This window comes from Dermacentor variabilis, chromosome 7, assembly GCF_050947875.1.
Source record: "Dermacentor variabilis isolate Ectoservices chromosome 7, ASM5094787v1, whole genome shotgun sequence".
Taxonomy (NCBI): domain Eukaryota; kingdom Metazoa; phylum Arthropoda; class Arachnida; order Ixodida; family Ixodidae; genus Dermacentor; species Dermacentor variabilis.
In genome coordinates, this window is record NC_134574.1 from 164,125,541 (window position 1) to 164,374,938 (window position 249,398).

General features: G+C 44.4%; 2 protein-coding genes, 1 long non-coding RNA gene and 1 other non-coding gene across 5 annotated transcripts in view; 3 read left to right on the forward strand and 1 right to left on the reverse strand.

Moving 5' to 3' along the window:
* The window catches only part of LOC142588925 (uncharacterized), a 103,671-nt gene extending 78,657 nt beyond the window's left edge, over nt 1–25,014 (forward strand). The window contains exons 26-32 of the mRNA XM_075700736.1: nt 478–531; nt 1,209–1,292; nt 4,102–4,152; nt 8,222–8,254; nt 10,376–10,408; nt 16,689–16,754; nt 24,576–25,014. Of these exons, the coding sequence (XP_075556851.1) occupies nt 478–531; nt 1,209–1,292; nt 4,102–4,152; nt 8,222–8,254; nt 10,376–10,408; nt 16,689–16,754; nt 24,576–24,820 (566 nt within the window). The 3' untranslated portion in view covers nt 24,821–25,014. The remainder of the gene's footprint in view (nt 1–477; nt 532–1,208; nt 1,293–4,101; nt 4,153–8,221; nt 8,255–10,375; nt 10,409–16,688; nt 16,755–24,575) is intronic.
* Nucleotides 20,523–20,595, reverse strand: TRNAT-CGU (transfer RNA threonine (anticodon CGU)). Its single transcript has one exon. It is a non-coding gene; the product is annotated as a tRNA-Thr (tRNA).
* A 16,923-nt stretch (nt 25,015–41,937) lies between the features above and the next one.
* On the forward strand, nt 41,938–193,840 carry LOC142588403 (uncharacterized). Of its 2 annotated transcripts, none has more exons than XM_075700098.1 (51): nt 41,938–42,029; nt 46,122–46,184; nt 55,684–55,722; nt 58,326–58,355; nt 59,584–59,640; nt 61,763–62,044; nt 68,262–68,324; nt 68,981–69,040; nt 72,844–72,900; nt 78,502–78,564; nt 79,215–79,274; nt 81,628–81,690; nt 84,787–84,843; nt 85,097–85,150; nt 95,025–95,087; nt 95,793–95,858; nt 97,010–97,057; nt 98,417–98,470; nt 101,604–101,663; nt 102,189–102,245; nt 102,776–102,811; nt 103,961–104,023; nt 104,923–104,976; nt 107,679–107,738; nt 108,143–108,199; nt 110,457–110,501; nt 111,993–112,028; nt 113,432–113,467; nt 114,118–114,171; nt 114,622–114,675; nt 117,944–117,973; nt 120,654–120,689; nt 121,851–121,913; nt 125,312–125,365; nt 132,672–132,707; nt 133,371–133,424; nt 137,772–137,834; nt 139,820–139,855; nt 140,992–141,045; nt 142,056–142,118; nt 143,868–143,930; nt 147,283–147,336; nt 148,197–148,259; nt 165,124–165,186; nt 169,622–169,684; nt 173,147–173,209; nt 175,168–175,203; nt 176,703–176,756; nt 180,817–180,870; nt 184,562–184,624; nt 193,580–193,840. In XM_075700098.1, the coding sequence occupies exons 1-51, from the start codon at nt 41,969–41,971 to the stop codon at nt 193,795–193,797; spliced, it is 3,135 nt and encodes a 1,044-aa protein (XP_075556213.1). In that variant the 5' UTR covers nt 41,938–41,968; the 3' UTR covers nt 193,798–193,840. The 2 variants fall into 2 exon arrangements, with proteins under 2 accessions (XP_075556213.1, XP_075556212.1); XM_075700097.1 differs by lacking the exon at nt 193,580–193,840 and adding an exon at nt 189,896–190,180 and having other exon boundaries at nt 41,943–42,029; nt 46,125–46,184.
* An 18,788-nt stretch (nt 193,841–212,628) lies between these two features.
* On the forward strand, nt 212,629–225,846 carry LOC142587261 (uncharacterized). Its single transcript, XR_012829419.1, has 4 exons — nt 212,629–212,693; nt 213,205–213,267; nt 215,928–215,978; nt 225,631–225,846. It is a non-coding gene; the product is annotated as an uncharacterized LOC142587261 (long non-coding RNA).
* The last annotated feature ends 23,552 nt before the right edge of the window (nt 225,847–249,398 follow it).

The window sequence follows — 249,398 nt, forward strand, 5'->3', positions numbered from 1 at the left end:
TATGAGGGAAAGTTGTGTATTTTGTACCAGGAGGAGGGCTCGCTCATTGTGGATTATTCATCTCGCTTTTTCTGTCAAGCTTCAATGCAGTCGGCGTCATGAAAGCGCCAATAAGGGATGTGCATTGGAGGAGAACTTCTCGTTCTTTTTTCTGATTGGCTGACATTACTAAAATCTTTAGGTGGTGTGCGCGGAGGTGGTGACATCGAGTAGAAGTACTCTTACAAATATATTGACTAATTTCGTTCTTCTTAATGCTCATACGTTTTCCAGTGTGTGCGCGCGTGTGTGTGTGTGTTTGTGTATCTATGTGCATTTGCGTGTGTCTGCATATATGTGTGTGCGTGCGTTTGTATTGGTGTTTGTGTGCCTGTGTGTGTGTTTGTGTGTGTTTCTGTATGTATGTGTGTGCGTGTATGTGTTCGTATTTGTGTTTGTGTGCGTATTTGTTCATTCGTCGCCTTTTTCTTATTTCAGGTGGCTCCGGTGGTAGCCTTGGCGGATCGGGATCAATTGTGACGGGAGGTTCTAGTGAGTACTGCTCCATCATTCAACCCTACAAAAACAAGAAGCCCGGCTTTTAATATGGAAACATTGCTCTGCAACGCAAATAAAAAGTAATAAACTGAAAATAACTAAGATACTATAGCTTGAAAAGCACTTACCGCAAAGCAAATGATTCTCTCTATTATCGTTAACCCGTCTAACCACAGTATGTCATCACGACTCAATCGTTATATAATGTATAAAAAAAGAAAAAAAGTCGACACGCTTGTACAAACATCCCAAAGTTGATTAAAATAAAATTGGGACATTAGACGTGTCGAACCGACAATCTGATGACGGGACAGGCCATAATGGTAGACTCCGGTTTGAATTTGACAGCCTGGGATTTTCAACCTGCACAAAATTCAAGTACACCAGCGTTTTGCTACCGGCTCCCATTTAAATGCCACAGCCGAGGTCTGGACCGAACCTGTGACCTCGGCTTAAGCAGCACAACGCTATTGCTATTATGCTACCATGACAGATCCGCACATCTAATACATTCGTTGTCCACGCAGCACTTCCTATGACTTCAAGTTAAAGCAAAATTCAGGAAGGTATTTGCAATATTTCGGCTCAGTGGGCGCACGTTATCTTTACGAAGAAATATTTTGTTAGTGGAACAACGGCCTGAACTTCTGATTTTGTCCTTTCTTTTCTAGGTGCTGGCGGTGGTTATGGCTTGAGTGGCGGTTCAGGAGCTTCTGGTGGCGCTGCCTTTGGTGGAAGCGGTGGATCAGCAGGTGGTATGTAGGGGGGCCGGGAGAATGGTACCGCTTATTTCTTTACGAAAAGTAACGTTGCAGACGCGAGAATGCTTCAGTATTTCGAACAACTCTTATATTAGTAATGCAAATGAAAACTGCCGCTCCGGAATAAATAAGAGCACCGCTCCCATAAGACGCAGAAAAGCAAAGTACGCTTAGCTTACTAATTTTCACCCTCCTCGCTCGGCGTATGCACCTGAAGCAGAACCAGCAACACGATATTGATGAGCCACCACTTCATCGGTGACGCGAGGATAAAGTATGCAGCCCCCGTACGAGCAGAAGAACACGCTCGTCGCCTGACTGAGTGATCCTAACGCCATCCTAACGATTGCTCTGCCGTCATCAACAATAATGCCAGCGTTCATGGTCGGGCTGCTTCACACAATAAATCTGGTGACTCCTCACCACTCTGCCGCCAGAAAATTTAGCCGCCGCATAACCCGCTTTTCTTTATTCCGAATGTGATGATGTCACTCCTTAGATTAGCTTGTCACGCGCCTTTGTCTCACATACGCCCCGACTTGTTCCATTCCACATGACGCCTTCCGCAAGCACGCGCTCTGTATCTTCTATTTGTGACACCATTGATTAATTCTTCCGGGACTCACCGGCTTCTCGCAAAGGTCATTTAAGACAATAACTAAGACTGTATTTCACGGATGCATGATCCGCCTGAAACAGTCATAGTAAAACTGCAACGTAGATATATTCTGCCCAGATTTGCCTCGCTATAGAGCATTGATGACGCCTTACATGGCACATCTACAAGGCTCATCTTGACCAACCAATGAAAGTTATTCGAATAATTCTTGCGTCTTTAAGCCATAGTATGCATTTGCACTGGCTGGCCTAGTATAGGTTTGCTTTTAAAATCTGCCCAGTGGCGGGATACAAAGCGCGATCTCCCACCGCAATACCCGGATGTTCTACTCATAGGCTAAAGACGAATGTATGTAGCAAACGAGTAATTTCTTCATCTTTTCATTCTTTCCGGACTATTAGGGCCTTAAGACGATCAACGCGAGCATCATGTCGTACACGAATAATTTTCTTGTAAAAACAAGAACACGTCCATTTCCTCCATGCTACCCTAAAGGCAGCTAGTGCTTTTAGACGATATGTAACAATGCCCAGCCTTCATTATCAGACCGTGTTGTAATGCAACAGGCTGTAAGGTTTCTTCGTCGGAGTGGAATGAATCAGTCTTCGTGCCTTCGTTCTGGAGCTACTCTCATTGTAGTCTTCATCGTCGTTATCTTGCCATCGCCTTGACATTCATGTCCCACGCAGAAAACTACCGTACACAATTGCTCACCATCAAAGAAAACGTTGCACCATCTAGTAACGCTTTACGGAACTCCAAGCCACGGTTACATAGCAGTGTACCTACAGAGCGCGTAAAAATATTCCTTTTTTGTGATTTTTCGGTTCTTCCGGTGGCACTTACGGCGGCAGTGTTGGTGAATCAACTGGTAGGTCGTGGGTTCCTTCTGATAAGAGTAACTATTATCTATTTACGAAAACGAGTATTACTGTAATAATAGAATAAATAATGCTTGAAAACTTGAGGTTGCACTCCTAATGAAAATGAAACCTGGCACGCTGAAAGTAACTAAAAGAATTATTTAATAAGTGGACACTCAAACACATTTGATAAATCAGCACTTTTACTGCGAAGGGTGGACAGGTCGATTAGACTGTAGATATTTTCACGTGTGTGGAAAAGAACTGGCAGCATTTGTTAGGAGCCGCCGAGTCCTCACTTTCGCAGTGGTAGGTTGCTCAGAGGTCTCGAGGGAAGCGTGTGCGATTCTTCCTTGTTAACTGGGCTCGTATATTTTTTTGCTTTATTGCCGCCTAGAGCATTACGCATCAATATTCATCGTATCGAAATGGACACAAAATGGAAACGAAGACCGAAAGAAAACCGACAGGGCAAGCCATTGTCAGGTCTCCGTGTTGCCTTTGCATTATAGAATCAGTATTGCTTAGCTTTTCCATTTGCTTTATGAGGCGAATTTCTTAATCTGCATATACGCCTTTTCTACCCCTCTCGTTAAAAAGCGACACAGCTGGATAACCACTTCTCGTTCATTTTTGCTTAAGGACCGGTGGCTTTGATTTTTGCATCTTAACAAGGTGTAGGCTAACGCTAGTTAAATGTTATGTATGAATATAAACCTTTATGTGCCTACTTTGTATAAATTCGCAATTTAAATCGTGGCTAAACGCCTTCAAAAGCAAATAGTCTAACGCCACAGGCACTAAAGTCATGTGTTTCTCTATTCTAATTCTTTGCACCTTCTGAGGCCGCTGCAGCGGCGGCAGAGGCGTTGCAGGCGGTGGTGCATTGGGCTTCGATTTCATTAGGAAATCGAAGGTTACTGATATATGAACGTTGAGATTATGCTTCAATATTTGAGCGCTACACTTCCCTTAATTAATTAGGCTTCCCTACACTTAATTAGGCTTCCCATCAATATTTTTCCTGGCCAGCTTTGGCAATACAGATTAATTTCGTGCATTATATGGGGTTCATTATGTTATTGTGTGTGAAGTTATTTCAAAGAGAATGGAAGAGATAAGTGCAGCGCCGTAACTGTCTCTCACAGGAAGGCACCTCAACAGCACTGCACGGGGAAGGGGGTGTGGAGAGAAAACGTTATTGCGCATGTGCCTTCAACCGACTGGTCGGGGGTTTTTTTGTTTGTTTTTGTTTTTGTTAACCACGCATGAAAAGTTAGTATTTATTTATTTCACTGCTTTGGTTTCTTGTCTCTTTTAGGCTTGTCTGGCGGTGGTATTGGGTTAGGAGGTGGAGCAGCGGGTGGTTCAGGTACGGATATCTTTTATACGCTTTTATTGCGATGTGAATTATGCGGGATACAACAGGGGCGCGCTCGCGTCGTCGCCGCCACCGTGGCGCAATCGCGGTGTCGACGGTGCAAGCTGGGCCTGCGCGTGCAGTGTTACGAGGATGCCAGAGACGTCCTAACACTGGACCTTTGCGCTTGGCTGCAAGAACGACGTTGCCAGATGGACGTTCCGACACGCTCAGAGGAATCGACCCAGCAGTGGAGCCAGGCCAGCGCAGTTCCTTGCGCTTCGAGCATGAGCGTCATGCGCACGCGCACTAACGTTGCTGCTGAGCAGTCTTGTGCGATCAACGGGCAACGGACGACAAGAACGCTCCTTGGCTAATAACTTAAAGAGCCCAAATAGGTACATAATAGGCCCCACACGTTCACCCAAACACGCAGGCACACTAGTTACGTCCTTTCTTCGTTAATTTGACGAGGATTTAATCCTGGTGCCTTTTCTGAAAGTGTGAGCCTATTTCGCATCACCTGTTATTGACAGAATACTATATATAAATGATGCCTGTACGCAATCGAATGAAATATTTCGTTAGGCGCCTTCAAACGAAACCTTAAGTTCGCGTATCACGGGTCAAGTGCCACGTTCCTATCTTTCCCCTTCTTTGCGTTCTGCCGGCACTAGCTATGGCGGATGAAGTGGTGGAGTGTTGAGTGGTGTAGGTAACCGGACCTCCTATGACATTACGAAAACTAACGCTGCGTGTGGTAGGAGTGATGGCAGGGTGATTTCAAGTATCACCCATTACGCCTGTAATATTAATGAAAAGTTGGTTTCTGGAATGGACTCTTTAAGAAATACTCTTTAAGAAACAGTCACTGTAAAACAATCGTGTTAATTTTCCTCAACGTCATCACTTGATCTATGTCGCCCAGGAGGCACCAACACAGTATCTAGCCAGCATACACGCCCTTGCTATTTTCCGAAAGCAGTAAGAACTCTGACGCTTCTCTGGCCACTTGTGCCTACTTAGACCAGTTCTTGAGGAGAACTTCGCCAGGCCTCTCGAGTCGTACGTCTGAGAAACAGTTCCTGCTCAATTTTTGAAGGATAACCTAATTTCACTGATGTGTAATATATTGCTTTGTCTCGTAATAAAGTTAAATTCTTACTTCACAGGAAATGCTTAGTGCTGCTTGAATACTCCGAAACCACTATACGCCTAGTGCACCGCCTATACAGGTGCCACTGATGGCCACCTAGCGGCCGCTTCCAACGTTACGTGCGGGAGCATTAGCAGATGACAAGCCTTTGTAGCAAGGATGGCTGAAGTTCGGTGGCTGCAATTTGTCCTTTGTTCGGGCGCTAGACTGCTTCTTCTGGGGTGACAGCTGTAGGGAAAACGCTGACCTCTGTAGGAGCGGGTATGAACACGATGTTACGGGTGTTTGGGACAACGCGGTCCACATTCGTGCCTGGTGCATCCCGCAGACAAACGCCACGAACCCCATTTACATGAAGTGGAGCTCATCTTAACTAGCTGATAAATTTGGTTGAGTAATTCGATGTCTCGATCGTCTTTTTTTAATTTTACCCTTGCTGTAATATGCTGCTTCTGTACCTGAATAGTAAGCACCCGTCGTTAGCGCAGACTTATATCAAACAAATCCGCGTGGTGCGATGTCTACACATACCCTTGTGATTTTTCTGCCAATGACTACATGTAACATCGCCGAATAAGTGCAGTCAAAGTCGCCTCAAGGAGAGTAATTACAAATTTATTGATGGAAACGCGCACACTGGTCAACGAAGTCGCCAAACGCACAGGTTAATAAAAGCGCGTGTTAGCGCTGTACCACTGATGCAATTCTGCTGCATACGCCGATGAGCTGCCGTTCCCGCTGCAGTTATTGCAATTTTAAATTTCCCAAGGGAGCTGCTTGGAAACGTACAAAGTTAAGCCTGACTAACTTTTCAGTACTTTTTTTATCTTACTAGAGAGAGGTGCCACATGATATACTTAAAGGCAGAGCCGTGCCAGTCAAAGTAGATGAGTGCTGGCGGCAAGGCCGGGTTTATTCCTCTGCGGCTTAAGCATAATAAGAAAGAATTCAGCTGAGTACAAAATTCACATGCAAGAAGAGACTACGTTGTGAAACAAACAAATCTCTCGGTGTGGTAAGTCTGCTCAGACAGTATCGAAGTGTGATGACTTCCCAAACGTGGTGCAAAATTTTCAACGGAAAATGGAACAATAATACCATATGCTGCAACTTTAGCAATTCTTGCCCTGAACTACCTATTTTCTAAACACATTTCCCAAAAAATCACAATGTCTAAGATGCCCTCGGGCGAAAACAATAAAGCTGTTAAAGAAGCACTTGCTTGGCATCATTCTGATAAGACACCGCGTGATTTATATCCTTTACAAACGAGGCAGGGTGAAAACCTCGCAGCTCAAAAGAATCGACAAGAGTTATGCATGAAGCAACTAGCAGCAGTTAAACATGTGCGAAGCCACACATAAAATAGATGTAAAAACAGGAAGTGCGCGACAGCTGGTGCGACGATTTACCGGGCCACATAAAACTAACAATTTCACTTCTTGCAAACCTCAGTAGCTTTAACATACAATACAATGCGCTCGTGCAGTCGTGCTGCCTAGCTAGCGCAACGCGGTAAAGAAGCGGAAAACAGTAGAAGCGGCAAACGGCATTTACAACTTTAGCGTAATGCCTTTAAACCGCATGCTGCACTGCAGACGAATTTGGTCGCTTACGCATATATGATCGAGTGGAAAAAAACACGGACGCGTCAAAGGAAAATATGAGAACAAGAAATTTCCCGCCGAAGCGACATTCCATTGCTACCGTTTCTCCCGCTGATGAGGGTTTGCGGGGAATGATTAGAGCCCTATCGCCAACACGTTTTCGCCGATATTTGAGCCCTCCACCCTGCAACAATTCTTCTTCAACATTCCTTGAAGCTTTGGCCACCCCACACATGCGAACGGTGTTGCCCATTTTGCTGTGAAAACGTGAATAAGACCGAGAAGCACGATCAACGACACAACCAACTATGGCGCTTGCCTGGCTCCTTGTTTGTTTGTTTGTTTGTTTGTTTGTTTGTTTGTTTGTTTGTTTGTTTGTTTGTTTGTTTGCATATTTAAAGATACCTTAAAGGCCCTAAGGTCAGTGAGTAAGGGGCGCTTAGTTCTTACAATGAAAGTAAAAGCAAACTACAAAGAAACATGCTTACGATGCAAATGAACTTCATAACATAAGCAACATAGTAAATTGCAAAGTACAAAACAAAGCTCCAACGCTGGTGAACAAGATAAAAAGAAACAAAGTATAGAAAAAAACGCAACACAACAAAATACGTTCGTGAAGTAAGCACTAAAAGAGTGTTTGAGTGCAAGTGAAGTAGAAAATGCAACACATCACATAATAAACAAATTAAAAGCTTAAACGACACATTCATGACACAAACCTCGCTAATACCCCTAAGGTTAGTTCTAGTAGTAAAAACATAAATTCCCATGAAATTGGATGAAGAAACGGCGCCGCGGTAGCTCAATTCATTAGGGCATCGCACGCGTAATGCGAAGACGTGGGATCGTTTCCCCCCCCCCCCCCTGCGCGAAGTTGTTTTTTCATCCACTTTCATTGCCATTTATTTATAATTTCTTTAATTCAATTAGTAAGTACAAGTAATTTCCCAACACTGGCGTTCGTGTTGTCCACTTCTCTACTCTCGTATCCTGTCTACACGCCTCACCTCGTTTTTTGCATAATAATTTCCTCTATGTTGTCCTTGGTGTCTTTGTTGGTTTCTTATGATATCATTAATAAAAATCGGACCCATTGGTTAACCTCCTTTCTTGTCGTTCAGTCCATGACACAGATATCGTAAGCTTCATTATTATATTTTGCCACAGCAGGAAATCTTATGCATCACGATGAGAAGGGTAATTCCTTTCTTAAAATTCACATTCTATGGTCCCATTATTTGTCGCGAATGACGTCATAATTGATAATTATTTCGATTTTGTTCTTATTTCTTTTGCTATTGTTTTTTCGCTCTAGGTGCTGGCGGTCAGTTCGGCGGTGGATTGTCAGGTATGTGACGCTACTGGTGGGAATTCACCAAGAGCCAATTTAAGGGCACGCAAAGGAAAAATCTTTCGTTGCTCTAGAATGAAACTTTCTTCAGAAATCTGTATTTCAATCACAGAAATTATTTCTTTATTAGCTGCCCATTCTAAGGCCGAGCTCTTCCTGAGTTTGGCACCAATGCAGCTTCGAAAATGACGTCGTACGGAAGGCACACATCTTAAATTGGCATCGCGCATATGAATTCTTCTGATACAAGTAAACTAAAAAAACATCTTTCAGGAGAGTTGGAATGTGGGCTTGCTGGTAAGGCATCTTCAAGAGGTGCACGGTAGCACGATTAAAAGACGGTACAAAAGAAGACACGCAGGGACACGCGTCCCTGTGTCTTCTTATGTCCCGTCTTTTAATCGCGTTACAGTACACCCCTTGAAGAAACCTTATCAGGTTGTTATCGCGTATTTTGCAACATAGATGTCCTATTTTTGGTTCTATTGGCAGTTAATTATCCTCATTTACATTCTTTTAAAGCTTACGACGTAACAGAAAACTGACGATATTCAGTTACGATGATGTTAAGACCACTTTTTAGTCTCGTGAGTGCTTTTTCACCTAGTAAGCATTTGCTGACGGTGTGCCTTTGCTAGGAGTTTGTCAGGCTTAACGTTTCTCTTTAGCGAGCCGATTGGCTAATCCTAGTCTAGCTATATTGTGTCTTTCTATGTTTTAATTTTTCTGCGACAATCGCTAAGAGCTCGATATTGCATTTGCCTTGTCCGTCCGTCCATTGTGTAACGCTGAGGACGACTTTCGTCGTCATCGACGACACACAGTCATAATGACACATAAGTGCGTTGTCGTCCAGCCGCCTCGTCATTCCCAGCATCGCCATTGCCACTTGCTGAAAATAAATAAATGCTCTTGACAACCCCCCCCCCTCACCTGGACTTGAGCCCATGCCAGTGAAGCCATGTGCATTTGAATTTGAGACTCGAACGCGTTAAGCACTCAGCTGCCGGACAACTGTTCTTTTTTTTTTCTTTATCGCATGGAATTACGAGTAATGTCAGGGGAAAATTATTTACAATGCATTTAGGCACACACACACAGGGCGAACAAGGGCAAGGGTCCAGATGCGAAATCAACTCTGGAACTAGGTCAACGGTTTCAACCACACTAAGCACTTCAGCAGCCTCTTCACAAAAGGCAGACGTTGTCGAGCGAGGTGGCTCGGCATGTCCGCCGACCATGCGACTTCTCCATAATGATTAGAGCCCTAATACCATAAGCCAATCATATGATGCACTACCAATTGTCGTTTTGAAAGGAAAGAACCCGATACCGCAAAGTGTGACTGGAAGTTCTGTTTTGATACTTTGTAAAACGTCCCAAATATAAAGTGCGCCACGACAAAGAATAAAGCACTGTTCTATTGCCTCGGGCTGGTTGCAAAGTCCACCATTTCCATTCCAGGGTGCATATACTCCTTTTTCATGGCGCCATGCTTTAACTGGCAAGGTGGAAGTGTGCAGCCTCAAGAAAAATGTTTGCGCTGCTGGCATTATACACATTCTACGCGCATGGCGAAGAACAGCTTGACCAAAAAGAGTGAAATACGGCTTTCGATTCATCGCTGCAGGGAAATTTATGTGAACAAGGGCTATATTTAGCGAAGTTTCATCAACGCTAAACAAATATTGTAGAGTAGATGTGGCTTTTAAATATGAAATAGTGCAGACAAGTTATTTCAGGAAGCCCCTTGGCTGCAATTCTTGAGCAACGTTTGTCATGACAAAAAAGAAAAGGGAGGTGTGGAGCAAGACGTATTCCATTAAACTCAAGGAGGAATAGACGACGGACATTTTTATGGTAAAATAATAGCATGACCAGTTGTTAACCCCCTTTCTTCTCGTACTGTCCATGACAGAGATATCTTAAGTTTATTATTATATTTTGCCACAGAAGGAAATCTTATGCATCTCGATGAGATGGGTAAAATTTTCTAAGTTTTCGCATTCAATGTTCGCAGTATTTGTCACCGATGCGAAACAATTCGTCACCGATGACGTCGGAATTCATAATTCTTTCGCTTTCGTTTTTATTTCTTTCGTTGTTTTTTCGCTATAGGTGCTGGCGGTCAGTTCGGCGGTGGATTGTCAGGTACGTAACGCTACTGGTTGGAATGCACGAAGAGCCAATTTAAGGGCATGTAAAGAAAAACTGTTACGTTGCTCTAGATTCCGACTTTTCCAAAACTCTGTGTTTCATTCGCAGAAAATATTACTTTATTAGCGGTCATTTCTAAGGCTGAGCTTTCCTTGAGTTGGGCACCAATGCAGCTTCGAAAATGACCTCGAACGGAAGACACACATCTTAAATTGGCTTCGCGCACATGAATTGTTGTGATACCAGTAAACTACAAAAACATTTATAAGGTTGTTATCGTATATCTTGGAACACAGATGTCCTATTTTCGGTTCTTTCGGCCCCAGCTAACTATCCTCATCTGCACTGTTTTAAAGCTTACGACATAACCGAAAACTGACGCTATTTATTTATGATGATGCTACGACCAGTTTTTTGTCTCGTCAGCGTTTTTCGCCTAGTAAGCATTTGCTGACGATATGCCATTGCTGGAAGTTTGTCAGGCTTAATTTTTCTCTTTAGCATGACCATTGGTTAATCCTAGTCCAGCTGTACTGTTTTTCTGTGTTTTTTACTGCGGCAACCACTAATAGCTCGATGTGGCATTTGCCTTGTCCGTCTATCCATTCTGCTATGCTGACGACGACTCTCGTCATCATCGGCGACACACAATCATGATGACACAAAAGTCCGTTGTCGTCAAACCGCCTCGTCATCCCCAGCATCCCCACTGCCACATGCTGAAAATAAAAATAGGTTCTTGACAACCACCCCCCCGGGGACTTGAGGCCATGCCAGTGAAGCCATGTGCATATGAGACTCGAGCGCGCTAACCACTCAGCTGCCGCACAACCGTTCTTTTTTTCTTCTATATCACAAGTAATTACAAATAATGTCAGGCGAAAATTATTTACAATAAATTTAGACACACACAGGAAAACCAAACGCACACATGCTACGCTGTCCAATGAATGCTTAAAAATAGGCCGAAAAAGGGCAAGCGTCCAGATGCGAAATCAACTCTAGAACTAGATCAACAGTTTCCACCACACTAAACAGCCGAGCAGCCTCTTCCCCAAAGGCAGACATTGTCGAGCGAGGTGGCTCGGCTTGTCTGTCGATTATGCGGCTTCTCCATAATGAATAGAGTACTAATACCATAAGCAAATCATATGGCGCATTAGTGATTGTCGTTTTGAAAGGAAGGAACCCGATACCGCAAGGTGTGAGAGGAAGTTCTGTTTTGATACTTCGTAAAAATACCCAAAAAATGACATGCGTCAAGACAAAGAGTAAAGCAGTGTTCTGTTGTATCAGGTTGGTTGCAAAGTCCACCATTTTGCATTCCAGGGTACATATACTCCTTTTTTATGACCCCACGTTTTAACTGGCAAGGTGGAAGTGTGCAGCCTCAAGAAAAATGCTTTCGCTGCTGGCGCTATACACATTCTACACACATGGCAAAGAACACCTTCACCAAATAGAGACAAATACGGCTTTCGATTCATAGGTGCAGGGAAATTTATGTGAACAAAGGCTACATTTAGCGAAGTTTCATCAACGCTAAACAAATATTGTAGACCAAATCTAGCTTTTAAATATGAAATAGTGTACACTGGCTATTTCAGTAAGCCCCTTGACGGCAATTCTTGAGCAACGTTTGTCATGACAAAAAAGACAAGGGAGGTGTTAAGCAAGATGTGTTCCATTAGATGCAAGGAGAAATGGATGACGGACATTTTTATGGTAAAATAATCGCATGACCAATTGTCGCACAAATAAATGCAGAAGACTCAGGCCTCCCTTCTCAAGTCGAAGAAAAATGTTGCCCATTCTAATGATTTCCCTTGATGAATGCCAAATGAAACATGAAATTATTATATGAAGTGTCCGAACGTGGATGCGAGACCAGTCAAGACGTGCAGAACATAACGAAGCTTTGAAGCAAGAAATACATTGCATGTCTTAGCTCTCGCCAAAATAGAGAGTTCACGTCCGTGCAAGGTTGTCACCTTTTGACGTATAATGGTTGTCGCGGACGTCCAATGAGGTCCACTATTACGGAAGTTATCGAGAGGCACACAAAGACATCGCATTGGAGGCTGATTGCAATGAATGCTCGCGACACAGACGGAGTTATAAAGCACACATGCCTAGCCAAAACTCCCTACTTCTATCAACATTTACGCTAGCTCCTGCAGTTCCACATAAGCGCAGGGTAGTGTTTATTGGCTCAATTATACTGGGCTTATCGACACAAAAGAAGACAATCTCATCCGCTTAAGCTAGAATTTTAATTTACTCATCTGGGCAGCTGCACGTGCTGGCAATGCGGACAGACTGTCAGAGTAGTGTTCGCTGTGCAAGTATTTCGGAGAGCAGAACGAATTGTACTCTAGTGGACCAGGATTATCTTATGTGGCATCGCATAGGAATTGTTCTTGGCATGACAGCAGTGTGTCTGCATACAATGATCCGTTGAAATGCTCGTGAATACAGGTTCTACGGAACAAAGCAGGAGTACATGACAATGACGATGGTAAACTTCGAACATCGCGCGTACCCACAGTAGAGGATGCGCAGAGAATATATTTGTTGCTGAAAATAGAATGTCGAAAGCATCGACAACCCCAATGCCAACAGCGATGACGCAGCGCCAACGCCACATAGCTCACACAGTAGCTCACAGGATTCACAACCGCCAAGTACCCTATATAGCAACACTGCAAATTCACAGAGAAATTAAATCACTCAGATTTCGTTGGCGGCACTGCGTTAGTTCGCTCGTGACACCAGATTTTAAAGATTGTGCAAGCAGACGACGTTTGTATGTCATCTCCAATGGCATGCTGAATTCATTTCGCTGCAGTAGGTGACTGCACGTTGTCCTACTGTATAATGAAAACAAAGAACCTTGTCTGCCTTACACAAAACAGACGAAAATAAGCTTGATATATCGAGATTATCTTCATTAAATATATTTAAATCGTGAAATGCACAACTGCATCAACAAACGAATAGCATAAGCTTTTCCCGAACCGCTGTGAACGAAACGCTCCTCAAAGCTGTGCATTTTAACTGAATAGATATAACTACGTCGGACACAGGTAGTCTGAAAGTGGTCAGGCCGCCTCTTGTGGGTAATTGGAATTACAAAATATACATTAATATGCCATAAAAAAAGGAAATTGTGTATGTTACAGACCAGTCAGAAGTTACTGATCTGTACGTAATTATATTAACGTTCGTAATATAATACAAAACCTTTTTTTTCGATTTGTTACTTGAAATTCATACGGTTTTATTTCAACCCTAGTCCTGCCCCCTAGAAAGTGAGTTATAGCCACCTTGTACTTCTCCCGTTCCGCGTAGTGGGTGAACTCCCTTATCTGAGAAAGACGCAGGCAACGAAACCAGTGACCGAGGGCAAGCAAACTAACAAACAAAAGAAGATTGGGGTCTTCACTATGGAAGAATGCTGCTGCCGCACCAAAGAAGTTCAGAGCCTGAAGGAATCGCCTAATTCTGCTTCCCATTTTTATTGTTTTCCTTATCAATGGGTGCCAACTCGACACTGTTAACATTCCTGCCGTCCACTTTTTCATTCCTCTTCGCTCCTCTAAAATGACCCTAACACAAAATTTGTGTACGTTGTTGATAAATTTGCAATATGGTACTCTGAAATGAAGTGGCACGTGAAGTCAGACACTTGGTCCTGTTTATTTATTTATTTATTTCAAAGTACCTTACAGGCCCCAACGGGAGCATTGAGTAAGGGGGGCGTCATTGAACAAATGACAAGAGAAAACAGATATATGAGCGCTAAAAAATGTGAGAGTCAAAAATGTTTGTAATGATCACATGCTTCCAAAACAGTGTTAAAAAAACGCTAAATCAATACAAAGAGTTATCGGGAAAGGAATGAAAAGTACATTTCACCCTAACATAAAAGGCGATGTAACACTTGCGCAAAATAACGTACATAGCGCGAGTACATAAAGCAAACAAAATTGAAACCACAATAACAAGAAAAAGAAAGTCACGTATTATATGACATGACATATGTACAGATGAAGATATTTGTTATGATGAAGACTGTAGGTTCAGTAGTTGTCTAAATTTATCATTGCTCATTTGAGCGACAGTGCTATTAGGAAGCGAATTCCATAACCGAATCGCTCGTGGTAAAGCCGAGAAGTTAAATGCCTTAGTGTTGCCATAAATGCGAGTGAGACTTAAATCATTATAAAGTCGTCGTGATTTGCAAGACGCGCATTCCAGTGGCAAGTTTGGTGGCTTGATTTGGTGAACATATCTATGGAGCAAGGACAGGAGTGCTATGTCACGTCGGCTACTCAGTGATTGAAGGGAAAGGTCGAGTTTTATTTGAGTAATGCTTGAATGGTAGCTGTAATTTCGGGAAATAAATCGACTAGCTCGGTTTTGGATGGCTTCTATCATGTGGATTAGGTATTCATGGTAGGGAGACCATATAGGGGACGCGAACTCGAGCTGAGGGCGTACAAATGATACGAATGCTAATTTACGGATGTTAGACGGGCTATTACGCAAGTTGCGGCGAATATACCCAAGAGATTTGGAAGCGTTGGCGCATATGGTTGCAATGTGAAAGGCCCAGGAAAGACTGGGTGTAAGATTTACGCCTATATATTTATATGCTGATGCCTGAGATATTATATTTGAGTTCATATAATAGGAAAACCTATGAGTTGATGTTTTTCGCGTGAATGTCATTAGTTGGCATTTAGATGAGTTAAGTTTCATTTGCCAGTCTTCACACCATTTGGTAACGAGATGAAGGTCCTCTTGAAGAATGTGATGGTCATCAAGGCTGCGAATTGGTCGATATAATATACAATCATCGGCGAAAACACGCATGCAGGATGAGATGTTATTGGGCAGATCATTGATATAAATAAGAAAAAGCAAGGGTCCTAGTACGCTACCCTGCGGTACACCGGAACTGACATATGCAAGGGGTGACGTAAAATTATTAACGACTGTAAATTGCTGACGATTTGTTAGGAAGTTACGAATCCAGGAGAGCGTTAAGCAGTCTAATTTGAGAACGGATAATTTGGAAATTAAGCGGCAGTGAGCCACACGGTCGAAGGCTTTGGAGAAGTCGAGAAAAAAGCAATCTGTTTGAAGATTATGGTCCATGTTAAAATGCAAGTCTGTAGTGAATTCTAGTAACTGTGTCTCACATGACAAACCTTTCCTAAACCCATGTTGGTTAATAAATAAAAAATTATTTGATTCCAAATGATGATATATGTGAGATGCAATGATATGTTCAAGCATTTTGCAGCAAATACTTGTCAATGATATCGGCCGATAGTTTTCTGGGGAATTCTTGCTACCATTTTTGTGGACTGGTATCACTTTTGCAATTTTCCAGTCTAAGGTAAGCTGGCCTGATGACAACGACTGGCGGAAAATAATGCATAAAAATTTGCTAGATAACGTGACTGTATTCTTTAAAATTTTTGAGTTAATATTATCGACACCCGAAGAAGTAGTCAACTTAAGGTTATTTATGAGACCTGTGATACCATCCTCTGTTATATCGATGGATTGCATGTACTGGTAATCTAGATCAGTGACTTCCGGCAGATTAGAATGGTCTTCTACTGTGAATATGGATGAAAAAATTCATTAAAGACGACTGGGCATTCCTTGTCACTGATTGGAGCTTGATTCCCATCACTTAGTGAAATGTGATGTGAGCCACTATTGGGTGAAACCACCTGCCAGAATTTTCGGGGGTTGTTTTTAAGTAGTGAAGATAGATCTTGAGAGAAGCACTTGAGAGAAGTATTGTCCCCTAGGTTACCTTGGCCTGCGCTGTGTGCGGAGCTTGTTGGCACTGCGTCTACTACCGGTCAGTCGGGCGCGATAGCAGATAGCATACAGCAGCCTGTACTCGAAAATTCGGGGGTGAAACATCGCTTTCAAGAATTCGCTAACTTCTGCTTAGCTAGTTAGGCTTAGTAAGCAAGCAGGTGCACATTATCGTTATAAACGAGCTGGCATACATGCCTCACGTAATGACTACCTTATGCCATCATCACGTAATAACCTGGTGTAATCACCTCACCCACGCTGTGTAGCTGTGGTGCCCAGGGTCGAAATTCCCCCATCTGTCGTAAGTTCTACGCTCAGGTGCCGACCACCCTAACTCTTCATTGCCCAACAAGTTTACCAGCACATAATCACTACACCTATTCCCCAAAGCAACTTGGATTGTGTTTCTTCTTTTGTTCACGTGCAGGGCATACTAACATCACCCAACTTCCAGGCAGCAGTGGACAGCGGCCAAATTTGCCGGGTATTTCAGGTGAGCGCGGCTGCCAGGTCTCCTTGCTCTAACTGAAACGGCTGGTCTAGGCTTTATGTGGTCAATTGTTGCCCTCTCATCAGATCATTTAGTCAAGAGGGTGGTTGCAAATATATGTTTCAAGAATGCCTCAAAAAACCATGCCACCCCCCGACTGCCTCCAGCTTTGACCAACAAAGAAAGAGGCTTGCGGATGCTCGTTATCCCCAGTTGTCGCTAGTTTCTGCAGCTGAACGAGTGCTGAGACAGTGTCATGGTGTTGGTCAGTCTGCGGTTGATTCTTCCAATGGCCTTGGGAGTCACATAAGTCTGCTGCCGTGCATACACTGTCTTCCATAATTTGATATATATATATATATATATATATATATATATATATATATATATATATATATATATATATATTGCTCAGTGCGCAAGTCTGCGCGGGGTCTTTCCTGAACGACAAGCGGGCTAGGCTGCGCAATATTACAAATTCAAACGTTCTGGAATGTCGCGCCTGCATAAAGAGCCATAAAGTAATCTTGTGGCTGCTGCCGATGTTGTGGTTTGCAGGATACCCCTGTCGTGCGGCCGCAGTTACGTAGGGCACACCACACTATACCTAAATGATTGGTTGAGAGCGCACTGTTGCAATCTAAGAGACCTTGCTGGTGGTTTTCTTGAGGTGCTCTGTAAGACATCTAGGAACCAGGCGGTGAGACAGCGAGTCACGCAAACACTGGTGCAGCTCGTATAAGAAACGTTTAAAAAAATCCAAGAAGCCACTAATTATCATGCCCTTCTCTATTGTGAGGTATGTGTAGTGTAGAGATCAGTACACATGCTCAGGTATAATGTGATGATTTAACGCCATAATGCGCAGGACACCATAGATTCGGTAGCACTAATTTGCGAGTTTATTTCGCGCAATACAAGCCGTTCAACAAATGCTTCGCTTTAGAGTGGACACGGGCGTGGTCTATACCCATAACAACGGCACTTGAAAACTTACGTGATAACGCTGTCTGAGGTTAACGCACTCCGCGACTCATCCTTCATACCAGCATATTCTCCTCGTATCTCTTCTAATTAGAGGTGGCGGTATGAAGCTCGAACAACCACAACATCCAGCGACAGAACCAAAGAAGACCATATAAATTATAGTTTCAGAAGCATAAATCGAAATTCTAGGCCCGACAGCAAACGCATGACCACTACAAAAGTAAAGAAAAATGTCCTAATAAAGAAACAACCGAGCATGAAAGTGTCAAACATCAGAGATCAGATCTAATTAGGTGAATTATCCGAGGTTAAAAAAAAGCAAAAATTAAGTCACGTTCAAAATTACAGCACCGGAAATATTATAAAAGCATTAGAAAATCGCAGCCGTACAAAATCCGTAAGAAATATACTTCACTTTGAAAAGAGTAAGATATATGTAATGAAAGATAAGCAGGACAGTGTCGTCACAAAGTTCGACACTATAAAGGCGGCAAAGGAATTCTATACTTAATTGTACACTAGCCGGAGGAGCTGCGTAATTGCTATGGCACGCTGTGAAGAAAAAAACAGGCATTCAATCTTTAACAATTGATCAAGTTCCAAAGGCTTTGTATCTGTACAAGTTGAAGTCATGTGCGCATTTGACTTTGCAATAGTTACCCAGATACCAGAATCATGGTCACATTGTGTAGTCAGGGTACAGGAAGTACACGTGAATATGTTTGCGAATGTGTGTGAAGACTACACTCCTTCCTTAATTATCCGCAATATATGGGGGAGGAAAGCGAAAAGCGAACCATGCAAAGAGATATTACCTCTCCAATGCAATTCGCTGCATGTTTAGTAGTAATCAAGCTGCTGCACTAAAAAGGATTAGGCGCCACAATCTATGGGGAACATCCCGGGACCTACGGTTTGCAAATGACATTGTTGTGTGCAGCAACGCTGAAGATGACTTGGAATAAACGATTTAGGATCTTAGACAAGAAAGTGTAAGAGTGGATTTAACATTATATCCACAAAAATGGGGTAATATTCAATAGTAAGGCAAGGCAACGAGAAAGTCAGCCTCTATAGAATCTGCACAAATGTGCCATTTGTCAGCGTCAATAAATTACAAGGGACCCAGTTCCATGAAGGCAAAACTCACATAATAATTTGAAGTTCTCGCGCAACTACGAAGAACCCTGACAAACAATGACAATTCGTCCCGCACCAGGACAAATTTTAGAGCGAAGCTGTACAAGACTAGCCAATCCGTCCGTCCGTCGCTGTACGCCAAAAATTCCTCCGACACAACCCCATGCGCATGTGCGAAAAAAAAAGAGAGATAGGCGCACGATTAGCCAACACCTCCTTGATAGCAAAAGACATGTTTACAACGATTTATAATGTTGTATTTTTTTGTATTATTGTACCCACCCCCTCTGTAACGCGGTTCTGGGCCCTGAGGGTACTGTAAATAAATAAATAAATAAATATGACGTCATGCTACCTAGCCCGAAATTTGAATTGAAAAGGCTGGCGGGAAAAAAGCGGTGATGTCAAAATCACTTTTACCTACTCTGGAGCATCCCAATTACATTCTATGGTAGTCGGACCAGGTAACATAAAGTCATGGATCGGAGTGAAAAGACCTCGTTCCGTCTAGGCGGTGTTGAATTAGCTACGCCAGTATTGTCGTCGTTGCTCTCCGTCGCAGCCGTGCGTGCGCGCAGCAGTTTCTCTCCGGCTCCAAAATGGGCAGGCCACGCGTCATACATACTCCTTAGTGGTAGGCAGCTATTTATCAGCAACGCCGCGAGCAGAATCGGGAAAGAGCTTGTTTACCCCGTGCCGATGCCGCAACCCAGGCACAAAGACAGGCTCGTGCAGCCGAGTGCAAGCAGCAACTGCGTACCTAGGATCCGGCAGTCCACCAAGCCATCGTTTATTGAACCGTCGGGACTAACCACGTGATAAACACCGGGGCCGCCCGTTTCAGCTTCGCTGGTTAACCACCTGTACGGAATGCTTGGGTGATGATTTTTTCTTCAACTGCGAGGCTTTATTTACGAGAAACCAGCATGGGCTCTCTTTGTAGCTTCGTGCTACAATTCAGGTGGATGCGAATTTTTCCTTTCATCTATATCCCTCCACCTTGCGTGCTTCCGCAGAATTCATTTGGTTTAACGAGCACTATTGACTTGCTCTCACCTTCAATTGACATTCTGTTGAAATGAAGCTGCACATCATGCATGAGTCTTACAACGAAGAACTGATCTGTCCACTACGCATAATTTCAGCAAATTATTCTTGAATAGTTCGAAGTTCTCATTTTCTTAGCTCTCTAATATAATTTCTGATCGATCTCATCGCACTCTCTCGACCAGCAGAGGCAGTATGTGCCGCCTTTTTCCATCAGCAGTTTTTCTCTAGCCAATGCGCCCAATTTTCTCTAATTTATCTTCCTCAACCGCTATTGTGGTGCTCAACGGCTTCTAGAAACGCGGAAGTGGAATCTAACTAAATGAAGGAAGGAAGTTGCTTGCCAAGCAAACATTTTGTTTGTGTGTGTGCGCGCGTGTAAAGCTTTTTTTGAGAAACCAATACGGTCTTCCTTTACAGACACACACAAACACACACACACACACACATATATACATATATACATATATATAATCGTATAATAAGAAGCCACCAGACACTGACATCAAGACCAACATAGGGGAAATTACCGGCGCTTAATAAATGCTATAAAGAAACGCTAAATTAACGGAACTCAAAGTGGATGAAAAAACAACTTGTCGCAGGTGGGGAACGATCCCACAACCATCGCATTACGCGTGCGATGCTCTACCAATTGAGCTACAGCGGCGCCGTTTCCTCATCCACTTTCTTGGGTATTTATGTTTCCTAGTAGAACCCTGGGAGAGTCAGCCAGCGCCATCACTCACAAACCTTAGAGGCGGATGTAAAACATCCTTCCTGCCGCAGGCGTCACGAGAACGTGGTCTCTTCCGGTTGAAGGGCGACAGGTCAATAAACCCACACGTGCTACCTGAAGGCATAAATGTTGCCGGATTCGATATCCTTGTTATGTAATAAACAAGAAGGGGGTTAACCGAGAAGCCCAACTTTTATTAGTCGTATCACAACAAGCCAAGAAACACTGACACCAAGGACAACATAGGGGAGTGTACTTGTGCCTAATAAATGCAATAAATAAACAATAAAGTAATGGAAATTAAAATGGATAAAAAAAGAAACTTGCCGCAGGTCGGTAACGATGGCGGGGAACGGTGGAGAGCATAATGCGAAGGTTGTGGGATGCCCGGATGAAGGCCTCTCCCTGCCATCTGCAATCACGCGTGTCCTGCGCCAACCGATTCCAACTAGCGCAGGCGAAGTTCTTAAATTCATCAACCCCCTCGTGTTCCGCCGTCCTCGACTGTGCTTCCCTTCTTTTGGCACCCATTCTGCAACCCTACTATTCCACAGGTTATCTAACCTACGCATTACATGACCTGTCCAGCTCCATTTCTTTCTGTTAATGTCAATTAGAATATCGGCTAACCCTGCTTGCTATGTGATTCACACCGCTCTCTTCCTGTCTCTTAGCCTTATGCCTAACCATCTTCGTTCCATCGCTCTTTGCGCGGTCCTTGTCTTCGAGCTTCTTTGTCAGTCTCGAAGTTTGTGCCCCACATATTAGCACCGGTAGAATGCACTGATCCTACACCTTTCTTTTCAATTATTATGGTAAGCTTCCATAAGGATCTGACAATCTCACGAATGCGCTCCAACTCATTTTTATTCTTCTGTAAATTTCCTTCTCATGATCAGGGTCCCCTGTGAGCATTTGACCTAGGTAAACGTACTCCTTCAAAGACTCTCGAGGCTGACTGCCGATCCTGAACTCTGAGTTCCCTTGTCCAGCTATTCATGATTATTTTTGTCTTCTGCCCATTAATTTTCAGCCCCACTCTTATACTCTCTTTGTTCAGGCCCTCAATCGTTTGTTGTAACTCATCCACAGTGTTGCTGAACAGGACAATGTCATCTGCAAATCTAAGGTTGCTGGGATATTCACCGTTGATCCTTACTCCTAAGCTTCCCAGTTTAATAGCTTGAATACTTTTCGAAGCATGGGATCAATAGCATTGGAGAGAGCGTGTCTTCTTGTCTAACCCCTTCCTTTATATGTACCTTTAATGTAGCTGTGGAATCTCTGTAGATACCTTCCAAGATATTTACGTAAGCATCCTGTACTCCCTGCTTTCGTAATGCTCTCTGACTGCTACTGCTGGTACCTAGACGGAATGAAATGTATTTTCGTGTTCTATGGAAGCCACATAGAGAGGCTTATTGTACTCTGTGGATTTCTCGATAACCTGATCGATGACATGGATGTGATCCATTGTAGAGTATCCCTTCCTGAAACCTGCCTGTTCCCTTGGTTGCCTAAAGTTCAGTGTTGCTCTTATTCTATTGGAGATTACCTTGAATATTTTTATATAATATTGGAAGTAAGCTAATGGGCCTATAATTTCTAAATTCTGAAGCGTTTCCCTTTTTGTGTGTTAGTAGAATGTTGGCATTCTTCCAGTCCTCTGGGATCCTTGAAGGCATAGGAGGTTCGTATAAAGTGCCGCTAGTTTTTCAAGCATTTTGACTCCTCCATCTTTGATTATATCGACTGGTAGTGAATCTCCTTCCGCTTTTCCCCGTTTCATGTCTTGCACGGCCCTTCAAACTTCATCGCTAGTTATAGAAGGAGCCTCTGTAACCGCTTCATTACTACTTCCAATGCAGGTATCGTGGCTGCTTTGGGTATTGTACAGCTCAGTATAGAATTCTTCCGCCATTTTTACTATATCTTCGAGATTGCTGATGATATTACCCTATCTATCTTTCAGTGCATACATCTTGGGTTGTCCGATGCCTAGTTTCCTTCTCACAGATTTCATGCTGCATCCATTGTTTACTGCTTCCTCAGTCGTTCTCACGTTATAATTTCAAATAGCCCTTATTTTCTGCTTGTTGATTAGTGCTGACAGTTCCGCGAATTCCTTCTGATGTGTTGAGTTGGTCTGTTTCATTCTTTGTCGTTTCTTTATTAGGTCCTTCGTTGCTTGGGAGAGCTTACCTACTGGTTGCCTTGGTGCGTTACGTCCCATTTCACTTGCTGCTTCTGAAGCCAGCCTTGTTATGGTTACATTCATTGCCTCTATGTCATTTTCATATCTCTGTTCTAAGGATGCAAACTTGTTTGAAAGTGCCAACCTGAATTGTTCGGCTTTTACCCTTACTGCGTCTAGGATGGCCTGTTTTTCTTGACCAATTTTATCCTTTATTTCTTGAAATTGAAGTGATTCCTACCCTCACTAACATATGATCACCGCACTTTACCCTACCTAGCCGTCTACATCCTGCACTATGCTGGGATCGGTATAATGTATGAAATCAATTTCATTTTTTGTTTCACAATTAGGGCTTTTCCAGGTCCACTTTTTGTTCCAACGCTTCCTGAAGAAGGTGTTTATTATTCACCCCTTATTCCTTTCTGCGAAATCTACCAGCATCCCACCTCTAGTGTTCCTAGAATTGAAGCCGTAGTTGCCAATTGCTTGTCCACCAGCCTGCTTTTTCCCCACTTTTGCATTGAAGTCGCCCATGACTAGAGTGCACTGAGTTTGCACTTTTCGCATCGCTAATTCAATATCTTCATTAAAAAGTTCTATTTCTTCATCATCGTGACTGGAGGTTCGAACGGTTTGTACGTAGGTTTGTATTACCTTTATTCTATACCTCCTATTTAGCTTTATTACAACTACTGCTACCCTCTCATTAATGCTCTAGAAATTGTCAATGTTGCCCGATATGTCCTTATGGATGAGGAATGCTACTCCGAACTGTTCATTATCTGGCAGTCCTTTATAGCGCATGACGTGGCCAAATTTCAGCACTGTACGAGCTTCACCAGTTCTTCTAACCTCACTAAGGCCAGTAATGTCCCAAACAATGCCTGATAGTTCCTCAGAGTACTGCTAGGCTAGCTTCACGCGAGAGGGTTCCGGTGTTAAATGTTTCAATGGTCAGTTTCCGTTGGCGGCCTGTCCGGGTCCAGAGACTCTTAGCACCTTCTGCTGCGTTGCAGGTCTAACCGCCGTCTTGGTCAAGTGCTCGGCAGCTGCTGGGGACTCAGGGCCATTGGGTAGTTGAGTGAGTCATTTGGGAGGGAGTGGCCGAATACTGCACCTGGGAGGCCAATTTCTGTTCTGGTGAGGGAGTGTATTGCTGAAGCTTCGTGGGTCTTCCTAATCAGGTTGCACCAGGATAAGTATAGCCCCACTTGCTCCCGGCGTTTATGCCGGTGTCAGGCGCCACTCCAAGCCTGGAGATGTTTTGTAGTTGGGCAGGTGAGTTCCAAGTTTCATACCTTCAAAAAAAACTTGAGGATTCGAACTTCTGACTGTGGCAACCAAGCATCCAAGCTAGCTCAGTCAGGCAACTCTGCGGCCTGTCAGGCTACCTTAGGTCGGAGAATTGCAGCCCAGACAATCCTACGCGCGCACATTGGGTTTTATCTTGACGTGCAACAATAATCATCATCTATCCTGCGCGCCTTTCCTTTCCCTAACGCTGTGCGCCCGGTACTCCCATGCCATGAACGACATACACATCAGCAGAGTGACATAGCATTGTCGACAAGAAAGTATCCAACGCAGATATTTCATGAAAGGAAACGCAAGGAAGGCAGATGACGATTATCGTTGTGCGACAGGACAAACCCCGAAGGGTGCAACCATTTTTGAGAGTGTAACTATGTATAATATTCCCTTCACATTTCTTTAGGATCTGGCGGCCGCCCGAAGTGCCCACGACACGAGGCGTTCGGGAGTAGGTCCAGCAACTGCGGCGAATGCAACTGCGACATCTACGTTAAAACAAAACGCTTCGATGGGGCTCCAAAAGCTTGCCTTGCCGACTTGCGCGCCAAGTGTTGGTGCAAGAGGCTCTTCTGTCGCAATATTGACGGCAGATGTGTTCGCAGAATGAAGTGCAACACCGTGACTGGGCACCAATTTCAGAGTCAATGAGCTTGTATTAAAATCCACTCCAAGCAGCCTACACAAGAACTGTGCCTTTCATTTGCTCCATTTATTAAACCATTTCGGTAAATGCTCCAGCATCTCCAATCAGTATTTCTTTTTTCGTGTGCGTGTTTTCTGGAGAAGGCGTAGGCCTATGGCACAGAGCGATTTCAGTTTCGCCGTGGTGTCATTGTCAACCCATGGTACGATGCCCCACGACCTTGGGTCCTGTTTCGTTCCCACAACACACGCTGCCCCCGTGCTTCCTTCCCCTTCGAGCGCACCGACCGCTCAATAGAGCGCGTCCTAGTTAACACGATTTAGCAAACATTGACGTTACTAAACCAATTTTGACCAACCACACTTCCTTGTCGGGATATTTAGCTGTAAATGAGCGCGGTTCGAGCTAGCAAGTTTTTGGCGCGTTTACATATATATATATATATATATATATATATATATATATATATATATATATATATATATATATATATATATATATATATATATATATATATATATATATATATAGATATATATATATATATATAGGAAGCGTCTAAGTCACTCGGATAGGAAAAATGCTTTTCTGGACACGTACTAGACCAATGTTGATGAGCTTTGCTGCATTTAGCAGGAAACCTTAAAACCTAGTGTAACCGCAGGAAGCTAATGTTTATTTAGACCGGCAATAGTTTTAGAAATATTGTTGAAAACTGCATAATCGAAAAAAATGCTCAGGCGCTAAGTTTTCAATTTCGCGTCAGAAATAAGATACATCACAATTATGTACACCGCGCCTAATAGGACATTTAGAGCAGCCGAAACTGGTTTGTAATAAACCAATCTCAAATGTAAACAATGTAGACCGCAAATTTGCTTGCAGTGCATGTGCGACACATTCGTAAGCATTGCGACAGTATCACAGAAGTTGTAAAGGTATACATCAAGTTTATCTATTTTAGACGCTTCTCAACTCATGATTATTACAGAACTTCTATACCGCTTCTGGGGGCAAAGGTAACGTTTTGTAAACTTCATGCTTAAGTTTACTTGTATTTGGGGGGGGGGGGGGTATGGAGGGGGGAGACGTAATGGTTTTCGGCTATTTTTCTATAAAAATGAAGTCATAAATCAAAATTCAGCTTAAACAAAGTTGAAAGAATTAAGCTTTTTCTCTCAAACGCATCAATAGCTTCTTCTTTTTTTAAATCAGCGCAGCTGTTGTCTACTGCGAGCATTTCTGCGTTCTACGTGTACTTGGATGGGGCACTTGTATTTGGCCTCGAGCCAAAGCTTTCTCTTTACGCACACTGTACAATATACCCGCTTTACTTACTTTTTAGGAAGTTTTGGCCGCAGGTGTACTACCTTCCGCGAAGTGTACTGGAACAGCCCGAGCAAATGCGGCGAGTGCGACTGCGACATATTCCTTAAAGGACGCTGGAGTGGGAAACCTTTAGTATGTCCTGCCGACTTAGAGCGCAAATGTTGGTGCAGACAGATTTTCTGCCGAAATAAACAAGGTAAATGCGTTCTGAGAAGGAGCTGCGACTCCAAAGCAGAGTAGGCTGACAAGAATCTGCTCGACAACGATCGTGCATTAAAATTCTGCTTGGCATTGTGTGTATTGTTTGCTTCACGGGTTCTTAAGGCCCGTATTCAAAACAGTTTATTGGCCAGGATTTGTTTTTTCAAGAGCGAATTGCAGGCAATGAACACGCTAGGCGTAACATTAATCGAGGCGGGAGGCCAATAGCGATGAAGACTTACAGACGAAGAACTTGGATAATTCGGCCCGGGGGTTTGCTCAGTGAGTGCTTAAAACCTGTGTATTCGGCTCTCCCACTGGTAGGGAGAACTGTTTCGGCATGCCTAAGTGTGAACGAACATGGGACGCTTCAGGCCGAAGCCAACGCTCGACAACGGGACTTGCCTTCGTCAGGGCAACCTAAGCCTTGACATCGATGAAGGAATATCCTTTTTTCGAAGCATCGGCTCCATCTTGAAACGTACTTTTCGGTCACTGTTAATCACGCCAAGTGTTTTCTAAATCTCTGGCTCTATCTCCACGGCTAATACAATGTACCTAAACTGCTTGTAATATTACTGCCAGAGCACAATCACCATTGCTTCAGGCCATAGACGTCCTTACTAAGGAATTTCACATCTTCAGTACATGCGCCTCAATGTTCCGGATCGTAGTGCGTGTGTGAATGACTTCTCATTGGCGTAAGTGGTACTGCAAAATACATTTCTAGAGAGCGCGCTGAACATTCTTAGCACAAAATACGAGTGCGAAGGTTACACGCGGCACAAGTGACAAACTCGAGCAATTCTTCTGAAAAAAAAAACCGGTGTCGCACTGGGCACTACATAAATGTTTTTCACGAAACACGCTGTCATTGCTATATATATACACGACACTGCACTCAGATAACGCCATATTGCGCGTGTTTTTTATCAGATATACATAATTTCAGCGTTATATAAGCGCGTCAACCTGCTTGTAAGATCGGGGCCTGTTAGACATGACGTCAGGCTTCGCACAAATTACTGAAAAGAAGACAGCGTTTTGCGAAAGCGACGTGCTTCCTGTGGCGTTCATTCGAACCGGAATATAGAAAGTAGCGGCGGTGAATGAGCAGGGTAAGAAAATTTGAGGTTACCTGCGCTGTATCTTCTACAATTTCCCATCTTACACCATCAGCGACTGCAAATCCACAGCTGTCGTGCCATATGTCGGGAGCCGCGTGCCGATGAAAAAAACAAGAACATTATTGCCACAAACTTCAGTGATCCTTGCCCGTTATTTTACGACGAGCACGAGGTATCTGTCACAACGTGTGGTTCCATTCGCAAGAGTTCTAAATAGTCCTGATAGAATGTTGCAAGGTTATGTGCGCAGGTTAATGCGCACCTACACGACTTTAATACGTCATTATTACGACATTATTATACGTCCTCTTTACACTGGGTTCATCTTTTGTGAGCTTGAAGATGTCGACCTCCAGCTGAGCAGATTCCGCGATACGCCAAGCGATGTGCAAAAGGTAGGAAAAGACATTGACACGACGAACATTAGGCCAGGGGTGGGTATCTAAAATTTAAAAGTTTCACGCCAACTGTCGCTGTCACTGTAGCGAAGCGTCACGGGGAAAAAAAAGGAAGACGCTCGCCGCCGTACTGGAGTATGGACAACCAGACTCAGAGCCTTCGTGTAAGGCAGTGCACAGTAATTTCGTTAAGGGAACCAAAGAGCCACTAGAGTTTGACATTTTTATGTACCATCAAAACTACTCATTTGCATAAAAAAGAGCCCGCGCATTCGCTTGTATATTAACATAGTGAATAAAACTGCCTAGAAATTTGCAGACGTAAGATTGTGATTCAGAAGTGGTCTTACATTAAGCAGCAAATTTCACCAATAAAAAAAGTATACTTGAAAGTTACTGCAACTCAGACCAACCATCCTAAATACATAGCAAGAGTGGTTTAAGCAGTTTAATTCCCCTCCAAAAATTTTAAAACAATCGAAAAACATAAAAGCATTTTAAATGTAACAGAAATTGTAGCAAGTTTTAGGAAATAAAAGTAATTTCAGTCACGCCTTTTCACACAAAGGTTGTGTTTATTTATCACAATGTATTGTTCACAGTCATCAGCCGCGGGCTAAGCAGTAGGCTAAATCTACCGTAATTGTCTAGTTCAATTGATTGCTCAGTTGTGTAAACCTGCTCAGATGTCCTACATTGTGCACAATACGAGCGTGTGACTACAACGACTGCAAAACGGCGAAGACAATGGACTGATAACGATGGAATGTGGACGGCGGCATGCGGACAACGGAACGACCACGATCGATTGATGACGGTGCAATGGCAAGTGCATGACGACAACGTAATTATGCCTGTGGTATCTTTCTTTTAGAGCTTAAGTTTGCACTGACATAATACAGTCTGCGTAAAATTTTGTAGGCCCTATATGAAAATTGATTACGTAGTTTCCAGCTTACTTTCTTGAACGTGACATGTGTTTAAATAAAGACATCGTTGTTTACCCCGAGCAAGAACCTTCGCATTGATGGTACAATTCGTGCAGCCTGCCTTGCGCTTGTTGTTGGTACCATCACCGCGTTTGTTCTCTCGTTAATTATTAATTAATTAATTAATTAATTAATTAGTAATGGAGAATGTCAGCAGTAAGTAAGGCATGGGTATGTCGCTATATAGGTAAAGTTTGTCGCTGGCTGCTCCAAAGTGTTAAATGTTTAAATCAACGAATAGTGATGATAGGTACCGTGAAACATTTAAGCAATTTAGCACCTTGCTTCGGAAGGCGGCGCACTCAGTTTCATTAGGAGAAAAGCGCAAAACATAGAATATATCACATATCCATAATCGTATAACTTATAAGCTTTTTTCAAGTGTCGAGAGGAATTCCTCCAACATATCCCAGGTAGTCACTATAATCTAAGCACGAAAGGGAAGGGAGTTCTCAAGAGCTTTGACCTACAACAGGAAAAAGAAGAGACAACATCGTAGTCAAATACACACACAAAAACAAGATCGAACTTGTGAAACTTAAAAGAGAGAAAGGCAACTAGAATATAAATAACTAAAGTTTTCTTCGCAGTTGTCTCCACGGGATCAGTTCCCACCGATGATTCGACGCCGAGTCTTCAACATGTGAGCCTCCTTGTTGTGCTCGTCTTTTCTTAGTCTGGCCCCGTCGTGTCGCCATCACCATGCCACTATCACAGTTGTTGCGAAACCAGGTAACCCCTTTTACCGGCTCTCGTCTGAGTGGCGCTGTGTATTTTCGTCGTGTTCCTTTTGGAACACCGGTGCAAAGCAGATTATACTGAGGTGTCCTGTTGCGTAAATGTACAAAATTCTCCTTTAGAGAAACTAAAAAAATCAGGTGACAATTTGTCCTCGGTACTCGACCCTGCCGTATACCAAGTACCAGTAGCTTTAGCCGTCTTCGGGTTGTTCCCGTGAGTGTAGCTGTGCATAAGCACGTACAAAACGAAAGCGCAGTTTATTTTAGGAGCTACCAAATTTCCGGGCACTTTTTCAAATGCTTTTCTTTGCTAACGTCCCCAGGATTATCTGACCCTACGTGCTGCGGAGTGGTTGTTCTCGAGCCGCGGACAGGACGACCAATCACATCACAGGAGGCGCGCGCTCAACGTCACCGCCGCTGGGCTCCTTGCACCACTACCAGATAGCGCTCGCCACCGGGCATCCGCCAAGAAATACCTCGGGTAACAGAATAAAAATACCTCGGTATATCGATAAACGAGGGCAATATGATATATGGAAACACAGGAAAAAATCATAACAGTAAAGGGGAAGAGAAATGCAGCCATAATGAAGCACAGAGCGCTATGGGGATACAATAGGTACGAGGTCCTCCGAGGTATGTGGAAAGGTGTAATGGTTCCAGGACTTAGTTTTGGAAATGCGGTTGTTTGCTATAAATCAGGGGTACAATCAGGACTCGACGGGAACCAAAGGTCAGTGGGTCGCCTTGCATTGGGCGCTCACGGGAAGACTACAAATGAAGCTGTGCAGGGTGATATGGCTGGACTAGTTTTGAAGTGAGGGAAGCTCGCAGTAAAATTGAGTATGAAGAACGTCTGAGGAATATTGAAGAAAGTAAATGGGCTGGGAGAGTGTTCAGGTATCTGTACAGGAAAAACATTGATTCACAGTGGAGGAAAAGAACTAGGAAGCTTACCAGCAAGTATGCGGCCTGTAGGGTGGACAACACAGCAACAAAGAAGGTCAAGCGGAAAGTCAGAGAGGCTGAATTAATCTCATGGGTGGCGGCAATGGAAAAGAAACCTGCCATGAGTAACTACTTAAGAGGAAAAAACGAAATCCGGAAAGAAACCATTTATGACAACTCAAAGGGAAGCTCATTACTTTTCGAAGCGAGATCGGCATGCCTTAGAACACGCACCATTAAAGCGAGATGTAAGAAGGAAGAAGAAGCATGTGCTTGCTGTGGTAAAGCTAGGGAAACTACGGAGCATGTTTCATTAGAATGTGAAGACGTCTACCCAGCGGTCGATTTAGGCACCACTGGCCTCCTTGAAGCCCTTGGGTTCAGAGGGAGCAGTGGGGAAGCAAACATGTCCGCAATAGACATTAGTAAAAGGCGACTGGAGGATTGGTGGAAGAAAAGTATGGAAACGACAAAAGACGGAGATGTACAAAAGCACAGTTCGCAATAGGGGATCAGAAAATTTGGGCGGGGTAGTTCATAGTGTTTTTTCTTCTTTTTTCATTGTTTAACCTAGGTAGGATATTAGGCAGTATAGTAGCAAGAGCTTGGTGGCGCAACCCACCCCTTTCCAAAGGGGACGCTCATAATATCCATCCATCCATCCATCCATCCATCCATCCGCATGTGCTTGCTGCGGTAAAGCTAGGGAAACAACGGAGCATGTTTTATCAGAATGTGAAGACGTCTACCCAGCAGTCGATTTAGGCACCACTGGCCTCTTTGAAGCCCTTGGGTTCAGCGGGAGCAGTGGTAAAGCAAACATATCCGCAATAGGCATTAGTAAGAGGCGATTGGAGGATTGGTGGAAGAAAAGTAGGAAAACGACAAAAGGCGGAGACGTATAAATGTACAGTTCGCAATAGGGGATCAGAAAATTTGGGCGTGGCAGTTCATAGTGTTTTTTTGTTCTTTTTTCTTTGTTTAACCCAGGTAGGACATTAGGCAGTATAATAGCTAGAGCTTGGTGGCGCAACCCACCGCCCCGTTCCAAACGGGACGCTCATAACATCCATCCATCCATCCATCGAAATTCAGTTGCTTTCTTGAAGCCAGCAATACAATCAGGACTCGATAGCAACCAAAGGTCAGGGGGACGCCTCGAATTATCCATTGTGTCCGCGAGTGGAGGAAGAAGGGTAGCTTAACAGCAAGCATGCGACTGGTATAGTGAGCAACATTGCAACAAAGAACGTCAAACGCAAAGCCAGAGAGGCCGAGACACTCTCCTGAGTGGCGGTAATGGAAAAGAAGCCTGCTGTGAGCAACTACTTAAAAGGTAAAAACGAGATCAAGAAGAAAACAACTCATGATACCTCACATAAAAGCTCTTTACTTTTTGAAGCGAGGTCAGTATGCGTTAGAACGAGTAGCTATAATGCGAGGTACACAAAGGAAGAAGACGCAGGTGCTTCCTGCGACAAAGCTGGCGAAACGATGGAAGATGTTTTATTAAAAGGTGAACATATCTACCCTGCTGTCAGTTTAGGCTCCACTGGCCTCCTTGAAGTTCTTGGGTTCAGGGATAGCAGGCGGGAAGTGATGTCCGCAATCGAGATTAGTGAAATGCCGTTGGAGGTTTGGTGGCAGAAAAGTAGGTATATGACAAATAGCGGAGGCGTACAAAAAAAAAAAAAATTCCCAACAGTGGCTCAGGAAGTTACCCGCTGGGAATTCTTTGCGTGTGCTTCTTTCTTTCTTTTTTTTTTTCAACATACGTATTACATTAGGCGTAATAAGAACCAGAGCTTGGTGGCGCTGCTCACCGCCCCGTTTCAAAAGGGTACGGTCACAGCATCCGTCCATCCATCCATCCATCCATCCATCCATGCATCCGCGGCAGCGCCGGTGGCGGCCGTGCGGGAAAAAGAAAAAGAAAGAACAAGAAAAAAATCCGCCTTTATTCCGCTATGGCCCCAGGCCCGGGCCTCCCAATCGCCGGATTCCAAATAAAGTTATCACACACACACACACATATTCCGCTATGCTAAAGTGGATGTACAGCGAAGCTGGCGCGGAAGTTAGATGACGTTACACAAGCACCACCACCACAAGCGACGAATGCAACACGCACACGCAAGAGTGCCGAAGTGCAGCATGCAACCTCGTTCTTCTAGGCCATCCGCCGAGCGCAAGTTCCTTATAGTGTCTGAAAATGAGTAAAGTACGTGTTACGCACACAAGCTGCAGGTGCGAAGGTCGGGGGATCGTTCCTCACCTGGTGAAAGTTGTTCCTTTATCCACTTTCGTTTCCAATAATTTATCGTTTCTTTATCTGATTTATTAAGCACAAGTAATTTCCCCTATGCTGTCCTTGGTGTCAGTGTTTGTAGGCTTCTTATTATATGGCTAAAAAAAATCGGCCCTTCGGTTAACCCTCTTTCTTCTCGGTCACACAAGCTGCATGCATGATAGGTTCGATTTGTAACATGAATACAAGTTAAAAGACAATTCTGTTATGTGGAAAATGAAAAACAAAGCCGTTTTCCAGATGCCGTGGCGCTACTGTTGTTGGACAGTGTTTGCCACACTGAATAATGCTGCTGCAGTTTCCTTTATATTAGATGGCACGGCTATTTCAGACCCCTCCGATATAGCTAATGTTGTTAATGTCTACTTCCAATCAGTGTTCCCGCATGACAACAACTCTCTTCCACCGTTCACAAATTCTAATCCTGAGCTTTCTATCGGCGGTGTGGAAATCAGTAAAAACAGCATCCTAAACTTGATGCTCAATTTAGAAACAAAGAAGTGCACTGGTCCTGACAACATTCCGAACAGCTTTCCAGTAGGATACTCTCTCTGGTGGTCCCGTTATTTAGCGGTTATCATTCATAAATACTTGACTTCAGGCATCGTCCCACAGTCTTGGAAGCTAGCCAAGGTCCTGCCTCTGCATAAATCTGGTGAAGAGCAATTTTTTTCTAACTATAGACCTCTATCGCTTACCTCCAATTCCGGAAAGCTACTAGAACATATCATACACAAGTATTTAACAGAATACCTTGAATCGAATAAAATTCTCTCTAACATACAACATGCATTTTATCGTGCTTTCAGCACAACAAACTGGCGGAATTTTCCCTTGACATTAGTAGAAATCTTCATATTGGCAATCAAATTGATGCGTTATTTGTATACTTTTCCAAAGCTTTTGACACGGAATATATATATATATATATATATATATATATATATATATATATATACACGCACCAAGCTACTAAGTAAACTGAACCTCATTTTAAATAATCCTTGACTGATCGACTGGACAGCTGGCTTTCTTACCTCTCAATTCGATTTATTTGATTCCACTTCGTTCTCAACTGTAAATATAACATCAGGTGTTCCCAAAAGCCCTGTTATGGGACCCTTGTTATTCTTAATACTTATGAATGACCTTCCCAACAATATTACGTCAAAAGTCCGTCTTTATGCCGATGATTTCGTTCTATACCAGATAATTTCTTCTCCTAGTCACCACGCCTTACTTCATGATTCCTTCATCAGATTTTCCACCTGGTGTACGAACTGGCAGGTGCGTATTAACTTTCAAAAACCGTAGCAGTGTCATTTACAAACAGCCATTTTCCTTCACAGCATGTGTACGCTTTCAATAACACAATAGTCCCTCGAGCACAGATGTACAAATACTTTGGAGTTATCTTCATGCACAGCATGCAGGGGTCCCAGCATATTGATCACATCACATCTGTAGCACTAAGAGAATTAGGTTACTTGAGACGAACATTATCTAAATTGCCAAAACACACCAATTTACTAATATATAAAACACTCATTCGTCCTACATTAGAGTATGCTTCATGCGTCTAGAACCCATATAAAGCGTGCGACATCAAGAAAGTGGAATCGGAAGGCTGTTCGCTTCATTTGTCATCACTACGATCACGATTTTTCGCCCTCATCTGCAATGAATTCCTTGAATTTATCTCTTCTCTGCACAAGGCGACATGTAGATTCCATGAAGCTGTTACATTCAATTATTCACTCATGATGTTAACTATTTACTGATGATTTCATCACGTATGCCCATGCTCTTCTAACTAGACGTTGTCACACCCTAAACCTAAAGCCTTTCTTTGCACGTACTAACATATTCAAACACAGTTATTTCCCAAGAGTTGTCGCCTACTGGAACGAGTTACCCGGTTCTGTTCGTGAACTGACTGATGTTGTAGAACCACTAGTATGGCAAGCTTGCTTTTCATTTTTTTATCTATTATGTTCAACTACCGTTATTTCAGGTTCTTGCGTTTGCTGTACTCCACTCCTGCAATATCCATGAAGAGGGCTACAGTATTTGAAAATAAATAAATAAATAAATAAATGTGTGCCTATAGGCACTATAGTGCGTGCCTCATTGCATACGCCACGTTCTTGGCTCCTCGCGGACGAGGAACGCGCCGCAAATAGAAACATTACAACAAAGGGAATATATAATGCTTCCGCATTCCCATATGTAAGCAGTCGTGACTGTCTCAGACGAATTTTCTTGTGCTATTGATGGTACCTGTAGGAGGCGCGCGCACGCTCTGTTCTCTTGCATTCTTTAAGCAGTGACAAGGTAAAGATCAGAGATTTTGGGAGAACTCTTGCACAGTGTTCCACAAAGGTCATACTGAGAACTGCAGCAGCTCGCAAAGAATGAAGAAGCAGTTGCGGATGCCTCGCCGACACCTCTGCGCCGCGCGGCTGAAACTTCTTTTAGTGCTTAAAACCACCAATGTCACACCGGTGTGGCACAATTTGCACACAATAGGAGTGCACGCAACACCTGCCTATCGACTCGAAAGATCGCAGGCCTAACTAGGGCGTCCGCGAAAACAGGAGCCAAAGTTCGTGTTTTCAGCGCTGCCGTTCAATTAAATCTTTCATGATTGTGTTTCTCTTAGTATTACACTGACGGAAGGACACAATAATTACTTCTTCCGTCAAGGGTAATACTAAGCGCAACAGAATCACGAACATCGACCAATTAGCCCCGTTCATTGCTTTAAAATCTCTCAATTGCAGTTTCGTATTGGCGCTGGCGAATCCTCTAGAAAGCTCCCTACGCCTCGTGCACAAACGCTTTCAGACATTATCAAACGCGCGAAAAAATAAACCTGTTGTTAACCGTGATTTCTAACACGTTTTATTCGCACTAAGCATTCGCACCAGACAATTCAAACTTGTATGCTGCTAGCTTTCCGCGCCGTGATGCTTCAGGGCTCGCGAGCTTATTACTATGTTAGAAGAGAGAAAGAGCGGGAACGCATCCCGACAAGTAGTGACCTGTTCATTTTCTTGAAATCCGCCTGTGCCAATATATACCATCTTTTAATGCACCGAAGCGCTGTCTGATGTGGCACTCAGCTGTTCGTATTACTGAAGCTATATAACGAATAACACAAGCGGTGGCACCTGGACGTCGCTGTGCCATTTGCATGTTCTCTCTACCTTGCTCCCTCATATTCCGCCTGGTATGTTCTCCTCGTGAAGCTATAGCTCCTGTCTCTTTAAGAAACACTAACACAGAATTCGCATGGCCATATGGGAATATCAGTCTGGCTTTCGTCAGCTGAAAGCGACTCGAAGCAAAAATCTTAAGTGTCACAAGGAACAGTAGTAGAAGAGTCTGTTGCTGGGCCTGTTGGTAGATACATTTAGAAAATATGGAACCCACCCTTTAAGACGCAAACACCAGGACAGAAGTAGACAGACACAGCGTGTGTCTTTCAACTTCTCTCCTGGTGTTTGGGTCTTAAAGGCTGGGTTCCATCGTTTCTAGAACAGTGGTAGTTAGTCCAACAAAGACGAAAGCAAACACGATGGCAACAACAGCTAAGGCAGCAACGACAGCTGCATAGCGGCGGTGAGAGTCTTGCGCTCTTGTGAAGGTAATGTCTGGCAACCCATGGTGAAGGTACTATAACGTCCGAGTACCAAGCATGCGTTGCTGGTGCATTCCGCTTGTGCTCTAATGGCACAATGCCTGTCGTTTCTTGGCACGGGCTCGTGGATAAGTCACACCCTAGCAACGCAGCAACGACAGCTGCATAGCGGCGGTGAGAGTCTTGCGCTCTTGTGAAGGTAATGTCTGGCAACCCATGGTGAAGGTACTATAACGTCCGAGTACCAAGCGTGCGTTGCTGGTGCATTCCGCTTGTGCTCTAATGGCACAATGCCTGTCGTTTCTTGGCACGGGCTCATGGATAAGTTGATCGACCTTCGGCGCTATGTAAGTCTTGCGAAACACATAAGCCATTTGAAGCGGCTTTCCGTGTTACACGGCACATGCTTTCTTGAAACCTCATGCTATGGTCATTACTTTTCCTTTGGACCTGAGCCTCATGTAAAGCGCGTCTCCTTGATGGACGCGTAACGCCTAAGTTTGCGTATTTGGTGTTGTTGTCTAACACTTCTCCCCGTTCTTTTTTTTTCGTTTGCTGTAACATTAACATTTCTCTAGTTTTCTTAAGACTTCCCCGACGGCTGCAGCAGCTATGAACCCCGAGGCCCTCCGCCTTGCTTTTTTGTGACATTTGCTCTATTTCCAGTACGGCTATTCAACTGCGATCAAGTCTTTCCCGCGGCAAAGCAACTTTGCTGTGCCGCTTGTGGCTCGGAGTGGCGTTCACAAACGCCTACTACTAGCGTATAGGAATGGCCGAGAGCCAGGTGTGCGACTCCTGTGGATGCGAGGAAACCATCAAGCACCTATTGTGCACCTGCCCTCGCTATGAAGTGCAACGCCTCTCTCTGCGGACAACTTTAAAGCTATTGGACTCGTTCGGAAGACAGTTCTCCGATTTAACCATACTCGGGCGGTGGCGGTACCCGTCACTGGCACGAAAAGCGATTCATGCACTAGTACGCTACTTGAAGTACACCGGCTTAAGAGACCGTTTATAGTTTCCCTGTGCATCCTCCCACAAGCACTCCGTACTTACTCTCTCCCTTTTTTTCACTTTCTATTTCCCTTCCCCAACCGGCTTAAGAGACCATTTATATTGGTCCTGTGCATCCGCCCACACGCACTCAGTACATACACTCTCCCTTTATTGCTATTTCTATTTCCCTTTCTCCAACCGGCTTAAGAGACCGTCTATAGTGTCCCTGTGCATTTTCCAACAGACATTCAGTACTTACTCTCCCTTTTTTCTACTTTCTATTCCCCTTTCCCCCACCCCCAATGTAGGGTAGAAAACCGGGTGCTCGTCCGGTTGACCTCCCTCCTTTTCCTGTCTTTGCTCTCTCTTTCTCTCTGGTCTGCTTCACTTTCCCAAAATTAGTCCACAGGACCACTGTGCGGAACAATAAAGGGCATACGGTTAACTTTAACCTTCGGACATTTCTCTAAACCTTAGCGTCTCTGTGCAATAGATGCTGCGATTTATTTTTATCCTTCAAGTCAGTCGCCGTATAGTGACATTTCTAAGGAAGAAATAGTTATGCTGGATCCAAATGTGCGTTAATAAAGCAAAGCACAAAGGTTCTTGAAGCAGATAAGTAAGGCAAATCTTATTGCAAAAATACTGCCATAAGTGACGCACTGGTACGTGAAAGGAAAGCATGCCAATGAAAACGCCTTCTCGCTCATCAATGTCCCTTCGCTATTGTTACGTGAAGCAGAAGCCGAATACTATTTACAATTTATTTACAGGTAAGCTCACGGAGGCCAAAATGGCGACGCTATATCAAACCGGCACACACGTCGTATTCGTCGTCCTCAGTGCAGCCACACTGTGGCGGCTGTTCCGTAGCACTATCGACGGAATGAACTGCACACTAGCCAAAGTGAAACAATCTTCTCTTTGAATAATCACGATTACTTAGCATTACTTCCCAGCCGTCGACCGAGTCATCGGAAGCTCTGTCCACACAGACAAGTGATTACCAGAAGCTAGCTCTCCACAGACAGCTGCGAAGACTTTGTTTGTGGGATAAATAAATTTTACGCATTTTCGATAGACAACCACGATGGTAGCATATGCTCCAGTACATGCGCTTTGTAATGCTGTGTCTTGGCTTCTGGCAACTTAGGTGCTGTAATCTGCCCTGGCTCTTGCTGGTTTGTGCTAAAATATAGTCGACAACGTTCATGCCTTCGGGAGCACAACCTCTAGTCCTTCAGGAGCACTACCTCTAGTGGCTGATGCAACGGCACCTGCAGATCCCATAAAGTATGCAAAGAAAGCTAGATGTCCCTCTTGTGTCAGACGAGTGAGCGTAATGTCACAGTACTGTCACATTCTATGGTTATTTATGAACAAACGTATTTATTTATTTATTTATTTATTTATTTATTTATTTATTTATTTATTTCACGTACTTTCAAGGCCCGAAGGCGTTACAGAAAGGAGTGGAGTCAAAACAAGAAGTAATGCAGTAAAAAATACAAACAAAAAAGTATTAACGAAAAATACTAACAAAAGGCATTCTGAACGGCGGTCTTGAAGTTAGTAGGGTCAGTGATGAGTGCGATTGAGGCGGGAAGGCGATTCCAGTGCGTGCTTGTCCTGGGGATGAATGAGTCACTGTACCGGTTAGTACGGCACAATGGCACCCGGATTTTAAGGCTGTGGTCAGTGCGGGCAGAAATATAAGACGGAGGGGCAAGAAGGGTCTCTTTTAAAAAGGGGTTCAAGTGAAAAACTTTGAGAAAAAGGAAGAGACGGGAAGATTTGCGGCGTGACGAAAGATCAGGTAAGTTAAGAGTTCGTTTCATTGAAGAAATACTTGCATAGCGAGAATAATTAGATAATACAAAGCGTGCACTGCGGTTTTGAATACTTTCAAGAGTAGAAACTAATGAAGACTGAGTCGGATCCCAAATGGCTGATGCATACTCCAATTTGGAGCGAACTAAAGTTTTATAAAGAGTTAGCTTCAGGGAAGAAGGGGCAGAGCTAAAATTACGGCGTAAGTAACCAAGCATGCTATTAGCGTTTTTAGTAACATAGTCAATATGCGAGTGCCAAGAAAGGTTATTTGATATGTGAAGGCCGAGATACTTGTAAGAGCTAACTGACGTCACAGGTGCACCATTAATAAAGTAGGTGTGTGTGGCAGTGTTACGAGATATACGCATGGCCTTGCATTTATTTGAATTTAGTTGCATGCACCAATTAGAACACCACTCAATTACGCGGTTAAGGTCGTCCAGCAGCTCTTGGGAATCTGAAGGATTAGTAATTTTACGGTAAAGAACACAGTCATCCGCGAAAAGCTTTATGGAAGAGGAAAGAACGCAGTTCGGAAGATCGTTAATATAGATTAGAAAGAGAAGTGGACCCAGGACTGACCCTTGAGGAACACCTGCTGGTACGCTAGAAAACCGAGAATTACAGTTATTAGTGTTTACAAACTGCGTCCTGTTAGAAAGAAAGTTTTTTATCCACTCGAGTACATTAGCGTCCAAGTTAAGTTGAGACAGCTTAAGCAGAAGTAAATCATGGGTCACAGAGTCAAAGGCTTTGGCAAAATCAAGAAATACGCAGTCAATGTAGGTACCTAGATCAGAAATTGCAAAGAGATCGTTAGTAAACGTTAAGAGCTGTGTTTGACAGGAAAAGAACTTACGGAAACCATGATGACAGGGGTTGAAAAAGGAGTTTGATTCTAAAAACTCAGCCAAATGTGAATATATTATATGCTTATTGATCGGCCCCTTGAATTTTGTGGGCGTACGCTTGTACGCCGACTTATCTGCCGACCGACAGCATCTATGCTCAAGGTTCCGGCACTGATGATTGCGTCGACGTCTCTGTTGGACAGCCGTCATCTTCAGCCCTGTTCCAATCCACGCATATACCCCGAAGGAAAGATCTCCGAGGAGAACGCGATGAAGTCGGCAACAATATTTTGCCGTCTAACCAGTACATAGGCGAGTGCTACAACAGGGAGCTGCGGGACGGAGTGCAGTCACGCAATCGCCACCGTCTCAGGAAAACACAAATTTAGAAAAAGACTATCTCAGAGTTGGCAAAAGCTAGATACCCAGTTTATCAGTTATATGTAATGATACTTGCGTTGTAGCAGCGTGGTCTCAAGTAAAATGCTGTAGGCATAAACTACTCTTCATTTCGATGGTACTTAAGACAATTCTCTGCAATGACTCTCGGCTTATCTTATCACCAAAAATTACACGCGGGGGACGAATAGCGTCAGTGCGTGTTCCCATTGCAGTAAACATAGATGCAGAGTAGAAGCTATCCTTTTGGACATCAAATTTGGTTTGCTTGCTGAAAGGAGTTGAAATGTTCTTAACAGAAGTACAGTCTGCATTTTATCGCATTGTTATACTGAAAGACTATGATATAATCAATGAAACAATTTTTTTCAGTGACGGCGCTCATATTAGAAACTGTCTTGTTTTTCAGACGTTCTGCAAATTCTTTCACTCCCATCACGAGCTCGTGGTAGAAGTCTGTGGCGAGCGGCAAAATGCGCTCGGTGTTAGTGGATACACTATAAACAACGATGACAAGCGGAAAGACGTCGTTTCTGTCAAGTATATTGTTACGATTGGAAAAGAGAACAAGGTCGTCGACGCTAAAAACGACGAAGTGGCAACAGCCTCTCGGGATTCTCGGCTGCTATTTATATACACCTTGTAAATACACCGTGTAAATAGTTTTATACCTATGACATTATTTGGTGAGTGCTTCCCGACGCTGCAGTATTTCGACTAAGGTATAAAAAATGTCCATCTCGCAAGATGTTAATAAAAAACTTCGAAATACGTCAGCACAAGAGCACTAATATGATAAATTTATTCCCACTACCGAAAGGAATCGTTGACGTTGGAGCAACAGCACCCGATTGCAAGCGTGCTTGAGTAATTGGAAGCACACGGTTCCTTTTTATTTTGCAAACCAATAAAAGCTAATCAGGAAGCCTTTGTGTTTTTACTTTTACTTCGTATTGTCAAATTAAAAATGCACCCGAGATCATGCCGGGGTCCAGTGAACGGAAGTCAGCTCCAGACGACTGTCCTCAAAAGCGCGAAGGACATGACTGCAAAGAGAACGGTTAAATTGTTTTGCAGTACAGCTCAGTACTTTTGTAGAATACATTGTACTCGCACAAACACGGTCCTATTGTTCCCGCATACCGCGCGATCTTGATGTTCTGCACATAAGGTCTGTTTACGGCGCTGCCCGTTGGAACTTGTTTCGGAGAAAACTTGCGCTATAAGGGATCATTTCGAAATGTTTTAGCCTGCCACTGTCCCTTTTTCGCAAGCTGCAGCCGCGGCCCCTATTGGTTGCTGGGTTTATAAGCGAGACTGAGCACTTCCAACACTCTTCGCAAGTGGACCTCCATCGACGCTGGTCCTGGCAAGGAAAAGAAACAATGGCATTCCTTTTAATTACCGTTGTCGCACTTGTTCTGGATGTAGGGTGTGGTCAGTTACGTGAGTATGCTTTATGATCGTAGTTAAAACTGTTGTAACAATATAAACCTGTATGACTGCGTAACATGTTCAAAGTGATGAAATTGTCCTGTATCGCAAAGAACAAATATTTAGTGTAGGGCTGTGCATTCTTAGGCACGGTTGAACGAGGGTAGGGCAGCTATTTGTTTTTGTTTTGTTGTTTATTTTTCCTTCTCTTTCTTTTGGGGGGGGGGGAGAGGGACTAGGAGGTGTACACAAAGTTTCTAGCCTATTTGAAACTCTCATACTTTCGACACTGCGCAGTTTCAAGCCCAGTGTACTAAATCCCCATTTTGTAGAGATCCCAGTGTTGCTACTACCGTGGTAACTTGAAACCTTGCATTTTTATCCAAGATCAACAACCTGGCTTGTTTTGAAGCTTAAGCACTAAAATTACATCATCGGAAACAGTAAACGTCCGCCGTGCTTGCAGTTATGCAGTGGACACATGGCTGCTTGGCAGGGATCACGTCAGGCCTGACATCTCCGCTCTAGGCATTTGTTCGCCATTTTTCTTACCTTTTTTTTTCAAATAAGTTCTACAACTACCAAATGTACTCTGCGCGAAGCTCTCCAAAAGATAAGTCTAGTACGCAAAAGAAAGGAGTAACAATCTGAGAACTACCTGCACATTCGACAAGGGAGTCAAAAATGTCGAAGAGAAAAAAGGAGATATTAGGCGGAAATAGCTGGAAATTTACTTACTCTATTGAGTTTTTCAATTATATATACTGCATTCCGTAATGGGGCTATCGCAAGATTGGGGAACAAACACACATACAGAATACTACAATTCATAAAAACAGTACCAAACAATAAAATACAAAGGATATATATGAAAGCTTGTTTGAGAGAACACCCAAGCGCCTAAAGTACATGTTACTGGGCTCAACAAGAAGAAAGGGGGTTAACCGAGGGGCCGAATCTTTATTAGTCATATCATAAGAAGCCAACAAACACTGACACCAAGGAAAACATAGGGGAAATTACTTGTGCTTAATAAATGAAATAAAGGAACGATAAATCAATGGAAATTAAAGTGGATGAAAAAACAACTTGCCGCAGGTGAAAACCGAACCCACAACCTCCGCGAAGGTTGTGGGTTCAGAAATCATGAAAGGGATATCCGAACGTGGTCAGCGCTCAAGACGTTGATTACAGAAGTATTTGACCGACCCGCCGTCAGGAAACTCCGAGCCGAGCAGCGTTTGCGTACACGCGCACTGGACACGGGTGAAACATTCACCAGCTATATAAAAGACGTTCTCGATTTGTGCAGGCGCGTGAACGCTGCCATGACGGAAGCGGAAAAGATCAAGCACGTCATGAAGGGAATCGACGATGACTCGTTTCAAATGCTTCTGGCCAAGGACCCGCGCACTGTTGGCGACATCATCAGCTTGTGACAGAGCTATGATGAATTGCGTAAGCAGCGAGCTCTGACAAGGTGACATCCCACACCAAATACGGCACCACTCTGCAGCCTTACCACCGGCCCAGAACAAGCCTCCCTGATAACGCAAATCAAGGATTTCGTCCGCGAAGAAGTCGCACGACAGCTATCTCTGGTGTCCGCCACTCAGGAGTCTGCCAGCACTTTGCCGTCTCATGTCCGTAACGTGATCCCTGAAGAGGTCGCGGAAGCGCTGACGGCTGTTCACCAGCAGGATGTCGTGACTACACCAGTCACTTATGCTACGGTTGCTTACTGTCAGGCTACTGGCAGGTTCCGATGGCAGAGGCCGATCGCCCGAAAACTGCCTTTGTTACACCAGACGGCTTGTATGAATTCACCGTCATGCCTTTCGGACTTTGCAACGCACCTGCTACGTTCGAAAGACTGATGGATAATGTTCTGCGTGGCCTCAAATGGAAAATATGTATTTGCTATCTTGACGACATTGTGGTGTTCGCCCCTGATTTCCCAACACACCTGCTCCGCCTCCAGCACGTACTCACTTGCTTGACCAACGCTGGGTTGCAACTTAACTTGAATAAGTGTCGATTTGCTGTTCGTCAGCTAACAATTTTAGGCCATGTCGTGTCAAAGGAGGGCATTCGCCCGGATCCCGAGAAGCTACGTGCTGTTACTGCGTTCCCAAAACCTACTCCTATGAAAGAGCTACGCAGTTTTATCGGCCTCTGCTCTTACTTCCGGCGATTCGTTCGAAACTTTGCGTCAATTATATTGCCTCTCCCGAGCTCCATACCGTGTTCTCGAGAGAACATCATCCATTAATTACCTGGTTGAACCGCTAACGCCGCCGTCCTACATGTGAAGTCGTAACCGCGAAGTCGTTCACGTTCAGCACCTCAAGCCGTATCACAATTCTACCGTCCTTCCAGAAAACTAAGTCGCCAGGATGGCTCCTTTATTTCCGCGGGGCCATTGTAAGGAAGATGAGGAACGTGCGCATAGCCAGAAGCATCGGCAGCATCAAGCGCGCAGCAGAGGCTCGAGCTCGGGAACTGTGCTCGGTGCATCGTAGAACCGGCGGTCGCTACGAACCCCAATAAACCTCCTTTATAATATATTCATTGTGTCATCTGAAGCTGAAAGCTACTTGACAGTTTGTAATAATGTACCGCAGGGCAGATTAGCAAAAAACAACATGAATTACTGAGGTGGTGCGCAATTCCCCGGTCACAAAGTAATTGTTGATTGTTTAGCTGACAGAAATCTAATGCCAAAGGGCAGCCAGTTACTAGAGGATATACACTGTCATTCACACGCAAAAATTGAGGTTGAGTAAATAGAGGGCAGTTATGACCAGTTCATGACGTAGCTTAGCAGTTTCGGTTAACAAAAGTCGTAAGATGACGTGGTAATCCTCATCAGAATTGCCTGCGTGGAAAGGCAACCAGATATTCCGTGGTTTTGACAATGGGTTGGCCGACGTGCTCAACTAAAATTTACTCCTGGACTAATAAATATATACTATCGTCCACAAGTTTTGCTAAACTCCACCGTTGGCCCACGACACTAGTACTCACATTAGGTTCTAGCATTTCTTGGCAACCGACCTACCGAATTGTGAGTTACAAGTACGAGCTTTGATGAAGTGAAAAAGTGAAAGAATAAATTTGATTTAAGGAAAGGTAGAAAGGTCGACCTGAGGTAAAAGTCTTCTAGCCTGGTGATTGGCTCAGACACGCCGGAAGAGAAAAGGATAAGTGTTACTAGGGATGACGTGCACAGGCCAAGTTCTTGTGCAAAGCTGCGGCAAGAGTAGTAGCAAATCCTTTGTTCACAGTTGCAATATATCGATAAAAAATTAAATATTTGGGGTTTTACGTGCCAAAACCACTTTCTGATTATGAGGCACGCCGTAGTGGAGGACTCCGGAAATTTTGACCACCTGGGGTTCTTTAACGTGCACCTAAATCTAAGCACACGGGTGTTTTCGCATTTCGCCCCCATCGAAATGCGGCCGCCGTGGCCGGGATTCGATCCCGCGACCTCGTGCTCAGCAGCCCAACACCATAGCCACTGAGCAACCACGGCGGGTGATAAAAAAAAAATTCAAACAGCTCACGCATAGCTCAAATCACTGATACACCCTCCAGTGGAAAACCCAGTCAGATATGTTCCTTCGATTGCCTATTGTCAATTTGCGCCCCTAAAGATGTGCATGCCTGCCACTCAGAGGCATATTTGGGGGCAAGCAGCACGAGCCTTGCAATGTGTTTATATGACCTAGCCGGCGCTTACCTAGTCCAGCGCCGGAGGTTACACACAGCACCGAAAGAAAGCTATGTGATGCATTGTTTTTGCCTCCTTTCTATCATACAAGCAATCTTAGACTTACGCTGCAGTATGCGTGTTCAAAGCACACGTATACTGCAATGACGACTTTAGTAGTAGCATACATCATGGCATACTAGCATAGTTTGTCAGCATACGCTTTTATCCCAGAACATCAACGGAAGTAATTTGCTTCCTTACCGATAGACTTCTCCGAGCACCTTGGTACCACACGAATATTATTTGAGAACAATACACAATTTACCTACAAAGTTTTTATACCGCAGATTGAGAACCATGTTAATACATTTTTGTTCCTTTCTCAGCAGCTCTCACCATCAATGCTAAGACCACTAATATAACATTGCCAGGAGTGTCGACGACCTTGGGTGAGTGCTATTTCTACTTTCTTGCTAATTAGATCCCTGCTGCAGTGCTTCCTTCAGCGATACTACGTCCATTTCATCAATTTCTATCAAAATTCTATACATACGACTTTTTATAGCGTGTTCCCTGCACATAAGTTGCCACGCCAGGACACACGACCAATTAAAATCGGCTCTCCTGTCATGCTTTTTCTCACCAGATTTCCCATTTCTTTATCCGCTCCAGTTAGATGTTTTCATTTAGGTAGCTGTGCTCTTTCTCTCAGTCCTTGTGCCACTCACAACGTTATAACTTGCCTGCCTTGTTGCTCCAGCCCATGACTCTCGTAACGCGTTTGCAAACTGACAATTTCACACAGCGCCTCAAGAACGTGAGGGCAGAATATACGGCTCTTCCCTTTCCATTTTTCTATACTAATGACGGTCACTTGTAACTCTTGTGCTAGCAGCATGAGTCAAGCGCTGACAAGGAGCTGCAGGCGAGTCTTTCCACGATTACTTACACGCTAACTGGTGATTCATACAGAAGTGCAGAAGCAGTAACAGCAGCTGTCAGTAAACCGAGAAAAGCACCGAAAGGAATTTCAACTGCCACAAAATGGTCTACGATAGCTATCAACACACAATTCTTTTATTGTGCTGGAATTTTTTACAGTTCCCAATTAGAGGTGAGGAAATGGACATCTTAAAATAAGATTTTGGGGTTTCGTCTGGTGAAAACGCGATCTGAACACCAAGCATGCCGTAGTGGGGGACCCGAGTTGGTTATGACAAGCTCGGGTTCTTTAACCAGCACTTTATTGTGCACGTTTTTGTTTTTTTTTTTTTGCAATTCGCTCCCATGGAATTGCGGCCGATGCGGCTGGCTTCAGTTCGTAATGTCGATCTCAGCAGCCCGAAGAGACAGCGCCTAAGCTACTATGGCGGATGACAAAGAGCCTAGAGAGTGCTGAAAGCAAACTAAATAGACACGATAGCAATTTTTATTGAATATTATGAGCCACTACCACCCGACATTGGCAAAAGCTGAAATGCACTGAAAGAAAAAATATTACATCCCCAAATTAGTAGCCCCCCTTGAAGCTCCAAAAGAAACCCATACGGCGTTTAGCGTCCGGTGGGAGAAAAATAATCAATTCCAATTAACTTCGCCTGCGTCGCGGATTTCCGTGGAACTCAGTTGACTTAAGTGCGCTGATCAAAATTCCACGACTTCGCCCAGTCACGCTACAACGCAACAGCTTGAACATCCACAAGCTTCTGCATTGGGTTAGGGCTACCCTTTTCACATTTGGAAAGTCGTATCCTTTCCTTCATAGCCAGAGCCTTTGGTATGCGAAAGTACTGTAGATGATATTCGCGGCGCCACAAGGGCGGTGCAAGGCGCGTATTGATGCGGAAGTTGTACAGACTCTAGAAGTCCTACTTTTGTGCATTGCAAATGGCAACATTGTTCGCAATGAAAATTTCGTCCTTCATGTGGGCCACCACTGCACCGAGAAGTAAGACCTTCAATTGTGCATTGTTTAGTTGCGTCGCTGAGCTCTAGGTCAGATACTCGTGGCGTTTCCTGTGTAGGACTTTTAGGTCAAGGCAGCTGTGCTTCTTATTTCTTATTCCTTGCGTCCGACACACGCTCAACGACAATGGCTTCGCTCCTTGGCAATGTTTTGCGTCGAGCAGGAAAGCTTCCACGCCAGATGCCGCAGCTATTTGGTGACGTCGGCGGAAGGCGAGGCGAGCTTATCGGCCATGGCGTACCTTCACAAGCCTCCGCAAATGGCATGGACAAGTGCATCGATATTTAGCTATATAGGTAGTTTATATATATATATATATATATATATATATATATATATATATATATATATATATATATATATATATACATACATATATATTGATGGGACGACGCAAGAAATGAACGAGTACTGCTCGTTCCACTCAGATACGCATTCTAATAAGGCGCCCATAGCCGATAAGCGGGAGTGCTAGCACGGCGGCGCAAAATGCTAATGCAGCGAGCGCGATATACCCTTACAGAATAAAAAACCATGCAAGCTATTTCTGGCAACTTCGTCCATTTCCGTCGTGAGACACCAAAAGGCCAAATATTGGGACAGGAATATTTCGACGTGCTATAATACAAGAGACGGCAAACCAGACCGCGAGACTTCTAAGCGTCATGTTCCCCAGCTGAGTTCGACAACAGAAATGGACCAGCTACTTCAGCGTTATGTGGTCACAATACTGTGCATCCAGAAAGTTATTTATGTGTAGGTGTTATCGCCAATGGGGTGCTACATATTCCTAGCTGCTTTTTTAGGTGTTACAGAACTTCTGCCCTCTGTTGTCCTCGGTGCCTTTGTTTGTTGGCTTCTTATGATATGATTAATAAAAATCGGGCCCCTCGGTTAACCCCATTTTTTCTTGTTTATTACATAACGAGGGTCTCGAATGCGGCAACATTGATGCCTTCAGGTAGCACGTGTAGGTCTAATGACCAGTTGCCTTCATCCAAAAAGATCACGTACTCGTGACGCCTGAGCTCCACATCCACCGCCAAGGTCTGTGAGTCGTGGTGCTGGCTAACGCTCGCAGGGTTACTTCTAGCAGTGACACATCAATATCCCAGATTGTGGATGGGAAAACGGCGCCGAGGTAGCTCAATTGGCAGAGCATACACGCGTAATGCGGAGACGTGGGCTCGCTCCCCACCTGCGGCATGTTGTTTTTACATCCACTTTAATTAATTTATCATTTCTTTCATTAATTACTTGTACAATTACTTGTACTTATCATTAGTAAGTACAAGTAATTTACCCTGTGTTGGCCCCGGTGTGCTTGTTTGTTAGTTTCTTATGATATGATTATTAATTTCAGACTCTCCCTTCTTCACGTTCAAAACATACGCGGGGTCATTCATCATATTATTTGCCTATTTAACTCACCTACATCTTGCATCTACCCAGACACGTGGGAGTATTATCTTACGTTCATTCATGTTATGCATCCTCTTTAGGAAGTAGCACCAATGGCCTCGCGGGGAATGGCGTAGCATGGAAATGTGGAAGTTCAGATGGTTTAAACTGCGGTCTCTTAAAGAAAGTAAATGCAACTTGGATTCTCAGTAGGCTAAATCTTCATCTTAACTAATGTTAAGTCACCGCAACCTATTAAAATTTTATTTGTGCGAAACCGGTGTGAAATACTTTGTGCTAATGTTGAAAAATGTACCAGTGCATAAAAAATCACTTAATCGTGATTATTTGTTAAATAACCGAAGGACCGAGCTATATTGAATGATGTATTTCTCGAAGACAACGTTCCAAATGCAGTTGATTTCTAATTGTACAGAGGAGGTGAATTCATGCAAAAACATCTTGCCATCCAACAGCTGGAGCGTAGCTAATTATTTCGGGGTTCTAAAAAATAAATTGTGCGTTTGGAGAAGAATTCAAGGCCACAATATTCACTTCGGAACCTCCTGCATTTTCTTAACCTTCACTCTACCAACCTAGCCAACTAGAAAACAACACAAGGCTGAACAATTCGACAAACCGAAGGGCCGGAAACCTATGCTGTGGATTTCCGTAGAAATTGTTTCCTTACTTCAGGGGATAAGCTTTGCGGAGGTGCCAATGCAATCTCACACTTCCCTTGTAATGTGGTCAATGGCAAATCATGCGTATTGGTCAGATGTGCTAGATGCCATATTCAATTGGCTGCAGAGTTGATGAGAAAGACAATATCGAGTTCAATTTAACTTCAGGTATGGGCGGTGGTTTATTATGAACGTGTCCGTTTCAGCTTAAAATCCTGGCCAAAAAAGTTCATATAAGCCACGGCCAATTGAATACCTACCATGCAGCGCGCACGATTTCTGTGCTACTATTTGAAGAAACTTCAATTATTACACATATCAGTAAAATTTAAATCTGCAATGTGCCGAAGATGATAACAGTAATGTTAAGAAAAATTTCCTGAGGAGTCCTAGACACAATAAACAGCGCCGAAGTGTCGTTGAGGGACTTGACAAAAGGCGTCTTGCACAGTTCTTTACGTGGAATTTTGCTCCCGCGTGAACACTAGAATTTCGCGGGAGAAGTTCCGCTACTCTATCTGGAAGGAGGCGTTTTTTTTTCCCCGAGGGGCAATTCTGCTCCCATTCACTCGAGGGCACTTCCTGGTGTGGATTGGAAAATGCAGCCGCGTTTCTGGAATCAGACACTAATTCAAGCCTCGAAATTAGGCCGAGTAATATTATAATACTTCAGGTGCGCGTGCAAGCAGCTAAAGCGAAGCAATGTTACGGGACATGTGGTGGCAACATATCACGTGCAAGTGAACGACTGAAGCATGACACCAAGAGCAGCCGTTTACACAAACGGCTTAGGTAAATGAATTAGAAGCACTGTGAATGCCAGACTTTCCGGATACTGGTATCGCTGCAACGTGAACCATGGTTAAAGAACAGGACGGTGATTCGCAATTAATCAGAGTAGAGCACCAAACACCAAGGTATCTTGAAAGAGTAAGCTGGACATACCGGGGAAATATTGTACACATCTAAATTGCAATGCGCATAGTTCTAAACATTGCCAAAGATATTCAGAAAATGTATTCTGAAAACACCTAATTGATTATGTTGCTTATTGAGGCTAGAGCAGGAGATGATGAGGACAAAAGACGGAAGGTAAGTGTTTGAAGGGTTAGAATATATTCACGTTAATTCATGCAAGCCACAGAAGCAGTTTGACCTACGTTAACAGACTAATTCAATGAAGTACTACATATACGAGGAAAGAACATAGAACCAAAATAAATCTAGGTTTAAAGAGAGCCACGGCCCACAAGTGGGCAGAAAAATTCGGGTAGACCGAGAGACACCGACGCAGTGGTGTACGTGAAACATCTTAAGCGTACGTCAGGTGGTGTATGGGCACTAGGTCACAGAAGCGACACAACCAAATGCACAAGTTACATCCACGCATTAGAAAGCTTTAATGCCTGACTTCTGTTACGGCTGGTGGGGGTCTTATGCCCTAATCTTGCAGTCGTGCTCGCTCCTTATTCGAAGTGGCCCTCCGTGATCGAAGGTGGTGGGCGAGAATTGGCCGCCCTCCATCTTGCTGGATGGATAATAATAATAATAATAATAATAATAATAATAATAATAATAATAATAATAATAATAATAATAATAATAATAATAATAATACCTTTATTCATAAAATCAAGTCGTACAAAGTGGCAAGGCATTAGGAAAAAAGTTGCTACAAAAGCAACTTGACTGGTCCTAATAACGAGAAGGTACAAAAGGCAGAAGACAGCAAGGAGCGATAAAAAAAGAAGAAAAAGAAGGGAAAGAGGAACAACGAAAATGGAGAAAGGAAAGAGAGTAATGGCATGTAGCACATAGATCTCACTTAAACAATTTGCTGGATATACGGATGGATGGATGGATGGATGGATGGATGGATGGATGGATGGATGGATGGATGGATGGATGGATGGATGGATGGATGGATGGATGGATGGATGGATGGATGGATGGATTGATGGATGGATGGATGGATGGATGGATGGATGGATGCTATGAGCGTCCCCTTTGAAACGGGGTGGTGGGTTAGGCCCCCAAGCTCTTGCTATTTTACTGCCTAATGTCCTACCTAGGTAAAAAAAGAAAAAGAAAAAAACACAGAATGCATTCCCATAATCAAATTTTCAGACCTCCTATTGTTAACTTTGTGTTTGCACGTCTCCGTTTTTTATCGTTTCCCTACTTTTCTTCCGCCAATCTTCCAATCACCTCTCACTAATTTCCATTGCGGAGATGTTTACTTTGCCCCTGCTCTCGCTGAACCCAAGGTTTTCAAGGAGGCCAGTGGTGCCTAAATCGACCACTGGGCAGATATCTTCTGGGCAGATATCGACCGCGGGGCAGATATCTTCTGAGTCTCTTCACGCCACTTCTTGGCACATTGTGTCGAACGTGCGGCCGTCATAACTGAGCAAGCATGAAACCGCAGCAAAATATACCACACTTGTAGGCCTTGCAACTCCTCATGAGCATAGGTTTGAGTTTCACACTGACTATGGCTGAATGAGTTCTTGCCGTGTCCGCTGAATGCATGAATTAAAGTCATGAACTGAGTACTTTCATTGTCCTCGGCACTTGGCATATTTAGAAGAAAGGCGTCTGCATTCGAACAAGCTAGTCGTGAAAAACGTATAAAACCATTTCCTGGAAGAAGCAAGTATAGGAAACGATTTATAGCGAGATATGAAAATACATGATGACATCGTCAAGAAAATGAAATTACACATAGCCAATGCCATTCTAATGAAAAGGACATTCACAGGCAGCACAGCGTCCTAACAAGAAACTGTTGTCAATATGTTATCACAAAGGAAAGGCGAGAAGGAAAGAGCGACGGTTCCCTCTGTCCTCAACTTTTCAACAAAAGGCCTTGCCTTTGCAAAATCCTGCGCAAAATCTAAATCGTCTTCACAAAACGTAGGTACTGGATTTCCACAATACTCGTACTTCTGTTTGTGAGTGCCTCTGACAAAGATGCGTAAGTCATCTGACAAAAACGGTAACAAATGGCTTCTATATCTTCCTTCTATATTTCACATACATCTTCATACCCTTCATGTAAGCCCTCATACCCTGGACCCCAGTTTACCGCTCCATATTCCGTCCGACCTTCTACAACGTGGCTGCACCCTTATAGTCCATCCGTGGCATGAAGTAGCATTTTTTGAAGTAGCACACTTTCGTTGCGAGGGCCCTCGTATCAACCTGCCAGAAGCCGCCTTCAAAGGCCGGACTAGACCAAGTGGACAAGCGTCTACTCAAGAAAAGTAAAAAATATTGAAAACTGGCCTAAATGGACCTAATCTCGATCCGCTATAAAGTCGCTGCTGTGTTATTTAAAAGACACTGGACTGTGTGTCGAATTGTGACTGTGCACTATGTGACGTAAAATGTTTTAGTGCCACGTTGACACTGTGCATAACTATGCGACACCTTCGCAAAGACAGACAACGCCCACAGAAGCAGTTCTGTATTTTATTCTTTTTCTCTCATACGTTGCGCTATTTCCTCTTCCCCAGTACAGGGAGTCAAGCAGAAATACCATCTGGTTTGCTGGCGCTTCGTAGCGCTGCCGAACCTATAATCATCAAAAGTTGGTGTGGGACGCTGAGGTGTGCTTGTGTGTGCGCTCACTGTGATTGTTCTGTGCTATTCTCGCGATGTATCACTTTCATTTTATTAAAACATTAAAACCTTGTTTCTCCGAACATCATTTACACATGAAAAGTGGGATGAGACTCCATTCCTTGAATGACTGAGAAATCTATCGAACATTCGTTCGGAGTTCGAGACACGCGTAACTGCGGATAACAGCGAGTTATGGCGAGCGGCGATGTTAGGCCTGACCCATCAATGGAGTCCGTGGGCGTCCTGATGATGTTTGCGCAAATGTCGCGACAAAACCAACAACTCCTCCAGAAACCTGCGACGCAGGCGCCCATGGGAGTGACTCCAGATGCGTCAGCAACTGTGCCAACCTTCTTCGAGCTCGGGGGCAACATTGCTGCGAAGGAATGGATTTGTCAAGTCCAACCAAACGGCAAGCTTGGTGGGATGGAGCGACGAGGAGAAGCTCACCGTGACGAAGTTAAAACTTTCGGGCCCAGCGCGTGATTGGCAGCAGTTCATGGCAGGAAGTTGTGCTTCGGGGTCGTCTTGGGAAGCCGCCTTTCGAGATGCCTACGTTGGTCTACCATCGAAGACACAGGAATAGAGGCTCATGGAAAAGTGCGTCCAAAGGAAAGAGGAGCGCTACAAGAGCTTCATTTGAGAGAGAAAATCATTGTGTGCCCTCGGACCCACTGTGTAGGACACAAAAGAATAAATCGTCACAGGACTGGTGTCGAGAGACTTAAAGTACGCCATGAGGAAACGTGTGCCCAATTTCATTAATGATCTGCTGCGCGACATTACCAGTTATGAATCTTTTGAGAAAAACTGCGAAGCGAAGTTCGTGCCAGATTCAAGACACAGGAACGAGAAGCCCGGGCAAATTTTCGAAGACAAGTGAACCATCGTAAAGACCAAACGAGAACGCTGTAAAGCAAACACGCCGGCCGGGACGAAAGGGCAAACATTGTAAAGAATGTGGTCACCACGCACGAGATGGCTCGATTCCACTATGTGAAAAGAAATGCACTACTTGCGGCAGACAAAGGCCCGGCACAGAGGTCTGTCCTGAGCTCAAAGGAAACGCACTTCACGTGGTCCGAGTAAAAAGGGGAAAATGAAGATGAAAGGCCGGAACTCTCAGTCATTAAGGACTGTAAGCCTCAATGGCGAACCTGCTGCCATTCTTCCCGACACTGGCGCCCAGACGACCTTGATCAAGTCAAAATGTGCCATTGCAGCTACGCATAGAAGTAGCCAGCCCGAAAACCTGCATGAGCGAGGCGTCCCGTTACTCAGCTGGATTGAAATCAAGAAATCAACATGTGAGCGTGAACGAGAAGCCTAGTCTGCAAGTCAGAGGGTAAAGCTTGAAAGTAACGCGGTTCAGTGGGTTACCGTGGTCTGAGATTCTGCGGAACCAAATGGTCCTGTGCTTTTCTCTGGAGAAAATGAGGTGCACTACTTGGGTGAACTGAAGGATTGGAAGACAAGCGTCCCAATCATGAATCTAATGCAAGCAGACTTCACCTTAGAGAAAGGTCACGTGGTCAAGCATGGTCATCAGGTTAAACTTGTGAATCCTGGCGCGGCAGCATCTTCACTGCAAGTGGTCGACTACGTTGAACAAGCAACAAACGCGATCAACAAACGGTCGGGCCGTCTGTGACATAAGTACAGAAAAAAGAGCTGTGTGAGTTGTTTAAACGAAACGGAAAGTAGTGTCCAATACATTCCAAGGAACGCGGATGCACGCCTTTGGTGACCGTGTCCATTCTGGAAAAAAACGCGCATACACCTGTGAGTCGACCCCTTGCCGAGCATTATGGGGAGAACGACAGATGTTTCGGTAGATCGCCGACGTGCCAAGATAGGGTGATCGACGACGACCGAGACCGCGACATCTACAGGATTGGGTTGCTGACTGGCTGAGGACAGCCAGTGTGCCAGAATAGCTGAGTGTTGGCGTCGGGTAGCGCTGCCGAGCCGTTCATGATCAGCAGTTGATGCGGAACGCCGAGGTGTGCTTTTATGTGCGCTAGCTCCGATTGTTCTGTGCTGTTCTCGCGATGTACCGCTTTTCATTTTATGAAAACCTCAATCGTTTCAACATAATTTACAAGTTAACCTCCCTGTCTTTCCATTGCTTTTATGTCTTTCGTATATTTTTCTGTTTCCTAAATACATTTCCGTCTACAGCGACTATCATCCTGTCTTTAGACGCAAGTTAAAACGCAATGTTCTTTCACATATGAGCACGTAGACTTGATGCAGCTTTCTTCTTCCCAGGTGCCGGTGGCGCAGGTGCAGGCCTGGGAAGTGCCGGCGGTAAGGGAACCTGCGCTCCATCCTATTTAAAATTACCTAACCCTAGTCAAACTCTTATACAGCAAGTCATAGCTTGAATGGATCTTGAGAACTAACTAATATGTTCAATCTCGAAATAACATTTCAGTGATGTTAACAGTGAATACAAGACCTTGATTGCTACCAAAAATTAAACTGCCCGCCTAGTATCACATCAGTGCTGCAAATGCCGGCGCGCCTTGGGAAACAACACGTTATTCAGCCACCGGGAGAGGCTTTGATTAAAAATTTTGTGATTATTCACTATCTACAAAAAAGGTGCGTCATGCGTCAGCAACCTGCCTACTTCCTTTTTCATAGAAAATATCTGATTGTGTAAATTATAGAAATACGCAGTTTTAATGTTTGTAAATGTTTTACTGATATTTACTACGCCGGTGCAAATAAATATGCCAGCTATCGCTCGACCTCGTAATTTTATTCGTCATCCTTTTCTTCTTTGCAATGTACAGGTACAGCAACATGTGTAACCAATAGGGTTGAAAGAAGAAGAGGAGGAATTTTAGTTATAGAAAGTCGGAGAGGTTGGCCAGAGCTTATGCGCTATAACTTGATACGCTGTGCTGGATAAAGTCTTTGCTGGATCGAGTCTAGGTGCAGTTTCTGTTACTATAGGATTCATGTAACTGCATCAGCCGAAAATTAAAATATAGTGCATGCCACAGAAGTCGCGAGTGGTTCTACGGTCTTTTCGCGCATCGTATGGTACGTTTACTTATATATGTGACCATTTAAACAAAGCTCTATTTATGCCGCGTATAGTCACGGGAGCGGTTGAGTTGTGTGGGTTCGCGAAATTGGTATTTGCAGTCTATATCAAATGGCAAAGCAGTGTTAACCGATATGTTTTAAGTGTAGTTGACTGGGAACATGAAGGGCCGATCGCCTTAGTACTTGCTACTTGAAAGTGTCGGAAAGAACGGGTTTCCTTGCGTACAGTGAAAATTTTGATAGGTAGTACAGCGTTGTCAAGCCCTTTATGGCCCCATACAGCATCACTTTGTCAGCTCTTCCTCGCTGGGAATCCTTTTGAGCGGTATTTTAACGTTCCTATGTACCCCACCGTAATTTTGGACCATTCACCGCATGCGTCGGAATGGTCCAAAGGGAAGCGGACCACTCGTAGCCGCTGGCTCCACGCTCCTTAACCGGTTATCTACTTTCACTGCACTAGCTAGGACCCACCAAAGATCCTCCAGTTCTGCGGGCTCCTGCCTTCTTGTCAGCTAATTAGATAAGAAAAATTTGTGATGGTATGCAACGTAATTCTCATTCAAAGGAAACAAAAGTTACTTCCTATAAAGCAAAGAGAGCATTTGATAGGGCTGTTCAAACAACGTGGCGGGTCATCACCCAAGGCTTGGGTCAGTGGCTACGTAAATTTGAAGTCAGGACATTGGAATAAAATTTAAATTAAATAGCTTTACAATTAAGAATCCCTGGTCGAGAACTTTACGCATCAGCGCTTCGCATGCTGCTGTAGATACCTTAGTGTTCCCAGGAGATCACTTGACGTTCAACAGGGATTCCTTTCTGCTCCTTCTGAACGGATGCGCACTTTCTTGGTGAGAGGTAGCCGTTTGAGCAGGTTCACTGAGGGCGCTGTGATGGCAAGTGCTGTATGCGCCATGCTGGCTGCACGATGCTTCAAATGGCTCTGTGTTGCTTGCAGACCGCCACGTTGCATGTTTTCCTTCTCCGATGTTGGGAATCTTCATTGGCACTCTCTCACGCTGGACTTTCAGATGTCGGCTGAAACCGAAGACAGCGCTGACGCAAAACTTGCCATAAAACTTACGGCGAGCTTGAATGACATAACATGAATGATATAAATGGATTATAAATGACACATAGCGTCCCGTAAGCTAATGTCATAGGTTATCAGTAAACTTTATGTAGGAAACAAGTGTGCTTAAGTGAATAAATATAGACAGCAATAATGGGGAATTAGGAGCTCATGAATGAGTATTGTCCCTGCGCCACCACATGCTAAGAAATCGACTTTCTGCATTCGAAGAAAGCGCTTGGACAGAACTATATACAGAACAATATTCTGCGAAAGGGAAGTAAACAAAAAGCGCATCACATAGAAAGATATACGGCTATATACCAGTGACATGAAAGGGAGCCACTCCAGGATTCACTCTCTAGAATATCACCTTGTCTCATCAAGCAGTTCCGAATGCACCTGTTTATTATTATGAGCAAAAGAAAATGGACCCTTCAGTCCAATCCCAATTTACCACAAACGAACTTCTCTCTGTGATAGTCTGTGATGTCTACAAGCTGACTACACGAAATGTTAGTAGGAGACTTCAATAAAAGAGCTTATCTTTTTGAATGACGCTTACCGAGATAAGTCTTCTGGTCGAAGCATTCGGGCCGGGATGAAGATCCTCTTTCGCTGTCCTTCCCTTATACCTCTAGTACAGCCCATTCATGCGAAGATACCACTGCTTCAAACGGGATCGCGCAGTTAACATGCACGTAAAAGGCAATGGTGTGGTAAAAACCAACAAGTCCGTTATACGTACCTTTCCTTCTTTTCTTTTTTCATGGCATAGGTTTAAGTGGTGCGGGAGGCGGCTCTTCATGTAAGTGCACCTATGATCCAATATCCTTACAAAAGAAAGCAGTTTTTGCAATCCATACTAGAAACTTCGCTTGGAGGGGCCTCCGGGGAACAACCAAAACATTGTCTTAATGAAAATTTAAGTGCTAAAGATCGGAAGACTGCGCACAAGATTTCGATTAGGAGACCCGCCTAAACACCCGGTATTCTGCAAATCATCCTGCATATGCCTACCTACGCTCGAAAACAACTCGATGTTATAAACTATCGCATGAAGCGCTCATGTGAAATCTTTCAACTAGTCGCCATCCAAATGAAGGGCACGTCAAACTCCAGTGAGTCACTCATTGCTCCCTCGGAAAGAAGTGGCTTTGTACAGTCAAGATATATATTTATTTTTATGATTACGTAACGTTCTGTTATATTCATTGCATTCGTGCAATATATATGCTCATTGACTAGCCAGCGCTCGTTTTCTTTTTTTTTCGAATGCAGCTAAACTCACAGAAATTACTTTTTGCATACCTCCATATTGTCCTTTAAGGCACATTTGCAATCAAGCGCATGAGGTGAGCCAAATTCTATAAAGTGTAAGGAACCTCACTAGCTCCTCGGGAACGTGGATGAATTGGAATCCATTACTAGCACCAAATGTTCAACTTACTCAGCTTGCTTTGAACTTTGAAAGAGCTGTTATATATATCAATTTTTCAGGTGCACCCGTAGTCTAGTTGCACCTCATGGTGAAGTGGTTCTTCGTAGGAAATATTTACGCCAAGCTTTTGCAGCGCAAATAAATTACGTACGCGGCGTTTTGGTGCTGCCAGTTTTTCTCCTCCTGCAGCTATTCCTTTTTTTATTTATTTTCAAGTGTGTGTGAAGACCTTTTGTGTGTGGACATATTCAGTCCCGCGTTTTCTTATGGTTCTCCTGTTTTGATAGTTTTACAACGTTCTGGCATATATAAAAGTTACATTGACTGTATTTATATGCAATGGAGCTCTTTTCTAAATGTTGTAGATACATTTATTATTTATTTTGTTATTTATTTTGCTTATATTCCTTCATGGGACTCTTGGCTCATAAAGGCATGGGTACAATCGCAGCCGATACAAGGACCTGAGCATGAGCAGAGTTACACAGGCCTTACTACGCGTTATTGCTTGCGGAATCAATTTCTCTTAGTGTGGCATTGGACCGTCCAGCGTTGCATATGCGCAGCCAGTTGCCCTTTTGCCTTCCTTTCACAGTGTCTGGAGCAGGGACCGGTACGGGAGCATCCTCAGCTGGATTGGGAAGTGCCAGTGGTAAGTGTACCTGGCGACGTCTTGCTAAACTGCAAAACGGGACCGTTCTAGGCTTTCCAAGAGGAAAAATATCCCTTGAAAAATAGTCCCACTACCTCAAAAGAATATTCCTTAAATATAACATGCACCTAACATAAGGTAAGCGTTCTTAGTAGATTTTACTATGAGCAGCAGCGGCAATAAAGCATTAAGTGCCACATAAAACGCCATTATGTAATTTAGGCTAGGAGGTAGGTTGGGCAAAACTCAGGATTCGTTACTCAAATACATGTGAAACATAGGCAGGATGTCAGACGAATTTTATGCTGATTAAAGCGGAATTTCGCGCCTTTAACAGTTGAAGCTGACTTCTCCAGACTGCAAGAAGCGGGATATTGTATTTAGGTCTCAGCTTTTGAATATTTGCCGAAAATCCGCATTTTCGCATCCCAAAGGTTTTTCTTCCTAATTGTTTTTTTTTTTACCATTATGCCGGCTGATGAGCCCAGCGTCAGGATCAGATACAATTTTTTCTTTCCAACGATTCTAGCGTAAGCGCTTTTTGTGGGTAGAAGTCCTGACCCCTCAGTTGACAAATCCATAACCACGTACCGAGAACCGATATGACAGTTCAGTCAAACACGACCGACAAACCACCTTAAGTAAACAAATGTGACGTGTAAGCCTAATGCTTGCGTGAAAATGTTGCAATGTTGACGTGCCTTTTACAAATGTCTTAAAAATAAATTCGGAAGGTATTACAAAGTGATGTGTTTTGAATAAAATTTATCTGCCTTCGAAGTCTCATCGGGGCGTTTTACAGAAATGTGATTTCTTTTATTATTGCTGTTACTGGGTTGTGAAATTGATGCGGAAGTTTCTCAAGTTATTCCGTTTTCATGAAGCTTCTACTTTTTACAGCCAATGTGCTGAAACTTTCTTTCTTTTCAATGCAAGAATCTTAGCATATCTCGTACAGTTGCTACCGAGCAAGGTGATTTCTGCGGTTCCATGTATTTACATAGGCGCTCCAGAGGTAACGCTTCCTCTCAGTTGCACAAACAATGGCAAAATATTTGGAAGACTCCTTCCTCTAGAGTCGCTTCCTGACATTGTTTCGCGTCTTTTGCATTCAGCTGTATTTTTCGCATCCGTCAAAAGACGTGTTGCATAAGGCGCATCGTACACGTCCACCAATACAAATCGTGACTGGCAACGATTAGTGGCTCAAGATGGAGAGTTCCGCTGACCGATCACTTTCTTGCTGCAGCGCTGCTTACAACGCCATATGAACATGCAGTTGGACAGGACTCTAGGCGTAGCTGTGGCTATGAATGGTATACCTGGCGTCGGAGAGAAAAAATTTATCAAATTCGAAGGCGTTTTAACTGCATTTTATATTATTAGGAATATGTTACCCAACAGCTTGATTAATTTGCTGATGTTTTGGTAAATATGAAATCACCGACGATTGAACGCGCATAACGCCCCTCTGTGAAATTTTGGACAATATCCGTATGTCCATCTCCCCACTTCATGCTTGAATCCGAAGAATTTCTTCGAAAGACCGCGTGAGAGAATCCAAACGTTTGGAAAATTAGGCTGTTGTCATTTATATTATTATTATTATTATTATTATTATTATTATTATTATTATTATTATTATTATTATTATTCATAAATACTATGGTATAGGTTAGACCATAGAATAGCGGTGCATTTTCATGGGAAATGTACATTTGGGCAGGAAAGAATAGCCAGATAACAGTCAATATTAACAGGGTACAGAACACTTCAAATTATTCAAATTAAGATATGGAAGCCTAAAATTCAAATAATTCTGCTCTATTGTCTCGTTTACTTTTGTTCTTGAGCCGGTTACGTCGGAGCCCTGTGGTTGCGAGTTTGCACGCTTGAGCAGGTTACCGCGATTTATAAAGTTGTCATTCACCATTATGAGTACAGTCAACACACTCTAACAATGCTATTATTACATTTATCGCATGCCAGCCACACCACTTCCCTAAGTATTTCAGCAAAATGTTAGACTATTTGCTGCCTAATTTGCTGCCGCCACCTTCAACCAATAATTCAGGTCTTGATTCTAAGAAAAAAATTCTCGTTCTTTTTTTTACTTTCATAGGTTCTTACGGCACTGGCGTTGGTGGTGCTTTGAATAGCGCCTTGGGCAGTGCTCTGGCAAGCACCTTGGGCGGTGCCTTGGGCAGTAGCGTGACCACTGGCATAGCCAAAAGCTTGGGCACTGGCTTGGGCACTGGCTTAGGCACTGGCTTGAACACCGGCTTGAGCACTGGCTTGGGCGGTGTCGTCGGCACTGCCGTGGGCGGTGCCCTGGGCAATGCCGTGGGTGGTGCAATAGCCAGCAGCGGAGGAGGCATGTCTGCTAATCGGCCGGGTGGTGCAGGTAAGATCCGCGTTTACATACTTAAGGGAGTATGTCCACTACAAATTCAAGCGGGGGTGATTTAAAGTTTTGCCGCTTGTATGGCAGAAGAAAAAGGAATCTTGTGCTTTGAGTTGTGGTGTTGTCAATATATTTTTTTACTGAACGTGAGGGCCTCCACTGGAAGCTCCGGCGTTACGATTGCTATTGCGTGAAAAGCTTGATCATGTGGCATCGCTTTACCGCGGCAATTCTATCCTGCGATTTATAAAACTTATTTTAATTTGATTGCGCATAAATGCCTCCCATTGCCGTGGAATAGCACAGGCTGCCGTATTATAACACAAGCAATGTGGCTCAGGACCTTCCTAATACTGTACTAAATGGTACGTAGATGGCTGAAAATAACAATCTGACTCAAACATGCCCTTCCTAATATTGTCTTGAAGTGATTAAAATAACTGTCACATTAAAGAACGAGAAGTTCTCTTTCTATAAGTTACTTTGACTGTCTTCCCTGTGGTGTAGGGAAGTTCCGTTCTCTCTCTCTCTCTTTTTTAGTGATGTGATGCAGGCGTGTATGCACGTTGTCCGCAAGGAAAAACAATATTAAATCGCTGCAACAAGTCTCAAACGTGTACGACAACCGCCCCTTCAGATCTTCAAACCAACGTAGGACCGTAGATTTACTAGATACGCTCCCCTGCCAGGTTCATGTCTGACTACGGTTGTCAGGCATATATTGCTTCACCGATTCTATTAACGCTTGAAAGTGGAACTTGTTAGTTCGTGCATATATGTGCGATTGTTCAATATATGCTATGGGGATTTAACGACCATGCAGCTTCTGCGATAATATGCATAGAGCAAAATCTGCCCCAAACTGACGCGGAGAGAGTTCTGCTACTCTCGCACAAAATCAACAACTTTAAAATCAAAACAAAGAACGAACATCGTTGCGAAAAAACCTCTGGTTCTCCCGTAATCGAGAGTAGATGCAAGCATGAAATGGCAACCAGCAAAGCACATTGGTTCCAGATGATACTAGCCACAATATCAAATGGTTGTAGTGCATGTTCGCAACGGCACGCCCCACCACACGGCATCACACTGCATCAGGCCATACTAGGCTTTGGTCCGTCTGTACGCTGCCCAGCTAGAAAAACAAAACCGGCTGAAGGCGGCACGACAGGCAGCGAAAGACGTCACGGAGATAGAGCTCACTGACCCTCTAGAAGAAACCCCCCAGCCGCCACTCAGCGTGGTGCCATCTCTGGAGGCGACGCAAAACCCGCGCCGCAGGACTCACGGACCGTTGGCGTTCAAAAGAGCACAGGCAACCCTGTCACACCCACCCGCGGTGGGTGTTCAGTGGCTATGGTGTTGGGCTGCTGAGCACGAGGTCGCGGGATCGAATCCCAGTCACAGCGGCCGCATTTCGATGGGGGCAAAGTGCAAAAACACCGGTGTACTTAGATTTAGGCGCACGTTAAAGAACCCCAGGTGGTCGAAATTTCAGGAGTCGTCCCCTACGACCTGCCTCATAATCAGAAAGTTGTTTTGGAACGTAAAACCCCATAATTCAATTTAACCCTGTCTCAGCGCCAAAAGATGTCAATGAAGTGTAGGGTGCCCTGTTTCTGCCTTGAGCTATATTGTGAACAAACAATGTTGACAACTCGGAAGCAATATTTTTTTGTAGCTTGCTTGGGCAGTAACTAGAGGATATAATGCGGTCCTGTGCAAGGGGTTGGGGGCCAGAAACCGCGTTTTCTTAAGCTTTAGCTGGTTGCCCCGATGACCTCGCTTTTTTTTCTCGCACATTGACCGGGTGTTCTCGTTCGAGTGCCCGGATAACGGCTCTGTCTTTTGGCTCAAGGTCACTCCAAGGTCGCCGGCAACGTGAGTTAAAAGCATTTCATGCTTAAATAACTCAGTGTCCTTCCACTCTCAGAAGAATGACCAGCGAAGCTGTGTATGTGGGCCCCTAATGGTGAAGTGCACCTCCGCCGCGGGTCAACCCGGCATTGCACTATCTTCGGAATCGGCTCACGTTTGGGAGTGTTTAACGCCTGCGTCCAGTGTTGCCATCTCGGTTGTCAAGAATTCCTCCGAAAAAGGCATTGAAATTCGGTAGACCCCGCTACCTTTCTTCCGTGAACCACCAAGCTTTCCGCTAAAGCGCTAACAGCAGCTGACAGGTATTTTTTCGGACCCTCACGAAAGGAAAGCACAAATATGAAATAGCGAGAGAAGTGCTCAACACAAATGGAATGTTGAGAAGGGTTATGCGAAATAAATAAAGTGCAAATTAAATAATTGCCTATGAGAAATTTTTGCAGCTGCGTTGTTTCGGGACAAGAATTTAAACGGCATATAAAGATTTCTTGGCCACATGACAATGATTATGTTTCTATATATATCGCACTCTCACCGCAATACAAGATATTGCACAGTCATTTTATGCCGGGAACACTCCCTTCTCTAGTCACCACGACGCTGTGTGTTTAGCTGCAGGCATAGATACGTAGATGTCTCAAAATATACCGTCTAGCTTGTCATCATCAGTATCGATGTCCGAGTCTCCCCCTGACAGAGCGGCTTTCCTGGCTGGCTTGCAGCACCTGTCGAAGTTGACGGCTGACTCACTCTCTGTAGAACTTGTTTGAAGTTCTGCGTCGATGACGTGTCTACCCACACAATAGCCATGATACCTGTCCACTGGCCTTCTATGACGTCAATTCTTGTGCATGGCACATCCATTTCTCCCAACAGTGGAGCTAGCAGGGACTTCAGCCCGCATAACGCCTTTTCTACTGATAGTTGAGACAATTTGAATTTGATCAGGTAGCCTTTGGCGTATCTAGTCAATGGGAACAACAAGAAACTTGGTGCATCGTTTCCCCAGCGTCTGCTCTTCATCAGCATCTAAGCCAGTTTTCTTCATGTCATAAATAAGTTTCTCAAATGAATAGCTGAAGTACGGCTTGGGATCGAGATAGTCTTCCACATTCGACGCGTATACATCTACTGGCGCAGTTGGAAGCACAATTTTCTTCATCAGTGAGGACAGTAGCCGTACGAGGTCGTCCAGAAGTTTGGTTTGGTCCGCGTTATTTGCTTCAAAAGACTTATTAACACTTTGAACATCCAAGAGTACTGTCCTCAATAGGAGAAAATAAGCATTGTCGATGTCGTCAGAATACATAGAGTACAGCATCTCTGCATTGTGACACATTTCTGCCAATTTTACAACTTTGAAGTGAGCGTTCAGCTCGCTCCACTGGTCCAGCACCCGTTCAACCGCTGTTGCAATTGACAGCCATCTCGTGGAAGAAGCTTGGATGATCTTCAAGGGCTCTTCTCCATCGCTTAATGGAGTGAAAAGTTCCTTGTATGCTTGCTGCCGAGAATAGGACCTGGCGAACCAATTGTAGGTATCACCAACGAGGTAATCAATACATTTTGGGAGCCCTTCTGCCACAGCGGCCGAAGTCGCCAGCTGCAGAGAGGGGTAGACACATCGAACCGGGTTAAGATGGGGCACATAAGCCTTGAACTGCTTGTAGAGTCCATTGTTCACCCCCACCATGACGCTTGCATTGTCAGTCCCAATACTAACCATGTTTTCGAGTTTGAGGCCGTATTCTTTAGTGCGCATTTTATATTTACAACAACGCCATCTGCATTGCAGGCTCTTAGCATCCAAAGAGAGAGGAAAGTTGTTGCGAGTTCTGACTTCTGAGTGCTGTGATCTATAACTGATACAGCCAGATATTTTGTGATGGCTATGTCTGTGGACTCCTCGACAATAATACTCCACTTACTGTAACCGATGTCCGCTTTGATGTTCTCTTTAAAGTGTGGGCAGAATACGTTGTTTATATTTGCTGCGCATTTTGTCCTCTTCGTTCGATAATCCTTGCCGGCAGCACTGTCAGGTAATGATTTCCTGACGACATCTGCAAAATGATCGGCCGTGACAATGATGAAATGTTCGGCGGTCACCTGCCTTCCGCTGTGCTAACAGCCTTGTTTCCCTTTTTTTCGTGAAACAACTTTGCGCTTGCGTCGTACAAAATACTGCCGTCGCACGTTGCTGCTTCTTACTGGTGCTTCTTAGGCAAGTTTATAGCTGCAGTACTTACACTCTGCAAACTTCAGTCCGTCTGGTTTTCGCTTATAGACAAGCTATGTGCATAGGTCTGGGTCCTTCAGCCATTCCTCCCCGAACTTCTAAGCGTGTCGCACTTTCTCAGCTTTCTGCACGACGAAGTTTAGTTGCGGACTAACAGCCGGTGGCACGTGCACGCCATGCACTGTGCAAATCGAAACTTCCTAAAAAAAAGCATCGTCACCCACGAGTCCACTTTACTAAAATTAACTGAAAATCCACTATCTCACATGAAAATTCGCTAGAAATATAGTATCCACTAAAATATTATTCAAATTCGGCTCATTACTCCACTAACCGCTATACGCAAATTTCCTCCACTAAGCTTATAAAACATCGCTAGATCTAGCGAGAAATCGGCTAAGATAGCAACAATGCCTGCGTCAGCTCCACCGCGGGTCGGCTATGTATTCCCTTCGGGATCGGCCCACGTATTGAGAGTTTTAACAGCTTTGCTGTAAAGTTGATTACGTCCTCGTCTTATTAACCAACTAATTATCTAATTATATATAATTAACTAATTAATCATTATTCAATTAGCGACGACGACAAACGCGTGAGCAGTTGCACGCACGCGTTCGCGCGGTAGCGCCGAGGGGTGCCAACAATCCAGCTGTGGAAGACGACGGGAGTGCAGCCCATCCTGATGATAATAGTTTCGTGTCTAAACAAGGGTACGATCCTGGAAGAACCAGCCCTTAACAGCTTCGCTGTAAAACTACTACACTCAACTGAACTTCCGTGGCAGTAGGAAGGAAAACGAAGCACGTGACGGCACCGAAGCAGAGGCTCTCGCAAGTAGTTCAACTTTAAACGTTATTCAGGTAATGGCAAAATGCGTCCTCGCAACACATGCCGCATAGCTTGTAGCGTGCCTTTATTTCCTTTAAGATGGCGCTCCTTTGCGTTCATTTATCATTGTTAACGAAAAACTTCTTCGAGCGCTTTAACTCCTCTCGAGCTAGCTAGTGGACCTGCACGTCAAACCAAAAACAAACAGCTACTAAGCGTGTCGACAGCGTTCACTTAGTTCTTCGTTTAGTTTGTGTTGAAGGCCTTACTCGCATTATTAAGGTTCCCGCAGTCTACAGGGCTCAACGACAGACTTTAAGAACGCCACCCCCTACCGCTCTATAGTGTATGCGCGTTGTTAGTGCTCGTCTCGCTTTCTCTCTATCTCCCCCTTCCACTCTCTTTCTCTTCTTATCTCCCTTAACCCTTCCTCCCGGGCAGGGAAGCCCACCGGAATCACCTCTGGTTAACCTCCCTGCCTTCCTTTGTATTCTCTCTCTCTCTCTCTCTTGTTCTGACGGTAACTACAGCAGTAAAATTAGAAGCCTGCCAACTATGAAAACGTAGTTACGGCGAGTATATCCTCCTATAACATCAAATAACAAAACTTTTTAAGTGGCGAGGCGATAGCCACTAAGCCTGTCTAGGATAATTAGGTTTTTCTACATCGAATGAGCACACTGGAAGTTTGTCTAACTTTGTAGTGTTTCTCCTAACTTGAACATTTATTCTGGTATTTCTGTAACCCGTGCCTATGACGAACCCCAACTTTTCTTTTTCACTGATACCCTAAACATTTTTTCGCTTATCTCGACCGCTCACACTTTAATGCTTCCATTAATTCCAACCGCCGGCCCAAGCGGGGCAGACAACAATCTAGTTGATGTTCCCAAATAACGCTAATAAGCATTAAAGCCCTGCTACCCGTAACGAAACAAAAGTGTCCTTTCGCGGAGCAAAGGCTATTAAGAGCACCTCATTACGATAAAATAGTTCGCCGTGGGTGCCCGTTCATTGTCGCTCCGGGTTAACCTGTGAAATAACCAGCTTGTAGTCATTTCCTTCCGAACAAAAATACAGACAGCATGCTTCACAAATAGTTCACGCTTCACCCTCACGCCTTACTCGCCGGTGCGCAAAGCTTCCATACCGAAGAGTGGCCCTTTGTTCTTTGCCTAATAAATATGACTAAACGCTAATTCAGTTGTTGCATTTTTTCCGCGAGCATTTGCAGCACTTTTAAAATTGTCTCTCTATATCCTTTCCTTTTAGGCGCTGCCAGCGGAGTTCCTGGTAGCATTATCACAATACAGCCGGGTACGATAGGCGGATGGAGTAAGTACAGCTGCGAAAAATTATAACTGTGAGCCTTCCTAGCTTTTTCGAGGGGGCGCTTCTCCCTGATTGGCGTGTTTTATAGGGGAGACGTACTTAGTGCACAAATACATCGACAAAACGACGTGTATCATACACAGGAAACGCAAGCTGTTTTTCGCGGATTCCACCTGAACGCGCATTTCTGGTAGTAATTGCAAGCTTCATTTTTTCCTGGCGCTACCGAAGACTAAAACGACCTACCCTTCAATGCCGCTGCCATCACCTGTCATTCAGAATTTATGGAAACTCTTCAAACTTGTATTTCACCGTAACACCTGCCTTGTCTTGTGCATACATGTCAACCACCCCTAATGTAATACCCAGAATGGGGTATTTAATGTAATGAAATAAGATGAAATAAATAAGCACGTAATATGACAAAACAATAGCCTGCCCAATTTCGCCGCATGAGAGCAGTTATAAAACTCTATGACCTGGCTCACGCCTCTCATAGTTACGCACCGACTGGTGACCATTTTAGACATTCTACACGAGCTTTGCAAAGACACTGACTGCTCCGAATCTCTTTATTCCGATATCCTACAGCCGTTTCTCACCGCAGCATGTACAGCTTGTCTTTATTTTTATTTTTTACCATTTTCTTTCTTTTTCAGGCATTCCGGGCAGTCTTCCGGGCATGAGCGGAGGACTTTCGGGTAAGCCGGGGATCACGGGTAAGTCCCTGCGCTGCCCAGTACGAAAGATAACATTCACATTACCTATAGCTGAACGAAATTTTACCGCTTCGTCAATCACGCAAATGACAGGTAGAGCAATGAAATAAAGAGATCATAAACTCAATTACCTTGATCTGATACCCAAACCAAGCCAAAGCTCTCTTATCGATGAACTTTCTTCGAAGTGTTCGCTTGATTGTCAAACAGGAAGAGTACTCGCAGGCGTGATAAATGTGACAAACCCCTTTTCCTTCCAACACTATCAACTGCTCCATTACAACCACCGCTGCATCCTGCCTAACCTGCTCTAACCAAACCTCACCTTCACTCGCTCTTGATATTTCTGCCTCAGTGCATGCGAGCATGCATTCAATCCCCCTCTTATTTGGCCATGGTATTTGCACAGATTCAGTGGAAGGAATTCGGGCAATTTGCGCATGCCGCTCTCTAAAATATGTGCTCAACTTTTCCTGCGACGTGTCGCACCTTTTCCCTTACTCGGCGATAATTTTGCAAAAGCCAGGCAGCGTAACGATTATCGGTAACAAACTACGTGATCAACTTGGATTCTCAGTAGGCTAAATTTTCGCCTTAACTAATATTAAGCCACCTCAGTCTATTAAAATTTTATTGTGTAAAATCGGTGCGGAATACTTTGTGCTAACGTTGAAGAATGTACAGGTGACCATTTAAGCAAAACTCTAATAATGCCGCGTATAGCTGTTGGTGGTGTCGCTCCGTAAAATCGGCATTTGCACTGTGTAGAAAATGGCAAAGTAGTGTTAATCGATATGTGTTAAGTGTGGTGGCCTGGAAAAGTCATGAGCCGATCACCCCGGTACTTGCTGCTTCAAACTGCCGCAAGAATGGGTTTCTCTGCGTACAATAAAAAATTTCATAGGTAGTATAGCGTTGTCGAGCACTTTAACGCCGTATACAGCATCACTTTGTCGCCTCTTCCTCGCTCTGAATCCTTTTGAGCGGTATTCTAACGTTCCGCTGTACTCCAGCGAAATTTTGTACCATTCATTGCATGCGCGGGGAATGGTCCAAAGGGAAGCGGACCACTCGTATGCGCCGGCTCCGCGGCTCTCCTGCGGTTATCTACTTTCACTGCACTAGCTCGGACCCACCAATGCCCCTCGAATTCGGCGCGCTCTTCACCTCTTTTCAGCCAGTTAAGTAAGAAAAACCAGCCACGGTATGCAAGGCGATTCTAGTTCAAAGCAAACGAAAGTTACGCCTAAAGAAAGGAGGGAGTTTGATTGGGTTGCTCAAACAACGTGGCCGGTCACCACCCCATGCTTGCGTCAGTGGGTACATGAATTTGAAGTCAAGAGATAGGAACATCAAAATGAAATAGGTTTACGATATACGACCTCTGGTAGAGAACCATAAGGTCTCAGCGCTTCGCACGCTGCTGTCGATACCATAGTGTTCCCAGGAGATCACTTGACGTTCAACATAGATATCTTTCTGCTCTTTTTGAAGGGCGGCGGATTTAAGTGGTGATAGGTAACACATTGGACAGGTTCATTGAGCGCGCTGCGCTGGCACGTCATGTATGCCGCTAGTCAGCCGCGCGATTCTTCAACATGCACTGTGTTGCTTGCAGGTAGCCACGTTGCGTCTCTTCCTTCCTCGATGATGTCGATTTTCTCAGCGCTGTGTCACGCTGGACTTTCAGAAGTAGGCTGAAACCGAGGACAGCACTGACAGAAAACTTGCTATAAAACTTGCGGCAATCAGGACTGCCATAACATGAATGAAATATAAATGGATAATAAATGGCATATAGCTTCCCGTAAGGTAATGTCATAGGTGATCAGCAAACTTCGGCTGGAAACACGTCCGCTGAAGTGAATACCTAAAGAAAGCTATAATGAGGAATTGGATGCTCATGAGAAAGCATTTTCCTTGGACTATCCCATGATAAGGAATAAACTTTCCACATTCGAGGAAAGTGCTTTGACAAAACTACAGAACAATATTCTGCAAAAGGGAAGTAAAGAAGAACTGCTTAGCAGAAACAAATGTAAGGCTTCATGACACAATCGAAAAATAAATTTCTAGCTATATGCCAATGTTATAAAAGGGGAAATAGCTCCAGGACTCATTAAAGAGCTCTCTCTCTCTCTCACTCTCTCTCTCAAGGGTGTCACATCGTCTCGTCCAGCAGCTCCGAATGCGCCCTTGGTTTAGTGTTATTAGGCAAGAGAAAGTAGATTCCGCAATCCAATCCGAATTCCCCCAAAATAACTTGTCTCCGTCATAGTCTGCGACATATACAAACTAACTACATGAAATATTGGTACTAGACTTGGACAAAGGATTTATCTTTTTGAATGTCGCTTACCGAGATAAGTCCTCTCGTCGAAGTGTTGGTGCCGGGCTGAAAATTCTCTATCCCTGTGCTTCCATTATTCCTTTACAGGCATCCATACGAAGATACCACCGTTTCAAACGGGATCGGGCATAAAACGCAATGCTGTGGTACACAACAACACATCGGTTATATGTGCCTTTCGCTATTTTCTTCCTTAGCGCATGGCATAGGTTTAAGCGGCATAGGAGGCATTTCTTCGTGTAAGTGCATCTCAGATGCAACGTCCTTGCAAAAGAAAGTAGTTTTGTAATTCATACTGGAAACTTCGCTTGAAAGGACCTCGGGGGAAAACGACAACATTGTTTAATAAAAACTTGAATATAAAATGATCGGAAGTCTGGGCTCAAGATTTTGATTAGGAGAACCGACTAAGCACTCGCTATTCTGCAAGTGAACCTGCGGATGCAGACCTACGCTCGAAAACAACTCGATATCATAAACTATCCTGTGAAGTGCTCCTGTGAAATCTTTGAAGTCGTCGCCATCCACAAGAAGGGCTCATCCACGTCACTGAGTCGCCGATTGCTCTCCCGGAAAAGAACTGGCTTTCTACAATCAAGATATTTATTATTACTGTAATAATGTAGCGTTTTTTTTTATATTTATCGCATTCGTGCACTATACGTGCTCATTGGCTAATCAGCGCTCGTTTTCGTTTTTTTTTTTTTTTCGCATGCAGCTACACTCACAGAAATGGCATTTGGTATAAATCCATCTTTTCCTTTACGGCACACTTGCAATTCAGCGCATGAGGTGAGGCAAGTTCCATAATGCGTACGGAACTTCATTAGCTCCTGAGACACGTGGATGAATTGGAATCCATTATTAGCCCGAAATGGCCACGTCCATTGCAGCTTACCGAGCTTGCTTTGAAATTTGAAACAGCAGCTACATAAATAGGTAGTTCTGTTATACCTGTAGCCTACTTGCGCTTTATGACAAGTGGTCCTTCTTGAGAAATGTATACGCCAAGCTTTCACAACTCAAAAAATTATATACGGAGCGCTTTGGTGCTCCTAGTTTTTCCCCTCCTCCAGCGCTTCTTTCTTAATATTTTGCATGCATGTGTATGGATTTTTATGTTTCTGGACATCTGCAGTCTCACTTTTCTGGTCCCCTGTTTGGATAGTTTAGAACGTACTGACACATCTAAAAGTGACATTGACTCTGTTTATATTGCGGTGGAGCTCTTCATTTTCTTATCTTTTATTTTATTTATAGCCCTTCGTGGGACTGGTGGCTGATAATAACGAGGCAGGAGTGCAATCATAGCCGATACAAGGACCTGAGCATGAGCAGAGTTACACGGTCCTTACTACGCGTTATTGCTTGTAGAAGCAATTTCTCTTAGTTTGCATTGAACCATCCAGCGTTGCATATGTGCGTTGCATATGCGTTTGCTTTCCTTTCACAGTGTCTGGAGCAGGGGCCGGTACGGGAGCATCCTCGGCTGGATTGGGAAGTGCCAGTGGTAAGTGTACTTGGTGACGTCTTGCTAAACTGCAAGATGGAACCCTTCTGGGGTTTCCAAAAGCAAAATTTCACTCAACAAGTAGGCCGGCTACCTCGACCGAATATTCCTTAACGCAACAGGTACCTAACTGAACGCAAGCGTTCTTAGTAGATTTTACTATAAGCAGTGGCGGCAACAAAGCACTAAGTGTCACGTAAAACGCCATTATGGAGTTGTTGTTAGGAAGTAGATTACCCAGGGGAAAACGCAGAATTCGTTACTCAAATAAATGTCAAACACAAGGATACTGTCAATACACAAATGTTATACTAATTAAAGGGGAATTTCGCGCATTTAAGAGCTGAAGCTTGAGTTTGAGTGAATATTGAGCTTGAGTGAATATGCATGAGTGAATTGAGCTTGAGCTTGAGTGAATATTGAGTTTAGATCTCAGCTTTTGAATACTTGCCGAAAATCCGCATTTGTGCATGACAAAGCTTTTTGTTACGAATACGAATTGTTTTTTACCATTATGCCGGCTGATCAGCCCAGCGTCAGGATTGGATACAATTCTTTCTTTCCAACGATTCTAGCGTAAGTGGTTTTTGTGGGCAGAAGCCCTGGGCACTAAGTTAACAAATCCATAACCAAGTACCAAAAACCGATATGGCAGTTCCACCAAACGCGACCGATAAACCACCTGAAGTGCACAAATGTGACGTGCAAGTGTTGTGCTTACGTGAAGGTTTTACAATGTTGACGTAATGATAAATTAGGAAGGTGTAACAAAGTCGTGACCGTTTAATAAATTTTATCTGCTTCCGATTCTCATACAAGCGTTTTACAGTGACATCTTTCATTATTGCCTTACTGAGTTGCGAACTTAACACTGAAATATTTAAACTTGTCAGTTTTCATGAATTTTTCTTGAAAAAAAAAGACGGCCTAATTAAGTTCTACTTTTTATAGCCAATGGGTTAAAACTTCTTTTCAATGCAAGAATTTTATCATATCTGGTACAGTGGCCACCGAGCAAGGTTCCATGTATTTGCATAGGTGCTCCTGAGGTAACGCTTCCTCTCAAATGCACAAACAATAACAAAAAATATTTTGAACACTCCTACCTGTAGAGTCGCTTCTTCACATTGTTTCGCGTCTTTTTCATTCCGCTGAATTTTTGGCATCCATCATATGACGCGTTGCATAATGCGCATCGTACACTTCCACGAATACAAATCGTGACTGGCAACGATTAGTGGCTCAAGATGGAGAGTTGCGCGGACCGATCACTTTCTTGCTGCAGCTATGCTTACAACGCTAAATGAACATTCAATTGGATGGAACTCTAAGCGTAGCTGTGGCTATGAAGTAGGGTACCTAGCATCAAAGAGAAAAATGTATTAAATTCGGAGGCGCTTCAACAGCATTTTATATTATTGGAATTATGTTGCCCAGCAGCTTCATTACCTTGCTGATGTCGTGGTAAATACAAAATGACCGACGACTGAACGCGCATAACGCTCCCCCGCCCCATCTCTGTGAAATCTTTTGACAATATCCGCCCGCCCCTCTTCCCTCCTCCCGCTTGAATCCGAAGAATTTCTCCGAAAGACCACGTGCGACTCTCCGAATGTTTGGAATATTAGGGTATTTATTATTATTATTATTATTATTATTATTATTATTATTATTATTATTATTATTATTATTATTATTATTATTATTATTATTATTATTATTATTATTATTATACATAGTGCGGTATAGATTCGGCCATAGCAGAGTGGTGCATTTTCATAGGAAAGGTACATTTGGCCAAGAAACAAAAGACAGATAATAACAATCAGTATTAACAGAATACAGGACACTTCAACTTATTCAAATAAAAATATGGAAGCCTAAACTTCCAATAATTCTGCTCTATTGTCTCGTTTGGTTCTGTTTTTGAACCAGTTACGTCGGAGCCCTGTGGCTTGGAGTTTGCACGCTTGAACAGGTTACCGCGATTTATAAAGTTGTCACCCGCCATTATGAGTACAGTCAACACACTCGAACCACGGTATTATTGCATTTATGGCATGCAAGCCACACCACTTCCGTAAGTATTTCTGCAAAATCTTCGACTATTTGCTGCCTACCTTTTCTGCCACCACCTGCAACCAATAATTCCGGTGTTGGTTGTAAAGCAAAATGTTCTCGTTTTTTTTTCTTTTTTAGCGTGATAGGTTCTCACGGCGGTGGCGTAGGTAGTGCCTCGCATAGCGCCTTGGGCGGCGCCTTGAGCAGTAGCCTGAGCACTGGCATAGTCACAGGATTGGGCACAGGCTTGAGCACTGGCTTGGGCACAGGATTGGGCACAGGCTTGAGCACTGGCTTGGGCACTGGCTTAGGCAGTGCCGTGGGCAATGCCGTGGATGGTGCCATAGCCAGCAGCGGAGGAGGCATATCTGCTAGTCGGCCGGGTGGTGAAGGCGACATCCGTGTTTACGTACTCAAGGGACTATGGCCGCTACAAATTCAAGCGGCAAAGATTTAAAGTTTTGCCGCTTGTATAGCAGAAAAAAAAAAGAAAGCTTCTACTTTGAGCTGTGGTATTCTCAATAATTCTTCTTATTGGACCTGAGGTCCTCAACTAGAAGCTCCGGCGCTACAATTGTTCTTGCGTGATAAGCTGGATCATATCGTATCACTTAACCGCGGCAATACTATCCCGCGATTTATAAATCTTATCTTGGGTTGATTGTACATAATTGTCTCCTATGCCATCGAATGTCACTGGCTGCCGTATTATAACACAAGCAATGTTGCTCGGGATGTTCCGTATAAGCTACTAAATCGTACGTACGTGAATGAAAATAAAAATTTGACTTAAAAAGACCTGCCAAATATGGTTCTGACGTGATTATACTAAATGTCACATTAGGGAACGAAAAGTACTGTTTATATAAGTTACTTTGACTTTGTCTTTTCTCTCGTGTAGGAAACTTAAGCTTCTTTTTTAGTGATGCGATGCAGGCGTGTATGCATGTTTTCCGTGATAAAAGAAATAGCATTAAAGCGTTCCAGCCAGTCTCGAACATGTACGAATACCGCCCCTTCACATCTTCAATCCTACGTAAGACCATAGATTTACTAGGTACGCTCCCCTGCCCCTTTCATATCTGACTGCATATGTGAGGTATATATTGCTTCATCGAATGTATTTCTTAATGCTTCAGAATACAACAATCGCGCATATATGTGCGATTGTTTAATACCCGCAATCAGGAATTATCGATCACGAAGCTTCTGTAGAATCTATTCTTTTTTTCTTCTGAGATGGTACGTATAGCGCAAAATCTGGCCCGCATTTACATGGAGAAATGTCGGCTACTCTCACACAAAATAAACAACATAAAATCAAAACATTGAACAAGCATTGCTGCTAAATAATTTCTGTCCCTCCCGTAATCGCGAGTAGAAGCAAGCAAGAAATGGCAACCGGCAAAGCACATTGTTCGGAGATGATACTACCCATAATCTTAAAATGGGTGTAGTGCATGTACACAATGGCACACGCCACACCCCCCCCCCCCACAGCACACCGCACCACGAAATATTGTGCACTGGTCCATCTTGACGCTGCCCAGCTAGAAGAAGAAAACCGTCTCAAGGCGGCACGGCAGGCGATGAAAGAGGCCAGGGAGAACAGAGAGCACTGCCCAGCCAGAAGAAAAGCACCTGCAGGAGCTGCCGCGGAGCGTGGCGCCATCTCTCGAGGCGTAGCAAAACCCGCGCCGCGGAACTGACGGATTGTTGGCGTTCAAAAGAGCACAGACAATCGTGTCCCAGCGCCAAAAGATGACAATGAAGCGTAGGGTGGCCTGTATCTACCTTTTGAACGACGGTATTGGAAATGGCAAATGAATATTCAGCGTACTAGAAATTCTGATTGAGCTATATTGTAAACAAACAATGTTCACAACTCGGAAGCGACATCTTTTGTAACTTGATTAAGCAGTAACTAGCGTATGTAATGTGGTCATGTACATAGGGTAGGGGGCCTGAAGCCACACTTGATTAAGTTTTGAGTGGTTGCCCCGGATGATCTCGTTTTGTTCTGACACATTGCTCAGATGTTCTTGTTCGAGTGCCCGGATAATGGCTCTGTCCTTTGCCTCAAGGTCACTTGAAGGTCGCCACCAAAGTGAGCTAAAAGCATTTCATGCTTAAAAAACTCTGTGCCATTCCACTCTGTGAAAGATGACTAGCGAAGCAGTGTATGTGGGCGCCTTAATGGCGAACTGCACCTCAGCCGCAGCTGGACACGGTATTGCACTGTCTTCGGGATCGCCCACATATGGGCAGTCTTATGTCTGCACACCGACATGTTCCTGGGAGAACTGGCCCTTAACAGCTTCGATGTAAAATTGATTACTTCCTTGCGTCTTAATAATTTATTAATTATCAGTAAATTCATTGGCGACGACGACAAACGCGGGCGAAAAAGTGGCACCCGCGCGTTCGCGCGGTAGCCCCCAGGGATGCCAACGATCCAGCTGTGGCAGACGACGACGCTGCATCCCATCCAGGTGGTGGTAGCTTTCTGTCAACACACGAATACGATCCTGAGGAAAGCAGCCCTTCACGGCTTCGCTCTAAAGCTACTACAATGATCTGAAATTCCGCGGCAGTAGGACGGAAAACGAAGCACGCGATGGCGCCGAAGCAGACGCTCCCGCAAGAAGTCCCACTTTCTTCGATGACTCAAGCTTCTTCGATGACTTTGACTCCTCTCGAGCTTACTAGTCGACGTCTACGTCAAACCAAGAACAAACAGCTACTAAGCGTGTCGAGAGAGTTCATTTAGTTCTTCGTTTCCTTTGTTCTGATGGTGACTACAGCAGTGATAGTAGAAACCGGTCAACTATGACAACGCACTTACGGGGACTGTATCCTCTTATAATTTCACATGGCCTCGCCTTTGAAAGGGCGAGGCGATAGTCACTAAGCCTGTCTACTTAGGTTTTGCTACATCGAATGCGCACACTGGAAGTTTATCTATCTTTATAGTATTTCTCCTAACTTGAATAATTATTCTTGTATTTATGTCACCCATGCCTGTGACGAACCCCAACTTTTCTTTTTGACGGATACCCTGAACATTTTTTGCTTATCTCGACCGCAAACACGTTAATGCTTCCATTTATTCCAACCATCGGTCTAAGCGGGGCAGACCACAATCTGGGTGATGTTCCCACAGAATGCTAATAGCATTAAAGCCCTGCTGCCTGTAACCAGACAAAACTGTCCTTTCGTAGAGCAAAGAGTATTAAGAGCGCCTTATTACGATAAAATAGTTCGATGTGAGTGCCCGTTCGTTGTCGCTTCGGTTTAACCTGTGAAATAACCAGCTTGTAGTCATTTCCTTCCGAACAAAAATAGAGACAGCATGCTTCACAAGTAGTTCATGCTTCACATTCACGCCTTACTCGGCGGTGCGCTTAGCTTCCATACCAAAGAGTAGCCCTTTGTTCTTTGCCTAATAAATCTGACAAAACGCTAATTCAGTTGATGGGTTCTTTAACCCGAGCATCTGCAGCAGTTTTAAAATGATCTCTCCATATTCTTTTCTTTTAGGTGCTGCCAGTGGTGTTCAGGGTGGAACTATAATAATACGCCCGGGTTTCATAAGTGGATGGAGTAAGTACAGCTGCCCCTAATTTGTTATAACGGTGAGCCATGCTAGCTTTTTAGAGGGAGCGCCGCTCCCCGACTGGCATGTCTTATAGGGGTGACGCACTTAGCGTACTAACACATCGACAAAAAAAAGCTTGTTTAAATCATAAGAAACGCAAGGTGTTTTTCGCTGAACGTGTGCTTGTGGTACTTATTGCAAGCTTCATTTTTCCTCGTGCTAACAAAGACTAGAACGACCTTCCCTTCAATGTGGCTGCCATCACATGTCATTCAGAATTTCTGGAAACTGTTCAAAGTTGTATTTCACCGTAACACCTGCCTTTTCTTGTGCATACATGCTAACCCGCCCTTACGTAATACGCAGAATTGGGTCTTAAAAGTAACTAAATGAGATTAAATGAAATAAGCGCGTAATATGACATAACAATAACGTGCTCCATTTTGCCTCTTCAGAACAGTTATAAAGCTCTATGACCTGGCTCACGCCTCCTATACTTACGCACCAACTCGTGGACATTTCAGACATTCTACACGAGCTTTGCGAAGGCATTGACTGATTTGACTCTTTTTTTTCCGATGTCCTACAGCCGTTTCTCAGCGCTGCATGTACAGCTAGTCTTTATTTATTTTTTATCCTTTTCTTTCTTTTTCAGGCATTCCGGGCAGTCTTTCGGGCATTAGCGGAGGACTTGCGGTTAAGCCGGGGATGACGGGTAAGTCCCTGCGCTGCCCAGTACGAAAGCAAACATTCTCATTACCTATAGCACGACAAAATTTTGTCGCTTCATTAATCATGCAAACGACAAGTAGAGCTACGAAATATAGAGATCGTAAACTCAATAACCTTGATCTGATACCCAAACCAAGCCAAAGCAGTCTTATCGATGAACTTTCTTAGAAGTGTTCGCTCTGCTGTCAAACAGGAAGAGTACTCGTATTCGTGATAAATGTGACAAACCGTTTTCCTTCCAGCACTATAAACTCCATCGCTGCGTCCTGCCTAACCTGCTCTAGCAAAACCTCACCTTCCCTCGCTCTTGAGATTGCTGCCTCAGTGCATGCGAGCATGCCTTCATTCCCCCTCGTATTCGGCTATAGTATTTGCACTGATTCAGTGGAAGAAATTCGGGCAATTTCCCGCATGCCACTTTCTAAAAGATGTAGTCAACTTTTCCTGGGACGTGACACACCGTTTCCCTGTCTCGGCCACAATTTTTCAGAAGCCAGGCCACGCAACGATTGTCGTTGATAAACTGCGTGATCATCTCGCCAGGAAAATTTGTGTCCTGTAGTAGGTGATTTCTTCGTCTTCCTCGCCCACGTCGATAAGGCCACGCATTTAAACATATCAAAACAGCGATACTGCGCAAATCTTTGGCACACAATTAAGACAGTATCTACACCACACCTTCAGCTTACTACCTCACAAACACACAATCTCAGAGTATGACAGCATAATGCATCTACACAAAAGCGTCACATCTTCCTATACCGTTTCCTCACTGAACCACCCTGTCCAACTGCCCTTGCCTTTACGCGGGCATGGAACAACTCCTGTTCACCTGCTGCACAGCCATCATAGTTTCCCAGAACCCAGGCTCCTACGTACTGCCGGGCGCGCCTGGCTTCGGCGGCTCGCGTGAATCAGTTGTCTGTAGTCTGCTTATGGAGGAGCACGGTTAATGGTTAAGGTGTTCATCATCTGACATTGCACAAACTCGCTTCTCTCTCTCCAGCCACTGCACCCGCACTTTTAATTTCTAACGTGCTGTTGATCTGTCGCCTACATTTATCGTGTAGAGATAGTGCATCCCAATAACCGGTCAGGCTCTTAGTTTCCTGAAACTAATTTCTACGTACCTTTGAATTTTTATTTCCTAACATTGGCCTTTTGCCGGCCCCAACCTCTTGCCTGCTAGAGGAGATCGGCACGATAATTCAGTTGTTCCCTATTCTGACTTCTCTATTGAACTGTTTCGTTGAGAACTTTGGCTTTCATCCACTTATCGAGTATTCGTGTAGCCTTATTCCAGTAATTGTTTTCAGTGCATCTCGAATGGGTCTGCTTTTTTTTTTCGGCTTGAGTTTCTGGTTCAGGAAAGTACCAGCAGTACCGTAACACAGCCCAGTGCTTCTGTTCTAGAATAATTTGCAGCTCACACTCCTTTGGGATCGAGTACTTGTTGCATGAATAAAATAAGAGGCACTGCGTAGCATATTAAGAACGTATATTTTTCCTAGGTACGTTAAGGAAACCGTCTTGGGAATATAACTACGAAGAAGCCATATATACGAAGTTTTTCATCTCCTCTTCTACACTCATCTGATTTTGTAGCTGTCATTTGGGTGAATATCGCATTCAGTAACATACCAGCACCTCGAATATTTTCAACGCCCTCGCCAAGTTACTGTTCGTCATTGACTTGGCGCAACCAACTCTGGCGGATCAGTCATCAATCGGGCGAAGCAAGTTTCACAGACGAAGTTACGTTATTTTTGGTGGAAAAATACTTTCCTCTCGCGAATGAGTTATCCACGGTTTTTGGTTGATCACCATGCCCAGGCAGTTCCATATTCGAGAAAGTGTAATAAGGGGAACTGACCTAACCATGCAGACATAAAAGCAGTAAGACCCCCCCCCCCACAATACACTATTCGCTCATATCTTCTTCAGCCGAAGACTAGAAATTAATACAATTAGTAGATGAATCATAGGGCATATATCCACAAAAATAAACATAACAGACGAGTAGGGGATATTTCTCTGGTACAATCCCATCTTCAAATAGCGCACTAATTCTTGAGATAAACGCCACTAAGAGACACAGTAATAAAAAATCTGCGTTGCGCTCTCGAAGCGTGCTTGCGTCTCTCTCTGTTTAGCATCACAGTATAAATTTATAACTGTAAACGGAAGCAGTCGTTCTAAAGCTTACTACTCACATAGTTATTGAAAAATACGTGATAGAAGTTTTATGCCTATTTAAAATTAATGTTTTGAGATTCGACAGGCTTACATTGTCAACCCTAAATAAAAACCTGTTTTCTTGTTTGCGTCCGCTTCAGTTTCTGCCGGCGGTCCCGTCAGTGGTGGCATTGGAGGCGTGACGGGTGGCTCGAGTAGCTGGGGTGAGTGCAGCTACCATATCATTCCAAAGGAGAGTAGTTCTGCTAGAATTAAAGCGACAATGTGGCGTGTTTTGGGCGTTTATAGCACTTATGGTGCTATGTACTTCTGCCATCATACAAACGCGCTGCTTTAAGAGGGGGTACACACAAAACAAGTTCTTTCGTTCACCTCCGTTCAACCTTTCCACAAACACCAATCTATACCTGAGTACCAATATTCATCTTCATCTCGCCATTTCCTTCATTAAACAAAGCAAGAGAAAATTGTGGCGGATTGTTATCCATTGCTGGCCGGCTCGCTGAAATGTGCTATCCACTAAGTCATACCGAAAGGTTAGCCCTCTTCTAGCATAATGTGTAGTTTTATAGGTCATGTGTGCGCTAATTTTAAGCTACCCAGGGTGGTTGCGGACTTTGTAAAAAATTGAGCTGACTGATGGTTTGGAAATTTACACGAGTTTCACGAGGCACGTAGACTGCTTGTTCTGCGTCTTTAGGGACCTCCTTGCGACAAGGACCTCAATGTATATTGAATAAAAGGTCACGTGCAGGCACAGCTTCAAAGTGTGTACATTAGTATTGGCATTAAAAAAATCACACTAATACGATGGTTGGAAAGCTACAGGTTCGTGTGCTAGAAAGAAACTGGCAAAGTTTCGTCGCCGCAGAGGTCAGCCACTTCGGATTTATTGTGAAAGCAGGAGGTCGGGAAGAGGGGGGGGGGGCAAGTGAGGTCTGCAAACGTAGCATTATATTAACATGATTGACGAATGTTACCAGTGCATAAAATTTCAGCGAGAAAGAATCAGTGGCTAACGAGGAATAGTTATGTATGCCTGGCGCTACCATACAACACTCAGAGAATACTGATAAAGCTAAGCTTCCTTATTAACACATACTTCCCGATAATGGCGCATTCTGTAGCAGAACCAGCGCCAACTATTAGCACCGTGGCGGTCACGAAACTTTTGCCAGACCCTTTCCGATCCCCACGGAGGCCTAGCCGGGTGGCGCGGTGTCTCCCCTGCACCTTCTCTGGATCAAAATAACATTCTTTCTTTCACTCACTCACTCGCAGACTTGAACCACTTTCTTCAACGCAACGTCACCATGACGGACAATTTACCAACTAACCCAAACGCGCACGATTCTCCAAATTCACATTCTCGTGGCGGATTTTTTTTATATTTCTTTGCGGATGAATAAGAACAATTGGAGAGGAGAGGGTGGATGTTCCAAGAGACACTGTTGAGGAATATACAGTTTCAATTCCCTTCTGGTCTCATAGACTTTGCAATCTTAGGTAACAAGTGGGCGGCGCTGAATCGAAAGCACAAGTTATTGGAGAGAGCAGGTAAAGAAAACTGGTATGGAATATCAACTGATGAAGATACCGACATCATTACGGTGGTCATAAAACTGTTGTTGCGATTGCTCAGGTGTGTGTATACGAAACGCGCATCTATACGCGTGTAGCACACCACGTGACACCTTCGAGAGTCCTCTGATAAATGGTGAAGTGCGACGCCAACGTCGTTAACGCTTCGGCAACCTGCTGTAGAACCGTGCCTCTTGGTATGGCCCAAAGCATTAGCCATGAAGAGTAGTAAGACAAGTGGAAGGGACAATAGGCATGTTGAGTGCTGACGGAAGAAACCACTAGAGCGGAAAGATTGAAGGCCCAATTACAGCCACAAAGACGCAGACGAAACAGAGCACGGACGAAAACAGGAACTAGAAAGCGCGAAAGCGGTGGCCATGTCGTACGTCCACCGCAACATGCGCATGGCTCGTAGAGCTATCAACATAGTCGCGCCGCATTCTATAAAACTTTTTGGAAAAAAAATTGAGGCCAACAATGAGAAAAACATGTCAAGATGTGCTAAGACTCAGAAATGGCGTAAAATAGTTGCATAATGATCGCAGTTAAACATACTTTCTTTTTTTATTTGCACACATTGGCATTAGGAACATCTAAACGTTTAGTTATAACTTTATTTTACATTAACAATAAAAAACGTGATTTACTCTAGCAGTATTTGAATCAACCATTCATAATCGCTCTCTAATTGCCCCATCTTCAGTGATGTCGTTCTCTTTGAGCCCGATTTGTGAAGAACTTTCACGAAACACATGAAGCGACATTGTAACCGCCGAACCATTACGTCAAAACCTACGCTTTCTTTCTCCGCATCTCTCCTTTCTTGCTGCTCGCTGTAGAGGTGGTCTTGCGAGCGCTGCATTTCCCGAGACTCTCCAAAGCGTTCGCCCTGGCGCTCGCTATTTGCGCACGACGGGCGCTGTACCTCCTACGCGAAATCGTTGCAAGTGTGACGTCACTCGGCGGTAGGTGCAAGCATCTCTTCCGGGAAGTACGACACGCAAGCGTTTACTTGAATCGTCAGCTCTCTCGCACATTGCATTGCTGTGACACTTTGTAAACACAATTCAAAAGACATTCTCTGCGCACCACGCATGTCTGTTTTCCAATATCCTGGCCGGGTGAAGGGCTCTTTAGTGGAACACAGCAATAAGAATTTAGTACTGATTAAGCGCTGAAACGACACCATGAAGCATAAGTTCAAATAGAAAACAGCAACTTTTCAATGGCTCATATGCAAAGCACTTCTCTATAGCTGATTTTCTTCTTCAGCCTGTTGGCTCTCACTCTGGTGAGCTACGTGTAATGGTTAACTTTCATACTCAGGGCGCTATTCGTGTCGGGACTATAGAATTCGGTCATATCATCAAATTCGTCAGCCTGTCACTTCTGATTGGGTCACCGTGTGCTCCGGCCTTTTGCTCGGCTTAAAATTTCAACATGGCGGAATTCGACAACATGATAGAATATCACAATATCCAGAACAGCACCGCCTGTGTCACGTCACACAGTAATAATAATGACCGCGATGTTTACAACAGCTACTAACCATGCCAACACCAGCCTCTCGCGTACGTTAAAGGCCCAGGTGCACGCTCGTTTCACCATTGCTATGTGAAGGCTTCGGCGAGCATATTACCCTAAATTTTCGTTGTATGACAAATCATTTTTTGCAGAATAATATGGTTGATGCTGAGCGTTGCTTTTTCATCTAGTAGGATCTAGTGCTGGTGGCCAGGGAGTTGGCGGCGGATCGCTGGGAATTGGCGGCGGTGAGTGCCAATCCTACCTCCTAAGGCAACTGTACAATACAGGATTGTGGGGCTGGTTACAGGGATAAAATGCTTGCCCTTGTCTCAGCTGTATAGAACCTGTCGTTCACACCTACGCTCACGTGCAGATCCGTTTCACTCTTGCTATTGAAATACTTCTGCAAGCACTTTGTGTTTAATGTCTTCAGTATGACAAATCATCCTTCTACAAGATCGTATTTTCATTGCTGAACGCTCCCTATTTCTACTTCAGGATCTGTTGGTGGTGGCATTGGAGCGGGCAGCGGATCTCTTGGAGTTGGCGGAGGTGAGCGCAGATCCCACTCCCTCAAGCAAGTGCAAAGTAGTATGCTGCTAGGATGGTTATTGGGATAAAATTCCTGCACTAATCTCAGCAATGCCTAACCTGCCGGCCAGTTTTTAACGATCACCTGCAGGTCCGTTTCACCATTGCTATCGAAAATCCTCTGCAAGCATGTTGTCTGGCAGACGGGGCGTTGCCTCAATGACCGCTTCAGGGAACATTCTGAAAGCTTAACAAACCAAGACAAGCTTGCCAATTTAGTTTCGCATGTGATGGTTTGCGAGCGCGTGCCACGGTTCAAGGAAGCAAAAATTCTGGGCAGCTGTGCAAGCGCTAAAGCTAGACTTTTGCTGAAAGCATTTCACATATAAAAAAAGGCGGGTCAGTGCATCAGCGATGTTTCGATAAATTTGTAGTCGGCTGAGCGAACACTTCTGGAGAGAAATGTAAAGCCGTAACATATGACTTTTCGTTCGTTGCTTTCTTTTACTGGTCGTTTGTTTCACTTCTTGCTGCTTGGTGTTTTATCATCTCACGTCCCGTGACTGCTTGCGATATTGCGATATCATTATTTGTAAAAGAATGCTGGCGTAGTTCGGTTGTGCGTATGTCTTGTGCTTATCTTAAATTAGAACACTTTTCAAAAATGAACTAGTTGTCAGTAGCCTTACCTCGTCGTCGTGTCGTCTTTTCACCACGTGTTCGTCCCTTTTAGCGCTATCATCAGTTTTAAAGGATGTATCACCAACTAGACCAGCACCAAGTTTTTTTTTAAGTTTATTGAGATAATGATGTGAGCGCATCCTGTGTAACGGGGCCGTTGCACATGTCGCAATGCTCGCTCTTTCAAGTGTTTTGGTGGATTTTGGTCCCTCAATGTCCTTATACTCTAGGTGCCATTATCCGCTGCTAAATGTTTGCTAAACTAAATGTTCGCGAGCCTTGCTACTGTGATTTAGCAGTCTCCAGAGCAATATTATTTATATTTCATCTACTTTACTTGCAACCTAACACCTCAGTCAAGCATTCCAAATTTATCGCTAGAAAAATGCTCTGAGAAACTCAAAAGATATTCTCGATAATTCAGACAATTTCATCTAACTCTGCTATTCCCTATAGTGATTTTGTTCATCGAGCGGTGGTTGCAGTCCCGTGCTCAGTATCCACACGGTTGTTCGAGCGCACTAGTCATTTATGGCGTAACCAATTTATCATCGGCACAAGGTCAAACCATAACAAATATAACTGAATATAACGCCCCCTGTACATGACTTCTTCAGAATGAGCTATGGAAACGACGCTCAGCCCGTTTATAAACTTGGTTGAGATCTAAAAGTTCCTGTTCACAACTTTATTCATGTCATCATCATCACCATCATCGGTCTATTTTAGATCCACTGCAGGACGAAGGCCACACCCTGTGATATCCAATCACCCCTGCCCTGCGCCAACCAATTCCAATTGCACCTGCGAATTTCTTAATTTCATCACCTCACCTAGTATTTTGCCGTCATCGACTGCGTTAGCCTTCTCTTGGCACCCATTCTGTAAGCCTAATGTTCCACCGGTTACCTAACCTACGCATCACGTAGTCTTCCCAGCTCTATTTCTTTTTCTTAATGTCAATTAGAATATCGGCTATCCCTGTTTGCTTTTTGATCCACACCGCTCTCTTCCTGTCTCTTAAGTTATGCCGAACATTCTTTGTTCCATCACTCTTTGCGCGGTCCCTAGCTTGTTCTCGAGCGTCATTGTCAGTCTACAGGTTTCTGCCCCATATGTCAGCACCGGTAAAATGCATTGACTGCACACCTTTCTTTTTAATAACGGTAAACTTCCAGTCAGGAGCTGACAATGTCTGCCGTATGCGATCCAACCCGTTTTTAATCTTCTATGAATTTCCTTCTCATAATCAGGTTTCCCTGCGATTAATTGACATAAGTAATCATACTCCACAGATTCTAGAGGCTCACTGAAAGATTGTGAACCCTTGTTTCCTTGCCCGGCTATTCATCATTATTTTTGTCTTCTGCCATATTAATTTTCAACCACACTCTTGCACTCTCTTTGTTAAGGTGCTCAAGCATTTGTTCTAACTGGTCTGCAGTATTGCTGAACAGAACAATGTCATCGGTAAGCCGAAGGTTGCTGAGATATTCGCCGTCGATCTTTACTCCTAAGCCTTCCCAGTTTAAAACCTTATGGTTTCTTCCAAGCACGCAGTGAATAGCATTAGTTGCTTGACCCCTTTCTTTGTAGGTATCGTCTTATTTTTCTTTTGCAAAATTAACGTAGCTGTGTAATCTCTGTAGATCTTTTCCAAGGTATTTGCGTAAGTGGTCTGTACTCCTTGATTGCGTAATGCATGTATGACTGCTGGTATATCTACTGCATCAAATGCATTTTCGCAATTTATGAAAGCCATATAGAGAGGTTGATTGTACACTGCGGATCTCTCGATTACCTGATAAATGACATGGATGTGATCCATTGTAGAGTATCCCTTCCTGAAGTCAGCCGGTTCCCTTGGTTGGCTAAAGCCAAGTGTTGTCTTTATTCTATTGCAAAATATATTGGCGAATATTTTATATAATACAGGAAGTAAGCTAATGGGCCGATAATTTTTCAATTCTTTAACGCCTCCCTTTTTGTGGATTGGTATAATGTTGGCTTCTTACAGTGTTGGGGGCCTTTGCAGTAGATAGACACTTCGCTTAGAAAGAGAGAGAAGTAAAGTATTATTTTCTGAAACGGTAATCCCAGTCAGGACGTGGTTCACCCAAGGTGGAAGGATTCCTTATTCCAAGAGCCTTCTGGCTTGAACTGCCTTTCTGGCCGAGGCGACGAGACTGTGTTGGTCTTCCAAGTGATCAGAAGAAACCTTTGACTCCCACGTTTCAGTTGTATATATCTGCACTGAGTTGCTGCGTTATTCTTGTGCTTCTATGGGGCGGCATTCTTTGGAGTCGTCTTGTGGAGCTTGTAAGGTGGGTTCTTCGGATGTGTCCCGCAGTGGGCAATCCTGGACCATGTGTTGCAGGGTGTCTGCGATGTCGCAATTGGTGCATGTGTACGAGTACTGTGTAGGCTATAGTCTGTGCATCATTATTCAGTGTACGTAGGTGTTTGTCTGTAAGCGGCGGAGGATGACTTCTTCCTCTTTACTCAAGCCGCCAGTTTTCCAAGCATTATGTATCCTCTATCTTTGATTAAATTGACTTTTATTCCATCTTCTCCTACCGCTCTTCCCCGTTTCATGTCTTGCAAGGCCCTTCTGACTTCATCGCTAGTTGTAGAAGGAGTTTCTGTATGCGGTTCATTACTGCTTCGAATGGAGGCATCCTGACTCCTCTGGGTACTGTACAGGTCAGTATAGAATTCTTCCGCTGCTGTTACTATACCTTCGAGATTGCTGATGATATTACCCTGCTTACCTTTCAGGGCATACATACTGGCTTGTCCTATGCCAAGTTTCCCTCTCACTGATTTCAGGCTGCGTCCATTTTTTATGGCTTCTTCAGTCTTTCTCACGTTATAATTACAAATATACCGTATTTCCGCCTTGTTGATCGGTTTTGACAGTTCCGCGAATTCTATCTTATGTCTTGTGTTGGACACGTTTATCATTTGTCGTTTCTTTATTAGGTTCTTTGTTGCTTCGGAGAGCTGGTCTACTGTTGCCTTGGTGCCTTGCCTCCCGCTTGAACTGCTGCCTCTGAAGCAGCCTAGTTACGGTTTCATTCGTTACCTCTAAGTCATCTTCACCTCTGTTCTATGGCTGCATATTTATTTACAATCACCAGCCTGAACTGGTCCGCTTTTATTCTTACTGCGTCTAGGTTGGCTTCTTCCTTGACCAATTTTACTCTTTCTCTCTTCAAATTGAGGAGAATCCTAGCCCTTACTAACCTATGATCACTGCACTTTACCCTACCTATCACTTCGACATCCTGCAGTATGTTGGGATCGGCACAAGGTATGAAAACCATTTTTCTTGTTTGACCATTAGGACTTTACCAGGTCCACTTGCTGTTGCTGCGCTTTCTGAGAAAGGTGTTCGTTATTCGCAGCTTATTCCTTTCTACGAATTCTACCAGCATCTGTCCTTTGGCCTTCCTAGAATCGATGCCGTAGTTGCCAAATGCTTGTTGACCAGCCTGCTTTCTCCCCATTTTAGCCCTGAAGTCGGCCATTACTTCAGTATACTGAGTTTGCACTTTTCTCATCGCTAATTCAACTTCTTCATCAAGCTGATGCGCTTCATCATCATCGTGAGTAAATGTTGGAGCGTAGGCTCGTACTACCTATTTAATCTATACCTCTTATTAGATTTCATCATGACTGCTGCTACCCGCTAATTAATGCTGTAGAATTTGTCAGTGTTGCCCGCTATGTCCTTGTGGATTAGGAATCGTACCCCGTACTGCTTCTTATCTGGGAGACCTCTCTAGTAGAGGACATGGTTATTAGTCAGCACTATAAGCGTGACCATTTCTTCTAACCTCACTAAGGCCAATGACATCCCAAACAATGCCTGATAGTTCATCAAAGAGTCCTGCTAAGCTAGCCTCGCTCGACCGAGTTCGAGTGTTAAAGGTTGGCAGGGTCAGTTTCTATTGGCGGCCCGTCTGGGGCCAGAGATTCTTAGAACCCTCTGCTGCGTTGCAGGCCTGACCGCCGCCTTTGGCAGGCCCTCCGCAGCTGCTGAGGACTGTGGTCCATGGGTTAATTGTAGGAATCATGAGGGACGAAGTGGCCGAATACTGCACAAGGGCTGCGAATTTCTTTTCTAGTGAGGCAGTGTCTTTTTTGAAGTTAAGTGGGCTTTCCTAATTTTGTTTTACATGGATTAGTATAGCCCCACTCGCTTTCAGCCTCTTTTGCCGGTGTCAAGCGTCACTTTAAGCCTGCAGATGTAGTGAACTGGAGGAGGTGAAATTAAAGCTCACCATCGCCAGATTTAAAAAAAAATCTAGAAGGATTCGAACTTCCGACAATGGCAAACAAGCATCCGACATAGCTCAGTCAGATAATCCCGTAGGCGGAGAGGCTACTTTATCGCCGAAAAGGACAGCCGGGAGGGCCCTATATGCCTAAGAGATCCATTGATTTATCCACCCTCTGCGGGTTTTGCTGATCGTCATAGGTTCCTCGAACATCAACTCCAAGTTGAACTACTATGCAGGTCTCAACGAACCTGCGATGCTTGACGCTCTCGTCGATATATTCACTATTCGTTCTTAATTGGGAAATCCAGAAAAGACACTAAGCTCCGGACCAGTAAAATTTTCTTCAACTACGAAACTTCTTTTCTCAGAAATCTGTACGGGATTCAATTCTAATATCTTGCAGCTGTCGGGCAAATGACGATGCTTCCTATTCATGAACATGGCTCTATATCAATCGCTTACGACTGCACGTGACTAACGCACTTCCGTTTTTGCATCACATGAGAAATGGGACACTCTCCAACTGTCAATACTCTTACACTTCACACACTTCTGTGAAGCGCTATCTCATGAACTACCCTCAGTGCCATAACCAGCGGTTTTGTAAGTGTGATAAGTTCAGTCATCTGAACAGAAAAGCTTCTTCTGTCGCCACAGCTTTTATTCAATGGTCATAACCTGCTAAAACAGACATGTGCTTTCACTCTCATCCAGGGTATCCTTACGAACCAGCAACCTACTTATTTTCTTTGAGTAGTGCTTCTAGCTCTCATTGTGGATTCTGCATGTTTGCAGTGAATGTCTGTTCCTGTTTCTTTTAGCAATAATACGAGGCGTACTTTTTTTTCTTTCGGACGGTTATCGTTTTTCACTGGATTGTCATTTATCAATTTGTCACGTGGCACAACGCACCTTTTGTATTCGCAAATTCTTAAATGTTGCCGTAGATTCTTTAGCGAAAGTGCCTTGTCTAATCAATTACGCGCGCCGCGAGAATGTTGTCATGCTGCAATCCTGGATGTAAGCGATTTCTAGCAAATGTTCAAAGTTAACTGTCATACTTGTATAAATGGCTGACGAACTTGACCCATGACATCACATTCCGAAGACCGATAACTGGGGTCGCCGCAGTCATGGTGATTTGAGTGTTCTCTTTTCTGCACAAATTCTCCCACTTAAGAGTTAGATACATGACTCACAGTTCTGGCACTCTCTTGCTCTAAAGCGTCCCTACACCGTTGCAGTATAACACATTCATGCGTGGGTATGGTCTGCGTACGTGCGTGTATGTGGGCATGTACACTACAATAGTGTAATTGTTGAACAATGTAACGAACGTTTATTATTTAACGTTGGTGCGGATGGGATGCATCTTCCATGAGCTCCACTTATTATTTCACTTATCCTGCAAACTTATTACGTTACGTCTGTAGTGTTCCTGCATATGTCATACAGTGTAGGAAGTAGCATCGATTTCTAAATTCTTCCTTCGAAAACCCATCTTTAGGGCAGCTCATCCTTCCTTCTTTATTTAGTTATTAATGAGTGAATCGTCCGACCACATAATAAAATCGAGAACTGATGCAACAAGCTAGATCGAAGAAATCCCTGCCCATATACTGGTCGCGTGCAATGTAAGCCAGTATTCTCACGTTATTGCGAGAATTCATATTTTCGGAAGGAGACAACGCCAAGGCACACCTAGGCTCATTTTTCTTCTGCATGTGTACGCGTGGCGGGTGTCACTAATGTGGTGTCCACGCGACAGATATATCTCCAAGAAGCGCCCTTTCTCATTATCCCTTCAAAGGCTTCGCCACGTTCGACTGATCACGTACAATTATCGCGCACCAACTGATATTTTAATGTCACGTATAAGTGCCTTATACGAACAATTGAAACGATTTTTTTCTCTGATTAGAGGCCACTCTTCAATCCACGTTGTTTTAGAACAATTTATATGAACAACTTCAACATTTCCCTATTGTCTTCGTTTCTCATGGCGCTGGCTACGGTGGTGCATCAATGCATGGCAGGTCAGGTGAGTTCGAATAACTAGGGATCCGAGTTTTCGGCATATACCAATAACAACCCCCGACTACAACCCCCGCCTAGAATCTCTCCCCGCCTCAACCACAGCTGTCCAATCGTGCACATTCATTGCCGCACATCTTCGATGAAGGATTCTTTTTTTTTTTCAAATGCAATAACGCTGTGGAACACTCTTCCCGACTGTATTGTCTCTTCCGCCGACCACACGACTTACCGTGAGAAACTAACAATCCAACGCACCTCGAATGTTTTTTTTTAAAATGCATTTGCTAATTGACCCCTTTTAAGTAATTAATTGATAGTGATTCGTTCTCATGCATAGTATGTATTTAGTAGTGTTTATGTAGTATGTGTTTTGTTCTATCTTGTTGTTTTTTTACAGTGATTTTGATGATAGTTCCACTTGCTCGGCTCCCTCCTGAGCGTTGTTTCCTTTTCTATTCCTCGTCTATCCTTTCTTCCTCTTTTCCTTCCTTTGCGTGATGAAGAGTTCCTCACACTTTGTTTGCCCCCGCCTTGCGTAATGCCTCCGGGCCTTTAAGGCTTCAATCAATGAAATGAAAATGGAAAACACCGAAAATTAGCCCTCGAGGAGGCCTTCTCTGAGTGGTCCGAAACAAGAAAAAAACTTTGAGCGTTCGTTGAAAAAAAAGGAAGAACGCCACCTTCACGGGAAGAAATGTTCTACCCTTACTTTCTCTTTCGTTGACCCGTAACGCAGCGAGTCGCACTGAACTGTCCTTGGGGTAGTTCCTTTCTATATAAATCACATTCGTTGCCCCCCATTCCCTTCTCAGCATGATGGCTTCTAAGTGTCTAGGCCAGGCATAGGTTTCCGGAAACAAGACAGAAAAGAGGACACGAGAGTACCCAGGACAAGCTCCCTCCCGCAGAGCCCTCTACTCTTTCCACTCGAGCATAGTCAACGGAGGAGAGGCTTTCTTTAATTGGTTTGCCATCCTCGTGTCAAGTGCAATCATAGAACGTGCGTTTTCTAGCCGGCGTTTCTTGAGCCGCAAGGAGCATGCTCCAGGGCTGACAGATCTGTCACAACGTACATGTTCGTTTTCTTTAATAAGCTTAGGTAATAATTTCATGCTCCTGAAATTTTCGCGTTTCCGTTGTTATTTGAACTCGTTGGTACAATTTCTAATCCTGTAGAGTGTCTGGTATGAGTTCAATAAAGTTGTGTTATGTTAGAGGCGCTACATTTTCTCCAGTAATTATGCGGCTGTTTTTTCAACACAAGTCTCGATAAACACCGACTGCTCTCCGGCATTGAAATTAGACACCGAAAGACACCGGTTGCAGTGCAAAGAATAAAAACACATAAATTATCCATGAATTTGAAGAAAAATAGATGAGGAAAACAGGGAACCGTCCGAGAAAACTATCCTTTAATCCGCAAACACTGGTATAACGATGAAGTGTCATGGCGGAGAAATGTGAGCATTCAACTCAGAGCTAACACGCAAACAAAAAGCCACCAGGGTAATCCTGCGCACCCGCCAGGAACAGTGGGTATACAATAAATAAAAAGCAGTGAAGGAAATGTACCACTCATAAATCAACTTGAACAGCCTCGTTTTTTAGGAGTCATGAATGCAAGGCAATTGTACTAGTATTTTCTATCCGGCGGGATGGTCACTCGTGCACGATTCAAGTGGGATATCAAACAAGCTGCCCCCTGCTCCCTGTTTTTTAACATCCACGGTGGCTGCTGCTGCTGCTGGGAAAAAGGTCCTGTGTTTGACTCTCGGCGGGATGCAAAATCGTTCGCAAACCTGAAGCAATCGGGGCACCTCGAAAGCCTCGGTTCGCCAAATTTGACGCGGAGATCTCAACTACGGCAACAGTTGGCTGGCACGTGTCCATTATCTGACCTTAGGCAGAACCACTGCAGTGCAAAGAACACGAGGTATGTGCAGCAAAAAATAGGTAAACAAGCCTCAGTTACTCGCATACAGCCCTGAGTTATGCAAGTAATGCAGCAATGTTCTCCGGCAGTCATTATATGCTATCCAACAAGTATAGCCCACCGTAACAATGTGCTTTAGCTCGGTCTCCTTGAGCATCATTCGCAGAATATTCTGTATATACCAGAGAACATCCATAAATGGGGATGGATGTTCGCCATAGACACAGAAGCCGGGCACATAGGACCCGTTTCAGGGCTGCCACTTGCCAATTCCCATGAGCAGGCGATAATAGGTGTAAGGGCCACCGCATCCTGAAGCCTCCAGAGACTAAGTACCTCCACCGAAATGACTTCAGTGGTGGAATGGCTAGTGACACATGGGATTGCTGAAGCAAGGGCACTGTGGGTGCTACGTGTGCACTTTATGTTGTTCATGTGTGCGCACTCATCATCATCACGGGGGGTAGTAGTAGTGGGCGGCACTCTCGCTGGAATATGAGTGGACTTGCGGCCTAACCGTTGTCTTCCAGCCCCTCTAATCTTTTTGACAACAGTGAGAACTACTGGTACAATTGGTGAAGCATTGATCTAAAGGTTGACAGATTAATCCATTGATGCAAAATTAAAGTCGTATCATGAAGTAAACTAACTGCCTTCGCTATTAATGGGAACGAACATTTCTTCGCTCCCTATTATCTGATGGACATTTTTTCTATCCCAGTGCATATGTCTCACCGGTGTACATGTCACTGAAAAATGTCTCCGCAAAGGACACACAGCTGCGCAAACCAATTGAAGACTTTTTAGCTCAAGCGCTGATTTCTTTTGCTTGGATACCTAAGTCCTTCTGCAAGAACTTTATCTTTCGACATACTCAGTATGCACAAGTTCTCAAACGAAATATCTCACACTTGAGCTGTGGGAAACAATTACATGCGTTACACTCTTCCTGTTTCAGCTGCTGCTGGTGGTGGCGTTGGGGGAAGTGGCGGATTAGCAGGTGGCGCATCTGGTGGTTCAGGTAAGTGCGCCTACTACAGCATTACGAAAGTGAGTGATAGTCGCATGCACGAAGTGCCAGTTAATGTTTTAGTGATGGTGCAAATGAAAACTGCTATTGTCGAATAAATTAGAAAGCCTTTGTGGAACTAACCAAAACGCAAAACGCATTTTATGCGATGAGCATTCTATAAACTCTCCACCTGGGTGTTTAAAGCTTTAGAGAAACCCACACTAGGTCCAACAATCGTTACTCGCCATTCTTATCGCACTCAAAGAGAGTGAAGTCTCTGTAAGAATCAAAGACGTGCACTTATCACTGGACCTACCCGTGCCTTTTACTTTGCTCTCTTAACGGTGGGTGGATATGGGCCACATGGGATCGTTAACTGAATTTAATCCTGGGGTTTTACCCACAGAACCCCGATTTGACTACGATGCACGCCGTAGGGGGGGATACCGGATTAATGTTGACCACCTGGAGATCTTGAATGTGCCTCCAATGCACGGCACACGCGCGTCTTTACATTTTACCCCATAGAAACGCGGTGATTTCGGACATCATGCTTAGCAGCGCAACGCCAAAACCACTACGCCACTGCGGTGGGTATTGGTTTGTTTTAGAACATGTACCATCCCATACTTACACGTTGTGCACGGAATAAATCATCTAAATGATGGCTAGATGCGACATTCTACGCTTTTTTTTTCTATTCTTTCATTTTAGTTGCTAGCGGCGGCGGCGGCTATGGCGTTGGAGGCGCAACAGGAGGGACTCTGTCGGGTGGATTGGGTAAGTACATCTCCCATTTTATGAAAACAAGTGCAGCTGGTACATTTGCAGTTAGTACTTTTACGAGGGTGGCCTTCTAGATTATATAAGTCGCGCCACATGTAGGACAAGTGCTAGACTAATGGTTCACTGGGCTGGTCTATATCGCGCTCTCGCGCAGAGTACAGCGAAGCAAAGTCCGTTCTTAATCGGAGCCAGAGAATGCGTGACCAAGCCAAATGTGCAACCGCTTGGCAGAGCATTTGGACGTAGGATCAGGAAACCCATCGGCGCATCTTGTGTTCTAAATGTTCTAAACAAACAAGCCACGGAGCCATGACGCACAGCTGCACATGCGGCCGCGTTGCCTCCACGCCAACGGCTGAAGCTGCAGGCGTCACGAGACCGAAACTATGCCAGATCTCGGTTGCTCGGGGTACTATTCCACGCTGTCTGCTTCCCTCATATTCACCATTTCGTCGTCTCTGATTGGCCCACAGGGCAGCTATACGGCCTCTCTAATTGGCTAAAGACGCCGCCCCTGAAGTATTTGACAACGTGGTGGGGTTTGACAAGTTCCAGAATAGCACCCTCGGTCGTGCTCCGAGGTCACAGATGAGAGCGCCTCCTAGCACTCTAGGTTGGAGCGTGAGGCTCTTACAGAACCGCAGTTACAGGCTCGGTAGTATTACTATTTTGGCTACGAATCTGGTTAGTCTAATTTCATCAATACTTGTGTGGTTATTAGCACGAGTCATTTAAAAATTATGGAACCATGAGTCGTGATAAAGTATCGTAGTTATCTCGTCTTCCTTACTCCCAATAATTTTAGGGTGCATTTTCTAAAGCACCCGGTATATGAACACATGGACAAAGCTTTAAAATTTGATCGCTTACACTAGTGATGCAATTTAATGCTGGTACTGAACGGTGTGCCTGGTCACTGTAAAATGAAAAACAGAAGTTGACATACCTTTCGATGCACCTTCAGCCAATTGAGCATTTTTTTAGCCAATCATGTGCGAAAATTCTGCCTTTTTTTGTCTACTTCCTGGTTTAAGTTTTGCCAATGCCACTTACGTCGGCATTTACACGGATTGCAAAAACAAAATAGTTAACTCTAAATAAGCTGGCATACACACCCGTCCCCCACCCCCGCTTTCTTTTTACAGTTTCTGGCGGTGGTACTTACGGTACCACAATAACATCGGGTGGTTTGGGTGAGCTCAGTTTTTGCCTCTTGATCTGTAATATTTCGTAGCAAAACAAGACAGCCTTTTTGTAGTTGAGGACAGGACGCCTTTATGTTCTTCATTCTAAATAAGTTGTCATTACATAAGACTTGAAGATCAACAGTATAAGCATTCGCTGTAAGCTAAACTCCTTAATAGTTCGGAAGAACCTGAGATGCATCTTATATCCCAGCGACATCAATCTCCTCGCCCTGATTCATATGTTCTGCGTTGCCATTTCGAAATACCCTCTAAGGCTCTGACCACCTGCAAAGTTGATGAAAAAACACTTAATGATCCACTTGCAGCTACATTTATAAGGCTCCTAGACGAAAGCCAATTGCGACAAAGCTATATGCTCGTATTTGCTTATCTACATATATGAGAGAGCAGTTAGCGCCTTTTTTACGCCTCTGCGCGTAATGAAAGCAACAGTTACTATTGACACCGAAACCGCCTATATCAGCAGAGTTCTTCGAGGTTTTCCAGACAAGTAGATAAATTTCTGACGAAGTATTTCAATCAGAACTGGGTCGCATGTTCTGACACAAACGCATAACCCGAGACATTGGCTCAACTTTATTACTATACTGATTCCTGCTGTCACCGGAGGAATATATCCTGCGACCATGGTTTGTGCAATCTCGCATACGAAAGGCTACAAAAGCCCGTCTGCACTTCTTGAAGGCGACTGTACTGTGCGAGCGCTTGTGACCGTGGACATTCCTCTGCGACTAACTGCGAATGACTGACTCTCTATTTTCCTTCTCTCTCCTTTTTGTCTATTCATCCACTTTCCACATTCCCAAGTGTAGAGTAGCCAATCGGGCACATCGTTGGTTAACCTCCCTACATTTACCTATTCGTTTCTCTCTCTCTGTCTCTCCATCGTATTCCATTCCAAAGGCAACCATAGAATCAATGCCTGGCAGTTGTGTTCTACGCTAACGGATCACTACTAGAATTATTAGGATCAGCGAATGAGGTTTCCGACCGACTTGAGGCTGCTGCTAACACCATCAAAGTGATGATTCATGTGAAATTTGTTTCACTGGACTTCAAGAACGTCCTCCGTAATCTTCAAGATGAGCTACTTCAATGCTCTGCTTTGTCAAACCAATCAAGACTTAATTGCTGCAATTGCTTAAACTGGACATGACTTGCGTATACTTGACTTTAAGCACCACATGAGAATGACATAAATATCTAACGGCCCGTACTGTTACACAGTACGGGCCGTTGCGAAAGGTGCGAACCCTTTTTTATCAGTGAGACTTTCCCAGCACTGCACGAGAAGCAACCCCTTGTTTTTATTTGACCTCACTATACCATTTTTTAATGTTTCAGGTGGTGCCACAGCCGGAGTTGGCGGAACAGGGGTTACCCTGACGGGTGGTTCAAGTGAGTGCCACTCGAACTACCTTGCAGGAACAGGCGCTGAGGCGCTTATTAACACAACACTGCTTTAGGAATTGAGTGCTGACGTTAGCTAACTGGAAATAAATGCTCCGAAGCTAACATTCCAAGCGTTTAGAAGCAGTGAACTCAATGCACGTTTCTAAGCTCAATATTGTTATAATATATCTCTGTAAATGGCTGCGCTGGAGTCGGTGTGACGTATCGGAAAGAGTGACGCCACGGCATTAACCTATCGATTACCCACGGCGTTCATGCACTGGTTCCTTTGACTACGGTGACCAACTTCGCCAGCAAGACAATTTAATTCCTTTGGCCAAATTTATGTGCGCTATTCCTCAGACAAGATATTTTCTTGCGGAGCGAACCGCAAATAATTTTATGTTTCTTCGCCTGGTATCGGTTCGTATGGTGGTTCCTTAGGCGGAGATCGTCAGTCGGGCACTTCGAGTAAGTGCATATGCTACGTTGCTACGAAATCAAACGCTACAAATGTTAAACTTTCGTCCGCTGCTGTAATATTCAAATGCCTACACGGGGAATGCAACAGAAAAGCGGCCGTCTATTATGTGGCAAAGCCATCCCTTCTCTCAATCTTTCTAATCCTGCTTACTCGGAATATAGCACAAGTACACGTCCTCCCTTTTTTCCGAAAGAAATGATATCGCTCCTACTCGCTGCATGTCGGAAGCTCACCGACTGAACCGTCTTACTTTGTTACTCGATGCATTCTTCAAACCCTCTGTCCGATTGTGATACATTCAACCGGTCGTTCCAGAGTGCTCCATCAACGCTTCTAGGTCATTTAAGAGCTATTTCAGGCCGTTTGCAAGTAATGTGTTTGTAGCGGAGATAATACAGGCTTCAAAGCAGTGGATACAGTAAGTGACTCTGTCTCGTATAACGAAGCTTAGAGACATACCAGCGGAGCTGGGGTATTTTCACAACAGCAGTTGAATATGTCAATATAACGCATACGCCATGAACCGATTGGCCAATATTGTTACAACAGCATGGCAAAAAGATTCTGCTGGTGGCTACTAAAGCGCCCGTGCCAACGGATAAGGTGTCATTAGGGAACGGGTCTTGTTTGTGTGGTACTCAGGGTATGGGTAAGTCGTGTATCTTAAAGAAGGGTATTATCACTGGTTATAGGTTGAATACGGCACTGCTTTAAAGCTTAACACCTTAATTCGGCAGTTCAGACGAAGGCTGGTACTCTGAAATGAACTAAAACATCCTTCTCAGAGTAAAGGCAAACAGTTTTATGCACTTAGCATTTTCTTCTCCACCTTTTGCTAGTCAAATCACCCGCGTCATAAAGAGTTATGCGCCTATAAGGAAATATTACCCATCTTGTCGCTCAATGACCGGTTGCTTTGACTGCTTCCTTAACAGTGAGCGTATATGGGCTACCTAAGTCCCTACGTAAGTCCCAAGTAAAGTCCAACACTTTGATTCACCTAGCATTTTGTTCACCACCTGTTCTAAGTCACTGTGGCAAATTCCTTCTGGTGACAAACCACCATGCGCTCCATTCATCAGTATTGCTGAATAGGCGACTTGGTGGCCTCATTCTGTCACCGTTCCTTTTCCTTCACACTCGAACTCACTTGCTCTAAAGTAAGACTCCTTTCATATCCGCGTCATAAAGAGTGACGAGGCTAGAAGGAAGTATCCCCTATTTTATCTCTCACTGACCGGTTACTTTGACTGCCTCCCTAACAGGGAGTGGGCGTGGGCTAGTAAGTCCCTATGCAAGAATGTATGGTTAGTTCGCGTAGAGTAATATTTTACGTGGTGACTAGATGCCTTCAAATGAAATATGCCGAGAGCATCGCATGCGGAGTCAAGTTCCGCGGTCCTCCTTTTCCTGTTGCGAGCGCTTCCGATGGTGGCTGCTGAGAGTCGGTGTTCTCCACAAGCCAGGAGGGCTCGAATGGCTCAGAACCTAGTGCACCTTCTGGAAACTGAACTGCATTGGTGCTTGAATGATGACACCAGGCTTTCAATTAGCACCGATTACAGTGGCAATGGAAATGTTAGCCTGCACTTTGGAATGAACAAGAACACAGTTATGAACCGCTTTTAGGCGGGCTGATAAATATAATATAACAGTGCACCGCGTTCACACTAACGCTCGCCCAACGGCGGGGTAGCGAGATGTTTTGCCTTCCGACCATTCCACCGAAACTAAGACCGGGAAATATACTGCTCCTGGGGAGTACGGTCGTGCCGCTAGCTGCTATGATTGGCTGACGCCACCCTCTGCAGCTAATCTACAAGCCAGAACCAAGCTGAAGTTGTTAGCGCGAAGCTAGAGGTAAGAAGCGAGAAGTATGATAGGGAAGTGAAAAGAGGAAGAAGGAAGAGTCCTGTCACTTCTCTACTACCGAGGAGGGCCATTTCCACAAATAAAGGCGACATGGATTGTTAAAAAAATGGACAATGAAGAAAATTTTCTTCTTGAAAACAAACCAGTGACAAACTTTTTTTTTTAATCTGTGCCAAGCTAAAGACACCGCGAGCACTGTGAAGCCATTTTGCGTCTCTTAGTGCACGGCCCTCAAATATTGTATTTCTTCTCGTGGCGTTCGGATAAATTTATTCGATTTCAATTTAAATGTGTGAATCAATGCAAAACAAACCAGGGCAACAATTACAGCAAACAATATTACGTCGGCTATGGCGTTACTTAGTCGCATTATGAGTGAAACAGAAACTTCACGGCGGTGATTACTGTGGCAGTGGTGAATTAGGAGAAGTTCCGTTGGGTGGTTCGAGTAAACCTACCTCTTTTTACTCGTATTTTATACGAAAGTGAGCAATACTGCTTTAACTGAAGGAACAATTGGTTAAATTTGAGACATTAATCCAGTAGTGCTGCCTCGAAACGAAATAAACCAGAGCTGTTTTTACAAGTAAAGGCAAAGGCATTTTTTCACTCAGTGTTCTGTCTCCACCTCTTCCGTATTGGCTGTAGAAGAACTCGCCCTTCAAAAACGTCTTGCACAGAGTGACACAACTCCACAAAGTTTCTTTTCTTTTATTCCTTTTTTAATATTCTTTTTAAGGTATGCAGAACTATTACGGCTTTATTTATTTCTTCCTCTCATAGATGCTGCAGGTGTAGGCTTAGGAGGAAGCAGCGGATTAAGTGGTGTCTCCGGCAGTTTGGGTAAGTTCGCGTGTTAGCCTACATCTTTGCGAAAGCGAGCACCATTCGCACCAACGAAATTCCAATGCGTCAATGTTTTACGGTTGATTCTAATAAAAAATGGCATTCTCAAATAAACTAGCAGCCATATTTTTGTCATGTAAATGCAAAACGCAGTTTCTTCAATCGGAATTGTTTAAATTGTCCTCGCGGGCACTCATCGCTGTGTCGGAACCCGTATTATGCCAAACAGTCATCCTCGCCATCTTTACATCCGTCCCGAAACGAAGGACGCAGCAGCAGAGACTCCCGACGCATACTAATCGCTCAGAGAACGGTTCCGTTCACTTCGCTTCTTTCATATAGGCTGCGTGGATCCGCTATATCGCAACTATATTGCGACAACGTCTTTCTTTGTTTTCTGTTTTATTAAGTGTGCAGAGAACGAGATGCCTAAATGATGTTTATATGCCTCGAAAGTTTCTTGCGGAGGTAGCGCGCCTTCGGGTTCCATGTTTCTGAGTTCTTCCTACTAATTACCTTCAGGCGCCGGTGGCTTTGGTGTAGGAGTAAAACAAGGGATTGTTCTGACGGGTGGTTCAGGTAAATACTTCTCTTACTTTCTTAACGAAAGCGTACGCTGCTGATGTGTGATGCTATAAGAAAATGCGCTAGAAGTTTCTCAACCATAAAGAGGAGGTGATAAATACGCAAGCCTCTCCGAACTTTTGATATCACACTACACGGCATACGTGCATGTCTAACCCCATCAAACCCGAATTACGATCAACTGTCAATAAATGCGCGAAATTTACATAACTTTATCCAATGTACTGGATATTCACGATAAAGAAAGCCGACATGGAATTAGAATGACTCTACTATAATTACATAGTAATTAAATATTGATATATCGTGGAGTCAGTCATGCTATGTTTCTTCATTAAAAATATTGAATCACCCACTTGAATTACATGCACGTAAACAGGTGCCCCCGCTCCTCTTTATTTCACTTTGTGCCTTAAGTACTTAGGCTAGACATCTACCTCTTCTTCTGCCACTGCGAGGGCTTACTTCTCCGACCCAATCGTTTATTCAACGCTGAATGTTCTCCATCTCATTTTTTTTCTTAGCATCTACCGGCGGTAGCCTTGCAGCGGGCGGTGCAGGTGAGGGCAGATTACACTTTCCTAATGAATTTGGCTACTTGTATGGTATGAGAGTTACTAGAACCAAATTTCGGATTTTGTATTAGCAATGCACAATATCACAACGCACTGGTCATCCGCTCCAAGTTGTAAAACAACGCTCACACACAACTACATTGTCGGATTCATTTTTCTCTCGAACCGCGACATATGGCAATGCGATCCCTAACATGTTGTATCTGCATATAATCACCATATGTTCATTGCTGATGTTGCTTATGTTTTGGCAAGTTAATTACCCTTTTTTGCACAAATTCATCATGTAACGTGTGTTTCGGAATGTATGCAATGTATCTACCTTTCTTAAAATGTTCCAGTAGTTATTACGTTGAATTGTACATTGCGGATGTTTCATCTGTTTTGCTAAAATTATTACTGTTTCTTAAATAAATTCCCAATTCATCGCATATATGTTTTTTTTTACGCAGTTCATGTGCCACTTTCAAATGTCGCATTGATTATAACATGGAATTGTGCAATGCATGCTGTACCCCAACCCTAAGGTAACATCCCTGATAAAGAGGCCTCTCGGGAAATAAACTGACCTGACCTGACCTGATGCCCTTCTCAAAATATTGCACTTAGGGCACTGCGCGTTGTGAGCAATTTCCTTTTTCAAACCGAGCCCTTGAGTAACAATACGTCCTCCACTGTTAATATGACATAATGATATGAAGTAATATTATTCTCTCGTAATGGTTTAGTACACAAGCAAACAAATTCCTAATATAAAGACAGCGTGAATACTAAGCTTAATTAAAACGTTATTAGTTTTCGAAGCATGAAACGCACTAAATATTTCAATGTTAATTTCCTTTATGCACCCTTTTTCCGCGATTGCTCTCACTTGGGCGGAATACGCGTCGTGGCCAACTGTCTAGCCTGCATTAATTTTAGCAGAATGATAGTAATGACCATGAGCGCAACTTCCGTGACAGGCAGTCAGTATGTGAAAACGGAACAGTTGCCCACGTTAGGAGACAACGTAACAAATTGATTTCGCTGGCCTACTGAAATTGTATTTCTTCTTGTCCCACTGTCCTTGTATGCTTTTTCAAGCCAATGTTTCTGACAGCATCAAATGATTCATTTTTCCTTTCTCTCTTTCAGGAGGTGCAGGTGGTAACTTAGTGACTGGTGGTGCAGGCGGTAACTTAGGAGCTGGTGGAGCAGGTGATTGTCACCTTCCATTCTTAGATTACAACTGTTTTACTAAAACCCGCCGTGGTTGCTCAGTGGCTATGGTGTTGGGCTGCTGAGCACGAGGTCGCGGGATCGAATCCTGGCCACGGCGGCCGCATTTCGATGGGGGCGAAATGCGAAAACACCCGTGTACTTAGATTTAGGTGCACGTTAAAGAACCCCAGGTGGTCAAAATTTCCAGAGTCCTCCACTACGGCGTGCCTCATAATCAGAAAGTGGTTTTGGCACGTAAAACCCCAAATATTATTAACTGTTTTACTAAAACGATTACAGGGATAAATTTTTTTCGGTAATCCATTGGCCATCTACGTAGGTAGGCTCTGTATTTAAAATATGAACCCGAATTATTGAAGCAAACCAGCTGGTTGCTATGCGAGTGTAATTCGATCCGGTAAAAGCGTAGACTTTGGTAGCTGTGGGCTAGTTTGTCCTTTTTATTTTCGCACCGTGCATTGATTGGTTTCCTGCAAACTTAAATCAAGCTGATAACGAACTCTGTAGGTTTATTTCGCTTATCGCTACCTGTTTATTTAGAAACTCCTTGAATTTCAATATTCACCATGCTTTCCTCCCATCGAAACTTTCACAGCTGCCCATCATGCTAACAAGCATAGTGAGGAACGTCGCAGTCTGTTGCAATGCTCGCACTACATCTGGCTTGACCTCAGCAAGGAGCTTGACCGCCACTGCTATTGCAACTACACACCACGCAAACACAGACCTGACGTGCATATTTAGCGCTGATCGACTGCTGTGCATCACTTGGCTATCTAAAGACCTGTGCTAACATTGCATCCCTTCCCTCCACATTGTGTGCGCATACTTATCAACTGAATCATTTTATCAACCGTTTGCTTTCTCGGTTTCAGGATCTCTTGCTGGTGGCCTTGGAGCTGGCGGCGCATCAGTTGGAGGTACTGCAGGTAAGTGCGTATTCTACCTCCTTAGGCAATACTAGTACGGGGGTCGCTGCGATAACATTTCTGTATCTGTGTTAGATATGACTACGAGATGTGCTTTTTAAATGTGAACTACAACTCCACGTGAAAAGAACATCTTGTATGGCCAGATCTTTTTCCCATTGCGAGCCTAATGCTTGCCCAATAGAATAAATTAACACTGGAGTCTCTCTTCAAAACATCCACCGCTTCCGGCTCTACTCTTGTTCGCGCTTATCGCTCGTGCGGCACAAACCATCTTGCTTGCAGATCCCAAACCAGTAACAATATGTCAGCTCCGTCGCCGACGCCTGGTTAATTCGCCGTCCTAAGCAGCACGAAGCCCTCGACACCACAGCGTCACGAGATAGATGTATCTCGAGAAGATACCTATCCCGAAAAGATAGGTAGATAGATAGGTGCCAAACCGCCATGCACTCCGTTCATCAGTATTGCTGAGTAGGCGAGTTGGTAGCCTCATTCTGTCACCGTTGCTTTTCCTTCGCACTCGAACTCAGTTGCACTAAAGTAAGACTCCGTTCATATCCGGGTCATAAAAAGTGCCGAGGCTAGAAGGAAGTATCCCTTATCTTATCTCTCGATGACCGTTTACATTGACTGCTTCCCTAACAGGGAGTGGGCGTGGGCTAGGTAAGTCCCTATGCAAGAATGTCTGCTTAGTTTGCGTGGAATAGTATATTTACGTGATGACTAGACCCTTTTGAATCAAATGTTTGTACAGCATCACATGCGGGGTGAAGCGCCACACTTCTCTTCTTCCTCTGGCGAGTGCCGCCGGTGGTGGGTACAGAGAGTCGGAATAGGCCAGGATGGCTCGAATGGCTCGGAACCTTGTACACCTTCAGGGAACTTAACAGTATCGGTGCTTCAATGATAATACGACAATTTCAATCAGTGCCGAATAGAGTGGTAATGCAAATCTTAGCCAGAGCTTTCGAGTGGACGAGAACTCAGCTAGCCTTAACAGTAGCGCTGAATAGCTCTCTTAAACTTGTTCAACCCGCACTGACACATGTACCTCCTGCATGTCACTGAGTTGGAACCAAGATGACGTCTAGCCAGCGTTCAAAACCATCTTATGTGTCGAAAGATGTGTCCATGCACCTGAATATCGGGCGCATTCGTCGCAAACCACTATATGAAACATGCAAGTCCACTGTCTCTTCTCGGTCTACTTGAGTCTATTTCAACCGATCGTTTCAGAGGCGCTTCCATAGGCGCTTCCAGACCATGTAAGGGAAGAATTCAGGCTTTATTTAGAGCCATAATTGCATATCAACATTCCAGTTTGCTTTTGTTCGTAATAAAGCTTTCTTTGCTACGTAATTTCTGATAGGAAGCGCTAGCGGAGCGTTCTGCGACTACCAGTTGAAAACTTCATTCTGTACATACGCCTTAAACCGACTGACAGATACCCTTTGTGGAGTTTTAAAAATGTGTGGCTTTTCTTTTCATTTTCTTTCCTTTTTTCCAGTGAAAGACGTTATGACTCCCGGCCCAGACGCTTCGATACGCGCTCTAGCATTGGTGCCCAGGGCTGTTATCAAGTGCTTTTAGATGAGTTGATGACAAATTATGTCACAACTGCCCTGCATTCATACGAGCTCCGGCCCCACAGTGTGGCAGTGAGGTGTTCTACCTTCATGCCATTCCGCCGAAGGTACAAAAGAGAAATATACTGCTCCTGGATAGCGCTGCTATGAATGGCTGACGCCACACTCTGCAGCCAATCTACAGGCCAGTACCAAGCTGAAAATATTTGCACTTAACTAGTGGGAAGACACCAGAAGTACGATAGGAAATACAAAAAAAAATATGCAGTGCTTCGTCACTACTCACCCACCGGAGAAGGGCATTTCCACCAAACCAAGGCGACATGGATTCTACAAAAATCGAGAATGAAGAAAATTTTCTTGTTGAAAGCAAATTGGTGATGCTTTATTTTTTTTTAAATCTCTGCCCCGCTAAAGAGACCGTGAGCCTTGTGAAGCGGTTTTGTGGCTTTTAGTGGACCACCTTCAAAGTTTGTATTTACTTTATTGTGATGTTAGGGCAAACTTATTTTATTAGAATTTATATGTGCGCATCGATTCCCAACGAAGCAGTGCAACAATTACTGCCAACAATAGTACGTCGGCTATGGCGTTGCTGGTTCGCATTATGAGTGAAGCTGCAACTTCGCGGTAATGATTACGGCGGCAGTGGCGGATTGGGAGAAGCTACGTTCGGTGGTTCGAGTAAGCGTACCTCTTTAAAGGTTTTGTGAAAGCGATCACTAGTAGCTTAACTGAGGGGAAAATTCATTAAAATTTAAGACGGTAATCTCGTAGTGCAAAGGAAAGCTGATGCACGGAATATACAAGGGTTATTTTTATAAGTAAAAGCAAAGGCATTTCTTCGCTCAGTGTCCTATCTTCTCCACCTCTTCCATATCGCTGTGGAAGAATACGCCCTTCAAAAACGTCTTTCAAAGACTGAGGCAACTCTACGATTTTCTCACATATTGTCGCTCACGCCACTTTCTCTGCATTCGATACTGAAATCATTCTGCGTTAATTTTCACTTCGTTTGATCTATAGAGTGTGCACAAGTTTTCAAACGAAATGTTTTTATTTTTTGAAGCTAAGGCAAACAATTACCGGTTGCTTCCTTTCTTGCTGTTTTAGGGGCTGCAGGTGGCGGCTTAGCAGGAAGCACCGGATTAGGTGGCGTCACAGTCAGTTCAGGTAAGTTCGCGTGTTATCCTACATCTTTACGTAAGCGAGCACCATTTGCATGAACTGAAATTCAATACTTTGGCGTCTTGCTGTCGATGCAAATGAAAACTGGCATTTACGAATAATCTAGCAGCCATTTTTTGTCAAGGTAAATTAATGGCTCACAGAGCGGTTCCTTTCGCTCCGCCTCCTTCGCAGGCTCTGTGGAAAAGTTGGTTGTTGTCTCCCATCATGTATTCGCTCTATCGCAACTCTTTTTCGAGAATATCTGTTTTTTTTTCTGTTTTACTTAGTGTGCATGGAACGAGATAGGTAACTAAACGATGGCTATCAGCCTTCAAACGAAAGTTTTTGTGAACGTAGCGCACCTTTAGGTTCCATGTTTCTCCATTCTTCCCACTAATTCCTTTCAGGCGGCGGTGGCTATGGTGCAGTAATAACTCCAGGGATTGTTATGACGACTGGTCCAGGTAAATACTCATCTTGTGTTTTTAAAGAAAGCGTACGCTACAGGGGCACGATGGTATAAGCAAATGTGCTTGAAGCTCCTGAGCCTTCATCATCATCATCATCAGCAGCAGCAGCAGCAGCAGCAGCAGCAGCAGCAGCAGCAGCAGCAGCAGCCTGGTTACGCCCACTGCAAGGCAAAGGCCTCTCCCATACTTCTCCAACAACCCCGGTCATGTACTAATTGTGGCCATGCCATGCCTGCAAACTTCTTAATCTCATCCGCCCACCTAACTTTCTGCCGCCCCCTGCTACGCTTCCCTTCCCTTGGGATCCAGTCCGTAACCCTTAATGACCATCGGTTATCTTCCCTCCTCATTACATGTCCTGCCCATGCCCATTTCTTTTTCTTGATTTCAACTAAGATGTCATTAACTCGCGTTTGTTCCCTCACCCAATCTGCTCTTTTCTTATCCCTTAACGTTACACCTATAATTCTTCTTTCCATAGCTCGTTGCGTCGTCCTCAATTTGAGTAGAACCCTTTTCGTAAGCCTCCAGGTTTCTGCCCCGTAGGTGAGTACTGGTAAGACACAGCTATTATATACTTTTCTCTTGAGGGATAATGGCAACCTGCTCTTCATGATCTGAGAATGCCTACCAAGCGCACCCCAGCCCATTCTTATTCTTCTGATTATTTCCGTCTCTTGATCCGGAGCCGCCGTCACTACCTGCCCTAAGTAGATGTATTCCCTTACGACTTCCAGTGCCTCACTGCCTATTGTAAATTGCTGTTCTCTTCCGAGACTGTTAAGCATTACTTTAGTTTTCTGCAGATTAATTTTTAGACCCACTCTTCTGCTTTGCCTCTCCAGGTCAGTGAGCATGCATGGCAATTGGTCCCCTGAGTTAATAAGCAAGACAATATCATCAGCGAATCGCAAGTTACTAAGCTATTCTCCATTAACTTTTATCCCCAATTCTTCCCTATCCAGGTCTCTGAATACCTCCTGTAAATACGCTGTGAATAGCATTGGAGATATCGTATCTCCCTGCCTGACGCCTTTCTTTATTGGGATTTTGTTGCTTGCTTTATGGAGGACTACGGTGGCTGTGGAGCCGCTATAAATATCTTTCAGTATTTTTACATACGGCTCGTCTACACCCTGATTCCGTAATGCCTCTATGACTGCTGAGGTTTCGACAGAATCAAACGCTTTCTCGTAATCAATGAAAGCTATATATAAGGGTTGGTTATATTCCGCACATTTCTCTATCATCTGATTAATTGTGTGAATATGATCTATTGTTGAGTAGCCTTTACGGAATCCTGCCTGGTCCTTTGCTTGACAGAAGTCTAAGGTGTTCCTGATTCTATTTGTGATTATCTTAGTAAATAGTTTGTAGGCAACAGACAGTAAGCTGTCTTATAGCCTCTAAGCCTATAGCCTTATAGCCTATAAGGCTGTCCTCAGCCTTATAGAGGGGGATATAGTTACGCAAGCTCCTCGGGACTTTTTATGCCACCTTGCAGCACATACATGTTTAAATCACTCGAACTAGTTATTAGACAAGCAAACATAACGATTGGACTCACTTTCCGACCAAAAGGATAAGGCGATAGATCCTATAATGCGAGATCAAAAGTAGACTTCCTGACCACCTCGAAGCTTTCAAAAGGAATGACGCTGCTAATTCCTGGGTAGCAAAGAACTCCTATGAACCTCAATCCGAAAACCTCGACAGAAATGCCGACGAGCGCTACTGTCACGTCCCTAGCGGACACCCGTGAATGATGAGGCTGTTACGACGTCAACGTCGGGCGAGCGTAAGCGAGTGGATTTATTCCCTTGCTCCATGGTTGCCAGACGGTGACGCGGATATTTTGTGCTTGACAATGACCTTGGGTCCGCCGTGTCATTAACGTCATGGCCCCTGTTTCCTGCCCTTCTTCTAAGCGACAGTTTCCCTTCTTGCTAAGCGACATATGTCGAGAGACGCGTTTCTGCGCTCGGAATTTTCGAGGAGTTGCCGAATTTCTCGTACTGGTGCAGAAACTTAGCGTGCTGCCGGTGTTACGCTTCTGGCGCGAAAGTACCACGCCTGTTTCATCTGCCTCCTAGAGGTACGAATCAGTTCTTCCAAGAAGTGGGGTGCTCGAACTTTTCTTTCAATTTCCGGCTGTTTTCGTTCCGTGCATCGGCGTAGTATTTTCAAGACACAATCATCAGCAAGTCGTCACCCTATCTTCCCACCCCTTCTTTTTTTTTTTGTTCTGCAGGTGGTAGCCTTGTAGGTGGTGGTACAACCCTGTCAGGTGGTGCAGGTGAGCGCAGGTCCCACTTTCTTAAGAAATTCGACTGCATGGTATGCTAGCATTCTATCTACTCGCCGAGCCTATGCCCTTTGCAATGTTCAAGGCTCGATTCTTTCACGCCACAGAAATCAGCTTTCTTAGCAGCTGTCGAAAGGCATCCATATTGGTATTAAGTTATCGTGTATTTAGTACATACAGCAGGTGGGTTTACAGTCGAAGATGAGAAAGGTAACAGCGCGGGGGTTTCAAATGATTACAAAACGTCATGAGTTGCATTAACTATAACAAGAAGAAATTGAATTTTTTAAATGTTCTACGTTAGATGGCCGAAGCTGCAGCGAAAATTTTGATCAGGATTATAAGCGTAACCAGCACAAAAAGAAAACCTCGCTAAATTATCAGGCTGAAAAACATGAAGCGTGCACTTTCTCAGTGCGTTATTATTCTTTCAGCTCGTTGCCGTGCTGGTTGCCGCTCTGGCGCGATGGTTCCTCCGAAGCGAGACAACCAATATGTCCCCCAAACCCCATTTCCAATTATCCCGTACAAACATGCCTGTTCCTGTACGAACACCCCACCGTAGTCTGTCATGAATGAAATGGAAATGATAGATTGGGGAGTTATACCGTATCTAAGCTTATCTTCCTTTTCTTTATGGAAGCGTTACAGCCGATTGCCATGTTCGAGTTGCATCTGGTATGACCACGTTAAGGAGCATGACCACAACTGCCTCGAAAGCGAGTCAGCGTGTTAAAATTAACTCGTCGTGCACTTTACACTAGAGCGCCTGTCTATGTCACTTTGCTGCCTTAGCACTTAGGCTAGCAATCTACCTCTTGCTGTCGTTCTCTAGGCCGGACATCGCGTGCCTCCTGACAGAATGAGCAGAGCGACGAGAAGATACCAGGTCCGGCCAGACGCCCGCAACGTCCGCCTTAAAAGGCTGGATCCCGCTATGCAGTTTTCTCTCCCACGTGTAATTCCACGCCCTCATACACGCCTAATACACAGACTACGTTTAGGCGTCGCTCTTCCGCGCAAGTACTTGCAGATCGTGGTGTGCCCCGTGTATGCGGGCAAAAGACTGGCACTGGCAGCTGCCTTGAAGTATTTAGACCGCAGACCACTTTAGGACCACCTGCTAGGGGGGGGGGGGGGGGGGAGGGCGCAAGGCTGGACAGTTGGCAGACGATAGAGGCAACGCCTGCTGTTTCACGCTTCTTATGCGCCACGGGCCTAGACTCGCACTTGTGATGGCAGCACTTGTGTGATGTGTTCTTTCATCTCGCTTTCACCATCATCATCCGCCATTCTGACCCTCTTTCTTCTCCTCTTCCCTTTCCCTTTCCCAGGGTAGCATGCCAGATACTCTAATTTCCTGCCGACATCTCTGCCTTTTTCCAGTCAATAAACTACTCACCTCTTCTCACACTGAGACGGTTTTCTTCTCCGACTGAATTGTTTATTCACCGCTGATTGTTCACTTTCACACTTTTTTAGCATCTACCGCCGGTGGCCTTGGAGCTGGTAGTGCAGGTGAGGGCAGATCCCACTTTCCTAATAAGCTTTTCCATCTGTATGATAGGAGGGCTACTGCAACAAAACTTTCGCATTACGTATTAGGAACGCCCATGGAGGTCATTGTTAAAGGAGGGACGTAAATCTTATTCTTTAAGGCAACACAGTATACAGAAGCTGTTGCACGGCCAGATTGCTTTCTTTAATACTGGGCATCTGTTTGTTTCTCCATGAGAAATAATGAGGCATCCCTTGTTCCTCAGCGTTGAAAATGGTGGGCATAACACCAATTTCCACACAGCACGTGCCGTTTTGTTAATGCAACATCTTAAAAACCATGTGCCTTTTCATTTGCTATTTCCTCCCGCTTTATGTTTGTCCGGTGGCGCATACGGCGGAAGAGTTAGTGGATCAAGTGGTAGTGCGTTGAGTTCAGGTAACGGTAATGAGTATATCTTAGCGAAACCTATCAATGCTGGAATTTGAAAATAGGAAATAATTGAAATTTTCACAGCTTTCATTGGTAAAGCGAACATTTACATGCATTTTCAGATTAACGAAACACCGGTCTATTTAGAATGAATCAAAGGGAAGCTATGTCGCAGAAGGTCGTTCCACCTCTTCTCCCGGTGTGCGCCAGTGATGTGGAAATCTGATAGCTCAGTAATTAATTCCTATGTCTTGAAGCGAATGACATAAGTTAACGAACCTGCGTCATATCTTTATCATCCAAAAACAAGGATTGTTTGACTTTGCTACCGAACACATTAATCAAGGTTCCTTGAAGCAAAGACAATATACGGCCCGTGAACTAAAATACCGACTTTATGCCTGCTCAACGACGCAGAATTTCTAGACAATGTCAAATTCCGCCACACTGTCGAATGAGCCATCTTTTCAGTTCCGACTGGCGGAAAAATCAGCTGCGCCTTCTTTGATTGGCTAAAAAATGCAAAGACAGCCTGTTTTGACCGCTTCCATAATAGCATTCCGAGAACCGTTGAAGGAATTTCGCCAACTACGCATGGGGGAGACCTATTCAAAACCGTTTGCATAAACTACCGTACGATGAATCATCATTATGGGCTTGTAGTAAAACAGATGAGAATATTTCACGTGAACTTTTAACGCATCATATTTATGCTTAGCGTAGACGGGAACTGGGCGTTAAATGTAGAGCTGCCTTGCCTGCATTAATTTTAGCAGAATGGTAGTAATAGCCATCAACGCAACTTTCGTGACAGGCAGTCGGTATGTGAACACGAAGCAAGCGCCCACCCTAAGGGACAACGTACCAGACAAATCGACTTCGCTGGCCTACTAACGTTGTATTTCTTCTTGTCCCACTGTCCTAGTATGCTTTTTCAACCCAATGTTTCTGACAGCATCAAAGGCTTTAGTTTTTCCTTTTTCTCTTTCAGGAGGTGCAGGCGGTAACTTAGGAGCTGGTGGCGCAGGTGATTGTCACCTTCCAATCTTAGACCATAACTGTTTTACTAAAACGATTACAGGTATAAATGCTTTCGCTCATCCATTGGCCATCTACGTACGTAGGCTCTATATTTGAAATATGAACTCGAATTATTGAAGCAAAGGAGCTGGATGCTATGCGAGTGTAATTCAATACGGTAAAAGCGTAGACTTTGGAAGCCGTGCCCTAGTTTGTCCATTTTATTTTCGTACCGTGCATTGATTGCTTTCTTGCAAACTTGAATCAAGCTAATAACGAACTCTGTAGGTTTATTTCGCTTTTCGCTTCCTTTTCATTTAGAAGCTCTTTGAATTTCAATATTGAGCATGCTTTCCTCTCGTCAAAGCTTTCACAGCTGCCCGTCGTGCTAAAGAGCATAGTGAGGAACGTCACAGCCTGTTGCAAGGCTCGCACTGTATCTGGCATGACTACAGCAACGAGTATGACCGTCACTGCTCTTGCAGCTACTCACAACGCCAACACAGACCTGACGTGCATATTTAGCGCTAACCGACTGGTGTGCTTCACTTCGCTATCTAAAGACCTGTGCTATCATTGTATCCCTTCCCTCCACATAGTGTGTGCATACTTCATCAACCGAATCATTTCATCAACCGTTTGCTCTCTCTGTTTCAGCATCTGTTGGTGGTAGCCTTGGAGCTGGTGGCGGGTCAATTGGAGGTGGTGCAGGTGAGTGCGTATATCCCACCTCCTTAGGCAATACTGGCACGGGGGTTCCTGAGAACTTTTCTATGTTTGTGTTAGCGATGCCGATGAAAGATGCCGTTGAAATGTAAATTGGAACTCCACGTAAAACGGACCTCTTCTATGACCAGATTTTTTTTTCCTATTGCGAGCCTAATGCTTGCCCAGTAGAATAAATTAACACTGGAGTCTCTCTTTTCAAACGGACGTAATTGCAATAAACGTTCCCACCATCACGTTCGTACATTCTGTTTTCTCCTCTCTCTTCGAAACCTCCACCCCTTCCGGCTTTCCTCATGTGGATATTTTTTTTACTGAAATGAAAACAAAAGAAAGAGATGCAGTTATCCTATTAGTGACGGATACTCCTTTCATAATAGCAGAAATAACAATCGTTCCTTTTCTATGTCCTCTTTCAATGTTTCAATGTTGCAGGTGGTGTCGGAGGCGGATTAGCCGGATCAAAGGTTACCGTGACGGGCGGTTCAAGTAAGTGACACCCCAACTACTTCACAAGAGCAGGCGCTGAGGCAGAGATTAACAGAACACCGCTTTAGGAACTGAGCGCAGCCGTTACGTAACTGGAAAGAAATGCTCCGAAGCGATCATTCCGAGTGTTTCGAAGAAGCCTGTTTCTTAAACGAACATTTTTGGACCCGTACACCCCGCATATATGGCTGCGCTGGAGCCGGTATGATGTACCGGAAAGAGTGGCGCCACTGCATGAACCTATCAGTTACCCATGGCGTTTCATGCACCAGTTTCTTTTACTTCGGCAGCCAACTTCCGCAGAAAGATATTTTCATTCCTTAGACCAAATCTGTGTTCGCCATTCCTAAGAAGCGATGTTTACTTTCTTTCTCTCTCTCTCTTTCTTTCTTTCTTTCTTCATGGTGCAATGATCACAAATTTTGGGTCTCGTAATTCCAGTTGAGGTTGGTATGGCGGTTCCTCTGGCGGAAGTCGTGTGTCGGGCCGTTCAGGGAAGTCCATTTCCTATGTTGCTAGGATAGCCAACGCTAACAATATTAAATTGTTGCCCGACGCTCTAATTCTTATTCAAATTCTTACAGTGGTAATGCGACCCAAAGCTGGTAGTCTAATATGTGACAAGCTCACATTTCTCCTCAGAACGAAAAAGACACGAAGTAATTTCTTTTAATCTTACTTATTTTCCTTACTCGGATATAGCACAAGTACACGTCCTTCCTTCCCTCCAAAAGCAATGATGATGTCACGTGGTACATTCACGTACTGCGTACGTGCAATCAGATTACGCAGTGTTCGCCGACAACAGACAGTGGATAGAACAGACATCGATTACATTTCAGAAACTCCTGATACATGCAAGCGTGTCCTGCGCTGAGCGAAAACATTTGTTAGGCGGTGAAAAGCGCTCATCCGAAAAAGATAAACAAGTCCACATGCCAATATCATTCCTTCAAGCTGCATGTCGGGAGCCAATCGACCGGCTCATTTCATTTTGACATTTGATGCCCTTTTCAAACACTCTGTCCGAGTGTCGTAGTTTCAGTCGCTTGTTCCATAGAGGCAGAGAGAGAGCATATGATAAAAGAAAGGTAGGGAGGTTAACCAGAACTGAGCCAGGTGTGCTTCCCTAAACTCGGGAAAGAGAAAAGGGGACGCAAAGTGCTCCAGCAGCTCTACTAGGTCCCTTAAGAGATAATTCAGGCTGTTTGCAAGTGATCTGTTTCTAATGGGGATAAACCGGGGTTCAATGGATATCGCACCTGGCTTGGTCTGGTAGAAGCAACCTTACTGAACCACCAGACCTGCTCAAGTTCTTTCAGAACAGCAGCGGAAGATGTCAATAATATGTATACGCGAACAACCGACAGTCCGTATTTTTTTAGAGCCGCTTATGAGAAAATTCTGAAGATGGCTACTAAAGCGGCCGTGCCAACGGGTAAGGTGTTATTAGGGTAGGGGTCCTGTGTGTGTGCTGATTATGGCGTGACTAAATCTTGCCTCTTAAAGAAAGGTATCACCACTGATATATATATATATATATATATATATATATATATATATATATATATATATATATATATATATATATTATAGGTTAAATATGGCAATGCTTTAAAACTCGACAACTCAATTTAATAGTGAATACAATGACTGATGCTCTGAAATTAACTTAAACGTTGTTGTAGGGGTAAAGGCAAACGCTTTCTTTGACTCAATATATTTGTTCTCCACATGTTGTAAGTCACTGTGGCAAATTGCTTCTGATGTCAACTTAACTTTGCTTCCTTAACAGGGGGCGTATGAGGCTAAGGTACGTCCCTCGGCAAGAATATCCGCATAGTTTGCGTAGAATAGTATATTTACGTGATGGACTAGGTGCCTTCAAATCAAGTATTTTGAGAGCGTCGCATGCGGAGCCAAGTTCCGCGTTCTCCTTTTTCTATGGCAACTGCTGCCGGTGGCGGCTACTGAGATTCGGAACAGGCCAGAATGGCTCGAACTGCTCAGAACCTCCTGCACCTTCTGGAAATTCATCGTTATTCGTGCCTGAATGATGTCACGACGCTTTCAAGCAGCACCGATTACACTGTTAATGCAAATTTTCCCAATTGTGTGTAGTGGATAAGAGCACAGTTATGAAGCGCTTTCAGATGAATTGATAAAGAATATTGTCACAATGCCTTGCATTAACACCAGCTCCGGCCCCACAGAGAGGAAGTGAGATGTACCTATCGGCCATATCACCGAAGCCACAACAGGGAAGTTTACTGCTCCTCGAGAGGACGCTCGTGCCGCAAGCTGCTATGACAGGATGACACAATGTCCCGCAGCTAATTTACAACCCAGGACCACGGTGAAATTATTTGCATAAATCTAGTGGTAAGGAGCGAAATGTACGATTGGAAAGGCAACAAAGCAGAAGCAGTGGCTCGTCAGTTCTCCACAACCGGGGAGGGCCATTTTCACAAATGAAAGCGATATGGATTGTACAGAAATCTAAAATGGAAAAAAGATATAGAAAGCAGATTTGTGACGCATCTTTCTTTAGATCTGTGCGACGCTAACGAGACCGTCAGCCTTGTGAAGCCGTTTTGTGGTTTTAGTGCATGGCTCTCTAAATTAGCATCTTTCTATTGTGATCTTCGGATAAAGTTATTTAATTTGAATTTCTATGATGTGAATTGATACAAAACGAAGAAGGGCAACAATTACTGCCAGCAATGGTACGTCGACTATGGCGTTACCGATTCGCACTATGAGTCAAACTGCAACTTCACCGTCCTGATTACGGCGACACTGGTGAATTACGAGAAGCTGCGTTGCGTGGTTTAAGTAAGACTACCTCTCCATAGTTTAAACGAAAGCGAGCAATAGTAGTTTAACTGAAGGCACAATTGGTTAAAAATTCAGACGTTAATGTCGTAGTGCAAAGTAAAGGTGACGCCCAGAAACGAAAAAAAAAACGGAGCTATTTTCATTAGCAAAAGCAAACGCATTTCTTCACTCAGTGTTCTACCTTGTCCATCTCTTTCGTGTCGCTGTGGAATAACATGCCATTCAAGAAAGTTTTGCACAGAGTTTTGCCACTCCACGAATTTTCCGGCTAATGTCGTTCGCGCAACACTTCCTTTGCTTTCGATACCGAAATCATGCAGCATTAACTTTCACTTTGCTTGATCTGCGAACTGTGCACAAGTTTTCAAACGAAATATTTTCTTTAAGGTAGGTGGAACAATTACGGCTTGTTTATTTCTTCCTGTTATAGGCGCTGCAGGTGGCGTCTCTGTGATTTCAGGTAAGTTCGAGTGTTAGCCTGCATCTTTACGAATGTGAGCGCCATTTGCATAGACCGAATTGCAATACTTTAACGTTTTACTGTTGATGCAAATGAAAACTGGTATTTTCGAATAAACAAGCAGCCATTTTTTGTTAAGTATACCCGAGGCACAGTTTATGCCATTGGAATTGTTTAACATGTCGCGGGTATTCATCGCTGTGTCGGAACACATATTATGCCCCCCAAACGGTGGTACTCGCCATCTTTATATGCATCAAGAAAAAGAAGACCGCCGCCGCCAAGAATCCTGGCGTAAATTAATGGCTCACAGAGCGGTTCCTTTCACTTCACCTCCTTCACAGGCTCTGTGGATTATTTGGTTGTTGTTTTCTTCCATTACGTATTCGCTCTATCGCAACTCTTTTTCGAGAACGTCTGTTTTTTTTTTTCAGTTTCACTAAGTGTGCATGGAACAAGATGGGTAACTAAATGATGGCCATCAGCCTTCAAACGAAAGTTTTAGCGAACGTAGCGCACCTTTAGGTTCCATGTTTCTCAATTCTTCCCACTAATTACATTTAGGCGGCAGTGGCTATGGTGCAGTAACACAACCAGGGTTTGTTCTGACGGGTGGTCCAGGTAACTACTCCTCTTACGTTTTTAACGAAAGCATACGCTACTGGTGCACAATGGTGTAAGCAAATGCGCTAGAAGTTGCTCAAAGTTATAGAGGAGGGTATAATTACTCAAGCTTCTCGGGACATTTTATTGCACCTTTCATGGCACAGATGTTTAAATCAGTCGAAGTAGTTATTAGACAAGCAAACATAATGATTGGACTCACTTTCCGACCAAAAGGGTGAGGCGATACATCATATAATGCGAGATCAAAAGCAGACTTCCTGTCCACCTCGAAGCTTTGGAAAGGATTGATGCTGCTAATTCCTCTGTCGTAAAAAATTTCGACGAACCTCAATCGGGAAACCAATGGTGGTGCGTGGAATTCAGGTAATGGTAAGGAGCATATCTTAAAAGAAACTCTCATTGCTGCAATCATGAAACAGACCATTATCTAAGTTTTCATACAATTTATGGGCAATGCAAGCAACAATCTATATTTTGATGCTAACGATAAGGCTGCGTTTTTTTTTAGAATGAGTTAAAGGAAAGCAAAGCCGGTGAAGTTTATTTTCCTTATCCATACGGTGTGCGCCAATAATGTGAAAATATGATATGCTACCTGAACAAGTCATTTCCACGCCTTCAAACGAGTGACCTCTGTTTACGAACCAGTGGCGTACTCTCGCCATCAAGGAATGATATTTATTGGATGCACTGCTGCGCTAACAAGAATAAGAACACTTAGAAGAGAAAGTAAGATACCTATCGTTTCTTAGTTTGCCTCCTAAATCTTGATTTTCCTGTTAGCCCAACAACGTATTCATTAGATCTCAACCAACTCGCCCAGCAACAAGTCCTACTCAAGGAATAAGATTGCCTTACTCATCAAGGATCTATAAGCAGCGAAAACGAGGAACCACGATCTAAAATCTTGATTTTACATTAGCCGGCCGACGGTGATTTTTCAGACAACGTTAAGCTCCACCGCATTGTCCAATTAGGCGTCTGCCAATTAGGCACATTGTCGAGAAGACCAGCTGCGTCTTCTCCGATTGCCTAAAAAATGACAAATTAGCCTAACTTGACCGCCTCCAGCACAGCACGCCGAGCAACGTTCAAGCGGTTTCGTCCACTAAGGCTACGTGTGGCCTTCCCCAACCGCTTGCGTGCAATATCCTACTACGAGTCATTATTGTATGCTTGTAGTAACACAGATTACGGCATTTGACACCGCCAGCTTGTCTAATTTGTACCCAGCAGAGACGGGAATAGCGCGACAAGTGTAGAGCAAGGGAGAACGATTCGCTCGCTTAGGCGACCATTTCCCAACCGTGACTTTCTGAAAACATTGTTTATAGTAATAAAACCACATTTACGTATCGTGTGTGTTTAAAACGTCTTCCGTGAGCCGGCCTCGAATGTAGTGCACAACCGCGCCAATAAAGTTATACCATTTTCAGGTGTGAGTTCTGTCATTGCCTCGCACTTTTAATACTTCAATCTGAGAACATCTAAGATTAAAAAAGAGCACGCGCTGAAGTGGTTTTTTTTTTTTCATGTCGTTTCCTTGTGGGCTGCCAATACCAAACTTCTGGGGAATAATTTTGTCAGGAATGTAAGAACCGGTATGAGTAACTGAACTGATAGAATGGCGTAGGAATATGGTAACCCGCGTATACCACATGTCACATAGCCTAGCATGGGTTATATTATACATGTATCTAAATATATAGGGAACCTAACGGCGACGCCGACGGTGACGTTGACGGTGAAAATTATCTTGGTCTCTCCGTCGCGATAGAAACTATGTCTTTATTTGCAACGTATCAGCGGGGGTCGGGCATTCAGCAGGGAAACTGACCAAGAGTGACCAAGAATTCCCTGAGGAAGAACGGACCACGGCGCAAGTGTCAAAATGAATGCATTGTTTTTCATACGTGCGCCTTCATCCCAGGTGTTGCTGTCGAACTGCCACATCCATGAAAACACTCGCTATATATATTTATATCACGCGACAGATTTTGCGAAAGCTGAAATAGAAGCCATTTACACGTTTCCTTTTGTTTTCCTCTTTCAGGTATCGGCAGTAGCACCACCGCCGGAGGACTGTCAGGTATGTCAGGCAACCTGCACGACTTCACCCGTCGCCAATTTAAAGGCACATAGAGCAGAAGAGTCACGCTGCCGTTTACTAGTACTCATTCTGAACTCTATTTTCACGAAAATTTGTTTCTTTTAGCCAGCGAGTCTCTAATTCCGAATTTCGATATGTTGCCACTCCAGAACGCATCCATGACGATCCCCCTCGAACTCGTGCATCTTTGTTCACTGGCTGTGATATTTTTAGGAAACGGGTGGGAGAAGTGTTGATCACAACCGCCTCCTTAGCAGCTGAGGAGAGCGACCAGGTGTCTTAGCTGAGCACGGCTGTCAATGGGAAGCGTATGGAGGTACTAAGGCAGTAAATCGCGCTAGTTCGTCCGTCACACCGGGAATGTTGGTAGCCCTAAGGGAACGCATGCGTCCATGAAAAAGATAACACCTGGGGCAAACTTCGACACGTTTGTTTCGAGAGGCGTACGTACATTTATATTTTTATTCTGCGCGACAACCAAGGCCTGACATATATAGTCAAAGATAGCTCATGTACATAACTATTCAAGGAAGCCTGTTTCTTAACAAAGCCAATGAGCAGTTAACACGTTCTACTTAAGCAGTAAATATTAAAAATTTCACTCCCAAATGTCTGCACTGCTTTATCGCTATCTGTAAAGGAGCTGGCCTTCGCGTATAGTCATGAAAAGGCGTCGTATTTGCCAGGATGCTAAGTCATGGTTTCCATCTGCATTGATATACATAACACAACTATAACGTTTGTCAATTTAATCAGTTAAAAGTTCGTGGCGTGTGGTGTGCCTCGTGCCTATGCTTCTCGTTTTAGCGCTACTCAGTTTGCTTGTTGGCATAAACCCTAACGGATACCGCAATAAAAATTTAACGAATAATTCGTAATGTACAGATTGCGTGAATTCTAAACCTAATTAAAACGTCGTTATGTCTCGAAGTATAAAACGTAAAAAGATATCAATGATAATTTTTTCGGCATTTTTCCGAAGTAGTTCTCCATAATTTCACGCAGCAGACAATTTGACTTTGCTATTTAACGACACCTACTTTCACAGTACTTTGCTGTTTCCAATGTGCGTGTGTGCTTTTTCAACAGAGGGTTTTTGGCAGTACGAGACGTTTTTTTTTTTCCCTTTCCCTGCTTTAGGAGCCGGCGGTGGCAGCGTAGGAGGTGGTGCTGCAGGCGGTGCCTTAGGAGCTGGTGGTACAGGTAAATACCAACTTCCATCCTTAGCTTATAATTAAATTGTTTCACTAAAACGATTACAGTGATAAATTTTTCGCCCATCCATTAGCCATATACGTACATACGCTCTATGCTTAAAATATGACCTATAGTTATCGGAGCACGCAAATTGGATGCCATTAAGTATCGTTCGACGTGTTCAAAGCGTAGAAGCTGCAAGCGATGCGCTAGATTAGTCTGTTTATTTGCGTAATGTGCAACGGTTGTTTTCCACTCAAACTGGATCTCGCTAATAACGAACTCTGTAGGTTTATTTCAGTTTTCGCTATTTTATCATCCAGAGGTTCTTTCAATTTCAATATTCATCAGACTTGAAAATGTAAAGGAAAGGAAGAGATGCAGTCACCCTAATATGGTGAAGGCTACTGCTATTCTCACAGCAGAAATAACAATCATTTCTTTTCAATTACTTCTTGTGCACTCTTATCGCTCATGCGGCAAGGACTCTTGCACTTGCAGGTGCTAAGATAGTAATTGAATGGCAGAGCATTTGCCGATGCCTGGTTAATCGCTTGTCTGAGCAGCGAGGACGGCTTGACATATGCGTATACGACGTATCTGCGACACTATAAAAATATGCCCAGCTATGCGCGTAAAGTACTGGACGAGAATCAGTGTGCATCGCCTCAAATCAGTTTTCTTTTTTCTTTTTATGTAAGATGTTTACGAGATGAGCCAGTTGACGACTTCTGCCTTGACCACCTAAAATTTCTGATCTCTCGCGGTGGTCCTTTTTGTCGAGAACTCGACTCAACCAAAAGAAGAGTGCCGGTATATCTGTAGATTCGGTCACGCTGCACGTAGGTAATTACAATCCGTTGAATTACAATAGTTTGTTGAACGAAATTTGTGAGATGCCAGGGAGCTGTTCTGTACTATAATTGCATTTAGTAATGCGGGTAGCTAGTACTATAGCATGTGTATTGTGCGGCATTTTTTTTTAATACGTCAGACTTACGACTTGCCTGTATTATATTTAGCTATGTTCGCACCTAGTCCAGCTACTATTGCTACCTCGTTATTATTGTTAACGAAACCAAATTTCGACGGACGACACAAACTGTATGTGTACTTGGAATTCACCGTGCCGTGACGACGGCCGCTTGCGCAACGGTAATCTTTACCGGGAAACGTATGCCGGGAGCGCTAAGTGCTTCGCCTTGTTATGAGGAGCACCTTATCGCCAATTAGGTGGTTAGGATAATTGTTTCGTGCTCGTTCTTCATTGAAACGTATGCTGTTCTGTATGTTGTATACGTGATTCCAAAGAATGTATGCACTTTTCAATTTACTTCGTTGCGTGCTTGAAGCTTTTGCCTTACGGGGGTACGAGCCACTGCTCCTGGCGCTGCACTCCCGTCTGAATTGGGCCACATTATTTGCTAACACACGCGGACATGAAAAATAGTGACAAACTAGAGGTTAACAACTTCGATGTAGAAGGTAATGCAGCACGTCGGAGCGTTTTTTCTAGGTTCGGTAAATTTTAATTAGCCTGCTAAAGCTTGTGCCATGGATTGGGCGGACTGCTGAACATAATGTTAGACCAACTCAGCGGGCGTTTGTGCATGCAAATTCTGGCGTTCGCGCGCGGCTGGTTAAACAAGATTGCGCTGTAACGCCCCGCTAATGCTTAGAGACCTAAATGAGAGACGTGGCAAAAGCAGTGACCAGGCATAGGTCATCAGACCCAACCTACGGGGAACCTTTTCATGAAAATAAATCAAGCACACCGCGTACAATATTCTCATGCTGTTAACGAATCAAAATCATTGTATCGATGCCACTTGGCGAAATCAACGGGCGCAGAAATGTTTCAGTTATACTTGACACCGAACGCGATCGTCGCGATCGACAGTTCAGTATTCCAAAAAGTGAGCATCTTTAAAGACGCATAAAACGCCAGATATTCCTTCTTTCAACTTTCCTCAATACTAAACTAAAGTTATTGACTACATTTACTTACGCTGATGTCTCGTTCGCGTATTTCGTACAGACGGACACGTTTGTTCCGACACTACGGATACATTGCGGCTAGTGGCTACAGTGTCTGCTATGACACAGGACTGGCGTTTTGTGGCTGCTGCTGGAAGAAAATTATTGATTTCATTAGCAATACAGTAGTCTCTTAGCGCCTTCTTCGTCTGAGTGGCACCTACACAGTAGCCTATATTTTTTTGTCCACATGCGCAAGCCGCAGACGCGTGGCAGCCGTTGCCTCAGTTCGTCTACGCTGGCCATCGACCGTGGACGACAGTCCGAGTCTGGCCTCTGACTGTTAATAGCAGCAACTCTGGGTTGCTCCCGTACGAAAACGACCACCTACCGTCCCTTTTTTTCCCAAAGATTGCACTGGCACAAGTGACGCCTGCTATCAGCGCCCACCTCTTTTTGTCTGAATGGTTCAACCACCACTCGTCCTATGCACACCTTGCTACGGGCGGAGCTTTGATTTTCGGCTGTGTAACACTTGTGACGCTACACTCTGCATCTGCCAGGATTTCTCGCCGAGTCTCCACCAGCATAGTCTACCTTGAGCCCAACGTTATTTCTGCAGTTGTTGCGGTGCACCACGGTTTTACCCTCGCCACTCGGTCAACTCAATCGACTGCTCACTCGACGACTGCGGACGTTGCACGTGTAGCAACACTTACCTTGGCGTTGAGTTTACAGACTATTAGGCTAAGGCCATCAAAACCCTGTTTGACAGCTGCATAACTCCCGTGCCAGTGACATCCCATGTTACTGCTTTTCGCTTTCGCAAGCTCTCTCTTCGCTTGCTCTTTTCTTTTATGATGTGTGTGTGTATCAGAGTCTGGCTTCACATGCAATCCCGACTATTCTTTCTAGGGCTTCGTGAAACAAAAGATATCAAATTTTAACCAGCTCAAACGAGCATGAAATAATAAGTAAAATGCAAATGAATTCAAAATCGTGCTCGTGCACTAGTCGCTTAAAGTTCGAATAACCACGTTGTATAGGCAGAACAAGCAACTATTGCATGTCAAGCAATCCCAGCATACAACTACGTCGTAACAAGCACACGTAACACAGTAACTATAGACTTCACAAACAAACAAAATCATTTTATTTATCTTTCATTGGTTGCGAGCTCATTAATTACCTATTTATAATTTATTAACATAAATATATAGAAAATGCACTCATCAGAGAATTGTGTTGAGCTATCGATATTTACACTCAAAAATACAAACATGTCACAGACTTCACCAACGAAAAACAGGTGACCACCGACAGCTGCTAACCCTTTCTTCAGCGAGGCTTTCCCAGCACTGCACGACAAGCAACCCCTTGCTTTTATTTTGACTTCTCTGTTGCATTTTTTTTTTTCAATGTTTCAGGTGGTGTCGGAGGCGGATTAGGCGTATCAGGGATTACTGTGACGGGTGGTTCAAGTAAGTGCCACTCCAACTACCTCACAAGAACAGGCACTGAGGCGGTGATTACCACAACACTGCTTTAGGAACTGAGTGCTGACGTTATGTGACTAGAAAGAAATTCTTCGAAGCGGTCTTTTCGAGCGTTTAGAAGGCGCCTGTTTCTTAAATCAATATTTTTGGACCTGGACACCCTGTATATATGACTGCACTGGAGTCGGTATGGAGTATCGGAAAGAGTGGCGCCACTGCGCGAACCTATCTGTTACCCATGGCGATTCATGCACCAGTTCCTTTGATATCGGCGGCCTACTTCACCAGCAAGACATTTTCATTCCTTCGACCAAATTTGTGTGCGCCATTCCTCAGAGAGAACTAGGATTCAGATTCCTGATTAATAAGAATATAGCTGGTAATATACAGGAATTATATAGCATTAACGAGAGGTTGGCAGGTCTTGTTGTGAAACTTAATAAGAAGTACAAAATGAAGGTTGTACATGTCTACGCCCCTACATCCAGTCATCATGACCAGGAAGTCGAAAGCTTCTATGAAGACATGGGATCGGCGATGGGTAGAGTGAAAACAAAATACACTATACTGATGGGCGACTTCAATGCCAAGGTAGGCAAGAAGTAGGCTGGAGACAAGGCAGTGGAGGAATATGGCATAGGCATTAGGAATAGCAGGGGAGAGTCATTAGTAGATTTTGCGGAACAGAATAATATGCGGATATTTAATACCATCTTCCGCAAGTGCGATAGCTGAAAGTGGACGTGGAGGAGCCCGAACGGCGAGACTAGAAATCAAATAGACTTCATACTCTGCGCTAACCCTGGCATCATACAAGATGTGGACGTGCTCAGCAAGGTGCGCTGTAGGGACCATAGGATGGTATAAACTCGAATTAGCCTAGACCTGAGGATGGAACGGAAGAAACTGGTACATAAGAAGCCGACCAATGTGTTAGCGGTAAGAGGGAAAATAGAGGAATTCCAGATCAAGCTACAGAACAGGTATTCGGCTTTAACTCAGGAAGAGGACCTTAGTGTTGAAGCAATTAACGATAATCTTTTGGGCACCATTAAGGAGTGTGCAATAAAATTCGGTGGTGAATCCGTTAGACAGGATACCAGTAAGCTATCGCAGGACACGAAAGATCTGATCAACAAACGCCAATGCATGAAAGCCTCTAACCCTACAGCTAGAATAGAACTGGCAGAACTTTCCAAGTTCATCAACAAGCGTAAGACAGCTGACATAAGGAAGTATAACATGGATAGAATTGAACATGCTCTCAGGAAGGGAGGAAGCCTAAAGGAAGTGAAGAAGAAACTAGGAATTCGCAAGAATCAGATGCATGCGTTAAGAGACAAAGCGGGCGATATCATTACTAATATGGATGAGATATATCAAGTGGCTGAGGAGTTCGATAGAGATTCATACAGTACCCGTGGCACCCACGACGATAATGGAAGAAAGAATAGTCTAGAGAAATTCGACATACCACAGGTAACGCCGGAAAAAGTAAAGAAAGCCTTCGGAGCTATGCAAAGGGGGCGGGCAGCTGCGGAGGATCAGGTAACAGCAGATCTGTTGAAGGATGGTGGCCAGATTGTTCTAGAGAAACTGACCACCCTGTATACGAAATGCCTTATGACCTCGAGCGTACCGGAATCTTTGAAGAACGCTAACATAACGCTAATACATAAGAAAGGGGGCGCCAAAGACCGAATTATAGACCGATCAGCTTACTGTCCGTTGCCTACAAACTATTTACTAAGGTAATCGCAAATAGAATCAGGAACACCTTTGACTTCTGTCAAGCAAAGGACCAGGCAGGATTCCGTAAAGGCTACTCAACAATAGACCATATTCACACTATCAATCAGGTGATAGAGAAATGTGTGGAATATAACCAACCCTTATATATATCTTTTATTGATTACGAGAAAGCGTTTGATTCTGTCAAAACAGTCATGGAGGCATTACAAAATCAGGGTGTAGCCGAGCCATATGTAAAAATACTGAAAGATATCTGTAGCGCCTCCACAGCCACCGTAGTCCTCCATAAAGAAAGCAACAAAATCCTAATAAAGAAAGGCGTCAGGCAGGGAGATACGATCTCTCCAATGCTATTCACAGCGTGTTTACAGGAGGTATTCAGAGACTTGGATTGGGAAGAATTGGGGATAAGAGTTAGTGGAGAATACCTTAGAGACTTGCGACTCGCTGATGATATTGCCTTGCTTAGTAACTCAGGGGAACAATTGCAATGCATGCTCACTGACCTGGAGAGACAAAGCAGGAGAGTGGGTCTAAAAATTAATCTGCGGAAAACTAAAGTAGTGTTTAACAGTCTCGGAAGAGAACAGCAATTTACAATAGGTAGCGAGGCACTGGAAGCGGTAAGGGAAAACATCTACTTAGGGCAGGTAGTGACGGCGGATCCGGATCATGAGACGGAAATAATCAGGGGTCGTTTGGCAGGCATTCTCAGATCATGAACAGCAGGTTGCCGTTATCCCTCAAGAGAAACGTGTTTAATAACTGTATCTTACCAGTACTCACCTACGGGGCAGAAACCTGGAGGCTTACGAAAAGGGTTCTACTTAAATTGAGGACGACGCAACGAGCTATGGAATGAATAATGATGGGTCTAACGTTAAGGGATAAGAAAAAAGCAGATTGGGTGAGGGAACAAACGCGAGTTAATGACATCTTAGTTGAAATCAAGAATAAGAAATGGGCATGGGCAGGACATGTAATGAGGAAGGAAGAGAACCGATGGTCATTAAGAGTTACGGACTGGATTCCAAGGGAAGGGAAGCGTAGCAGGGGGCGGCAGAAGGTTAGGTGGGCAGATGAGATTAAGAAGTTTGCAGGGACGACATGGCCACAATTAGTACATGACCGGGGTCGTTGGAGAAGAATGGGAAAGGCCTTTGCCCTGCAGTGGGCGTAACCAGGATGATGATGATGATGATGATGATGATGATGATGGTGGTGGATTCCTCAGTGAAGATGTTTCCTACTTTCTTTCTTTCTTTCTTTCTTCCATTATTTCTTTCTTTCTTTCTTCCTTTCCTTCTTTCTTTATTTCTTTCTTTTCTTTCCGGGGCGGAGAGAACAAATCTGAGGTTCGGTCTTCCTGTTTAGGTTCGCATGGTGGTTCCTTCGACGGAAGTCGCATGTGGGGCGGTTCAGGGAAGTGCATGTGCTACGTTGCTAGGAAAGGCAACGCTAACAATACGAAATTGTGGCACGACACGCTGATATTAAAATACTTACACTGGCAGTGTGACATCAAACCGGAAGTGTATTTCATGACAAGGTCACAACTCTCCTTAGAACAAAAAAAAGGAAGTTACCTCTCTTAATCTTCCTTATCCTCCTTATTTGGAATATAGCACAAGTACACGTCCTTCCTTTGTTCCGAAAGCAATGATATCATTCCCTCAAGCTGCATGTCGGGAGCTCACCGACATGCAGCTTTCACTTTGTTTCACTTTGTTATTTGATGTATTCTGCAAACACTCTGTCCGACTGTCATACTTTCAACCGCTCGTTCCAGAGTGCTTCGGCAATGCTTCTAGGTCCCTTAAGAGATAATTCAGGCTGTTTGCAAGTGATCTGTTTCTAATGGGGATAATTCAGGCTTCAACCCAGTGGATATCGTACCTCACTAGGTCTCGTTAATCAAGCTTACAGACCTACCAGCGGTGCGGGAGTGTTTTCGAAACCGCAGTTTAACAGGTCAATATAATGTATACGCCATCAACCGAATGGCCAGTTTTGTTAGAACAGCATGTTACAAATTTCAGCCGGTGGCTACTAAAGCGCCTGTGCCAATGGGTAAGGTATTTGGCTAAGGGTCCGATGCATGTGGTACGTATGGCATGAGTAAATCTTGTCTCTTACCGAAAGGTATCGCTACTGATATAGGTTGAATATGGCAATGCTTTAAAGCTTGACATCTCAATTTAATAGTGCAGAGGAAGGCTGATGCTTTGAAATGAACTAAAACATCATTGTAGGAGTAAAGGCCAACACTTTTCGTCACTCAATATTTTCGTTCTCCACCTGCTGTAAGTCACTGCCGCAAATTGCTTCTGATTTCAAACCGCCACACACTCCACTCACATCCGCGTCATAAAGACTGACGCGGATATAAGGAAGTATAACCGATCTCTCACTGACCGGTTACTTTGAATGCTTCCCTAACAGGGAGTGGGCGTAGGCTAGGTAAGTCCCTATGCAAGAATGTAAGCTTAGTTTGCGTAGAATACCTTATTCACGTGATGAGTAGATGCCTTGGAATCAAATAGATAGAGAGCGTCGCATGCGGATCCAAGTTCCAGGCTTCTCTTTTTCCTGGTGCTACTGCTGGCGGTGGTGACTACTGACAGTCGCATTAGGCCAGGATGGCTCGAATTGCTCAGAACCTCCTCCACCTCCTGGAAATTGGTCGGTATTGGCGCTTGAATGGTGCCACGACGCTTGCAATCAGCACCGATCACAGCGGTAATGCAAAAAGCACACTTATGAAACGCTTATGGATGAGTCGATAAAAAAATATCACAATGCCCCGCATTCATACGAACTCCGGCCCCACAGAGTGGCAGGGACAGGTTGTACCTATCGGCCATTCCACCGAAGCTACAACAGGGAAGTATACTGCTCCTGGAGAGCGCTGTCGTGCTGCTAGCTGCTATGATTAGCTTCTGCCACCCTCTACAGCTAATCTAAAAGCCAGCACCACGGTGGAATTCTCTACACAACATTAGTGGTAAGAAGCGAAAACTACGATAGGAAAGACAAATAATAAGAAGAAGCAGTGACTCGTCACTCATCTACCACCGGGGAAGGACATTTCCACAAATGAAGGCGACGTGGATTGCAAAGAAATCGAAAATGAAAAAAAAATTCTTCTTGAAAGCAGATTGGTGACGCATCTTTTCTTTAAATCTGTGCCACGCTAAAGAAACCATGAGCCTTGTGAAGCAGTATTGTGGATTTAGTGCATGGCCCTCAAAATTAGCATTTTTATTGGGATTTAGGATAAAGTTATTTGATTTGAATGTCTATGTGCGAATCGATTCCAAACGAAGTAGTGCAACAATTACTGCCAACAATAGTACGTCGGCTGTGGCGTTGCTGATTCGGATTATGAGTGAGACTGCAACTTCGCGGCGGTGATTACGGAGGCAGTGGTGCGATTAGGAGAAGCTACGTTGGCTGGTTTGAGTAAGCGTACCTCTTTATATTTTATACGAAAGCGATCACTACTAGTTTAATTGAGGAGAAAATTCATTAAAATTTATGACGTTAATCTCGTTTTGTTGATGGGTCTTTAGAGCAGGTCTTTAATGGGGGGCAGGTTTTAAAACTGTTTAGGTATGTTGATGATTTTTTAGTGCTTTTAAACAATAAGGGTGACTTTACATCCCCTGCTTTTATTTTAGAAGCTTTTAACAACCAAGACCAAGGGCTTGTTTTTGCCCATGAACTTCCTGACGACACAGACCTGCAGTTCTTAGATTTAAAATTGTCTTTTGAAGTTGGCCACGTCTGCTGGTCCTATCAACCATGAGCCATGAAGCAATTGCTACCGTACGATTCCGCACACTCTAAAGTGGTGAAGCGAGCAATTGGTATTCTTTGCTTGGAATCGGCTTTGCGGAAATCGTGCGCACACCAAATGCGGTCTAGCTTTACGAACCAAGTTGGACGCCTTTTGGCAGCTGGTTACCCTTTGACGGTCGTCATTGGTATAGTAGAGTCTCTTCTGCAAAAAGTAAAGCTTGGAGCACGAAGGGCGAGCGCAGAAGTCGAACGACAGAAGGTAAGACCAGAGGTTATTCCCTATGTACACAAGGTGTCACACAACCTTAAAAAGGTTGCTAACCGTCATGGTATTCCTGTGGTTTTCTCTGCGCCCAACAAGCTTTCGAAGCTGTGTTCTCGAGTTTGCTGTAAGAGCAGGCGGGGCTGCCGCAAGAGGCATGAGAAGCCCTTTGTTGAGTGCTCCTGAGGGGTTGTTTATGCAATTCCCTTGCACCCTTGTGGGCAGCTCTACATTGGTCAAACTGAGCGCTGTGTGAATGACCGTTTAAGGGAACATGCGCAAAAACTAAAGAAAAAAGAGGATAAGGGCGCACATTTGGTGGCTCATGTTACCGCGTGTGGCTGCGACGCTCGATTTTCTGCGACAACTATTCTTGGCAGGAGCGGCAACGCGTCTTCCAGGCTCGCTCTTGAGGCCTTCTTTATCAAGAAAAATATAGATAGATGTGGGAGTGAGCCTTCCATCACATTACTGGATGCCGAATTTAACTTCTTGCGCGACCGCCTTTGATGTGCATGTACCGGCTTCACTTCTGCTTGGTAGGCGCATGCATGACAAGAGGATAAATATATATATATATATATATATATATATATATATATATATATATATATATATGTGCACTATCCTTCCTTCCATTAAACAGTTGTGAGTAGCGCTTGTCCTTGTCTGTCTTCCTTGTGTCCGTGGTTTTATTTGCGCTAAGCTACTACTTCAAATATAGTATATGCTACGGTCATGTCAGAAGCCATGCAGCTGAGTTTACAAGACAAGATTAAAAAGTGAACACCACGGGGGCTTGAGATGATTACAAAACTTCATGAGTTGCATTACCGACAACAAGAAGAAATACAATTTTTATAATGTTGTAAATTAAATGGCAAAAGTAGCAGCGGGAATTTCGATCAATATTAGAAGCGCAACCAGCAAAAAAAGAAAACCGCGCTAAAATATATAGGATAGGGAACATGGACGTAATGCAATTTCTAAATGCTTTCTTATTCTTTGAGCTCCTTGCCGTGCTGGTTTTCGCTCTGGCTTGATGGTTCCGCCGGAGCGAGTTAACGAATATATTCCACAAACCCCGTTTCCAGTAATCCCATACAAACACGTCGGTTCCTGTACGAACACCCCACCGTAGGCTCACATAAATAAAATGGAAATATAACCCTGGCGAGTTATAGCGCATCTCTAAGCTTTTCTTTCATTTTTTTATGGAAACGACACAGCCAACTGCCATATTCGAGTTCTATCTGGTATGACCACGTTAACGAGCATTACCACAAGTGCCACGACGGCGAGTGGTCGTGTTCAAACGAACTCGTCGCGCACTTTACACTCGCGCGCCAGTCCATTTCACTCTGCTGCCCTCAGTACTTACGCTAGCAGTGTACCTCTTCTCGTCCCACTGAGGGGACATACTTCTCCGATCGAAATATTTATTTAACGCTGAATCTTTCCTTTCTTCGCGTTTAGCATCTGCTGGTGGTGGCCTCGGAGCTGGCGGTGCAGGTAAGGGCAGATCCCACTTTCTTTATAAATTTCGCTATGATGGGACAGTCAATCGGATAGCAATTTGGTATTCTGTATGAGCGATGCACATGAAGGCCGGTGTTTCATGAGAGGCAGAGATTTTATCGTTTATGGTAACACTGATAAAATCAGCATGTTGCACGGCTTGATTTCTTTTTCACACTACGCATCTATCTGCTTGTCCGTGGGAATGAATGAACCAAGCGTTGTCCCTCAGCGCTGGATGTGCTTCTCATAACATCGATTTCCGCAGCACTCGTGACCGGCACAGGTTTTGTGACTTTAGCTTGTGAGAAAACTACGCGCCTTTTCTTTTAATTTTTGCTCCGTATGCGCCACCGTATGCGTTCGGTGGCGCATACGACGGAAGAGGCGGTGGACCAAGTGGTGGTGCGTACACTTAAGGTGACGTCACAGCCTGCTGCAATGCTCGCACTAAACCTGGCATGACCACAGCGACGAGCATGACCGCCACTCCTATTGCAGCTACTCACCATGCCCACGCTAGCCTGACGTGCATATTTAGCGCCAACCGACTGGTGTGTTTCACTTGGCCATCTAAAGACTTGTGCTATCATTATCTCCTTTCCCTCCTCATTGTGTGTGCATACTTTTATCAACCGTTTGTTTTCTCTGTTTCAGCATCTGTTGGTGGTGGCCTTGGAGCTGGCGGCGGATCAATTGGAGGTGGTGCAGGTGAGCGCATATTCCACCTCCTTGGGCAAAACTGGTACGGGGGTTGCTGGGATAACGTTTCTGCACTTGTGTTAGCGGTGACTATGAATAGCAGTTCAAGATATTACAAGAGAGGTAGTAAGATAGTTCAAGTGGCTGAGGAGCTCTATAGAGATTTATACAGTACCAGTGGCACCCACGAAGATAATAGAAGATGGAATAGTCAAGAAGAATTTTACATCCTACAAGTAACGCTGAAAGCAGTAAAGAAAGCCTTGGGAGCTGTGCAAAGGGGGAAGGCAGCTGGGGAGGATCAGGTTACAACATATTTGTTGAAGGACGGTGGGCAGCTTGTTCTAGAAAAACTGGTCGCCCTGTATACGCAATGCCTCATGACCTCGAGCATGCCGGAATCTTGGAAGAACGCCAACGTAATATTAATCCACAAGAAAGGGGACGCCAAAGACTTAAAAAATTATAGACCGATCAGCTTACTGTCCTTTGTCTACAAAGTATTTACTAAGGTAATCCCTAATAGAATCATGAACACTTTAGACTTAGTGTTCTAATGGTAGTGTTGAAATGTGAACTAGAACTCCATTTAAAGAAGGAGCTCTTGTATCGCCAGATTTTTTTCCCATTGCTAACCTAATGCTTGTCCAATGGAATAACTTAACACTGTAGTCTCTCTTTTCATCCGGACGCTATTTCAGTAAACGACCCCACCCTTCATCTCCGTACATTCTATTTTCTACTCTCTCTTCAAAACCTCCGCCGTTACCTGCTCTCCTCTCGTGCACTCTTATCGCTTCATCTGCACGACTATCGCTCTTGCAGCTGCCAAGTTAACAACAAAATGGCGGCGCCGTTACCCACGGCTTGTGAGTTCGCCTGTCTAAGCAGCGAGAGGCACTTGGCATCACGAAGTGACCACATAGATGTGACACTATCTAAACACGCCCAGCCATGCGCGTAGCGTACTAGACAAGAATCAGTGTGCATCGTCACAAAGTGGTGGCCTTTTTTTCTATGTGTGATGTTTAGGAGACGAGTCAGTTGGCTTCTGCCATGACCACCTGAACTTAATGATCTCTCGTGGTGGCGCTCTTGGTCGAGAACTCGACTCAACCAAAGCAAGAGTGCCGGCTTATGTGTAAATTCGGTCACGCTGTACGAATAGAATTACAGTCCTCAAGTGACACATAATGAAGAATTGTAAAGGCGCCCAAGAAGATGGGCGCTCGTTTCGAACAATAGCAGCGCAGCTTGTTGTCTTCATGTCCTCTCAAAAAGGAATGAGTGCTGAACAGCTTCAATGTACAGGCTACCAATCCCCCCTCCATGTTTATATTTAGTTCGAGAGCATTTAAAAGCTCAAGGTTGCCTTAGCTTTGTCCATACATTTTTTCGTTACGTAATCGTCGTTTTATGATGTGGTTATCGTGTCGTTATCGTCAGGCTACCTACTGATTTTCAGCCCCCACTCCATGCTAACGCCTCTTAAAAAAGTGTCCGACGATTACGATGCTCCCTAACGCGAAGTTTGAGCGAAGCTTGATGCGTATTTTCATTTCGCGATGACCTGAGGCAAACAAAGTGCGACCAAAATCACCGTACCGACTGGACCAGTGTCGTCAGCGCCTTCGCAGAGCGAAGGGCAGCATGGGAACGCTGTCAGGATGAGCGAAATCGGAGCCAGCTCTGGAAGAATACGATGACGAACGCACGCCGACATAACGGCAGTTCTAAAAAATAAAATCAAAAGAATAAAAATATACCAATAAAAAATATACAACGAAATGAAAATTATACCACGCATTGTACATGGCGCAGGTAGAGACAAAACATGCTTGCGGATGCCGTGTGTCGGAAAGTCGTACACACAACATTTTCGATAAACGGCAAATGAAATAAAGACTCAGCATGGCTTCTCAGAAACATGAATGAGTTTATGGTGACTTCACAACATGAGTGATGAGTGAGTTTATGGTGACTGGTAAAGATGTTATTCCCAGTAACACTCTCCGTAGTTCTTTGAATGGAATTTGCGAGATATCAAAGAGCTATTCTCTGCTAATTGCATTTAGTAATGTGGGTAGCAAGAACCTTAGCATGTGCTTACTGTAATTTGAGCAGCATTTTCTTTTTAATTTGCTGCTCTTCAGGTAAGCATGTCTTATATTTTGATATGTTTGTCTTTCTTCCATTTCTGTTTTGGTGTTGCAATACGATAGCGCATGAGCGCAGTCACGTGGTATTATTTCATATTTCGCCGGCGTTGTTTAAACGCCGAAAGAAGAACACCACGCAGCATGTACGTTGCCACAAAAAAAAATGTATCAGCCGCTTTTGGACCCCCTCTAGAGCGCAACGAAACGCATTTGGTCCTAAAGGGAATAGTAGAATTCTCGCACAATTCACCTTAGTTAACGAATTAAGGGGAATATAATAAATACTCTAAGAAGCGCCACATGGCGGCAAACCATATGCTGTTGGTTTCACTCAGCTACGGTTAACAAACTTCTTGTTATCACTGGCACAAGTTACGTGAAGCAGCCTGTATACAGATTCGCTGTAGAAAAGTGGCGCATATGCAATAGGCACCCGGCATCGCGCGGATAAAACACTATCACTGCTTTTTGCGAACAGCACTTGTCAGTTTTAATAAACGGGCCCATCTCGCAAGTTTGATTGTCAGCCTTTCATTAGGACCTGAAACGCGGGAAAGACACGGAGTGTAATAAAGGCTGCTAATGGCACTAGTAAAGCCCTTCACACACGTTTCGCCGAGCAAGTACCGCCAACCTACATTTCTCCTCCGCGCTCCTTCCTCGCCCACCCCTACAGCTTCCAGCGTGAAGAGGAACTTACGTAGTCCCAGCTTCTTGTTTCAAGCGGAAGTGATGTCACTGCTGCGTAGATGGGCCAGCGTCCAACCAAGAAGGCTTTTTACCGCGAAGCAGTATATGGCTAGCCGATTCGTCCGTCCGTTCAACTGTCACATGTACACCGAATGAAAAAAAATTAAAACTAAATTATGGGGTTTTACGTGCCAAAACCACGTTCTGATTATGAGACACGCCGTTGTGGGGGCCTCCGGAAATTCTGACCACCTGCGGTTCTTTAACGTGCACCTAACTCTAAGTACACGGGTTTTTTCGCCTCCATCGAAATGCGGTGGCCGAGGCCGGGATTCGATCCCGCGACCTCATGCTCAGCAGCCCAACACCATAGCCGCTGAGCAACCACGGTGGGTTCTGTACGCCGAACTCTCATCCGGTACAACCTCATGCACATGCGCAAGAAGAAAAAAAAGGAGGCGCGCGATTGGCGGCGCCAATAGCGATGTCGTTGCGCTCCGCCGCTGCTGCTGCTGAGCGCGCGTGCAGCAGTTTCTCTCCGGCAACAAAAATGGGTAGGCCACGCGTCTACGTACTCTTGAGGGATAGGCAGCTTTCGATGAGCAACACCGCGAGCAGAAACGGGAACGAGCTCGTCTGCGCCGTGCCGATGCTGCAGCGGGGGCACATGAGCATGCTTGTGCAGGCGAGCACAAGCAGGTACTCCGTACCGAGGATACGGCAGCCTACCAAGCCGCCATTTAAATAACCGTCGGGATAAACACCGGTGCCGCATGTTTAAGCTTTGCTGGTTAACTATCTGTACGGAGTTCATGGACGGTGATTTCTTTTATTTTTTTTTTTTTGCTATAAATCGTGTGACCTATACGTATACATTTAGCAGTAACTAACCGGGTATTTATGGGCAAAACGGTTCGCCACCTTACCTTTCTTATATCCTCCTTGAGTACAACACGCAAAAATTCGGGAACTCGGAACCCCGAAAGCGAAAACCGCGGAAGGGGAATCGGCGTGAGCGACGAATCAGCGAACAGTGGCGCGCATCGAAGGTTGGCGCTACATAGTAAAATGGGCGGTGCCGCGTGGATGGATGGGTCTTTAGGCACAACGACGATCCGACAGCCACGAGCAGTGAGACTATGGCGATGTGCTGATAGCCGTGGCGCGACGATGACGATGCCAGTGACAACGATAGTGGCATAACGGTGGCGGCTTGACGACGTCGTTGACAACACAACTGCGGGACGACAACACCGTGTTCAGTGACGTCGAAAACAGTTATCACGTAATTTCTCAAGTAGACGTAGCCAGCAGCTGTGGACTCAAAACTGCTATGCGCAGTTACTCAGGTAGAAGAATAAAATATCTAAGAGAGTCTGTCTCTTGATTTTCCGAAATTGTACTTTCCCTATTCAATGTACCGGAACGTCTAACAACCAAAGAACATCTTTTCTTCTTTCTGTGCGTAAACACTAGACAGCAAATCGACTTTATGATTCCTTTTCAGGGCTCGGAGCTGGTCAAGTGGGTAATTGGTACTTCATGCGACCGGGAATGAATGTGACTTGGGGTGAGTACAGTTTCACTTTCTTCCAAAACCGAACACCGCCTCTATAACTGATGGTAGTAACGACGACTTGAATGCAAACTGCTCCTGAAGTGCTCTTTACTGCGCAATGCATGCAAGAGCAACATGCGGTTACTTAGCTTACTTTGTGAGACGTATATCTGATGCACAATCTCTTTCAACTCAGTGTGGTAGAGCTCCCAGAAAGTACTGGACGTATGTTTCTTTTTCTTTAATCTTTTTTATTTATGTAAACGTCGAATAATTTTCAGAGGATACGAATGCATCGAAGTGAGATTATTTTAAAGATTGATTGAAGCAAAAACGGAACAAGAGGCTGAGAGCTCCACCAGGCGCCCATTTTGACTCCTGCGTTACGCAAGAGCGAGATAATAATGGGATGAAAGGAAAAGACACCTAAACAAAACACTGAAAGGGCGCTGATCCCGATATGCACAAACGACTACAGTCGGTCACAGAGATCTCACGACTTCAGAAAGTTCAACCATCTATGTGCCACCTTCTATGCTTGGGATGTATCTGGCCAAATTCGTCACAGAGTGTCCTTGTGTTCGGGCGATGTAAAGTTGTGAGGAGTAAAATGCACTGGTCACCTCAGCGATGACCGATTCAGAAGAAATGTCCTATAAACTCAAGTAGTCAACGCATCCATAGCCTCTAGCGTTCGGTTGAAGAGTCACGGGAAGGACGCGGTTGCGTTAGAATTATGACGGAACTTTGTTCAAACCGTCCATATAGTGTCCATTCAAGCTAATGTTCGAGTGAACTGTGTGCATCGGCGGCGTTAGGAAGCATGGCCCCGGAGTTCATCTCGAAAGATAGTGGGCGGAATGTTATGGGAGATATGTCAAGTAAATGCAGGAAGATCTTGTTACGCTATAATTATAATGCAGCCTCACTTTCCCTATTGCAGTGAAACGTTAGGATCGGTGTAAGCATCCTGGATGTAAGCAAATAGGCTGATGATACATCACGAGCCTATTTATGTCCACTGCGGGACAAACGTGTGTTCTCCCAGCCATCTCCAATTAGCCCGGTCTTGTGCCAGGTATTCTAGAATACTTGAATGTTGGGTCCGTTGATTTTTCATAACTGCACTAGTAACCTAGCGCAATAAAAACCACAGACACAAGAATGGCGGACAAAGGCAAACTTGCCTTTGTCCACCCTCCGTGTGTCTGTGGTTTTATTGCGCTAATTTACTAGTTAAGTTGTGTCCGGTGATACCAGCTAACGCCTGCAAATTTACAAATTTTGCTTTCGAAGTGTGAAACGCAAAGCCTTTCTTCAATATAAATCTCTCATTTTCAACATTCTTTTTACATAGTTATCGCTCAGCCACTATCCATGCTGTAGCCAACGGCCTCGCCCGCAATACGTTTAGCAGGACCACAGTAATGATCACAACTACAACTGTCATGACAGCCCATCACAATGTTAACACGAACCTTCTATACACGTTTAGCGCCTACGCACAAGCAGATTTCACGGCTCGGTCAATCAACATGCTCACGCTTTGCCATATTTAGCAAACAGATAATGAAGCCAAGGAAAGCATAGGAGAAAATTATTTGTAACTTTAATTGAAGTGTGGATAGGATAAAATAAAGGGATAGGGAAATAAAGGGGATATAGGGAATAAGGGGAGGAGAAACAGAGTGGAGGCTAAACCCACAACATCCGCATTACGCATGCATTGGAATACAAATTGTTCTAAAAATGGCGTCTCTTCCCATGCCTTGATTCTTGGGTATTTTACCTATGCGTGCAATGTCTTTCCTTTCTTTGTCTTCATCATCTGAAGGCTTCACACAGTTATAACCAACAAAAATTGCGCCTCTCGGTTCCCCTTCTTTCTCTCGTTAGTGCAGCGGCATTGAATTTCTTGTCCCAATGCTTGTGTATATTTTTTCGACGGAGTGTCTCATTTGTTTATTTTAAAAGTGTTTTTCCATTTCCTTCTTTAGGAGCTACAGGGGGTAGCTTAGGAGCCGGTGGTGCAGGTGAGTCTAAATTTCCATTCTCGGGTTATGATCTTATTATACAAGAGCGGTTAGCTAAAAAAATGACTTCCGTTAACCATAGACATAAACACTATTTGTAAAATGCGTAATCGAACTATTGAAGCAATGAAACTGGATTATATGCAGGGGAGGTTTATTTATTCATTCATGTGTTCTTAAGGCCTGGAGACATTCTATGGGAAAGTGGGAGTGTCAAAATCAATAGACTAGCATAGAGTAGATACACTTCATTGCAAAAAATTCTTCAATTGCAGACTTTAAAAAAAAAGATTCTGTTTTCAAGTTTTCATTGACGTAATAAATTTTTTGAAAATTACATGGTGGGCATCGTGAAGACAGGTCAGGAATATCTGCAGTTTCTATTTTTTTTTTCATTTCTGAAGCACTAGATTGGCGCGCATAATTAGAAGAATGAACTGTGTATAATTATTCTGAAGCAATTCCAGAAACGTCAACGGAGATGTAAGCAGTTTCGTGGATGCTGCGGGTTGGGGAAAGTTGCGATGAAGGAATACATGCTTGAGATTGGAGGGGCAATAATTTGTTCGATTTGGGAATTCTAAGAATGATGATTAGTGACCTGAACGCCTCGGTATTTCTACGAAGCCACACAAGGTAAAAGGGAGTCGTTAATAGTACGATAAATGGAATTAGAATTGATAGCCGACCACGTTATTCTCATTGGCTTACATTTGTTACTATTCAATTGCGTTGCTGTAAAATGCATTTTGCTCATACTTGACCGTAGGCTCCTTTAGCTTCTCGTTAGAGCTCCTCATTTGGAAGCTATTTCAATGGACCGCATTACATTTCTCCTTAAACAGACTCTTTGCTTCTCTTTCGTCAAATCCTTCACGTCTGCCCGCCATACTTGTCGAGTAGATCTAGGAACGTCACAGGCGGTTTCAATGCTCGCACTACATGTGGCACGAGCTATGCAGTGAGGATTATCGCAAGTGCTACGACAGCCAATCACCATGCCAACACGACCCTGTCGCGCACCTTTAGTGCTCGCGGACAGGTCTGTTTCACTTTGCTGCTTTTATTGTTCTATGTGTGAACTTCTTGAACCGAATCATTTTATCAACCACAAAGGTTTCCTTTCTCTGTTTCAGGATCTGCTGGTGGGGCAATTGGACCTGGCGGTGTAGCCATCGGAGGTGGCACAGGTGAATGCATATTCTGCCCATATACGGAATTATAGAACACTAGTTTGTTAGGAGGCTCATTCACAAAACATTTTTGCGTTTGTATTAGGAATGCACGCGAAAGCTGCTGTTGAAATGTCAGTCAGTCAGTCAAACAACTGTATTCAAAGGTCCGGCGAGTTTGTGGGACGGGCAGAAGGTCCCGCCTAGGGGACGGCCATGTGAACAGAAACATTATCGATCATGAAATCGCTGCGAAAAGAGATTGCTGTTTATGTACTTCGTTTTTTTCTATTTCTATTTCCTTTTTTCGTGCCGCACGTCTAGTTTCTTGACAAGGAGAATCAATGAACCCTGTAATGAACCCTTCCCCTCCGGGCACTCCTCTTCTCGTATAGTCATGAAAAGGCGTTGAATTTGCCAGAATGCTACGCCATGGTTTCCATGTGCATTGAAACCCATTGCAAAATTTTAACGTCCTTCTGTATACCACTACCTGTATATTATTTTATGTAATAAAAATTGATTGATTGATTGATTGATTGATTGATTGATTGATTGATTGATTGATTGATTGATTGATTGATTGATTGATTGATTGATTGATTGATTGATTGATTGATTGATTGATTGATTGATTGGGTAGTTAGTGCAGTGTGTTGTGCCTTGTGTCTATGTTTCGCCTTTAAGCGCTACTCAGTTTTTCTGTTGGTATAGGCACTAACGGATACCGCAATAAAGGTTTACCGAATAATTCGTAATACAGAGACAGCGTGAATTCTAAATCGCATTAAAAGGTCGTTTTGTCTCGGAGTATGAAACGTAAAAAACATATCAGTGAGAATTTCTTTTCGACATTTTTCCGCAGTAGTTCTCCAAATCACCGAATTTCACGCACCAGAGAATTTGACTTTTCTATTTAACGACACATACTACCATGGTATCCTTCCTGTTTCCACTGTGCGTATATGCTTTTCCAACAGAATGTTTTTGGCAACACGAGACTTTTTTTTTTCCTTTCCCTGGTTTAGGAGCTTCAGGTGTTCAGCTAGGAGATATTGGGGCTGGCGGTGCCTTAGGAGCTGGTGGTGCAGGTGAATACCAACTTCCATGCTTGTATTATAATAAATTGTTCAACCAATTCGATTACACTGATAATTTTTTCGCCCATCCATTAGCCATTTGCGTACACAGCCTCTACACATACAATGTGAGCTACAGTTATCGGAGCAAGCAAACTGGATGTCATTAAGTGTCGTTCAACGGATTCAAAGCGTAGAGGCTGGAAGCGATGCGCTAGTTCTGTTTATATGCATACTGTGCATCGGTTGGTTTGCTGTCAAACTGAATCTAGTCAAAACAAACTCTGTAGGTTTATTTCGGTTTTCGCTTTTTTTACCATCTAGAGGTTCTTTCAATTTCAATATCCACCATACTTGAAAATGAAAATAAAAGAAAGAGATGCAGTCCCCCTATTAAAATGAGGCTACTTCTATTCTCACAGCAGAAATAAATATCGCTTCCATTCATTTTGCCCTTGTGCACTCTTAACGCTGATGCGGCACGGACTACCTCGCTTACAGGTGCCAAGCTAGTAAAAAATGGCAGCGCCTTTACTGACGCCTAGTCAATTCGCCTAAGCAGCGAGAAGTGCTGGGCATCGCGGACTCACGACACAGATGTGACACTATCTAAATACACCCAGCTTTGCGCATACCGTACTAGACGAGAACCACTGTGCATCGCCCCAAAGTGGTTGTCTTCTGATTTTATGCGTGATATTTAGGAGACGAGTCAGTTCACGACTTCTGCCATGAACACCTAAACTTGCTGTGTTACTCTTGCTGGAGAACTCGACTCAACCAAAACAAGAGTGCCGGCTTACGTGTAAGTTCGTTCACGCTGCACTAACGCAAATATAGTCCGCAAGTGAAACATAATGAAGAATTGTAAATACACCCAAGAAGCTGGGTGCTCGTACCGAACAACAGCCGGGCAGCTCGGTGTCCTTGTGTCCTCTCAAAATAGAAGTGCTGAACAGCTTCAATCTACAGACTACATTTCACCCCCGCCCCTTCATGTTTATTTTTAGTTCGAGAGCATTTAAAAGCTCAAGATTGGTTTACCTTTGCCCATACATTGCATTCTTACGTCATCGTCGTGTTTATGCAGTGGTTATCTTGTCGTAATCATCAGGCTACTTCCTGATTATCAGCCCCACTCTCAACTAATGCCTCTAGAAAAAAGTATCCGACGATTACGATCCTCCCTAATGCCAAGTTTGAGAGCAGCTCGATACGTGTTTTCATTTCGCGATATACTGAAGCAAACGACGCGAGACCGAAATCACCGCACCGACTGGCACTAGACCAGTGGCGTCAGCGCCTTCGCAGGAGGGGCAGTATGGGAACGCTAGCATGATGAGCACGGTAGCCAGCTGGATGAGTCAGTACATCTCCATAACTATTACACACAGCCCACACTACAAAACACGGACTAAGAATAGACAGGCACGAGCGCTGTGTTTGGGTATCCTTCTTCCGTGTTTTTTTTAGTGCGCGCTGTGTGTAATAGTTATGAGGCATGATGGGCGGCGTCAGCACCAGCTCTGGAAGATTATCACGACTAGTTACCACGCCTAGAATATAAAGATCGTGTTGTGGACTCAAAACTGTTGTGCGCAGTCACTGAGCTAGAAAAATAATATATGTAAGGGAGTCTGTCTTTTGATTTTCCAAAATTGTACATTGCCTGTTCAGTATACCGGCACGTCTTACAACCTAAGAACATTTTTTCTGTGCGTAAACACAAGACAACAAGTCGACTTTATGATTCCTTTTCAGGGCTCGGAGCTGGTCAAGTGGGTAATTGGTACATCATGCGACCGGGAATGAATGTGACTTGGGGTAAGTACAGTTTCAGTTTCTCCCAAAAGCGAATACCGCCTCTGTAACTGATGGCAGCAATGACGACTTGACTGCGAACTCCTTGTGAAGTGCTCTTTACTGCAAAAGGCATGCAACAGAAACATACGGTTATTTAGCTTACTTTTTGAGACGTATTGATGATGCACAATCTCTTTCAGCTCAGTGTTGTAGAACTCACAGAACGTAGTGGACGTATGTTTCCTTTATTTTATTTTATTCTTTCTTTCATTTATGTAAAGGTCGGATAATTTTTAGAGAATACGACAGCATCGAAATGAGTTTATTCCAAAGATTCAGAGAATCAAAAACGGAAGGAGAGACAGAGAGCTCCACCAGGCGTATATTTTGTCTCCTACGCTACGCAAGAGCAAGATAATAAAGGGATGAAAGGAAAAGACACGTACACAAAACACTGAAGGGGCGCTCACCCCCATATGCACAAAAGACTACAGTCGGTCACGGAGATCTCACGACTTCAAGAACTTCAGCCATCTACGTCCCACCTTCTCTGCTTGGGATGTATCTGGCCAAATTCGTCACCGAGAGTGTCCTTGTGTCCGGGCGATCTAAAGTTGTGGGGAGTAAAAGCCACTGGTCACCTCAGCGATGACCGATTCAGAAGAAATGTCCTATAGACTCATGTAGTCAACGCATCCATAGCCTCTAGCGTTCGGGTGAAGAGTCACAGGAAGGACGCGGTGGCGTTAGAATTATGACGGCGCTTTGTTCAAACCGTCCATATAGTGTCGATGCAAGCTAATGTTCGAGTCAGCTGTGAGCTTCGGCGGCGTTAGAAAGCAACAGCATGGCCCCGGAGTTTATATTGAAAGATAGTGAGCGGAATGTTATGGGAGATATGTCAAGTAAATGCAGGAAGATCTTGTTACGCTATAAATATAATGCAGCCTCACTTACCCTATTGCAGTGAAACATTAGGATGGGTGCAAGCTTCCTGAATGTAAGCAAATACGCTGATGATACATCACGAGCCTATTTATATCCACTGCGGCACGAACGTCTCTCACAGCCATCTACGGTTAGCCCTGTCATGTGCCAAGTGACACGAGCTAACGCGTGCAAATTCCCAAATTTTTCTTTGCGATCATGAAACGTATAGCCTTTTTTCAATGCAAGTCTCTTATTTTCCGCATTTTTTTTAAATAGTTATCGATCAGCCAGTATTTATACTATAGCCAACAGCCTTGCCCGCAATACATTAAGCAAGATCACAGTAATGGCCACAACTGTGACAGTCATGACAGCCAATCACAATGTTAACACGAACCCTCTGTGCACGTTTAGCGCCTACGCAGAAGCCGATTTCGCTACGTGGTCAATAAACAAATACTCGCATTGCCATATTAAGCCAACAGATAATGAAGCCAGGAAAGCACAGAAGTTATTTGTAATTTCAATTGAAGTGTGGATAGGATAAGATAAAGGGAAATTAAGTAGGACGAGAAATAGGCCGGTAGCCGTACCTACAACGTCTGCATTAAGCATGCGTTCCACTATACATTCTGCTATATGTGGCGTCTCTTTCCATGCCCACATTCTTTGGCATTTTTACCGATGTGTACAATGTCCTTCCTTTATTCGCCTTCATTATCTGTTGGCTTCACACAGTTATGACTAACAAAAAATTGCGCCTGTCGGCTCCCCTTCTTCTCGTTCATATAGCGTCACCGTATTTCTTGTCCCATTGCTTGTGTACACTTTTTTTCAACGGAGTATTTCTTGCAAGTGTCAAAAGTTTATTCCTTTTCATCCTGTAGGTACTTTAGGGGGTAACATAGGAGCCGGTGGTGGAGGCGAGTCTAAATTTCCATTCTCAATTTATGATCTATGCAGCTATTATACTAGAGCGCCTAGATGAAAAAATATTCATTTCCGTTGACCATACACAAGAGCCCTCTTTGTGAAATACGTAATGGAACTATTGAAGCAAAGAAACTGGATGATATGTAGGAGTGGTTTCTTTATTTATGCATGTGTTCCCAAGGTCGTGAGACGCTTTGAGAGTGAGAGTGTCAAAATCAGTAGAAAAGCATAAGGCTGATACATTTGATTCGAAAAGCTCTTCAATTGCACACTTCATGGGTGCAGATGCTGTGAGGGAGACGGCGGAGGTAGGCAGGGGATTCCAGTCAGCGCTGGTCTTTATTTGGACAAAAGATTCGTTATAACTTCTAGTATGGCCATTCGGCGCACTTTGGGATGATGGCCAGCGCACAATGATGTGTATTGAGGGACGGAGAAAAAATATTGGTTCAAGTTTTCATTGAAGTAACAGATTTTGTGAAATGCACACACTGGGCCTCATGAAGAAAGGTCAGGAATATCAAGTTTTTTTTTTCGTTTGTGAAACGCTGGGCTGGCGTGAATAATTAGAAGGATGACGTGCGTATAATTATTCTGGAGCGATTCAAGAAACGTCTTCAGAGATGTAGTTAGGAGATCCCTGACATACGAGACATATTCTGCTTTGCATCGCACTAGGTTCCTGTATATAAGCAGTTTTCAGAATTCTGTAGCTTGGGGAAAATTGTGGTGAAGTAGTACAGCTTGAGATTGACGTGGCAATAATGTCTTCGATATGGGAATTCCAAGAAATATCATTAGTGATGTGAACACCTAGTTATTTCTACGAATTTATAAAAGGTAAAAGGGAATTATTATTAGTATAATAAATGGAGTTAGAATTGATAGCCGACCATGCCATTCTCATTGAATTATATTTGTTATGATTCAATTTCATTAGGCAAGTGTCAAACCAACGAGAAATGTTATTGCGATCAGACTGCAATATGCGTGTGCCGGTCAGATTAAATGGGATCAAAACGTGGACAACCATAGCAGTAAGCTAGTCCGTTCTTTTTTTTTTCTGTTTCCATACGCTGCACTGAATAGATTTCTGTAAAAAATGTACCGTGTTCATACTCGACTGTAGCCTCCTTTAGCTTCTCGTTTGAGCTCCTCATTTGGAAGCTCTTTCAATGAACCGCAATACATTTCTCCTTAAGCAGACTATTTGCTTCTTTTTCGTCAAAACCTTCACGTCTGCCCGCCTTACTTGTCGAGTACATCGAGGAGCGTCACAGGCGGTTTCAATGCTCGCACTACATGTGGCACGAGCTATGCAATAAGCATTATCGCAACTGCTACGACAGCCAATCACCATCCCAAGATGAGCCTGTCTCGCACCTTTAGTGCTTGCGGACCAGTCTGTTTCACTTTGCTGGCATTGTTTTGCTTCTTTTATTGTTGTATGTGTCTACTTCTTCAACCGAATCATTTTATCAACCACAAAGGTTCCCTTTCTCTGTTTCAGGAACTGCTGGTGGGGCAATTGGACCTGGCGGTGTAGCCATCGGAGGTGGCACAGGTGAATGCATATTCTGCCCATATACGGAATTATAGAACACTCGTTTGTTAGGAGGCTCATTCACAAAACATTTTTGCGTTTGTATTAGCAATGCACGCGAAAGCTGCTGTTGAAATGTCAGTCAGTCGGTCAAACAACTGTATTCAAAGGTCCGGCGAGTTTGTGGGACGGGCAGCAGGTCCCGCCTAGGGGACGGCCATGTGAACAGAAACATTATCGATCATGAAATCGTTGCGAAAAGAGATTGCTGTTTATATACTTCTTCTTTCTGCTTTTTTCTTGCGTGCCGCACGTCTTGTTTCTTGACAAGGAGTATAAATGAACCCTGAAGGCACCCTTCCCCTCCGGGCACTCCTCTTCTCGTATAGTCATGAAAAGTCGTCAAATTTGCCAGAATGCTATGCCGTGGTTTCCATGTGCATTGAAACCCATTGCAAAATTTTAACGTTTCTCAATTTAATCAGTTGGAATTTAGTGCAGTGTGTTCTGCCTTGTGTCTATGTTTCTCCTTTTAACGCTACTCAGTTTGTCTGTTGGTATAGGCCCTAACGGATACCGCAATAAAGGTTTACCGAATAATTCGTAATACAGAGACAGCGTGAATTCTAAACCGCAAGAAAACGTCATGATGTGTCGAAGTATGAAACGTAAAAAACATATCAATGATAATTTCTTTCCGGCATTTTTTCGTAGTAGTTCTCCACATCGCAGAATTTCACACACCCCAGAATTTGGCTTTTCTATTTAACGGCACCTACTACCATAGTATATTTCCTGTTTCCATTGTGCGTGTATGCTTTTTCCACAGATTGTTTTTGGCAGCACGGGACGTTTTCTTTTTCCCCCTTTCCCTGCTTTAGGAGCTTCAGGTGGTCAGCTAGGAGGTGTTGGTGCAGGCGGTGGCTTAGGAGCTGGTGCTACAGGTGAATACCAACTTCCATCGTTAGATTGTAATTAAATTGTTTAACTAAAGCAATTACCGTGACAATTTTTTCGGCCATCCGTTAGCCATGTACGTACATAGGCTCTATGCTTAAAATATGAGCTACACTTAGCGGAACAAGCTAACTATAGGCCATTAAATATCGTTCGAAGGGTTCAAAGCGTAGAAGCTGGAATCGATGCGCTAGCTTATTCGGTTTATTTGCGTACTGTCCATCGATTGGTTTCCTGCCAAACTGAATCTAGCTAATAGCGAACTCCGAAGGTTTATTTCGGTTATCGCTATCTTATCATACAGAGCTAGGCTGTTTTCATTTCAACATTCACCATACTTGAATATGAAAATAAAAGAAACAGATGCAGTCCCCCTATTATGGTGACGGCTACTGCTATTCTCACAGCAGAAATAATTATCCTTTCTTTTCATTTTCCTCTTTCGCACTCTTATTGCCGATATTGCACGAACTATTGCGCTTGTAGGTGCCTAGCTAATTACGAAATGGACACTCCATTGCCGACGCCTGGTCAATTCGCCTGTCTATGCAGCGAGAAGTGTTGGGCATCACGGAGTCAGCCCATAGATGTGACACTATCTAAATACGCCCAGCCAGGCGAGTAGCGTATTGGACGAGAATCAGTGTGCATCGCTTACAAGTAGTTTTCATTTCTTTATGTATGATTTTAGGAGAAGAGTCAGTTGGCCACTTCTGCCTTAAGCACCTAAACTTCCTGATCTCTCGCGGTGGTCCTCTTGGTTGAGACCTCGACTCAACCAAAACAAAAGTGCCGGCTTATGTGTAAATTCGTTCACGCTGTACGAATACAATTACAGTCCGCAAGTGAAAGAAAATGAAGAATTATAAATGCGCCCAAGAAGCTGGGTGCTCGTACCGAACAAAAGCCGCGCAGCTCGGTGTCCGCGTGTCCTCTCAAAATGGAGGACGTGTTGAACAGCTTCAATCTACTGACTGCCGATCACCCCCTCCCCCCGCCTCCATGTTTATTTTTAGTTCGAGCGCATTTAAAAGCTCAAGACTGGTTTAGCTTTGCCCATACATTGTTTTCTTACGTCATCGTCGTCCTTATGCAGTGGTTATCGTGTCGTAATCGTCAGGCTACCTCCTGATTGTCAACCTTACAATCAACTAATGCCTCTAAAAACGGTATCCGAAGATTACGATGCTCCCTAATGCAAAGTTTGAGCGAAGCTCGATGCGTGCTTTCATTTCGCGATATACTGAAGCAAACGACGCGAGACCGAAATCACTGCACTGACTGGCACTAGACCGCTGTCGTCCGCGCCTTCGCAGAAGGAGGGGCAGTATGGGAACGCCGGCATGATGAGCACGGTTGCTAGCTAGGCGAGTCGGTACATCTTCATAACTATGACACACAGCGCGCCCTATAAAACAAGGACGAAGAATAGACAGACACGTGCGCTGTGGTTGTGTATTCTTCGTAAGTGTTTTTTTTTAATGCGCGCTGAGTGTAATAGTTATGAGGCGTGAAGAGCGGCATCAGAGCCAGCTATGGAAGAATACGACGACGAACGCATGCCGACATAAAGGCAGTTGTAAAAAAAAGAAAAGAAAAAGAATATACAATGCATTGTTCATGGCTCAGGCAGAGACAAAACATGTTTGCGTATGTCATGTGTCGGAAACTCGTACACACAACATTTCCGATAAACAACAATTGAAATAAGGAATCAGCAAAATTTCGCACAAACATGAATGAGTTTATGGTAAAGATGTTTTTCCCAGCAACACTGTCTGCAGTTCTTTGAATGGAATTTGTGATATGGTCAAAGACCTATTCTCTGCTAATTGCACTTAGTAATGTGGGTAGCGAGAACTTTAGCATGTGCTTGCGGTAATTTGTGCGGCATTTTTTGTTTGCTACTCGTCAGGTAAGCATGTATTATATTATTTATGTGGGCTTCTAGTCAAGCTAGTGTTGCTACGTCGTTGCTGTTGTTAACTAAACCAAATTTTTATTGGCGACACAAATGTAAATCCCTTCAAAATGTAAGTGTACATGGAAATGGCATAGTAATACTATGTTTTATAAAAAGTCCCCAGTGGGATAGGATATGGAGCCTTGCGTATTTATCCAACCACATGCTCTTGCAACACTGCAAGCTTGTTGATATTTGAATTTGTACTTGTACCCAAACAAGCAAGTCATAGGTACTTGTTGGTAAAAAAAAATGCATTGTAGAGAAGCTTATTGACAGGTGCACAACACTCGAAAGAAACGCGGCGTATCGCACTAATCGTTCTAGACAGCTTACTAATCATATATATAGTTTACGTTGTCATGCTATGTCATGTGCTCCCCGAAGTAGACTCCCAGGATTTTTATTGGTGGTACTAGCTCTATATATGTGCCATTTAGCTTAATTGGACCCAGCTGAACAGGCTTGTACTGTGTTCGAAATACGACCACGTGAGTTTTGTTATTGTTAATTTTTAAGTGATATTGAGTGGTCCAGCCATATATAGATATATAAGATAGCGTTTCATTACCTCCATTTACTAAGTATGTGTCTGAATTCTCCGCAAGAATTAGCTGTTATCATCGGCATATATTATAAATTTAGCTGTATTATAAATGGTTCGGATCTCATTCATATACAATGAAAATAAAAATGGTCCCGCAGAACTTCCCTGGTAAACACCACACTTGACCGGTTTCTCATCTCTTCTCCTGCAATCATTACAGACTCAATACTAGCTTGTAAAAAGGATGAAACTAAAGAGTTTGCTACGCCGGTAATATCATAAAATGGCAACTTTCTTAACAAGATGCTATGATTAACAAGCTCACGCGCCTTGGAGAAGACTAAATGTAAGCCATGTACCATTTCCTGACATTCGAATTTCCCCAGTATGAACTCCTTTTGAGCAGTAAGGGCAATCTAAGTGGATTTCTTTTTGCGGAAGCCGTATTTCGCAGCGTCTGTAAGATTATGGCGATCTACGAAAGATGACAAGAGCTGTAAGATTATTTTTTTTTTCAAAACTATAGAAAATACTGGTATTATGGATATCGGGCTGTAGTTCTTCAATTAATTTTTCTCCCCCTTTTTTACATACTGCAGTCATTTTGGCGGTCTCTATGTCACGTGCCAAAGTTTTTAACGGGTACTTTGGTTAAACATACATTATATATATGGTGCCAGAACGTCAATTACATGCTTCACTGGTTTTATCTCAATTCCCGACACATCAGTCACCTTAATTTTACTTAATTTCATAAAAGACAGGATAACTTCAATGACAAAAACTGGCGCAAGAAATAACGTGTGTTCCCTGCAAGAATTCCTATAGTTGAAATGTGGATCAACATTTCAAGACTCATCAAAATAAGGACAAAAATCATTGAATCTTTCGCCAATTCGCAACCTGTTAATTCTAACCCAATTTGCAAAAGCGTAATTGTTTGATCTGGGAAATTTCCTAGCATCGAATTAAGTCTTCCAAATGTTAGCAGACCGTCCTATAGTCGTATTATATGGGTTGAATAGATATTCGTTCTTAGCCCTACGTAACCGCTTTATAACAGAGTTTCTAAATTCCTTAAACACTTTAAGGCCCTCAGGCATTTCAGTTTTTATGAGGGCTTTGTACAATGGGTCCTGCTTTTTAATTTGGTCTAGCGATTCCCTTGTCATCGATGCCTCTCTTTCTTTTTTTTTTTTTGGCGCGTTTAACTGTCCTTGTGGGTAACGAAGTGGGATAGGCTTCGAGGAGTACATGAAGAAATATCTTATATGTTCTGTCAGTATTATATTCTTCTAACAAAATAGCCAGGTTAAAGCGTAGTAACTGTTCCCTGAAGAACATCAGCGTTTGAGCATTAACAGGTTCATAAAAAGCGGTGTTTCGGGGCACTTAGACAGGTTCCAATGTGTGACTTGTAGAAATAAATATGGGCAATATGGACTTTATAACCCGTAGTTCTGGATGGGTATAACATATTTGTGAGTCCTCGATCTATTAGTTAACCTTGTTGGTGTGACTGTAACGTTGTTTCTGGATATACATAAGAGACATAAATTGCCGTGTTGTACTACTCTCATCTACCATGTTTATGTTAGTCACCACTTAAAATCAATTTGCATCGGTTCGCGTTCACAAACTACAAAGAACACGATTCCAAACATGTGAAAAAATTCAGGTCATTCACAACTGGGAGCACGACAGCATACGGCTAAAATTGGGGCATGATATTTCGCTTTGAGCAGTTCATGATTGGGAGTCACAAAAGTCTCAAAGCAGTTCAGAGACTAAGGCATTTGACACTAGCAGAGACACACCACGTCCGCGTTTTCCAGAATTGTTCATATAATACGACTTGCACGTAGTACTTGTACGTAATACGACTTGTACGTACCATCTTTCGCAAGAAAGCTGCTCAAGTCCGATAAGCTTATCGGTTCTGTTGTGTGAAATGAAGAATAAAAACGGGATATACGCGCTTACTTTACGCGTTGCAGTTATCGCACGAAGAATCAGTGTCCGTAAAGATCCGGATGGCCCTCACGTGCATGGTCATGCTCAGTACGACGAACGAATTTTTTTCCGTTTTCGTGCCACTCGAAGCGAAAACCCTTGTTCCCTCTCCAGCCCCCTGAGGTGGCGCAAAAGATCGCGACTTTTTTCAGCGAAGCTGTGTCTGTAGCTACCCTCCGACGGAGGTCGATGTTCGTCCGTCTATGCGTCGCGTCGAGACGAATAAAAATTCCATCTCAAGTTTCTCGCGAATCCTCTGTAGCTCTCAGTCTAATGTACGTATCTTGGAGAAATATCATACTCAAATAGGCCGCTATAACAACTCTATCCGAGTTTCATTTACTTGTTATAAATAGTTCACGGTGAAGTTGTAAATGTTACGGAATTCCCGTCTGCTGTCAATACGTGGCCGTCTATGGAGGGAGCATGGTTGCAGAAAACGGCTGTAACTCTTGTTTTATCAAAAGTATCTCGAAACAACTTATATGACAATCAGCTACTATGAGGACTCTAACATTACGGTGACTTTCATCTACTTTTCTTAATTACGTAGTTCGCAGTGAAGTTGTAAATATTGTGGAATTCCCGTCTGCCATGCGGCAGTACTTGCACACGTCACTACTCAATAAAAGAAGGACAAATCTCTCCACAGTCAAAAAATGTATTCATTGTTTGTGTCCTTTAATAATAATAATAATAATAATAATAATAATAATAATAATACTAGAAGCCTTGATAGAGGTAAAACACACCCCAGCTTCGCTGCTCGTCCTTCTAAACAGAGTGGCAGGGCTGATTAATTTTTTTTGTCAGGCTTCGAACAATTTCGACATAATAGATTCAAGAGCCCGCAGGTCGTTGCGCTTGCTTAGCCACATGTCTTAAGTAGACTGCCTTACAAAGCATACGATAATTCGAGGCATTTTCCCAATCCTGAATGGTAGCCGCCGTACGGTGTTAACGTCATTTAGTGTCAAATGTCGAATATCTTCAAAACTGGCCGCGTCGTTCAACTTGAAAAGCAGGTTTTCATTCTGCGTTAATTCCGCGAGCCTCCAAGTTGAGCTTTCTGCTGCGCCATTCAAGATCATGAACAGTTGTTTTTAGATCATCAAGAGTTTCCTTCTCACGGCTGTCCTCTAGCTGAGGTACTAGATTTCTTTAAGTTTCGAATTGCATTTTCTTGTGTCTCTTGTCGGCTAAGACTTTCGTCATACTTTACCGACATAAGGTTAATTCACGCTTTAACCTCATCGACCTGCGATGGTAAATCGGCCAGCGTGCCAAGCCTGCGACTTACGTCAGCCAAAAACAAGTTGAGATCAGCAGTCAAGCTCACCTTTTCGCTGCTCTTCGACTTCGTTGTGCGGCACACCACGCAACGCCATAACCGGCGGCCTTTGTCGCCTTTTGCTTCAAACGTGGCGGTCACTGGGCAGCCAGAACATTCGCGTAAATGATAGGCGTTTTGTTATTCCGAGCGCTTCATAGCACGTCCGTCGTCTGCAAAAGGCTTATCGCAGATTCCGCACGTCTTTGTCAAAGCGGTAATTCTAGAAATAGAGGCTCACAGACAACGTGGAAAGAGGCAGTTGAATTTCGAAATGGCGAAACAGAGCACGTAACACATAACACGGCTGCAGCGGGGGCAGGAAAAGGATTCTATAGTTACCAGCAAAAAACGACGACTTCACCCGCTTGGAAAGCGCAGATCAGATGGCTGGCGTCCGTCAACCACCGCCGCCGCCGCACGTGTGACCCGCCGTCTGTGCTCTGCCTCAATCCGAGGAGCATAAAAGCACAGGGCTATCAGCAGTATGTAGGATATCAGTCACGTTGAGCGGACAAAGCAGGCTGAAGCTGTACACTCTTAAGCAAAATTACACCCTTTTGCCGCACAACGATAATCGTCGTCTGTCGTGTCCGCATTTCCTTTCTTTAGAGCGGCGAGCCCGCTACTTCCAAGTCCCGAACGGCATGCCCGTTATCAGCATGAAAGAGCATTCTCGACAGGAAAGTAGCGAGCGCAGCGTTTCAATGAAGGAAACGCAAGCAAGACAAAAGACGAATATCGTTGTGTGGCAAATATACGTACAGGCGCCCAAATCTTTAACTGGCGTGCGCCAGCGGTGACTTTTCTGTGCGTCAGCGCCGTATGACGGGGCGAGGCTGGAAACAGCCTAGCAGACGATGGGCCTAGCTGAGTGCGCTTTGTCGGCATGCGCTTTGCCTCACACTGTTTCTAGCCTCGCCCCGTCATACGGCGCTGACGCATGGAAAAGTCGCCGCTCGCGCACGCCAGTTAAAGATTTGGGCGCCTGTACACCCCAAGGGGCGTACATTTGCTTAAGAGTGTAGGCAGTTTGCTCTTGTAGAATCCTGGAAAGAAGCAAATCAGAAGAAAAAGCTGGCGTCCGTCAACCGCCGCCGCTGCCGCAGGTGTTTTTTTGTTGAAGTGAGCCAGGCAGTCGCCATTGCATTCCCAGTCACCATCGGTCGTTAGCGCGAACCAGTGCGGCTTGCGAAACTCACTCAGCTTCTCGGCTTCTGGATCTCATGCACAAACAAATACTAAACGAAATAGTTCTTTTGAATTAATGCGCCTGCTGCTATGCGTGCCTCAAACGTATTACTCATACATTTTATTAAGAAGGAACACAGGGGCAAGAAAGGACATGAGATGTGAGTTTGAAAAGGGGTATTAGATCATGCCGTTGAGTGCGGGAGTTGGCCGACGTTGAGGAGGATCTTGAGAACTTAAGGTTTATTTACATTATTTGCCGTAATAACACAAAGTAATGAACAGTCATAAAGTCATCGACGGCCGGCAGCAAATCGCACGCTCCGGTCCATGGCAAGAACGGAAAAAACTCTTCTCCCTGTCTTTCCCTTTTAACCCCTTCGATCTCTCGGGGTCACGTCATTTTCATCCAACCGTCGAGCCAGTTCAAGTGTCATCATTTCGCTCCAATGGTAGGTGTCCGTGCAAATGTCGTCACATTCGGCCAATGGGGACGCTCCAAGGACTCCATTCTTCGAGGGTTGACATCCCTCTGGCGTCGTCTCCTCACCTGGAAGCGCTTAGCTGAGGAGACGGGTTGTTTTCGAAAGACCTTCCAGAGCCGCAAAACAGCTTTGCTCGGGACCAAGATTAACTACGTGGAACCGTGCCAGCCTGCCGTTGCACTTTCGGGAAGAGTCAAGCAGGGGGGGGGGGGGGAGACAATAGCTCGACGTGCGGCGCATGAGGTGGCGGTCGCCAACCTGTCTAACGGGTGCGGTAACGTGGCAGAAGGGCCCCGGCGTACCATAATTGGAATGCGACGGCAATTAGATGTGGTCGGGGAACCTGAGTGATGCCAGGAAAAGGGTCCGTACGGTCATAGGAAGGGAACAGAGGCTTCATATGTTTGCGTATACGAAAGGAATGACTGCGCACTGCTGAGGGCGTTCGCTCTGTCCACTCGACACTGCATACGTTAGAGCGGCTCCGAAGCTCTGTGAGCTACGTCTCTCGCCAAAAGACTTCATCCACCCTGCCACTCTCTGAAGGACGAGCAGCGAACCAGTGCTGTGCTTTAACTCAATCGACGCATCTATGCATATATTATTATTATTATTATTATTATTATTATTATTATTATTATTATTATTATTATTATTATTATTATTATTATTATTATTATTATTATTATTAGAACGCTCGGCACATAATGGCGAATGAAGAAAGACTTCAAACAAGCTCGGCCATTTGTATATATGGAGCATATGCCTTTCAGTTCTTGAGTACGCCTCCGTGGCTTGGGGCGGCACTCGTAGGTCAAATTGTGAACTTCTCGAAAATGAGCAAAAAAAATTCACATCTTTATTCAAACATCGATTCTTCTCTCAAAAGCCTTCCATCTCCATAGAGCTAACAGACACTTACAATGCCAACTCTTGCCTGTAGAAGCCACAAATCGGATGTTCTTTGTCTTCACAAATAAATACATGAAAAACATCTGCTGCTTGCACTTGCTTTCTAATGTGCGCTTTTACATTTCGCAGAAAGGCAGAAGGAAATAGCGTGCCTTTCAGCCTTCCGATTTTTGTGGCCCTTCTATCTAGAGTACAGGCGACATATAACACTCATTCAGAGCGCCAAGATATCTTCATGCCTAATTTTAATATTTTCCTGAAAGGAGTTGCAGAGGTATTTATTTCAATAACTGAACACGAACTCTCATGTCTCTTATGCGTTCCCTCCTTCTGTAATCGTTTTTCTGTTTCTCCACTATTGATTTGTATTCTCTTCGAGTACACATATTATGCCCTTTTAAACTCTTTATTCGCGAAATTATTATTCGTTTTTAATGTCTGCGCGCGTGTGTATATGTGTGGGTGACCTTACATTGTTCTTCTTGTGCAGTGTGCAAGTACCACCACATGGCAGACGGGAATTGCACAATATTTACAGCTTCACTGTGAACTACGTAATGAAGGAACGTAGATGAAATTAAGCGCAAAGTTAGAGCCGTCTTAATCATATAACATATAATCATATAAACTGTTTCGGTATAGATTTCATAAAACAACAGTTACAGCCGTTTTCTGTAACCATCCTCCCACCATAGATGTCCATGGTTTGACAGGAGACGGGAATATTGTGACATTCACAACTTCACTGTGAACTAACTAATATGCCAATAAATGAAACTCTACGGAGCGATAGCGTCATCCTAGCGCCCGATTTCAGTAAAATTTTTCCAAGGTGCCTACATTATATTGAGAGCTACAGAGCATTCGCGAGATACTGGAGACGAAAATTTTTTCATGTTGACGGGATGCGTAGCCGGGCGAACTTCGGCCCCCGCCGGAGGGCAGCTATGCAGGGCGTTTCACGTAACATGTGCCAATGATTAAAAAAAAAAGATCGTTAGCCTCAGCTGAATGAAACCAACGGCATATGCTTTGCGGTGATGAGTCGCTTCTTAGAGTATTCCTATATTCCTCTTAATTAGTCAATTAACTAAGATGAATTATGCAAATTTTTTGCTATTAACTTTTGCGTCAAGAGCGTTTCGTTGTGTTGAAGAGAGGTTTCAGAAACGACCAATCCAATTTTTTGTGGTAACGTACATGCCGCGTGGTGATTTTTTTTTTCGGCGTTTGAACAAAGCCCGCCAAATATAACATAAGACCACGTGACTGCGCTCGTGCGCTATCGTACTGTAGCGCTCTCGACCGTGCGTCGAGCGTACCGCTTATCAAGAATGACGGCGCTTCCTTTACGCGTGCCACCGCAAAATATGCTGACGCACTGCGAAGCCGATGCCTAGAGCCGTGGCCGCTCAATTCGCCAGGGTCCGCGCGCATGGTTCTTTCGCACGAACCGCAATTCAGAGCGCTGCAGTACGGTAGCGCAGGAGCGCAGTCACATGGTTTTATTTCATATTTCGTCATTATCATCATCATAAGCCTGTTTACGCCCACTGCAGGGCAAAGGCCTCTCCCATACTTCTCCAACTACCCCGGTCATGTGCTAATTGTGGCCATGTTGTCCCTGCAACTTGTGGGGTTCTCACCCGTGCTCTTGGGACAAAGGAACGACAACACAGTAGTGCAAACAATCACAAGGGCATTTATTGCACCTTTCAGCTAGCTGCTAGCCGAGTTGGTATCCACAAAACATGCCGATGCGCGCACGAGAAATCTAGGAAGTCCGACTCACCGCGACCGGATAGCGAGCGAATATGTTCGCCCCATGCTGGATGCCAACGCCTGGTCGTTCGCGCGTACGGTCAGGCGAACGGTGGCGCGTTCGAAGGAGGCCACGCAAGACGGTCTCGCAGAAGCATGGATCGGCAACACGCGGGAAGTCCGCGCTGCTTTCCGCTCCGCAGCCTAAGAGGAAGCGCTTTCTCCTTTCCGCGCGCAAGTAACCCCGCCGTGAGGCGGTGTTAGCAGCGCAACACTCGCGCAATGTCTCGTACTGCGCTCCAACGACACCGACCGCCGCGGGCCCCAGGCCACGTGGCGAAGCCGGATTACAGGAGATGGGAGCTATGCGAAAAAACAGCGTATCAGGGGACGCGTGACAGTCGCGCATTCCCACATCCTCCAACCTTAAATAACTACATATTCCGGCGAAACGTGTCACACGGTCTAACATCAACGCGTGCTTCGCGAACAATGTAGTACATGCAACAGTGGCCACCCTGAGGAAATGTCCACACGCTGTCCATAGCATGCGAGCTGACATTGTCCTTGGGTACACCGCTGGCGTCCGCCGGTCCCAGCATCAGCTTTGCAGACTTGACGGCACGATTACAGGCCAGGGCTCCGGAAACGGTGGCGCAGTAGTCGGTACGAGCAAGCGTTGCACGCGCCGACGCGCCCTGCTGGCAAAAGCTGCCATAACTATTAGTGACCGCCGGCTCTTTTCTCCGCCCCCGACGGTTGCGAGCTGCGGATACAGGAGGCCGCCGAAGTCGCTGCGCCGTACCGGCCACGGCATCACCATTGCGCGGGGTGGCTCGATTGTAGTCCGGGGCAGCAGCGCAGACGATGTGCAGGTGACAGCAAACCAGGCGTGACTCCACTCACGCTGGGTATGCACTCAACACACTCGGCAAACACTAAAGTAGTGCAAGGGAGAGGAATTCTGCATGCGCATCGCCCACGTGGTACGATGTTCAACTCGGCTAGCAAAATATCGGGCAGCTACTCAGATGCTAAGTTCGTGTGAATGAAGCACGCTTCCTTGAGTCGAACGAGTAATTTCAATTCGTGCGAGGCTAAATAGAATGAGGGAAGCAAATTGCAACACCTCAACGCCACGGTCCACGAGGTTGTGTCCCTCCACGTGCGACAGGCAGCTTCGTAAAGCCTTAGGCCTAAAGCGTCGCTACCCTGACCACAACCGGCATCCAAAAACAACGCCCAAAATGAGCGCAAAACAGGCAGCCCCGAGGAGACGTCAGCTCTGTTAGGTGGTCCTACTCCGCTCGGTGCACACAGCATCCGAGTTGGCGGCACCCACCGTCCCAGACGGTGTCGGAGCGCCCGGTGCCAGGCCGCAATACCAGTCAGCCCGTAGTGGCACCCGTGGCCCGCGGCCACCCGGCTCCCAGAGCCGCGACTTCATTAGAGTCAAAGAGATAAAAGAAGCTATTTACATAAGAAATTCGGACCAACCGCGATGCTTCCGTACTCACTCGCTTCAGGCTTGCCAATGCTCCGCGGGCGCTAAGCCTCGCTCTCCCAGGATGCAGACCACGTGGCTCTCGTACTGACGAATGTCATTAAAAAAACACTTACGAAAAGGCTTAGCATGTTGACATGTTCAAACACACTACAGCCACTATCACCTCGCTCAAGAAAGCACGCCGCCGACGCTAGCGATCAAAATTCACGCTAGGCCTACGCTTCGGTTCAAACAAAGGTCTCGAACGAAGCAAAACTGTTAAAACTATCGTCCTACGCCCCAAGAGGTCCACGTTGGGCGCCAGATGTGGCGACCGGATAACGAGCGAATATGTTAGCCCCATGCTGGATTCCAACGCCTGGTCGTTCGCGCGTACGGTCACGGGAATGGTGGTGCGTTCGCACGAGGCCTCACGAAACGGTCTCGCAGAAGCAGAAGCACGTCCGCGCTGCTTGCCGCTCCGCAGCCTAAGAGGAAGCGTTTTCTCCTTTCCGCGCCCAAGTAACCCCACCATAAGGCGGCGTTAGCAGCGCAACACTCCGCGGACCCCAGGCCACGCGGCGAAGCCCGATTACAGGAGACGGGAGCTATGCGGAAAAACAACGTATCAGGGAACGCGTGAGAGTCGCCCTTCCCAGAAACTTCTTAATCTCGTCCGCCCACCAAACTTTTTGCCGCCCCCGGCTACGCTTCCTTTCCCTTGGGATACAGTCCGTAACCCTTAATGACCACCGGTTATCTTCCCTCCTGATTACATGTCCTGCCCATATACCCATTTCTTTTTCTTGATTTCAACTAAGATGTCATTAACTCGCGTTTGTTCCCTCATCCAATCTGCTCTTTTCTTATCCCTTAAGGTTACACCCATCATTCTTCTTTCCATAGCTCGTTGTGTCGTCCTCAATTTAAGAAGAACCCTTTTCGTAAGCCTCCAGGTTTCTGCCCCGTACGTGAGTACTGGTAAGACACAGCTATTATACACTTTTCTCTTCAGGGATAATGGGAACCTGATGTTCATGATCATAGAATGCCTGCCAAACGCACCCCAGCCCATTCTTATTCTTCTGATTATTTCCGTCTCATGATCCGGATCCGCCGTCACTACCTGCCCTAAGTAGATGTATTCCCTTACCACTTCCAGTGCCTCGCTACCTATTGTAAATTGCGGTCCTCTTCCGAGACTTAAACATTACTTTAGTTTATTGCAGATTAATTTTTAGACCCACTCTTCTGCTTTGCCTTTCCAGGTCAGTTAAAATGCATTGCAATTGGTCCCCTGAGTTACTAAGCAAGGCAATGTCATCAGCGAATCGCAAGTTACTAAGGTATTCTCCATTAACTTTTGTGCCCAATTCTTCCCAATCCAGGTCTCTGAATACCTCCTGTAAACACGCTGTGAATAGCATTGGAGAGATCGTATCTCCCGGCCTGACGCCTTTATTTATTGGGATTTTGTTGCTTTCTTTACAGAGGACTACGGTGGCTGCGGAGCCGCTATAGATATCTTTTAGAATTTTTACATACGGCAGTATTTTTACACGAACACCCTGATTCCCTAATGCATCCATGACTGCTCACGCTTCGACGGGATCAAACGCTTTCTCGTAATCAATGAAAGCTATATATAAGCGTTGGTTATATTCCGCATATTTCTCTATCACTTGATTGATAGTGTGAATATGGTCTATTGTTGAGTAGCCTTTACGGAATCCTGCCTGGTCCTTTGCTTGGCAGAAGTCAAAGGTGTTCCTGATTCTATTTGCGATTACCATAGTAAATACTTTCTAAGCAACGGACAGTAAGCTGATCGGCCTATAATTTTTCAAGTCTTTGGCGCCCCCTTTCTGATGGATTAGGATTATGTTAGCGTTCTTCCAGGATACTGGTACGCTCGAGGTAATGAGCCATTGTGTATACAGGTTAGCGAGTTTTCTAGAACAGTCTTCCCACCATCCTTCAACATATCTGCTGTTACCTGATCCTCCCAGTTGTCTTCCCCTATTGCATAGCTCCCAAGGCTTTCTTTACTTCTTCCGGCGTCACTTGTGGGATGTCGAATTCCTCTAGACTATTCTCTCCCATTATTGTCGTTGGTGTCACTGGTATTGTACAAATTTCTATAGAACTCCTCAGCCACTTGAACTATCGCATCCATATTAGTAATGATATTGCCGGCTTTATCTCTTAACGCATACATGTGATTCTCGCCTATTCCCAGTTTCTTCTTCACTGCTTTTAGGTTTCCTCCGTTCCTGAGAGCATGTTCAATTCTATCCATATTATACTTCCTTATGTTAGCTGTCTTACGTTTGTTGATTAACTTGGAAAGTTCTGCCAATTCAAGCATACATTGGTGTTTCTTGATCAGATCTTTCGTCTCCTGCGATAGCTTACACTATCCTGTTTAACGAAGTTACCACCGACTCCTATTGCACACTCCTTAAGGATGCCCATAAGATTTTCATTCATTGCTTCAACACTAAGGTCCTCTTCCTGAGTTAAAGCCGAATATCTCTTCTGTAGCTTGATCCGGGATTCCTCTATTTGCCTTCTTAGCGCTAACTCATTGATCAGCTTCTTATGTACCAGTTTCTTCCGTTCCCTCCTCAAGTCTAGGCTAATTCGAGTTCTTACCATCCTATGGTCACTTCAGCGCACCTTGCCGGGCATGTGCACATTTTGTATGATGCCAGGGTTAGCGCAGAGTATGAAGTCTATTTCATTTCGAGTCTCATCATTTGAAATCCCTGCACCGGTGCTTTGAATCCGGGTGCCGCGCTATTTTCCACCGGATTAAAAGAAAAAAATCCGCGTGTTCATAAAATTGCATGAACAGGCCTGGAGTGCGGCCTGATCCCGGTGACCAGAACCGGTAATGCACTCCCTCACCAGAGCAGGATTGGCCGCCCTGGTGCAGGACTTGGCCACAACCTCCTATATGAATAGAACAATCATATTTCGTAGGCTTTGTTTAAACGCCGAAAAAAACCACCACGCATCATGTACGTTACCGCAAGAAAATTGGATCAGCCGTTTCTGAACCCCCTCTATTGCGCGACGAAACGCACTTGGCCCTAAAGTGAATGTTATCAATTTTGCACAATTCATCCTTGTTAATTCCCTAATAAGGGGAATTTAAAAAATACTCTACGAAGCGCCACAAGGTGGCAAACCTTATGCTGTTGGTTTAATTCAGCTGCGGCTAACGATGTCTTTGTTTTAATCATTGCCACAAGTTACGTGAAACACCCCGTATACAGCTTCGCTGTAAAAATTGGCGCATGTGCAATACGCGCACGGCAACGCGCGGATAAAACACTATCACTGCTTTTTGCGAACAGCTCTTGTGAATTTTAATAAACGGGCCTATCTCCGGCATTTGATTGTCAGCCTTTGATTAGGGCATAAAACGCAAGAAAGACACGGAGTGTAATAAAGGCTGCTAATGGCACTACTGAAGCCCTTCACACGTTTCGCCGACCAGGTAAAGTACCGCCAACCTACATTTCTCCTCCGCTCTCCTTCCTCGCCCACCCCCTCAGCTTCCAGCGTGAAGCGGAACTTACGTAGCCCCAGCGTCTGGTTTCAAGTGGAAGTGTCGTCACTGATGCATGGAGGGACGGGCGTCCAACCAAGAAGGCTTTTTACAGCGAAGCAGTATATGGCTAGCCGATTCGTCTGTCCGTTCGTCTGTCACCTGTACGCCAAGTACTCTTTCGGAGCAACCTCATGCAAATGCGCGAAAAAAAGAAAGAGAGGCACACGATTGGCTGCGCCAGTAGTGACGTAGTTGCGCTCCGCCGCAGCCGAGAGCGCGCGCAGCAGTTTCTCTCCGGCTGCAAAAGAGGAAGGCCACGCGTCATACGTACTCCTCAGGGACAGGCAGCTTTCGATGAGCAACGCCGCGAGCAGAACCGGGAACGAGCTCGTCTACGCCGTGCCGATGCTGCAGCCCGGGAAAAAGAAGAGGCTCGTGCAGGCTAGCACAAGCAGCAACTGCGTACCGAGGATCCGGCAGCCTATCAAGCCGTCAATTAAGAGAGTAAAACATATTTATTAATAATATTTGAATGGCGAGAGCAGTATGGGTGGAACCCTCAGTGCAGGGTCCCTAAGATGATTCCGGCCATGTTTCGAGCCCGTTGTATCACAGTTCGGAGGACCTCGGGAGGTCCGTCGCGGACGGCATCGTCCCACACCGTCATAAACAGCGGTGCCGCACGTTTCAGCTTTGCTGGTTAACTATCTGTACGGAGTGCACGGACGGTGATATCTTTCTTTTTTTTTTGCTATAAATCCTGTGACCTATACGTATACATTTAGCAGTATTTAACCGCCATTTTATTGGTTAAACGGTTCGCCGCCTTATCTTTCTTATACCCTCCTTGCGTACAACACGCAAAATTAAAGGAACTGGGAACCCCGGAAGCGGAAACTGCGGAAGCCGAATTGACGTGAGCGATGAATCAGCGAACAGTGGCGCACATCAAAGGTTGGCGCAACTTAGTAAAAAGGGCGGTGACGCGTGGATGGATGGGTCTTTAGGCACAACGACGGTCCGACAGCTGCGAGCAGTGAGACTATGGCGATGTGCTCATAACCGTGGCGCGACGATGACGATGCCAGTGACAACGATGGTGGCATAACGGCGGCGGCTTGACGACGTCGTTGACAACACAACTGCGGGACGACCACACCGCGTTCAGTGACGTCGAAAACCGTTATCGCGTAATTTCTCAAGTAGACGTAGCCAGCAGCTGTGGACTCAAAACTGCTATGCGCAGTTACTGATGTAGAAGAATAAAATATGTAAGAGAGTCTGTCTCTTGATTTCCCAATATTTTCAAATCGAATCAAATCAATCTATATTTTCCTGTAAGAGAAACAGAACTGCATGTTTTTTTTTTTTACTATAAGCTTGATGGGGCCCAAAAGACCTTACATGGCAACATCAACTTGGCGTATGATCAAAAACTGTAGTGCATATATACCTATATGTGAGACAAAGACATAATAGTCATGACTGCATTATAAATTGCTTAGCCGATTCAGTGCACCGGCAAGTCTTACAACCAAATCACTTTTTTTTTCTTTCTGTGCGCAAACACCAGACAACATATCGACGTTATGATTCCTTTTCAGGGTCCGGAGCTGGTCAAGTGGGTCGTTGGTACATCATACGACCGGGAATGAATGGGACTTGGGGTGAGTATAGTTTCCGTTTCTTCCGAAGGCGAACACTGGCTCTATAACTGATGGCTGCAACGACGACTTGACTGCAAACTGCATGCTCCTGAAGTGCTCTTTACTACAAAATGCATGCAGGAGCAACGTACGGTTATTCAGCTTACTTTTTGAGACGTACTGGTGATGCACAATCTCTTTCCGCTCAGTTTTGTAGAACTCGAAGAACGTAGTAGAAGCATGTTTATTTTATTTTATTCTTTCTTTTATTTATGTAAGCGTCGAATAATTTTTAGAGGATACGGCAGCAATGAAATGACTGTATTCCACAGATTAAGAGAAGCAAAAAGGAAGGAGAGGCAGAGAGTGCCACCAGACGCACATTTTGTCCCCTACGCTACGCAAAAGCAAGATAATGAAGGGATGAAAGGAAAAGACACGTGCCCAAAACACTGAAAAGGCGCTCACCCACATATGCACAAAAGACTACAGCCGGTCACGGAGATCTCACGACTTGAGGAACTTCAGCCACTTACGTGCCACCTTCAATGCTTGGGATGTACCTGGCGAAATTCGTCACCGAGAGTGTCCTTGTCTCCGGGCAATCTAAAATTGTGAAGAGTAAAAGGCACTGGTCATCTCAGCGATGACCGATTCAGAAGAAATGTCCTATAGACTCATGTAGTCAACGCATCGATCGCCTCTAGCATTCGGGTGAAGAGTCATAGGAAGGACGCGGTTGCGTTAACATTATAACCGCACTTTATTCAAACCGTTGGTGTAGTGTCAATGCAAGCTAATGTTCGAGTGAGCAGTGAGCTTGGGCGGCGTGAGGAAGAAGACCCAAAGAGTTGGTCTTTAAAGATAGTGGGCGGAATGTTATGAGGGAGATATGTCGAGGAACTGCAGGAAGATCTCGTCACGCTATAATTGTAATGCAGCCCCACTTTCCTTATTCTAGTGAAACATTAGGATGAGTGTAAGCATCGCGAATGTAAGCAAATAGGCTGGTGATTGAAACATCGTGAGCCTATTTATATCCACTGCGGGATGAACGTCTCTCCCAGCCATCTGCAATTATCCCGGTCTTGTGCCAGGTGTTCAAGAATAGTTGATGTTCGGGCCTGTTAATTTTCTATACCACAACTAGTAACCTAGCTCAATAAAAACCACAGACTCAATAACGGTGGACAAAGGAAATGTTGCCTTTGCCCACATTCCGTGTGTGTGGTTTTATTGCGCTAATTAACTAGTTAAGTTGTGCCAGGTGACACCAGCTAACGCCTGCAAATTTACAAATTTTGCTTTCGAGTCGTGAAACGCAAAGCCCGTTTTCAATACAAATCTGTCATTTTCAACATTTTTTTAGATAGATATCGCTCAGCCACTATCCATGCTGTACCCAACGGCCTCGCCCGCGATACGTTTAGCAGGACCACAGTAATGATCACACCTGCAACTGTCATGACAGCCCATCAGAATGTTAACACGAACATTCTATACACGTTTAGCGCCTACGCACAAGCAGATTTCACTACTCGGTCAATAAACATGCACACGCTTTGCCATATTTAGCAAACAGATAATGAAGCCAAGGAAAGCACAGGAGAAATTATTTGTAACTTTAATTGAAGTGTAGATAGGATTAAATAAAGGGAAATTAAGTAGGAGGAGAAATAGAGTGTAGGCTAAACCCACAACGTCCGCATTACGCATGCATTGGACAACAAATTTTTCTAAAAGTGGCGTCTCTCCCCATGCCTTCATTCTTGGGCATTTTACCTATGCGCACAATGTCTTTCCTTTCTTTGTCTTCATCATCTGATGGCTTCACACACCTCTCGCTTCCCCCTCTTCTTCTCGTTAGTATAGCGTCAAGTATTTCTTGTCCCAAAGCTTGCGTATATTTTTCGACGGAGTGTTTTTTTTTTAGTTTTTTCCATTTCCTCTTTTAGGAACTGCAGGGGGTAGCTTAGGAGCCGGTGGTGTAGGCGAGTCTAAATTTCCATTCTCATGTTATGATCAATATAGCTATTATACAAGAGCGGTTAGGTAAAAGAAATGCACTTCGTTTGACCATAGACATAAACACTATTACCAAAATACGTAGTGGAACTATTGAAGCAAAGAACCTGGATGATATATAGGTGTGGTTTATTTATTTATTCAGGTGTTCCCAAGGCTGTCAGACGTTCTATGGGAAAGTGAGAGTGTCAAAAGCAATAGAAAAGCATAGAGCAGATACACTTCATTGCAACAGTTATTCACTTACTGACTTGAACGGTACAGATGCAGTGAGTGAGACGACGGAGGTAGGCAAGGGATTCCGGTCAACGCTGGTCTTTATTTGGACAAAGGATTCTTAATAGCGTATAGTATGGCCATTCGGCAGGCCGACTTTAGGATGATGGCCAGCGCACAATGATACGTAATGAGGGATGGAGAAAAGATGCTGTTTCAAGTTTTCATTGAAGCAATAAGTGTTGTGAAATTCGCATAGTGGGCATTGTGAAGACAGGTCAGGAATATCTAAAGTTTCTTTTTTTTCATTTCTGAAACGCTGAATTGGTGCCCATAATTAGAAGAATGAAGTGTGTATAATTATTCCGAAGCGATTCAAGGAACGTCATCAGAGGTGGAGTTCCTGGAACGTCATCAGTGATGTAATCAGTTTCCTGGATGCTGCGGCTTGGGGAAAATTGCGGTGTAGGAATACAAGCTTGAGATTTGCGTGGCAAAAATGTGTTCGATTTGGGCATTCCAAGAAAGATCATTGGAGACGTGAACGCCTAGGTGTTTCTACGAAGCCACAGAAGGTAAAAGGGAGTTGTTAATAATACAATAATTGGAATTAGAATTGATAGCCGACCATGTTATTCTCATCGACTTACACTTGTTAATATTCAATTTCATTAGCCAAGTGTGAAACCAACGACAAATGTTATTGAGATCAGATTGCAATATGCGTGTACCGGTCACAATAAATGGGATCAAAACGTAGAGGTTGGTAGCAGTAACATCGTCCGTTCTTCTATCTTTTTCTGTTTCCATACTCTGCACTGAATAGATTTGTGTAAAACTGCAGTTTGCTCATGCTTGACCACAGGCTCCTTTAGCTTCTCCTTTGAGCTGCTCAGGTGCAAGCTCTTTCAATGAACCGCATTACATTTCTTCTTAAGCAGACTCTTTGTTTCTCTTTCGTCAAAACCTTCACGTCTGCCCGCCTTACTTGTCGAGTACATCTAGGAACGCCACAGGCAGTTTCAATGCTCACACTACATGTGGCACGACCATTGCAATGAGCATAATTGCAACTGCTACGACAGCCAATCACCATGCCAACACGAACCTGTCGCGCACCTTTAGTGCTCGCGGAACGGTCTGGTTCACTTCGCTGGCATTGTCTCGCTTCTTTTATTGTTGTATGTGTGTACTTCTTCAACCGAATCATTTTATCAACCACAAAGGTTTCCTTTCTCTTTCAGGGCCTGTTGGGGGAGTAACTCGTAATTCATATTCTACCTATTTGCGCAATTATACAAAACTCGTTTGTTAGGAGGCTCATTCACAAAACATTTTTGCGTTTGCATTAGCAATGCACGTGAAAGGTGCTGTTGAAATGTCAGTTAATCACTCAAACAAATGTATTTAAAGATCCGGCGAGTTTGTGGGACGGGCAAGAAGTCCCGCCTTGGTGACGGCCATGTGAACTGAAACTTTATCGATCATGAAAGCGCTGCGAAAAGAGATTGCTGTTGATGTACTTCTTTTTTTTTTTTGCTTTCTATTGCGTGCCGCACGTCTAGTTTCTTGACAAGGAGAATAAATGAACCCTGTAGGCATCCTTCCCCTCCGGGCACTTCTCTTCTCGTATATTCATGAAAAGGCGTCGTATTTGCCAGAATGCTATGCCGTGGTTTCCATGTGCATTGAAACCGATTGCAAAATTTTAACGCCCTTCTGTATACCACTATCGGTATATTATTTTTATGTAATAAAAACAGATTGATTGATTGATTGATTGATTGATTGATTGATTGATTGATTGATTGATTGATTGATTGATTGATTGATTGATTGAGTTGGAAGTTAGTGCAGTGTGTTCTGCCTTGTGTCTACGTTTCTACATTTAGCGCTATTCAGTTTGCCTGTTGGTATAGGCCCTAACGGATACCGCAATAAAAGTTTACCGAATAATTCGTAATACAGAGACAGCGTGAATTCTAAACCACATTAAAAAGTCGTTTTGTCTCGGAGTATTAAACGTGAAAACCATATCAGTTACAATTTCTTTGTGGCATTAATCGCAGAATTTCACGCACCAGAGAATTTGACTTTTCTATTTAACGACACCTACTACCATGGTATCCTTCCTGTTTCCACTGTGCGTATATGCTTTTTCAACGCATTGTTTTTGGCAGCACGAGACGTTTTTTTTTTCCTTTCCCTGCTTTAGGAGCTTCAGGTGGTCAGCTAGGAGGTGTTGGTGCTGGCGGTGGCTTAGGAGCTGGTGGTGCAGGTGAATACCAACTTCCGTGCTTATATTATAATATATTGTTTCACTCAAACGATTACACTGATAAATTTTTCGCCTATCCATTAGCCATGCACGTACACATCCTCTACAAGTAAAATATGAGCTACATTTATCGGAGCAAGCAAACTGGATGCCATTAAGTGTCGTTGAACTGGTTCAAAGCGTAGAGGCTGGAAGCGATGCGCTAGTTCTGTTTATTTGCATACTGTGCATCGGTTGGTTTCCTGTCAAACTGAATATCGTTAATAACGAACTCTGTAGGCTTATTTCGATTTTCGCTATTTTATCACCTAGAGGTTCTTTCAATTTCAATATTCACCACACTTCAAAATGAAAATAAAAGAAAGAGATGCAGTCCCCCTATTATGGTGACGGCTGCTTCTATTCTCACAGCATAAATAAATATCGCTTCCATTCATTTTGCCCTTGTGCACTCTTAACACTGATGCGGCACGAACTATCTCGCTTACAGGTGCCAAGCTAGTAACAATATGGCAGTGCCTTTGCGACGCCTGGTCAATTCGCCTGTCTAAGCAGCGAGAAGTGTTGGGCATCGCGGAGTCATACGGCCAGCCTTGCGCATAGCGTACTAGACGAGAATCAGTGTACATCGCCTCAGAGTGGTTGTCTTGTGATTTTATGTGTGATATTTTCTTTTTTTCACAAATAGTGCTGTCTCAGTTTCTGAGAGATAGCAGGAGTGAGTGCAGAATAATAATAAATGCAATTGCAAATACATTCAACAAAATGCACCAGAATACAAGAAAACCTTAACAGAATACGTATTTACGCAATTCTTTTTCGAAATGCTCAGTACCGAGTCTTCGCAGAGACCCATCAAGTTTATTCCATAAATCAACCGTCCGCGGAAAGAAGGAACACTTAAAGCAATCAAGATTCGACCTGAAGGCCACAATGTTCAGGGGATCACATCATCGAGTACAGCGTGCAGAAGCTGCAACATAAGAAATGGGCGCCACAACACTCAAGCTGGTGTGAATTATCTTATGCGAAAGGATAACGTGATCACAAGTACGCCGATGTTCGAGAGATTGCAACGTTCATACGTGCGCATGCGATGTAGGCGAAAATTGCCGGTCATAGCGGCGGAAAATGAACCTGATTGCTTTTTTTTTGACAGATTCTAACACAGCTATGTCATGCTTGAGATGAGGTGACCAAACAACCGATGCATATTCTAGTATGGGCATGACCAAATTTTTGTACGCAGTGAATTTACATTCTCTTGTCAAGCTGCTTAACGTGCGTTAGAGATACCAAAATTTTCTACAAGCCTTATTGCAGATTATTTCAACGTGCTTGCGCCATGTTAAATTTGATGTTAGAGTTACATCGAGGTACTTAAACCCTGTATCATGTATTAGACTGACCCCGTCATTAGCATAAGCAAAAGAAAGGCGCTGTTTCTTCTTTGAAAAGGTCATAGCCACAGTCTTTCTTAAGTTAATAGACATTTGGCAGGTTTCACTCCAGTTACAAAACAATGAAAAGGCGTTATTTAGCGCAGCCTGATCATGAGCATCAGCGATGGTGTTGTATAGAACGCAGTCGTCTGCAATTTGCCTTGAGTATCGCCGATGATTTCTGCTACGTCATTTATGAAAATAATGAACAAAAGTGGCCCCAGCACCGAGCCTTGAGGCACCCCAGATGTAATCTGTACCTCTGATGACTTCGCTCGGTTAAACGTAACAAATTGAGAGCGCGACCGTAAGTAATCAGCTATCTAATCGACAAGCTTGCTGTCACCAAGAAACCTACGAAGTTTAACTAAAAGATTGGCATCGCAAACCAAATCGAAGGCCTCAGAATAGTCAATAAATGCGGCATCAAGCTGTCCGCGGCTGTTAAGAGAAGAAGCAATGTCATGCCTAAATTCAAGCAACTGTGTAACAGTGGAATAGCCAGCACGATAACCGTGCTGCGATCGGGAAAGAATGTTGTATGCATTTAGGTATTCCACAATGGTGCTTGTGAATAATGTGCCCCAAGAGTTTAGAGCTGGTGGAAGTAAAGACTTTGACCTATAATATGGTGTTAATTTGTTTGTTTCCGGACTTAAATACAGGCACGACGTTAGCCAATTTCCACAGCCGGGGAACTGTTGTAGAGCTTATTGATTTTTTGAATATTATAATTAGATTGCTTGCGTACCATTCCGAGTGCCTCTTTAGGAATATATTTGGAATGTCGTCTGGACCTGGGCTGTTCGTTACATCAAGTATTAATATGAGGTTATGTACTCCGGAGGAGGCTACATCAATATTAGGATGAGAGGGCAGATTGCAGCACGCGGAAAATGGGAGGGGGGGGGTGCCATTAACGGTAGAAAAAACTGGTTTGAAGAAAATTTTAGGAGACAAGTCAGTTGACGTCTTCTGCCTTGAGCACCTGAACTTACTGGTCTCTCGTGGTGGTGCTCTTGCTGGAGAACTCGACTCAACCGAAACAAGAGTGCCGGCTTATGTGTAAATTCGTTCACGTTTTACTAATACAATTATAGTCCGCAAGTGAAACATAATGAAGAATTGTAAATGCGCCGAAGAAGCTGGGCGCTCGTATCGAACAACAGCCGGGCAGCTCGTTGCCTTCGTGTCCTCTCAAGATAGAAGTGCTGAACTGCTTCAATCTACTGACTACCGATCACCCCCGCCCCTCCATGTTTATTTTTAGTTCGAGCGCAATTAAAAGCTCAAGATTGGTTTAGCGTTACCCATACATTGCTTTCTTACGTCATCGTCGTGTTTATGCAGGGGTTATCTTGTCGTAATCGTCAGGCTACTTCCTGATTGTCAGCCCCCACTCTCAACTAAGGCCTCTAGAAAAAAGTATCCGACGATTACGATCCTCCCTAATGCCAAGTTTGAGAGCAGCTCGATACGTGTTTTCATTTCGCGATATACTGAAGCAAACGACGCGAGACCGAAATCACCGCACCGACTGGCACTAGACCAGTGGCGTCAGCGCCTTCGCAGGAGGGGCAGTATGGGAACGCTAGCATGATGAGCACGGTAGCCAGCTGGATGAGTCAGTACATCTCCATAACTATTACAAACAGCCCACACTACGAAACACGGACTAAGAATAGACAGACACGAGCGCTGTGTTTGGGTATCCTTCTTCCGTGTTTTTTTTAGTGCGCGCTGTGTGTAATAGTTATGAGGCATGATGGGCGGCGTCAGCACCAGCTCTGGAAGATTATCACGACTAGTTACCACGCCTAGAATATAAAGATCGTGTTGTGGACTCAAAACTGTTGTGCGCAGTCACTGAGCTAGATCAATAATACATGTAAGGGAGTCTGTCTTTTGATTTTCCAAAATTGTACATTGCCTGTTCAGTGTACCGGCACGTCTTACAACCTAAGAACTTTTTTTCTATGCGCAAACACCAGACAAGAAATCGACTCTGATTCTTTTTCAGCACTCGGAGCTGGTCAAGTGGGAAATTGGTACATCATACGACCGGGAATCAATGGGACTTGGGGTGAGTACAGTTTCCGTCCCTTTCAAAGGCGAACACCACCTCCATGACTGATGGCTGTAACGACGACTTGACTGCAAACTGTTCCTGAAGTGTTCTTTACTGCAAAATGTATGCAAGAGCAACATACGGTGACTTTTTGACACGTATTCGTGATGCCCAATCTCGCTCAGCTCAGTGTTGTAGAACTCCCAGAACGTAGTGGACGTATGTTCCTTTTCTTTAATCTTTCTTTTTTTATTTATGTAAATGTCGATTTATTTTTCGAGGATACGACAGCATCGAAATCAGTTTATTCCAAAGATTCAGAGAATCAAAAACGGAAGGAGAGACAGAGAGCTCCACCAGGCGTATATTTTGTCTCCTACGCTACGCAAGAGCAAGATAATAAAGGGATAAAAGGAAAAGACACGTACACAAAACACTGAAGGGGCGCTCACCCTCATATGCACAAAAGACTACAGTCGGTCACGGAGATCTCACGACTTCAAGAACTTCAGCCATCTACGTGCCACCTTCAATGCTTGGGATGTATCTGGCCAAATTCGTCACCGAGAGTGTCCTTGTGTCCGGGCGATCTAAAGTTGTGGGGAGTAAAAGCCACTGGTCACCTCAGCGATGACCGATTCAGAAGAAATGTCCTATAGACTCATGTAGTCAACGCATCCATAGCCTCTAGCGTTCGGGTGAAGAGTCACAGGAAGGACGCGGTGGCGTTAGAATTATGACGGCGCTTTGTTCAAACCGTCCATATAGTGTCGATGCAAGCTAATGTTCGAGTGAGCTGTGAGCTTCGGCGGCGTTAGAAAGCAACAGCATGGCCCCGGAGTTTATATTGAAAGATAGTGAGCGGAATGTTATGGGACATATGTCAAGTAAATGCAGGAAGCTCTTGTTAAGCTATAATTATAATACAGCCTCACTTTCCCTATTGCAGTGAAACATTAGGATGGATGTAAGCTTCCTGAATGTAAGCAAATAGGCTGATGATACATCACGAGCCTATTTATGTCCACTGCTGGACGAACGTCTCTTCTCCCAGCCATTTTCAATTAGCCCGGTCTTGTGCCAGGTGTTCTAGAATACTTGAATGTTGGGTCCGTTGATTTTTCATAACTGAACTAGTAACCTAGCGCAATAAAAACCACAGACACAAGAATGGCGGACAAACGCAAGCTTGCCTTTGTCCACCTTCCGTGTGTCTGAGGTTTTTATTGCGCTAAGTTACTAGTTCAGTTGTGCCCGTTGACACCAGCTAACGCCTGCAAATTTGCAAATTTCGCTTTCGAATCGTGAAACGCACTTCCCTTATTCAATACAAATTTCTCATTTTCAACATTCTTTTTAGATAGTCATCGTTCTGCCAGTATCCCTGCTGTAGCCAACGGCCTTGCCCACAATACGTTTAGCAGGACCACAGTAATGATCACAACAGCAACTGTCATGACAGCCCATCAGAATGATATCACGAACCTTCTATAGACGTTTAGCGCCTACGCACAAGCAGATTTCACTACTCGGTCAATAAACATGCACCCGCTTTATCATATTTAACCAACAGTTAATGAAGCCAAGGAATTCACAGGAGAAATTATTTGTAACTTTAATTGAGGTGTAGATAGGATAAAATAAAGGGAAATTAAGTAGGACGAGAACTATAGTGGTTGCCAAACCCACAACGTCCGCATTGCGCATCCATGCGACAACAAATTGTACTAAAGATGGCGTCTCTTCCCATGCCTTCATTCTTGGGCATTTTACCTTTGTGTACAATGTCTTTCCCTTCTTTGTCATCGTCGTCTGATGGCTTCACACAGTTACAACCAACAAAAATTGCGCCTCTCGGTTCCCCTTCTTTTTCTCGTTAGTATAGCGGGACAGTATTTCTTGTCCCACTGCTTGTGTATATTTATTGACGGAGTTTTTTTTATTTTAAAAGTTTTTTCTATTTCCTCTTTTAGGAACTGCAGGGGGTAGCTTCGGAGCCGGTGGTGTAGGTGAGTCTAAATTTCCATTCACAGGTGATGATCTATATATCTACTATACAAGAGCGTTTAGCTAAAAGAAATGCACTTCCATTGACCGTAGCCATAAACACTATTTGTAAAATGCGCAATGGAACTAGTGAAACAACGAAACTTGATGGTCTGTAAAGGAGGTTTATTTATTCATTCATGTATTCTCAAGGCCGGGAGACGTTCTAGGGGAAAGTGGGAGTGCGAAAATCAGTAGACAAGCATAGAGCAGATACACTTCATTGCAAAAAGTTATTGAATTGCAGACTTAAAGAGTGCAGATGCGGCGGTCAGGCTGACGATGGAGGTAGGCGAGAGATTCCTGTCAATGCCGGTCTTCATTGCGACAAGGCATTCGTAATAACCTCTAGTATGGACATTGGGCAGGCCAACTTTGGGATGATGGCCAGCGCAGGATCATACGTAATGAGGGACGGAGAAAAGATATTGTTTTCAAGTTTTCATTGAAGCAATAAATTTTGTGAAATTCACATAGTGGGCATCGTTAAGACAGGTCAGGAATATCTAAAGTTTCTTTTTTTTCATTTCTGAAACGCTGCATTGACGCGCATAACTAGAACAGTGAACCATGTATAGTTATTTGGAAGCGATTCAAGGAACGTCATGCGAAATGTGGTTCCTGGAACGTCATTAGAGATGTAAGCAGTCTCCTGGATGCTGCGGCTTGGGGAAAGCTGGGTTGAAGGAGTACAAGCTCGAGATTGGCGTGGCAATAATGTGTTCGATTTCGGAATTCTGAGAAAAATCTTTAGTTATGTGAACGCCTAGGTATTTGACAAAGTCACCGATGGCAAATGTGAATCCATAATTATACGACAAATGGAATTAGCATTGATAGCCGACCATGTTATTCTTATTGACTTACATTTGTTATATTATTCAATTTCATTAGCCAAGTGTCAAACCAACGAGAAATGTAATTGAGATCAGATTGCAATATGCGTGTACCGGTCAGATTAAACGTGATCAAAACGTAGAGGTTGATAGCACTAAGCTAGTCCGTTCTTTTCTTTTCTGTTCTCATACGTTGCACTGAATACATTTGTGTAAAACTGTATTTTGCTCACGCTTGACTGTAGGCTTCTTGAGATTCTCGTTTGAGCTCCTCATTTGGAAGCTCTTTCAATGAACCTCATTACATTTCTATTTAAACAGTCTCTTTGCCTCTCTCTCGTCAAAACCTTTACGTCTGCCCGCCATACTTGTCGAGTACATCGAGGAATGTCACAGGCAGTTTCAATGATCGCATTACATGTGACACGAGCTATGCAATGAGCATGATAGCAACTGCTACGATAGCCGATCACCATGTCAACACGAACCTGTCGCTCACCTTTAGCGCTCGCGGACCGGTCTGTTTCACTTTGCTGGCATTGTTTTGCTTCTTTTATTGTTGTATGTGTATACTTCTTCAACCGAATCATTTTATGAACCACAAAGGTTTCCTTTCTCTGTTCCAGGACCTGCTGGTGCAGTAATTGGACCTGGCGGTGTAGCCATCGGAGGTGGCGCAGGTGAATGCATATTCGATCTATTTACGCAATAATAGAATACTCGTTTGTTAGGATGCTCCTTCACGAAACATTCTTGCGTTTGTATTAGCAATGTACGTGAAAGCTGCTCAGTCAGTCAAAGAACGTTATTATATTATGGAATTTTACGTGCCAAAACCACTTTCTGATTATGAGGCACGCCGTATTGGAGGACTCCGTAAATTTCAACCACCTGGGGACCTTTAACAGTCAAAGAACTTCATTGAAAGGGCCTGTGAGCTTGTGGGACGGGCGAAAGGCCCCGCCTAGGGGACGGCCATGTAACTGAAACTTTATCGGTGGTGAAAGCGCTGCGAAAAAAATTTTGCTGTTTATGTTCTTCTCCTATTTTTCTATTTCTTTTTCCTTGTTTCGTGCCGCACATCTAGTTTCTTGACAGGGAGAATAACTGAACCCTGTAGGCACACTTCCCCTCTGTGCACTGCTGTATAAACGAATTGCTTTTCCTGCTCTCTCTTCGGAAACTTCAACGCTACCCGCTCACCTCTCACATAGTTTGATCGCTCATGCAGAATTTAGTCGCGCTTTCAAGCGCCAAGCTACCACAGTGATAGAGTATAGTGATGCTGAAATACGCAGCGATTTCGCATATTGACTTCTATTTTGCAATATTTTACTGCTTCTTCGCCAACGCAAACGCGTAGGCTTACTTTGTTGCTCTGCACACTTACTACTGTATTATTGTATACTTTGAATACTTTATGTTTAGGCTTTCTTAATCTCATGTTAATTAGAAGATGTACTGCATTACTTTTCTCTTTTGTTCACGTTGTTTATCTGTTTCCTTCTCTGTACATCTTTGTTTTCTTTTGCAACAGCCGTTTTCTGTAACCATACTCCCTCCGTAGATGGCCATGTGTTGATAGCAGATGGAAATTCTGCAACGTTTGCAACTTCACTGTGAACTAACTAATTATGACGAGTAAATGAAACTCGGCGTAACGGTACAGTCTCCATAGCGGCCAATTTTAGTATAATTTTTTCCAAGATGTTTACATTGTAGAGAGAACTACGGAGCATTCACCAATTACTGGGAACGAAAATTTTTTCGTGTTGACGGGACGCGTAGGCAGCCGAACATCGACCACCACCGGAGGGTAGCTACGCAGGGCGTTTCACGAACTTTTGCCAAGGATTTTAAAAAGTGGTTAGCCGCAGTTGAGTGAAACCAACAGCGTATGGTTTGCCATCGTGGGGCACTCCTTAGAGTACTTTTTATATACCGCTTCGTTAGTTAATTAACTAAGACGAATTATGCAAAATTTGTAATACTCACTTTAGGGTCAAGTGCGTTTCGTTGTGTTGTAGAGAGGTTTCAGAAACGACCAATCCAATTTTTTTTTTTTTTTGGTAACGTATGCTGCGTGGCAATTTTTTGTTTTTGCCGTTTAATGAAAGCCCGCCAAATATACAATAAAACCACGTGACTGCGCTCGTGCGCTATAGAATTACAGCGCTCTCAACCGTGCGTCGAGCGTATCGCTTATCAGGGACGACGGCGCTTCCTTTCCGTGTGCCACCGCGAAATGTGCTGACGCACTGTGAAGCCGCGATGCTTAGAGCCGTGGCCGCTCACTTCGCCACGGTCCGTGCGCATGGTTCTTTCGCACGAACCGCGATCGAGAGCGCTGCAAGGAAGGAAGGAAATCAACTGTATTCGAGGTCCTGCAGTCCACGAGAGCTTTGGGCTCTCATGGAGTGGGCGTCTCCTACGACGGAACGGGGAGGTTGAGTTTCCTGGTGACGTCGTAGACCGGCTAGGCGGCTCAGAGTTGGGGAGCGCGTTCTTCGCTCCGGATTGCTTTTTCAAACTTGCGCTTGTCCTGTTCGCAGTTTACGCGAGCTTGCGAGCACAGCCAGAGTAAATGATAGACGTTAAGCAATGTATTTCAATTGGTGCAATAAGACTTGTCGCAAAGCTCAGGCATGTAATGGTGTAGTCTGTTTTGCGTGGGGTATGTGTCTGTTTGTAACATTCTGAGTGTAACCGCTTGAGCTCGAGTGAGCGTGCGGTGTGGCGTGCTATACTCTCTACGTTGTAGGTAGTAGTGTTTAGTGATTTCATTGTATGTAGTGGGGGCGTCCTTGTTCTCCTAGTGGTCGGGTGAAGCCGCGCGGTCTGTAAGCGCGCGCGCAGCCTCGTGCGCCGCCTCGCTAAGGTTGGGGACGTCGCCGATCTTTGGTCCTAAGTGTTCTGGAAACCGTTATATGACGTGTTTCTTAATCTCTTTCTTTGTAAAAATTCTGAGAGCCTGTGCGCAGACCTTGCCATTTTGGAAAGATCTGATAGCGGCTATGGAGTCGCTGTAAATATGGGAAAGATTGCCGTCGGTGAGCGCAACAGTGATCGCAACCTGTTCGGCCTGTTCAGGCTTCCTTGCAATTACCCTGGCTGCATGTCTTGTGGATCCGCGCCCGTCCACAACCACCACTGCGAAAGCTTTGTTTCTTGCGTATACAGCCGCGTCCACAAAAGCTGAGCGTTCGCGGTTCGCCAAGGCTTGATTAAGGAGGCATTGTCCTCTCACTTGTCGTCTGCCTCTGTTGTTTTGGGGTGTACGTTTCTGGGTATAGGTCGGACCGTGATCTTGGCGCGGATGTCTTGTGGGAGGTCTGCAAAGTCTTTTTCTATGTTTCCTTGAGCAAAGCCTAGCTTCCCTAGGATCGTGCGCCCCGGAGGCGTCGTCAAAATCCTAGGAAGCTGGGTGCGCTGCTGGGCTTTGGCAATTTCTTCCAGGGTGTGGTGCATGCCCAGGTGCCCCAGCTTCTCGTTGCTGGTGCTGGTCGGAATGCCGAGGGCTTGCTTGGTGACCTTTCTGATTTGGGCATTAAGTCTGTCTCTTTCGGATCGTATTCAATTGATCATTGTCGCAACGAATGCGAAGTGACAGGTGACGAACGTGTGTACGAGTTTGATGAGATTATGTTCCTTGAGGCCCCTGTGTCTACTTGCAATTCTTCTGATGAGCCTGATAGCGTTGTTGGTCTTGGTGATGAGCTTCTGAACCGTAGAGGCATTGACGTCTTTAGTCTCTACGATCATACCCGGGACTCTGTGCATGAGCGCAGTCACGTGGCTTTATTGCACATTTCGCGGGCTTTCTTTAAACGCCCAAGAAAGATCTCCCCACGCAGCATGTACGTTGCCACAAAAAAAAAAATTGGATCGGCCGTTTCTGAACTCCGTCTAGAACGCAACGAAAGGCACTCGGCCCTAAAGTGAATGTTAGACATTTTGCACAATTCATATTAGTTAATCGAACAATCAAGTGGAATATAAAAACGTAATCTAAGGATTGCCGCATGACGGCAAACCACATGCCGTTGCTTTATTCAGCTGCGGCTAATGTTTTTTTTTTTTTTTTTATATCATTGGCACAAAATACGTGAAACACCCTGTATATACAGCTTCGCTTCAAAAATTGGCGCATGCGCATTACCCGCTCGGCATCGCGCGGATAAAACACTACCAAGGCTTTTTGCGAACAGCACTTGTGAGTTTTAATAAACGGGCCCATCTCGCGAGTTTGATTGTCAGCCTTTGATTATGGAATGAAACGCAAGAAAGACAGGGAGTGCAATAAAGGGGGCTAATGGCACTAGTAAAGCCCTTCACACACGTTTCGCCGACCAGGTTCAGCACCGCCAACCTACATGTCTCCTCCGCACTCCTTCCTCACTTACCCCGTCAGCTTCCAGCATGAAGCGGAAACAGTCTCTTTGCTTCTCTTTCGTTGAAACCTTCACGTCAGCCCGCCATACTTGTCGAGTACATCGACGAACGTCACAGGCAATTTCAATGCTCACACTACATGTGGCACGGACATTGCAATGAGCATGATCGCAACTGCTACGACAGCCGACCACCATGCCAGCACGAACCTGTCGCGCACCTCTAGCGCTCGCGGACCGATCTGTTTCACTTTGATGGCATTGTCTAGCTTTTTTTTATTGCTGTATGTGTGTACTTCTCCAGCCGAATCATTTGATCAACGACAAAGGTTTGCTTTCTCTGTTTCAGGATCTGCTGGTAGCGTAATCGTACCTGGCGGCGCAGTCATCGGAGGTGGCACAGGTGAATGCATATTCTGCCTATTTACGCAGTTGTAGAATACTCGTTCCTTAGGAGGCTCATGCATAAAACATTTCTGCATTTGTATCAGCAGTGCTCGTGAAAGCTGCTGTCGAAATGTCGGTCAATAAGTCAAAGAATTTCATTGAAAGGTCCTGCGAGTTTGTGGGACGGGCGAAAGGTCCCGCCTAGGGGACGGCCATATGAACTGAAACTTTTATCGATCATGAAAGCGCTGCAAAAAAAATGTTGCTGTAAATGTGCTTCTCCTATTTTTCTATTTTTTTCCCTTGTTGCATGCCGCACGTCTAGTTTCTTGACAGGGAGAATAAATGAACCCTGTAGGCACACTTCCCCTCTGGACACTTCTCTATAAACGAATTGTGTTTCCTTCTCTCACTTCTTCTGAGAAAGAAGGAAATACCTCTCTCTCGCATAGTTTGCTCGCTCATGCAGAGTGTATTCGCGCGCTTGCAAGTGCCAAGCTACCACAGTGACAGAGTAGTGATGCTGAAATACGCTGCTATTTCGTAAAATGACTTTTATTTGGCAGTATTTTACTCCTCCTTCGCGAATGCAAACGTGCAGGCTTACTTTGTTGCTGTGCACACTTACTACTTTATTATTGTATTCTTTGAATACTTTATGCTTAGGCCTCGTTAATCTCGTGTTAATTAGAACGCTCTGCTTTATTTTTCTCTTTTGTTCACGTTATGTGTTTCCTTGTCTGTACTGTTTCTTTTTTTCTTTTGTCAAATGCCAGTTGTCTATTGTATAATTGCTATTGTTAGGCGAATTCCCTTATTACCTTTACTGCGTCCAGTGCGCGTGCAGTTACTGCCTTTAACTCTAGGCCCCTCTAGAACTGTACGGGGCTCAGTAGTTTGTGAAGCTGTGTTTTCTTTTTCGTCCTCTATCATTCTGCCCATCATGGCGCAAAACAAGGGTTTATTTATTTATTAACGCGACAGCGTTAAGGAGCTCGTGTCGCAGAAAAGCCGGTGTCGTCGACGTAGGCGGCGTTGGCCGTGAGCGATAAATCCCAGAAGGCACTTCATAAATAAAAAATCTTGCAAGATGGGCTGGTGGGAATCGAACCAGGGTCTCCGGAGAGTGAGACGGAGACGCTACCACTCAGCCACAAGCTCGTTCCTTCAAAACGGGACAAAATCGCCTCTAGTGAATGCGGTATTGCCTTAGAAACGTGCTGTAGAAAGTTATACTGCGGTGTATATGGGTAATTATGACCATGTTGAATACGCAGCGCCAATGCCAAAGCGTGCTAAGTTCGCCTCTCTAGCCACGAGGAAGTCTCGGCGTCGAGAGGTCATGATATATCCGTCATTCTATCTAGATACGCCCAGCCAAGCACATGGCGTAGTGTAGAAGAATCAGCGTGCATCGCCTCAAAAAAAAATTTTTATTGCTTCTTTTTTATTTTTGGCTCGCAAGATTAGGCTGATCTCACATTTTCACTCAGCTTATTTTACTGTGAGAGTGTTTGAAAGCTTTAAAGTGGCTTGGCTTTGTCTGTGCGTCTCCTGTGTTGCACTGTCGTCTTTACGTCGTCGTCGTCGTCAGGCTACTTCATCTCATGCTCCGTACTCAAGATATGTCGATTAAGAACAACACTTTATCCCGGCTACCACGGACGATCTAACTCTGGCTCCTGCAAGACAGGAAAACATTTCAGCACTCACACGTATCGCGCCAACAAAATGGTGGAAAATAAAGGCCCGGCTGCACAACTCACTTGTTTCGAACAAACCTCAAAGCAAAAGACTCTCAACGAGCTTGTAGTGACGCGCGCCAGAAAGTCGCTGCCACCTTCCCGAATGTGTGCCTTGGGAAGCTCGCGCATCTCGATTTTTCTGTGTCAAGTTCAAGCAGATCCGAAACCTAAGGACTCTTCCCTGTTAAGCGCCTGCTAGTACGCATTAAGTCAGCTGAACATAGGTTTGGGCGCTAAAGAGCGTGAGATCAGAGCTTTGAAAAGAGACACGACGAAAGCGGAGGCTTGATTTGCTCGCTTACCTCGAGCTATTTAAAGCATTGGTTCTGCCCGTTCGACACTGTAGACGCTGGGCTTCGAGGCTCTGCGAACTGCCCGTCTCGGCAAAACTTATCGCATGAGTAATACGCTCACGGGAGCGTTCGAATAAACCGCTATAACACCTTTCTGCTGCGAACAGCAGCTATGAGCTATCAGAAACGGGTCAATGTCGCTTGTTAAGGCGCGTAACACAAGGCAGACAGCTAAACTGTGGAATTCAAGCACTAGGATGCCTAAGACTATCTTACAGCAGTGATGAGGGCGGGCGGCGCAATGATAACTGTAGGGGGACGATGTCGACGCCAGTCACGACGACGGTGGTATATGACGGCGGTGGCTCGACGACGACCGCGACGTGACCACGACACTTCTTTGGTTGGCATCCAAAACATCGGTCAAGTAGGCGTCGCTAAACAAATGGGAACTCAAAACGGCGACTTGGGGCGCGATCGGAGATGTTTTGTTCGATACGCGTTCTGTTCAGTTGCTGCAACGTCACAAAGTTGCAGTATGCAAAATTTGTGACAGCGGGGCGGAGAGAGCAGCCAATCAGGAAGCGGTGACCTCCCCGGAAGTTTACTTGCGTCGTTTATCGTCTGCTTGCAAACAGTATACTACAAAACCAAATGTTTCTCGTCTTCCAAGTGAAATAAATATTTATCTAAAAAAATGTATTTTTTCTTCTCAAGCCTAAACACTTTTTCAAATAGTAGTACGTGTGACTATTGCAATTTATAACTATCATGTTAAATCTTTATCTAAAAAAATGTATTTTTTCTTCTCAAGCCCAAACACGTTTTCAAATAGTAGTACGTGTGACTACTGCAATTTATAACTATCAGGTTCTTTTCGTCGTCCCTAGGTGGTGTCGCGCACAGCGAGAAGAAAAAAAAACGACGGGATGAGTGGAGCACTTTTCAAGAGGCAGCGACAACATTCCAGTGGCTCGCTGGCACCGATGATGTTGTCGATTTCTCGGTACAACCGACGAATTATTTGTTTCGAGAAACAAAAACGACGTCAAAATTCACTTTGTGCCATTTCTTCAAACGCGTTTCGCACCGGCACCCGCTCTCCTCCTTCTTCTAGAAACGCCAGCGCAACAACCTAGGTTCCCAACGGAAGCGCCAATTTCTCGAATTAAACTATGGATTGGACTCAAACGTACCATTCCGCAGCCGAAAACGCCGCCTGTTCGATCCAATCCAATCCACCAGACGCGCCATGCGAAGCCGTATGATCGCTCCAAACTTCCCAGCGCCCGTCGGGTTCGGCGCCTAGCAGACGAAATGCTTGGTGGGAGGATGATTGACAGGAGCGTGTCGTCATTTTGGCGTCACCAAAAATGTGGCCGCGCCCCGGGGCTGCGACGTCGGCGCGGAGTAGGCCAATCGCGCGCCGGTAACTGAACGAACGCGCCGAACAACCATCTCCGATCGCACCTTTGCTGTAACTGATTTAAAGGAATAAACACTATAATGGAGTCCATGTCCTTACATTGCTAAATTTTTTTTTGCCCATCAGTCTACCCACACGTCTTTAAAGATAAGAATTTGCTTTCGCTCATCTAAACGCAAGCGACAAAAGATTTCTTGTAAGTCTTGTAATTTTTCTTATTATTTGTTCATTGTTATTTTCTAGGTCTCGGAGGTGTTAACGGGGCTGGCTGGAGCATCACACGACCGGGCATTTATGGAACTTTGGGTGCGTACCACAGCCATTTCTTTCAAAAGTGAACATCACCGCAATAACTGTTGGCTTCCACGACGACCTGACTACAAATCGCCCCTGTAGTGCAGGTTACTTTGGAATGCGCACCGTGGTACTATGCAGTCATTTAGCGGATATCCCGTGACAGGTTGGCAGTGTACAATATTTTTCGGCTCAGTGTTGTACTTCTAGCAGGCACAGGAGGTCTATTTTTTTTTTCTTATGCGAATTTTTGATGATTCTCAGAGGATGTGAAAGCACTGAAATGTGTTTATTTGCAAGAGTGGAAGAACGAGAAAGACGGAAAGAAACGTACAGAGGGCAGTCAGACGCACATACAGACTACTATACTATGCAGGAGGAAGATGACTAAAGGCATGAAAGAAAAAAGAAAATAACACACAACACTGAGGAGTTGTTCATCTCACGATGCACAAGAGACCACAGAACTTCAGCCATGTATGTGTCGCTTTCTGAGTTTATGGCGCATGCGACCGACTTTATCAACGGGAGTGTACTTGAATCTGTAGGTGATTCTAACGTGGGTGATATAGAAAGCGCTGGTCGTATTATCGATTACTGAAGCAAGAAGAGGTGTTCTATAGACTCGTATGGTCAACGTCCAATGTTTGGGTGAACAGACGAAGAAAGGGTGCCGTTGCGTTAGAGTTTCTAGGGAACTTTGTTCAAAGCATCGCTGGAATGTCGACATACGTGGAATTCCAAATGACCGGCCAACTTTTAGTAATGAGGTAAATTCCAGTTCTCAAGACCCCTCGTTTTTCATCACTGGGCTCTCTCGTTTCCAATTGCAACACACAAGGTTTTTTTTTTTCTCCTTTCTCTTCACTTGGTCGTACTTATGTGCTCATACGGGTGCTATTTTCATCGATAAGCGAGGCCGCTTATATTTTTGTTCTCTCAAACGTAGAATAAAGTCGTTTCACTCACTCACTCCGTCAAACGTGTGTTTGCACGTACGAGGTTCGGCTATGTATACTGCGAACTATATCGTTAACAGTGAAGAATTCATTTTCACTGCTTGGCATACATCAGTATTCTTGAAACAAGTTACCAGCGCAAAACCAGATTGGACGAATAAAGGAAACACCGACACCACAAAACCTAGGGTTGTTGCCGCGCTTGCTGTTCGTGCGTCTTCGCTTTGATTTTACGCTTGTAACATATCACAAATCCAGCCGAAAACTTGTCATTCAAATGTACTAGGCCTTCATGCCCGTATATGACCGCCTAATCGTCCATGCATAGCAAATGTCATCTTTTCTTCTTTGGAACCGCTAACCCCAACCGTTGTTAAAGAAAGAAAGAGAAACCAAGGTGAGTAAAGACAGGGAGGTCCACGACACTAGCGTCAGGTTTTCCAACCTACACAGGGTGTATACGAAAAGGGGTATAAAACTAGAAGCAAGAGGGAGAGCTTGAACTTTGCGTTCACGGGGGAAGATGAACAGGAGGACTGTAAACTGTGACTCAGACCAGTGCACTTTAAAAATGAACTATTGCGCGAATAGCTCTTCAAACCAGATATGGAAGTCGTCGCGGTCCGGGTACCTTTGTCACAGAACGTGGTCTCGAGTCCAGCTGATTTAAGGTTGCCAGGAGATAGGAGCTCTAAGTCGTAACGAGTAGACATACAAAACAGCTGTTCAATGTTGTTATAGAAACTCAGTTGGCTGGTATTGACTTTTTATTTCCTTCAGTTCCATAAAATGAGCCAAATGCGGACGACAAAGACACGAAAACGGGGGACAACAGGATGCAGACTTCCAACAATGTTGGTTGGCGATAAGTTATCACGTATATACAGGCTTGTGCAATAGAGAGGGAAGAAAAACAAACCAGCTATAATGTCTAAGCAGCAGGAAACCGCACATGCTCACTACTTCCATATAAATAACAGCGGTCGAACAAGGCACGTGGCTGTAGTCAACACTTCGACAACGGCACTCGGTCTTAATTATCTGTTCTAACCATTCGCTACATCGACACTGCTCCGGGTTCGTTCACTGTTATTCACTACAAGCCTCCGCCTTCAAGTGAACTTACGTCCTTTTGATGGTTGTTTGCAAAATGCACCCAAAAGTGAATATGGCCAAAACCGGTTCAGGTATGCCATCCAACTTGACGGTAACGCAATAGACGGATCATTAACGCACAGTCTAGGTAGCTTTCAGATATGGTTGACGCCTATAACTTTACGGGCTAGCTACACTCTGTGCTTCGCCAGCACATCGCAACGGTCAGATAAGAGGCTTGGAGCCGCGTTCGCGACAATGGACTTCCAGTTAACCTTGAACCATGCACGTTAGTATGGCGTTCTCCTGAACGTTCTTTTCGAGACCTACAATACTAGGAACAGCTACCTAGTACTCTTCTGCACCATATCATAACGCTAGACATGCTGCACCTTGGACATTTTTGCAACATACTAATTGTGTTCAGTTTGGAGATCGACCTTTCCTGAAATATTAGCGATTGCTAGATTGTTTCCTTTCTCTTGTTTTTGACAAGACTGTACAAGTATATGTAATTTACATGTACGTCACGAATAAACAATGTGTGAAGTGCACACTATGTTTCTTTTTCTTTCGCGTCTCCTTGTTCTTTTCTTTCTTTCTTCTGTTGCGCTCATTTTATGTTGTGAATTACTAACTCATATCAGCTTCTACCATTTCTCCAATCAGATGACTCACTGTTGCGATGAATTCAACATGTTTCGTTTCATTTCATTTTATCACCTTAAAGACCTCTTGCGGGGTATTACCTAAGGGGTGGGTATACAAAGAAATGTCACAGAAGGTTGTCCAGGACGTTATTTTCCGCATTAGTACTAGCGTCATAAGTGTTGTATGTATCCTGCTCCAGAATATGTTATGGTCTTGCTCTTATCACTTTCTTTCCTAACCCCCTTCTCTCACCGTTAACCCCGCGCTGTTTGTAATTAGGTTTCTTGTTCTTATTTCAGTAAAACTATTATTGTCTAACTATTCTTGTTCCCATGTTATTTTACTAATCACTCCTCCCATGTAATACCCTTCTTGAGGATATTCAGGAATATTCTGAATAATAATAATAATAATAATAATAATAATAATAATAACAACATTTGCTCCTTCATGCACGAACGCAGAGAAGGTGGTGATGGCTGTCATGTGGTTGGGGAAGGCCGGCCCATTCCTTAGCTGTGCGATTAAAAAATGATTACGAGCAGGCGGCAATGCGTGCACAAGGGCGAGCGACGTTTAGTGGATGGCCTATGTGCCGAAATTTGCGCGAAGGTGGTAGAATGCGAGATGCTTGGCAAAGCTAATTGTCGTAGAACTTAAGGAACAATGACAAGCTCGTGATACGACGACGGTACGCTGACGTGTTCACACCAGAATCTACTTTTCATGACGAAACGCTGATGTCGCATGAGTATGACGAATTAATGTGTCCTACAACGTGATTCTGTATAGATTCTAATGCGTTGCTTAGGTAAATCTGGTGAGGATATCATACAAGTGATGCGTATCCGAGTTTCGGCCTAAACAATGTTTTTTATGCTACAAATTTACCCGGTGAGGAGCATTGCGGTGGTTCCATTTCAGAAATGCCAAGGTTTTGTTAGCGCATAATGTGATGTCAGTAACATGCGAACACCAGTTTGGGTCATGCGCGATCACAATGCCTAGGTACTTAACTGAGCCCAGAGGGTCAATGGGGATGTCATTAACTGTGTAGAGAAAGTGAAACTAATTACGGCTGCGGAAAATTGACAAAAATTTACATATTAGTGTTTCAAACCATGGGAGAGGCCTTTGCCCTGCAGTGGGCGCAACCAGGCTGATGATGATGATGATGATGATGATGATGATGATGATGATGATGATGATGATGATGATGATGATGATGATGATGATGATTCAAACCATTAACCAGTGATCCCACCTGTCTGTAATGTTGTTCAGTCATTCTGCAGGCAAGTGTGGTCATTACTTAGTCAATCAATCTTTATTTGTCTAGAAATCTGGACGGTCTTCAGGGCTAGAAGCGGCTCTAGGCGGCTTGACTGGGTGATAGTTCGATATATAACGCAATCCTGAGCAAACATATGAATCTGAGTGTAAACGTGCAATGGTAGATTGTTCATGTGTATTAGCAAGAGGAAGGAACCAAAAGAACCTCGAGCAACGCCTGATGTGACGGGAAGAAATTCTCAGGTAATATTGTTAATACTGACGGACTGTGAGCGGTTGCTGAGAAATTATTTTGTCCATGTTAGAACGCTAGGGTGGGAGTTCAGGTGAGATGTTTTAATAAGCGTTGATGAGCTACCTTATCAAACGCTTTTTGCCAAATCAAGAAAAATGATATCGATTGCAGTGTTAGTTTCGAGATTGGGGTGTAGGTCATGAATAAACGTAGCTAATTGAGTGTCACACGACAGACCTTTACGAAAGCCTTGTTGCGACGACGAAAAAAGTTATTACTGTCTAGAGAATTTCTTAGGTACATGACGTGTTCCATGATATTGCGACAGACACTAGTTATGAATATGGGACGATAATTTAAGGGTGAATTACTGTTACCTGATTTGTGGAATGGAACTACCTTGTTATTTACGTTGCATGTGACGTTGTTCTTGCGAGGGTAGCCCCTGGATAGCATCCAGGAGCAAGGTGAACAATTTTTTTATGAATTGTTGCAAGAACAAATCTTTTTCCTGCCTGTTTAATCCTAATGTCAACTATCATTCGCGCGCTCTCATTCTTTTTTTCTTTTTACCTATCGAGAGCGAGAGACAAAGGTAGCATCAGCGGTGCCGCATTTACCTACCGGCAGTTTGTCGTCAAACCACCCTCTGTTCCTCCTCTACTCCCAAAATTTTCCCTCACCTCAACATCTCTTGTGGTACTCAGCAGCTTCTTGACAGGGAAAGCTGCCATCCACACTGCACAAGCAAAATGTTATAGCTCTGAAATTTACAAAGCTTCGTTTGTTCCTCTTTTTATTCTACACTGCGTGAAGCATTCTATCAGAGAAATTCGTTTGGCTTTCATTGATAGCTTCGTGCGGCCTCCAGGAGTGTGAGAAGTATCCTTTTCGTTAAATGTTCTCTTACCCTACAGATATTCAAAGAACGTTCTTGCTTATTTCGCGGCTTCTACTACAGCCCACTGGTGTCTGCCCAATGAGCGTGCCTAATGGCATTTTTTTTTTGTAACACACGCTGTGCATAACATCCGCTTCGCATTCCTTTAGGATATGGCGTCTACCAGAAGTGCGGCAGGAACGAGGTATTCCGGAATAACTCACGCAACTGTGGCGAGTGCAGCTGTGGCATCTACTTAGCAACCGGACGCTTCGGTGGGATACCCGCAAGCTGCTTTCCAGAGAAGCAATCCAGGTGCTGGTGCAGGCTGCTTTTCTGCCGAGATGACAGCGGCAGATGTGTTCGCAGAAATGAGTGCAAGGCGGCGTCTGGGCTACAGATTCCTCGTCCATAATCTGTCAATAAAGGCCAGCTGAGCAGGCTGTGCACCACAAAATGCGCATATTTCTCACACAAGCTTTCACTTGATTTTGCTCAGTGCTCCAGCATCAGTCAACAAACGTTCTCGTTTTGCTATTTTCTTTTGCTCGACGCGTCTGCAGAAGCTACTGTACCATAGTAACGACCGACATCAGTTCTGTAATGTAGTCGTGTGTCAACGCAACGGCGTGAGGCTGCGCGCCCTTTGTGTTCTCTTTCCAGCGACACACGCTGCTTCCCTGATGTATTCTTCGGGCGGCTCTGCCACATGACGCCCTGATTATCACGCTTTACTAGATATCTGCCTTTTGTAAAGCAATCTTCAGCGATCGTCCTCAGCTTGTACAGAAATAGAAAAAGTACGGCAGAACTCATCTCACGATGACTGTCCATGGTAACGTGAATAGCAATCGGGCAATGTAGCGACAGTCCGAGTAAAGTTTCGTTCGTTCTCTGTCCTCGCTTCACCGCTGGAACTTGAAGCTTCTAGGACGATGATCGGCAGTTGTTGATCAAACGCAGGCAGGAAGCGATGAGATCAGATGTACAAGAAATATTTATAGGTAAACTTTTCTATATACATGGCAGGTAAAACAAATACATTACAAACTTGAACAATTGAGAAACAAAGTCTCACTCTTCGACTGTCTCAATGACTGTTAGAGCCCAGACTCGTTTTAACGCACATAGTACGGAGGCTCACTGATCTATCAGCAATCCTGATTTCAGCCAAGTCTGAGGGACAGCATGTCGTCCCGATTTTTATAGCCCAATTACACAAAGGAAAAAAAAGGCGGTAGGGCCGTTGGCCCGTCCCACAGGTTCAGTTGCCAATCAGAGTCAACCGTTTGTTAAGCCACAACCCACAGGGATGGGCTTACTCTTCAAAATAAACATATTGGAAAACAAAGCTCTTTTCCTTCTTCCCTAAAACTCCGATGCCCTCTCATTTCTTCGTAGTTAGTGACGGGCTCAGCAAAACACGCCAGGCCCGAACAAGTTATCGCTAGGCCGCCTCAAATCCCAAGGGCGTCTCTGGGCCGCAACTGTCTCGAAAGCAGGGGCATCGATACCACGTAGTGCGGCCGTACTCAAAGTTTGTCCGCGTGGGAGACTGATGGCCCTCCTTGTCCTTCAAACTTATTGTCTACAAGACAAAGTTCTCCAAGTGCGTGTTTCCAAGACGCCGTCGTCCGAATGCACTCTTTACGTGTGCACCGCATTCCTACAGCGTGCACTGTAAGCTGGCCTTCGACACCACGCAGGCAGTCGCACCCAATAACAAGGCTGGCGATTGCGTTCCGGACGCGTAGAAGATTAGGTCCATGCTCACTGCATGCGGCACGGGGTCAGAGTTGCTAAGCCCTTCTTGACCTCGGCGGCGCCTCCAATTAGTCAGGTACTCGGGCGCCAGACCCACAATACCGTGTACAGCGGTCCCTTTCAAGGCTGGTCTGTGTGGACTCGTGGGACCGTCGGCGGACTGCCAACACCGTATGCACAATACCGACTTCCCGGAATCGGCACTCGCCCTCCTGGCGCCTGCCGCGACGCGTCACCCAACACCGCGCGGTCCGTGACCCCACATGACACAGAAATGGTTGCCCCGCTGACATGGGGGGGGGGGGAGTGCACCCCCTCTCTATACACACAGCACGTGGCGGATTCGTGACACTTAAGAACACGAACAATCAGAGCGACCTTACAGTCCGTATTCCCGCAATCACTTTTTTTTAACCCGTGCAGTAGCAATTGTGACCCTTTCGTTGCTTCAGACACATGCCAAAAACTTTCATATCGTCCCGCTTAGCTACGGCACTCGCTTTCCAACGTCACCCAAGAGCACGAAGGCGTGACAACGACCGCGCAACGCCGATGTAGTCACGATGGAATGATGAAGGGGGCATGACATCAATCAAACGACAAAGGCCTACAATGTCAATGCCATGAAGGCAATGAAATGTGGATACTTAAATTATGACAATGGCACAATGACAACAACGTTACGACGACGACAGCTTGACGACGATCGTGTGAAGGCCACGATATGACGACAACCGGGTGAATAAGCTGGAATGACGACGTTTGCACGACCAACACGCATTACAACAGATGCACGCTAGCGTCTGCGTGATGACGACGTAATCACGACGATGTCGTAAAAATAGTGGCATAATTACCCTTGAAGGACGACATAATGATTATGATAGAATGACGAGCAAGGAATCACGTCGATGGATTGACGAATGTGGTCTCACGGCGACGGCATGGTGACAATGGGATGACGTTGGTGAAGTGATTACGACGTTGAAACGACAGCGTGACGTCGATAGCATGGCGGCAACGGTATGACGACCACAGAATGACGAGAGCGAATATCGAAGATACCATGAGGACGATGGAACGACCACAACGGCACTCCGACGACGGTGCCGTCGTCGGAGTGCCGTCAATGCTCGTCAATGCCGTGACGACGATAGCGTGACAACGGTACGATAACAATGGGGACGACGAGTGTATGATCAAAATTTCGTGAAGATAACTATCACGAAACCTGTATGACGACGATGGCGTGGTTATGGCATGACGAAAGCTGGATGACGAAGCTGGAGTGACGTTAATGCCGCCCCTACGATGGCATTACGATGACGGTCTGACAATGGAGGCCTGATAGGGATTGTCTGACAATGACGGTATGACAATGGCGGCCTAATCAAGATTGAATGACGACAGTGTTATCACGATACAATGAAGAAGACATACTGACATCGATGGAACGACGACGACGGCATGACGACGAAGGGATGACGATACTGAGTGATGACACTGATAAAAGGACAACGTGCCGACGATGGCATGACGAGAGAGAGAGAGAAAGGCAAAGGAAAGACAGGGAGGTTGATCAGAGATTATCTCCGGTTGGCTACCCTGTACTGGGGAGAGGCGAGGGGATGCGATAGGTGAGAGAGCTGGCGAAATGAGACTATAAAGAGTCTTCTTCTCGTCCTCTCTATGTCTATCTTGGAAGAAAAGACATTTATGTTAAGACACAAATGCTACATATCTAATGGGAAGCCAGGGTTGGAGCGCTCAGCAGCGTAGCGGCATTTATTTATTTATTTAAAAATTCTGAATAGCTTGAGTCATTCCTGTATATGGCTACAAGCACGCTGTCGATGGTGTTCTTGATGAACAATATGCTTCTTCACGAAAGCTGAAACACGAGTTATATATGCAAACCCAAACTATAGGACGGTTAACTTGTTGTGCAAACGTTCTTTTATGCAACATAGATGCCGCAGCCAGCGCAAGAGTGGCATAATATCCACTGCTAAAACCAGTGCTCTTGCGGCGCTGTCAACCTACGTATTTCTGCTAACAAACCCTGTGCGTTCTACTTATTTTTTTTTCAGGTAGCCGCAAGTGCAACTCTCTCCGCGAAGTGTACTGGGGCCACTCAAGCAACTGTGGCGAGTGCAACTGCGAGCTCGTTAAGCAAAAGAACTGGAGGGGCAAACCTCTGGCCTGTGTTGCGAACTTGGAGTACAGGTGTTGGTGCAGAGTGCTTTTCTGCCGCAATGCACGTGGCGAATGTGTTCTCAGAAAGCAGTGCAACTCACGAGCAGAGTAGGCTGGCAGGGATCCCCTCATCCCTTATTCTGAATAAAAGGCTGTATCGCATAACCATCTCCACAGAGTGTGTGTGTTTCTTTCACAGCATCGATCGCTGGGTTTCAGTAAGTGCTTACTTTCTGTGTACTAAGTTCCCGCCATCTACAGGCTGAACTACCCCATTTACTCGTGTAAGGTCTGCTCTCTTGTAAAAACCGCACGCTTACTTGGGAGTGCGAAAGTTTTGAAAAAAATGTTTCACTAAGCGTCACGCTCAAATTCACGTTCACGTTAATTCCCGCAAGCCGCTAAACGATGACACAGGTCCGTGTCCGACCAATTGATCGGCCACTGTAGATGGGTTCATCGTCGTGTACCAGTGTTTGCATTTATTTCCACAGCAGTCTGTGCGCTATTCGAGGCTTCAGCGACTAGCCATAAGCCCGACTGGCGTAAAGTCCGCACCAGGTAAAAATTACGAAAAAATGTGCGAGACTTGCACGAGTGAATACTGTACCCCTTCAGAATCGAGACTATAGATTGCTTGCAGACTTCTCTGGCCTTTCTGCGGAATTTCAATTATTTAGTGCATGCGTTTCAATGTTACACTGGTTAGTACGTCCGTGAATGGATTCTTGCCTGTGTAAATGATTCTGTGAAGGACATTTACAGAAAGCGATTTGAATAGCATATAAAGATACCGAGGATTTTTGCCGCCAACTTTCCGCCTAATCAGTTTATGCTAGGCCTCTTGTATCTCAATATGATAAAGTGCATAGCCTGGAAAACGATGTCTAGTCGCAACACGACCTCCCCACCCCCCCCCCCCCCCCCGTTGAAATTGCAGCTTAACGCGCATTTCCTGGACGAACATACCATGTGTGTTTGTGCGAGCTATGTAGCATAGATATGGGGTGCTATAACGTAAAGCTATACCAAACTTTTCAATGCCAATTCTGCAATCAGCGCACCGCGCTGGCTCAAAACTTTTTTGGACCGCCACCACCTCACCTGTCTGTCACGCGGCGTCACGAAAACCGCGATAGCTACCCATCTGATGTGACGTGTACACACTGAATATGCATAATTTGACCGAACAAAACAAAACTAGTTATTTCTGATTCGACGCCTTTTCACCATTAGCCCTCGGCCATCGGTCAAAAGTTTTCAGGCTGCATCCGCTTCACCTGTCCCTCACGCGACGTCACAAAATCGCAAAAACTTACCGCGTCAAAGTGACGTGTACGTGTTGAAGATGCGTTAATATGCCGAACAAAAATGAATTTTCCTCTGAATAGCCGCAGGCTCCTCCGTTCCGAAAGGAATAAAAGATGACTGCCGCCGATCGCTCCGGCATTGGCTACTCGTCCCTGCCGGAGACCAAGGGTTTTTTTGCGTGTAATAAAACATTTTGCGTGGCCGCGTAACGTTTTCGAGAACTTTCGACACGTTTACGACCTCGTTCTACCAACTCTTCTTTGCTGAGGGCTGAGGATCCGTTTTAGCGTCATTCTTAAGCTTCCGTTGCATGCCGCCGAAATTGTCGACGAGCCACCGCAAGTTAAGTAAGAGAAAGCGGACCAATCGCAGACGCCGGCACCACCCTCTTCATGCGGTTATCGATATTCAGTGCAGTGGCTCGGCCCCATCGAATCATTCTGCACTTGAACATGCTCCTCGCCTCTTGTGAGCCAATTAGATAAGAGAAGCCGCTCAGTGCAGGCAATGTTATTCGTTTTTCAAGCAAACAAATGTTACCTCCTATCAACGACGGGAGCATTTGATTGGTTTGTTCAGACAACCCTGTGGGTGACCGCCCGATGCTTGCGTCGGCGGTTAAGCACATTTCACGTCAGGAAATTGGAATAAAAACATGTTGAAATAGTTTTACGTTATACGGCCCATGCTTTAACGATCGCCCGTCGCATACATCTATCGTTCTGCGTTCTACGTTTCTAATTTAGAAAAGCTCAGTGCGCTTCATGCGGTTCTTATGTTCATTCAAATAATCACCGCTAAAGCACTCTATACAGATGGTTAACCAGCCAAGCCTAATGTGCGGCCCCGGTATTCATCACTGGGTTAATCCCCACGGTTCATTAAACGACGTACGGCTTGGTAGGCTGCCGGATCATCGGTGGGTATCCAAGGATCGGCACGATGTAAATGGGCTCATTCCCGGTTCTGCTCGCGGTGTTGCTGATGGAAAGCTGCCTGTTCATCAGGAGTACGTATCACGCGGGGCTAGCCATGTCGGAGTCGGAGAGAAACTGCTGTGCCCGCGCTCGGCTGCGACGGAGAGCAACGACGTCGCTATTGGCGTAGCCAATTGCCCGCTTCTCTTTCTCTTCTATTTTTTTTTGGGGGGGGGGGGGGGGGATGAGCCGGACAAGTTTTTGGTATACAGGCGACAGAAGGACGGACGGACGAATCGGCTACCCGCATACAGATTCGATGTAAAAATCTAGTTTTCTCACGAATTATACTTTTGCGAGTGACCTACCCGCGGTGTTTCTTTGCCGGGGATTTCGCGGTCCCGTAGACACAACCATTTTCTAAATTTTTAGTATTTTTGCTGAATATCTCTGTCAGTACCTGAGTTGACGGTGAAATGTGGTGTGCTCTACAATTATAGTTTGCTCTTCAGTGCTCTAGTTATACTCCTTACACCAATGCCACTGGCCTACGCGGCACACGCCGCACAGTCTCAGCGAAAGCCGGAAGAGCGGCTGCACAGAAGTCTCATTCTCGGCAGCACGAGCTAGAGGTTCTTCGCGGCATAGTTTTCACCAGAACTGGACTTTTCGCCTGAAGCCGATGGCGAGCTGCGGCTTGTGCCCGACGTTGCCTGGTTACAGCCACGCTCGTAGCTCTACGATTTGCTTCTTCAGTAGCATTTCATACCTTGAGAGGTGAAGCCATAACATGTGCCGAAAAGTAAACAAAGGTATCCAGACTACGTGGCGTGCATGTCACATCGCTTGACCAGTGACAGGGTATGTCGTTATTGATGATGCTAACTATAGTTTATTGGCATCCCCTTTGAAATGGGGCGGTGATAAGTAGTCATCTTGCCTGCTTGGGTTAACCAGGTCCAGCTACACGCAGCATACAAGCGCTATATGCAACTGCTATTTCTCGGGGCACCTGGTGGAATATAACGGAACTGCAATGCAAAGTTTGTACGATTCGACTCGATGCGCATCTTTACGCGTGCGTGCAGCTAATGCTCTAGTTTCTCAGTTCATTCTAGTACCCTTTCTTCCATATTTAACATTTTCAGGTCTTCTCGCTTTTTTCAACACTGTTACAGGTGCACGTCGCAAGTAGTACCCGCCAATGTTTGGTGAAGGGGATTCATCAACTGCCAACTCAAAATCTTGCTAGGGAAAGTGGGCAGCGCTCACCAACAATTTACTAAACCTAGGTCGAAGGCTGGTTTAACCACGCCCCCAAATTCTGCAAGAAACAAAGAAAATCGTGGTATGAAAAAAGCGCGGTACTCGAGGCATGACAAAACACTAGTAGAGATGGTGGCTGGGCCAAAGCGCGGATGATTTTCGAACAGCTCTCGTTGCGAATACAAATTAGAACAACCTATCACGCATGCTATTGACTAGATTTCAAGCGTTGACGTAAAGCCGAGACAAGATGTTTAATTAAATTCTGAGGTTTTTACGTGCTAAAACCACGATATGATCATCAGGCACGCCGTAGTGGAGGACTCCGACTTAATATCTACCATCTGGGGTTCTTTAACTTGCACCAACTGCACGATACATGTGCGTTTCTTGCATCCCCCCCCCCCCTCCGTCGAAATGCGGCCGCCTCAGCTGGGATTCTACCCGTGCTATCGCGGACTTAGCAGCGCAAGGTCAAAGCCACGACGCCGCGGCTACGGGAAGAGACATTGAGAGGAAAGGCACAGAAAATAGCTGTTGTCCAGTGCAAGCTAGCCTGCTCGCAAGCCTCGCTTAGCACTCCCATCTGGCCCTTGGTCGAAAAGGGTGTTTGATACTAATAGAAATCCCTGAGGTATGAGTTACATGCTGAGCCTTCCGCTTTAACAGGCACAAGCTAACCCGACAATAGAGAGTTTTAGCCCAGCGGGTTTACGGCCAGCGGAGCGGAGCGGGCGAGCGGAGACACGACTGCGCATGCGCACAACGCTGAGGCGGCCAGCGGTTTTACGGAGCAGCGTTTACGCCCGCTGGAAAGCACTCCCCAGCGGAGGGTATACGCAGCGCGCGAGCGTGCGTAAGCGCGCGCGGGCGTGTATGGGAAATGCAAGATGGCAGCCGCGAACATGAACGCCGGCAGTTCTGCATCGACGACGGCGACTGCGGCGCTGACCCGTACATTAGAACTCAGTATATTATTAACAAATAACGCACTGAGAACATGTAATATATCTTTATTCAACATTTCTTGCATTATAAAAGCAAGCGTAATTCAAATTCATTTCTCAGTAACTCCTATTCGGACCACTAGGTGGGGAAGCAGAGCGCCCCGCTCTCTCCGCTCGAGCGGGTGAGTGATGCGCCGGGCTAAAATTCTTTTTTCGCGAGCCGCTCCGCTGGCGCAACGGTGGAGACCGCGAGCGGAGCGAAACGTAAACCCGCTGAGCTAAAACTCTCTAATGGGCCACCCGTACCTAAGGGGAAGGAGGAGGAGGAAAGAGAAAAGTAGAAGGCAGGGAGGTTAACCAGAATAACGTCCTGTTGGCTACCCTACACAGTTGGAATGGGAAAGGGGAAAACAAAGATCACAGGAGAGAGAGGAGGGAAGGAAAGTAGGAAATTGCGGCGAGTTCGCTGACGCATGTGGTCTTACAGAAATTGCATTGATATTCACAGATGGTCGCACAAATCCATCGTCCTTAAGAAACACAAAAGCGCCTTCACCGCTTTATGTGCCGACGGGCGATGGGGGTGGTGTTCCAGCAGCACCTGCACAGAAAGCGGCCAATTGTCAACTAAGGGGAAAAAAATTTGAAACGGGTTCGAGCTGGATATTTCAATCAAGTAAAGACTTTTCTGTTGCTATCTTGCTTGCCAACTACCTAAATAAAAAAAATTCTCACTTCACATCTTCTTTTCTTAATATACGCTTCAACTTCGGCTACATATTTTTTCCCACTGAGCGAGGTTTATCTCGTAAAAGACAGCATAATGAGGGCCACGTATGCTGCGCAAAGCTGCATTGGTCTCGCTCTGCTCGCTGAACGCTTGTCGTATAGGCGCGTAGTGGGAATACATCCCTCCTTAAAATGTGAGCTAAACAGTAAAATTGTGTAGAATGCATTCAAAAAGCGCTTGCTTCTAGTTTTAAACACAACGGTCAGGTTTTAACTGGGTCAAAACACTCGTTTCAGTGTGACCACCTTTCGCACCATTTACGCACGTCTCCTCTTGCATACTAAATAATATTCAAACTATTTTCCCCCGGTATACTTTGATCTTAGGCAAAGGCATACTGGTTTGGTAATATCGATAGACCCATTGTTCTCTTAACTCCTTCGATGCAGATGCACAGAACAAAGCGTTTTATCTCGTTAGGTCACAATGCTTCAGCATTACTTAAGGTTTGTTCACCGTCTGCGTTAAATTATTCCAGGAGAGCAGCAACGTAAGCTTGGCGATACAAACGGCGGACCTCGCTCAACAAGCCTTCCGAACACCTTAGAACGCCCGCGACAGCATTTGTCAGAGCTATAGATGCTTACTGATAAATGCAGCGTAAAGAGAAAGCCACTTCTTTTTGCCACCTCTCGTGAGCAGTAAAATTCTGTTCCGTATCCGCAAGACAGGTGCTGTCACCAGAAATGACTCAAATCACTGCAAGTTCTACTTCCCTAGGCAAAAGTTAGCACTTGGCGGTTGATGTCAAATCCTTTGCGATGTGGAACCCTGATCGATAACAGAACTTGGCGCCATTAGTTGAGTTTTTGAGTCCAGAAATTGCGGCAAATACAGGGTTAAATATGTGTGCCTGAAACCATTTTCAGCTTTCTCTTTACAATGTTATGCATTTGAATTTCAAACAAGTCGTGGGAGATTACCGCTTCTCGGCTTCCACCAAATAATAATAATCATTGATCTATAGTTTCTTTTCTGTCACATATTTTTTAAATAGGTGAGTAATCAATTGTCGTTATAAATATCTTAATGATATTAATAGGAGTAAGAAAACGAGGAGGCTTGGTAAGTAGGCCTAAATTATGTTGTTTTCTGTGCAAGCCTTCTGGCCTTATTTTGTTGAAAGTCCTTCTGGTGCGACAAATCCACTCTCTGTGTCTCATACAACGCTTCTGTCACACATCGAGCCCAAGTGGTTTGTCTCAGGAGCAATAAAAACGACCATTATGTCACTTATTCTGTCTCCAATTTTCAATTTCAATATCTATGTGCGGTGACAATTTCCCCAATCCGCTATTTTTATTTAAAATGCGGACTTTTCCCTTCGCCGTAGTCCTGCTGGTTTTTCTGGAGTTTGGCCAAGGAAGAGTAGGTGGGTATATTTTATATAATGGCTATCGAATTTAGCTAATTTATCCGTACCTAAAGGCATAATTTTGCTAGAGACAAACGGTTCTGTCTATAGGCCATAGCTTAAAGAGCTTCGCTGCGGAACTTCGATTTAGTTCGGTGTCATGACTGCTTTGACGCTAATTAGTGTCGTTGGGGAGGCACGAAACTGTCTATCTACACAGACTTCCCTAGAATCTGAACTTCACAAAACTTATCACGCGCAACTTTTGGTACGCGGGCACTACCTATTGTCATCCGCAATATGTCCTCTGTACAGAGGTCGGCTCGCCATCACACCTATCACTATCATCAGGAAGGGTGCCTGAACGATGGCCAGTAAGAAAGTTATGTTGTCACTGTCGAAGTTCTGAGAAGGTGGGCCACAGTTAGTAATCGCAAGTTTTCCGCGCTACACATCACATATAATCAGTGGCCACATTAAGTTGCTGAAATAATAAATAACTGGCGGTCACGAAGGAGTCATTATTCTTCAACGGTGTTTAGCGCGCCGGCGTAAGCGAATCATCATGGCACACGGGCCCATTGCACAACGCTTTTCACTGGTAAGCCATTCGCACTTGGCTCACCTCGTTTGTTGAAGGCATGCTCGTTAAACTGGCTATCCGGAACAGTGTCCTAAGGATCGCTCTATAGCATCTAAGAAAAGTTTAGCATTGATCAGCTGAGTTCCCTGATATCATATTTACTACTGGTACTTCCCCATGCTCATAATACAATATGCTCTCAAGAAATACCGTCTTGACTGCAGGGGCCCTATAACGTAAAACTATTCCAATATGTTTCTATTCCAACCACCTGACGTAAAATTTGCGTAACCACTGACGCAAGCACCGGGCGGTCACCCGCAGGGTTGTCTGAACAGACCAATCAAACGCTCTCCTCGTTCATAGGAGGTCACTTTTGTTTGCTTAAAAAACGAATAACATTACCTATACTGAGCGGCTTGTCGTATCTAATTGGCTGACAACAGGCGAGGAGAACGCTCAAGTGGAGAGGAATTCACTGGGGCAGGGCCAGTGCACTGAAAATCGATAACCGGATGAAGAGGGTAGTGCCGCCGTCTGCGATTGGTCGTCTTTCCTTTACTTAGCTTGTGGTGGCTGGTCGAAAATCACTGCGGCATGCAACGGAAGCTTAAGAATGACGCTAAAACTGACACTCAGCAAAGAAGAGTTGGCAGAATGAGGTGGTAAACGTGTCGCAAGGGCTCGAAAACGTTACACGGCCACGCAACAAGTTTTATTATACGCAAATACACCCATGCTCTCCGGCAGGTGCGAGTAGCCAGCGTCTGAGCGATCGGCGGCAGCCATCTTTTATTCCTTTCGGAACGGGGCCGCCTTCGGCTATTCCGAAGAAAATTCAGTTTTGTTCGGCATATTAATGCGTCTTTATCGCGTACACGTCACTTTGACGCGGTGAGTTTGTGCTGTTTGGACCTGGACTGCTGGTACGATCTGTTGGGAACTCGGCGCTGACGCCCGTGGTTGTACCTGGGTCGCAAGCCCCAAGGGTAGCGTTGGCCTGGCGGCCTGGGGTACAACTGGAAGCATCCGAAGGTCCCGGCAAAGCATGAGTCGACTGGTAACAACGAAACAACTTGTTTATTTTAACATCGCAAAGAGTTGGCGGTCAGGTTTGACCGAAGTAGAGAGACGGGAGAGCACATCACTCAACAGAAGAAATCGGAGCCCTCCCTTTTGGCGTCCGGGGGCAGCTGTTTTTATACTCTCGCAGTTGAGGGCAAGAAGGAACCCCTCAAAAGACGAGCACGTGAATGTACAATGGGCTAATGGTGACGCACACTGTCGTGGCGCTGCGCACGATCTCGTAGCACCCTGTCGTGGCGCTGCGCACGATCTCGTAGCACCCTGTCGTGGCGCTGCCGGTCGGACACAATGACTGGAACGAGATCCCTGCTTTGGCATCGCCTGTTTCGGGCCCAATAACTGGAATGAGATCCCTGCTTTGGCATCGCCTGTTTCGGGCACAATGACTGGAACGAGATCCCTGCTTTGGCATCGCCTGTTTCGGGCCCAATAACTGGAATGAGATCCCTGCTTTGGCATCGCCTGTTTCGGGCACAATGACTGGAATGCGAGGAGGATCCCTAGGCGGTCGCATCGCCGCAGACGCGCCTGGAAACACCTGGCGATGAGTGTTGCGGCGACGACGATCGGGCCAAAATGTCTGCCGCCCCGCCGCAGTCGCGCCGGCAAAACCACGTGTCGCAGGCGAAACGCAACAGACCGCCCCGCCGGGGGAAGGAGATCCCGATGGACAGGGGACTGCATCCGCTGTCCGGAGGGATGTCGCTCGATGATGCTCATAACCGAAGTCGGGCGTCCCTTGACGTTTCTTGAGCGCAGCGCACAGAGAAGGCCTCGTTCTCTCGTTCAGGTTCGCACGGGACACTGCAAAGTGACTTCGGGAGAGTTCACATTTTTGTTCTCGTTCCCGGCAAGCGTTAGAACTACGCTGAAAACTCAACCGCTCAGTCAGCAAGCACGGCACAACCCTCACTAAGCCCTGCCAGGCTCTTTCCCCTTTTTATACCACTGCCTAGTTCCTTACAGTAGTCTAGCATCACTCAGAACGCGTCCACAAATTGAAAAATTGCACTAGAAAGCATATCATCACTTTGAAACACTAAACAAAAGCAATATGTTAAAAAAAATCCTGCCTCAGGAAGAAAAACATCAGTAACAAACAATTTTGAGGCTGATTCCTACGTTAGGGGCTTCGACTTAAGCCATCGGCGTTACCGTTGAGACTCCCCTTTTTGTAACGCACCTCAAAGGAATATTGTTGTAAAGCGAGGCTCCAGCGCAGGGGGCGGCCATTTTTGGGAGAGATGGTCTGCAGCCATTGGAGAGGGCAGTGATCCGTCTCAATGATAAACCTCGAGCCGGCTAGATAGCATGACAATTTCTGAACGGCCCACACGAGACACGCACACTCTTTCTCGGTGGCGCTATACGCCTGCTCACGACTGGTCAGCTTACGACTAGCATACAGGACGGGGTGTTCTACTTCTCCATTTTCCCGTTGGCACAGTACAACGCCCATGCCTCGCTCACTAGCATCGCACTGAACAATGAACCCTTTTGTATAGTCTGGCGATCGTAGCACAGGCTGGCTTGTTAGGGCACTCTTTAGGGCGCTAAAAGCTCTTTCCTTTGTCTCGTCCCAGACGACTGTTTGAGGCTCTGTTTTTCTTAGAGCATCCGTCAGGGGAGCCGCGATATCAGAGTACCTAGGGATGTACCTCTGATAGTAGCCGGCGACACCCAAGAACGACCGAATACCGGTCTTGGTGCGCGGTTGCGGAAAGTCTCGCACAGCGGCCACTTTTATTTCAGAGGGGCGGCGACGACCCTGACCAATCACGTGACCGAGGTAGACAACCTCGGCCTGTGCTAACTGGCACTTAGGAGCCTTGACTGTCAAGCCCGCTTCGCGCAGGCGGGTTAGCACTGCCCGCAAGTGTGCCATATGCTCAGACCAGGATGCGGAGAATATCGCTACGTCGTCTAGATACGGTAAAGCGAATTCTTGCTGTCCCCGCAACACTTTATCCATGAGGCTTGAAAAACAGTATGGCGCGTTCTTCAAACCAAAACTCAACACTTTAGGACGGAATGTTCCCATTGGTGAAATGAACGCCGCATACCTACTAGCCTCTTCTGTAAGTGGAACCTGCCAATAACCCCTGACAAGATCTAGGGTGGAAATAAACTGAGCGCTACTAACTTTCTCAAGGCGCTCCTCGATGTTAGGGATCGGATAAATTTGATCCTTAGTGATGGAATTAAGCCTGCGGTAGTCGACGCAAGGACGAGGTTCCTTGCCCGGTACCTCAACTAAAATCAAAGGGGAGGTATAATCACTCTCACCTGCCTCAATAACACCGAGCTGTAGCATTTTCTTTACCTCAGCCTCCATAATATCGCTCTGGCGGGGTGACACCCGATACGCCTGGGATCGTACTGGCTCTGTGGAGGCAAGTTCTATAACATGAGTAAGTACCGAAGTCCTACCAGGCCTCTCAGAGAACAGACCTTGAAACTCTTGTAATAGCTGGTGTAGTTCGGTTTTCTGCTCAGGCGACAGCGGTGCTTCACTGATAAGGTCACTAATGACTTGACCGGTGTCTTCCCTGTTCGTCACTGAGCCTAGTCCCGGAAGCTCGACCGGAAGCTCTTCAGGAACGTTTACCATCATGCACACCACTGCTTCCCTTTGTCTATAAGGTTTGAGCAGATTACAGTGGTAAACTTGCTGTGCTTTCCGCTTTCCTGGCAGACTTACCACGTAGTTAACGTCCGACAGTTTCTGAACAATTCGTGCTGGGCCCTCCCACTGCACATCTAGTTTGTTGTTTAGCGATGTGCGCAATATCATGACCTCATCGCCAACCTCAAAACGACGGGCCCTGGCTGTCCGATCATAATAAACCTTGGCCCTCTGCTGGGCCTTTGCCATTGCTTCACCTGACAACTCCTGTGCCCTTCTTAAGCGTTCGAGGAGCTTAAGTACGTACTCCACCACGACTGGGTCGTCGCCCCTACCTTCCCACGATTCTCGAAGCATGCGAAGCGGAGATCGAAGCGAGCGACCGTACACCAGTTCAGCTGGCGAAAACCCCGTAGCCGCATGCGGCGCGGTCCTTAAAGCAAACATCACCCCAGGCAGACACAGCTCCCAGTCAGTTTGATGTTCAAAACACAAAGCTCTCAACACGCGCTTCATGACGGAGTGGAGCTTCTCAACGGAATTCGACTGTGGGTGGTACACTGAGCTGTGTAACAGCTTTACCCCACACCTTTCGAGAAAAGTTGTCGTCAAAGCGCTAGTAAACACTGTGCCCTGATCTGATTGGATTTCCGCAGGAAAACCAACTCGCGCAAATATGGACAGTAGTGCATTAACTATCTCAACTGAGCTGAGTTCTTTAAGCGGCACTGCTTCAGGGAACTTTGTCGCTGGGCAGATCACAGTCAAAATGTGTCTGTACCCCGTGGCTGTTACCGGCAGAGGTCCCACAGTATCAATAACGAGCCGTCTAAAAGGCTCCGTAATGATAGGTACCAATTTCAACGGCGCCCTCGATTTGTCCCCTGGTTTGCCCACCCGCTGACAAGTGTCACATGTCCTCACGAAATGGTCTGCGTCCCGAAAACACCCTGGCCAATAGTACTCTTGCAAGAGACGGTCCTTAGTTTTCTTAACTCCTAGGTGTCCGGACCACGAACCCCCGTGTGACAAGCGCAACAGATCCTGACGATAGCATTGAGGCACGACCAGCTGATCGAACTCCACTCCTCTTCGGTCTAGATACTTCCGGTACAGGACTCCACCTCTTTCCACAAAACGCGCAGTTTTCCTGGCGATACCTTCTTTGACATTGCAGCGCACGTTTTCCAGGCTGCCATCCTTTTTTTGCTCGGCTATCAAAGCCGACCGGCTGACTTTTAGCAACCTATCAAGTCCGTCTGACGTAGGCGCGATGAGCAAATCAGTAGATAGCTCTTCTAACTTTCCCGAATCGGGATTTTCCTCTCCAGTATCTGGCGCCTTCAACGCTACAGACTCAATTTTATTCAGTTCGGGCGTGCTCTGAATATCAGCTTGCTGCGCCTCTGACCCTTTTTCGTTGTTTGATAACGTCGGCCCCGCAACTACCGCCTTTGCAGCGAGCTCCCGAACCTTCGATCTGGTTAAGGCCTGAACACTAGCTTCACCAAACAAAAGCCCCTTCTCGCGCAGGAGGTGATCGGACCTGTTTGAAAATAGGTACGGGTACTGGGGTGGCAGCATAGATGACACTGCGGCCTCCGTCTCAAGCGCTCCGAAAGGTCCTTCAATAAGCACTTTTGCTACCGGCAGACACACGCTATGAGCTTCCACGGCTTGCTTGATCCATGCGCACTCGCCCGTGAACATATGGGGTTCTACGTAAGATGGGTGAACTACATCCATCGTAGCTGCGGAATCGCGAAGCACTCGGCACTCTTTCCCGTTCACGAGGAGGTCTCGCATGTAAGGCTCGAGAAGCTTCATGTTCTCGTCAGTGCTGCCTATTGAAAAAAACACAACTTTTGGTGTTGTTTCCGGACACTGCGCCGAAAAGTGACCCGGCTTCTGGCACGTATAACAAACGCCCGCTCGCCTCATCTCGAACCGCTTTCTGCGTTTGGCTGCCGCCGTCTCCTTACGTCTGGTCGGACTGCTTTCACTCGCATCCGCACTACGCGTGTCCCCCTTTAATCTCATGGGCGTGAACTTCGGCCTCTCAAACTTCGAGCCAAATTCACCCTTTTGACCGTCCTTAGCTCCGCGAGCTCGACGCGTCACAAACTCCTCGGCTAGCTCAGCGGCTCTAGCCACCGTACTCACGTCTGGCCTATCCAAGACCCAGTATCGCACGTTCTCCGGTAACCGACTATAAAACTGTTCTAGCCCGAAACACTGCAGAACTTTATCGTGGTCACCAAACGCTTTCTCTTCTTTGAGCCACTCCTGCATGTTCGACATAAGCCTATACGCAAACTCTGTATATGACTCACTTCTGCCTTTCTCATTTTCCCGAAACTTCCGACGGAACGCCTCCGCAGACAGCCGGTACTTTTTTAGCAGACTCGATTTTACTTTGTCGAAATCTTCTGCTTCCTCTCTATCCAAGCGAGCGACTACGTCGGCCGCCTCGCCGGGTAACAAAGTGAGCAAGCGCTGTGGCCACGTTTCCCGAGAGAACCCCTGCTTCTCGCACGTTCGCTCAAAGTTAACCAGGAACAAACCAATGTCCTCTCCAAGCTTAAACGGCCGCATCAGGTCAGTCATTTTGAACAATACTCGTTCTCCTGCACCGTGTGCCTGACTTCCATTACGAGCGCGTTCCATCTCTACCTCAAGACGCTTCATTTCCAAAGCGTGTTGACGGTCACGCTCTTGTTGCTCTCGCTCTTTCTGTTCTTTACGTTCACGCTCTTCTTTTTCTTTTGCAGTCTCCCTCTCTTCAATAGTCTCAAGGCATTCCGACAGCTCGTCATCCTCAGCCTCTAACTCAAGAATAGCCTTTAGCAGTTCTGGTTTTCTGAGTTTGTCCGAGACATCCAGACCCAACTCTCTTGCAAGCTCCAACAATTTCGGTTTGCGCAACGACTTCAAATCCATGGCTGCTCTGAATGCTGCTTTCTCTACTGCTTACTATTGTCTTGCCGCAAACTAACCCGGCAGCAACGACAACCACAATTACCAGCTCTGTTTCTGACACTAACAAAAGCCTGGCAAAGCTCAGAAGAAGAAAGTCCCGCACTCACCAAACCTCGCAGGCAGGAATTCCGCGCAGTCGTTCCGCTGCAGGCAACCAGTCGTCACACAGGGCTCGTTGCACTGCTCCCGGATCGTCGTTGAGCTGCTCAGCATACAGTCAACTGCATCTCTTTGCTGCTGGCCTCCGTTGTCGCGATCTCGCCGCTGGCAGACCGTTGTTTGAAGTCGTAGGCGATCTCACCGCTGCCAACCAGAGGTTTCGGATCCGGACTGCTGGTACGATCTGTTGGGAACTCGGCGCTGACGCCCGTGGTTGTACCTGGGTCGCAAGCCCCAAGGGTAGCGTTGGCCTGGCGGCCTGGGGTACAACTGGAAGCATCCGAAGGTCCCGGCAAAGCATGAGTCGACTGGTAACAACGAAACAACTTGTTTATTTTAACATCGCAAAGAGTTGGCGGTCAGGTTTGACCGAAGTAGAGAGACGGGAGAGCACATCACTCAACAGAAGAAATCGGAGCCCTCCCTTTTGGCGTCCGGGGGCAGCTGTTTTTATACTCTCGCAGTTGAGGGCAAGAAGGAACCCCTCAAAAGACGAGCACGTGAATGTACAATGGGCTAATGGTGACGCACACTGTCGTGGCGCTGCGCACGATCTCGTAGCACCCTGTCGTGGCGCTGCCGGTCGGACACAATGACTGGAACGAGATCCCTGCTTTGGCATCGCCTGTTTCGGGCCCAATAACTGGAATGAGATCCCTGCTTTGGCATCGCCTGTTTCGGGCACAATGACTGGAACGAGATCCCTGCTTTGGCATCGCCTGTTTCGGGCCCAATAACTGGAATGAGATCCCTGCTTTGGCATCGCCTGTTTCGGGCACAATGACTGGAATGCGAGGAGGATCCCTAGGCGGTCGCATCGCCGCAGACGCGCCTGGAAACACCTGGCGATGAGTGTTGCGGCGACGACGATCGGGCCAAAATGTCTGCCGCCCCGCCGCAGTCGCGCCGGCAAAACCACGTGTCGCAGGCGAAACGCAACAGTGCGGTTTTGTGACGTCGCGTGACAGGCAGGTGAAGTGGGTGCAGCCCGAAAACTTTTTACCAATAGCCGAGGGCTAATGGCGAAAAAGGGTCGAATCAGGAACAACTGTTTTTTGTTTTTCTTTCAAATTATGCATAATCAGTGTGTACACATCATATCAGATGGGGAGGCATCGCGGTTTCTGCGACGTCGCGTGACAGACAGGGGAAGTAGGCGTGGTCGAAAAAAGTTTTTGACCAATCGTGGAGGGCTGATAGCAGAATTGGAATAGAAAAGTTTGGAATAGTTTTACGTTATAGCGCCCCAGGCTCAGTGCAAAAGCTTTCTTTCATATAAGTGCATTCTCTAATGGTAGTCAGCGTGACCGTCATTACCACGCCTTTAGCTTTCATGTGCGGCGCGCGACTGAATTACTGCCTATGAGCCAACGCTTTTACTCAAGAGCGTTCCCTCAGTGACTGCCAATGGCGAATGCCCCAATGCCGGCCAATCCTCCTATTAGCGGTTGGCATGGCAACAACAAGGTCGTGGCGACTACAAGCGGTCCTGGAACGTACTGCTATCAGGAAATTTTGTGCGTATAAGCACCGTTCATCACCTCTACCTACGCAAAATGCAAAAGAAACTTTGACCCAATGATAACAATGGCGGCAGTCGACCGCTTTCTTCGCAGCCTACACCTGTGAACGAAGAGATAGGATTATGGCGAACTCAGATACTGAGCCCATACCTACAGTGAGGGACTGGCCAAAAATCACGTGGCTCGTGCAAGGGCGAGCTCGGACCGCCATGCCTCTCCCCAACACCCAGCGCATTTATTTTAGAGCTATCGCCCAACTGCTCTCCGTCTTTTATGGGTTAGGTAGACTATCAAGTCATTTGCTGCAATAATACATACACACCAATACACACCAGACGCTTATGAACACAAGAAGCGCATGCTAGCGATTAAAATTGGTGAACAATTTTCTGTTCTGAAATAAGAGCACCTCATTTAGAACAAGTGCAGCTTTCAAGTATTATCTACGCGTAAGAATATGATGGCAAAGTCCTAAATTCCTGGTGTTTCTCAACTCACCATCGTGCTGGGATATAAATAATCATATATTGGTGGATGGATGTCGCACTATTTTGAGCGCAATTTCAGAAACAAGCTTTTTTTCTGCCAACCTATCTCTGCCAGCGCTTCACATGCATCAGAGAATTTTTAAGTATCACCCAATATTAAGCAAGTAGGCAGGCCTGTAGCATCAGTACTGCGAATACTGCCTTACACAAAGCTGGAGGGAGCATCTGAACACACCTGTGTTTTTACGCATGATAAATACACAATATAGAAAGGACCGATGTGCCTCAACATGTAGCAGCCAGTAATATTTCTTCCAAAACCAAGTGGGAATGCAAATAGCCACATTCAGTAACGCCTTTACTAAAAATAATAGAAAAACATAGAGCACATAAGTTTGGACGCAAGCAGAAGTACACACTACACAGACATTTCTTGCTTTAACGACAGCACTTACATAAGTGACCGTGTTCTTGGAGATGCGTTTGATGATTGGCGTTATAATGAATATTTGCGCAAATAATTATGTGCATAACGCGAAACTGGACCTTAATTTCTTTATTCACATGTAATACACTGAGCTTCAACAATCGATGAAACATGGGAAAAAAGAAGCCTTCACCTTTCACGATCTGTAAACGCAGTCGTAAGAGAGATCATGCAGATTTGAAAGCAGTTTTCCACTCTTGAGAACAGCTTTACTGACATACGCCATGTTTACCACGTTCGTTAACCCGGTAAGCCGGCGCCTCTTGCTAGAAAAATAAGTCACGCCTACAAACGGATTTCGGAAAAATGGCCTTGCGCTGGCCCGAACAGTAGATTGTTATCTTTTGTCTTACCATGGTGTTTATTGCGCACATTAGTGACTCTATGTTAAGATTTTTTTAGTCATAATTCGCAGTGTATACATGCCTGTCCAAAATTCCTAACGTTAGAAAAAGTAATAGGCTTACTGCTCCAGTACTTGCTCTATTTGGTGAGAAAGCCCTGCCACGAATGAGCCGTTTGAGGAACGCTGTTTGACTACCCATCACCATGTTCATGGTAATGCGTAGTATTTCCTTGCGACAACAGGAAGAATTCTCCAGTAATCCAAGCGGAAGCCCAATAGCTGGTCTACGTCAATGGCTGGGCCTACATCCTCTTAACATTGTCGTCCTTTGCGCGCCATAGAGTAAATACATCGGTACACTGAAACAGTAGACTACAAATTAAGATTTCTGCACAAAGAAGTGCCAATAGTCTTGATGATATTGCTTGAGAAGCGTTGCACAAACGAACACTGAGTTACTGTCAACAGCTCAATTTTTGCAGGGAAGCGGTATACGGCTAGGGTTCCACGTATTTTTCCTGTTTGTGCGTGAACAATAAGAAAGGTGAGCGTGGGCCGGTGATTGAGATACTCCAATATCAGGTCGACCCGCGGCGAAGGTGAAGCAGGTTTCAAGCACTCAGCCAGTAATAATAATAATAATAATAATAATAATAATAATAATAATAATAATAATAATAATAATAATAATAATAATAATAATAATAATAATAATAATAATAATAATAAATACTAATAAAGGAAATAAATCAATATCCGCTGTTTCAAGTCAATTGGTATACGGGAAACGTTTGTGCGCAGCACATGGACTCACGAGCAAGAGGCATTGCCATTCACACAAAGGACAAAATGCATGTGCAACCATACTCCCTTGACTCGGAAGAGGACAATTCCACCGACTGTGTAGGTGTCTGTGCCTTACAAACGAAAGAAGGAATTGTGATGTCCGCTGTGTATATAACTCCAGGCATACCCAAGTGTGATATTGAGGTTATGACCACGCACTTTGCGTGTGTTAAGCATGATGAGACTACCTCTGTGATCATTATTGGAGGCTTCAACGCGGACATTTCAAAACCAGACAAAAAAGGTTAACTCAGTTTGTGCTAGAAGAGTTCGGTTTAAAGTGTCATACCGATCCAAGTCCCTCAACTACTTAGCAGCGGTCGTGTATACATTAAACTTTGGCCAAGAATCTGTCTAAGGTTCTAACCAAACCAATCAGTCTAAATCACAGTAATCGCAAAGCTATCGTCACTACCATTTCGAAACGATGAAAATTAATACACGTACCTTCGTCTAACCCAGTGGGGTGTGCTACAGCTTGGCTGGCCATCCAGCTTCACAGAGTGTGGCTCCTCAATTTTAAGCTCACTGGAGGGTTAACAGCTCCCGCTTCCATGCAGCAAAGATAAACAAGCTTTACCCTCTACAAATGGTATAAAAAGCGCAGTAGCACTCACTTCAAGCAATGCGTTTGCTTGTTTTCGAGTCGAATCTTGTTAGCGTTTGGCCGACGAGTAATACCTCTTTCCCGACTGTCACTTTAAATATTTCCACATGATTGTGTATTATCCGTATAGCTTGATATTGGTAATTTCAGGCAGGACCTTTCAGATCAAACTCGGCAGCACATGCGACTCATCGGTGCGAACTTCCGGGTAGTATTACTTCACACTGCTAAAATCAGACAAGCCCAGAAGAAGGAAAATAGGACGTATATGTTTCTTGAAGAGCATGAATTAGGGGCGGTAGAAGTTCGGCTAAAATATGCGCAGGAAAAGCTTGCTGAACATGAGCGTGAACACAAGGCCTCGCCGCATAGTCACATGCACTCGCGCAGGTAAATAAAGCAGATAAAGCTCCGAAGAACAGAGGCCTAAAAAGATGACCAAGCAAACGCTGAATAGGTTAAACATACATTGCCGCAAACACTGCGCTCTCGAATCGTTCAACAATTGGTGGCGGAAGTCTGCTAATTATTAATATAAATTGCTGACTCAAGGAGCCGACACATTTATTCTGTCAAAATTATGGTAGTTGAGTATCTGTATTTGATGTGGTTCTTTTTCTCCTTTTTCAGTGTCCAGCTCAGATCACAACAGCATAACCAGCGAAGTACACCCGAGTGGCGAAAGTAATCCTGGTAAGTGTAACAACCGTCGTTATACAAAAGAGAGGGATGCGTCTTTATACAGAGGACAGGGATAACAGCCTTACCTTACTAAAAGTAAGGGTGATATTTATGGCACAAACGAACGCTACACGTAAAGGCTTTTAGAGCATACAAATTCTGTTCTTGAAGTTACTGCAGTTTGAGGTGAAGGAAGTCTGCAAATTTTTATTCTGAATTGCTTACTCATGGCGCTGACACACTTATTCTTTCGAAATTGTGGTGGCTGAGCACCCGTACTGAAGCAATAAAACAACGGACACCCACCAAAAGAAGTACTAAAAAACGAATAAATCTAAAAGACATTGTGAACAAGGCTTCCGTAGGAGCATCGAAACGTCTTTTAGATTTATTCCTTTTTTAGTACTTCTATTGGCCGGTGTCCGTCGTCTTATTGCTTCATGTTTCATCTCGACCAGACGGGCTTCCGTCGAACCCTCGACTTCAGTACCCGTATTGTATCAATCTTTTTCTTATTCTTCAGCGTCTGCCTCAGTTCCCAACACAATATCCAACAAAGGATACCCGAGTGCCCAAAGGAGTCCCGGTAAGCGTAACAACCGTCATTATACAACAGAGATGGATGTGGGCTGGCTTTACCCTCAACTTGGAACAATATCAAGAGAAGTAGTCTCTTATTGGGTCATTACATGTTAGACACATTTTTATTCTGTGCTCAGATAGTCAAAACCCTTTTTATACGCCAAAAGGGATGCTGATTTCCGTTATCTTGCGTATCTATGGCATAGTGCGATTTAAATGGCACAATTTGACAATTTGTACATTCGCTTCATTGGCACGTTATTTTACTGGGAAACGTCCGACAGATATGAGCGATAATGTGCTTGGTTCATCCCATGTCTAACAGCCTCAGGGGTAAGATGAAAAGCTTGTTAGAGGAAAATGAGGGTTTTTTGTTTTTGTTTTTGTTTTCGTGGGAGGGGGGATTGTGCATGTAAACAGGATTCTAGCAGCGACAGACGACAAAAAATTATTCAAATAAAGTATAGTAGCTATGTCACTCTCCAGTTCCCATGCATGATAACTTATTGTCCCCAGATTGTCAGAATTACCCCCTTTCTCATTGTGGGTGAGGTTGAGCACGTTGTCATGCACAATTAATGTTCATTAGACTGAAAGGTAAGGGTGTTATTCATGGCACGAACGAACACTATTCGTAAAGGCTTTTAGAGCATACAAATTCTGTTCTTGAAGTTACTGCAGTATAAGGTGAAGGAAATCTGCTAATTTTTATGATAAGTTACTTACTCTTGGGGCTGACACAATTCTTTCAAAATTCTGGTGTCCGAGTACCCGTACTGTATCAATCTTATTCTTTACCGTCTGCCTCAGGTTTCAACACAATCCCCAAAAAAGGAAACCCGAGTGGCCAAGCCGTTCCCGGTAAGCTTAACAACCGTCATTATACAGAAGATATGGATACGGCCTGGCTTTGCCCACAACTTGGAACTATATCAAGAGAAGTAGTCCTTTATTGGGTCAATACATACCAGACACATCTTTATTCTGTGCTGAGATTGTCAGAAACCCTTTTTATATGCCCAAAACGGATGCTGCTTTCTGTTACCTTGTGTGTCTACTGTATAAAGCGATTTAAATGGCGACAATTTGACAATTTGTACATTCGCTTCATTGGCACGTTATTTTGCTGGGAAACGTCTGACAGATATAAATACATATGTTGTCAGTTTATTAGTCGAGCTTTCACAACAACAAATAACAATTTACTACTGCCTAAACATTTCAAAACACCTATGAGCGATAATGTGCTTGGTTCGTACCATGTCTAACAGCCTCAGGGGTAAGATGAAATGCTTGTTAGAGGAAAATGAGGGTTTTTTTTTCGTGGGAGGGGGGATTGTGCATGTAAACAGGATTCTAGCAGCGACAGACGACAAAAAATTATTCAAATAAAATATAGTAGCTATGTCACTCTCCAGTTCCCATGCATGATACCTTATTGCCCCAGATGGTCAGAATTACCCCCTTTCTCATTGTGGGTGAGGTTGAGCACGTTGTCATGCACAATTAATTTTCAATAGACTGAAAGGTAAGGGTGTTATTCATGGCACGAACGAACACTATTCGTAAAGGCTTTTAGAGCATACAAATTCTGTTCTTGAAGTTACTGCAGTTTGAGGTGAAGGAAATCTGCTAATTTTTATTATAAATTACTTACTCTTGGGGCTGACACAATTATTCTTTCAAAACTCTGGTGGCTGAGTACCCGTACTCTATCAATCTTATTCTTTACCGTCTGCCTCAGATCCCAACACAATCCCCAAAGAAGGAAACCCGAGTGGCCAAGCCGTTCCCGGTAAGCTTAACAACTGTCATTATACAGAAGAGATGGATACGGGCTGGCTTTGCCCACAACTTGGAACTATATCAAGAGAAGTAGTCCTTTATTGGGTCAATACATGCCAGACACATCTTTATTCTCTGCTGAGATTGTCAGAAACCCTTTTTATGTGCTTAAAACGGATGCTGCTTTCTGTTACCTTGTGTGTCTACTGTATAAAGCGATTTAAATGGCGACCATTTGTCAATCTATACATTCGCTTCATTGGCTCATCATTTCACTGGGCAACGTCCGACAGATATAAATACATATGTTGTCAGTTTATAAGTCCAGGTTTTACAACAACAAATAATAATTTGCTACCCTCTAACCATTTCAGAATGCCTATGAGTTAAAAGGTGTTTGGTTCGTCCCATGTCTGGCACCCTCAGCGGTAAGATTAAATGCTTATTAAAAGAAAACGAGGGGGGGCGAGGTGTGCATGTAAACAGGATTCTAGCAGCGACAGATGACAAAAGATTATTCAAATAAAATATAATAGCTATGTCACTCTCCAGTTCCCATGCATGATAACTTATTGCCCCCAGATGGTCAGAACTACCGCCTTTCTCATTGTGGGTGAGGTTGAGCATGTTGTTATGCACAATTAATTTTGAATAGACTGAAAGGTAAGGCTGTTATTCATGGCACAAACGAACGCTATTCGTAAAGGCTTTCAGAGCATACAAATTTTGTTCTTGAAGTTACTGCAGTTTGAAGTGAAGGAAGTCTACTAATTTTTATTATAATTTACGTACTCTTGGGGCTGACACAATTATTCTTTCAAAACTCTGGTGGATGAGTATACGTACTCTATCAATCTTGTTCTTTACCGTCTGCCTCAGATCCCAACACAATCCCCAACAAAGGAAACCCGAGTAGCCAAACAGTTTCCGGTAAGTGTAACAACCGTCATTATACAGAAGCGATAGATGCGGGCTGGCTTTACCCACAACTTGGAACAATATCAAGAGAAGTAGTCTCTTATTGGGTCATTACGTGCCAGACGCATATTTATTCTGTGCTCAGATAGTCAGAAACCCTTTTTATACGCCAAAAGGGAGGCTGATTTCCGCTATCTTGTGTGTCTACTGTATAGCTTGAACATGTTAGCTTATCTTTGTACTTTGAATGTCTTTTTAAAGCCCTCCACTGTGTGCTTTCTGTATGTGTGTGCTTTGGTTTTCTTTGTTTTTCCTTGATTTCATCCGCAACTTTAGATTCTGTTCTTGTTCAACCATGTACCCTCCACCTCTGTAACGCCCTAAATGCGCTGAGGGTAAATTAATAAATAAAAAAGTAGGTGAGCACCAGTTTCCTTCCAGAAAACAGGTGAAAACTATAAACCACGAAAAACGGTTACAATGACACATAATCCTGCTGCTTGATAAGGTACCGTGCGTGCTGACGAACGACAGCTAAAGCTTGAGGGCAAGGATGCATTCATTGCACAGTAACTATTTAGAAGAAGGGTGGCGGGTGTATCAAATCTGCACTGTTTCTGAAAAAGCTCAGCTGTTCAGTGTTCAGTGAGCTGCACGAGAAGAGTGGCGTTTAGCCATTAAGCATTCGACATGTCTTTCAGCCGGACAGCTTTCTCTAATTGATTTTCACAGTTGCGTTCTGACTCAAGTATGCGCAAACGCAACATTGCAATAGACGAGCCAGATTCACGAAGGTATTTGTCGCAGAGTGTATTCGGCGATTGGTAGGTATATACTTGTGCTACCTTTGCAGTCACGACGTCTCGCAAGTCGTTCTCATGGCGAAGCATATCTCGATTTCGGAAGCACTTCAATGTAGACACGATGTCTGATATTCTGATGTCGTTGTATGCATCGCAAGCCACAACAGTCAGTAAGATCTAATTTGGCGAGTTCGAATTAGCAACTTTGACTCTTGTGTCCAAAATATTGTTGTATGAACGTGAAAAGTGCTAGCGGTGTGCCAAATGATACACTGCATCATTTAGTGCAGTAATCAGCAGAATGCTTGTTGCTTAAATAGTGAAGGTGATGCGGCTTGCAAGAAAAAATTAAGAATTTTGTTTAGTCTCATGAAAGTACTAAATAGATTGGTACGTGTCTCCCGAAGAATTGTTTGTAAGGTTGGCCAGAAAACACGATATATTGTAATCGGGTCTATCAGTGCTCCGTATATGTTGCGAGACAAATCGGTGCTGATTTGGTGAATTAATCATGCCTGTTTTCTTGACTGTCAGTTTTCAAATTGTTATTTATGTGTGTAACATCAGAAAAAGAAATGTTCGTAAATATTCACAACTTGTAATGAGAGCTCTCGTATTAAATACTAAATTGTTCGCAAAGATAATATGAGTGTTATGCAAAACAAAGATGCTACCCGCGAGCACGGAGGGCAGAAAACACTGACTCCAGTGATCGTATGAAAAAATTATGCAGATTCAGCACACATGTTTCCATTTACGTGAAGCGAGGCTTTCGCGTAACAGTTACGTGCTACTGTGCCAAATGTTCCAACCTGTATTACGCGTTCTCTGCACATATAGGCTGCCTGTTGTGGCAGGCTATATGTGCCATCACATTAACTAAAAAAATCTTTAAATCTATGAACTTCAGGTCTGTGAAGCCAGGTACAGGGGCTCACGCGTAAAAACAAGGCCTTGATCTTGTTTGTTAGAAGCTTCTAAGATGTTAGCTAAAATATTACCTTAAATGCCCTATTATCATTTAGAAGCTTCTAACAATCAAGTCAAGGCATTTGTTATTACGCGTGTCGCGAATGTTGTCATGAATGTTAAATTACTTCCGATCATGTGGGTGGTTTTAGCACGCGGGACTTGCTTCCAGAATCTTGTTCGATTGACTAATAGTTCATATATTCTGTAACGCAATTAGGCTGTATCGATAAACGACTGACTAGACAAAAGGAGATGCTCTTAAAATCCATGGCATCACAGGCAGCTAGTGCGCCAAGTTCAACGTGGCCTTGCCACATGCGTTTTAGTTTTTGCGGGCTTTGTACCCATCCAAGCGACTGCTAACGGCGGCGGTGAGCTTGCCAGTGTTTGCACAAACGTACCTCCTGTATGCGCATTCATTTGACGTTCTACTTTGTGCCCATTTGACCACTTGCGCCCAATGTGGCCCCTTCAGCTATTGTTATCCCTGCATTTAGCTACTCTCACTTTCTTGCTAGCGACAAGTATTGGTGTTTAGCAACCTGTGACTATTGAGAGCTGTCAAGGTCGCTTACTTCGCGCTAGGCTCAGAGCGGTATCGATACGGCGGCAATACTCGCCATTCTGGATAATCAGGAGCGCTAGATTTCGGACTCCAAGAGAAAAGAAAACGCGGCTAGCGGATGATGCACGGCTCGAGGCATCTCGGTAAGCGATGAAAACTTTTCCCTTCTTTATTTTTACACACAAGTCTTGGGTGATGTTCAAAGTCAGCGAAAATATATCGTCTACCTAGGCGCTTCCAAGACCGCGTGCGTGCGTCATATTCTGGAAATAAGATGCTAGGACCACGGAGAATTCACACCCGCAAAGGGCGGATAAATCGGCGGATTTCTTAGGGATGTAGGCCCCTATGGGCAGTACTTTTAGGTGACAAGGTCGTCTATCCGCCTGCGAAATTATCTTGCTGAGCTATGTCGTCATAAAGTCAAATCTCCCCCCCCCCTTTCTTTTTACGAAGGTGTATCCTCGAGTGCACTACATTTCCAGTGGCGCCTGACACCGGTGAAAGATGCCGTGAGCGAGCGAGGCTATACAAATCCAAGTACAACCAAATTAGGAAGTCCCGCTAAGCTTGAACAAAGACACTCCCTCGCCAGAACAGGAATTGGCCTCCTTGGTGCAGTACTAGGCCAGATCCTCCCTCACGATAGCTGCAATTAACTCATGGCCCTCAGTCCCCAGCAGCTACAGAGCACCTGACGAAGGCGGGGGTCAGTCCTGTAACGCAGCAGAGGGCGCTAAGAATCTCTGGGTCCCGACAGGCCACCAATGGAAACTGACCCTGTCAACCTTTAACTGCCGAACTCTGTCGAGTGAGGCTAGCTTAGCAGGACTCTTTGAGGAACTATCACACGTTGTTTCAAATATTATCGGCCTTAGATTAGTGCTGGCGAGGCTTATAAATTGCTGAATAATGGCCATGTTCTCTGCTACAGAGGTCTCCCTATAAAAAACAATATGGAGTAGGATGCCTAATCCATAAGGACATACCATGCAATATTGACGAATTCTACATAATTAATGAGAGGGTAGCAGTAGTCGTAATCGAAATTAATAAGAGGTATAGATTAAAGGTAGTACGAGCCCACGCTCCAACATCCAGTCAGGACGATGAGGAAGTAGAGCAGTTCTATGAAGATGTTCAATTCGCTATGAAAAAAGTTCAAACTCGTTATACAGTAGCAATGGGCGTCTTCAATGCAAAAGTGAGGGAGAAGCAGGCGGGTGAACGGGCAATTGGCAACTACGGCGTCGATACTAGAAACGCTACAGGAGAGTTGCTAGTAGAATTTGCAGAAAGGAATAAGCTGAGAATAATGAACACATTTTCAAGAAGCATAGCAAAAGAAAGTGCACCTGCAAAATCCCTAATCGTGAAACAAGAAATGAAATTGATTTCATACTTTCTGCCAATCCCAGCACAGTGCAGAATGCAGAAGTTATAGGTACGGTAAAGTACAGTGATCATAGGTTAGTGAGGGCTAGGATTCACCTCAATTTGAACAGAGAAAGGGTAAAATTGATAAAAAAGAAACAGGTCAACTTAGAGGCCATAACGGTAAAAGCAGACAAATTTAGGCTGGTACTTGCAAACAAATATGTAGCCTTATAACTGAGAGATGATGATGGTGACATAGAGGTAATGAATGAAAACGTAACAAGGCTGGCTTCAGAGGCCGCATTTGAAGTGGGAGGTGAGGCACCAAGGCCAACAGTAGCCAAGCTCTTCCAAGTAACAAAGCACCTAATAAAGAAACGACAAAAAATGAAAGTGTCCAACTCAACAAATAAGATAGAATACGCGGAACTGTCAAAACTGGTCAACAAGGCGAAAATAAGTAATGTTTGAAATTATAACGTGGAGAAACACTAAAGATGCCGTAAAAAATGGACGCAGCCTGAAATCAGTAAGAAGAAAGATAAGCATTCTAATATCATCAGAAACCTTGAAGGTATAACAAAAGCAACAGAAGAATTCTATACTGACCTGCACAGAACCCATGAGACTCAGGAGAACTCCATTCGAAACTATAATGAACAGGACTGAGAAAGTACTCCTATAACTAGAGATGAGGTCGGAAGGGCCTTGCAAGGCATGAAACGGGGAAAAGCGGCAGGAGAAGATGAAATAACAGTCGATTTAATCAAAGATGGAGGAGACATAATGCTTGAAAAATAGGCATCTCTCTATACGAAATGTATATCTACTGCAAGGGTCCCAAAAAACTGGAATAATGCAAATATTATACTAATCAACAAAAACGGTGACGTTAAAGAACTGAACAATTATAGGCCTATTAGCTTGCTACCAGTAATATATAAAATACTTACCAAAATAATCACCATTAGAATAAGGGCAACACTGGACTTTAGTCAACCAACGGAAAAGGCGGGCTTCCGGAAGGGATTCTCTACAGTGGATCACATCCACGCCATTGATCAGGTTATCGAGAAATCCGTAGAGTACAATAAGCCCCTCTATATGGCTTTCATAGAATAAGAAAAAGCATTTGATTCAGTAGAGATAGCAGAAGTCATGGAAGCATTGCGTAATCAAGGAGTACAGACCGCTTACGTAAATGTCTTGGAAAATATCTGCAGAGATTCCACGGCCACCTTAATTCTACGCAAGAAAAGTAGGAAGATATCTATAAAGAAAGGAGTCAGACAAGGAGATACAATCTCTCCGATGCTATTCACTGCGTGCTTGGAAGAAGTATTCAAGCTATTAAACTGGAAAGGTTAAGGAGCAAGGACCGACGGCGAATACCTCAGCAACCTTCGGTTTGCCGATGACATTGTTCTATTCAGCAACACTGCAGATGAGGTACAACAAATGATTGAGAACCTTAACAGAGGGAGTGTAAGAGTGGGGCTGAAGACTAGTATGCAGAATACAAAGATAATGATGAATAACCGGGCAAGGAAACAAGAGTTCTGGATCGCCAGTCAGCCTCTACAGTCTGTGAAGGAGTACGTGTACCTAGGTCAACAAATCACAGGGAACCCTGATCATGAGAAGGAAATTCACAGAAGAATAAAAATAGGCTGGATCGCATACGGCAGACATCATGAGCTCATGACTCGAAGCTTAACGTTAACACTGAAAAGGAAGGTATACAATCAGTGCATTTTACCAGTGCTGACATATGGGCAGAGACTTTGATACTGACAAAGAAGCTTGAGAGAAAGTCAAGGACTGCGCAAAGAGCGAAGGAACGAAGAATGCTAGGCATAACTTTAAGAGACAGAAAGATAGCGGTTTGGATCAGAGAGCAAATGGGTATCGACGATATTCTAATTTACATTCAGAAAAAAATGGCGCTAGGCAGTTCATGTAATGCGCACATTAGATAACGGTTGGATCATTAGGGTGACAGAATGGGTACCAAGAGAAGGGAAGCACAGTAGAGGACGGCGGAAGAATAGGTGGTGCGACGAAATTAGGAAATTTGCGGGGCTACTTGGAATGGGTTGGCGCAGGACAGATGTAATTGGAGATCGCAGGCAGAGGCCTTCGTCCTGCAGCGGATATGAAAGATGATTATTATTATTATTATTATTATTATTATTATTATTATTATTATTATTATTATTATTATTATTATTATTATTATTATTATTATGATGATGATGATGATGATGATGGTGGTGGTGGTGGTGGTGGTGGTGGTGGTGGTGGTGGTGGTGGTGGTGGTGGTGGTGGTGGTGGCGGCGGCGGCGGCGGTGGTGGTGGTGGTGGTGGTGGTGATGATGATGACAGTTCTTAGCAACACGACAGAAAAATTGACACTTCAGAAATTTCGAACTTCAGAAGGTTGCTTTAAAATGCGTTGCTTTTATTCTGCTTTAAAACACAGTTTATTATGAATAAGCTAGACGTAGGGCCATTGCGGCGAGTGAGCTCAGTGACCACGATGAAGCAACGGTGTTCTCAGCTCACGGGGCCACTACACCCGCGGTTAATTGCGGCGAGGTGAACAGGCTTCACATTGTTTTCACTAAACGCATGTTTTCTTATATATGTTTCACAAGACCCAGGCGCCTGAAGAAATTAAATCACCTAATCCCGTTGCACTAAATTTTATTGTAAGATTGAGAGCTGATGATTCAGGGCAAACCCAATGAAAGAAACTTGAACATCAGTGAGCAAAAGCAATCGGACAAAAGCCTCGCCGAAAAAAAACTGGATTAATTAGTAATTCACCGACACAGTGAAATTGACAAGTGCACTGGAAAGTTCGCAATGCCAAGTTTGGTCTGTAGTCCTCAATTGGAAGTTACATTCATGGGTGAAGATGAAAATAGGCTTTGTCATGGATTCCCTGGTCCGCATTTATATTTTGCTCTGGGGATTACGTATGCATGGGAGATGCCGGGCTCCTTCTCGTGGGGCTCAGGTGAATTCTAACGCTCACCGCTGCCGTATCGCGCCGCCTTTGGGACAAATAAGTTCTACACGGAGCTTTTAAACAGATCCAGGGGCGGCAAGGCAGCCTTTGGCTTGCACGGAAGACACTCAATTGCCATCACCCTGTTAAAAGCATAACCATGCGCTTGTAGGAGAATTCGGTTCTTTTTTCACAGGCGCGGAATATTAGAACATTTGCAGAACGTGTGTTCTCGTGCGAGTAGAAGGATGTTAGCCGTGTTCTTTCGAAGTTGGACTTGTAATAACTTCATGCGTAACTTCAAATGCAATTAACCCTATAGTTTTGTAAACAGGTTAGTAAAGTAAAACAATCTCGCTGCACCCTGCTGGCAAATTCACTAAGTGGACACCAGATGGGAATGCAAAATCTAAGTGGATACGTTAAGCTATGTCGGCCTGCATTATAGTGTTCCAAAATTCACACATTATTTAAAAATAGGTTCAGAGTGTCAACGACAATTGTAGTGAATATCAATAAGCATTTCCAAAAATTTACTGGTCATTCTCTCTCGCTCTCAGTTTAGCGACACCCTCGAAAGAAAGTTTCAATCAATGAATCAATCAAAGCTTTATTTCCGTTTGCAGCACAGTGTGCAGCCGTACAAACTGGGGGTAAGAGAGAGAAAGCAGCCTATACGACCACTTGACAAGGCTCTCAAACCCATTTAGCAATATTGATAGTTGTGGCAGGAAAAAAAATTAAGAAGTTCAGCAATATTAAAGTACAATATGTATATGCAATGAAGTACCTCGGACATTGTGAGTACAAGAGTTACTTAGATCTTTATACAATGATATATGGAACTTCAAATGCAATTTTGCTATGTAGTGAATACTCGCATAGTAAATACCTAGTACGAAAAATATTTGGACTAACGTGAAACACTGTAAAACTACGATAATAAAAAGAAGTTAAATGCTCTAGAATATAACTTCAACAAGAGCTAAGTCACGAATGAGTCTCGAATAGCAGAAAATAATGTATAGCATAAATTATCATTGAGTTCAATCTTTAAACATTTATGCAATATGTACATCAACATTGTGAAACCCTAGTTAGTGATAATGTACCCAGTATGTCGTTTTCTAGGTTCATCTAGCTTAATATGCGCGGTGAATTTTACTATGCGATTAAGGAAGGGATCAGGAAACATATGTGTTTCCTTTTGCCACGCCTAGTGTACATACCTACAACATTGTATTTATGTCCGAAATAAAGATTGATTGATTGATTGATTGATTGATTGATTGATTGATTGATTGATTGATTGATTGATTGATTGATTGATTGATTGATTGATTGATTGATTGATTGATTGATTGATCATTTTTTCTCTCATTTTTTATAAAGACAGGCAGACCTGTATTCAAACAATTTATTTACACCAACAGTGTTATATTTTAGGCGTAGGGGAAGTGTGGGGACATCATATGAGGTATCGGCAATTATCTGGAGCATCTCTTCCTGAAGAACAAATGATTTTTGAACATTCGAAATAGTGGTGTTACCCCAGACTAGAAAGCAGCAAATTAGGTATGAGTAAAAGAAAGCGAAGTATCAACCTCGCTTACTCTTGGCGGGTAAACTACGCCTGTTACGTGAAAGAAAGTCCTTTAGATCCGGGAAGAGTAAGGTAATTTTTGTTTATGTGAGCGTCTTGTCTCATAGTAGTAGTAGTAAGAACTACACCAAGACAAGTAAATTCATCAACATGCTCAATATTACTGCCATTTAATACTAGAGGCGGTGGATTTGATATGTACATGTTCTTCGGGTGAAAAATCATCGCCTTTGTTTTACCTTCGTTAATTTTTAGTGAATTGTACAATGACCATTACGCCAATAATGAAATAACCCCACTGGCAGTGTCGGTTATTTTCAGAATGTTAGCGGAAGTTCGTAACACTGCTTGCGTCTCTCCATGTTCAGGGAATTTTGGAGAATCAAGTGAGTACGGGAGGATACAGAAGCTGGTGCATTACACATGTGTTCCTTTATACACAGGGCGGGGATAATGAAACAATTCTATTCAAATGCTATTTTCGCGTTTATCCTGAGGCCCCAAACATGGTGTTCTCCCTAAGGGCTTTCTTTCTGCTCTTATCATTTCGATTTTTATCCCATTACCTCGCCCCTCCGTGCAAGGTAGCCAAGCAGAATTACCTCTGGTTAACCTCCCTGCTTCTTTGTACATCTTTAGTTATCTGTCTGCGTTATCAGATAGATCGGCTTGAAGTGAAACGTGGATGATAATAAAGGAATATAATAGAGCGCTGAAGGGAACCGTTTGCAAATAGATGCCACTAAATAAGTTGTTCACAAACGCAGGTCACCGTATTTCTTTCTTCTGCTTTTAATGGTAGCATACCGGCACGTTAAGAAAACGTGGCACCAGACACTTTTTTAAATACACGTGGAGATTGAATGAGACAGTTTGTAGAATCTGGCGTTATAAAGAGTTATTCCTCGTGTCCTTTCTATCTATCTCTTACAAAAAAGGCATTTATGTTAAAACACCATTGCAACATATCTAGTGCGAAGCCATGGTCGGAGAGCTCAGCAGCGTAGGGGCATTTATTTTAAAAATATTGAATAGCTTGAATCATTCCTGGATATGGCTACATGCATGTTGAAGATTGTATTCCTCTGATGAAGAACACTATACTTCTCCACTAAAGCTAAAGCAAAATTTATATATGCAAACACAAGCTTTGGAAAGGCCAACTTGTTGCGAAAACGTTATTTTCTAGATGGCTGTTCTTTTCTGCAACATGAATGTCATGGCCTGCGCGAAGATGGCGTCATATCCACTGCTAAAATTGGTGTCCTTGCGTTGGTGTCAACCTACGTATTTTTGCTAACCGACCATTTACGCTTTACTCATTTCTTTAGGCAGCTACAAGTGCAATTCTTCCCGCGAGGGGTACTGGGCCGCCTCAAGGAACTGTGGCGAGTGCGAATGCAGGCGCTTTAAAAAACAAGGCTGGAGTGGGAAACCTACGAAGTGCCATAACACCGTGAAAATCCAGTGTTGGTGCAGAGCGTTTTTCTGCCGGAATCAACGCGGCGAATGTGTTAGCAGAGGTTACTACAGCTGACGAGCAGAGTAGGCTGGCATGAATCTCCTCATCCCTTATTCTGAATAAAAGACTGTATGACATCACCATCTCCACAAAGTGTGTGTGTTTTCTTTCAAGGGTCGATCGCTGGGTTTCAGTAGGTGCTTACTTTCTGTGTACTAAGCTCCCGCCATCTATAGGGTGAACTACCATATTTAGTCATGTAAGGTCTGCCCTCTTGTAAAAACATGGGAGTGCGAAAGTTAGCAAAAAAAAAAGTTTCGCTAAGAGTCTCTAAGAGTTTCGCTAAAAAGTTTCGCTAAAAATAATTCGAACAGCAACAAGAGGCGAGCGCAGAGAAAAGGAGGACAAGAAGGGGAGACGTGGAGCCTGCATGGAAGAAGGAGTTCGCCCGTGCTGCAGGCGCCGAAATGAAGTCGGCGGGCGTCAGACCCGTGCTTTGTGCCTTCCACTGGACCAGGGCGACCTTCCAGGGGCGTGTCACCGCGTTCACATGATCGCACGCAGCATGATGCACCGCTTCTATGCACCGAGGGCTGCCTCCGTCGCCACCTCGAGTTCATCTCGCAACTGTGTGCGTGCGTGCGTGCGTGCGTGTGTGTGCGTGCGTGTGTGTGTGTGTGTGTGTGTGTGTGTGTGTGTGTGTGTGTGTGTGTGTGTGTGTGTGTGTGTGTGTGTGTGTGTGTGTGTGTGTGCGTGTGTGTGTGCGTGTGCGTGTGCGTGTGTGTGTGTGTGTGTGTGTGTGTGTGTGTGTGTGTGTGTGTGTGTGTGTGTGTGTGTGTGTGTGTGTGTGTGATTAGTTCCTCTTTGTGCTAAATGTTCTTTAATGAATGGCGTGCAGTGTGATACCGCAGTCTGCATGCTGCTGTTTTATTGCGATATGCGTGTATATTTTCGGTTCTTGCGTGTATGTTCTTTTCGTATTTGCTCACCGTACGCCTTGGTTTACTTTCGTCTTTCTATCCTGTCATCTTGCTGTTTCCTTCTTCGTTACTTCCCTTCTCCATATATCCAACTTCTTTTTCTGTCCCTTTCTTCCTAAGAATAAGACAGGCTTTCTGCCCCTATCGTTGGCAGTTGCGAGCACCGTGGTTGCGAGCCTGCTCCTTCTGTATTTCCCTCTCTCTGTGCGTATGTGTTTTCATGCCAAATAATAGTAATACGTGTTTTTTCATCCTAGCATATATGTAGAAATCTCCTTAGTCTTCTTTTTTCTCCTCGAAATTTCTCTATATACCCGGTACCGATACCAATACAACTGCTACATGGGATGCTGTCTGGTGCAATAATATGCAACTGCAATAAAAGTGTGCATGTATCGACACTATACGGAGCGGTAGGACGTGTGTATAGGGCATGTTTTCTGCAGTAGCTAGCAAACGCTGGAGTAGCGCAGTAGTAGAGTAGCTTACTTCCGCGCAACGTCTTTCGCAACTTTCGCCTGTGTGTCGGATGCTACATGACGGCCGCTAGACTACACAGGCTGCAGGGAAAAGGCTGCCCCGTGTGCAGGAACTGCGCCGATTCGCAGACGCTCGGGCACCTCCTACTTCACTGTCCTGCTTTCAGGGTAGAGCGCACGGACTTGTGTTCTTCGTATCGGCATTTGGGACTGCCTTGCGACACGATCAACACACTCTTTTTTCCTGTAGTCCACTCGTTTATCGTCAAGAGTGCGCTTGCGGCGCTACTTGACTTTGGCAGTGCGACGCAACTAAGAGCGCGGCTCTGAGCCCCGCATTCGCTTCTTATGCTTTTCTTTGCAGCCTTCTTCTATCCTCTATTTTCATCTTTTTCTCCCCACACACCTTTCCCCATGCAGTGCTGTTGAGGTGTCCTCCTGTGAGAGACAGTTCGGCACTGCACTTATCTCTTCCATTCTCTTTAATGTCAATTCACACACACTTTCGCGCAGAGGGCCTTGGTTGGACCCCGGTGAGAACTGGGTATTTTTAATGCGAAAGCATTGCATGACTCATTACGCGAAATTTCGCCAATGCAGTCGACGCCGTGACTCAATGATAGTACCAAAAATGACCAACGGCAAAGAGTAAAATCCCATCAAAAAGTACTCCAATTGACGTCAAATTTCTTAGGGGGGTTCCTGTAAACAATGTAAGTGTAAACGATGTAAAGCCAACGGGTAGGAGGTGGCGCACGTCATGAGTGACCAAAATAAGTGTATAAAATAAAAAGCACTAATGTCCAATTGAATTCCGCTGTGCAGTCCTTCGAGTGTTGAACTCCTCGCGGCCAAGCGAGCGCGTTTTCATCTGGCCTTACCGAGGCGCAGTTAAAAATGAACACACAGAAACTAAAACAACATATCACCAAAGCGACTATAATGATTTCGCATTCCCACACGTAAGCAGACTAAAGACCCTCTCGCGAGTTTTTCCTCTTTCCTGGCTGATAGCTGCGACGGATACCGGCAGCGGCGGCGGTGACAGCGCGGACATCGCCAACCGACACGGGTATTGTAATGAGCCCATAACAGCTTACCCTATAAAAAATAAAAGGGTTTCCGAGAACCATTCTACAGCAATGGCACAAGGCCACACGGCGATATTACTATATGTCGAAATTAAGGGTAAATCATATGGTGTACGATCCCAACTAGCACGAAAGTTTATTCGTAATTTTATGCGAGTAGACTACTCCAACGAATGCTACAAAAAGTGGGTAGATGTATGTTCCCCGGTAATCTTGCCAGTTAGCTTGCCTAGTTCACTTAACGCCGCCGGAGCAGCGAGAAGGCACGACACAAACTCTGAGAAATAAGCATAGGTTAGGCCAACAGATATACCGAAAACAGAATCCTCATAGACGGATTAGCTTAGCGCATGCATGCGAAGCTCTGTTGCTGTAACTATTCAGGGCCATAGGATAGGTTGGCACACGTTGAATTTATGTTCCTAGCAAACACCAATGAAGTACCAGGAACCTCTAGAAAGGCGCGTAATCGGTATAGGGAAGCACGGCTTGTAGCCCATACCTTCTTCAAAAAAGAGACGCATATGGTTGGCCTTCCAGTAGCAAGGAAAGATTATGGGAAGCGGCTTGGTCAACGTGCCTCGCATGTGCTCTAAGCACTTTTGAAGTAATCAACGTCGAGATTGAGTAGGCTTGAGTAATCGCAATAGTTTCCGTTCATGATGTGTGCCCTTGAAGTCAAAGACAAAGCCTGAGCACGGTAGATGGCACCGTCGCATACAATATGAGAATACAGTGGACGTTTTCCAAGCGCCGCAAGACCTTGCTTGAAAAGGTGACATGAATATGTGCGAATCCTACAGAATCGAAGGAACTATGAACGCCTCATATGCCATTTTTCCGGTTACAATGCCTAGTGCCGCCCTCTTACAGACATTATTAGGCCGGCTCAACTCAAGACGGTTTTCGGAAACCAAAATTTCTTGGACTATGGCCATGCGCGTCGCTCGCGCAGAAAGCAATGATGCCACTACTGCTTGTCGTAAAGGTGACAGGTCACTGCAACTGCTTATAGACTCGATGTGCATCTCTATGTGTGCGCGCGGCCAGTACTCTAGTTTCTCGGTTAAATAGAGTACTCTTTCAGCAATCGAAACTAAAACATCCAGGTCTTATCGCTCTTTTCGAGACTGTTTCAGGTGCACGTCGCAAGTAGCATCAACCAATGTTTGGTAAAAGGGCAGAGCTATTCATCTCCTACCTACTAGAAATCTTGCTGGGGACAGTTGGTAAGGCTCATCAAAAATGTCGTGAATGTAGGTCGAAGGCGGGAATTGCAAAATCTACAAAAAAGCGTGGTTCTCTCAAATCGTTGCATTACGCGTCCACCAAGCATATCACGCCCTTTTTGAAACACCGTACAGCTCCCTCGTAGAACCCACCCTAAAGAGAAATACTTGAGCAACAAAGACGTGCACCTCTTTAACCTTCCTGCATTTTATCTCTATCGCTCGTGGCAACGATTGTTTCAATATTACCTGAAGGCTCCTGGTTTGGTCGTTAATTGTAAACCTTTAAATTTATCATGAGGCTTTTAGTGACTAAAATTACTGTCCATCAAGCGAGTGTACAAAACACCATACTGGGATTTTTTTTTAATTTTATGAGACAGCGTACCACCGTTGACCTTGAGCGTACAGCATCTCATGAGAAGCAGATTAAATTATCATAAATTGTTGTCTGCTAGCCGGATAGTAAAAGTCCCAAGAACGCCAATTCGCCTTCAAGGCTGCCTGTGACTAACGCTGAAATCAACCAGCTCCGACACGATACTTGTCAAATTCAGGGCACCCAGGATGCGAGCGAGAGTAGATGCGCTTATAAGAGGCATGAAGAACACGAGGAGAGATGACTGATGTGCCAAAGCGGGAATGATTTCTCAACAGCTCTCGCTGCGTTCACAAATTAGAACACGCTATCACAGATAAGAGGGACAAAATTTCAAGCACTGAAGCAAGACAGGGACAAAAAAATAAAATTCTGAGGCTCTAACGAGCCAAAGCCAGGATATGATCATGAGACACGCCATAGTGGGGCACCCCGAATTAAGTTCGACCACCTGAATTTCTGTAACGCGCACCCACTGCATGGTACACGGGCGTTTTTGCATTTCACCCTATCAACAGGCATTTGATCCCGCGCAATCGCGGACTCAGCAACTCAACGCCAAATCCACCAGGCCTCGACGGCGGGTAGGGACAATGAGGACAAGCACAGAAAACAACGCGAACGAAACGGCGAAAGCACAGCGCATAGGAAGCTACCGGCACTACACGCGCTCTGCAAACATCGCAGATCGCTTTGAAGATGAGGCCCACGCGGACGTGCACTTTGGCCACGTCCCAGGTTGCTTTCAAAACATATGAGCTCCGGCAACGCACCTGGTACGAGTCCACGAGTAGGAATCGGAGCACAACGGCGCCCGCCTGAGGCGTCTACTACGGCGTCCGCGATTCACGTGGCCAACGCCGTAGTAGACGCCGCGGTTGTCTCCACTCTGTACAAAACGGTGGGCGAGAAGCACATCGAGATACCCTAGCAGTCGCCGGAAACGAACGCCCCTCCTCCCTCGCCTGACCTCCCTGTCTCGCACGCCACAAGAGAGGGCACGCATCTGGGCCGCGTTCCTCGCTCGCATACGCGAGATTGAACACCGTTCGCCGGCTCAACCTCACACGCTTTCACTGATACGGAACCTCATGGCGACGGCGATGCCGACAGCAGAATTGGGCCTGGAGTGTCCATATAATTGCTATCGCAATAGTAGCTATTGTGCAGTACCAGCTAGCCTACTTGCAAGCCTCGCTTAGCACTCCAATGTGCGCCTTGGTCGAAAAGGGTATCTGATACTAATAAAAATCTCTGTGGTACAAGTTACGTGCTGAGCCTTTCGGTTTAACAAGCACAAGCTAACGCGACAATGGGTCATCCGTTACTAGGGGCGGGGGAGAGATTAGAAATGGGTTTTTTAAGAAGGGATATAATAATGCAATAATGCAATAATGCTAACAGAGACATGGAGCACTTGTGTCTATGATGTTTTCAGACTGAAAGACTATACCACATACTACGTAAATAGGCAAAATGTCCGTGATGCTGGTGTCGCACTATTGCTCAGCAACGACCTAGAAGGTCAAATACTTGAATAGTACACTGTAATAACCCGAGAATATGAATTTATGTCGGTTTGTACGCAAAGCACTGTGTTTTCTGTATGTTACCGGCCTCCGGACGGTAATATTTCCTCGTGCTTGGAGTGACATGACCTGTTTATGGCTTCTGTTGTTCAGCGTCACAATCAGAAAACGTTACTGGCTTGTGGCGATATTTAATATTGATATCAATATTACCAGTCCTTCTACTAGAGATTTTAATACGTCGATTCTGTCTAATGGTTCTATTAACCTGATTAATATACCAGCAAGAGTCACAAGTGAAAGCCATTCCGTGCTTGATTTAATTATCACTAACTCTATGCAGACGAATGTTATATTGGGTGTTTTACCTTGTTGTATTAGCGATCACCTTCCCGTGTTTGGTTGTATCGAGAAGCCTGGTAGAATGGGGAGCAAACCTACATCAGTTACATACCAAGCAATTGCAGAGACATCACTGACATTCTTTTTGGGGACGAGCTCGTGAAAACAGATTGGAGCAAGATAGCTGAACTAGATGACGCAGATTTAGCCTATAATATGTTTCTTGATACCTTTAAACAAATTTATCATGACTACTTTCCTCTTGTGACCCGCATGAAAAGTCGCAACACTCGCAAGCCCTGGATTACGTTATAGCTCCGCGGAGGAATACAAACCAAACAAAAGCTATACATAATTTTATGAGCACTCAGCAGGCTGAGGACCTTGCGGTCTTTAGGAAATACAAGAATAAATTGACTAAAAAACAGCGATCTGCAAGAACTTCCTATCACCTATCACTTCTAGACGTCAAGAATGCTCGACATAGTACACTATGGACAGCGTTAAATACTCTCTTACAGCGTAATAGTGCACACACTGCATTAAGGAAATTAAATATTGATGGAAAGGAAGCTTGTGGTTTGTAATTGGCCAATGTAATCAATACGTTTTTAACAAACCTGACTACTAGCGCTGCTTAATCTGATGCTAGCAAATACATACACATTCGAAATGATGAATCAGTCTTCCTGCCAAATTCGGCCAGTCAAGCATGTAGCTGAAGTTATCGCCCCCATACTTGCTCACATCTTTAACATCTGTTTAGTAATTGCAGTTTTTCCGAAATATATGCAATGAGCGAAAGTCGTTGTCCTTTTTAAAAAAGGAGATCGAAATGTTCTTGGGAATTACCGACCAATCTCAGTTCTGCCAGTGTTCTCAAAAGCCTTTGAAAGAATGCTTCATCTCAGACTGTCTAACTTCATTCATAAATTTAGCCTATTAACACCATATCAGTTTGGCTTCTGTAAAGGCAAATAAACTGAGTCTGCATTGCTCAACCAAAAAGAAAATATAGTAACACAACTAGATAACAAAGCTATTGTCACCATTGTGTTTGTGGATTTTTCAAAGACTTTTGACCTCGTGGATCATAAAACCTTGGTGAATAAATTGCAGCACTATGCCTTCCGAGGGAAAGCACTATGTTTATTCTACTCTTATATATTATTTAGGCAACAAGTGTTATTAATTAATGGTACACAGTCTGAACCGAAACCTCCATGTACGGTGTCCCTCAAGGAAATACGCTAGGACCTTTACTCTTCAAAATTTATATAAATGATATAATAAATGTTAACCATGACGCAAAGCTTGTCATCTACGCGGATGATACAAGTCTGTTTTTTGCCGGTAATATCATTTCCGAGCTTATTCACCTATGCAAAGTTGCAATGAAAGCCCTCGAGGATTGGTCCATAGATAATTCAATGAATATCAACGAGAGTAAGACTAAGGCTGTCATTTCCAGACCGAAAAATAAACTTATCCCACTGCACGAGAATATTATTTTAAATTCACGTCCTGTACAAATAGTAGAACAGTTCAAATGCCTAAGGGTTATATTTTCCTCCAATATGTCATGGGATTATCACGTAAATTACGTCTCAAACGGAATAGCTCAAATCACTGGGGCTATAGGTCGTTAAAAACATCCTTCCTACACAAACTAAAATGCTGATTTACAACCCATTCTTCAACTCCCATTTGAATTATTGCCACTTAGTTTGGGGTACCACAACGTTCACTAACCTCGAACGCATTCACCTTATCCAAAAAAGGTATCTGCGACATGCGTATAATTCGTCATACTGACATACAATGCAGCTTTATTTAGACATTCTAGAGACATTAAAGTAGATAACCTCCGTAAATATCGCATCAGTGTCATCTTTAAATCGGAAATGGGGAATAATATAACCAATCTCAGGAAATTAGCAGAAATAAAGAAAAAAATGTTAAGCTATCCAACAAGACATGGCGAGCAACGGATAGTACCGGCACCCCGACTTCAACTTGGACAAGAATGCCTTCACTATATTCTTCCGTCTTTTCTCAATGGTTATAGTCTCACTAATTTCGATTTCTTTTCTTGTTCGCGCGAAGAGCTTCATACTATATATTTAAATAACGTTGCTTAAGTTTGCTTGCGTATACATATTGCGGTTTCGTGTGTACTTTAGGGATTCCTTGTTATACTTATCTGTTTTCTTTTTTATAATTGTGCAAGTTCCAGTACTGCCTCCCTGCAGAACATTAGGTTTGTAGACTCGTCAAGCTGCCCTGCTGTAGCTTTCTTCTGCAACTCCTCCACCTGTATTGTAAGATGGGAAAATAAAATAGAAATTGAAAATTTCAAGCAACTAAAAAGCTTTTGCTGTTATCTTGCGCGCCAACTGCCTAAATTACGAAAAACAATTTCCCACTGTCAAATCGTTTTTTCCAGCTAGTTTTGAGTATATACTTAAACGTTGGCCACATCTTTCCCAATGTGCGAGGTTTATCTCGTAAAATAAAGCATAACGAAGGTAACGTATGCTGCGCACATCTCCATTGGTCACGCTCGGATCGCTGAACGCGCTTTCGAGGCGCCTACTCTGAATACATCCCTCCTGCAGCTGTGGTCCAACGTAAGACTGTGTAAAATGCATTAAAAACGTTTGATCCTAGCTTGAAACACAAAGGTAAGGTACTAATTTGGTCAAAATACTTGTTTCATCGTGATCACTACCTATAACGCACTTAATAACATTTGCGCACGTTTCTGTTGCATAATAAGTAATATTCAAAATACCGTCCACCGGCATACTTCTATCTTCAGCCGCGGCATAACGCATTGGCGATCTCAATAGACTCATTGTTCTCTAACTCCTTCGATCCAGATGTACGCAACAAAGCGTCTTGTGTGGCTAAGTCACAGTGCTTCACTATTGTTTAATCTTTGCTCAACGCCTGTCTTAAGTTATTCCTGGATAGCAGCCACGTAAGCTTGGCGATACAAACGGTGGACCTCGCTCAACGAGCCTTCCGAATACCTTAGAATGCACGCGTTAGCGTTTGTCAGAGCTACATATGCTTCCTTATACATGCAGCACAAGGGACAAAGCATTCTTTTTGCCAACGCTCATGTGGATTAGGATGCTGTTCCCTATCAGGTGCTGTCACCAAATATGGCTCATATCACTACCATTTCCATTTGCTTACGCAAAAATTAGCACTTTGTGGCTGATGTGGGAGCCTGTGAGATGTAGAACCCTTATCGATAACAGAACTTGCGCGATTAGTTGCCTTTATTGAGTCCAAACATTTCGGGAAATGCAGGGTTATATATTTCCGCCTCGAACCATTTGCCGTTGTGTGCTTACAATGCACCTTTGAATTTCGAATCAGTCATGGGAGATTATCGCTCTCAACTTCTACCAAATAATAGTAATCATTGATCTGTAGCCCCCTATTATGTCACTTTCTTTAACTAACTACGTGAGAAATCTATTGCCGCTTTATATATATATTAATGGTAAGAACAGGAGTAATGAAAAGAGCAGGGTTAGTAAATAGGGCTAAATTACGCAGCTTCCTGTGATATTGACATGCAAACACATCTCTAAAAAGATACACTTAGAGCCAAAATTATGTGAAACATGCCTCCACAAGCCTTCTGGCCTTGTTTTGTTGAACGTACTTCTGGTGCGACACATCCACTCGCTGTGCCTGACACAACGCTTGTGTCACATCGAGCTTAAGTGGTTTGTCTCAGGAGCACTAAATAAGACATAATCTCACTTATTCTGTCTTCAGTCTTCCTTTTCTATATCCCTTCTTACTCATACTCTGCATTCCTTTAGTTAAGCAACCTTGAGATGCATCTTCAATACTATAAAGGAAATTAATAACATATTGCAGTGAAAAATCTTGCCATTTTTACTTTGACGTGAATTGCGCAGAAAGCACACTTTCTGAGCTCTAGATTACGTTTGTTTTAGTGAAGTATATATAGAGAAGCGAACAGCATAAATAATTCGACGACGCTGCGGTAGGGTATCCATGCGTGCAAAAAAAAATGTTAGTATCCTCTACTGGCATGAAGTTTCTTGGCACGCAACATTACTAAAGTGGCCAATGAATAAAGGGAAAATCAGACATCCACCCGTTCGTAGCAATTGCTACAAAGGAAACCCATACGGGTTCCTCGAAAGAAAAGCCTCATAGTTGAAGAAAAATTCGTCGTGGTCCGGGACACGAACCTGGGACCACCGCCTTTCCGGGGCAGCCGCTCTACCATCTGAGCTAACCAGGCGGCTAGCAGATGGCAGGGCGAAGTCGAATTTGTCGACAACACGAAGCAAAGGCAAGAGTTTGACATAGTAGTTCTGCGGAAACCCTCAAGGTGGAGAGAAGTAATGAATAAAGGGAAAATCAGACATCCACCCGTTCGTAGCCATTGCCACAAAGGAAACCCATACGGGTTCCTCGAAAGAAAAGCCTCATAGTTGAAGAAAAATTTTTGAGTACAGTGAAGGTGCTCTTTAGAAACAAACTTCGTGCAAACACTCTCGGAGCAAAATTATTTAATGTGAATGATATTGAAGGCGTGATAACAGCCTTGGAGTCTTGATTTTCTGACATTTCTTGTCCTGTCAAGGCGTCGTAAGCGTCGCTTGTGCATGAAGGCCCCGGCACGACGTGTTGACAAAGTTGTGAGGACGAGGAAGAACAAAAAGAAGTTGGCGCCGGGGCCAGGCATTGCAGGGTCTCTCTGATTTGCAATGCGCAGCAGCAACACCTTGCTCGCATTTTCGGTGGCGTTAACGATTGCTCTTGTATTTATGTCAGTCTTGTCAAGACGCTGCACCATGATATGCTTGCAGTGGTAGTTGCGCATTAATACGTCTGCACGGCTCATTACTGTTGATGCTACAGAGCACGTGCGACTCGTTGGCTATACAGCAAAAAAGAACTCCGTATCTTGAGCTCTGTGCTCTCAAATATTTTTCTGTTATCCTTTTCCTATGAGAAGTGAAGCCACGCAGCTGCTGTGGGAAACAATGCTACACAAAAGCGCTGCAGCTGCGTTGTGCCGGAACATAAATGTTACGGCGGCAGCTACTACCCGGCATTTCAATGGCTTTTATGCCTGGGCAGGAAGTCTGTCCTGACACTTGGTTACAGGATCTGTTCATACAAAATTGCAGCGCTTCTGCAAGGTAGTCACGCCTCAGTGCATATATGTTGCGCGACGTATAAACGCTTTACAACTCAGCGGCATGAGCACGGCTATCTTCTATCTCTTGGACACAGCGCCATGAGTGGCATTGGTCGTGGAAAGGCTAGTCTCGGTCCGGGTGTACGGCCGTTATCCCAAGAACCAACGATGTTTTCTTTTCTTTATTTGGAACCTTGAAATAGCACCCTGGCAAAGAAGAAACAGGGTCAATATTACAGGCTGCCAGACGCACAGTAAAAGCAACTTCCAGACCATTGATTGATGATGATTAATAGGGTTTTATGGCACGAGGGTCAGGGAAGGTCATCAACATCATCATCATCAGCCTATTTTATGTGCACTGCAGGGCGAAGGCTTCTTCCTGCGATCTCCAACTACCCCTGTCCTGCGCCAACCGATTCGAACTTACGCCTGCGAATTTCTTCATTTCATCGCCCCACGAAGTCCTGTGCCGTCCTCGACTGCACTTCCCTTCTCTTGGCACCCATTCTGTAACTCTAACGGTTCACCGGTTGTTTAACCCACGCATTATATGGCCTGCCCAGCTGCATTTTTTTCTCTTAATGTCAATTAGAATATCGGCTATCCCCATTTGCTCTCTGACCCACATCGCTCTCTTCCTGCCTCTTAACGTTACATCTAAAATTCTTCGTTCCATCACTCTTTGGGCGTTCCTTAATTCGTTCTCGAGCTTCTTTGTCAGTCTCCAAGTTTCTGCCCCATATGTGAGCACCGGTAGAATACATTGATTGTACGCCTATTTTTTCAATGATAATGTTAAGCTTCCAGTGAGGATCCGACAGTGTCAGCCGAATACGGTCCAGCCCATTTTTATTCTTCTGAAAATTTCCTTCTCATAATCAGCGTCCCTGTGAATAAATGACCTTCACAACCCGTGAACACGTCCCTGTGAAACATACTCCTTCACAAACTCTAGAGACTGACTGGCGATCTTGAGTTCGTGTTCCCTTGCCGGGCTATTGAGCGTTATGTTTGTCTTCTGCATATTAAACTTCAACCCCACTCTTACACTCTCTCTGTTAAGGTCCTCAGTCATTTGTTGCAGTTAGTGCGTAATGTTGCTGTACACGACAATGTATTTTGCAAACCGGAGGTTGCTGAGATATTGGCTGTTGATCCTCACTCCTAGGTCTTCCCAGCTTGAACACTTCTTCTTATCATACAGTGAATAGCATTGAAGAGATTGAGTCTCCTTGCCCTGACCCCTTTCTTTATAGGTATCTTTCTACTTTCCTTGTGGAGAATCAAGGTGGCTGTGAAACTTTCGTAGATATTTTCCAAGATATTCGCGCATGCCTCTTGTACACCTTGATTACGTAATGCTTCTATGACTGCTGGTATCTCTACTCAATGAAATATCTTTTCGTAATCTATGAGAGAGAAGTTTATTGTACTCTGCAGATTTCTCGATCACCTGATTGATGACAAAGATGCGATCCATTGTAGAGTGCCTCTTCCTGGCTTGGCTTCCCGTTGGTGAGAGGGTTTGCAAGGGACTAAATATGTTTACTAACTTTTTATGTGCTTCTGTACTTCGTCCAACCTGCGTGCTTTCTTTTTTTTTTTTTTTTGTTCCGGAGGGCATGTTCTGTTACTACTTTTTCACTGTATGCCTTGCTTTACTTTCCTCTTTGTAGCCTGTCATCTTGTTATTTCTTTCTTCTTTACTTCTCTTCTCCTTATATTAAACTTCCTTTTCTGTCGCTTCATTCCTAAAGACTAGGCAGGCCTTGTGCCCCTTCTCTATTTCCTGCTCTCTGTGCGTGTGCGTGTTTTCATATAAAATATTAATAATAACGGAATAATAATAATAGACCAGCCAGTGGGGCCGATACCGAGTGGAGCATGGGCTTACGATTGTTTGTAACCCAGGTACTGCTTCCTTCTCGAATCATCTGGCCAGCAACCTTTGTCGAGGAATTCATTCAAGGTGCCACGCCTGCAGGCCACCTACGATGCTGTGACGGCGACGGAGTTAACATATCAGGACAGGCTTTTCCCTTCAGCTTAGACCAAACTGCTTCACCCATCTGGCAACCTGGTATATCGTCAACAGCATATTTAAACGTCCACCGCCTGCATTTACATTTGGGGCCGACGCGGACCGGCGGGCCACGGACCGGAGCATCGGTTTACGATTGTTTGTAACCCAGGTTAGTTACTTGGACAATCGTATTCTGTTTATGGTGTCGTGCCCCATTGACATTGACCTTCGTGAATTTTCGGGAAATCTGCTCACTTTGTGTTTATATTTGTTCTGTCGTACTGTTTCTTTGCGTGCACTGCTACTGTTATCAGGCGATGTTGAAGTCAACCCTTACTCTAGGAGAGCCCATTCTAGCTTTCAGGCAGACTCCAGCGAAATTTCAGCCGTCCTCGAGGTGGTCCAGTGAATCGAGCAATTACAGTCATAGTTACGATTGGTAACTATGACATTGCAACAATGGCAGACCAGTGTTGACGCAAAACTGGAAAAATTTATTCACAGAATAACAAACCTTGAACAATCCTTGCCAATTGCCGATAATGCTGGTCCCTCTCGAGATTCATGTCATGGTGAAGCCATATCGCAAATGTCGCAGAGTATCGCAACTTTGAAGGTGGCGGCAGATGATGCGCATAATTGATCACGACGTAATAATCTTCTTTTTTGTTTGTTTGCCTGACAGCAAGACCGAAACCTGGGCTGAATCTGAGAACTGGGTAATTTCTGTGTGCTCAGAGCATTTGTGCATAACTCTGGAAAAAATCCCAAATTGAAAGAGCGCACAGGATTGGTCGTTGTCAGGCCAATAAGAACCATTGAGTAGTTCTTAGGTTCTCTCACTTTAAAGAGAAAGAATCTAGTCTTGCTTCAGTGAGTAAACTGAAATTCACCTATTATGCTGTACGAGAGGATTTTTCATTGCGAATTCGGCATGCCCTTAAAATGCTTTTTAATCTTACTAAGCCAATAAGTTCTTCCTTCAAGTTCCGATATGATAACCTCTTACTTGATCACCGCTGTTACGTTTATGATGCAGTATGTGACAGCGTAGTTCAGTCGAAGCAATACCTATATGACTGCACAAATAATGAAGCAGCCGGGTACAGGCACAGGAATGATTATCGATCTAAAGCCAGTCAGGCAGCTAGTCTCGCAGAACTAAACACTTTGCTGATAAACTGCAGCAGTATCAAAATTAAAAGGGATGCACTAGCAAGTGTTATTCTCTTGTCGAATGCACAAGTTCTTATCGGCACTGGATCATAGTTGGATAAAAATGTGTCTAATGCAGAAGTGTTTCCATTTGGGTTTGATGCATACAGGAAGGACAGACGCGGTCACGGCAGTGGTGTTTTGATCTTGCTCGATAAGGTATTCTCAAGCGCTCTAATTGATAAAATAAACGATGAATGTGAAAGTGGCGGTTGCAAACTTGTGCTACACAATGGTGAACATATTACGTTTGGCTCATTTTATCGTAGTCCAGGTGATGGTAGCATTGAACACTTACAATTGCTTTCGAACGTGATGCAGTGCTGTGACTGCGACTTTTTACTTGAAAGAGATTTCAACAAGCCCCATGTGCGATGGGGCGACAATCTTCCCATTCCTAGCTGCCGCTCTGCACTATCACTTGAATTTAACAATATGATCACTACAAACGGTCTGTACCAGTGCGTTGATTGCCCAACAAGCAGCACGGGAATACAGCTTCCACACTTCATTTCATTTTTTCTAACTCCAACAATATGGTGAAATCTGTCTTAGCGCTCCATGGTATCAGCGATCATCACGCCGTTCTGGCGTGAATATTGTGCACGAACCCTCGTACGATGGCTACTCCACCTAGAAAAGTGTATCTTTTCCTCAGAGGCAATTATGACTAGATAAAGCGAGGCCTTGCCGACTACTTCGAAGAATTTATGATGCGTTATGACAGCTCTTTAAAACGCGCTACAGGCACTCATGCAGAAACATGTTGCATCTAAAATCTTCACTGGCATAAACAGGCGAAATAAGCCGTGGTTCACCAAACACATTAAATGTCCACTAAGCCACAGATATCGGATAATTAACAGGTATAATAGAAATAACAATCCTGAATTACTTAATAAAGTAGAACAACTACGGACAGAAATAAATTTAGAAATAAAGAAAGCCAAGGATACATTTTACTCTACCCTGAGCGATACACTTAAGCGTAACCAAAAGGAGCTGTGGAAGTTCGTTAAACGAAATGGCAACGATGAATGTACCATCCCCTCCTTAACTGTAGGAAACGATTACGTAACTGACGAAGTGGAAGAAGCCCGATACATCAACAATTACTTTAAGTCCATTTTCTCTGGACCCGCCCATAATCCTTTTTTAGAGCCAATTAGCTATAGTTTGCCGAATATACCAAACATATGTGTATCTTACGATGGAGTAATCAAACTACTGCCTGAAATAAAGTCACATTCTGCTACTGGCCCCGATGGTATTTCATGCGTTAAGAGCTTGCGCAACTATTGTCGCAAATTTCTTATCTTATTTTCACTGTCAGTGCCATCGAAAGAGCTGCCATCAGATTGGAAAACAGTTAACCTAATCCCAGTTCATAAATATGGTCTTCAGAGCTTGGTTTCCAATTATACACCCATTTCGTTAACTAGCGAATGCTACAAGACATAAGAACACACAATATATTCCAGCATTTATCATCACTTAGCGGTAAACAATTTCCTCACTTCTAATCAGCATGTGTTCAGGGCCGGACATTCCTGCGTGGCTCAATTGATTAAATTTTCCCACGACCTCTTCTCTTCACTTGACTTCGGCACACAGATAGACTACATCATATTAGATTTTCGAAAGCCTTTTGATACGGTTCCCCATTCTTTACTCCTTTTCAAGCTATCCTACTTGGCCTGTCACAATGCATTCTTAAATGGCTAGAAGATTATCTGACAAACCGATACCAAAAAGTAGTAATTAACTGATCGGATTCAGACTCAGTCTTAATATCTTCCGGCGTCCCACAGGGGTCGGTGCTGAGACCACTTTTTTGTATATATTAATGATACAGGCTTAGACATTACATCCCGGATTAGATTACACGCCGATGAATGTGATTTATAGGGACACTAACAATCATGTAGACACCACTACGTTGCAGGCAGATCTCGCCAAAATAGCATCGTGGTGCCGTAAATGGCATATGACTTTAAATATTTCTTAGTGTTATCATGTCCGATATTCTAGAATGCATGAAACCATAGGAACCTACTACTGTTTAAATTGTCAACAAAAAGCAATAATTGAGGAAGGGAAATACCTAGGAGTTATATTTTCATCGATCTTAACTTGGAACAGCCACGTAAATTACATAACCGTAAGAACTAGCCGCGCACTTAACTTCTTGAGAAGAAACTTCAGGAAAGCATCGCGTGAACTCAAAGGGTTTTTTATTTTGGCTAATGTTCGCCCTATCTTGGAGTATGCTTCTGTAGTATGGAACTCTGAGTATGTAACTCCTGCTAATAAATTAGAAGCTATCTAAAATAATGCAGCACAGTTTGTAACGAACTCATATCAGATTAACACTAGCATCAACACACTAAAAAACGTGCTCAGTTGGGTCAAGATTAGTATCCGCCGTACTGTATCCAGGTGCTCACTACTAAATCAAATTGATTGGAACAATTCCGCTATCAACCGCTACGTTTTCATATAACCACCTATTTATGTATCACAAAGACATGACCATAACAGCAAAATACGCGAAATTTCTTGCTGAACAAAAGTATTTCAGTCGTCTTTCTTTCCCCGCAGCATTATTCAATGGAACTAACTGCCTCCGGATGTCCTGCCGGTCGAAAAATGAAAAAATAATTGTGTATATGCTAAGGGACAATATTCCTGATAGTACGTAGCACTTATCCTGACTTGTAGAAGTTAGATTCTGGGTGTGTTTGCTCTTGGTGTCTTCACTTTTAAACCATTATTCGTCTTTTTTTCTGTAGCCTCCCCCTACAGCAATGCTTTCGGCCGATTCGTAGTATCATAATAAATAAATAAATGATAAATAATAATAATGATAATAATACATATTTTCATCCTAGAACCTTTTCAGACATCTTTCATCCTAGAACTTTTGCAGACATCTTCACATTTTTCTTCCTCAAAACTTTTCAACCTTGTACCGCTACCTATGCTGGATGGATGGATGGATGGATGGATGGATGGATGGATGGATGCTACCGTTTGGAACGGGGTGGTGGGTTGCGACATCAAGCTCTTGTTATATTGCCTAAGGTCCTACATACGTTAAAGAAGAAACAAAAGGAAAAGAAACCACGATGAATTTTAATAACCAAACTTTCTAAACCCTTATTCTGCACTTTGTTTTTGTACAGCTCGGTTGTTTGTCGTTTCCCTACTTTTCTTCCACCAGTCTTCCAATCACCTGTTACTAATCTCTATTGCGGACACGTTTACTTTCCCCGTACTCTCGCTGAACCCAAGGGCTTCAAGGAGGCCATAGATACCTAAATAGGCCGCTCAGCCGATATCTTCAGATTCTAACAAAACATGCTGCATCGTTTTTCTAGCTTTGCCGCAGCAAGCACATGCTTCTTCTTCCTTGTTGTAATCTAGCTTTATAAGTGCGTGTTCTAAGGCATCCTGATCTCGCTTCGAAAAGCAATGAGCTTCCCCTTGAGTTATCATAAATTGTTTCTTTCCTGTTTTCGTTTTTTCCTCTTAAGTAGTTACTCATGGTAGTCTTCTTTTCCATTGCCGCCGCCCATGACATTATTTCAGCCTCTCTGACATTCCGCTTGACGTTCTTTATTGCCATGTTGCTCACCAAACCGGTTGCATACTTGCTGGTAAACTTCCTAGTTCTTTTCCTCCACTGTTAATTAATGTTTCTGCTGTACGGATACCTGAGCACTCTCCCAGTCCATTTACTTTGTTTCATATGATTCAGTCGCTCTTCATAACCAATTTTACTATGAGCTTCTCTCGCTTTAAAACTGGTCGAGCCCATATCACCCTGCACAGCTTCATTTGTAGTATTCCTGCGAGCGCCCAATGCGACGCGTCCCACTGACATTCGGTTCCCATCGAGTCCTGATTGTACCCCTGACTTCAAGCAAACAAACGCATTTCCAAAAGCAAGTCCTGGAACCATTACACCTTTCCACATACCCCGGAGCACCTCGTACCTATCGTATCCTCATAGCTCTCTGTGTTTCATTATGGCCGCATTTCTCTTCCCCTTTACTGTTATTGTTCTTTCCTGTGTCTCCATATATTTATTGCTTTCGTTTATCCATACACCAAGGTATTTATGTTCTTTCAAGCGAGGTATTTCCTGGTCCTGTATTGACACTGTCTGTTCACTATTTTCATTGAATATCATACCTGATTTTTTAACGATTTACAACGCCTAGTGCCGCCCTCTTACGAAAGTTATTAAGCCGGCTGAGCTCAAGATGGTTTTTCAGAAACCAACATTTCTTGGACCATGGCCATACGCGTCGCTTGCATTGAAAGCAATGATGCCACTACTGCTTGTCGTAAAGCTGACAGGTCACTGCAACCTTTTATAGACTAGATGTGCATATTTGCGAGTGAGCGCAACTAATACTCTAGTTTCTCAGTTCAATAAAATACTCTTCAAGCGATCGATACTAAAACTTTCAGGTTTCATTGCTTTTTCGCAACTGTTACAGGTGCTTGTCGCAAATGGTATCCACTGTTTGGTAAAAGGGCAGAGCTATTCATCTTCTGCCTACAAGAAATCTTGCTTGGGAAGGAAGGTTAGTAGGGCTTATCAAAAATGTTGTAAATGTAGGTCGGAAGCGGGAATCAAGAGCGACCTCAAGTTCTGTAAAAGAACGTGGTTGTCTCAAATCGTGGCCAATTACGCGTCTGCCAAGCATATCATGCACTTTTTGAAAAACCGTACAGGTTCCTCGTAGAATGCACCCTACAAAGGAATACTTGAGCAACAAAGACTTGCACCACGTTAACTTTCCTGTATTTCATCTCTATCTCTCGCGGCAACGATTGTTTCAATATCGCCTGCAGGCTCCTAGTTTGATCGTCAATTGTACACCTTTAAGCTGATTATGAGGCTTTCACTGACTAAAATTATTGTCCATAATGCGAGTGTACCAAACACCAAGCTGGGTTTCATTTTTTTTAGAGAGAGAGAGAGACAGCGAACCGCCTTTGCTCTGGAGCGTACAGCAAGGAGAGGATAAAGTGATAATAAATTTACGAGATATGACGTTCAGATAAAGTTATGATTACCTGCTAGCCTGTTGGTAAACATTCAAAAAACTTCAATTCACCTTCTGGACTGCCTGCGACGAACATTCAAGTTCACCAGCACCGACATGAGATATTGAAACTCGGCGCGCCCAGGAAGGAAACGAGCGTGGATGCGTTTATAAGCACTCACGTTGCCACATAGACGTAACTCGAGGCGTGACAAACAAAAGGAGGGATGACGGATTTGCAAAAACGTGGATGTCTTCTGACCAGCTCAAGCTGCGACCACAGATTAGAACAACCTATCATGGATTAGAGTGGCTAGATTTCAAGCGCTGGGCAGGGACAAGGCATTTAAAGGCAAGGCATTTAAAAGTGGGGACAAATATTTAAATTATATTCTGAAGCCTTTACGTGCCAAAGTCACGATATGATTATGAGGCACACCGTAGTGGGGCACTCCGAATTAGTTTCGACAACCTGGGGTTCTGTGTTGTGAACCTACTGCACGGTACACGGGTGTTTTTGCATTTCGTCTCCATCGAAATGCAGCCGCCTCAGCCGAGGTTCGATCTCGTGCCATCGCGGGCTTAGCAGCGCAACGTGAAAGCAACAACGCCGCGACGGCGGGTAGGGACAATGAGGACAGGCACAGAGAATAGCTATCCTGCAATACAAGCTAGCCGGCTCGCAAGCCTCGCTTAGAACTCCGCTTTGCCCCTTAGTCGAAAAGGGTATTTGATACTAATAAAAGCCTCTGAGGTACAAGTTACGTGCTGAGCCTTTCGCTTTAGCAGGCACAAGCTAATGCGACAATGGGTCATCCGTTACTAAGCGGAAGAAAATTAGAAATGGGTTCGAGCTGGGGTATTTCAAGTAACTAAAAGGTTTTTGCTGCTATGTTGCGCGCCAACTGCGTAAATTAAGAAGAACAATTTCCCACTGTCAAATCTTTTCTTTTTTCAGATAGTTTTAAGTATATACTTAAACTTCAGCCACATTTTTCCCAATGTACGAGGTTTATCTCTTAAAAGACACCATAACGAGGGGCAATTATGCTGCGCAGTTGGTCACTCTCGGATCGCTGAACGCGCGTTGGAGGTAGCCTGAATACATCCTTCCTGCAGCTGTGGGCTAAATGTAAGACTGTGTAAAATGCATTAAAAACGCTTGGTCCTGGCTTGAAACACAACGGTAAGGTACTGATTGGGCCAAAATACTTGTTTCAGCGTGATCACTACATATAACGCACTTAATAACATTTACGTACGTTACTGTTGCAATGTAAATAATATTGAAAATACTTTCCCGCGGCATACTTTGATCTTCAGTCGCGGCATAACGGATTGGCAATCTCGATAGACACATTGTTCTCTAACTCCTTCGATCCAGATGTATAGATGTATGCAACCAAGCGTCTCATGTGGCTAAGTCACAGTGTTTCACCACCGTTTAATGTTTGTTCACCGTCTGTCTTAAGCTATTGCTGTTTAGCATCTACCGCCCTCCTGGCTCACCACCGCAGTTCATGCGTGACTTGCGCGAATACATGGCAACGTTTCCTCATGACAAAATGATTCTTGTTGGGGATCTTAATCTCCCAGAAATACAGTGGGAGCATGGTTTCTTTGATCGCGATTTAAATTCAAACGTCAGCTACTGACGTGATATCGTACTGTGTCACAATATGCAACAAATTGTTAATCAACCGACACGCATTCAAGGCACTTCAGCGACTGTACTTGACCTTGTCTTCATCAGTCAAACCATTGGAAAATTTTCTGTGTCTCTTGAGCCTGGTATCTCTGATCACTACATGGTGTATTTTTCTTTTCCACTCAATTCAAGTAACCAAAATCAATGCAAGAGGGTTACTGTCAAAGACATCTCGCGCGCCAGGGACGAGAGTGTGTTAGACAATCTTGACCTTTCTCTCAGTGAATTTCGTGGCGACGATGTTATTGACCTTTGGAACAAGTTTAGAAAGATATGCATGCATTGTCTTAATAATTTCATTTCTAATAAAACAAAAAATCAGCAAAGAAAGCTCCCTGCACAACGCGAGAAGTCTTACATCCTAGCGATGTATTACAATAAGAAATTTCAATGCTTTGGACGACAAGGTGCCTCTCGTAATACTATCCAGAACATTCAACCTAAATTAAACCTAAATTAAAAATTTATGCGCAATGCACCGGGAACATTTTTCGGGTTTTTGAAGGATATATCTAGGCCAAATGATCTAATTATGCACGAAGGGTGCCTGTTCGTTGAGCAATGCATTGCAGAGCATTTGAACAACTATTTTCAGTGTCTTTTTCTAATTTTTGTGATCATCTATTTTCGTGTCATATGCCATATATTGTACTGCCTGATATAGTTTCGCAACCAGGTGTACCCTTCACGCTCCTTAACATGAAAACTAAATCATCACCTAGACCGGACTTTATCACCATCAGCACCAGCAGCAGCCTGGTTACGCCCACTGAAGGGCAAAGGCCTCTCCCATACTTCTCCAACTAACCCGGTCACGTACTAATTGTGGCCATGTTGTCCCTGCAAACTTCTTAATCTCATCCGCCCACCTAACTTTCTGTCGCCCCCTGTTACGATTTCCTTCCCTTGGGATCCAGCCCGTCACCCTTAATGACCATCGGTTATCTGCCCTCCTCATTAAATGTCCTGCCCATGCCCATTTCTTTTCTTGATTTCAACTATGATGTCATTTACTCGCGTTTGTTCCCTCACCCAATCTGCTCTTTTCTTATCCCTTGACGTTACACCCATCATTCTTCTTTCCATAGCCCGTTGCGTCGTCCTCAATTTAAGTAGAACCCTTTCCGTAAGCCTCCAGGTTTCTGCCCCGTACGTGAGTACTGGTAAGACACAGATGTTATGCACCTTTCTCTTGAGGGATAATGGCATCCTGCTGTTCATGATCTGAGAATGTCTGCCAAATGCACCCCAGCCCATTTTTATTCTTCTGATTATTTCAGTCTCATGATCCGGATCCGCAGTCACTACCTGTCCTAAGTAGATGTATTTCCTTACCACTTCCAGTGCCTCACTACCTATTGTAAACCGCTGTTCTCTTCCGAGACTGTTAAACATTACTTTAGTTTTCTGCAGATTAATTTTAGACCCACCCCTCGGCTTTGCCTCTCCAGGTCAGTGAGCATGCATTGCAATTGGTCCCCTGAGTTACTAAGCAAGGCAATATCATCAGCGAATCGCAAGTTACTAAGATATTCTCCATTAACTCTTATCCCCAATTTTTCCCAATCCAGGTCTCTGAAAACCTCCTGTAAACACGCTGTGAATAGCATTGGAGAGATCCTATCTCCCTGCCTGACGCCTTTCTTTATTGGGATTTTGTTGCTTTCTTTATGGAGGACTACGGTGGCTGTGGAGCCGCTATAGATATCTTTCAGTATTTTTACATACGGCTCGTCTACACCCTGATTTCGCAGTGCCTCCATGACTACTGATGTTTCGACTGAATCAAACGCTTTCTCGTAATCAATGAAAGCTATATATAAAGGTTGGTTATATTCCGCACGTTTTTCTATCCCCTGATTGATAGTGTGATATAGTGTGAATATAGTGTGAATATAGTGTGAATGATAGTGTGTGGACCGGACTGTATACCGAATGTTTTCTTGCACAGATACGCAGAAAAATTATCCCACTTTTTAGTCATCATTTTTCAGGCTTCATTGCCCTCTGTAGTCCTTCCTATCGACTGGTTAAAGGCACGTGTCGTACCTGCACCAAACAAGGATAGTGCTACACTTATAACAAACTATCGTCCGATATCACTAACGTCTTCTTGCTGCAAACTACTAGAGCATATTATAGCTACAAAGGTTAACAAATTCCTCACTGATAAAAATCTTCTAACTTCCAGTATGGATTTCGTAAAGGTTTTTCTACTGTTACCCAATTAACTACCATCGTTCAAAACTTCGCAAATGTTCTTGGCAAGTCTAAGCAAATTGATGCAATATTCTTAGATTTCTGGAAAAGATTTCATTTTGTTTCACACTCACAGCTCACCAAAAAACTGGAACTGATTAACCTGCCAATGTACTTAATTAATTGGATAACTGCGT

Coding starts and splice junctions, on each gene's coding strand:
- LOC142588403 (XM_075700097.1), top strand. CDS start 41,969: ATGGCATTCCTTTTAATTACCGTTGTCGCACTTGTTCTGGATGTAGGG. Junction 112,029..113,431: donor CCTTGGAGCTGGTAGTGCAG/GTGAGGGCAGAT, acceptor TTTCTCTTTCAG/GAGGTGCAGGCGGTAACTTA. Junction 169,685..173,146: donor CTTAGGAGCTGGTGGTGCAG/GTGAATACCAAC, acceptor ATTCTTTTTCAG/CACTCGGAGCTGGTCAAGTG.